At 47.9% G+C, this 288,358-nt stretch overlaps 3 protein-coding genes across 17 annotated transcripts; 1 reads left to right on the forward strand and 2 right to left on the reverse strand.

Moving 5' to 3' along the window:
- On the reverse strand, positions 63,086–184,309 carry RNF144A (ring finger protein 144A). Of its 15 annotated transcripts, XM_021087901.1 has the most exons (12): positions 183,065–183,279; positions 168,975–169,037; positions 156,895–157,077; positions 134,141–134,269; positions 133,642–133,713; positions 104,990–105,135; positions 92,549–92,653; positions 92,287–92,347; positions 86,856–87,063; positions 81,745–81,892; positions 75,525–75,614; positions 63,086–67,281 (listed from the first exon to the last, which is right to left on the reverse strand). In XM_021087901.1, the coding sequence occupies exons 6-12, from the start codon at positions 105,122–105,124 to the stop codon at positions 67,150–67,152; spliced, it is 879 nt and encodes a 292-aa protein (XP_020943560.1). In that variant the 5' UTR covers positions 105,125–105,135; positions 133,642–133,713; positions 134,141–134,269; positions 156,895–157,077; positions 168,975–169,037; positions 183,065–183,279; the 3' UTR covers positions 63,086–67,149. The 15 variants fall into 15 exon arrangements, 12 of the variants coding, with proteins under 12 accessions (XP_020943560.1, XP_020943561.1, XP_020943557.1 ...); XM_021087902.1 differs by lacking the exon at positions 133,642–133,713; XM_021087898.1 differs by lacking the exons at positions 133,642–133,713; positions 134,141–134,269 and having other exon boundaries at positions 183,065–183,277.
- RSAD2 (radical S-adenosyl methionine domain containing 2) lies at positions 197,029–213,985 on the reverse strand. The gene is given in 6 exon segments (NM_213817.1): positions 197,029–198,974; positions 201,037–201,069; positions 204,033–204,182; positions 207,659–207,888; positions 209,981–210,142; positions 213,622–213,985. Coding segments are annotated over 6 exon segments (1,089 nt in total). The 5' UTR covers positions 213,971–213,985; the 3' UTR covers positions 197,029–198,809.
- On the forward strand, positions 219,571–234,049 carry CMPK2 (cytidine/uridine monophosphate kinase 2). The gene is made up of 5 exons (XM_021087907.1): positions 219,571–220,511; positions 222,171–222,285; positions 223,539–223,740; positions 230,402–230,635; positions 232,386–234,049. The coding sequence occupies exons 1-5, from the start codon at positions 219,837–219,839 to the stop codon at positions 232,507–232,509; spliced, it is 1,350 nt and encodes a 449-aa protein (XP_020943566.1). The 5' UTR covers positions 219,571–219,836; the 3' UTR covers positions 232,510–234,049.

Here is a 288,358-nt window from a genome sequence, read left to right on the forward strand (position 1 = left end):
GCGGGGCGAGCCGGGGGCGGGGGGGCCCTCTGGGCACGGTTTGCAGTGGGGAAGCATTTCCATGTAAGCATAGCAGGTGGACTGCCCCAGGACAGCTCAGAACGATGGGGACCTAAATCTCTAATGTTCCAGCACTGTGTTATTATGTACATTTTCATTCTAAATATGCATCCCTAATTGCTTTCCTATAAATTATATTTATAATTTTGTAAATTTTTCTCCACAAAGATCACCCAAATTGTCTAAGCTTTAAGCCACATCACTGTGAACCCACCATTGCTGAGCCTATTGGGCTGCATGTTCCCCAAACCATAAGGTTGGCCAAGCTGCAGGAATACTCAAGGAATGCCATGATAATGTCAGATCATCCAGGATGGGAGGGACATTTTATTTCCTAAATTATTACAGTTTCTGATAACTTCTACAAGTTTAAACTTTAAAAAACCAAAACCTTGGGAGTTCCCACTGTGGCTCAGTGGTAATGATCCTATAACTAGTATCCATGAGGACACGGGTTTGATGCCTGGCCTCGCTCAGTGGGTTAAGAATCCCGTGTTGCCATGAGCTGTGGTATAGGTCACAGATCCTGTATTGCTGTGTCGGTGGTGTAGGCCAGCAGCTGCAGCCTGGGAACTTCCATATGGTTCAGGCGCAATCCTAAGAAAAGGAAAAAGAAAAAACTTAACTGTGGAACTAAAACTTCCTGATTTTATCTGACTATGAACCCCCAATTGTTCGTTTTTGATACATTACTTATCATTTCAGTTATGGACTTAGGTTCTGAGGAACACAATCTGGGAAATATTCCACCACTGTATCCTCTACAAACCTAGCGTATTGCTTTTTACACAGCAGGACTTAAAACACAGTTTGCATTAATGTGATCGTTGAGTCCTATAAAGAGGGAAAGAAACTAGACAGAAAACTTTGGGAAGATTGATAAATAAAAGTCACTCTCTTCCTAAGTTAACTGAATTGAACAAAAACATTCGGAAAGACAAGAGGGGTCAGCAGTGTCTTACCTGGCCCTGAATCCCCAGTCCTGGAAGGTAATTTCCACCTGAAGTGTATTGGGCCAGTCTTTTCAGACCCCCATCTGGCAGATAAATCACACAGAATTACTGTCGGCCTCAAGCCTCACCAGAGGTTTCTTGAAATGCCATCTGGGCTGATGTTAATTATCCAGCTGTATTTCTTAAATGTTTAATTAGCAACAGGTTCTTTTTGTGAGGACAGAATGCAACCCCTGGGCAACTTCACATGGCAGTGAACCTCACGTGCTCCTGGGAAGGCTTGGTTTCAAATACGTCCTCTCAGTAGCCGTCTCCACAGACACCCTTTGCTGGCATCAGGTGAGGACACAAACTGTTCTGATGCCTCCACGGTGAAAGTGAATATCCAAGGATCTAGAAAATCCTAATCTCTGTAAGATTTTGCAGGGAGGAACTGAAATCTCCAACTGTAATTGTTCGTCACACTATTTCTCCTTAAAGTTCTTGAGTTTTTTTACATGTTTTTGAAGGCTCATTATTATATGAATTAAATTTTACAATTGTTATGTCCTCTATTAATTTATTTCCTTACCATCCTGAAAAAATCTTTATTATTATTATTTTTTTTTGTCTTTTTGTCTTTTCTAGGGCCGCTCCTGCAGCATATGGAGGTTTCCAGGCTAGGGGTCTAATCAGAGCTGTTGCTGCCAGCCTATGCCAGAGCCACAGCAATGCAGGATCTGAGCCGCATCTGTGACCTATACCACAGCTCACGGCAAGGCCAGATCCTTAACCCACTGAGTGAGGCCAGGGATTGAACCTGCAACCTCATGGATTGTTTAACCGCTGAGCCACATCGGGAACTCTCTGAAAAATTCTTTATCTCTGGTGATGCCTTTATCCTTTACAATATCATATGATTTTTATACGGCCACTCCAGTTCTGTTTCATATTTCCAAACTTGTCATTTTAATAGATTAGTGTCTTTACATTTAAAGCACACTGAAGTACTCAAAGTACCATACACTCGAGTCTTGGTGTTTTAATCCAGGATGACAATCTCTGCCATGTAATTGGGTAGTTTAGACCATTTACAGTTAAAGAGATTTTTGCTGTCATTAGGTTCATCTGTCATTTTGCTGTTTGTTTTCCATGTATTTCATCAATTCTTCATTTGTCTTCTTCAGAGTACCTTTGAATTAGTTGAATTTGTTATGATTTCATCCAATCTCCTTTGTTGAATTATTAGCTATAACTTTTAACTTAGTTCTTTAGAAGTTGCTGTAGGGTATTTCATATACAGCTTTTACGTACTGTATATTTAATATACACATCTCACACATCAGAGTCCACCTCAGGTCCTTTAGACCTCCTCGCGTATAGCACACGAACCATGCAATAGTGAACTTCTGTTTATCTCTACCAACCTCTGTTGTTGTACATGCAATTCCCTTATTATAAATGCTATTATCCTTTACTGTTTTTGTTTAGACAGTCATATTTAAGTAGTACGAGTATTTTTACTCGTGTAAGCACTCCCTGTGCTCCTTATTCCTCTAAATAGGTCCATATTTCGTCCAATGTCATTTTCTTCCTGTATCAAGCAGGAAAGAATGTAGGTCTGCTGGGGAAGAATTCTGTCGTCTTTTGTGATTCTGAAGTCTCAGTTGTGAGTCAGTTTGGGTTTATTGATATATCTTCTCACTAAGAGTTGCATTTTTCTGCTCATGCGTGGTAATTTTTGCTTTGATACCAGACAATTCAATTGTGTCTTCAGTTGCTATATGTATTTAATTCCTACAGATATTCTGGAGGTTTGTTCTGGGATGCTGTGACATTACATAGTTTAATATTTTGATTTTAAGATTTGTTAGCATATCTCAAAGCAGTGTTTCATCCAGAACTCATCCTACCCCACTATGGAGTCATGACTGTTCTGAGTGCCTTGCCCAGCATCCCATGTTTCATTAGATTTTCTAGTCTGGAAGGTGGGAACAGCCCCTATTCCCAGTGCTGTGTTATGATGGGGTGCTGTTCTCTCCAGTTCCTGCAGGTCGTTCTTTCCTTAGCTACAGGTGATTATTTTTTCACCTGCATTGTGAGAATTCTGCTTAAAGTCAAAAGGGAACTCTGCTAGTTTCTGGAGTTTTCTATCTGTGTAGAACTTCCCCTTGTAGCACACTATCCTCCAAACTCGAGCCTTCCTGTTGTCTCTGAACTCTCATTTCCACCTTCTTACCTCTGAAGATTTCCCCTACTCTGCACTATGCACCTGGACCTGGAAGTTTATTCAAGGCATTAAGCTTTGGAAATCATGGGACTCACTTAACTGGTTTCCCATCTCTAGAGGGTCACTGCACTTCTTTTCTGGTATCTAGTGTCTTGAAAACTGTTATTTCACATATGTTTCCTGGTTTTATGGCTGTGTGTGAAGTGTCAGGATAAATCCAGTCTCTGCTACTCCACTTTAGCCAGATCTGGAAGTTTCTCATTTAGCAAAACTGTGATGAAGCCTTAGAAATAGTAGAAGTTTAATACAACATAGTATCTTACAACTATTATTATATATGACTTATACAATTATCTCAAACCCTTAACAGGCTGTACACCTATTCAGTTCACAACATATTTCTATGTATCCAGTGTCAGTTCACCCACAATCACAAGAGTTTCGAAGCCCAAATGAGTTAGAGTCAGGGAAAGAAGGCATTCTTTACCTCACATATTTTTATTCTTATCCTTGAACTTCCAGGATTCTAGAATGATGGATATTGAAAACATCCATCTGCCTTAAAGGAACTCCTGTACCCTTCTGTGGAGATGTTGTTTTGGTCATACCTCTTATTTTCTGATTTATTGTTATTTTCAGGATCATTGAGCGTGAGATACGAATATGTCAGGCTGCTAGTGCAGCTCTACTGAGTTTATCCCAGACCTGTTCACAATTATTCTTCAACAACGTACTGACTTATTTCCTCTGGAAGTTACCCTAACATCACCCCACATCCAGTTCACAGCTTCCAAAGGATAATGTTAGTTTCCCACGGTTGCCATAACAAGTTGCCACAAAGTAAGTGGCCTAAAACGAAAGAAATATATCCTTCCAGAGTTCTGGAAACCAGAGTGTAATAGAAAGCACACTTTATCAGGCCATAATCTCTCTGAAGTTTCTAGGGAAGAATGTTTCCTTGCTTCTGGGGGCTCCTGGGGGCTCCTGGCAGCATAACTCCTTCGTTTTTGCTCGTAAGAATTCCACATACTGAATGAAACCCATCTTCACGATTGACTTTTTCTTCCTAAAGCCAACTGACTGTAGATATTAACTACATCTACAACATATGTTCACAGCCTCACCTAGACTAGTATTTGATTAAATAACAGCCAAGTTGACAGTGGCAGATAAAACTAACCATCACTAAACCTCTTCACCAATCGTTTTCACCTTAATACGGTATTTGTGAAGTTCAAGGACCTAAAAAGTATTCTTAGGAGCCATCAAATTCTAAATTATTTTATTTTTGTTTATTTATTTGTGTCTTTCTAGGGCCGCACCCACAGCATATGGAAGTTCCCAGGCTAGGGGTTGAATCGGAACCACAGCCACCGACTTAACACCACAGCCACAGCAATGCCAGATCCCAGCCATGTCTGTGACCTACACCACAGCTCAGGGCAATGGTGGATCCTTAACCCACGGAGCAAGGCCAGGGATTGAGCCCGTGTCCTCACGTGGTACTAGTCAGGCTCATTACTGCTGAGCCATGGTGGGAACTCCCTAAATGGTTTTAAAATGTGCTGTTTTTCTTATAAAAATATTGTCTTTAGCTGATTTCACTAGTCACAAAGACAGAAGATGACAGTTACATTTTGTTGCATAACTGGATGTTGAGACACATTTTCAAAGATTAAGAACACCATCTCTTATTTGAACATAAACATTTATATTGAATTTATATATTTATATTGAACTCACATCTGTTTATAGTAAACTTACACCTATTTATATTGAGAGAGAGAGAAAGAGAAAAGAGATAAGTTGAAAGGATAGAGCAATGAACTGTACGTAATCTCCCTTCTAGTTACATTAAGGTTTTTGTGACTTTAGGTTCTAGTTTTCTTATTCATTATAGCTTGACTGGGGACATCGGCAGGGTTCTTAGGTGCTTTTTGATGATGTAGATTAAGCAATGACCCCTTCTGTGGAGATGCATATTCTAGTTTCCTCCAAGGCCACTCATTGGTTTGGGACCAAGGTCATATGTCTCTGGATTAAAAAAACAAAACAAACAAAATCACACTTTATGTAAACAGTCCCTCTGTCTCTTGTAGTACTAACATCTCATGAGGGCAAATGTAGGGTTCCTCCAGCCAACAACAGAACACATTTATTGAAGACATTCCAAGCACAAGATCTCAGGATCAAACACAGGGACCTGTTCACTAATGGAGAGATGTCATACAAAACCTGGAAGGTATGGTTGACGGAAAGCACTTTTCCTCTGCTACACTTCCCTCTCTGTATTTCGGGTTAGTGATTCCAAAACTTTGCAGCCAGCATCTTCTTGTTTATTGCCAGTGGTGCCCTTGGTGGGTCCCTGTGGAGGGACTGTGGGGAAATTAAATGTTTTCACGCTGGGTGCAATCCTTCAAAGAAAGTTCTTGCCTGAGACAAATTTTCTCCATAGGTTGTAGTTAGTAATTTGCTTCCTGTTAATAATTCCACACACATTGATCTCACAGCAGCTGGTGATTATTTGGCACAAAACCCTCTGGATTTATTTTAAATTTAGAAAAAATTTTGCTCCAATACCTGCTTCCTGCTTGTGCACTGCCTTGGGAGGCCAGAATATTCTGAAAAGCTTGATGAGAATGACCGGTGTTCTCAACAACAACAAAGGCTCAAACTTTTCATCCAGCTGCCCATAGGAACACGATTGTGTTTTTCATCCAGCTGAATTTCCGCAAGTATGAAGCTGTTTCTTGCTTCATCCCACTCGGGCATAAACTGCTAAAAGAAAGCATTTTCTTTCCATGACCAGCTTCTCTTTTTGCCCTTCACACCATCCACCCCTCTTCACTCCCTCCCCCTAAAAAAGAGGGTGGTTATGTGTCATTAGGTGCCTGGTATTTGTATTGGGAGCACTTTCAATGCTGGAATACACGCTCCGATTGGGCATCCTCCACAGCTGGGACAAAGCCAGGTATATACATAGGAGGTGCTCAAACATCACGCTGTTCTCCATGGCATACATATCATTACCTTTCACCAAATGTCAAAAGCAGATTAAGATTTCTCTGAGTATAATATGACTCTTATATAGACAGTTTTACTACCAATGCCCTCCGTTTTGTCACAAGTAATCACACCAGGATGCGTACAGGTGTCCTGGCTGGTTCTGCAGCCCTTAAGAACCTTCAGCAACTCTTCCCAATGACCTCTTCCAAATCAGGACCTCTGAGGTACCACATGCTCATCATTTCATTCCCTTGCTCTGAAGACATTAATGCTCTTGTCTTCAAGATCCACCTAAACTTTAGCAAGCACTACACACTTTCTGGTAGTAACCCCACTTTGAAACTTTATGCTCCAAATGCAACACGTTCATTTTCCTCTGTTTATCAATTGGTTTCTCACTTTTACAGCATTAATCAACTTCTTGTCCATGATTCCAGAGGTTCCTCGATTAGTACATTCTCTGTAAAGCCTTCCCGACCAAGGCAGCCAAAGCCAGCCTTCCATCGTCAAAAACTCCCACAGGTCCTTTGCATCCTTCATTTTGGTCAAAGGCACTATGTGTTAGAGGAAGGTGTCTAACGTGCAGTGCAAAGGCTAAAATTACACCCCTAGTTATGACCGCTGGCCATTAGTTCGGTTGCTTGTACTCCTCGGATGATCACTATTTTACCGTTTATATATCAGCTTTGTCACTTATGAAGTGAGGGCAATATTATCGCATCCACATGTCTTGTGAGAAGCAAAGAGGTAATCACTATGGCTTAAAAAGTACCATAAATGCTAGTTTTCCTTACTTGCCATACACTGCCCATTCGTGGACCTGTCAGCTTGTCAGCGAAGTTTCTTGAATACAGAAACAGTGTCTTCCAAAGCAGGGGTTCATAAAAAAATCCCTTGATTTGAGATAAATGAAAAAAAAAAAAACTGAAAGAACAACCTAGTATGTGAAGTCCTGGCTGCTGTGCCCGACGAGCAGCCCTCTCACACGCTGCAGGGAAGACCCTGTGCTGGGTTGATGCTCTCATGACCCACCTGAGACGTGTTTACCACCCTGGTCCTCACCATCACCGTCTTGTCCCAGCAGCCTGAACCCTTCTTCATCACATCCCGGTCGTCGCTGCAAATTTCAGATTGGTTATTTCTGTTTGACTTTGGATTCTGGTAGGACTCCAGTCCTACCTCAACCTAGAAGGAGAGGAAGGAAGCATACTGCCCTTGCTCCTCCTGGAGACTTCAAAGCCCACACCTTATCAAAGGAAGGAAATCAATCCTGAAGACACTGAGCTCAAACTTTTAAAGATTATGCTGCTGCACTCACGAAAAGCTTTTAGGACCACCCGTGGAAAATATAAACTTAGACTTTCCATGAGTGGGTGTGTATCATTTACGCGGTGGTAAATCTTTGGAAAATACAGTATCATACAGATAATGTAGACAGGACCTCAAAGTTCTGAACGCCATGAATAGAATGAAATGGAGAATAATGATGGTTTGAGCTCAGAATTCATATTCCTGAGCCGTGATTGCATGCTTCAGATTTCTATCATTTTTCCAGCTGATGATGATGATGTCAAAATTTCACGTAAGTAATTTTCACTACGTTAAGCACATTCAATGTGATCTTTACTAGAAAATGCAATGGATCATAGGGAATTGATAGAAGCAATTTCATTAAAGTAAGAGTTGAATGGATTAATTTACTAGTCCATCACACACTGGATTCTTGCTCTGTGAGACCCACTTGTGCCAGGTTGCAAAGTATAACTCTGAGGCTGGGCTAGAAAATAAATCTCTGAAATTATGAACACACACTGCATTATGTGCTGTGAAACCTTTGGGCACAGTGCACTGGATATCTAGGAATCTTTAAAAGAGTCCAGTGAAGTCACATGATCCATGAGCTTTATTCTGCATCTTCTCTGGCCAGAGACTAACAGCGGAGCTATATTATATCAAAAGTTAAGTCCCAAATATTTTCTTCTTAATTAATTCAAAGCATATCTCCTATAGATATACCCAGTTTAATGGAAACATGGAACTAGAAATACGACAGCAGTGAAACAGGAGACACACCCAACCCCATTCGTGATTCAAGTCCACTAGACAACGGTTTCCTAAGTAGTCCCATGAAAGAAGTAAATATTATACCTCCTTTGTGGTAGATACCCCTGAGGGGGAGCCTGATATGGTGATTATGCTGCGCTTGAATGTGGACAGGTCCTGTGACTCGCTCCTAACAGATAGAATACCGCAAAAGAAGTCACTCTACTGTTTAGATCCTCTTAAGTACCAAAGGTCAAGGGTAATCCTCCACGACTGTGTTACCTCGTATAAGATTATGACTGAGCAAACTAGAGAGAGATTTTCCCAACAGCTTTGAAGTAGCAAAGAACCACGCAGTGAATGCCCATGAAGACAGCAAATATCAGGGAATTGCAGTGGTCTGAGACCAAAGGGAAGCCAGAGAGAAGTTCAGGGCCTCCGTCACACAACCACCAGGAAATAAATTCCGCCAACCTGAATGGGCATGAAAAGGATTCCCCCTCAGTGTTCCTCCAGATCTGAACACTGCCCAGCTGACATTTCGGTCACAGCCTGTGAGCCCTGAGCAGAAGACTCACTGAGGCCATGTCTGAACTCTTGACCCACAGAACTGGAGGGAATATGTATGTTGGTAAAAACTTGTTATGGAGCAAGAGAAAACTCATACATCCTTGATTCTAAGATTCCATGTTAAAATCAATGTAGTAATCATCTTTATGGGAAACTGGGTTTATTGCATTGAAAGTATATTGAAAAAGAGGGATTTAACAACCAATAATAGCATATATTGATGTACCAGGCCCTTTGCTAATCACAGAGAATGGACTAATAAGAAAAATGCAAGCTTTCTGACTTCAACAAAATCATAATATAGATGAAAGAGACATTAACATTAAGACAAAACACACAAATTTCCACTGCCAGCCAACTACAGCCACTCTCTCCCACTGCGTACAGGTGAAGCTGGCGAGAATATAGGAAAAAAACTATTCGAGGCCTCTAAAATGTAAGTAATATCAGGTGGATTGAGAATTGACATAAAACTTGAAAAAAACTTACAGCCAGAGTGACTTTCATAGATTTTTCCCCCTCTTTTGTCTTCCCAAGGGTGAACCAAGTTGCAAAAGTTTGCAGCAGTCATGGACTGCAAAAACAATAAAGGGAAAAAGTCAATAAAATCAAAAGCTATTTTTTTGAAAAGTTCAATAAAATTGATAAAGCACTGCTCAAACTGTCCTTAAAAAAAAGAAGACACAGACTGTCTTATTCAAGAATCAAAGCAGGAATATGACTGGAGTCCCTAAAGACTTTAGAAGGATGATCGTGGAATTTGGTGAGCTCTTCTATGCCTTGCCGTTCAACAACATAGATGGAATGGAACTATTCCTTGATTGTCACACATTATCAAACCTCACTGAAGGAATGGGTAACACAGTTCTTCCTATTCTAAATAAATAAACCGAATCATAGTTAAAAACCTTCCAACAAAGAAAACTCCAGACCCAGATGGTTTCACTAGAAAGTTCTACCAAACACTGAGGCAAGAAATTTGGAAAACAGTTTGTCAGTTTCTTATAAAATTAAACATGCATTTACGCCTCCACCCACCAATCCCACTCAAAGGCATTTACCCAAAAGAAATGAAAATTCGAGTTCACACCAGAACCTGTATGCCAACGTTTATAAAAGCTCTATTGTAAATCACCACAAACATAAATAATCCAAGTGATCTTTAATGGTGAATGGATAAATAAAATACGGTACATCAATACTACTCAGCAATAAAAATGAACAAATCATTGACATAGGCTGTAACAAGCATAAATTTCAAATGCATTGTGTTAAGAGAGAGAAACAAGGCGCGAAATGCTATGTGTTATATCATTCCACTTATATGGCATCCCAGAAAATGCAAAACTACAGGGTTGGTGAACAGATCTGTGGTTTCCACGTTGAAGGGTGGGGTGGAAGGGGCAGCATGGGGTTATTCCCTTAGGGCAATGGAGAACATTTCTAATTTTGCTGCAGTGGCGGTTACATAGTTCTCTGCATCTGTCAAAATTCACAGCACTGTGCATCAAAACATAAATTTTGGGAGTTCCCTCATGGCTCAGCAGGTTAAGGATCAGGCATTGTCCCTGCTGTGGCTCTGGTTACAGCTGTGGCTTAGGTTTGATCTCTGGCCCAGGAACTTCTTTATTCCAGGGGTGTGGCCAAATAAAAAAGTGAAATTTATTGTATGTAAATTTACTAAATAAGAACAAAAATAATTAAACCATGACTAAAACAAATATATAACTACATTTGCTGTCAGCACTACAAAAGAGAATATATAATAAAAAATAAGCCTGATCAGAGAAGATAGATAAAGACTGTTGAACAGAAGTGAGGCTTGAAGGGAGAGTGGCATTTCACATGAGGACAGGGGAGGGATGGAGCCTGTTCCGGACACAGGAAGAACATTTTTGCAAAGGCCCAGTGGCCGGAAGAGAGCATGTTTGGGTAATTGAATCAACGTCACTGTGGCTAGAATGTGGAAAATGATAGTGACCTGGTGTGTCTTATAAACCACACTAAGAATTGGGTCCTTCTTTGAGTGCAAAGCCATTGAATAATTTTCAGCAGGCATAGGACAAATTTCCTCCCTCTCAGAATGGATTCAGGGAAGCAACTGTGATTAGGAGCCCACAGTGATGGTTGAGAGGAGATCTTTCCCACCTGTAATAAACAGAGCTGAAAAGACTTCTAGAATAATCCTATGACCAAGTGACCAAATTTTGTGTTGGGTTAAATATGGCACTTAAACAAACAGTCAAGTGGCAAATATTAGTCTAAATTCGGAGTCTTTTTACATTTTAGTCTCTAAAGACCACACACAGACTCTCTGTTGCATAGTCTTCTTGGTTTGTTTTGTCATGCTTCTCATTTTTTTTTCGGTCTTTTTAGGGCCACACCCACAGCATATGGAGGTTCCAAGTCTAGGGGTCCAATCAGAGCTGAAGCCACTGGCTACGCCACAGCCACAGCAACTTGGGATCTGAGCTGCATCTGCGACCTACACCGCAGCTCACAGCAATGATGTGAGCGTTGATCCTTAATGGATGCTGGTCCTCACTGATGCTGGTCAGGATCCTTAACCACCGATCCATGACAGGGGACTCCGCCTCTCCTGTTTTAATAGCTATTTTTAAAATATTCAGCTTGGGAGTTCCCACTGTGGTTCAGCACGTTGAGAACCCTACTAGTATACATGCCCAGTGGGTTAAGGACCTGGCATTGCCAAAAGCTGCAGCAATAGGTCACAGATGCAACTCAGATCTGGCATTGATGTGGCTGCGGTACAAACCAGCAGCTGCAGCTTCGATTTGACCCCTAGCCTGGGAATTTCCATATGCTGCAGGCGTGGCCCTAAAAAATTTAAAATAAAATAAAATAAAATGTTTGGCTCACCCTTACCTCATAAACCATAGGAAACAGGCCACAGCCTGGATTTGCTCATGACATAGGGGATTCTGGCTTTCATAAAAGAGTAGGTACCCATGCCTTTCTGTGCAGTAGCTGACGTGGTTTGAAGCAAACACATCACAGGACTGAATTTTAAAATGTAGAACTTGATGGAGTTCCCGTCGTGGCGCAGTGGTTAACGAATCCGACTAGAAACCATGAGGCTGCGGGTTCGGTCCCTGCCCTTGCTCAGTAGGTTAAGGGTCTGGCGTTGCCATGAGCTGTGGTGTAGGTTGCAGACGCAGCTCAGATCCCGCGTTGTTGTGGCTCTGGCGTAGGCCGGTGGCTACAGCTCGGATTCAACCCCTAGCCTGGGAACCTCCATATGCCGCGGGAGCGGCCCAAGAAATAGCAACAACAACAACAACAAAACAACAACAAAAAAGACAAAAGACAAAAAAAAAATAAAATAAAATAAAATGTAGAACTTGAGCCTTTGAAACCCCACATGGAGATTACAAGGTGTCCTTTGGATAGACAGAACTGCTGCTCAGAGGGGAAATCTGGGCATAATACACAATTTGACGTCATCTATGATGTATAATAAAGGCAGAGATGTGGATGAAAGAGCGGAGGAAAAGTTAGGCTGGGAAGAGGGGAGCGTTTGGGATTGAGCAAATGCCTAAGTCAGGGTCTCAATTAAAGCAAACAGAGTGATTGAAGGGGAATTAGATCAAGTTGTGTCCCAAAAGCCAAAATTGCATTTACACGCTAATATCTTCTTCAGAATTGCACTCAAAGGAGGGTTTAAGCCTCGCGAAAGTCCTTTCCCAAGTCTTCCAAAGCCACGTGGTCCTTGACTGTTTCATAGACTATTAAGATAATACAGAGCATTTTTGTTGACCTGCGGATAATAGCAACCCTTTAACCTCTAACATTCATAATATAATTTTGACTATTTAGGAGAACTGCAGGGTCTGGTTTGAGTTTATTTGTTTAAAATAATCATCTTATATTTCAAAGCCAAATAACTTCTCTTCAAATTCAGCTGGAAGAGTCTGAGGGTCAATACTTAACTGTCTGTGTGATATTCCCATAAAAGCATATCAGTATCTCTTAGCCACAAACTTTACGTATGTGTGGATACTATGCGTGTTATATCTATTGGTTGTGTGTTATATCTATCGTTTCCTACTGGATTGTCTGCCACTTCCATACAGTTTGTAATCCTAGAGTCTGTTATATGCAAATGGTCTTTTTCTTTTCAAAAGTGCATCATAATGTCATCTTTTAAACAACACTTTAGGAAACATGAAGGAATTCAAGTTTAAAATTCAACTATATGTAGTTACGACCAAAGCATTTAATTTTCAGGAGGTGACAACCTAACATTCAGACACTGTTTACACGTGGCTAAGTTTGCCTGCATAAAGCCAATTTCAAATACATGGCAATTTTTTAACATGCACGGAAGCTGACCACTTTGGTTTTTACATTAATGTGAGAAAGAACCCAATTTCAGAAACACTCGTGGAGTGTTCAGGTTGGAAAGACAGAACTTCGCTGTCAATGGTCGAATTTTACACAGCATGCTAGAGAGAAGCGAAACCCGAGCAGAGCACAGAGGGAGAGAAAAATAATGAAATTAACAGAGGAGGGCATAAGGTGCATAAAACAGAGTTAGGCGGTCTAAGTTATCTATAATAGGAATCCAAGAAGAGGAGAAAAAGAATAAAACAGAAAAAATACATTTGAAGAGATAATCACTTTCTTTCCAAATGTGATAAAAGAGATAAACTCACACATCCAATAAGTTAAGTCAGAAAAAAAAAAAATACGGTTAACAAAACTAAGCACATATCAAAGAGTTGAAAACCAAAGATAAAGAGAAATTCTTAAAAACAGCTAGACAAAAATGTTCTACTACATTCAAGGGAACAACAATAAAACTTTCAAGAGTGAACTTGGAAACTAAAAGACAATAGAATTACATCTTCAAAGGGAAGGAAAGAAAATAAAAAAACAAAGTTATTATCTTATAACCAACAAAAATAGGCCTCAAAAAATAGGCAAAACTGGAGTTCCCTGATGGCCTAGTGGTTACGGATCTAGCATGTCACTGTTGAGGATCTGGTTTGATCCCTGGAACAGGAACTTCCACATGCCACTGATACAGCAGAAAAAAAAAAAAGAAAAGAAAAGAAAAATGATGACCAGGAATAAAGTCATTTTTGGACAAACAGATACAGAACGTAATTGTGGTCGATAGGCTGATACTGCAAACATTATTAAACGGAATTCTTTCAGATGAAGGAAAATAATTGTAAAATGAAGCAGAACTATGGGAATACCAGTCACTGAAATGGAAACAAGAGGTTGTCACCACCTGTTCTTGTTTATATCTTTGCCTCATTCATTTTTATTCCTAAAAAAAAAATAGTCGTACACAATTTTGGACTTTAGATAAATAAAATCTATTCTTCAACAATTTTTTATTTAAAATTTGTTATTGTTATTTCCCAATACAATTTTTTTCTGCTGTATAGCATAGTGACCCCATTATACATACATGAACACATTCTTTTTTCTCCCATTATCATGCTCCGTCGTAAGTGATTAGACATAGTTCTCAGTGCTATACAGCAGGATCTCACTGCTAATCCATTCCAAAAGCAATAGTGTGCATCCATTAATCGCAAGCTCCCAATCCATCCACTCCCTCCCCCTCCCGCTAGGCAACCACAGGTCTATTCTCCAAGTCCATGATTTTAAAATTTTGATCCTAAGTTTGGTTATTTCTTTTAGTAGAGCTTAATTCATTTCCATCACTGCCTAATATTCAATTTTGTGAATATATCAAATTGCATTTAGCAGCTTTTTCTGTAGCATATTCAGGCCATTTTCATTGTTTTTCCGTGTTCTTACACATTTCACAAAGTGTATCAATTTCTTTTGCATGGCATACATCTAGGTGTACAATTGCCGGGCCAGAGGTTAGTTTCATCTTTGACTACACTAGATTATGTTCATTATTGCCCAAAATGGTTTCACCAATTTATACGATTAGTAGCAGCTCACAAGTAATTCCAGTTAATCCACATTTTTGTATGCACTGCATGTATTTCGATTTCAACTTTACTGTGTGGTATCCATTCATCATCCTCTATCATATGCTGTGTAATTTCACTGAACCTACTGCTCTGTCCAATCTCATTTACTCTCTCCAGATTTTAATCTTAATTGTCATAGTGTTTTCCTTGTTTAATTATTCTATTTAGTTTCCTAAAAAAACCTTATTTATTACTTCTCAGCCTCTTGATTTGGAAGATGTTCTCAAGCTTTCCTAGTGCCTGAATACATATAATGTAGAGAGAGGCCTCCCCAAAGATGGCCATGCCCTAGTCCCTGGAATTTGCAAGTATATCACTTTAAATTATGACTTTGCAGTTGTCATTGAAATTACAGGCTCTAAGGAGGGAGATTACCCTCAATATCCACGTAGGTCCAATCTAATCACGTGTGGCCTTAAAAGGAGAACTTTCTCCTATAAGAAGCAGAAGAAAAATGAGAAGTGTTCAGTAGACCTTTGCTCTGAGATGTAAGCATTCCCATAAATGTCCCAAAAGAGGCCTCTTGGAGTTATTGGTGGCCCCCAAATAATAGTGGGGAAGGAAATGGACTTTAACCTTAAAATCACAAAAACCCTACATTTCTACCAACAACCCTACTGAGCTTGGCATAGTTTCCCCCACAAGCCTTCTCATGAAAGCCTGGCCAGCAACACCCAAATGTTGATTCCTAAAACCACAAAAGAGAACTCAGCTGAGCCGAACCCCAGAGCAGGGTAATAAACTCCTGTTGTTTCAAGATGCAAAATTGTGGTAATTTTTATAGCAACAATAGAAAATATCATATCAAAACTTCACCACTTAATATGTGGTCCACAGACCCTGGAGTTTATTAGAAGGGCAAACTCTCGGGACCAACTCTCAGACTTACTGAGTTAGAATTTCATTTTAAGAAATCAAAATATCACTAGATGACTCATAGGTGTTCAGAAGCAATGTTATAAGACACCCAGGGTCTGATTATGCCCATATCCGACGTCTTTGATACGATTCTACTGTTTCTTCGTTCTGCTCGTGGGCCTTGATGCCTGGTGTTTTATGACATACTGTGTGTTCCCATGCATTGGAATTTTATCTGTGGGGTTTCATTCTGTGCATGTGTCTACAGATTTTAACTGCGTAGGTCTGGAGTGGGTCAGGATCTAAATTGCTAACCAGGTAAGTTCCTTCAGAAGAAAGCGTATTTGCTCTTATCTGGTGCCTGGGGACATCAACCTTGGCTCAACATTTTTCAACCTACACAAGGGGCTGAATTTGGTCTCTAAACTAGGTGAGCTTCAGCTTGTGGTTTTCATTCCCAGGGGAGACTTATTTTACCTTCAACCTGGAATAAAATGTAGTTGTCCATGTAGTGAATTGGGGAGGGTTATTCTAATTTATTGATAAGTTTAAAGTGAGGGTGCTGGAAGCCTCAGGTTAGGTGGGTGGGGCTTTGGCTTTGTGTGGCCTTGTACTCAGTGTGGCCTTCAATACTGAATTTCATAATTACACCATTAGCAAAACTCCTCGGGTGACACTGATTGCTCAGTTCTCTGAATATCATCTTTCCACTACATTTGGCCTCTGAAAAGTCCAGAAAGGATGTTTCAAGGGATTATTGATACGATTAAGAAGGTGATTCATATATTCTCAGAAAAAAAAAATCTCTAAAAATTGTGAAGTGATGGTACTTTAATTGTTTTCATCAATAAGGCCATTCAGGAAACATGGCTCATTGGGAACCGGAAACAAATCTCTCCAGCACCCAGGAAAGTCATTGTCACACACAAGGCAGGAAGGTGACCAAGCAGAAGGGAGGGGTCTTCCATCGTCTTTATCCCAGGGCCTCCAGTTAATGTGGCATTTTGTGTTTAATTATTGACCTTGTCAGATTTAAGTCTATGCCATGTTAAACAAATGGGAATAAAGCCATACCTGGCTTTTAGAGTTTTCAAGATGAAACGGTTGCTAATCCAAATGAGAGCTCCCAGGATGGGTACGAGGTCACATACTGAAGCACACCAGGATTGAAGACATGGGGCTTCAGTATTGAAGTTCTTGATGATTTCTTTTGAGATTTCCAAGTGGAGATGTCACCTAAGCTGTTGGTCTGGGCTCAGAGTAGAAATCTGGGATAGAAACATAAAGATGGAGTCACTTGAGGTGACACTAGAAGAAACAATATTTCACATTTTCAGTAGATAGGGCTGCTGCCTGGTTGTAGGGGAGAGCAAATGCTAGCTGAAATTCACAATGAAGACTTCTTGGAGGAGAATAACTGTAGGAGCCACTGGGTTTTATGAAAAATATTTGTGTATGAGGAAGAGTGATGTGTACTCAGTGCAAGCTTGTTCTAACAGGAGAATTCTCACAGCAGACCCACCTGAGAAAGGTGGGCAGGAGACAGAGGTGTTTGTTTTTACAAGGAGATAATGAAGTAAACAATCTCAGAATCATGTTATTTTCAAGTGGCATGATGTTGTGTGAGGTTATTTAATCTTCCTTTAAACAAACAAATAACCCAAAAGGAACAGAAGGTAAATACCATAAACATAAGCTGGAGAAACCTCCAGAAAGCTAATCTGTTACGCTGTAGCAATAGGTGTCAGCCTTGCCTTTGCCAGCTTCTCTGGCTACAGGTGCTGCCTTTCAGCACCTGCAGGATTCTGGCCTCCGAGGGGCAAAGCTAGAGGACCCGGCTCCCAGGAGTGAGGAAGCCTGCAGTGAGCAGAAGAGGGGTTTGCCCAGACCCGGCATCTAGTTGTGTGGAGGGTGCTCCCTGCCCTCTCCTGTCACCCCCCACACTTTCCATGTGGCTCCAATTATGCTGGAACTGTCTCTTCATTCCTATTGCTTTGCTGGTACTCCTGCCTTTCTCGCTCAGTCCTGAGCCCCCACCCAGCTCTTTCTAATTCCTAGACCCCAGACTCACATTTCCCTCTGCTTTAAATAGACAGAAGTTTGTGACTCCTTGGATGCAAATGTCACCTCCTGAATCCCACCTTTCAGAGTAGGTCATGCTGGATGCTGGCATTGGCATGGATCAAATAAAACTCTGTTCTTAGCATTGACCTTCTGTCTTCTTACACTGCAACAGTGTTACTTGGTTCTTAGGATCTGAAGTCAGCTCAGCAGCCTGGTCTGACCTGGTTCCAGCTTCTTTCCCTCATACCTAGACACCTGCCTGGCATGTCCGAGGAATGGGGAGGTTGCCAATGATGCTGGATGGATAGGTGTGAGCTATCAGGGAGCTCACCAGTGGACCAGTGGAGCATCAGGGAGTCAGGTCAGGGAGGACTTTTGGCTTTTGCTTAGGGGGCAATAGATACCATTGGGTTGTGATCAGGGAACTGAGATGATAGGATTTCCACATAAAGAGATTACCCTGGCTCCAAGGTCAAGAATAGGCAAGAGGAAGTTTGGACAAATTGGAGCGGTAGTAATAGACCATGGGAGAGATGATGGATCAGGGAGTGGAGATAGAATTGCTGAGAGGTTCAGACTCCATTTATTGTGAGGTTGTATCCAGGAGATTTCCCCACGTGAATTGAATTTCTGAGAGGTTCAGACTCTGCATTTATTGTGAGGTTGGATCCAGGAGAATGCCCCACGTGAACTGCGGGAGAAAGCGAGAAGTCCAAGGTGACTGACTTCCTGGCTCTTGAAGCAGGTGACTGGAGGACGGATTGACACTTCCCGGGTTGGGGAGGGAGTTCTGTGTGTAGAAGGGAGGAATGCGGAGTTTGCTTTGGGGTATGTTGAGTGGTGATCCAATTAAATATCCAGCAGGATTTATCCAATAGATAGTTAGTTGTGGAAGCTGGAGTTCAGGGGAGCGACTCACATACACCCTGGGGAGTTTAGGAACCATCTAAAATAAGGAGACTGGGAGTTCCCCGCTTGGCATAGTGGAAATAAATCCCACTAGGAACATGAGGTTGTGGGTTCAATCCCTGGCACGGCTCAGTGGGTTAAGGATCCAGCGTTGCCGTGAGCTGTGGTGTAGGTCGCAGATGTGGCTCGGATCTGGTGTTGCTGTGGCTGTGGTGTAGCCCGGCAACAAGAGCTCCAATTCAGCCCCTAGCCTGGCAACCTCCATGTGCCGATAGTGCGGCCCTAAAATGACAAAAGACAAAAAAGAGAAAAAAGAAAAAAAAAGGAAAGTGCAACAAAAAAGTATTGGATATAATTATATGTTTTATACCTTGGGGTTACAGATACAAGTTCATTGAGGGTATAAATACATTTTCAATTTCATTAGAACCAAGAGGTTGAGTGCTAAAAAGAAACTTTTTCATAAAAAAGAGCAATAGATCCCTATTGTCACAAGTTCAAGTTCATAAAGACATATTAAGTCATTCACATGCTTAAGTATTAATCTTTACGAGAAAAACTTCTTAATATTAATTATGACAAATAGTTTGAAATAATGTTAAGTAACATAAGCGTCTCAGTTGAAGAATTTTAATATTTGCTAAAAGGGGGGATGTAAGTTGTTTATAAATATATGTAGCAAAAGACTATCCTACTGGCAAGACTCTAAGCTGAGTTTTATTCTCCTATAGCATTTAGAATACGCTGTCCCTAATCATGAAAAGCGTTTTTACAGTAGCGGCTAAAGATAGTTGTTTCTTTGATTTTTGGTTTTTGTTTTCATTTTATGTGGCATATGGAAGTTCCCAGGCCAGGGGTCAAATTGGATTTGTAACTGTGGCCCATGCCACAGCAATGGCAACACTGGATCCTTAACCCACTGAGCCAGCCCAGGGATCAAACTCATATCCTCATAGAGGCAATTTTAGGCCTTTAACCCACTGAGCTACAATTTCTATTTCTTTGTTATTTCTTTATAGAACAAGTGATTTTCTGATGAGAACGCAGACTTGGGAAGATGCAGGATCCTAAGCTGTAGGATGGGGGAACAGGTTGGGGACCTCAAACAGGACTGTGGGTGAAGAAGTTCACCATAAGGCAATGCTTATTGCTCAGGGGTCCAAAGCACACTGCAGGGAGAATGGAGATGCAGCCCAGAGCACAGCATCCCGGATCCATCTGACCGTGCCAAATGGCATGGCATTACCGCCACGGCTCTGGCCTCCATCCTGCCTAAAATGTGGACTTTGTTTTTAGGAACTAGGGGCAGTGAAGGTGTGGGATCCTGGGCAGCCCTGCAGGGCTTTATGCAAGATTGCTAGGCACACACGGAGTGGCCAAGCCCCTGAAAAAATGTCAATCCATAAACGCTGCTGGAGGGGTGCACTTTTATGGTGCAACCTACCTGTACACCACGTGGGAAGGACTGCTGCACAAACCACTGGATTCTCAGTCAGTCATGGTTTCAAAAGTGAGGACCCTTCTGTCTTGAGCAGGTCCTTGGGGAAAACATTGGATACCACCAGTTCTCTCCAAATACATGTGCAGGGTGGAAAGGTTGGAACTGAACGCAGAATTGGGACCTGAGCTTTTATTCTCTTCCATGATATTTACTTAAATAATGTATATGTAATGGAGGAGTTCCCACTGCGGCTCAGAGGGTTACAAATCCAACTCGTACACATGAGGATGTGGGTCTGATCCTGGCCTCGCCCAGAGGGTTAAGGATCTGCCATTGCCCTGAGCTGCAGTGTAGGCCACAGACGTGGCTCAGATCCCGTGTGGCTGTGGCTGTGGCTGTGGCTGGCAGCTGTAGCTCCAATTCGACCCCTAGCCTGGGAACCTCCACATGGCACACCTGCGGCTCCAAAAAGCAATAAAGCAAAAGCAATAAAGCAACTATATATTTTTAATATATATAAGTATATTTTATATATTTATATATAAAAAATACTTATATATATTTATATAAATATACTTATATATATATTTATACATAATGGGAGTTCTCTTGTGGCACAGTGGGTTAAGGATCTGGCATTATCACTGCAGGGGTGTAGGTCGTTGCTATTTCATAGGTGCACTCCTTGGCCCAGGAACTTCCACATGTCACAGACGCAGCCAAAAGTAATAAAACTACTATGTTAAGAGGAGTTTCCTACTACAGTGTTTTAGGAGCCTGCTCCATTCAAGCTCAGAACATCTTTTGTCTCTGTTGACCCTGTCATAGGAATAACTGTTCCCATTGTACCCATTCAGCCCAAGGTCACATACTCAGTTTGAAACTAGAAATCAAACACAGGCTTATTTGAATTCAAAAACATTGGCTTTTTCGACACGCAGTCCCTACTTTGACCTTAGTGTAATCTGCGAAACTTCCCTGTATTCTTGTGGAAATACCAAATAATCTTGACATTTTCCCCAAGATAATGCAATATAATGGGTGGATTATGAAGGCAGATCCAGTTGCAAAATTTCTAGGTGGTTGAACTAAAATTCATATAGAAATGTAAACATCTTTAGCCAAGACTCTAGTCTCACATCTACAATGAGAAGATTGTGTTATTTAGATGAAAAAATTTTTGCCAAACTTAATTTGAAGTGGTAAATTTCCAGCTGTAGAAGACCCTGCCAATTACGTGGATATCAAAGCAGAGCTAACAAAGGTAGCACATTTTTACAAAACTGCATAAGCTTGATTTAATCAGTGAGAATCTCTTCTTCACACAGATTTTTGTCATCTCTGTCAGCTCCAGGGGCCCCTTAATGACAAATTAGCAAGGTGCTACTGTCTTGCAACTGGGAGAATTTTAGCACATTGGCATTCAGCATTATGACCTGCTGCTCGCTAGACTGATAATTAATATTTGCACTGGCTAAAAAATTAGCTTGGTTTTTTAGGTTAGTTTATATTTAAAAACAACCTTCATGTGAAACAGGTTTTTATATAACAACCAACTTTATTTTGACTTTGTTTTACTAATGATATGTAAAAGAACAACTTCCATTGATGAGATATGATTCTGCTGGCCAGGCAGACGTCTTGCATGGCTTAGAGGATCCCCACTGCACTTCAACTGGGCACGTTAACACTTCCCCCGGGGAGTTCCTGTTGTGGCTCAGCATGTTACAAAGCCAACTAGTGACTACTATCCATGAGGATGTGGGTTAGATCCCTGGCCTCGCTCAGTGGGTTAAGGATCCGGCATTGCCATGAGCTGTGGTGTGGGTCACAGACACCACTCAGATCTCGCGTTGCTATGGCTGTGGCGAAGGCCAGCAGCTGCAGCTCCCGTTCGACCCCTAGCCCTGGCAACTTCCATGTGCTTCAGGTGTGGCTGTAAAAAGCAGTAAACAAACAAACGAACAAGCATTACCCTCATTCTGTGGCTTAGGAAACTAAGCCTCAAAAGTTGAAATAATCTTCCCATGCATATGTATTTGATGAAAGCTGCCACAAGGATCAAATGCTCTTCTGTCAGAATTCAAAGATGCTCTAAACAGGAAGATAATCATCATCAAGCTAAAGAAGGGCCATTGGAAATACTATGTGGGCGTTCTCTTGTGGCTCAGCAGAAACGAATCTTACTAGCGACCATGAGGACACAGGTTGGATCCCTGGCCTCGCTCAGTGGGTCAAGGATCCAGCATTGCCATGAGCTGTGGTGTAGGTGGCAGACGCAGCTTGGATCTGGTGTTGCTGTGGCTGTGGTGTAGGCTGGCATTCAACCCCTAGCCTGGGAATCTCTATATGCTGTGAGTATGGCCCAGGAGAAGGAAGGAAGGAAGGAAAGAAAGAGGGAAAGAAAGACTGTGTAATAACCTGTATAGGAAAATAATATGAAAAGGAATGGATGTAAGTGTGTGTAGAGCTGACTTACGTTGCTGTACACCTGAAACTAAGATAACTTTGTATGTCCACTATAGGCCAGTAAAATTTTTAAAAAGAAAGGAAAAAAGAGGTGTAAACATCCATCAAAATTCCAAGTAAAGTCTTGCCTCGCCTGGAGTCCTGTGCTACCCTAGATCTTACTACAGAGCTTTCTGCTGCAGCAAAGGGGAAAACAGTTCTTGCAAACCAAATGGTTTGATTGGAAGTTACGTGAATACTCTCGAGCTCCCACAGCATGCCAATATGATCCCAAGTCTCTTTTGAAAGACAAAAGCAAGAAACGAGCCTTCATTTTGATTAGTTCACACTCAGGACTGAACCAGCTCTTAAATATTTTGAATCTCAATCCAAAACAATAGCAACTACCTCTTCACATGTTTCTTCATGGAGACAGGACAGTTTTCTAAGTAGCAAGAGGAGAGAGTTGAAGATACACAAACAGGTACCCTCTCTATCTTATCAACTACGTGTTGGTGGAAAGAGCTACAGAAGTAACGTCAGACTGGAGGGAAACGGGAACCAAGAGATGACTTGAGCTCCGTAAGTTTTCTCACAAGAACAACCATGTATTTTGTGCTTTGACTGTAGGTCGAACCTCAGAAATCTCCCCTGCGTTTCATTTCTGAGAAGACAGCAGCTGGCATTTCCAAATTGCAATGTGGAAAGAGGTGGGTGAAAGACTCCAGGGGCCCGAAACTGAAAAGCCTGAAGTTCGTAAGTCACTTCTATTTTGATTTTACTTTCAGTATACACATAGTCTGGCTTCATTTGGAAACATAGATAACAGAGAAGAAAAAAGAAGGGAAATTGTGAAATCTCAGAAATACAAGCGTGTTAATATCAATTTGCTTTGAGTTACGTTAACCCGATTGTTGGGAGGGGGGATATCGTTTTTCTCTCTCATAACAGTTCTGGAGCTTGTCTTTCTTGCTTCCTGTAGATTTATAATGTATACCTTTACATTACACGGTGCCTTCACACTCTATACACTCTCTGTAATGTATTACCAGGTTTTCATATTCATCTCATTATTGTGTTCATTATATATTCATTATAATGTCCACATAATGTCATTATGTCAATAGCTGTGCCATTCCATCAAATGAGTGTAATGATATTATTTGCTATACTGCCTTAAATTAAGACTATAGTTGATTATTTTTGTTGTTTTTATTTTTAAAAACACACTGATGAACATCTTTGCATATACATATTTTGGCACTTGACTAATAATTTCTTCATATAAATCCTTAGAAGCAGCTCAAAGCAATGAATGGTTTTTTCACATTTTTTAAAGTTTTTGATGCAGTCTGTGGAGAGGTTACACCAAATTATTTTGACACATTCTGTGTGTGAGCATGCCATACCCCCTCACCCTCTTCAACACTGTATATTTTTATTCTATTTTATCATTGTCAGTCTCAGCAGAACAAAGAATCAGGAGCTCACTTTTGTCTTAATTCAGCATACTCCTTTCAAACTAGATTCAACACATGTACAAAATTCAGCACATGACTTTAGGATGTTTGGACTTTATGCTAGACTTTTCTTATTAAATACTCTTCTATAAATGTATTCTTTTCAAGTTCTCCCCATTTTCTTTTTCTTTTTTTTTTTTTTTTTTTTTTTTCATTTTAGGGCCACATCTGTGGCATGTGGAAGTTCCCAAGCTAGGGGTTGAACTGTTGAACTGGAACTGCAGCTGCTGGCCTACGCCAAAGCCAGAGCAACATCATATTCTTAACCAACTGAGCAAGGCCAGGGATTGAACCTACATCCTCATGGATAGTAGTTGGGTTCATTTCTGCTGAGCCACATGGGAACTCCCTTCTTCCCGTTTTCTGAGTCCCAACACCTACTTCCAAAAGAAAACTGAAAAGTACATCTTGAGAACAAACCGAGTTTCCCAGCTTCCTCTCTGCTCAGAAGCAGAGAACAGCAGAGCCAGGGGAACAGACTGTGTCCCGAGCCCCCACTTCACACACTTCCTAGGAAAAGATGCCCAGGTCTCTTGGCTCCTAAGATTTTCCATTGTAAACAGGCATAGGCAATGCAGTGTCTGCAGCCAGCAGCTCCATGGTGGGCCTTTTGTTTGGAATAATGGCCTGTTTTTATTTTCTGTTAGTCATTATCCATTCAAAATGTGTGGATGACATTCTTATAAGATTCACTCGGAGTTCCAGTCTTGGCACAGTGGAAATGAATCCAACTAGGAACCACGAGATTGCAGGTTCGATCCCTGGCCTCGCTCAGTGGGTTAAGGATCCGACATTGCCATGAGCTGTGGTGTAGGTCGAAGATGCGGCTGTGGCTCTGGCGTAGGCTAGCAGCAACAGCTCTGATTAGACCCCTGGCCTGGGAACTTCCATATGCCGAAGGTGTGGCCCTAAAAAAAACAAAAACAAAAACAAAAACAAAAACAAAAACAAAAACAAAAAGGAAAGAAATCCATCAAATGAGATTAATACCTAAAAGGGAAGTTTTCAGCAGGACTGCAGGTCTGGGAGCAGAAGCAGGATGCAGAGGGTAAGTATGCTGGGTGGCTTCAAGCAGGTGTCTTCACCTCTCTGAGTCAGAGTTCCCCATAGACCAAATCAGAGCATAGTTGAAGAGTTTTCAGATTTACCCAGAAATCTGTTTAAGACTTTGTGCATAAAAGAAAATATCTGCAGGGAAGCCTAGTTTTAAAACTGGACATGGTAGTGTCCTCACTTTCCCCCAGAGCAGGCTTAAAAACACCCTCAGCAGCCCAAAGACCCCCATGCAGCAGTTTGCCAATCACAGGGCAAGCCTCTTTGACCCCCTGTCAAGCCCAGGGGAACCTGTGGTCCATGGGCAGCGGCTACATTCCTGCAAGAACTGCAAGCTGCTGCTACGGATCGCCTCACATGTTCTCACCTGTGGGGTGAGAATGGCCCAAGCTACAGAAAGGCTCCTGGTCACCATGAAGCAAAGGTGACAGCTCCTCTGATAAAGCTCCAATTTGTGCAAAAACAGAATAATTACTGCTTTTATCTAAAATGGAACATAATTTTCGCTTCCTTAGGTGCCTCTTTGCCCAACTCTAAAATGAAAGATCAGAGATGATTATAACACCTTGTCACCTTAGCACAATATTTTAAACACAGTCATTTCATTTGTTTGTTTGTTTGTTTTGGCTGCACCTGTGTCATGTGGAAGTTCCTGGGCCAAGGATGGAACCCGCACCACAGGATGGTTCCTGGGCCACGGCCGTGACAGTGCGGGATCCCTAACCACAGCACCATAATGTATCTCTCATTTCATCTGCATTGTTCATCTTTATGGTACCCTTCCTAGCTCCATTTTCTGAGTCAGATTCAGGGAGATATTGGAGGTTGGCCAGCAATACCTACAGAGGTGGTTCTAAGCCCACATCCCTGTGATTCCTGGACCAGTGCTTATTCCATCACTCCCCAGATGCCCCCCTTCCTCCACCACACATGGCAGCATCAAGCTCTGGAATTCCATGATTCTCCAAACAATTGTCCTCTCGCTCCTATGATGGAGAGTTGCAGCTTTACCCGGGGACATGAGACCCACATGGTGCTGATACCAATATGCACTGTGTCGCCACAGCTTCCCTTCCCAGGCTGGCATACATGAAATATTAGCATTCCTAATACACAGCAGCTGGGCCATAGTTCAGGCTGCATCTTCGGGAAGACTCTTCGAGGTGTGTCTGTCACGTCTTCCTAGGCTGTCTTGACCCCCCGCCCCGGCCTCCTCCAGACGTGGGGCTTCGTCGGTTGTGCTGGAATCTCTCAGGAACGTGCTTTCATTCCTCATCGCACCTGGCCTGGGTATTAGGGCAAAAGACACTGTGATTTTGTTTCCCATTCCCCATCTTTCTCTCCCGTTCATTTTAACTTCCCTGATGTCCCCCGATCGCTTAATACGTTTCCCTCACTACTGGCATCTGGGCTGAAGGCTGCAACATAAACACTGAAAGACCAAATCAAGATTAAAAAAAAAAAAAGAGCAAAATATTCCCGTTTCAGATGGAGGAGCAGATGGGGCTCTTGGCACTTCCGAGGATTTAAATTGACCCTCTGCTCCACAGACTGTCACTGCTGACAAGGATGCACGCAGAGACCTGCTTTCCCGTCGCACGTAGTCGCCTTTTCTATGGGCAGCGCGGACGAGGAGAAAGCACACGATATATTCTCACTTGCTTGGAACCTGAAAATTCAGCTGTGGGACTCAAGACAGCCCTGGGGGCAGACTTTGCTCTGCACCTTCCACGAGGTGACCTGGACCCATCCACCTCTGAGTCTTGGTTCTGCATTTGAAGATGGTACTAAAACCACCTGCCTGTCATTACTGCATGAAAGAAGGTGCCTGCAGGTGAAAGTGCCTGGCATAGGGCCTTGCGCATAATAGCTATTTGATACTTTGGGTTTCTTTTCCCCCATTTTTTTTTTTTTCATATATGGCCAGAGATGGGAATTTTTTGGAAGCTCTCTCTTCACAACTTTCTCTGTCCCGGCTGGTAAAGATAAGGACCAGGTGGGTAGCTCTGACCTTCCCTGGGTGACATTTATAAAATAAGCACGATCTATACATAGGACAAGTGCGATCGGCATTTGAGACAGGAGTTCCTTATTTTAAACAGGTTTTGAGCTTGCCTGCAAATCTCTAAAATATGGGAAACTTGGACAACCTTTAGTCACAAATCTTGAAGCTGTCCTCCTGTTCCGTTATCAAAATATGTTCTAAATCTCTAAGTCTATCCATTTTCAGCTATTCCAAGCACTGACTTCTTTCGATTGGTGTGAACTGTTCGTTTTAATAATAAAGAAAATCTGCTTCGAACAAATCAAAGCCTTTGTGCTTGTTACTAAGAAAAAAAAATAGCTCAAGCCTGGTGTAGCTAAATTAGTTAAAGGATTACTTGATGATAAAATACTATAAACTCAAAGAAAGAAAATCTCTTTGGAGATTTATAAATGAATATTTTAATTAGACTGTAGAGAAGAGAAAGGATACGAAGAGAAAAAGCAATGAGAATAAAAGAAGAAAGAGAAAAGTTTGGTGACTATGCCCTCCTTGCACTTTCTGGTGGACGTCTTATCTCCCTATTTCAAACCCTTCACAGGGGCTCCATTTCCTATAAAATGAATTCAGTCCCCAGGGTATAGCACACAGGGACTTTTCTGATTAGTTTGCCCTGATATTTTTCAACTCCATTTTTAGTAATTCCCTACCTGTCTCCTCACTGATGATCTAACTCATCAAACCCTTCTCACTTCCCAGATGATGCACAGCTGGTAACTGCACATTGCACGTGCTAGATGCCTGCTATTTATCCAAATAAAAATTTAAAAATCATTGTGTGGAGTTCCCTGGCGGCTAAGTGGGTTAAGTATCTGGCACTGTGACTGGATCTCCGCTGTGGCACAGGTTCCATTCCTGGCCCAGGAGTTTCTGTATGGCACAAACGTGGCCATAAATAAATAAGTATTATTGTTTTTAGGTCAATAGCTTATTAAGGGTAATGGAAAAATCCACTTACTTAATAGTCTCAAAAAGTTAAGTTCAATGAAACAAGAATAGACTTTTGTTAAATATGAACAGAGAACAGAGCTCTTAGAAATTAAAACTATAATCCATAAAGTTAAAAACACAATAAAAAGGTTGGAAGCTAAAGTTGGGAAAATCTCCCTGAAAAGGTAACAAAAATTATGGGAAGAAGGAAATATAAGAAGGTAAGAAATGAAAAGAATTTTTCTGAGAAATCAAGTAACAGGAGTTCCAAAAAAACACAAACAGCATAAATGGAAAGGAAGAATTATTAAAGACGTAATAAAAGAAAATGTCTCAGCACCAAAGGATTTCAGTTCCTGTTGACTGTGGTAGGCTGGATGTGAGCCCCTCAAACAATATCTATGTCCAAATACCTGGAACTCATGAGTATGTTTCATTTAGTTTTTTTTAATTTGGAATGTAAGTAAGTTAAGGGCCTTGAGTGGGGGAGATTATCCCGGATTATCCGCATGGGCCCCAAATGCAATCACATGGGCAGAAGGAGATTTGACCCACAGAAGAGAAGGCACTGTGACCACAGAGACAGAGACGGAAGGGATGCAGCCACGAGCAAGGACTTTGGCATCCCTAAGATGTGGGGAGGGAAGTATGGAGCCCTGCCAGCCGCTCAGCAAAATTGACTTCAGACCACAAGCCAGAACTTGAGAGAAGAATTTTCTTTTCTTAAGCCACTCAGTTAGTGCTAATTATTGCAGTCCTAAGAAAATAATAAAGTGACCTACTCAATAAAAGGAGAAAAAATTCTATTTTGTTTTTAAATAAAAAGATATATTTATATAAATATGTAGATATTTTATATATACATTCACAGATATAAATGTATATATAAATATCTCGCTATATATAGCTCATCAGCAAAAAGCACCATGGAAAAATTTCTGAACACCAAGTTTAAAGATAAGAAATTAAAAGCTTTATGAGTTCCCACTGTGGTGTAGTGGGTTAAGAATCTGACTGCAGTGGCTCAGGTTGCTGTAGAGTCATGGGTTTGATCCCTGGCCTAGCGCAGTGCGTTAAAGGATCCAGCATGCCAGAGCTGCAGTGTAGGTCACAGCTGCAGCTTGGTTCAATCCCTGCCCTGGGAACTTCCAAAAGCCACAGGTGTGGCCGTAAAATATATAATAAATAAATAAATAAACGAAGAAATGCTTTCAGAGAGGAGAAACAGATATCTTCAAAGCAACAGAACTCAGCTGAGGAATCATGACAATAATGACTACATCCCAGTGCAGAAGTATCTGCAGAATCTAACATTCTGAGATTAAAATAATTTCTGATCTAGAATTCTACATCCCCCCTAAACAAAATATAAGTCCCCAAATAACGGTATTTTGACCTGCAACAAGCCACTAGATGAGCCTCTTCTGCATATTTTCTTGGGAAGATATTGGAGGATGTGCTCAAACAAATGTAGATGGAAACTCCAAAAACAGCGGAAATCATGGCTTCAGAAGGAAGGTGAGCCAAACTTGGTGCAACAAAAGTGAGTTCCCAGGAAATTGGTGAGGGCAAGTTCCAAGATGACAGCTGGGCCACTGATTCAACACAGAAATGTTGGTGCCGGAGCAGGAGGACGGAAATTCTCACAAGGTTGTCTCAACAGCAAGGACACAGTGGAAGCCATATATTCCCTAGGCATCGGGTGATACTGAATGTGGGCTAAACCCCTCTTCAAAAAGAAGATACGTGCCTAGAAAAAAATATTTTCTCAAAGTGACGTGTGACCAACATAGATTATGACCCTTAAACCCATCTCCCACGACTAAAATCAATAGAGGATGTTGTCAACTTTAAAAATTGAGCAAACATGTATTATTTAGAAATCTGAAGTTTTAAACCAGAAGAAATAACTAGAAGAATGTGAAGTAGTTGACCCTGGGGCCCGGGACCCAGTTTCACCCTAGCTTTTATTTCTCTGATTTTTATAAATCAGGCACACTTTTTACTACGAATTTAACAAATAATCATAGGCTGTCTACAAATGGAGCCCTAATCCAGTTTTCTACATGACAGTAATTGTGATATATATGTATGTGTATATATATACATTTCAGTAATTCCTCCCCACACTATTAAAATGTAGTTTGCAAATGCCAGTTAAAGATAAAGAAACCAAAACTTAGAGAATTTAGGTCACCTATCCAAGGTGGTAGAATACAGCAGCCTATGAACCATGACCTTTCTAATATGATACATCATATGTTGTCAATGCAGGCCTCCTCAATTTGGACTCAGTGTAACAGGATGGGCTGTATTCTCCTGACTCCTATAAGCTCCTTCTCTCCCCATTAGCTCTCACCTTTCCTGCTTCACAGCCCTGGGATAAAGGCCATCTGCAAACACACACTTCATCAGGATGACCAGTGTTCTCAAGGATGCTTTGCAAGCAACAGACTCAGCTCCCACCTCCCACCTGTCCAGATAGGTCCTGGGCTGTCCAGGTCCTGGGATGCAATGGAAGCCAAAGGCAACCAGTTCTTAGCATGACCTTGAGTGAGGCTGATTCCTGTCTGGTTGTTTATTCGGGCAAAGAAGAAGCGTGCTGTTTCTCTGACCCACCGAGTATACAAGCAGGTATCCACGGTGTGTTGCATCCCATCCTCGTCCTTAAGACCCCCATGGGTAGAAACTAGACATCCATCGAGAACTAGTAAAAACACATCTTAGAAACCAGAATCGTGGTGTTCAGAGGAAGGAAAAATCACATTTGAAATTTTTCACAAATTTTATTGGAGTATAATTGATTTAAACACTGTTGTCTTAGTGTCAGGTGTACAAGAAAGTGAATCACCCATGCAGAGACATATATATCCCTCCTATTTCAGCTTCTTTCCCCAAGAAGATGTGGTCAATATATGCAATGGAATACTACTTGGCCATGAAAAGAATGAAAGAATGCCATTTGCAGCAACATGGATGGACCTAGAGCTTATCATACTGAGTGAAGTAAGTCAGAGAAAGACAAATGTCATATGAGATCACTAATATGTGGAATCTGATAAAAATTATATAAAAGAACTCATTCACTTTTGGTTGAAATGTCAGAAAAGGCTTGATGGTGATAGTAGCATCTACTCTGGGCTAGAGTGAATGGGCACTGTAATCCTGCCTGGCATTCCCACAGTGTGAAATGCTTCAGTCCTGTCCTGACACCTGTCCTCAAGGCTGGCCAGACAGCTTCCTCCTCTGAACCTACCGTGCCCTCTCCGGATACGTGTCCTAACACCCACTGCACTGCTGGGCGATGAGTCCCTAGGGCTTGGGATTGTCTTAACCAGAGATTAAAGTTTGCTTGGCATTTATTAGTTTCTGATAAAACTACCAGCCAAATGGAAGAGAAAATGCATGTGCATTCTGGCCCTTTAGCTCAACTCCAATCAGAAGCCCTGGCTGTTCAAACGAGAAACTGGGATCTTGGAGCCTGTTTTAACCAAATGCATTTCACCGTGTTTTAGGGGACCCTGCCACATGCTGGGCCTGGAAACCACAGCTGCGGTGAAGGGCCATGGTCCGTTTTCAGTCCCTTGAGTCACCAGGCTGGTCCAGGAGAACCCAGTTCCCAATAGCCGACAATTGCATTTCTGCTCTGTCATTTCAAAGAATGTCTTTGAAATTAAAATCCAATGTGAGTGGAAATGAAGGTGCTTTTGCTCTGAATTCAAGACCAATCATTTCCCCTAGCACTCCTAACTCCTTGGAGGCTGGAAACTTGAATACAAAACAACTTTGGTATGTTGTTGTGAGTTCAGTTACTCCTGAGTAAAAAGACAGATCTTTAAAAGTAAAAAACCCTGCTTTGGGGGCTGGTACCACAGGCTTAAGAATTGAAAGCAGAACAGAAGAGCTGAGGGGTGTGTGTGTGTGTGTTTGTGAGTGTGCATGTTTGCGAGTGTGTGTGTTTGTCTTTGGGAGCATTTTTCCTAATGTTGGGGAAAAGAAGGGTTTATTTTTCCACTGCCATTCACACCAGCTGCTATGAAGCAGAAGTAAAGGCCCCCTGGTGCAGCACTCTGGCCATAGATCACGGCGCCAGCCCCAGCTGCAGATGGACCCAGCAGCTGGCCGGAGAGGTGCTGAGCCCACCCCCTCCCCCACACAGGCTCTCCTGCCTCCCTCCCCAGATTTATGAAGCTGGAAGGCAGCCAGCCCAAAAAAGCTGAAGACAAATGTCCCACTTCTCTTTTTCTTTTTCTTTTCTTAAAGCCAAGGCACCTAGCACTGTTCCTTAACCACTAATCAGTGCATGTGTCTGTCACCTGGGGCCCAGAGGACAGTGTCCTGTACAGATGCTGGACATTAGCAGTGTCCAGTCTTCAGAGTTTCTCATCATCAGGGTCTAGGAAAGTTTTTGTTTACTGTGTACCCAAAATGATCTGGACTCATGATAGATTTCTACCCTGAATCACCAGGCGATATTTTAGATAAAAGGTGAAGGACTGCTAAATATTATGCTCAGATTGACATAGTCAAGAGATGCTTCTCCTTGGGGGCAGGAGGATGTTTTGGAAAGAAACCTCTAGAACTTTCTAAGAACTTGTGAGAAGTTCTATGTGTCTGAGAAGGTTGTGACAGACAAGACTTTTACTTGAGTCATTGTTATAAAATTGGTTTCCCTCATTTACACTGCCTTGGAGTCCCTGGATTACTAGTTACTCTCACTCACCAGATTATAACTTCTTTAAGTAGGGGTTGGCTGTATCATCCTCCATTCCAGCACTAAGTGAGCCCTCATCAAGGGTTACTGAATAAATGGTAACTGAATGGATATTTGAAATGGAACATTGTTGCGTGGTCTATAGCCCTCAAGTTCAATATTTTTTTAAAAAAATGTTGAAATCAAAGATTCAAAAATAACACTCTATAGCCAAACTAAGCTATTGAAAAATAAACTGCTGCCCTTGCCTATTTTAGATGGAGAAAGATTGATTTCTCTACTATGACACATCTACTGTTTTCTCTAAACCCTTGAAGCTCTGGTTCTCAGTAGTGGCTGCACCTTGATAATACTGCACCTGCATCCCAGCTCCAGAGATTCTTACTTTATGCTCTAAAGCTCCTCAGGTTCTAATGCGCAATCAATATTGAGTACCACTAGGAGAGGATTGCACAGTCCTTGTTTGAATACAACCAGATTTCCACCCATCTATTTCTGGACACACTAAGAAACTGAACTTGCTGCTTGTGGTAGGTACTGGGTAGAAAGAATTCAGTATGGGAGTCAGGCAGACATAAATTGAATTTGTGAATTTGATCAAAAATATGTTTTTATCTTGTCAAAAGGAGGGAGTTTACACTCCAGCCATCACTGTATTCCTTGGGAAACTCAACATATAGTATTCACTCATTAAATATTTATAGAATTTAAATAAAATGAGAGAATCATGATCTCTGAAATCTCTGCTCCAGACATCCTGTAAAATCTCTGATGTTAAATTCAACATGCAGAAGCCATAAGCAGCTGTGAGAGCATTACTAGGATGGCATTCCAGGCAACCCATAGCTCCATTAAAAAAAAAAAAAAACACACATTGTGAGGAAGATAAGGTACATATATACAATGGAATACTATTCAGCCATAAAAAAGAATGAACTAATGCCATTTGCAGTAACATGGATGAAGCCTGAGGTTATCATACTAAGGGAAGTAAGCCAGACAAAGACAAATATCATATGATATCAGTTATAAGTGGAATCTTTTTAAAAAGATACAAATAAATGTATTTACAAAACAGAAATAGACTCACAGACATAGAAAACAAACATGATTACCAAAGGGGAAGGGGGTGGGGGAGGGGTCAATCAGGAGTTTGGGATTTACAGATACACAGTGTAAATTATATATAAAACATTCAACAAGGAGATTTTGTATAGCACTGGGCACTAGACTCAATATTTTATAATAAACTATAAAGGGAAAGAATATGCAAAAGAAGTTCCCACTGTGGTGTGGTGGGTTAATGATCCGACCTGACTCTGTGGAGGCTCCAGTTCGATTCCCAGCCAAGCACAGTGGGCTAAGGATCCGGAATTGCCACTACTGTGACAAAGGTTACAGCTCCAGTTCAGATTCTATCCCTGGCCCCAAAACTTCCATATGCCGCAGGTGCAGCTGAAACAGAAGAAACTTCTAAAAAGAATTATATATATATATATATATATAATATACACATACATACGTATATATATGTAGGTGTGTATAATTAATCATTGCGCTGTCCACCTGAAATTAACACATTGTAAATGAACTATACTTCAACTAAAAAAAAAATCACATTGGGAATTCCCGTCGTGGCTCAGCGGAAACGAATCTGACTAGTATTCATGAAGACGCAGGTTCCATCCCCGGCCTTGCTCAGTGGGTTAACGATCCAGCGTTGCCGTGAGCTGTGGTGTAGGTTGCAGATGAGGCTCAGATCTGGTGTTGCTGGGGCTGTGGCGTAGGTCAGCGGCTACAGCTCTGATTTGACCCCTAGCCTGGGAACCTACATATGCCACAGGTGAAGTCCTAAAAAGATAAAAAAAAAAAAAGAAAGAAGAAACCCACACTGTACAGCCTGAGAGCTTGGTGGTGGTGGTTGCAGTTTAGCTATGGAGCTCCTCCCAGTGTTCGACTCCAGCGAGGTCAGGGTTTGCTGCTCTCGGAGAACCAGCTGTCCAAGTTCTCTGTTTTCTCAGGATCCGAGGGCAGGCGGGCGACTGGGTTGGTATAACGGGGATCAGGGACACAGCGCAGGAGCTGCAGACTGACTCCCACACGTACATGCTTTTATGTGTCCAAAAGGACGTCCCAGGAGTTCCCGTCGTGGCGCAGTGGTTAACGAATCCGACGAGGAACCATGAGGTTGCAGGTTCGACCCCTGGCCTCGCTCAGTGGGGTAAGGATCCGGCGTTGCCATGGGCTGTGGTGTAGGTCACAGACGTGGCTCGGATCCCGCGTTGCTGTGGCTCTGGTGTATGCCGGTGGCTACAGCTCCGATTCAACCCCTAGCCTGGGAACCTCCATATGCCACAGGTGCGGCCCTAGAAAAGGCAAAAAGACAAAAACAAAAAACAAAAAACGAAAAGGACATCCCATAAGGACATTCCACGAGGCTAGACCCAACCTTCAGCCAAGGCAAGGATACTAATGAGCTCGAGTCCACAGGGCTCGTGTTAAGATTGTGCAGTATTTTAATACAGTCCCGTGACAGGGGCTGCCTCAGTGCTTTGGGGCTTTTCTCGGGGACACCCCCGCTTCACACTCTGTGTACAGACTCAGTTGTTCTCCCATCAGCCCCAGACGCCAGCTTTAAGCACCAGGGGAGCACCTGTTTTTAATGGCAAGTGACTCTGTGATCATTAACCAATAGCTAATAAAGTGAAACCTTTAAATAGGCTGGAGAGAAACAGATGTTTCCAGGCCTCAGTGAAGGGAATTACACAGCCTCGGACCACAGAACCCAGTCCCACCTCTGTCACACGCATTGTCTAATGGCCCAGGGTCCTCACTGGGTGTTTGGATGAGCTTGTTTGGGAATGGCTCCTGGTTGGATAGGTCGTGTCAGATGCGTGTTCAGCTCAACGTCACACACTCACACATACACACCTGTTTTGTACATATGCATGCACACACACACAGGGCCCGGGCTGCCTGCAGGCAGCATGACCTTCAAAAGGGGACCTACCCAAGAGTTCCCATTGTGACTCAGCAGGTTACAAACTCGTTCGTATCCATGAGATGCGGGTTCCATCCTTAGCCTTGCTCAGTGGGTTAAGGATCCAGCATTGCCATGAGCTGTGGTGTAGGTGGCATTGCTGTGGCTGTGGCATCAAAAAAAAGGACCCCACCCATTGCTGACATCTGAAGCCTGGGTACACTTGGTGCACTCAGGCCAAGGTTACAGAGAAAGAGAAACCAGGTCTGCAGCCCCGGGTCCCCTCTCCTGAGCTGCAGAATCCTGGACAAATGATTGGTCTCCAGGCTCCAGGTCCTTATTTGTGAAATTCAATGACCAAATACTTCAATAATTCAAAAATCAACTTGTGGCTCACAGAGTTTTCATAAAATACTCTTTTTTAAAGTAGGCGACCCTTAAAAGTTTTCTTAAATGACCAAGGAGCTTGTAAGTCGAGATAAAGTCTCCCATTTGCAAATTGTCTCATTTCACAATGGAGCCCTCATGGGCCAGGATCTGGTTCCTTGATTGGTTTTGGGGGTGCTCCTGCCTGGGCCATGCCCCAGCTGGCCTGTTTTCCCATGTGCGGGGGGACAGCCCAGCTGCTCCCCAGATGCCCAAAAGGAAGGTACCTTCTCCAGCTAGTCTGGGCTCCTTCCCCTCTCTCCACTTCCCGTTTGGTAACCATAATTTTGTTTTATTTGTCTGTCTCTTTCTGTTCTATAAATTAGCTCATTTGTATCATTTTTTTAAAGATTCTACATATCAGTAATAGCAAATGGTATTTGTCTCTGTCTGATTTCACTTAGTATGAGAAATTCTAATTCCATCCATGTTGCTGCAAATGGCATTATTTTGTTCTTTTTTATGGCTGAGTAGTATTCCATCACACAAATGTACCACTTGTTCTTAATCCATTCATCTGTAGATGGGCATTTAGATTGTTTCCATGCCTTGGCTCTTGGGAAGAGTGCTTCCATGGTGATAGGGGTGCATGTATATTTTTGAATAGAATTTTGTCCAGATATATGCCCGGGAGTGGGATTGCTAGATCATATAGTAGTTCTATGTTTAGTTTCCTGGGGAACCTCCATACTGTCTTTAGGACATGTTTTAAATGCCTCTTTCCCTGGAAACAATAGGGTTTTCAGTGACCTCAAAACTCCCCACCCTAATGAAAACCACACCTGACTGGTTCTTTTAGAAAAGCCTCATCCCTGTGCATGGCCCTGCTCTCCTAGAAACCTCAGCAGAAGCCATCTCCTCGGCCTCCCTAATGAGGTGATAAATCCAGAGACCTAACCTGGATTATTGTATCTATGGGTACACATATTAAGCTTGGCTGGAATACAAGAAATTTGAGACGCAACATCTAAAGGGCAGAATGACAGTCACATTTGGCCTCAAAGTATCTTCTTTCTCTCCAGGAACAGCAGAGAATGGATTCAGCTCCAGAACTGACCCAGAACTTGACCTGGAAACTGAGGCACTGGGTCCTGTGCTCTTTATCCATACTAATTTCCTCCTCTCCTCTCCCTCCCCCTCCCCCTCCTGCTCCCTCACTCCCTCTCTCCCCCTCACACATGCGCACACACGTGCCCAAGCCTTTCTGGAACAAACAAAGAAAAATGCCAGCATTTCACAACCTCTGAGAGAGGCAACTCCTCAGGCCCCAGTGTATTTACGGAAGTTTCACAGACACTGTCTCACAGTGATGGTGAAGGGACTTGGGAAGTGGTGACATCTCATTTGTCAGGTGGAGAAATATGTGCTCCGAGAGTAAGTGAATTGCTCTGTATTTAGGGCAAAACTAGAATCTTGCCTTGACCTTTGGCTTCCTTTGATGCTAAAACTCTCCTAAATCATTGTAATTCACAAGGAGTGGTTGCAGTGCTTATATCAGTACAGTAATAACACCAGGAGAAGTAGTTGCCTTGGAAGATGTATTAACAGCAGCAGCAGAAAAAATGAAACTCTTGAAGTATGAGCAGTAACGGCAGCTGAGGTATTGACAATAATGACAGTACGAGGGCAATGGCAATTAAAACAGTTAAGAGTCATGGAGTTCCCGCTGTGGTGCCGTGGGTGAAGACCCTGACTGCAGCACCTCAGGTCACTGTGGAGGTATGGGTTCGATCCCCAGCCCAGCACACTGGGTTAAAGGATCCATCCTTGCCACAGCTATGGCTCAGATTCAATCCCAGGCCCAGGAACTTGCATGTGCTGCAGGTGTAGGCATGGAATTTTTTTAAATAAAAATAAAATAATAAAATAGTATGAGTCGCATCAATGGCAATATTTGTAACGGGAGTATTTACAGAAATGACTTTCAAAGTAGAGAGACCATTAGAAAACTGTGTTACCCATCACACCGTCGTTATTATAACCACCCATTATACTTTCTAACGGAGTGTAATTACAAGAATAATGGTAGGAACAATGAAAACCACAGTCTGTCGGCATCTCCGATGGGCCCGGTGCTCCGCAGGCATTATTCCTAAACTTTGTCACGATTCTACGGTGTGCTAATTATTATTCCACTTTCCAGACAAGGACAGCTCAGCTAAATAAAGTAACTCAACCAAAGCCAAACTCTTAATAGGTAATAGAGCCAGGATATGAATTCAAGCCAGAACGAACCTGAGGGTATGCTCCAACTACCTCGGAATCTGCATGTACAAAGCAAGAACTGAAGATGGGACAAAGACAAATAAAAACACACCAGTGCAGAATTTTAATTCACTTCTCTTGTGGACGTCTCTTGTGGTGCAGTGGATTAAGGATCTGGCGTTGTCACTGGAGCAGCTCAGGTCACTGCTGGGGGGTGGGTTTGATCCCGGGCCTGGAAACATCCACATGCTGCAGGCACAGCTAAAAATAATAATAATAATAATAATAATAATTCATTGTTCTCATGATGTAAAAGATAAAAGCAGACAAAATACACTCCAAAGAGGGTTAAAAATATTAATAAGGTGAAGATGGTCAATACATGTCTAAACATACACTATGGAAACAGAAGATATGCAAACATTTTCAAGTGTCCATATGAGACCTTAGCAATGATTCAGAAAAAAAGAACATAGACATGCATGTATGTATAAAGAATCAGCTAGCTGTACACCTGAAACTAACACAATATTGTGAATCAACTATACATCATTTTTTTAAAAAGCACCTTTTAGGAGGTCCCCGGAAAAACCTCATTAAATCCCAAAAGAGTAGAAATGCTACATATAATTTTAAAAAATTTAGAAATCAAAAAACAAAGTTAGGAAATAAAACCAATCACAAAAGCCTTTCCTGAGGAAATTTTAGAAACTTTAACTTCACCACGCTTTAGCCAAAGAGTAAATCCAAACCTCCAAACTGAAAGGGCAAAATATCTGGACATAAGGACCGGGAGAATGAAATGCCAGCATCACACTCAGATGGGATTTCTCTGCACTCATCATGCCTGTTAATAAACAAGCATAAACGGAAATGTGTTATATAATTATTTCATGCAAGAAATTAGAAAAGGTAAGAAAAATAAAATTAAGGAAAACAAAATAATCAATAAAAATAAAATCAGAAATAATTCACTTAAAAGCAGCAGAACCAATGAATAAATCCAAGAGTTGGTTTTTATTTTTTAATTGAATTTTATTTTATTTTTGAGAATTATGTTTTAGTTGGCCAACTTGCTGAGGACTTCAAACTGGGGAGGCAGCTTCTCAGATACCTGGGAGGAACAAATCTGAAGTTGGTTTTTAAACATTACAGAGTGATAATAAAAATAAAATGATGCACAATAAGAAGAAGAACTATAGGTATGGGGGGGAGTGGAAAAAAATACACATTTTCCTGAACTTTATGCAAATCAATGTAAAGACCTAAAAGAGAACATATGTTACCCAGCTGACCCCAATAGAAAAAAAACCAATCTAAATAGTCCAATTCGGAGTTCCCGTTGTGGCTCAGAGGTTAACAAATCTGACTAGTATCCGTGAGGATGCAGGTTCAATCTCTGGCCTTGCTCAGTGCGTCAAGGAACCGGCATTGCTGTGAGCTGTGGTGTGGGCCAGCAGCTGCAGCTCCATTTCAACCCCTAGCCTGGAAACTTCCATATGCTGCGGATTCAGCCCTAAAAAAGACAAAAAATAAAATAAAATAAAATATATAAATAAATAGTCCAATTAATACAGAACAAATACAGTCCTAGAGAATTATCTGCCTTCCTACAGAAGAGCACCAAGCCCAAACTTTGCAAATCATTTTGTAAGGCAGCAAACATAAAAACAAACCCAACCAAAGTGCAGAAGGAAAACTGTGGGACAGCTTCACTTAGAAATGACTGTATTAATTTTCTTCCTATATATTAGCAAACATGACCCAGAAGCCCATCCGAAGTCTAGAACCATGAACAGGCAGAGTTTATTCTAGAATGCCAGGATAGTTTATGTTGGGGGACTGCCGTGCAATTCTCCGTTTGAATGGACCTAAAGAGAACATGTATGTCATCTTCTTTGTAAGTTTGGAAAAGCAACTTGGTAAAATGGAAATTCTCTTCTTGATCTAAACCTCCTAATGAAATAGGATGGGGCAAGTGTGTGAAGTCTCCTCTCCTATAAACTTAAGATCTTTCTTAGACTGGTTGGAGGGTATCTTCTGGGGCAAAATCCCATCCGCTCAGCTGGGCAATCGATGCAGGTGTGGTGTGGTGCTCAGATGTGAAGTGTTTTTACACATTGGTAAACCTCACTGCAGCTCATAAATGCAAGAGTAGTGAAAGTTTCAAAATCAATGACACACAAAAAGAGTTATGAGGAGGAAGAAAGAAAAGGTAGATTTAGATAGTGAGAAAATTGGCAAAATTTTGCATGCAGATAGGATGAATCTATGAAAATTGGGAATGGCTTTTTTTTTTTTTCTTTTTATGGCCACACACTGTAGCATATGGAAGTTTCGAGGCTAGGGGTCAAATTGGAGTAGGATCTATGACCTATGCCACAGCCACAGCCACAGCCACAACAATGCAGGATCTGAGCCAAATCTACAACATACACTGCAGCTTGTGGCAGCACAGAATCCTTAACCCACTGAGGCCCGGGATCAAACTCACATTCTGACGGACATTGTGTTAGGTTCTTAACCCGCTGAGCCAAAATGGGAACTCTGGGAATGAGTCTTCAAGACAAAGAGTGGATGATGCATGTATTAAAGATGTCTGTTCATTAGATAACAATCAGAAAATGTTAATAGCATTGATGCTGTGTTATGTTCTAGCCTGTTGTGTTTCAGAAGAAAGAGTTTAAAAACCACAGATACTTTCACAGGCTCGATACTCTTTCAAATCAGTACAACACTGATGTATTAAGCAGGGAAAACACCCCCTCTTGTAGCTAGAAAGAAGTTGGTGGCCATCCTCAATGAAATTTCTGAGGTAAAGAAATCTTATTTTTTAGAGAAATAAAGCCAGGGAGCTTCATCAGTACAGTTCTTTTAAAAGCTTTAAAGTGAAATCTCATTCCCCTTTGGGAATTAAGAAACAACCTTAATCCCTTCCTGGTCATTTTTTTCAATAAATGCATGGTCTTCAACTTTGTGAAGTCCAGGGGGCTCCGTACAGGTGACTTGAGGGAGGAGAATAGGCTTAGCTTATTCCTAGGGCTTGGTCTCACCCTGCTTCCTGCCAGGTGCCTGGCATAGGACCAGGACATGAAGGCTCTCAATATGTTGAGGATTAAATGACCCACTCTTAAGCAGCTCTGTCTGCAAAGCTCTCTGTAGCTTTAGGAGTGTTCTCACACACCCCCACGACACCTGATCTTTGCAACAGCCTTATGGGGTGTCTTACGAAGGGGCAGTCTGGCTTCCAAGGGGAGAAATGATGGCCAAAAGCATGGAGTGAGGCCTCCAGACATGGGCACTGGTGTAGAAGCAGAGGCAGAAGCTGGGGTCTTCTGACTTTGTCCTTCTAAGGGTGCCCAGCCGACCATAAGCCAATACATTAGCATCCCAACCCAGAGGCCAGATGGAGCCACTCAGAGTGATTGAGAAAGATCTGGAATGTCTCTTCTCCCTGCACAAGAAATTGTTTTCACTTGTGATAAGCGTCGGCTTTGCAGCCCAAACATCTCATCCTTAAGACTGATAAGCAAATGTTTCTGACGCCGTAGTCTGAGTTGAATCTGGCAGTTGAATGAGAAATATTAGGTCGCTTGGTTAAAGTTTTCAGTAGATCTCCGTGTCATTCATGCATGGATTAGGGAACAGGCTGGATACCCCTGAGGCAGGAGATGGATGGGTCTCAGGCCGAGCAACTGGAATCTGTCCCTGTGGACAGGTAACTTCAAGATGACGTCAGGAGCAAGGAGGAGCTGCACCCCGCTTGGATAAAAAACCACCTATTTCTCCTGAGGTCCAGGGGGCCTCCTGAACTACACACACCCAGAAGGGTTCTCGGGGGTCAGAGCAGGGCGGGGGTGCCAGACCACAGCACATCCTGTCAACTTTCCAGGGACCCTTGCGCTGGAACCACATACCGGCTGAAAGATGTAGGTGCCCACGGGGGAGGTCCCCGCATCAGGCCAAGCGTGGGCTCAAGGCCAGACTAGCAAGACGACTGGCCAGAGGAAGCCGGGAAGGAGAACCCCCACACAAGTGATTCAAACCACCCCCAAAGCACGTGTTGCTCTCTTCCTCTCTTGTTCTGTCTCTGTCTCTCTCTGCAACGCCCCCCCCCGCCCCCCCCCCCGAACCGGAGCCTGCCTGTGTGTTTCCCCATTCCTATCGTCTCCCTCTTCTCTCTTGATAAACACTTCAGTGGCCTCACTGCTCTCAGTTTCTGCCCAATTCTTTCTCCAAAGGGACAAGCGCTGGGAACCTACATCAGGTGGTTAGGGTTCAGCATTCTCAGCCCACAGCCACCAGAGAACCTCAGACACAACAGGCATCACTGCACTTACTAAACCCGGCTACCTTCACATGAGTTTATTTCCGTGAATGGGGCCCCCGGTGGATTTGTGCTCCGGTCCGTGTTTTCTGATGGAGAGCAGATGTGGGACCTGCGGTTCGGGGGAGGACCAAAACATGCCCAAAGTCCCATGCCCACTACAGGGCAGAGAAGGTGGGGGGGCCATGCCTGCCTCAAAGTCCTCCAATGGATTAAAAGTGACAGAAAGCATCATGGGGGGGGCAGTAAAACCTGCTTTGTTTGTGTTTTATTCTCACTACCCTGGGGGGGGCACTATAGTTAAAACGTTCCCAAGTGACCCCCTGAGGTTGAGTGAGGTCCAGCGGTGTGCCTGGGGCAACTGGCAGAGCAGGGACCGGAGCCCCCCACGGAGGTGGGGTGTCTGGGGCAGTAAAGGAGCAGGACGCTGTGGGGCCTCCTCTTGGGCAGGCCCTGCCCCACGTCCTCGGCCTCAGCTCCTCTGGGAAGAAGTACCTAGTTAACAGTACCTGGTGTGCATTTCCTGAATTACTTTCCAAATGTGAACCACCCCCCCTTTCCCCCCCCACCCTGCCACCAAAGGGAAGAGGTTACCTTTTTGATGACCTTGCACACAGAGCCTAAGGCCTCCTGGAGCCTAAGGATTGAGGACCTTACCTAACGTTTCTTCATTTCAAAGCGGGAGGGGAACGTGTTCTGAAAGAAGCTGAAAGGAAGCTAAGTGGTGACAGGGTGAAAGGACAGGAGGCAGAGGCAAAATTCACCATTCACGGGGCAAACAAAAACGGCAAAATAAAAAAAAAATGTAACAAAAGACCTCAAACCAGACCCTGCAGGAACCTGGATAAATGAAGTGCTGCAGTGCCCCCTGCTGGCCGTCTCTTGGCACTGCATGCCGGTGGGCTGCTCAGAAATCCAGGGATATTGACGCAAACCCCATTTCTGGATATTGTTGAGTCCAAGCTCTCCCCCAGATTTTTCCCTTGCAAACGTCTTTCCGCCTCCTCTTCAGATTAACGTCGAGTTTCCCTCCCTGCCAGTCCAGACCCTGCACCGGATTATCCCAGGGAGTGTGCACACATTTCACTCACCGTAAGCATTTTTGTCACATTAATTGATGGCCCAGAAACGAGTCCATCAAGGAACAGAGGTTTCCACTGGTCATTCTCTCCCCCCCTTTTTCTCTCCTTATTCTCTGTCTCCTCTTTCTCTGCCATGTTTCTGGTAGGAGCCCCAACTCTTCTCCAGGCCTCTGGGATGGGGGTCAGCCAGGGCTGATCTTAGATTCTACTTCTTTCTTTTTTTTTTCTTTTTCAGTCACCCCAGTAACAGATGGAAGATCCCAGGCCAGGGATCAAATCTGAGCCAGAGCTGCACCCTATGCCACAGCTGCAGCAATGCCAGATCATTAACCTGCTGTGCCCCTGTGGAAACTCCATCAGCTTCTGCTTTAAATGAAAGAAAAATTTTTGGAAGAATGTAACAATGGCCCACAGAGAAGGCATACCCCCGAAAGCATTTCTAGCCACCTTGTTACACTTTGTAGCCAGAAGGGGCCTCGCTGTCCAATGGCCGGACAGCTCCCTGCAACTGGACAGCAACTGGACAGCACTGGGACCTGAGTCGTATTCCCTCCCAGGCCTGCCTTCCACTTTTCCTTGTTTGGTTCATCTCCTCCCCTCCCTGCAGACGCGTCCTCTCCCCACACCCACCCCCACCCCCGATCCTCAGGCAGGGACACCCCCAGTGTATCTGGCCACAGATAACGTGAGCATTAATATGACATCGTACTTCCTTGAGAAGGACTCCGAATGGTCCTCTAAGTGTTCCTGCCCATTGTCCACATTCTTTAGGTGGATGGGAGGCTGTGGAACATTCTTCAAGATGCTTGCCATGCTCTGCAGCCCTGAGCAGGCCCCCCCAGCGGCCCCTGGCCTTGAGTCGATGCTAGGACAGTCCCCCAAGCTGTGTCCTGAAAGGACGCCCGTGGTCAGTCCTGCCGGCCTCCTTCCACCTGCCGCTGTGCTCAGAGCCAGCGAGCCAGAGGACCAACAAGCAGAAAAGGATTCCCATCCCCAGTCCTCACAGCATTTGGAATCCAGTTCAGAATCACGGTCAGCACCACACACCTTCAGGCTCACCTGGGTCTACTCTCTCAGAACTCACAGATGTGGCTCAGATTCCATCCCTGGCCCAGGAACTTCCATATGCCATGGTGCAGCCGTTAAAAAAAAAAAAAAAAAAAAAAAGGAAAAGGAAAAGGAAAATCCCCATCCATGACTATTTCTAAATCTTTCAAAACTGTGGAGGAACAAAAATATTTGCTGCAATATTTATTCATACATTTGTTGCTTTCTTCAAAAGCATTGTCTTTGGAGTTCCTGCTGTGGCACAAGAGGATTGGTAGCATCTCGGAGCACCAGGTTCCGTTCCTGCCCGGCTCAGTGGGCTAAGGATCCAGCACTGCAGCCGCTGTGGTGTAGGTCGCAAGTGCCACTCGGACCAGATCTCTCACTCCCTGTGCTGCAAGTCAGCCATAAAAGAGAAAGAAAAAAAAAAAAAAAAGCTACTGTATCTTTGCCCAAGCTGACTTTTAAGTATAAGCAGAAAGTTTCCCTATTAGGAGAAAGATGTTGTCAGTGCTTTTAATTTTAGTCTTTCTAGTGGGTGTGTAATCATATTCCATGTGGGTTTGAGGTTTGATTTGCATTTTTATGGTGACTAATGATGCCGAATACCTTTCCATGTGTTCATTAGCTAATCAAGTATTTCCTCTGGTGACATGGCTATAGTAGCCTTGCGTCCACCTTTTAAATTGGGTTGGTTCCCTTTCATTATTTTTCTTTTTCATTACCAATTTGAAGGCCTTCTTTATGTATTTTGGATGCAAGGGCTTTGTCAGATACTATATTGTGAATATTTTCCCCTAATCTATGGTTTGCCTGTTCATTTTTCTTAACAGCATTCCCTCTCGAGCTTCGGTTGCAATAAAACCAATCTCTAAATCTTGCTCTCTTACAGTTAAAATGTTTGTGTCCTCTCAAAAAAAAAAAAAAATTTTTTTTTTTGCTTACCCCAAGGCCACAAAGATACGCTCCTCCGTTTTCTTTCAGTCTCTTTTCTGCTAAATCTATGCTCAACCTCGAGTCATTTTTATGCAGGTGGTGGGGTAGTTTCTGGGGCCTGACTCTTCCACGTGGAGTTGTTAGGAAAATGCACCACGGGATTGGAAACTCTTGTTGAAAGCCAGTGTGTCACATCGATGAGGCTCTGTTGGGGGTGGTAGGAGGGGTCTCTCTTCTGTTCCTTTGACCTCTTTTTCCAAGGACAAGAAACTTATTCTGTAAAAGGCTAGCAGGAGAACACTTCAGGTTGTGCAGGCAACGTGGTCTCTGTAGCAAAGACTCATTGTTCTCCTTGTGGTATGAAACACAGTGGTTTCCAGGGAAACTTCCAAAATTCACATTGTTTCTGCGTGTCGCAAAATATTCTTCTTCTTTTGATTTTGTCCAAGTTTTAAAAATCCTTCTTATGGCTATACAACAGCAGGCGGCCGGCTGTTTTTGGCTCACAGCTGTGGTCTGTCAACCCATTTTTGTCTATCCTTATCCCCAAACGGCAGTGTCTTGATTACTGTAGTTTTATCAGAAGTGGGGAAATCAGGATGTGAGTAGTGCAACTTTGTTCTTCTTTCTCAAGATTGTTTTGGCTATTCTAGGTTCTCTGCACCCCTGTTTAAATTTTAGAACCAACTTTCAATTTCTATATAAAACATCTGATGAGACCTCGAGAGCGATGTGGGGAGAGCTGACATCAGAACATGACTGAGTCCCCAATTCATGCCCATCGCATGTTTTCCATTTCATTCAGGTCCTTGTGGATTCCTCTCGCCAATGGGAAGCTTCTCTGCCTCCCTCTCGATTTTGCTCTGAACCTAAAATTACTCTAAAACCCTCTCTTCATAATAATAAAACAAAAAGACTGCAGTTCCAGAGGGATGCTTGGTTAGGGGTGGTCTTGATGGGGTTGAGAAAATGTTCTTGATAAAACTCCTCAATCCTCTTGCCTTACCCCACATTTGAACTGAATTGCACAAACACAGCTACCTGTGCTGCTCAGGCACTGTATAGACCAGGCCGTGTGCTCACTTTGCCTAGGTTTACCTGGATACCAGGTGAGTGCACTGGCTTCCACGGGCAGAAGTGCTTCCCTCTGCTGGTGGCAGCCTCGTTAGCGCTGCAGGTGGACAATGGTGTCTAAGCCCTGGGTGCTACTATCCTGGGCCCAGTGTTCCTATCAGTAGAATCATCTCAGCCTGTTATCCTCTGACTCGGTTCTTGGAGAACCAGAGCTAAGCCAGCCTGGCAGAGAAGCCAAGTCACAGGGAACAGAAGGAACTTGGCCTGGGCTCGTTCCCTAAAGCTTAGCGCAGGGGAAGAACCACAGGATCAGCATCACTGCTCTCCTGGAGCAAAGTTCCAGACAGAAAACAGAACAGGGCTCTGAAATTCTCAAGAGCAGATGAACAGGGGTCTGGGCACAGGAGCCAAAATGAAGAGAAGCTACGTGACACCCTGGGGCCCCCACAGAATCTAGGGAACATTAGGGGGTTCTGCTAGCACCCAGGAGGGTGAGGCCAGGAAGAAGGAGGCTACGGAGATGCACTGTGGCTATTCTCCATCCATCCACAGGCCCAGCCTAAGTCAGACTCACCACTGTTTCCAGGATCAGGCCCTGACGGTGATGAGTTTGGGGTCAGCCCCACTCAAGAGCAGCACCTTCCACAACGGTCCTTACGGCACCTCCCTCGGTTTCTCTTCTGTAAAAGCCAAACACCCAGAGTTAAAGAAAGGATCAGGTATTTTAAGGAGAAACTGCTCAGCACAACCAGACAAGGCCCCGCGGGCTCTCATTCCAGGGGCTCAGGACACGGGGCTGGGCCAGTGCTGCTGGTGTGCAGCTGAGAGCTTTCATTCGCTTGCCAGGATAGTCCTCGGAAAACAGGTTATATGGCACATGGCTCCACCTCCTGGCTGTTCCCGTGGGCCAAGGTGGAGTGTGGGGAAAGAAACTGGCTGTTGAGTGTGGCACAAATAAAGCGTTTAGTTTTATTGAGTTAGATTACAATAATTAGGGAGCTGTGTCTAGGATCAGGGCTATACCGAACGAACGAAGGATGATTCCACTGATCACGGCTTATGTGGCTCAACCTCAAATCTTTGTGGAGTCCTCAGAGGACCAGCGGGGCTCCACACAGTTTGGTGACACCCTCACCGCCTGGTTGAAGACTCCCACACCTTGGAGGCAGCTCTGGTTGAGTTCCAGCCAGGGGCAATGAAGTGATTGTTGCCAGAAAGCAAGTCACTCAAATTCTTTTGTTTCCTAGTGCATAGAAATGTTATCTTTACATGACACCGCAGTCTATTAAGTATGTGATAGCATGATGTCTAATCACAAACAATGTTCAGAGCTTAATTTAAAAGTACTTTACTGCGAAGTTCCTACTGTACAGCCCAGGGAACTATATCCAATCTCCTGGGATAGACCATGATGGAAGGAAATAGAAAAAAGGATGTGTATATCTGTATGACTGCGTCGCTTTGCTGTGCAGCAGAAATTGGCACGACATTGTAAATCAATTATATTTTAATTTTAAAAATACTTTACTGCTAAAAAAACATAACTGTCATCTGAGCCTTCGGAGTCATAATACTTTTGCTGGTGGAGGGTCCTCCTTCCACATCTGTGGCATCCAACAGATCGGGGTGCTTGTTGCTGAAGGTTGGGGTGGCTGTGGCAATTTTCTTCTTTTTTTTAATTTATTTTAGGGCCACAGCCACAGCATATGGAGGTTCCCAGGTTCCCAGAGCTGTAGTTGCCAACCTACACCACAGCCACAATACCACATCCAAGCCGTGTCTGTGACCTACACCACAGCTCACGGCAATGCCTGATCCTTAATCCACTGAGCGAGGCCAGGGATCGAACCTGCGTCCTCACGGATGCTAGTCAGATTTGTTTCTGCTGAGCCATGACGGGAACTCCTATTTTTTTTAAAAAAAATTTTTTTAATATTTTATTAAACTACAGTTGATTCACAATGTTGTGCCAATTTCTGCTGTACAGCAAAGTGACCCAGTCATACACATATATACATTCTTTTTCCCCTATTATCCTCTATCATGTTCTAGCACAAGTGACTGGATAGAGTTCCCTGTGCTGTACAGCAGGACTTCATTGCGTATCCATTCTAAATGGAATAGTTTGCATCCACCAGCCCCGAACTCCCCATTCGTCCCTCTCCCTCCCCCCTCCTCCTTGGTGACCACAAGTCTGTCCACTAGGCAACAATGGAGCTTGCCTTATTGATTGACTTTTCCTTTCATGAAAGATTTCTCTGTGCCATGTAATGCTGTGCGGTGCCATTTCACCTGCAGGAGAACTTCTTTCAAAAATGAAGTCAGTTTCCTCAAATGCTCTTGCCGCTTTATCAACTATGTTCGCTCAATTTTCTAAATTCTTTGTTGCCAATTCAGCGGTCTTCACAGCATCTTCACCGGGAGTAGCTTTCATCAACAACAACAACAAAAAAGCACTTTTTTTGCTCATCCGTAAGATGCAACTCCTTAGCTGCTCAAGTTTGATCATGAGATTGCAGCAATTTGCTCATATCTTCAGGCTCCACTTCTAATTCTAGTTCTCTTGCTGTTTCCACCACATCTGCCGTTACATCTGCCCCTGAAATCTTGAACCCCTCAAATTCATCCACAAGGGCTGGAATCAATTTCTTCTCAAACAGCTGTAAAGGTGGATGTTTTGGCCTCTTCCCATTCCTCGTGAATATCCCTAATAGCATATAGAATGGTGAGTCCTTTCCAGAAGGTTTTCAGTTGACTTTGCCAGATCCAGCAGAAAAATTTCTATCTGTGGCAGCTGTAGCCTTATGAAATGTATTTCTTAACAAGCCTTGAAAGTTGAAATGACTCCTTGATCCACGGGCTGCAGAATGGATGTTGTGTTAGCAGCCCTGGAAACAACAAAACACTTATGTCCATCGCATCAGAGCTTCTGGGTGACCAGGTGCAATGTTGATGAGCAGCAATATTTTAAAGGAATCTTCTTTCTGAGCAGTAGGTCATAACAGTGGGCTTAAAATATTCAGTAAATCATGTTGTAAACAGATGTGCTGTCACCCAGACTTTGTCGTCCCCTGCACAGCATACAGGCAGAGTAACTGACTATAATTCTTAGGGGCCCTAGGATTTTCAGATGGTAAATGACAGTGGCTTCAACTTCAAGCCACCAGTCGCAATTCCCCCTAACAAGAGAGCCAGCCAGTACCCTGAAGCTATGAAGCCAGGCAGTGACTTCTCCTCTCTCGTTATGGAATCAAAGTCCTAGGTAACAACTTCTTCCAGTACAGCAATGCCTCATTTTATCAAACTTCTCTTTATTGCACGTCACAGATACTGTGTTTTTTACAAACTGAAGGTTTGTGGCAACCCTACGCGGAACAAGTGCATTAGCACCCTTTTCCAACAGCATTTATTTGCTCGCTTCGTGTCTCTGTGACACACTTTGGCCAGTCTCTCAATAGTTCAAGCAAAAAATAATATTTACTAAAGGCTCAGGTGACGGTTAGAATTTTTTAGCAATAGGATATTTTTAATTAAGGTCTATACATTAGTGTTTAGACATGTTATTTACAGTATAGTGTAAACACAATTTTTATTGAAGTATAGTTGGTTGACAATATTATATTGATTTCAGGGACAGGAAGCTGGGACATAGACAAATAGAAACATACCACTGACAGAATTTTAATTCACATCTCTCATGATGTACAAGATAAATGTAGACAAAATCCATGCCAAACAGGTGTCTTAGATAAAGTAAGATGAAGCTAATCAATACATGTCTAAGCATATGCCTTGGGAACAGAAGATATGCATACATTTTCAAGGGTCAGTGTCCTTAAAAATGATTCTGAAAATAAAATAATATATATTTTTAATTTTTGCTTTTTTTTTTTTTTTTTAGGGCCGCACCTGCAGCATATTGAAGTTCTCAGACTAGGGGTTGAATCAGGGCTGCATCTGTGACCTATGCTGCAGTTTGCAGCAACCCTGGCTGCTTAACCCACTGAGTGAGGCCAGGGATCAAACTGTATCATCTTGGACACTGTGTTGGGTTCTTAACCCACTGAGCCACAACAGGAACGCCTGTATTTTTAACTTTTGGGGAAACTTATCTTTGTTTATCTGACTCTCCTGCTGAACTATGTGTGCTCAGCCGGTTTTAACGTGAGATAACCTTCCCATCATGGACACAATGCACCTCGCGGCCTTTCTCCGTCGAGACCGAAAACACGTTTCTCTCTTCTTTAATCGCGTTTCCCACATCATGACAAAGAACACGTCTGGGACGGATCAAACAGGCGTCTTCCCGCCATCCCCCGTACGATGGGATTTTACAACCACTCACATCAAGGGGCAGAATTATTCCCCGACTTCTTCACTCTGGAACATTCTTGAGGTTCGCTTTGGCAAAAAAACACAAAGGAAACAACAATACCAAAAAATGCAATAGAACTAAAGTGGAACAGTTTCCAGCCTAGGCCTCCAGGGAACCTGTCTGTTTCTATACATTGTTCAAGCCCTGCCCAGAGCAGCCCAAGGACCACGCTGGCCAAACCTGCCAGAAATGGGAAGCTTAGGAGTTCCTATTGTGGTTCAGTGGGTTAAGAACTCAACGAGTATCCCTGAGGATGGGGGTTCTATCCTTGGCCCCACTCAGTGGGTTAAGGATCCAGCATTGCTGCATGGGCCGGCAGCTGCAGCTCCAATTCGCCCCCTAGCCTGGGAACTTCCATATGCCGCAGGTGCAGCCCTAGAAAAAGAAAAAATAAATAAAAAGGAAAGAAATGAGACACCTCACAAACATGGCCAAGTCCGTTTCCTTGACCGGCAGAACCCCATACCCCACTGACCCGAGACAATGAGCTAATCCCAGGTGCTTGAGTTAGCTCTGTGGAAACAAGAAGAACCAGCCATGTGACCACTTGATGCAAAGGCACTGATAAATGCTCATTGTTTTAAACCACTGGATTTGGGAATGATTAGTTAATTATCCATAGCAACCTGATACACTCCCTCTTATCTTTCTTTATCTATTAAACAGAGTAAAGGGAGGGAATTGTCTATCCTATCATGTGTATTCGATAGGTAATGCCTATCATATAATAGGTATTTGATAGATATCCAAGACTATGTCAAACGCCCAGAGTCGGGGCTCTTCCCTATCAAGCTCTGAAATTCTAGAAAGAATTCTCATCCTTGTGTTGGGTAGTTGATGAAGAGCTATGAGGGCCTTATTAGAAGTAAGCCTGAGATATAATTCCAGGCCTTAGCATCTGCCCTAAATCATGAGCTCCAAAGAGTAGGAGTGCTAACCAACCAACGAAGGCCACGGCAGGAGACCTCTGCCTGGCATGTTCTTTAGCAGGATGCAAGGTAGTAGAATTCTGCCTCGGCGTGGAAATGTGCGCAGATCGATACAGGAAATAAGAGATTTGGGGGGAAAGCCTTGGCTGAGGTTGCTATCTGGCTCATCTGGGAAGAAGAAGCCATCATAAACCACATCACAGGGCTTGGCTCTCTTGTCTTCCCTCTGCATATGATTAATGATTCTTTAAATAATGAAAGTCTTCCAGGAACAATACAAGGCAGCTACTACGGAACATTCATAAATACTCAGCCGAAGCCTGGTGAGAAGGTTATATCCCCATCAGAACTCTGTGCTGACATTGGAGCCAGATCCGGACTCAGAGAGAGAGAACAGGCAAAATGATATTTACATAAGCGAGCTTGCTATGAGTTGTGCAATGCTGCCTTCTGCCTTTGTCTGGACGTTGGGAATTAATCTGGTCCTGAATCTCAGGTCAGAAATGCTAGCAGCCCTTTGCTTCTGTGACCAGCTCGCAGGAGCATCAGGGGTGAATGGAACAGGGCTACTCAGGCGATGAACTTTGTTGAGCCCAGGTCATCAAAACATGGTTTTATTTGTCTTTGGGATCTATAGTTTCCACCCTTTAAGAAATCTTTCGGTGACCATCTACCGGACACTAGGGGAGACGAACTGGAGATGTGGGCCCCAGGTTCTCTGAAGGAAACTGCATTCCACAAAGGAATACAGACACATGCATAGGTCCTTGCAACTCATATTAAGTGCCAACATGAGGGGTTTAGGAGCAAAAGGAGGCTGCAAACACTGGTCAGGGAGGTGGGGTGGGCTGGTAGCAGGATCAGCAGGAAAGGCTGCATATAACCTAAGACATCAGGAGCAGGCTCTCTTGGAGACTGGACGTTTTCCAGATGACAAGGGGGAACAGGCATTGCCAGGCATCTCTGGTGTGGTCTGAGAAACAGGGAAGGATGGTGAGGTTGCGGTTAGGGAGCATGAGCTGGAAAAAAATCAGAGCTAATCTGTAACCGTGTCTTTTTAGACTAGTTGTCTCTTTTATTTGTAAGTTTAGTATATTATATTAAAATACCAAATTTTAGGGGAAAAGGAACTGTATGGCTTATCACCAAACCTGGCACATAACAGCATTCAGACTGTGTTTATTGAATCGATGGATGGGTGGCGGAAAAAAAAGATGCCATCCACAGGTCATTTTACCTTTTATTTGTTTTATTTTTAAAGGTGCCGGAGATCCCGATGGGACTCAGCAGTCACGAACACGACTAGTATCCGTGAGGAAGTGGGTTCGATCTCTGGCCTCGCTCAGTGGGTCAGGGATCAGCAATTCCATGAGCTGTGGTGTGGGTCACAGGTGCGGCTCGGATCCTGCATTGCTGTGGCTGTGGTGTAGGCCAGCGGCTGCAGCTCCAATTTGACCCTTGGCCTGGGAACCTCCATATCCCTCCGGCGCGGCCCTAAAAAGACAAAAGAGATAGACAAATAAGTAAATAAATAAAGGCGCTGATGTTTCTTTATTCCCAGCCTTTCTGTCCTAATTACCACCCTCCCCTTCCCATGCTCTACTGGCCTGTCTCCATATTTTCCTCAGAAAATTCTTTGCAAATTTCATCGCCTCAGCCTTTGTCCTTTTGAATTGAGAGTCTCGTTTCCTTTTCATCCTTTTTTTTCCCCTGGGACTTACATGTTTATTGAATTTTGACTTTAGAGAGGCATGCAGTTGACTTACAATGGTGTGTCGGTTTCAGGTGTACAGCAAAGGGATCAGTTATACACAGACCTGTGTCCATCCTTTTTCAGCTTCTTCTCCTACACAGGTTATTGCAGACCACCGAGTGGAGTTCCCAGTGCTATACAGTGTCCTTGTTAATTATCTATTTTGCACATAGCAGTGTGTTTATGTTCACTCCAATCGCCTAACTTATCTTCCCCCGACCCCGACATTTCCCCTTTGGTAACCCTAAGTTTGTTTTTGAGGTCTGTGACAGGACTTTGGAGTCCCAGACAAACACAGGGGCCTTTCTTTCCATTTCGAGGTTGGTTTATTCTGGCTGAAGTCTTGGCATTGGAGTGTTTGCCTGGCTGAATCACTTGGGATTTGGGGAGAAAGAAAGAAACATCCAGCACCCCAGGTGACCACCTGTTTGGAGAACAGTGGAAGGTCTTACGGACCCTCTGACCCACGGGCAACATGGCTGAGCTTTCACGTTGAGCTCTTTCAGCTGCAGACCCCGCTCTAGGGAAGCAGAGTGTCGGCTTAATCCGACTGGGGTTCTTCTTGTTGGAAAAATTAGAAGCATATCTTAGACGCTCCAAAGTCTTGAGGAACGTGCTAAGAGCAGGAGCAAGAAAAAGAGAGAAATGTCAGAGGCGCGAGTGAGGGAGAAGAGGAAGCAAGTGACCTGCGATGCAGTCTAGGAAGCACCCGTTTAAGTCCGAAACTCTAAGAAGGTCTCGAAAGTTGCACATTTTCCTGTGCCAGCCGTTCCAAAGTCTAGGCACAGCATCTGCAAATGTTCAATAGATTCCACAGCAACATAATTTTATTTTTCTACTGCTAGCACCCCTTCTGCTGAGGAGCAGAAAGTTACGTTTTAAGCAAGTCGTGGCAAACAATCGGTTCAACGTTTGTTTTTGGTTTTTTGGTTTTTTGGCCCCCGCGGTCATGGGGTTTCTCCCGCATCCCTTCCTCTTCGGTCTGGCCTGAGTTCCGCGGCCACGAAGCATCTGTTCTCCGGTGTCAGCCTCTCTTCTCGTTAGAATGGACTGCGGTTCCTACTCCCACTCGTGGTCGCTGGCATTGATCGACACACCTGCCTCCATCTCGCCCCCGGGTTCTGTCTATTCTGGCTACTCTCCATCTTCACAAAAGTCTCTTCTGAAACTTAAACGCTGACACTTGGCTCTTGTTTCTTTGTTTTTGTTTTGATTTTTAGGGCCACACTTGCAGCATTTGGAAGTTCCCAGGCTAGGGGTTGAATTGGAGCTGCAGCTGCCAGCCTACACCACAGCTCACAGCAACACCAGATCCCTAACCCACTGAGTGAAGCCAGGGATCGAACCTGCATCCTCATGCATCCTAGTTGGTTTCATTACCACTGAACCCCAACAGGAATTCCTTGTTTCTCTCCGCACTTTTGGTGTAATAATTCCACTAGGAAAATTGTTACAGATGTTGCCCCTGCTCCCAGCTTCCTGCTTAGCAAGTGCTGGGCTGGTGGGTGGCTGGAAAAACGCTGAAAACTAGAACCTTCGGTTACTACCTCACCGTATCATCCTGGTACATCCCCCCAACACCACCAAGCACTTTCCTCCTCTCTGCTCCTCCCAACCCAATGGACAACTCTCACTTCAATCTCTTTAAATGCTCTTCTAGGAGTTCCCACTGTGGTGCAGTGGATTAAGAATCTGAGTGCAGTGGCTCAGGGCACTGTGGAGACGCAGATTCAATCCCTGGCCTGGTGCGGTGGGTTAAAGGATCTGGCCTGGCTGCAGCTGTGGTGTAGGTCGCAGCTGTGGCTCGGCTTGAGCCCTTGCCTGGGAACTTCCATATGCTGTGGGTGTGGCCATAAAAAAATGCACCTCTAGATCTACCCACCATTTAAAGGGAGCGTGGAACACAAGGAGGATGCTTACAGCATAGGGATGCAGGATGTGGAGCAATTTATAGAAAAAACAACTCCATTTCTTCAAAGAAATATGGCAAGGAAAACTTTGCGGTGAAAGAAAAGCTGTAGAGTCAAAGAGACACAGATATGCCCGCCCATCACGATGCTTGGACCTTTCTTCAATTCTGCTTAGAACCAACTAATATCGAATTTGTGCAATAACAGGAGAGAGTCCAAAACTCATTATAAAAATCGTGAGATCATCCACATGCTTTAAGCCATTACGTTCTTGCTAATGTGTTCCAGGGTCACGGAAAACTGCTAGAAGGTACTCACCAGTCCATCAGGATTCGTCCTAAAATCCAGATTCTAACTTGGTAGATCTAAGGTGGAGCCTGAGGGTTTGAATCTCTAACTAGCTCCCAGGCACGGTTACTGCTTCTGGTCTAAGACCACATTTTCAGTATAAAGGAGAGAGAGAGAGACGTTAATTGAGATTCCTCCCCACTCTAGGAATGTACCAGCTGGAGACGAAAACCACATGGGGAGCAAAGAAAAGAAGTTATCACTGTTCGCAAATATCTAAACCGACTTTCACGATTTCACTAAAAACTGAACACGTATGCTGAACGAGTTTACGTGCCTAAGGAAGTATTTAACAGAGATCATTTTCAAGTACCACTGAAGGCTCTGAAGGAGCCGTGCAAAGACTAAGGATGAAATGCATGTTGGCGATAGAAGAAGCTATAACCAACTGCTGGCTCTGAGTATCACATGGGCGATGGGGTGTGCGCGTCCCAGTGCAAGAGGCACCGGTTTCACACACAAGCTGAGCATTTGGGGGAACAGGAGGTTCTTGGGTAAATGAGGGCCCTTCCACCTCTCAGCAGAAGCCTGAACATGCTCTCAGCACGGGGACCACAAACCGATGCACGTCTTCTTCTGAAGCTCTGGACCAGAGAGACAAGTGCACAGGCGCTGGGCAGCGTTGGTGTGGCTGCTACCCACGAGGTGGCTTACGATACTTCTCTGAGCCATAATGCGCTTCTCTCAAAATAGTACCTACTGTACCTACCACTGTACCTACTCGGTGAGAGGCGTTAGAGAAATACGACAATTCCATGGAGTAATCCATCTTTGGAATCCAAAGGCTCCCTGATCAAATCCTGACTCCATGGAATAAACACTCTGACTCTGGGCAAGTGAGTTTACGTTTCCTGATTACAAAAGGGGTGCGGGAGTTCCCGTTGTGGCTCCTCAGAAAGGAATCTGACTAGCAACCCGGAGGACACAGGTTCAATCCCTGGCCTCGCTCAGTAGGTTAAGGATGCAGCGTTGCTGTGCCTGTGGTGTAGGCCAGCAGCTACAGCTCCAATTTGACCCCCAGCCTGGGAACTTCCATATGCCTTGGGTGCTGCCCTAAAAAGACAAAAAAAAAAAAAAAAAAAAAAAAAAAAAGCGAGGAGGTACAAAATAATACAGACTTCTACAATTTTGTAGGGATTAAAAAATGTGCAGGGTCATGGATTTTCATAGTCCACCCCAGGCAGTAAGCTCCTTTGTTGAGTGAAGCCTCATGAAAGGAAAAGAAAAAAAAAACAAAAACTGGTCATCACTCTGACCACTTCCTCTGATTTCCTTTATCAAGGTCATCACTGATTTCTTTTTCCAGTTTTAGTTTCAAGAGAAGGTGACTCTGGGAGTTCTCTCCTGTGCAGCAGGTTGAATATCTGGCATTGTCACTGCAGGGGCTCAAGTCGCTGCTCTGACACTGGCCTGGAACTCCCATCTGCTCCTGGCGTGGCCAAAAATAAGATAAGGTGACTCTGAAATAGCGTGAGTTTTGCGGGTAAACACAGACTGTCCTTCCTCCAGGCTTTTGCTGCTGAGGCAAGTGGGGTATTTTGGCAGCATTTGTGTGGTATTTAATTGTGTTTCCTAACACTCGGGATTCTCACGATTCCCCTGGAGGGCTCTGGAGACATCCGGGGGCTGAAAGCAGAGAATGGGAGCAGCCAGAGAGGGCTTTCCTCCCTTGGTCACCTTGCACCCTGGGGACAAAGTGCCACAACACATCCCAGGAAGACAGAGTCCCCGAGCCCAGGTCACTGCAGCACGTCCAGCAAACTCAGACCTGAGACTCGCTGATGACAGAGCCAGCTCTGCAATGTCACGTTTGCAGAACTTAAACGTCTTTTTACTGAGGTTCTATCCTTTCTGCTTCCACCCACCGCCTGGTACAGTCACCTCCAGGCTCCGCCCCTTCCACTCCAACCCCTGATGGCAGCTACCTTTCTTGTGTCACCACCTGCCTTCCTCCCGGCGCCCCCCGCCCCAGGCTGGCCAGGCTTAGGTCCTCTTCTCCCTCCGCCTGCTGCTCGCCCCGCTCACCGCCTGCCCGCCACCCTCCCCACGCTGACAGGTCTTCCTCTGTGGCTCCGCCCACACAAGACACCGGGGTGTGAGGGCGCCCCCTCCCAGCTGGGCTCCCAGCACCCTAGCTGTCTCTGTGCACCCCCAGAATCCCATCTCCTCCAGGAATTTGCTCTGACTTCCCTTCCTCCACCCTTCTGTCTGGCTCACTGACACGCTGTGGCCATGGGTGGTCCCCGGGTCCCTGCTACAGGGAACATGAGCTGATGTGTGTGCCTCCCTGGGTGAGGCGGGGAGAGAACCTCGGCAGGTCAGCACAGGTGGGCGGGGAGAGGTGGTACAGGCAACTGCCAGGAACGTGGATTTAATCACACAGGTAGTGGAGGGTCCGCCGTAGTCTTGAGCAGAAGCCTCGCGGGATGGAAAAGATAACGTGGTGGGGGGCGGGGAGAGGAGGAGGGAGCAGAAGAGAAGGGAGGAGGCCCCGGAGATCACAGGGGCCGAGGCCGATGAGGGGAAGGGCTGGCTGGCTGGTGAAACCACCTCCAGGACAAAGGGTCCTAAGAGAAACGTCCAGCTTCCAAGCGGCGACATGTCCCTGTGGATGGTGCCTCCCTGGACGGGGGCCCTGGGCTTTCCCCGTGACCGTCTCCATCTCCACTCCCCCGGCACGTCCAGGACCCCTCACACGGGCCCTGCTCTCCCCCAGCCCCATGTCAGCCTGGCCCACCCCACGGCTGCATTTCCACAGGTGTGTTTGCTGCAGGCCTGTTTGCCCGCCTTTGGCAAAGCAGAGGTTGGCTTTGCCCATCTCCATTGTCAGCGTTCAAATCGGTGTTTGGGGTAACTCCCCCGTTTAGAATCCTCTGCAGGTGTCATTAACATGCCGATGGCTCCTTTGTCATTAATCTAAACATCACATTATTATCTAACATTCATGCTGCACCGACAACCAGCTAGGGGGTGGGGACCCCAGAGCTTCCACTCTAACTGTGCCCCTGTCCCCTCGTCCCCGAAAACCTCCCTGTAGCTGCGTGTGGTTCACAGGGGCCTCCACCTCAGGGTCCAGGGTGCCTGGCGGACCCAGCAAACGGAACCTCTAGAGGGACACGATGTAAACTACCCCGCCATGCCTCATCTATGACCCGCGTCATCGATTAGAGTTTATACCCTGCCAGCAGCTCCCGCCAAGAATGCACACGCACCTCGACTTCAGCCACGTGAATGGCGTATTTGCTCAGACAATAGCCAAGACCATGATCCGCCACTGTTGGTCTGAAAATGCCACACGGACCTCCACACCCGTTTCTCGCCTCTCCGCGCCCCCCTCCCGCCTGAGAGCCAGCCCCTCGCCCCACAGCCCACCTGAAGCACCAGTCATCCTCCAGCACCCGGCCCGGAGGGCTGGCTCAGCGTGTGAAGCCAACCCGGATCCTGCTGCCCCCCTGCGTCCACTCATTCCTTCCTCCTCGGCCACCCCGGCCAGCCCCCCGTGTCCTCTCATAAGGACTGTGCTTTGCTCAGACCTGAAGCCCGGATCCTGGAGCACAGGGGCTAAGGAGGCTCCCGCTCTCCTCGACTTCTGCCCCCACATGTTCCTGCAGACCCCGCATCCAGGGAGGAATCCATGGCCCCGAGTCAGGTCAGCTGCCCCTCAGGCCTCACCTGCGCACCCACCTGTCCCAGGTAAAGTGAATCTTCGGTCAGGCTGAGTGGCTTTACCAACAGTCTCTTCTGTGGTCTTCCGTTCTCCTCTGGCCCGTCCTGTTCTTCCATCTCAGATGGAGGGGGACATCCATTTCCGTGGAGACCCCCTCCCCTGGAGCACATTGCTGCCGTGGAAGCGGTTGGGGAAATTCCTCATGGTTGGCATCCCCTAGTTCCCAACAAGGTGGCCTATTCCTGCCGCTCGGAAACCCCTTCTGAAGAGACGCTGCTCTGACCTCACTTGTCCTCGCCCGGGAGGTGGCTTGTGTGGGTCTTGCTTGAGTCCCGAGGTTCTCCTACAGGCTGTGGGGTTGGCTCCACAAGCCAGTTACCATTTTGGGCAAGACTCTTCCCAGCCCCGAGCCTCCGTCTCTCCATCTATGCTGTGAAGCACTTGGCCAACACTTGTATTTTCCTTCCCAGGAACCAGTTTCATCTGACAGAACGTCGGTCTGGGAAGGACCGTCTTGGTCCCACGACGGCACCACTGCTGGCTCAGACCCCCCCAGAGGTCACTGTGTGATGGTTTTGGGGGTGGCCGTGAAGTGGGTTTTGTCTACAGTATCTGAAAACATCCGAAATGCCTCAGAGGAATCACTGCCCCCAAGAGCCGCACCCAGACCTGGGGCCTCTGGCCTCCAGGACTGAGGGGGGAGAAAGTTCTGTTATTTAAGCCCCAAGTTTGTGGGGCTTTGTGATGGGAGCCCCAGGAAACCAATGCACTCCCTACAGCTTCAGAATGAAAGTCGAGGGGTTCCCACTGTGGCTCAGCTGGTGAAGAACCTGACATAGTGTCCATGAGGATGCAGGTTCGATCCCTGGCCTCACTCAGGAGGTTAAGGATCTGGCATTGCCAGGAGCTATGGTGTAGGTCGCAGATGCGGCTCGGACCTGGCGTTGCTGTGGCTGTGGTGTAGGCCGGCAGCTGCAGCTCCGATTCAGCCCCTAGCCTGGGAACTTCCATATGCCGTCGGTGCGGCCGGAAAAAGATAAATAAGTAAATAAATAAATAGTAATAATCCATTAAAACAAAAGAATGAAAGCAGAGTCCCAGAGCTTTGCTCCCTGAGGCTGGACCCTGGAGTGCCGTCCAGCCCATGGGCCCGTCAGAGCCCTGGCACTTGCTGGACTGGGCGGGTTCCTTGGACACGCCGGTCCTCGTTTTTCCTGGGTCTGTAAGACCCAGTCCACACACCTCATCCTCCAGACAGACAGCCTCCTCTGACCGCTGTCCCGGCCGAAGTGCCATGGGGCACCCACCAGGGCCCTGTCACATCTTATCCTGCTCTCTGATTGACAGGTCTGCCTCCCTCCAGACCAGGAGCCCTAGGGACCAAGGGTCCTGTGCCTTCACTCTAGCCTGATTTGCGCCTCGTGATTGAAAATGAACCCGTAAGACAAGTAACTAACTGCCTCTCCCTAGGCTTTCGTCTCATGTTAGTGAGTGAGGGGTGTGCGTTCTTCCATAAAGTTCACATGAAGCAAGTGAAAATTAAGGTGAAACACTCAGAGTTACCACTTTCTCCTCTTAAACACACACTACCTCTGTTTTGTCTGGTTTGGTTTTTTTCTGTAGTGAATGGATGGTCACGAATTTTTAGCGACGCCCCATGAACTTTTGTGCTTTCGAGAGTAGTTGTCTCCGAGGATGGGGCACCGCCCCAGGCAGAGCTGCCTTCCAAGCCCGCGTTCCTGCTCGGCACCGCCACACGGAGCCAGGGAAGCTGGAAGGGGGTCCACTTGCCCATCGCCCCGAGGACTCTGGCTCCGGAGAGCTGAGCACACTCCCAAGAGAGAAAACCTGAGCATACAGGGCTGGGCCTGGAGGGCAGCGGGCTAAGCAAGTGAGTCAGAAGCTAAGTGAGAGAGTCGGGCAATGAAACACAAAGACCTTGTCATTTCACCCCATGTGGAACCTACAAAACAAAACAAAGGAGCAAAAAAAAAAAAAAAAAAAAAAAAAACAGAAACAGACTCACGGTTACAGAGAACACACTGGTGGTTGGCAGAGGGAGGGGCTGGGGGGCGGACAAACTATCGAGAGGCACAAACTTCCAGCTGTGAGGTGTGTAAACTCCGGGCTGTAGTGTAACACGGGGATCCAGCCAGAAAGGCTGTCACAACTCTGGATGGTGACCAATGGCAGCTGGTCTTCATGTGGCAATCTTATCATAACGGATAAAATTTTTGCTTTTTGTCGTTTTAGGGCTGCACCTGTGGCATATGGAGGTTCCCAGGCTAGGGGGTCTAAGTGGAGCTACAGCTACTGGCCTCCACCACAGCTCACAGCAATGCTGGATCCTTAACCCACTGAGCGAGGCCAGCGACTGAACCCGTGTCCTTGTGGATACTAGTCGGATTCATTATCGCTGAGCCACTTGTGGAACTCCCATATAAAAATATTGAAGGGAGTTCCCGTTGTGGCACAGTGCTTAACGAATCTGACTAGGAACCATGAGGTTGACGGTTCAATCCCTGGCCTTGCTCAGTGGGTTAAGGATCCGGCATTGCCGTGAGTTGTGGTGTAGGTCGCAGATGCGGCTTGGATTCCCGTGTTGCTGTGGTTGTGGTGTAGGAGGGCGGCTGCAGCTCTGTTTCCACCCCTAGCCTGGGAACCTCCATATGCCGAGGGAGCAGCCCGAGAAATGGCAAAAAGACAAAATAAATAAATAAAAATAAATAAAATAAAAATATTGAATCGCTGCACTGTACCCCCCAGAAAACATCATAGCATATGTCAGTTATAACTTACTTTCTTAAAAAAGCGCTGTCTTCAGAGACAGACTCAAGGACCGGCAGTGAGGAGGGAGTGGCATGGGTGGAGAGTTTGGGGTTGGTAGGTGAAAACCACTCCATTTGGAATGGATAACCAGTGAGGTCCTGCAGCACAGCACAGGGAAGTAGATCCAGTCTCTTAGGATAGACCACGATGGAAGACGGCATGAGAAACAGAGTGTGTGTGTATATGTGACTGGGTCACTCTGCTTACAGCAGAGATTAACACAACACTGTACCTCAATGACACTCTAAGAAAAATAAAATTTTTTTAAAAAGCAGTGTTTTCCCAGTGTAGGTATAAGGCACCCGCCCCCCACCCACCCACAAACCTCACAATGTTTTCTGTCTTCAAGCCAGCAGTCCACTAAGAGTGCACAAAAAGAGGGAGCCAGACAGGGTTTACAAAAGTAACCTGTATTCCAGCCAAAATATCTTTAAAAAGAAATCCCTTCTAAAGGGGGGACAAATTACATAAGACACAATACACTTAAAATATGTATTGAAATTACAAATCAGACTTGCCCATATGATACCAAAGTACAAAACACCACATTAAAAGGCATTCAAACAGCTCTTTTATACATCACAGCGTTAGTGGCACAAAATGTACTGACATTTCAGAAACACACACCAAACCTGGTTTTGATTTTTTTGTTGTTGTTTACCACTGCTTGTCACATACAGAATGTATACATCTGCATGACTCATTCATGCATATTTTTACACAAGATTAAAATACACCCATGGCAAAATGAGCACGGAATGAAGGGAAGGTGGGGTACCTACCCCCTACCTGAAGGCTGCTGGCATATCTTGGAAGACAGGATTATGCAAACCGAGGGAGAGGAGCCCACGGGCTGTGTGCACCCAAACAGGACACACCAGCCCTTCTGCTTCAATGCAGCCCCTTCTTTCCAGCTGGGATTTTTGACAATACCAGTCATATCTCTTCATTTTGTGTATTCTTCATAAGGGCTTCTTGGGTTAATGATAAGGAATAAACAAGCTTTGGTATTTTTTTTTTTAAAGAGACCTTCAGGAAGCTTTATACATGCAAATGTTTTCCCTTGATGATTTCACTGTGATTGATAGATATAGATGTATATACAGGGATAGTTACTTATTAATAAACGAGAATCAGAGAAATATACAAAAAGCCCACCCTGGTTCCTTCCAATCCTCTAATCTTTTTTTTTTTTTTTTTTTTAAGACAACCGAGGGAAAATGCCCTCTCGTAATTTGCGAAGTAACTTTTAACTTTTGTAACACGGGGGGTGAGAAAGATGAAATCCTCTCGGAGGAATTTCTGCATATCCAGTAACCCCCTCCCCGGGGGGCCCTGTGCTCTAATCAGGAATTGGCCCTGTCCGGAGTTTATGGAATAATATGCTGTAAGGAGGACGTATTTCCCTTTACAAAGATGCCAAAAGAGGCAGATGTCCGGTCCTCTGTCTGCAGCTACCCCAGGGGATGGAGGAAGCACTGACTGGGGCAGGAGTTCAATGCCAATCAAAGCTTCTGCTTCTGCTCAGGCCCTCGGTCAGCCTCTGCCACGTGAGCATTGACAGGGACACTTCTGAAGGTGTTCGCCCCCGTGACGATGGCGAGCTGGGCTAGCCAGGCTCAGAGGCCAGGCGTGGCCAGTGGCCAGTTACCAAGGGGACTCAGACAACCGTGCCCTCTGCAGCCCCACACCGACAGCAGCAGAGGCAGCTACAGTCCGTCTCTGGGTCCTTCTTCCCCCCTCCCCAGGATCTAAAGGTCTCTGAATAAACAGATGTGCACTTCCAGAGGTCAGCATGAAAGCCATCTGTGAAAGTGTCATTTTCAATAATGATGCCCTGCACTGAACCGCAGGACTGAGGCTGCCCTCTAAGCATCAAATCCCCAGGTTTTCCTGGGAGTGAGAGTCAAGGTCAACATCCAAGATTCGGGCCATCTTCCCACGTCCCGGTACATGTGACATCAAGCCTGGTTCCTCCCGCATGCCTGTGAACCACAGGGTGGCCTTCCCCACTGAGAGAAATGATGGGGGGGGTGGGTGCGGGAGGGGTGCGGTGATGCAAGTTTATATGAGGATCTCTGTGCGATCCCACTGGTGCTTTTCCAGGGAATGGACAGTTCTGTTTTATGACTACATCAAACGGTGCCCCCGAGGCACACTCGGTGCAAATACTCGAGGCAAGCAGGCGCTGCTCTGGCCCTGGCCAGAAACGCAGTGGCTTCCACCTGGGCCAAACCACGTGCTATGGACGTGTCAGAGGAGAAGACAGAGGGATGTCTGGGGTTGGGATAAGCATGATTCCCTCCTGGATGCCTCCAGGATGGACAGACAGCCCGATCAGCTAGGAATGAAGGGACCTGAACCCTGACCCGGGGAGTGCAGCCTTCCTGAAGGCTCTGGTTCCCACCCCCAAGGAAAGGGCACTCCTGGGTGGACCTGTGCAAGGGGCAGCAGCAAGTCCAGGCAGGATGACCTGGCTGGCGAAAGCCTGCAGTGACCACTGGACATGGGCCACCAGCCTGCTGTGTTCCATGCAAATTTTAAAGGGCCCTGGAGAGCCCAGCAAACTCACACATCACAATGACGTCTCAAGCCTGGGTCATCAGCCTCAACTTCAGGCTCATGGCCTGGTCACCTTCTCCAGAAAAGCCACTCTACTGCCAGGTCCTGTGCCAACACCTAGTGCCAACACTACAAGAACCCAATGCCCAGGCTTCATAAAAAAGATGGCCCCCCATTCTTATTCAGTTACTGAGTTTTCACACTGCAATTAGAAGAAGGAGTTTTTGTGATGTAATTTTGATGCAGGCTGACTCCCTAAATGGCTTCAGGTTAAAAAACAAAACGCCAGAGGGGAAGAGGGAGGTGCTCCTTGTTCTCCTGACCTAGGAAATGCTAAGAAATAAAAACATTTCTCTACAGGAAGGTAAACCAGGATCCGAGACACAAAAGTAGACGCCAAGGATCCAGAACTCCGCCACGCCTACCCCTGTGCTCACAAGGAGCTAATCGCGGAGAGCCAAGTTAGGGTCTGTTTTCACTTTACTCCTGCCTGGAATGCTTCGTAAGTTTAAAGAGTTCCGCTATGATAAATCTACATCTGCCTCCCTACTGGGTTTAGAAAAGTCCCACGTTCGATGCAATCAGCTTGCTCTTTAAAAAGTCCTATCAAAGTCAACTTTCTCTAAAGATTACACCGTCCAACTGATGGGGTCCCGTGTGTCCTACGGATCTGGCGTCATGGTGACAGTCACACACAGCCTGTAAAAGGCCCAGTGGTTAAATCTCCCAAAGTTGCCAAGTCTCACGGAAGGTGTTTTCAGCTGGGAAGAGACAGTGAGCTACAGGACTTGGAACTGTGCGAGGCAGATGACTTTTCCAAAACAACTCGGTCATTACAAAAACTGTGAAAATCCAGAAGCTTCTCTCCCTGCCCCTGGGAGTTTTCCCAGCCCTGCCTGGAGGCCTGGCCTCTGGGCATCAATATCACTATTCACTAGAGGAGACCGAGCCTGGGGCCAAACCATTGTCATTTTCAGCAGAACTATTTCCAAGTCAAACATTTGGCTTCTGAAGACATCAAAAAGTATTTTCTGATTCTTGGGTGAGAAGAGAGGGGCCCTGTGAGCTGAATCACCAGAGAGAGAAAAACAAAAGGCAATTCTAAGAATGGAGGCGTTCCTTCAAATGCACACATATTCCCAAAGAAAGGCAAAGACAGAGGATCTGTGTTTATAACAATACACAGCGTACAGCGTATCCCAAAAGTCTCTAGGAGTTTCAGGAAAAAAACACCAAAGAGCACATAAGGCTTTCTAAATCTCCTGAAAAGTGGCCGAGCAGAAAGGTCATTTCACAAGAACGTCTTAAAATGCACATTTCAAGAAAGGCATAGGATGGTTTAGATGCACCTTATTGATTTTTCACTACTCATTTGGGAAAGGAAAAAAAAAAAAAAAAGGCCTTCTAAAAAGGATTTTACTAAATGCCATTAGTAAGAAAAAGAGTTGCCATAACCAGAGCGCGCTTCTCAAGTTAGAACCCTCGGATTCCGTCTCAAGTGAGATGCGGTCCTCAAGAGACCTCTTCTCTCAGCAACACGGAGATGGACAACCCGTGCAGAGAAGGTCTCTTAGGCAACACCAGCGTTCCCAGTCCACGGCCGCATGGAGAAAACCGCCCGGCGTGCTCCATTCAGCACCTCCCAGGTCAAGTCTGCAGAGACCGAGTCTGTGTCTGACCCACACCAGCCTTGCCTCCCCCATGCCTGGGCGACCGCACCCGGGGCCTCAGCAAACATCGGTCCCTGGAATCACGGCATCCGGCGTGACACTGTGAAGCTCAATGGCGCACATAAGGCAAGAAAGATGTTTAGTGAGAAGGGGACGGCGGGGTGGGGGTGGGGGAGCCACGCTTCCCGGAGGCAGGGGTCTCGCTCCAGCATCACGCCTTCCTCTAGGTGGGTAAGGGGTCATCATCACCTTTACTGCACTTGCACTTGCAGCAAAGTACAAACGGAGTGGCCAGGAGCAAGAAGGGCGACGCCACCAAGAGCAGGAGCCCAAAGCCAGCAAAAATGCCCACAACCTGCACAAAGGAAACAGAGGAGCAGAGGGTAAGGTGGCTGGTCTCTAGGTTCTGCAGCTAAGGTATAAACCACACAATCACCCATTCACCCAACCGTCCATCCACCTATCCATCTCATCCACTCACCCCATATTCATTTATATCCACCCATCCATCCATCCACCCATCTCTCATCCATTCACCTATATCCACCTATACCCACCATCTATCCATCCACGCACCCGTCTATCCACCCACCCACTCCTCTATCCATCCACCTGCCACCCACTCGCCTCTATCCACCTATGTCCGTCCATCCATCCATCTATCCATCCATCATCGATGCAACACCCGCCTACCTTTCCATCATCTATATCATCACTCCAGCCACTCATCCATCACCCGTCCACTCATCTATCAGTCAACCCATTCATCCACCCACTCATCATCTACCCATCATCTGGTCATTCATCATCCACCAATCCACCCCTGATCCATTATCCATTCATTATCCCCACCCCCATCCATCCACCTACCCATACGCCCTTCTCTCGACTTTCACTCCTCTTCCCGTTTTCCCCTTCCTTTCTTTTCCTTTCCCTTCTCCTCCCCTTCCACCTTCCAAATACCCCAAAACCCATCCAATCAAACATCCAACTAACCAACAAGCTTCCTCTGAGCCAAACACTGTCCTAGGTGCTGCAAACACAAAGGCACATAAGACCTTGGGCTTCAAGGACCACCTAGTCTGGTGGAAAGATACCACGATTACAACTAATAATCATACATTTTGCAAAAACTGCCTTCAGGTTCCATGGTGTAAAAGGAGCCCAGGAGCCAGGTATCTACATTAGCCAGGGGGCAGGGCGGTTTGCAATGGAAAATGCTGAGATGATAAGGACGAGGAGGTAGACGGTAAACAAGAAAGACTGGGATGAGGCATTCCAGCTGGAAGAAGAGAAAGGCACAGGCATGGCACACTGGGCAGTGACCAGACTGTGCTACTTCTGGAGTTTAAAACCCAACGGTTACTGTTATGCATTTTGGTTTTGTTTTGAAGATATGTTTACCCCTAGTATAAGTAAATGGTGAAACCCATAAGCCTTGGATGTAGACATGTTGTCATTCAAGTCAGGCAGCGAAGCTGGACCTAGAAGCAGGAGGATGCATTCTGACTGGTCCCTTCTTTCAGCAGCCATAGGACGGAATCAGAATCTGAAGGTGGAGTTCGTCTGCCACCTAGTGTTCAGAGTGATAAATACAGGAACCCCCTGGACTCATGGTTCTAATCCTGACCCAGCTGTGTTCCTCTCTGGGCCTCGGTTTTATCAATTATAAAATAAACACATGAAGCGAAAGGTTTCTAAGGGCTGTTATCAGCTCTGAAATATGCCACTATGGACAGCATCACAGTGGTGTGAATCAGAGCATACCCTTGCAGATTGTGCCTGAAAATCATCACACACACACACACACACACACACACAGGTTTTGTTTGTCAGTTAGATTGTGCTCATGCTAAGAGTCCATGTTTTCTGCTGGGCTGGTTAAGTCCATCCATCTGAACATAATGTCGATGTGGAATTTCGAGGCGTGAGTTCAGATCACGCTCTGTTGAGACCAGGCACACACAGAGTTCCCCACGTGGCTCAGCGGGTTAAGAACCTGAGCAGGATCCATTAGGACTCAGGTTCGATTCCTGGTCTTTCTCAGTGGGTTAAGGATCTAGTGTTGTTGTGAGCTGTGGCGGAGGTCGCAGACACAGCTTGGATCCTGCGTTCCTGTGGCTGTGGTGCAGGCTGGCAGCTATAGCTTTGATTCGATCCCTAGCCTAGGAACTTCCATATGCCACGGGTGCGGCCCTAAAAAGACCAAAAAAAAAAAGACACTGAGAAGACTCTGGAGAGTTGGTGGCCTCTCTGGGGAGGTGGCAGGTCCAGCAGGGCCTGGGCAGGTGGAGGTGTCAAATGATGAAATGAGTGGGGGGAGCCTTGGGGAAGTGGTCTCTGAAGGAGGAGAAGGACCTGGGTGGGGAAAGCAAGACACGTTACCCATGCGGTGCGCCTGGGAGGGGGACCAGGGTGAGGCAGGAGGTGGATGGGCTCTAGGACAGACATTTACAACCAGCAACCTGGAAAAAGGTAAATAACCGGAGTCTGCCTTCTGTGGACACTTTAAACACTTTACACAATGGTAATGGCGGGGCAGAGAGGGGCGAAGCCCTGCTCGGGCAAAAGATCAAGAGGTCGCATGCGTCCCGTCCTCAGGGTCAGGGAGACCCCAACTCCACTTGGGCAGAAAGACTCCTCAGGGTCAGAAAGGGAGGGGGCGCCAGGCCATAATAAGTCCTGGTAACCTTCCCATCATCTCTTGCTTTAGAATCCACCTTGGCCAAAAGCTGCATACATGTACCTGGGAGGCCCCTGGATTTGGTCAGGTGTGAGAGATATCAAGATAATTGGCCAAAGGATGGAGTTTTTGTGGTGGTGCAGCGGTAATGAACCCAACTAGTATCCGTGAGGACGCGGGCTTGATCCTTGGCCTCGCTCCGTGGGTTAAGGATCCGGCATTGCTGTGAGCTGAGGTGTAGGTCGCAGATGCGGTTCGGATCTGGCATTGCTGTGGCTGTGGTGTAGGCTGGCAGGTGCAGCTCACATTCAACCCCTAGGCTGGGAACCTCCATATGCTGCTAGTGTGGCCCCAAAAGCAGAAAAAAAAAAAAAAAAGAAAAAAGATAATTGGCCAAAGGAGAACAAAGACCTGGAAGAAGTGCATGATTCAAATCCCCCCTGGGCCCAACAGGGGGAGTCCGCCCTCCTCTCTGAGTGTGCTGTTTTGCTTCTAACCTGCCTCTCTGTGTGCTCTCTCACACGTTGTACTGTGTCTCTAGCAATACGCTTTAGAACTGTTTTTACGTCTCTGCCGCCTTGAAACATTCTTGCTTTCAAGAGGGGCAAGAATCAGAGCGCGACTCTGCTTTTAGCCTCTCACCCCTGCTGGCCTAGCATTTAGGGCTCCTGGTTTTCACCCAGGTTCAGTTCCTGGGCAAGGAATCAAGCCATCCGTCCCTGCGGTTCTCAGAGATCAGGGGAGCAGAGGGGGTGCTAGGGGACGTGGGGAACCCAGGAGGTGGCCCAGGTCTTTAAAAGCCAGAAACAAACTCACAGAGTTTTAAACCCCACCTTATGGTCACCACAGGGGAAACCACTGCAGCGGGGAGAAGAACTGAGAGGGTGAGAATAACACATGCACAGCACTGCATGGAACAGGCGATTAACGGGGCCTCCCCTACAGCCCAGGGAAATCTACTCAATAGGTTTTAACAACCTGTGTGGGAGAAAAGAATGGGTGTTCTTTCACGTAAGACTGATTGACTTTGCTGGACACCAGCAACCAAAACAACATTGTAAGTCAACTGAAACGCCAATAAAATGAAATTTAAAACCAGTTGTGTGTGTGTGTGTGTGTACTTGAGATACAGAATCTGGGGGTGAACTTCCCCAAATGAAGGAGACCTGGAGGAGGAGATTTTGAGGGAAAAATCTAGAATTCTGTTCACACCCATTCTAGCTGAAATGCTCATTCAACATCCCAGCGGAGGCGGCCAGCAGCCAGTTAAGTGTGAAGCTGGGAGTTCATGGGCCTCCGGGTGGAAGTCAGAGTGAGACATAAATGCCTCCTTCGTGCTGAGCCCCCTCGGCTGATCTCTGGAAGAGCACTGGGAAAGGCAGGCGAGCCCTTCACGGCAACTGTGTTTAAAGAGACTGTGCCAGAGAGGAGCAGCTGGACGGCTGGGCTGAGCCCCCAGGGCTCACGGGCGGGCGCCGAAGCACAGGCTGAAGGCCACTTTCCAGGCCCTGCAGCCCAGCCCTGCCGAACGCTGCTATTCCTCAAGCTCATCTGAAACCCACTGTTTTAGCGGGAGACCCGCTACACAAGATACAAAATAACATCCCTCGAGACAAAACAGAATCTCACAAAACCTTCACATGTTGAAGACACAGAGTTTATCCCTTCTCAGCATAATGATAGCTGTTAGAAAAGTTCCTTTGAAAGGATGTTAGGTACAGGGTATGTGGCAGATAGTATTTTTACGTCCACAACATTGAAAGCAGCCTACAATAACTCAGGGAAGCGCGATAAAATTCTCAACAAGGGGAGTTCTTGCTGTAGCGCCGCGGGTTAAGAATCCAGCGGCTCGGGTCACTCCGGAGGTTCGGGTTCAATCCCTGGCCTGGCACAGTGGGTTAAAGGATCTAGCGGTGCCACAGCTGCTGTGGGTTGCTGCTATGGCTCATGTTAATTCCTGCCCGGAGAACTTAAAAAAAATTCTCAAATGTCTGAAAAGCCCTTCACCTAACTTCTCATCTAAAGACGGGGGAAGCGAGGGGCAGGGATCTTGGGACATCGACTGGGACACAAGCCCTAAAAGCTGGGAGTCACAGGACACTGAGTTTAGGGATATTTCTTGAGTATTGTTGAGGTTTGAGTTGGGTAAGGCCCAGAGTGGCAGACAGAAGGTTTCCCCAGGAAAACTGCGAAGCCGACTCTATGCAGAAGGGCCAGGTGAGGTCACCACCTTTGCGAGAGGGCAGCGCACCCAGCCTGATCTTGGGACCTTGAACGGATCTGGCTGGAGGAGACTAGCTAGCACTTTTCAGGGAGACAGAGGAGAGGAGGGAGCCCAGGAGAATGGAGCGGCTCAAGCAGACACATGTGGGTGTGGCGAGCTCGGGCGTTTGTGCAGGCTGCAGGGTACCGTGTGCTTCTAACTGAGGGCCGCTGTCAAGTGGGAATAAAATACTGCCTGCCATAGCAGTAAGCAAAGGATGTCACAGTCATCGGAAATTGCAGCTACCCCAAGGGTGGGCCGGTGAGCCCCGAGGGGACTCGGGAAGGAAGCAAAGAACACCTGCTGTCCCACGGCCAGCAGAGGGCAGCCACTCCTGGGGGTGAGCCCTGGACACTCAGGGTGTGAAAGGAAGCACAGGACCCTGGCCCAGGGAGGTGAGGTGCATGTCTCAGGAATGATGCAGTCATTCCATACAGCACAGTGTGCAGAGCATGTAGGGAAAAGAATCTCAGGAAGAATGGATGTCTGCACGTGTACAATGGAATCCCTTTGTCGCCCAGCAGCGATTACAGCATTGGAAATCAACTATGGTGCAATAAAACCTTAAAAACTGACCAAAAACTGCATAAACACACAGTGAGACTCTGCTCTCAGGTCACAAGGCAGATGATAAACACGTCCTAAGCAAGAAGCCTATTGGAGAGGTCGGGGAAGGGAGAGAGCCAATCTGACAGAAAACCGGGAGATGCACCGGGAAATGAGGACTTTCTAAGCATCCGTGTTGACGCTTCACCTCTAAGAACAAATTACGAGAAAAGGAGGTAAGTTGCTTCTAGGAACAGGTGTCCCAGAGCTGGTGTTTCGGGGTGGCTCTAACTGTCAAAACCAAAGGCTTAAGACCAAAACGGTCTTTAATTGTTTGAAGACGAGGTTCTGCTCTGGCTGTGGCTCTGCCGCTGCACAGTGTCCCTCTCTAGGTCCAGGCCACCGGCCTTCAATTCCTGGCTTATGCATCACATACTTCGTGAGTTTCTGCGAATCCTTCCCTTTCTTTTTGATACTGTTCACTCATATTTTATTGTTTAGCCCCAATCCAACACTCACGTGTCCACCTGCACCTACAACCCTGCGTGTCTGTGGGGCTCCTCACGACCCCTCCCACCCTGTGCCATGGGCACCTCTGTGCACCTCCACCAGCACCGAGACGGGGCTGGATCAGGAGCACTCCCTGCATCCACGCTGCTCTAGGGCGTGGCTCAGAGCTGGTCCCTTGCAGGTGCCCACAGAGGATCTGGTGTTTCCAGACTCCTTCCTCAACAACGGCGATCCGGACCCCCGTCCAGGCCTCTGCATTTCTCAAGGGCCTGCTCCCTAAAGGTCTGTTACCAGGAACGGTTCCCACTGCCGCCTGGGATCTCCAGGAACACGTGACTCACTCCTCGTGAATAAACAGGCTCAGGGGCCAAGGTTGAACTGCCCAGCCTCCATTATCAGACACGGTGACAGGTTCCACCCAGCTCTCATGCCCTCCTGGGAAGCTCGCCATGGCTCCAGCCACCGGGGTGTCAGGAAGCTCAGGCCACGAAGAGAGATGTGTAAAGCAAACAGCAGATGGCTCCTTATTCAGAAATAGGCTTTCATAGGGAATCAGGTTAAAATGACATTACTAGAACGGGCCATCACCCATGGTGACTGGTGTCTTTTCAAAAGGGGAGTTTGGACACAGAGGAAAGTGAAGAGCTGGAGAGAGGCGTCTGTGAACAGAGGAGCAAGGGCCAAGGGGAAGCACAGGGAGAACCAGGTGGGCTCTTTCTACAAGTTTCCAGGGAGTGCAGCCCGCCTATCCCTCGACCTCAGACCTCTGGCTTCTGGAGCTGCTGGGGGTGTGTTGTGACACTGCGGAGGTGCTGGGTGAGCGCTGGTGTGGCCCAACTGGCCAGGAGGAAGACATGAGATGCAGCTCAAATCCACACTCCACTCCGAGGTCAGTCAACTGGCCCTCGGGCCACGTCTGGTCCAGAATCCATTTTGTCTCCTCTTCTTCTAACAGCTTTCTGACGCTGGAAGTCACAGACCTTCAACGCGCCCATGTGGAGAGCAGAGGGCGATGGTTTTTAGGGCAACTTTGACCACAGCCAAGGTCGCCACCTGAGTTTTTCCAGGACCAGTGCTCTCACCCCCGAGCTAAGGAGCCAACTACCTGAGTTTTTAAGAGCTTTCCTGGACGGCAGCCACGAGCCTTTGGGGCCACACTGTCTGCAGAGGCAGCCTCCCTACCAGGCGGAGATGACAGCTGCCACAGAGACCCTCGGGCCTGCGAGGCCAGCGCCTTCTACGACCGCGCCCTGCGGTCCACAGCGAGGAGCATCTGGGAAGCAGTTACGGGCCATCTCTTTCTATCCTTACAAGAAACTGCCTGAGACTCTGCTCCTGGATCTCCCAGGAGGGCAGACGGCCTGCCTCAGGGCAGTGGTGACAAGTGCCAAGAATGTGGTAATGGCCGGAGAGATCAGAGCTCTCCCTGTGCCGAGGAGCAGGCGCACCTGAGTGCACCCTGAGCATCACGCCTTGGCCTGCAAAGCCCGTGGGGTCACCTCTGATCCCCTCTGACCTCTTCTGTCTCTTCCTGCTCTGTCCCCAAGGGGCCTTCATGCCACCCAATGGCCCCTCTCCGTTCCCCCTGCCTGAGCTCTCCCTCCTCTGTCTGGACTGTCCCCCCTGCATGAACTGGACCCTTTGCCCCATCCCACCTACTCCCACGGCCAGCTCCCCATCACGCAGCGCTCAGCTGTCGCATCACCTCCAAAGGGCCTTCCTGGCCGTCTAAAAGACCCCCCCGTCACACCCCCCTGTAGCCAAATGCACATGATACACATGCTCTTGGTTTCTTATCTGTCCTGCGTGGAATGTGGATGTCATAAGAGATGGGGGCATCTATCTAATTTGTTGCAGTATTTCAGCTCCTGGAACAGTGCCAGGCACAGAGCAGGGAATAAAGATGTGTTAAAAGTATCCATACCCCCCGCTGCAGAGGCGTCACTGCCCGGGCCCTTCCCATTCTCTCCCTGTCATCCTCCTGTGACTAACTTCTCACCTGGGGCCTCTGAGGAGAGCTCTCCAGGAAAGGCTACCTGGGGGCTGACTAAACGCGGTGGGTCCTGAGCAGGTCAGGAGCAGGTGTAAGCGACAGAAAGTCTGAGGTGGAAGAATCTCCACGTACTAAATGTGGGCATAGTTACCCCAAGGTTGAGACAGACCTACCATAAGCATAATCTTAGGGTAGGAAAAAGTTGACAGGAGCTGCACTTACTAGCTCTGCTTTTTATTTTATTTATTTTTTATTTTTTTAGGGTGCACCTGCCGCATAGGGAAGATCCCAGGCTAGGGGTCGAACTGGAGCTGCAGCTGCCGGCCTCCACCACAGCCACAGCAACACGGGATCTGAGTGGCATCTGTAACCTACGCAGCAACGTCAGTTCCTTAATCCACTGAGCGAGGCCAGGGATTGAACCTGTATCCTCACGGACACTCTGCCGGGTCCTTTACTCACTGAGCCACAATAGGAACGCCCTCTGTTTTTCTATGCAACACATCTTTGACCAACTGACAAGTCTCCTGGAAACCACACACACACACATGCACACACACACTCTCTCCCTAAGATCAAAGCTCCAGGTGAGCCACCTCCTACCTGTGTCCGATGCCATATGACAGATGCCCTGGAGTGGCCCAGCTTGTTCCTGCAGGGCCCTTTGTCATAATGGATCAGGAGGAAGTCATCCTGGGAAGGAAGAGAAAGAACAGGGGTGTGAGAGAGTCCTCTCCTGTTAGTGACTGAGCCCTGACTGGTCCGAGTTTCTATTTTTATGCTCAAAATAGGGATGTGAGAGGGCGTGGATGAGAGCACAACAGCAGAGGAAACGCCTGCAGCCACGGGGGTGGGGCTGTGTCCCCAGGCCCTCCATCCTCCGTGGCCCAGCCCCAGGCCCTCCTTCCTCCGTGGCGCATCCCCAGGCCCTCCATCCTCCATGGGGCATCCTTCAGTCCCTCCATCCTCCATGGAGCATCCCAGGCCCTCCTTCCTCTGTGGAGTATCCCCAGGCCCTCCATCCTCCATGAAGTGTCCCAGACCAAGGGCTCACAGGCCACTAGAGGGAGCCCTGCTCCAACTTCAGTCTCAGCCTAGGCCTCACTCCCCTGGGCCCAGGGGCTGGCTGTCAAGTTTTCAGGAAGCAGGGAATCTCTGCTGACTCAGGGCTTCTGAACAAGTAGGTCATGGCTCTTGCTCCTCCTCAAGCTGCCCTTCCCAGGGCTACGCTTTTCCTCCCCAGTCTCTGCCTTCACATCTCACTGCCTCCCCGGCAGGATTATTCCAGAATTCGATGATCTTGATATCTGGTCCATCTACTCCGCTCCTGCCCTCTCCTTGACTGGAGAGAGCTCGCCTCAGCTCAGACCAAGGAAACGTTCTCGTTACTCAGGAGCTGGCTGTGACCCACCCCCATCTACAGTTCCTCCAACAGTCTAGATGCCCCAAGTAGCTCCCTTTGCCGCTGGGACGCATCCTGCCCCTCCCCCGCCGTTCCCGCCCCACCTCCATCCCCACCCACCTTCTGTGACAGTCCTCACCAGACCCTCAGGTGCTCGGAGCCGGGGCCCTGAACCGACGTGTAAGCACGTCCCCAGCAGCGCCTAGAACCACTGCTTCTTCATGACCGGGGGGAGCCACTCTCTCTCCGGTTGTCCGTAAAAAGAGCCAGCTGGGTCATGGAACCAAAGAGAAGCCCATGCTGCTTACTCATTTAACCGAGGGGTAGACAGAGCCTCTTTGGAGAAAAGAGTAAAGAAAGCACAGGGTCCCAGGTGTCTGAGAGGCAGGAAGTCCTTCCCCGAGAGCTGGCGGAGCTGGGCGGGTGCTGTCACCTGGCCCTTGACAGCAGCTCCGCTGGGTGGCTGCTGCCCGCCTTCTCCTCTCAGTGTGGGAGTGGCTGCCTCCAGTCCGAGAGTTTCGCAGGTCGGCCTCGTGGAGCCGTATCATGAAATCCTGGCTCCTCAGGGGTGGGGGGGTGAATGAGGATCGGCCACCTGCCTCTACGCGGATCGAATCCCGAGCCACTGCAGCTGCCGGCCTTCAACACCCCCTGAAAGGAGCTCCGGGTGGAGAGCAAGGCCCTCTGTGCTCTGGGGAAACTAGCAGAATAGGCCTTCAGATAGATAGATAGCTATTTTCGAGGGATTTTATGGGCCCAGTTCTAGCACCTCCTCGAACCTCGAAAAGCACTAACATCCTTCAGGGTGACGTCCGCTCCTTGTGAGCGGCAGTGACCTTCGTGAGGCCAGCAGCGACCTCCTGCACCGTGTGTGCTGGTGGCCTGACCTCCCCTCCACCCACATCGCATGCATCCTGCCCTCGCCCTGGCCTCTCTGCAGTGGGTTCCCAGCGTTCCTGAAATGCTGCCCTCCCAGGCTATAGTCCCCATTTTGCCCCAAATAAAACCGAACTCTCAGCGTTTAGGTCCTGCCGATTATTTAAGTTGACAGTAGCGAGAAGCCTCCGAGAGAGGAGGGAGAAGGGGGCCTCCCTGGCCCCAGCCCCTCTTCCGTGCAGGGAGGCACAGACGGAGATACACACGGAGCTCCGTCTTCACTGAAGCCTCTGTCCCCTAAGAACTTTCTCTTCCTTGAACACCTAATTCTATTTTCTTTATCCACACACCACGGAGATAATTTTCACTTTCAGTCTCATTTTCCCAGGCTCTGCCCCTCACAGAGTCTTTGCTCTATGGGCTCTTGAACAGTCTCTGGACTTGTCTTCTGAAGCACGAGCTGCATCGCCCAGTCAAAGAGTCTCGTGATCTGCTCCGGCCAAGCCGGACCAGGTCAGCTGCACCTTCGTCACCTGCACGGTTCATGGAAACATAGATCCTGGCTCAGGGTCCAGGGCTGGGCCCAGGCCACAGACACCCCACGTGGCCCTCATCAACCTGCTGTGGGACCAGTGCTTGGGGGGCAGGAGCCCCTCGGCTCCGCACAGAAACCCTGGTCCCAGCCCCCACCCCGGCCAGGCCCAGGCCACCCACTGCTCATGTCCTTCCCCCCGAACGTCCTGTTCTCTGAAAGCAGCCCGCCTCCGCCCCTCCCCTCTGCCTGGTCAGCTACCTCCATCAGCTGCACCCACACCCTGACCCCCTGCCACCCAGTGACCCAATCCTGAGAGGCTGCCAGGGTCTCCACGCTCACTGTCCTGCAGCACTGCTTACAAGGACATATGCTATTAGGGGCTTCTCGACCAGGAGGTCCCCAGCCCCTCAAGGTCACAGACTTGGCCGTCCTCATCCCAGCAGAATCAGCCTCCACATGGACTCGAGTTGCCAACAAGCTTCCTGAAGAAAATGAAAGCTTTCTCCTTGACTCCAGTGCTTGTACAATATAGAAATGATTTCACGGTGACTTTAAGTTCCTGGATGGAGCCCTTGGGTATAACCGCTTCAGACCTGCCGGGAACCCAGGTGCAGGCCTGACAGCATCCACTTCCCTTCCATTGTTCCCAGAAGCCACATCAGCTCCTGGGTGGAAGCAGAGACAATGGCAGCCGGGAGCGCAGGGGGCCAGAGGCTGGCAGAGGGCAGGTCCACCACAGAAGGCCTGGGACTTCCTGGACAACCCTGGCTGCCAGCCGCCTGGGCTAACCCAAGTTGGGGGAGGGTTAGAGTCTGGAAGATCAGAAAGGGGAGGCCGAGCCCGGTCCTCGCTCCTTCGGCGCTTCGGGGAGAGATGGTGAACCTTCCTGGACTTCTTAAAAACAGGTAACAGGAATTCCAACTCTCACAGAAAGAGCACATGCATTACATAACAGAGGTGTGCAGAGAAAATCAGAGGTGGAATCCGGGTACATATCATTACTTCCTAAATAGTAACTGTTTATGCCCCCCCCCCAAAAAGTAAATGAGTAGGTAGGTCCCTTTCAGCTGTAAGAGGTGAACATCAGGCCAGCAGGTGAAGAGGAAAAGCAGCACAGAGCCCTGGGTCTCGCCTGGCTTGGTGGCAGGGTGGTTGTGGGGGTGGGTAGGGGGGCAGTGAGGGGGGAGTTAGGACCAGGATGGAAGGAAGCATGTAGGTAGCTCCCAGAGACGCACGTGTGGGTGGGAAAATTCTCAAGAGCAGAGAAGAGGGACAAGCACAGCTCCCTCCCTCCGTCTCAGAAGCTCTGCTGCCTCCAGACCCGCATGCATGCACTGGTCTTAGACCAAGGCTACAAGTTCATGCACTTGTCTTAAATCAACTGCCCCGGGCCGACTCTGACCCTTCATGGTCTGCTTCTGCGGCCACAAGTCATTTTTCAGAAGCTCATCAGCTACAAAGAAAAACAGGACACTCTTGGCCACGAGGACACGGACTTTCAAGGAGGCAATGCCCTGTGGTGACCCTGTCCTGAGTCCAGGCAGAGCCAGGACACAACGGGGCCTCTTGCCAGCAGGAACCGTGCTTTGGAACTGAGAGAGACAGATGGACAGGGTGTCTCTGCAGAGACCAGAGCAGAAAGAAAACAGCTTAGGGCTCAAAAGGGACAGATCTTGGGGCTGGCGTCCCATCCTTGTAACTCAGGCAAGGTCACAGGGGAGACATTAGATAATATAAGAACTATATATATATATTTGCTTTTTTAGGGCTGTATCTGCGGCATATGGAGGTTCCCAGCCTAGGGGTCAAATCGCAGCTACAACTTTCGGGCTACACCACAGCCACAGCAACGCCAGATCCAAGCAGCATCTGCGACCTACACCACAGCTCATGACAGCACCAGATTCTTAACCCACTGAGCAAGGCCACAGATCAAACCCACATCCTCCTGGGTACTGGTGGGGTTTGTAACCTGATGAACCCAAATCAGAACTCCCAATATACCGTAATTTATGATGAGTTTTTGAAAAAAATACACTAAATGCAAAACTATGTATTTTGTGTGTATATATATGTGTGTGTGCGTGTAACAGAGACTGTATAGACCTCACATATATAATATATACATATATATTGTATATAACATATATTATACGTTCACATACACAAACACATTATATACACATGAAGACTTTGAAAGCCCTGAGGACTTTGGAAAGCTTCAGACATCATTCTAAGCCTCCCCTTCCCACGGTGTAAAGTCAAGGAATAAACTCATTTGGCTTCAAGCTAAATTAAATTAATCTTGTCAAACCGATTCATTAAACTTGCCTAGGAAATAAAAAAATCAAACCTCCAGGATAGAAAAATGAAAATAGTTTCTTAAGATTTTATCAGCTACGCAAACGTCTCCTGCAACTTGAGTCGTTCCAAGTTAATGAAGGGGCCACAGGCTTTTCAAAAGGAAAACTCCCAAAGAAGCAATCCATCTCCCCTTTTTATAGGTGGCCTTTGGCGACAGACCTGTTACCTTACTCAAGCTTCCATCTCAAACAGACACTTATTTTCTTCTCGACAATCTCTAGGCCTGTCCTTCCGGGGACAGGCAAACTTTCAGAGTTTCTCCATGTGGCACAGGGTTAGGAATCATTCTTCCTTCCACTGTGCAACCCGAGCTGACCTTCTCGGGCAGGACGTGCTGAGTTAAATGACCCCGTGACACCCCCTCTGCAGGGAGATGTGCCCAGAAACGGTGCCTGGGCTTCAGAGCCATGGTGACAGAGGGTGACGGGGTCCTCAGACAGGCGAGTCCTACTGAGGCAGACGTGGGCTTTTCTGACCCCCTTTATTCTAATTACATCTTGGTGGCTCAACACTGTTATGGCATAAGCTGGACACACACCCCTGCTGTCCAGGACAGACAGACGTACAGCCATCCCTTTTATGACATACGACTGGACTGGCTGTGACGGCCACTGATGACAGCGACGTTAATAGTTCCGCTCTTTGGCTGTAGTTTTAGAAACAGATGCACGAATGACCCTCTCAAACTAAAGGATAGTGTCATTGTTTTGGCAAGAGGCCCACTCCCTGACACGGGCGAGAAAGCGGAACAGAAAGCTGAAGAGAAGCACCATCTGTGTCAGGCCTGGGAGCTCCAGAAAAAGGCGGGCACTCAGAGAGGGGGCCGGCCCCTGGCAGGGGCTCCGCGTCTGCAGAGATCACGCAGGGCACGCAGAGAGAAGGCGCTGCAGGAGGCAGAAAGTTCCATTCTGAGGGCAGCAGAAGGTCCGTATGTCTATCCGCCCGCAGGTGACCTGAGTACGGCTGAGGTAACTGTCCCGCATGCATCATCCTTGCTATTCCAAGAGGGATCCCTGCTGTGGGTTCTCGGTATCCCCCTCATCCTAGGTTGAAGCCCTGACCCCCCTCCAATGTCAGGGTATTTGGAGGTGGGGCCTCCGGGAGGTGTTAGGTTCAGATGACGTCATGAGTCTCCGGCCCCCACAGTGGGGTTTGCGTACTGATAACAAGAGCCCAGGGCTTCCTGTCTCCAGGTGAAGGCCACAATGAGAAGGCAGCCATCTGGACACCAGGAAGCAGGTCTCACCAGAACCCGACCAAACAGAACACACCAGCATTGAATCCAGACACCCAGGCTCCAGAACTATGAGTTCAAGGTCTGTTTCACTCCTCGATCAGTGGCATTACTCCGTTACAGTAGCCTGAACTGAGACAGCCCCGCGACGAAACCTAAGATGCTGAGATCCCACCCACCCCTTTAAAGTCCAGGCTGAACCCAAGCCTGAACTGCCCCTTCACCCCCAGAACTCCTGCACAAAGTCCCATCTTCTGACTCCCCTGCATCCAGGGAGCTAACAGGTGAGCACAGGGAAAACGCCAGACCACATGACTTCTGCGGCCCGGGAGCATCTTCTCAGCCGATGGGCAGTGGCTGGTCCACGCCGCCCGCCCCAGCCTGAACTGGGCAGCCCCCGCCGCGTACTCACGTCCAGGGACTCGAGGCAGTACCAGCAGAAGGCGTGCTTGCAGTTCTTACACATCATCTGGGCACACCCTTCGTCCCGCTCGATGTAGACCTTGCACTTAGGGCAGCGTTTGATGGGCGCGTCGTCCTCCTCCAGCTTGAACGCAGAGCTGCAGGGAAGAAACAAATTCTATCAGGCTCTGCTCCACGGGCCCGGCGGGGGGCGCGGGGGAACCTGCCGATGCCAGCACCTGCTACGCTGGAAGCATTAGCTTAACTAGAGGCACTGCGGTCACCAATCATTAAACGAGGTAAGTTGAAACCAAAGAATCTCCAACTCTGGAAAATAATCATCAAAAAACTGAATCAGCCAGTCTGACTTAGGGGGAAAAAGAACAAGATCAGCACATAGAGACAAACAAGAGAAACTAGGGCAGAAGGCTGACAGCGAAAGTCTCTGAGTCACGGGATTCGGGCCAAACGCCAGGTCCTTATTCCTATAGTTGTGTGCTTTCCAAAGGGTTGATAATAAATTATGTGCTCTTTGCTATTATCAGAAAAAAAAAAAGGAATGTTAAACAAACACACACTGATGGAACTAGAGATTCTCACACTAAGTGAAAAGTAAATCAGAAAGAGAAAGACAGACACCGTATGATATCACTTATATGTGGAATCTAAAATACGGCACACGTGAACCTGTCTACAGAACAGAAACAGACTCAGACATGGAGAACAGACTTGTGGTTGCTATGGAGGGGAGGAGTGGGATGGGCTTGGAGTTTGGGGTTCATAGACGCAAACTGTTCCATTTAGAATGGATACCAATGAGGTCCTGCTATATGTATAGCGCAGGGAACCCGATCCAATCACCTGCTGGAGATATATGAGAGAGACATTATGTATAGACATATGACTGGGTCACTTTGCTGCACAGCAGAAATCAACAGAATAATGTGAATCAACTATAATTTAAAAATTAAATACACCCACGCACACACTAACGGCTTAGGAAGATCTACTTGGCTCCTCTGTACAGCGTCACTTTCCTGATTGGTCTGGGTGGCCCTGCAGTGGCGAGCATGGCAGGACTGAAGCCTGGGGTCAAGAGCTGGCTCTTCTGACACCATCTGGGTGGCAAGGTCTCTGAGCCCCAGTCCCCCGTCCGTGTGAGCCTGATGGTTCAGGTTATGCATGAGGAGCACAGGGCAATGCCCGGTGTGTGCGAAGTGCCCAACAAATGAAAGCAATGATTCTCCACTGCTCATCAAAGGATGACCTGCGGTCTTTTAGGTTTGACTCTAGAAAGATGTCCACCCCATGCTACTCATTTTATTTTTGTTTTTATTTATTTTTTTGGCTGTGCCTGTGATAGCTGCAAGTTCCCAGGCCAGGGATCGAACCTGCACTGTGGCAGCGGCAATGCCCGATCTTGAACCTGTTGAGCCACCAGGGAACTCCACGCATGCTATTAATCTTAAAAAGGAAGCTAAAAAATGAAGGGAATCCTCTGGAAGAAGCGGCCAAGGGCGGTCGTCCCTGGTGATGGGGCATGTTTGCTATATTGTGTGAACTCACTGCGTCTACTCAACATCACTGGGAGAAAAATGACCTTCCCTTGGGGCGAGGAGCTTTTTCAGAACCTAAGGCGTTCACATATACCCATTCACCGAAACTGAGCAAATGCTGGCATTTTGAGTGCATTCTGGCTCTTCCACAAGCATCACAGTGCACGTGAGGGTTAAATACAGCCTCACTTTGCACTAACCTGAGCTTCCACAGGATCATGCCCTTGGGATTTTCCCGTTTGCTCACCAGCACAAGGAGACCAGTTAAGAAGCACCGGAAGGAAGAAGCATGGCCTTGGAGTTAGCGGGTCTGGAGACAGGCACACAAGGCCTGGCAGTGCTACGTGTGTCTCATCAGTCTCTTTGCCCTCGGACATGAGGCAAACTGCATCCACATCAGAGGGGGTGATGGAGATGAAAAAAGCTTTCGTGTACTGAGCACACAGAAACCAGCACATCTCTAGCAATCACTCAATAAATGGTGGTTGTCAGTAATACCGTTACTGAAATGCAATAAAACGGTCTCCAGCTCAAATCTGTCTCTAATTTAACAGCAAACTGCAGACCAACCTGGCTGCCCAGAACGTGATCTACAAGGAACCTGGGTTGTCACAACATGTGCAAACGCTTCCAGAGACTGGAGGAGATGCCAGCTGCCCCCCTGGAATGAGCTTGATGTTTAGCAAGCGCCCAAAGTCACGAGGCATCCAGTGCCCAGATCAAGGTTGACTCTCAGGTTGGATAACATTTCAGTTTGAAAGCCAAATATGCCCTTAAAATAGTGCAACCGATTTTCTCACGTGGCTCATAAGATATACCCTTTTTTTCTTTTTAGAGCCACACCTGCAGCACTTGGAGGTTCCCAGGATAGGGATCAAATCTGAGCTGCAGCTGCCGGCCTACGCCACAGCCACAGATCCGAGACGAATCTGCAACCGACACCTCAGCTCATGGCAATGCTGGATCCTTAACCCACTCAGCAAGGCTAGGGATCGAACCCGCATCCTCATGGATGCTAGTCAGGTTCATAACCCACTGAGCCACAACAGGAACTCCACTCATAAGATAATTTTGAAGAAAAAGCCCTGATTGGAAGGAATATGCATGGAGTATGGGGAGTCCCTTTCAGGGTGCTTTCCGAGGAGAAATAGTTAAATTATGAATGTTCTAGGGCACTAAGGTGTGAAATTTACATGGTAGTGTCGCTGATGTTCAAACAGTTTCTGGAACCTGAATTACATTCCAAATGATTACTAGCAACAGCTCTAACTATGAACTCAAATTTGTGAAGGCAGGGAGGAGTCCGGACAGTTTCATCACACTCTACATGCGCTGATGTCTTTAAGGAAGAACATACAACATGAATGAAACTTGTCAGGTGGTGGGTGGGAATGGGGGATAAAGGGAGAGTTAATCAAAAGGGAAAAAATTACACTCAAAAATAACCAAGGGTGCGCTCCGTTATAAATGATACCTGATGGTCAGCCTAGGGACTAGGGAGACAAGGGGGAGTGGTGAGGACTGTGGCCAAGTAAAGATTCCAGAAACCCCTTGTAAAGAGGGGGCTGCTGCTCAGCTCAGCTGACTGTCTCCAAGTGGGAATGCCATTCTATGTGGCTGGATAAGCCAGAAATTCAGATTTTTATAAGAAATCTTTAGGTTTTCAATTTCTACAAAAAGAGATTTGTGAATTCTTATTTAAATTGCCCTTGTGTCCCTTTTTTTTTTTTTTTTTAGGTTGCACAGCCTCATTTTTTTCATTTTGTTGGTTCCTATTCTTTGTAAGGTGTGTCACGAGGGACTTACTACTCACATACAGCATGACATTGTGACGTGACTGTGGCCCTCGGGCAGTGACCTACATGAGACCAGCGCATGGGGGATGAAGAAACACAAAGAATCAGGCTCCCAACAGCCACCCCCTGCATCCTAGGAAGGTTTTATGATTTTAAGCGTCCCTCCTCCATCCCACAGGAGTGGGACACTGGCTCTTCCTGACTCCTCGGCTCCCTGCTTCCAGAACGGAAGCCCCCTCACTCACTAAATGGGGGGCTTCTCTTCTCTTAAACAGTCACCTGCTGGCTTCACAGGGGCACTTCCCCCCGGGGCACTTCCCCCGCCTGCCCTCTGTGTGCTTCTTTGCCAGCCTGGAAATCCAGCCCCTCACCCCCAACTGTAAGTGGATCCAGAGCCCAACTGTAAGTCAAGTCATCTTTCTAGCATTTGAGCACCTGCTGTATGCCAAGGCTGGGGTAACAACTAAGGCAGGAGCTCGGCCGGCTGGAGGATCCAGTCACACAAAGAGATGGACTAACACCCAGCAAGGCTGTGTTGTCACCAAGGCAAAAGCTCTCCTGCAGGACACAGAGGGTGGGCCCCCAACCCTGCCTTGGGAACCGGGACTCGACAAAGGAGGGGATGACAGCAATGTTGCCAAGGGTGACAAGGAGTTTCTGGGAAAACAGGGGGGCAGGGAAGGGTTGTTCCAGGCACAGGCACACAGGTGCAGACAGGAGGCCACAGGAATGTGACCCGGGGTCGCCCAGAGGGTCCCTGTGCAGGCCGAGCTGCAGGGAGGGGGTGGGGGCAGCAGAGCAAGACAGGCTGCAGCTGGTGACACCTGTGGCCGATGGCGGGAGTGACTCAGTCAGGAATGTGGCCTCATCTGGCGCTGGGCCCCTGCCTCTAACTAACTGAACCAGACACCACTGCAGATACTGTAGGACAAAAAGCTGAGTATTACCAATTTCTTACGGTTCAACCTACAAAATCTCAAGGTACACCCAAGGATGCTGAGGTGGCCTCCTGGGCATCCAGACAAGGGACCCGCCAGGGGACAGGACCAATGTGCTGATTTACATGTCCTTCCTGACTGGCCCCCCGTTTCCAGAAGTGGCCGCCTAGGCCTCAGGCCCCAGAGCTGGTTTCTGGTGATCCTTCTGGTATTTCTAACTGCCGCCCCTCCTCTGCTCCCTGTCCGGCACCCTGGTTTCTGGTCATCTTGGGGAAAATTTCATGGATCAGAGGGCTCACAGCCCTGCAGGGTAACTGATCACATGTCTCTCTTTCCGGACAGGCAGATTGAACTTTGTTAACTTACGCATCTTTATAGTTTCAGGGCCTCGCACAGTGCCTGGTACATAATCAGCTTTCCAATATCAATAATAAACAGGCGTTCCTGCTGTGGGAGAGTGGGTTTAAAATCTGACTGCAGTGGTTCAGGTCTCTGTGGAGGTGCAGGTTCTGTACCCTGCCCAGTTTAGTGGGTTAAAGGATCTGGGGTTGCCCCAGCTGAGGTTCAAGTCAAAGCTGCACCTCAGATTTGATCCCTGATCCGGGAATTTCTGTATACCATGGGTGTGGCAATGAAACAAATAAAATATAAAATAAAATAAAAAATAAAACAAAACCACCCAGCCCCAGGTCTGCATGAGACCCAAGAGAAAAGCATCATGGAAACTGGCCAGCACAGCCCGGGCCTCCCTGAGGCACCTTTGGGGAGGAGCCTGCTTCCACCTCCAGCCCTCGGGCCATGCCCACTTGGCCGCCTGTGTCCTGAGCGTACCTGGTCTCCCCAGGAAGGAAGGTGATGGGCATGGTCTCTGGGCAGCCTTGGCCAGGGTGCCAGCTGGCTTTGCAGGCCGAGCAGAATTCCGTGTCGCAGGCTTTGCACTGCACCAGCTGTGGCGTCTGTAGCCCCATCTCCTGGAGCTGGCACACAGCCTGGCAGGTGGACGCCGGGCACCAAGTCCGACAGGGGTCCAGGAGCACCTCTGGCACAGGGGGGAAAAAAAAATGGGTGCGTCAGTCCGCAGGACCAAGGATCTGGCAGAACTTTGGACGGAAGGTCACATCAGCGTGTGGAGAATGTCAAGGTCAGACATAACACGCCCTTCACCATCCAGGGCCTGTCTGGCTTTCTCCCCTCTCCAGCCACACCCTACCCCCACCCCACTCACACTGGGGGGCAGCAGATCCCCACCCCACCCCCGATCCTCAAGAACCCCTATATCCTGGAAGCCTCAAGGTCCAGGCCGTGCCTCTGGCGTCCCTGCCCGCCTGCCCAGGACACGGCTTCCACCAGCCAGGCTCCAGCCTCAGGCTCATAGCCTCACAGCCTGGCCCAGTGAGCAGCACAGTCGGCACCCCAAAATGCCCACTAAGGATGGAAAGAAAAGAGAGAAGGCAGGTGGCCGCCTCTTCCTCTCATCAAAGGCCTCATCCGCCTGTGACTGCCTCCCGCCAAGTTTAAGTCAAAGCACTGAGGTGAGACCTGCGCATTCACGCTCCAGCAGCAGCTCTTCCTCCAAAGTGGGCCCGCAGCACAAGAAGCCTGATTTAATGAAGTCGTCAGTCCGTTTACTTTGAGAAAGAGGAGGGCCTGACATTCCCATTCCTTCGTATCTGCATTCACTTCTCGCATCTCTTTAAATGATGGTCCCGAGCTGCCCTTCCTGGGAGCCTGGTTCCTCGTGCCCTGGACCCTTTGTCCAGTATGACTGGACCCTCAACTACAGGCAATGGACAGGAAGCCACGTGGATGCTGATGCAAGGCCCAAACTCCGGGGAGGCCAAAGGATCACAGGGTCCAAGTGAGCCCCTGAGGCCCGAACTGTTCAGCAGGGTTGCCCTTGAGAAGGAATCCACTGCCTTGTGCTGGGAACTGGGAGACGAGGAACGGCCCTGCAGGTGTCTCGGCCACGTGAGCAGCCATCACTGGAGTGGGAAGCTTTACCCACGTCAGAACTGCAAGCACTGGGACCTTCAACCGGCCAAGGCTGTCAGGGGCTGCGGACAGGCCACACCTGAGTTTGCCACGTTCCCCATCAAATGCAGAAGTCAGATTCTGCCCTCGATGAAGGAACTCATGTCAGGTGCAACCTGACTAAAAACTCCTCCTCCTCCAATCCCAGGGCTGACAGGGAGTGTCAGTCTTTGAGGGCCAGCGGTTTTCCATCCAGCGACTCAGCTCCACTGTGGCAGCGCAGAGGCAGCCATGCTGACTCGTGACGGAGTGTTCTAATAAAGCTTTATTCACAACGCCAGGATGGGGGCCGAGCTGATCTGGTCCACTGGCCATGGTTGGCTGATTCCTGACCTTTTTTTCTCTTTTTAAGGTGTATTAATCAACAGTATAAAGCTATCCAATGGGTGGGTCTGGCAGAAGTTTTAGAAGTCTTGATAATACAAAGGAACTCTGGCAATCAGGGAAATGTGACACTTTTTAATTGCTTTTCACTGTAATGATGTAAAGGCCTCCTGGTGCGCCTCATGGTGAGTGGAGGGGTAAAATTAGCTCTTGTCATGAGCTGAGCTGAGTGTTTGCTTTTCTAAGACTGTTTCTGGCTGTCAGATCCGAGGAGGTGGTTTTGTGGGAAAAGGCAGCTGTTGCCTCCTGGGCACACGTGTGGGGGCAGCTGCCTGTAGCTCCCTGGGCTGAGAAGCAGGAAAAGGCAAGGGAGGGAGGGGTGAGGGGGTGGCCCAGGGCAGGGGTGCTTCCAGGGGGCGGAAGAAGTATGCCCTGGGAGGAAACGGCAAAGGCCTCTGGCAGGGTTCCGCACCTTCTACCTGGTAGTGCTCCCCTTCCCCCATCTGAGTCACACTCCTGCCCCACCCCCATCCCCCCACCAGCTCTGGAATTTCTCTATCAGCTCTGCCTCCCACCTGTGCGGATGTGAGCAGGGCTCTGCCTCAACCACGTCTCAGGGCCCCGTTGTGCACGGCATCCGAGGACCGTGCTGCAGAGTGTGGGCGCTGGGCGTGCAAACATGGGCGGACAGGTGCAGCTACCTCCTCGGCTGGGTGTTTCACTGCCGACCTGACAAGGCGTGGAGTGATGGTCCACCAGAACACCGAAGGGACAGTGCTGTCCAACTGAGATCCTTCCAGTTCCTCCTGCTCTCCTTCTTCTGTGACCTCATCAGGGGACCAGCTTTCTACCTGCATCTCGGGGCAAGCGCCCAAGCGTCACCTCCCCACCACTCCTCTCAGAACAGGAACAAGAGCGTGTGTAGTGACTGAGCTGCCTTTTCATGAAAGGCCCAATTAAGTTCTGCAGCACACGGCAGTGGAGACCTAGTTAGGGTTTCCATGGTAATGACTTAAATTGTGTGACTTCTGTCCTTGAGGAGCTGTGACACAGCACCACCCATCTCCGTGGGAGAGTCCCTGTGGGAGAATCGGGGGGCAAACGGCCCGCCCCATCCATCTGCCAGCTCAGAACTCTTCCCTGGCTGCTGGCACGTGTGCCCCTCCTGTGAGCACAGCCCGGGCTCCTCCCTCGGGCGTCTAGTAACACCTGCATCATCATTCTCACTGCTGAACTCTGCCAGCTGGGGCACAAGACGGGACTCCAGCAATAAGAAAATCCACACAAGGCAACATCAGAGTTTTTGTTTCCAGGATGTAAAAATACATATGTATCTATGTCTATCTACCTACCTATTATTCTATCACACATATAGCTTACATGATGTATGAGATACATTATATCTTACCTGTTATGATACATAAATATTGTCCCTAATATTTATATAAGTGCATATTTGCATAGAATCTATTTTTAAACAAGGCAAGCAGTGTATTTTCTGGCACAGGAGAAGAAACTCATCTAACTCCCATTTCCCAGAGAGATATGCATAATAGATTAATGAAGCAGGTGCCCAGAAGCCCTACTTATCAAAAAGCCCAAGACTCTTTAAAAGGGTGCTTTTCTTGCTCAAACACGGTTGTCCTTTGAGAAGCACGCTGTGAAGGGCAGCAGGCCCAGAGACCCCTCTCCTTCTGGTCCAGCACTCACTGCCCTGGGTATGTAAATAAACACCTGCAGCGTGGCAAGGTCGGCATCCAAACAGAGCTCAAGTGTAGTGCGGTGAGGCATGCGAGCTGGGGTGATGGACCCTCCCTGGCAGCTGTCCCCTCCTGCCCGGGAGAGTCTTCCAGGTGGGGAGGAAGTGCTCAGAAAGGGCCCTGCAGCCTCCCTCCTGGCCTCCTGCCTCCCCAGGTCCCCAGTGGGAGGAGGGAGGACTTTAGATTAAAATCAAAGCTCTGTTTATAAGATGGGACATTCCGAGAGCAAATGGAGACAGTGTCTGCAACTTAAAGTAACCACAGGAATTTTTACGAACTACATGTTGTCAGAACATCATGGAAAATGTCACTTTTCTCCAGTCAGCATCCTCCCCAGTGAATTTCAAAGGAGAAGAGTAGGTTGAAACCTGCTTCACTGATCCTGCCCCAGAATTTGCCCAGTGACTGGCTATATAGCTGTATTTTGGCTCTAACATTTTAATTCATTCCTACAGGTTTTTGGTCCTATGGTCCTATAATGCCCATGTTCATTCTTTTTTTTTTTTTTTTTTTTCTGCTTTGATTGTAATGTTAGCAGAAGGCTTTCAAGTGATGGGTTTGAGAGAGATTATTTAACTTAAGTCAAGTTGGCTTCCTCATTATGCAAATGAAAAAACAATCTTCTTTGACTAAGCCAAAGTACTGAAAAAAATAACAAGAGTTAAAAGTATTAAGTAGGAACATTTACCCAGCTGCATTTTAAAATTCAATGTCATGGAAAGTTCATTTTCTGGTAACCCAAATTACTGTCAGGTTCTGTCAAGATTCTCTCCGGAAAATGTTTTCAGGAGAGGCTCAAAGTCTCAGAAATCCAAATTGATCAATTTTTTAGCTGCACATATTAACTTTTGTATCATAAGATATTATATTTAAACTACAAACTGCCCCAAACCAAATGACATATGGCATTTAAACCAATAAGTTCTTGAATTTAAGGCTGTCAAAAATTCTGTTTGATTTTTTTTTTTAAGTTGGCAACATATTGCTTTTTTTTTTTTTGAGAAGTGAACCTCAAGAGGAAATGCAGCTATCTTTAGCATGCCTTGAAAAAAAAAAAAAAAAAAAAGAGAGAGAGAGAGAGAGAAATTTCCACATTCAGCTCGAGGAGGAGCCTTTGTACACTTTTGTCCGGCCTATCCTGCATTCCAAAGCCGATGGTGTTTTCCTGTAAACACACATCCCAGGGCGGCACCTCTCGTGAATGCCCAGTCCAGAAAAGGAGCCAGCAGCAGCCCAGGAAGAGGAAAGACTGGATTTCAGGGATCACAAACCGAGCTAAAAGCTTTAGAATCTGGATGTGGCATCTTCACAGTAAAGTCTTACCTATAGGACTTCATCAACCCTTTCTGTCACTCTGCTGCTTTTCAGCTGAGTCCAAGGTCCAGAATACATGTGGGAACAAGGCCACCCAGAACCTACAGGCTCTAAAACACCACGCTGTGATCCTGGTGTGTGTCGGAGAGCAGAGAGAGACCCGTCCTGAAAGGCTCTCGTGTCTTAATGCTGGAGAGGCCCGGATCCAGTCAGGAGGGCTGCCCGGGCCACCGTGGGGAGCGGGGGGACCTTATCCACTCCCCACCCCACCACCCGCCAGAGACAGAAATCGGGGCACGTCAGCTGGCCCCTGCCGTGTCAGGCATGAGATGGACAAGCTTGCCAGGCAGCCGTGAGACCTGGCGAAACGAGATCTGGGCTGCACTAGGTGGACGGACGTGTGGTCAGGATGGTGACTGTCCCCGTTCCCCTCTGCCTGACCTCGGCACGTCCTTCCACGCCTTTGTAGCTTTTACATTCCACGAAGTTCAAAGAGGTAGTCCTCCAACCATAGGCCTTAACTGGCTGAAGGATGCATGCCCCATGAGGGTCTCATAAAGGCACCCCATAGTCCCAAATTCCCAGAAGCAAGTTGTGTTGCATGGATCCTCCCTGTGACCGATGAGACCTGCTGCCAACAGAGGCCATCTTCCAGCTGCAAACTCTGCAGAGACTTCAAATGACAGGGAAACTTCAGAAGTCTCATTTAGATGCATCTTTCCACCTCCTGCTGCAGGCAAAGGACGCACAGTCCTATCCACCAAAAGCAGTGCCCCACGTTCCCTGGATTCTGTCACAGAAGTCATGACCAGCTAAGACACTGGGACACCTACCTCGTTCAAACTGTAGCTTTTTGTATCTTTGCATAATTTCAGCTGCTACCATGCACTCAATCTACGGGGGAAAAAATAGAAAAAGGAGTGAAACAATCTGAGGGCTAGAATGCAATTCCAGGTCCACCCAGACAGAGCCCAGGACCCCCTGATGCAGAGAGGAGCCCAGGCTGGTGCCCAGCAGAGCCCAGTTCCCCAGATCCCGGGACCCCCCTGATGCCCAGGCTGGTGCCTGGCAGCGCCTAGTTCCCCAGCTACATGCCTCATTCTCCTGCAGGTGGCCCTGTCTGGGGCAGGCAGCGTCCGGGCAGCTAATGGCAGTTTCTAATCCTTCTTTGATCAAGAGCTCCACATACTGTTTCAGGCACTGAAAAACAGAAACAGAGACATCTTTTTAAACATCTTTTCTTCCTTAAGGCTGAAGGAGCAGTGATGCATTAAAAAAAAAAAAAAAAAGACAAAACAGGCCCACGGTTGCAGGACAGTTTTCTGTATTTTCGCCGTGTAGCCCATAGCAACCAGCAAATTAGAGGTTTTGTTCACTCCACAAATATTCGAGGGATACCTCTTCTGCCCCAGGACTAAGGATGCGGTTGAGTCCCTGAGCACCAACTTGGCAGATACCACGCCAGTGAGCCTATTGGGGGAGCAGAGGGGAGCTGGGAAGCCGTAGCCCTCAAATACACTTCGGATGTCGGAACACACTGTGTTCAGGCTTCTCTATTCCACTGTTTCACGTACTCCTTACATTTGTGCAGGAAAGGCACGACCATGGCGTCATTCATGTGTGAAATGCACGGATCGCCAGCTGACCCAGCCTGCAAGGGCAAAGCCTGGGTTCCAACCCAGCCTCACCTGACTCTAAGATGCATGCCACCCAAAACCCCTACAGCTGCCCGTCCTCCCCCCACGACCCTCCCTTGCTGGGCAATTACTTACTCCCCCCTGCCCGCATTTGGCAGTCTGGCTGAACATCTGAAGTAAGTGAGAAGAATCAGTGAAGGGCACAAAGCAGAGCCTACACCAAGATGGGGGCCTTTCAGAGTGCAGCTTCCTCTGGCTTTACTCTACCAGCCTTGGGAATCCAGGGTGCCCTGGCAATGCACTTTGCAAACAAGTGGAAGGGAAGCTAGGGCCTGCCCCAGGTAAGCTCACCGCCAAACAAGACCGAGACAACTCCGAGGCCCTACACCAGGACTCAAAAAAGAGCATGGAAACCGGACCTTTCAGTGAAGGAACTACAAAGTACAACATCTCACCGGCACCTGCAGCTCCACTTCCAATCACAGCCCAGCACAATACCGGAGCCCAGAATACCAACACCATATTACACTGGTATCATAACGCTGTGTGGTGCCAACAGCTCACCAAGCTGTTTCCTAAGCCTCTTCCTTCCCCAAAAATGTCTGATCCACTCCATGAAAAGAATGCATGGCTATCAGTAACAGATGGGCCTTACATGAGATCCAGCTGCAGTGCTACTTGTTCTATGCCTGGAACAGGTCTCTCTCTCTCTCTACCAGCCTCATATTCCCAATCTGCCATGAAGGTGGATGGACCCACCTCAGAGTGGGTAAGACTTTTACAGAAGAGAAACGTCTAGAAGACAACGCGGGAAAGAGGGTATATATACTAAGTATGTAAAGAACGAATGCTCTAAGTGGATAATTCTCACCATCCTAGCAAACGAGGATACTTCACTCACTAAAGACTCTAGATGGCAATTTCTTTAAAAAAATAGACACCAAGGCCATCCGAGGTCACCTCTCAAGAACACCAAACAGAATTCTAGGACTTCACGAGTCAATTGCAGCTCTGGTGCCCATGACGGAGGGCCTTGCGTGTCAGCCTGTATCCTTTTATCTGGCAAAGGCAGCGGGTGATGGCAGAGGCTGTGAATGTAGATTTCTTCAGAGACTTCTGTTTCACCAACACAATGATGAAGAGAACCAGAGAAGGGAGGGGCCCGGTCCTGGGGCTCCCTCAGAGGCCTCTATGGCAGGGGTTTCAGGGGCAAACTCATCAACACCATAAGGAGTCCCCAGAACAGGTGAGAAGCATGGTGGGGGCGGGGGGGGGGTCACTCCGAGCCTCCACAGGCCTGCACCCACTTGGGAGAAGCACCGTGGTTGAGTGGGTGCTGAACCCCTCCAACAGCATCTGCTTTGGGGTTGGGAGGTCACTGGAGATAGAACGCCCTGTTTGGACCTGGGTGCAACGTAAGGAGGAGAAACAACGCAGGCCCTGGGGCTAGACAGATGCCTGGACTCCTTGTCCTTCCAGGCAGATGCCGGGGACCTGCTGCGTGACGCATTTAGGCCACAGCTCCCTCGACCACAGAACAGAGATGCTCATCTTCCTGGGCTTTGGGGACAGTCGTGCAAAAAGTGCGTAAAGCATCTTGAACAATTCCCAACTCGCTGACCAGCTAAGAGCAAGCGACTGCTGTTCTCTGCTACTCTTGTGTATCCGTGTGATACGCGTCTCCCCATCACAGGTGTACCAAAACTCCAAACCTTCCCACCAAGATAATGGTTTCACTTTTCATGATTAAGTTTGTCGAAACTGAGTCTCTGGGGGACCCAGGAACGCTGTACATTGATTAAATGCTAAATACGCTCAATGGTACTGCGCTGCATTAGGAGAGAGGGTTTACAAAAGATGACAGTCAGCGTGAAGCACACACCCAGGGGGCAGCAACGCTCAAAACATCGCAGGGCAAGAGGGTGCACATGAACCGCAGGCTGTCTCGTCTGGCTGAGGGCTGCAGAGCGCGTGTCCTGGGCCAGGAGCAGGCCTGTGCACAGTCTGCAAAACCAGCATGTGGTGGGAGCATCTATTTGTTTTCTACCTAATGCGGGGTGAGGATCCAAGCGTCCCACACAGCATCCATCGCAAACAAGCCCCGTCTCCTTCCGGGTAGAAAGCGGCCCATGACTCACAATCTAATAGCAAAAAGATGTCTCAAAATGAGCACAGAAAAAAAAAAAATGCCAGAGAAACCTCAATAAAAATAAACATACAGCACAAAGACAGACACTGACGTACCTCCTCCTATCTCAATTACCCTGATCAAAAGTCTCAGGACTCTGCTGATCACGGATGTCAGCCAGCGAAACGAACCTCAGAGTCTGGAGAGGCATTTAATCACTCCCACTGCACAGAGGAGAGAACGAAGCTCAGGGAATTTATGAGCAGGCCTAGAGTCTGTAAGTGGAGGAGCTGAGGCTCAAACCCACACATGCCTGACTCCCAAGAGGTGGGGTTTTGGTCACTGCTGCTGCTTTTTAATTGCGGCATTCTTCCTCCCCAGTCCAGAACACTTTCCTAAGTCATGATTTATTCCTTATTTTTCTGTTACCTTGTGCATTTTCTCATTAGTACAAAGAATTGTATGCACTTCAAACCAACAAAGTCCGAGTCACCCCAGTGTCCTGAGTGTCCGTGATGCCAGGACCGCCCACGATGCCAAGACTCCCAAGGCCGCTGTGGGAAAAGATGCAGGTGCGGGTCCTCAGGATTCACTGGCTCCAGGCTCCGTGGGCTCCCGCCTGGGGAAGGGGGTCGGGATGGAGAGCTGGCTGGAGGGACAAGGGCTCCCAGGAGAGGAGCATCTGCTGCACCGAGGGCAGGAGGAGAAAGACCCCAGAACATTCCAGGACCTTCGTGTTCCGTTCTGTCATCCAACGCCTTGACGCTTGGGTCCAACAGTACTGAGGCAGCATTGCTGACCTTCGAAAGGACTTCCCCTGTGTGCAAAGTTTCCTGCCAAGGAGAAGGGGGCCACAGAGACACTTCCGCCGGAAATAAAACTGCAGCAAGTCTGAATTCCATCTCCTTTCCTGCCTGGAGGCCTGGTGCCTACTGCTGATGCTAACAGCTGGAGAAACGTCCAGAAACTGTGCTCAAAGGCCCCTGAGTAGCCTCTGCCGTACCTGCAGCCAGGTCCAAACAACTGTGCTGGGACCCCCGTGAGCAGCGTTCGAGTAGCAAGGGCCTGGGAGTCACTGGGCTCAAGTGCCAGCGAGTCCGCCAGACATATGTGTTGACCAAAGCCTAAGCTGCACGTCTCTGACCCCCATCCCGCCCCCCAGGCACAGGGGCTCAGGCGGAGGCAAGCCCGGGCACAGAAGAGGATGCTGGGCGTCTCAGGGACCACGGTGCCCCAGCTCGCTGCCTGCATGCTCACTGTGTGTTCTTCTTGGCAGGCCCACAGCCTCAACCACCCAGGCTCTGCCCACATCTCTCCTTCGATGGCAGGCTCTCTCAAAGCGAGAACTGTTCATTGATCTTTCCAGTCCCTGAAAGATCTGAGTGCTGGCAAATAGCTAGGGATGAAGAACGCCACACGGAGGACAGATGCCAACAGCCGGAGAGGGGAGGGCACAAGCACGAACAGGACACTGTGTGTCCGGGCAGAGAACCGGAGACCTGGATGGGGTGGGAGACACCACACCACACCACCCCACCCCAGATCACTGCCAAAGAACAACCTAACCCTAACCCACTGGGCTGTCCTTCGGGGGGAGGCAGGTCCCTCTGGCAGAGCTTGTCCTTGGGGAGGCTGGAGCAACCGCCTGATCGGCACGACACGGATGCTTCAAGCAGAGCCCTGGCCACGCTGCCATAGCAGAAACCTGAGCAGACCACCCAGCAAGCCCTGCAGTGTATGTTCTGGCAGCTTCTCCTCCAGGCTGCAGGAATGGGACTTTACCCAAAGCAGGGAGTCCGGCATATGAAGGTTGCTTTTGTAAAATGTTCAGAATTGGGAAAAAAAAAAAGAAGAAGAAAGAAAAATCCAGACTTTCCACAAAAAAAAAAAAAAAAAAAAAAAAAAAAAACCCTCTCATCGCCAGGTACTTTCTGTCTCCTGCCCTCTGCTCTTGCCAAACCACTGGCTCCATGGTCGCCTGGTCTCACCTCCCCGGAGCTCCCCGACCCTCTGCTCTGCTGAAGACCAGGTGTGGCCAGGAGCGAGGGGGCCCTTGGCCAGCCCTGCTCCCATTTACCTTGGCGCCCTGTCCCTGTGTGTCCTGGGGCCTTTTCTTTAAGGTTTCTAAGACTGGGAGCCAAGGATAATGACCTTCCTTGCAGGCAGTGACCTTGCTGGAGGATTACATTGGACCCACACAAAGCAATATTCAACGGCACCAGTTCCTTCTACTCCGATCCTATTACTCAGATCCATCAGCCTAATTCTGTCCACAGGGAAGTCCCACCACCAAAAAGCCTAACAGCCCCCAAGTCCAAGCTGAGGCGGCCACAGCCACGCCCTTTCCGTGGGCCCCCTGACCTGCAGCCTCACCCTGGAGAGAACCGGTGCACAGTGGACCCCACATGCAGACAGTGGCGGGGTGGCGGGGTCGGGGGTGTGCAGAGGCAACGCCCCTCATTTTCTCTGGAGCCCGCAAAGGACCCGGGGGCCTGTGGCCACAGCTGCGTGGGAAGATGCGGGCTGAGCGGGCTGGTGGGAAACCTTCTCCTTCAAGGGCATCAAGTCCAAAGCCTCAGTTGTGAGTCTGTCACTGGCTTGGGATTTTCGGGTCCCTTCAGCACCTGCTCTTCATGAGGGGGTGTGGGGAGGCCTGTGAGGGACCAAGGAGGGACCCTCCCTTCACCACAACCAACACAGGGAGACACACAAGCCAGCACGGATTCGGATGCTGCCTACTCAACACGGTCCACAGAGATGCAGTTATCCATCCCCGTGCTGGGCCCACTCAGGCAGAGAAAACACGCGGTGTGGACCTAACAACACACGGTGGGTCGAGAGACAGCGAGGGTGCTGGGTGGACTGCAGGAAGGACGTGGGGAGTGAGATGGGGAAGGGCCTGGGCCAAGCAGAGCCTGTGTATCATTTATGGAGGCCTCGGGTCCAGGTAGCGACTGGAGTGGATTCATATCATCCAGAGGCTGTTTTATAAGAAGCCGGTCTCTGCGTGTAAGGATGAACCTGACAGGGCAGGGAGATATATTAAACAGCCCAGGACAGCAATTCCCAGTCAGGGCACTGGGTCTGCCAGCTTGGGGCCGGGAGCTGGGCACAGCCTCGCCTGGTCTGCACCTACGCAGGATCTAACACAGTCACCCATCAAAACGTGGACATGCTCAGGAAAGTCCTGCAGGTGCAGTCACGCCGCTGCTAAAACTCAGGGGGGCTGCTCTTTGTTCTGGAATGAATCACCCTGTTCTAAGAACTGGGCTGCGGCCACTAGCCCTCACCTGCAGGTAGGATGAGTGTGTTTCCGCCTGAGGTTGTGGGGTGTGTGTTTGTGTGCGTGTGAATTTAAGAAAGCAAGTGCAAGGAGGGGGCGCACGCACAGGACGAGTGTGACCACGCGAGCTCGTGTGCAGCTGCTCAGAATTGTCACGCTGGAGGGCTATTTCCAAGAGACGGGTACTCTGTTTACACAGCCCAATTAAGCTAAGCTGTCCTGATTTTCCAAACAACCGAAGGTTAGTCCATCGAGTGGAGAAACCAAGAGTGGTGCTGGTTTATTTATCGTGAATAAGAAGGGGCTGGGGAGACTGAGAAGAACCCATTTGGGTGTCTGGCCAATAACAGCGCAGGACAGAGACAATCAGCTGGACTTGTGGCCTGACCGAGCTCCACGCTGACCGAGCGGGCCTGGTCTCGATGTTTCACGTGATGTTAGGCTTTCTTGGAACTGTCACTGGAAGGAAGGGACCTTGAATGAAGGAGCACTTTGAAATGCACTTCCCAGAATTCACTCTGACTCGGGTAAGCTGAGCCCATGGCAGGAAACAGAGTTAGTTTCCTGGACATCTCAGCATCCTAGGATTTCTCAGACACATCGCCTCAAAGTCGGAGAGGTGGAATCAGAGCACCCACTGCTGTGATAGTGGAAAGAAGAACAGTTAGTGTGACATCTCCCTGTGGCACATACACACAGCGGAATATTACTCAGCCGTAAAAAGGATGAAATAGTGTCATTTGCAGTAATGTGGATAGGCTTAGAGATGGTCATACCAAGTGATTAAGTCAGGCAGAGAAAGACAAACATCTTATGAGGTCACTTATATACAGAATCTATTAAAAACGATGCAAGAGCATTGCTTTATAAAACAGAAATAAACTCACAGCTTTCAAAATCAAACTGACAGTTACCAAAGGGCAATGTGGAGGGAAGGGGAATAAACTGGGGGGTGGGGTCGGCACATGCACACGACCACACAGAGGGGAGATGACCAACGGGGACCCGCGGCACAGCTCAGCAAGGTCTACTCAGGGTTCTGTAATAACCTATATGGGAAAAAGAACCGATATATGTATATACGTGTGTAACTAATTCACATTGCTGTACACTTGAAGCTAATACAACACTGTCAATCAACTATACCCTCAAATAATTTATTAAAAAAAAAAGAGGGGGACTTCCCATTGTGGCTCAGCGGAAACTAATCTGACGAGCATCCATGAGGACACAGGTTCGATCCCTGGCCTTGCTCAGCGGGTTAAGGACTCGGCATTGCTGTGAGCTGTGGTGCATGTCACAGACTCAGCTCGGATCTCACGTTTCTGTGGCTGTGGAATAGGCCGGCAGCTACAGCTCCAATTCGACCCCTAGCCTGGGAACCTCCAAAGGCCAAAAAAAGAGTGACACCTTCTTACTGCATTAAGCCATCTGGGTCTTAAGTACATACTGTTTAAGCAACAAACTATTTTTTTTGAGCCAAAGGTTAGGGGGCGACAAAACAGAAGCGCCTCCGTGGTCCGAGGCAGCCCCTGCAGTGGCGGGGATGGAGTGGTCGAGGCGACGGCTGAGGGGGACAAACCGGGCCGTAGTCTAAGCAGGGACGTGAGAGGGCTGGAGGCCGGAGCAGTGAGGATGGCTGCAGTGTAAAGCCTGCTCCGGGATGCGGGGTGTGCAGGGGTGGAGCTACGAGGCTGCATGAAGAGGCCCCCAGGGCGCGGCGGCGACCTCAGTCTCGAGGCCCCGTCAGGAGCACAGACCTCAGTCCTGGAAGGAAAAAGCTCTGCTCCTGCCAAGAAGATCCTCACCCCTTCAGCGCCTCCTGCTGTCTTGGCACCAGGTCTGCGCAGGTGGCCTGGCCTCCAGTTGGTCCTGGCAGGTCTAAGCCCAGGTCTGTCCCCCATCTCACCGGCTCTGGGCACAGGGTTTGTGAGGGTCTCACCACCAGCGAGGCCAGAGGGGTGTCTCCTGGGATCACCGATGTCTTCTTCTCCGCAAGTTACCCAAAGAGAGGCCCTTTCTACCCGCAGGCGGTGTGGGCTGAGGACATGGCGTCTGCAGCTCTCACCATGTGACTGTCACTGCGAGGGGCCTGGCACTTGACTTCCAGGCTCACGGACACCACCGGGAGGCCACCTGAAGCATCTTAAGGTCACACGAAGGCAGTGAAAGTAACAGTGCCAAGTGACAATCTGCGAGCTGAGGGGCTGAAGAGTCTTCACTCTCTTCTCTTGGATGAGGGACAGGGGACAGGAGGTTCCAGACTGGCCCAGGTCCCCCATCGTTAAGGGTGGGGTGGGGGGAGGTCAGAAGTGGGGAGTGGCAGCCCAGGGCCCTTCCTAGTGTCCAGACCACGGCCTTCAGTGCAGACAGGGCCCAGGGCAGAGAAGCTGGTCTCACTGGAGAATTCAGGCACCTTCAGAACCAAGGCTTTCTGCTCCTTGTGTGGCTCGCGCCTCACCAGGAGGTCTCTGACCCCAGGTTGCCCTTCCCTCCTCCCCTCACCATCCAAGCCTCGCTCCGCACCCATCTCTCTGGCCCCGTGACCTTCCAGTCCCTCCCACTACGTCACTGTGGGAACCCTGGCCCCATCAGGACACCCCTTCCTTTCTCCGCCCCTCCCTGATGGCTCCAGGCACCCCGCTTTCTGCAAATGACCCCCTGCAGCCTGCCAGGTGGAACTCATAGTTCCCTTCTTTATTACATACTATTTTTTTTGGCCATGCCCACAACATGCAGAAATTCCCTGGGACCAGGGAGCAAACCTGTGCCACAGCAGCGACCTAAACCACTGCAGTGACAACACCGGATGCTTAACCTGCAGCATTACAAGGAATCTCCACGTACTTCCTTTTGTATTGCAAACACAGCTCTCCCCACCCACGACAGTGACCCGGACCTCTCTCTCCCATGCACACACACAGGGTCAGGAGAGCAGAGACTAATCTTTCACCTTAGCTATGGCCCAGGGCGCCTGGCACAGGCAGGCGCTTGATGAGGGCTGGGAACGGCAGTGGTGAAACGTCCGCCCTGGGCCCCTTACAAAATGCAAAGCCGGGCCCATCTCCTCACCAGCTGAATTTCTCAGTGAGAAAACTTAACGAAGGTAAAGGCAGAAGTTCTGGGTCTTGAGATAAAGACACGTCCACCCTCTGATCTCTGGGGACCCTTTACCTTGAGGTGGGGACCCCACAGCACCTCACGTCTTTGAGCTTCAGGTCCCCTGCCCAACCTTTGCAGGAAGAAAATCCCCTCCAGTGTCAGGAGCTGTGCCCCCAACACTGTCTTGTTGGCAATAAGAGAACATAGACATGCAGGTGTTAGGAGATGCCGCAGGTACAGGGGAGACCGAAAATGGCCTTGACCGGTTTCATTTCAGCTGAAAACGTCTTCCACATCTTAGCTGCTGCTCCACAGGGACTCTCCCAGGCCACCAGACACACAGGTTGTGTCACAGATTGACAGAGCAGAAACGGGACTGGCTCTCCGTATAGGATCTCATCTTAGGGACACAGTTTGACCTCAGTGTCAACAACCCTTTCTCGCCTCCCAGGTCTTTTGCATCGAGACCGCTGGTTCTCCTTGAACATTTCACTTTTTTGCACACACGTGTTCAAGTTTGCATCTGTCCCTTTAGAGACGCATTTGCACATTCGGCCAGAACTTGACCCTTTGGGCTGCACAGTGGGGTCACCTCTCCACACCCTGAAACTCAGCATCACACCTAGAACCACAAACAGGCCTGTGGGGAGGTTCCTCCAGGAGGTGGGACCCTCAGTCTGCACAACGACCCCCGGCACAGGCTCTTCATGACCTCTGAACTCACCCGAAATCCACCAGGCACCCCACCAGGAAGGGAGGGCCCCTGGAACGTGTGTCCTGGTCATGCCAAATGAGCAACCGTAGGAAGACATATCTGGGGCTCAATAATTTGGGGAGCGACGAGTTAAATCAATGGTGGATTTCGTGGGGCCTTCCTCTTGCTCTAGGGCACCCAGGATGTCCCCGTGAGGGTACAGAGAGGGACATGGCATGCAGAATGCAGCAAGCCCCCTGAACCACGCAGACCGTGGGACTTCACCTTTTAGGACAAACGTTCCTCAGGACACATGCCAGGGGAAAGCTGCTGGAAGCTCTTTCTGATTCCTCCAAATGCAGAAGCAAGATGAAGAGGCGGTGGGCCACGTGGCAGCTCCTCACACTCAACCTCGCATCTGCAGCTCAGGGTCCAGTCCAAGTAGCTCCATGATGCAGGGGAGGCTGGTGCAGGTGGCCGCGGTCAGAAGCAAACAGCCTGCGTGCTTATCAGCGCAGTGAGGCCAGACCCCTAACGCCTCGCTCTCCCCTCGATCCCTTTCCTCCTTGAGGTCAATTTACCTCAAAACTAAAGCCTGGACCACTCTGGTCGTATTTATTTGAAGCGTGCCCCTCTCTGCCTTGCGCAATTCTCTCTCTCCATTCTTTGCTACCTTCCCAGGTCTGTCCCCAGGAAAACGACAGTGGCAATTCTGCTGGCTGTAAACCTGCCTGTCCCTTGCCCAGCCTGGGGGCAGGAGGTGCCCTGAGGCCTACCCAGAGGGGAAGGCAGGTGATGGAAGCCCTGGGGGCAGGGGCACCCCCTCACCCCCACTGTGTGTGCCGGCAGGTGCTTCCTGTGTTTCGTGCCGCCGGGAGCTGCAGACACAGTGTGCCTATCTCAATATCTTAATTTTTAATAAATGGTTGTAAAAAAAAAAAAAAATCACAACAGTCACATGTGCCTTGGTGCTCCTACTTCCTTGAAAAAACAATGCTATTTTCCCCTTTCGCAGTCGGCGACTTAAATTAAGTGTTTGATCTGAATTAGGTTTGTTTATTTATTTTTACTACTGCCCTCTAGAAATAGAAAACCCAAACACCAATGACAACAAATGAAAGCCTGGGTAAAACCACGCCAGGCTGAATGTAAGGACTCACGGGAAAGGAAACAAGCCGGGTCCCCTGAGGCTGTCCCCACGCTGGCACAAAGGGGACAGCGGGGCGTGAGCTCGCCCATGGGCACGTCACCAGAGGGACAGCATCTGATTGCAGGAGACGGTGGAAAACTTCCCTTCAGGCAAGAGGGAGGCGGTTTGCAAAAGGGAATTATTTAATCCATCCCAGCTCATCCGCTTCTGATTCTGTGTTCACTGGTTGAGGGTCTGTCTCTCCTCCCACCTGCCTGAGCCCCCCCGCCCCCCATCCTTCCCCAACACAGAAAATGCCCAAAGCAGCATCCTGTGCTCCAGGCCGAGGTGGCCTTCCCGGAGCTTTAAGGAGGCACACACTTTGGGTGCTGAGGCCCACTGAGGGTGACTCCTTGCTAATCAATCCTGCAGCCTCATTAATCACCCATCATGGGTCCTGCAGTGAACCCATGTTGGGGGGCAGAATTTTGCCCTCAGAAAGCCAGGGTCTAGCATAAAAGGAAGCCAGAGACACAGACTTGAATGGTGGCAAAGCTCCTGATCCGTAAACAGGTAGATAATGAGGCTCAGCCCCAAGGAGGCCAGGAGGCAAATGAAATAAGGCTGCAAAATTCAGGCAGAGGCAGGAAGAGGTCTCTGACAATCCAGAGGCGGCCGTCGGGACAGAGTCTAATCCAGACATCTGAGCAATACACAGACAGGCTGTCCCTATGGTCCATTTATAATGGCGACTACAAATTTTTTTTTTTTCTTTTTAGGGCCATGTCTGTGGCATATGATAGTTCCCAGGCTGGGGGCAAATCAGAGCTGCAGCTGCCAGCCTACACCACAGCTCACGGCAACAATGGATCCAATCCACATCCGTGACCTACACTGCAGCCTGCGGCAACACCAGATCCTTAACCCACTGAGCGAGGCCAGGGATCGAATCTGCAACCTTACGGACACTATGTCAGGTTCCTAACCCACCGTACCACAACGGGGACTCCTCATTTTTCTTTTCTGGTGCATAAAACATTGGGTCTGAACTAGGCCTGATGGGAACAGCAGGCCCTGTAAGCATTAAGCATAGAACACCAGCCTAGGGTGATGCTGGCTGCATCGTCAGGAAATTCAAGGTGATTCCAATATGTGCACCCTCCGGTTTAGCAGGAACGCAGCGACAGCTGACACAGAGCATTAATCGCTGCGCTGTGCATCTCATGGGGTGGGCCCGCCACAAATGCAGGCAGGTCACTGCTGCGCTAAATTTCAGGCGAGCTGCCGTGAAGCTTCTCTTTTCCAGAGAAGAGAGCACTGGCCACTATCAGGTTTCTAACCTGCCTGCCTGGCTCCTAAGATTCTGATTAACTGGTTACCTCTGCACCACGAGCCCCTGCAATGGAACCTGCGTGGGCAGCCTGCCGACCTGGAGAGAACTTCCTCCAGAGGCCTCGTAAAATCCTCAAAAGGGAGACCCCCCCCGCCGGAGCAAAGGGGAGGCCCACAGGCTGGCCGGTGCCCTGAAATTCATTGGAAAGCAGTGTGTTCCCCGAGACCAACCAGGGTACAGAAGATGCACTGGCACTGGGCGATGGTTGTCATCTGCTCCACCGGGTACTCGCCGAGGCACAGCTTGCAGGACACCAGCGGGTCGAGGGCCAGGTCCCACGTGGGCCGGCACCGCGCCGTGGTCATGGCAGAGCGGTCTGAAACGAGAAGCACAGGCGTCAGGCCCCCCGTGAACCTACCAGGACCCAGGTATGGACCACCCCTGGCTGAAACTGGGGCCCCGGGGCTGGCCAAGTGACGGCTGAGGGGCCCGGGGTCTTCCAGCCCTCATCTGCGTCCCCTGAGAAGTTTGGGCAGAGGCCCCGACCTGGGTCCGTGGGTGATCCCTGTCCTATACCGATGGACAGTGATCCCCCCATCCCTCTGAGGGGTGAGGAGGAAGACCCCGCCCACAAGCCAAGCACCCCCCTCAGGAGCGCAGGACCTCGGCCACCAGGCCAGAGGGAGGCGTCGGTGAAACCAGCCGTCCATCAGATCACACTGCTCCCGTTTCCACTGCAGGAACACCCCTGGAAACCAGCCAGTGAAGCTGCCCCGTGCCCTCATGTTGGACAGTCATACCTAGTTCACCGGGTATCGCTTAGCAAATATTTCATTAGGACAAACCACTGGGGGTGGGGAAGACGCGTGGGACTCAGAGGAAGGGACCGTAGGACAATCCTGAAAACACATAGGAGATCGGACCTGCGGACACTTGCCCACGGGTGACAGCAGGGAGATGGGTCAGCCGAGGAGACCCGGACCTAGAAGAGCTGAAGTGGGGCAGGCAGTTGCTGACTCAAAGCTGGACTCGGCTCCGAGAGAAAGGCCGGGAAAAGAGAGCTGGAGGCAGGGAGCGGACAGCAGCCTCCCCCAGGCCACTCAGTAACTGTGAGCGACTAGTGTGCAGTGGCCTTGCCATCGTGAGACAGGCTCTGGCTCACTCAGGTAGTCTGGGGATGGCTGGGGCCTCCCAGATGATTTAACAAGCAGGACGACTGAACTCGAGCCAAGGGGGCCTGAACACTTAGGTGATGGGGAAGGGGGGTCCCTCAGCCATCTCGGGCTGCACAGGGTACCAGAATCAAGACTTCTCAGCTCCCTGAGTTCATTTCATTTGGAACATGTGCCTGCACCTTGAAGTTAAGATTCCTGTTGTTATTTTAAATGTCCATAGTGTTTTCTGGAGGCTCATGGGCCAGGATTCTTTTCTTTATGTTTCTCTGTACCGTTTTCTTTTTTGTGTTTTAGTCCTTCATGATTTTTCTTTGTCTTTTTTTTTTTTTTTTCTTTTTTAGGGGGGTATGGTTGGTGTCTGCAGCATGAAGAAGTTCTGGGTGTCAGGAGTTGAACCTGCACCACAGCAGTGCAATGTTGGATCCTTAACCTGTTGAGCCACCAGGAAACTCCTGGTGAGCTAATGACTTCTTGTTTTTAAGTAATACCCCTCAAAGCTCACAGTACAGAGCGCTGACTGTGTTTTAATCACGAATGTTACCTATCCCTGACAGGATCACAAACCCTGACTGGAAGCACTGAGAAATCGCTTAAGACTAGAAATGTCCCCAAAGGTCAGAGGTTGCCTCACTGGCTTCTTGGTCCTGGAGAGCTGGGGACAGGTGGCAGGTGACACTGTCAGAAAGACCAGGGGTCCAGATTCTGCAGGACGCTGAGCAACAGATGACACACTATGTCATCAAGCAGACCCGGGTTCAAATTCCTGTTCTACCACCTGGTTATGTGTTTTTTGGAGAAATTACTCAACTATGAAGTATTAACTTTTTTTTATCTCTGTAAAACTTATGCCATCACCTCCCATGTACACTCATGAAGAGGGAGAAATAATATTTTAAAATTTGGGGGACATATTACTGGCTTGGTAAGTAGAGGTCATTAGGATATGTTGGGTTTGAGAGCCTGGACATTAATCCATACGGCCTGAAAAGAGGAGAAAACTGAACTGAAAGATAAGATGGACCTAGTCTTTCAGGAAGTTCACACTGATGGCTGCTGTCTGTGCAAGAAGCAAACACCACACCTGAGAGGATGCTTTAGCATCCGCTGTGCCGTGCGCTCCAAGGCTGGCTACATCCCAAAATGTGCGGCATAGCAGCAGAAAGCCTACCCCTTCCACATACGTCTTGAAGCCCACAGCCTGGCCTCCACCATGAGTCCTGGGCAGGTGACGCTGCCCATTACTCTTCTGCTGTCAATCACTTGCTGCCTCTCACCCTGAAGCCCGCCCTATCCTGGCCTGTTCCTTCGCAGAGAATTCTCCCTTCTGCCTTGTGCACTTGGCTCCTTTTCCTGTTTACAGTGTCACCAAAGGCATGACCCACAGCTCAGCCTGCAAGGCTTGACCTCTCACTTCCTTTCTTCCTCGACCATGACTGCCCTTGACCTCGAGGCAGCATGGCCTCCCACTGCCCTGGGCATAGGTCAGCCACGGCCCCCCATCTTCCAGCCCATGAGTTAACCTGGGAGCAGATCAGACACATGTCCTGGCATCTCATCAGTATTCTTATCCTGCAGGATAGCTCCTCTCTGAGGTGAGCCCTCCATCATGATTCAGTGGTACCCACGAGAGGACAGATTTTACGAAGCAAAAGATGTACATCCTCTGAGCCATCACGACCTTCCCTACACACAGGATGGGCTGAATATGATTTTGCAAAACACTGAACAGCTGCAGACTTGAAATAGGAATTTGCTAAGAGAATCACAATGCACAATAAGAGAGAGAGAAAAAAAGTCTTTGTTTTCCTAATGTGAATGTCAAGTCGCATGAAACAACAAACTATTTTAAGAACATCTGGTCAATTATAAGTATTATTCAATCTCGGAAACTCAAAATGTTTATAAGGCAAGTTAGTCATTAAGCACGACTGGGTTACACCGAGAGAGTGCCCGGCACGAGAGAAGGTGCGATGAGAGAGCGCTAGAAGGGAAGCGAGTCCACGGAGGGGAGATGGTGGGCATAGTCCTATAAAGGTGGCGGGGGGGCTCGGGGGCTGTGGGCTTCTGCAGGTCCCCATTCCCCCCTCTGCACCCCTTCAAAGCAGAGGAGGGGGAGGGAAATCAAACTGCCTCATGTGGCCCCTGCCCCTCTAAAGCCAGCTGAGGTTCTTCCCAGCCAAGCCTCCACCCCTCCCTCCCCCCACTCCAACCCCCCCAAAAAAAACTCTTCCATCCCAGCATCATCCCTGGAGCTCCATGACCTCTCCCCAGTTCTCTGAAACTCCACTCTCTCCCCTTTCTCGGAGTCTCTGCTGCCTGTGGCTCAATCCATGGCCCTCATCGTGTGTTCGCCCCAAAGAGCAGCATCAGCCTGGCCTGAGGTCTTGCTAGTGTGCAATCTCCTGGACTCCCCCAAACCCAGCTAAGGGTGAGGTCATCCCCCCCAAACCCAGCTAAGGGTGAGGCCATCCGCGTTTGCACAGCCTTCCAGGGGATTCCCACTGGTCTTGAAGGCTGAGGACCACCTGGCTACCTGATTCCAGGCGACGGTACCTCCCCCACCCCGGGCCCTCCTCCTCCTCTGAGGCCCAGCTCCCCTCTCAAAAACTGCACCGTTCAGTCTGGGACTGCCAGGCCCTGGGCTAGACTCTGCACGCCCACCTGCCTTTAGTCTTTGTCAGGACTCTCCCGGAGAGCCTGCTTTCCCACATCTGCTGTACATATTGGTTGTTTTCTGTCCTGCTGGACAGCACTGGCCACTATACACACATGTGCACACATGTGTAAGTGCCTCAGCCACCACGATAACCAATTTGATATGGTATTTCACGTCCCCGAGGCATGGGCACAGAACTGCCCTGCAACAGCCCCTTTGTGTTCTCCATTGGAACTGCATGAGAACAGAGCCAGACACGCTACCTCCAGGTCCACCTCGGAGCTCCCCGGGCCTGACCAGAGCGCCTCCATGTTGTTGGCGGAGGTGGAAAGCTGCAGCTTTGTCATCTGGAGCTGCCAGTCCAACAGGAGTATGGTGCTTGGGCAAAAAGTTGAGGGAGATGGGGGGTGACTCACCCAAGTGCCTGGGTCCACGATCCTTCGGGAAGGTGTCTGAATGTCACCTCCTCCAAAGGAGATGATATACATAATTCAATGGTTAAAAACGCTAATACTTCCAGCAACCACACTCTCAGGTATGTACCCAACTAAAGTGCAAACGCGTGTTCACAGGAACACCTGCAGTGGCTTTACTCCGAACTGCCAGGACACGGCAGCAGCCGAGAGGTCCCTCAGGAGGTGAGCAATAAATAACCGGGCATAAATCATCCAGACAATAGAATATTTTCTCGGGGTCAAGGGAAATGAGCTATCAGGCCATGAAGAGATAAGGAGGGACCTTCAGCACCAGTTCCTAAGTTAAAGAAGCCAAGCTGGAAGGGCTGCAGGCTGTGTGGCTGAAACTCCGACCTTCTGGAAGGGGTAGAATTACAGAGACAGGACAAAGGTCCCTGGCTGCCTGTCAGGGAGGACAGGATAAAGCGGGTGAGCACAGAGGATCGCTTAGGACAGTGAAACTAATCAGAAGGATGTTTCGACGGTGGATATGTGTCACCTTACACTTGCCAAAGCCCACGGAACATACGATGTCAAGAGTGAACCCCAGTATAACTGGTGTGGACTGAGGTGGGTCCCCTCCAAGTTCCTATGTTGGCGTCCTAGCCCCACATGGGACCACAGGTCCTTAGGAGGAGCTGAAGGGGACCTGAGGCCATGGGGTGGGGCTCTAGGCCAGCAGGGCTGTGGCCCTCTAAAAGAGGGCAGTCTCAGCATCTCCTCTCCTGGAGGCGAAGACTCAGGGAGAAGGCAGCCATCCGCAAGCCCAGAGGGAGCTCCTTCCAGACCCCGAGAAGAACCCAACCCCGCTGGCTTCCTAAGCCTGGACGTCCTAGAACTAGGAGAAAATACATTTCTGGGCTTTAAGCCACCCATTCCGTTATGGCCGCCTGGGCTCATACAGCAAACTAAGGACTCTGTAAGGATGTGTCAGTGTAAGTTCACCGACGTCACAGACGCCCCTCTGCTCGGGGGGACGGCGGGGGGCTGTGCCCGTGCGGGCGCCGGGGTTGTGCAGGAGCTCCGTGCTTTTCCCTTCATTTTGCTGTGAACCCGAGGCTTTTCTGCATGGTAAACCCCTAGAAGATCTACTGCTGTTTTCTAAATCTAAATCCAAAGTTGTTAACCTCAATCAAAATTTAAAACCAGATCTGTATATCTGAATCTAAAATGCCCTAAAATAAACATTTTATTCAAAAAAAAAAAAAAAAACCCACAAAATCTCTGCTGTTTTCATTTAAACGCAAATAAGCCTACTGAAATGCAGAGTCAACTGGGAAGAGTCATATTTTAAGCCCTGGTTTTCCCCAAACAGCGCTATGAACTGGGATACTAAAAATCAGAGGAATACAGGATTCAAAATACTTGGACAGGTTCTTGTGTTTATTTGTAGCCATCAAACCCTGCGTGACCTTCCTATGCTCATAAACATTCCAGGAAGGTGTACAGAACACTGGGCAAAACACAAACATTTAACACAAAACATTTTCTCAAGCACAACCACAGAATGTCAAGGTTAAAAAGGGGGGGGAAGGCTGCTTGTAGTCACTGCACTGTCTCAGGCTCCCCAGCAAGGAAGACAGACAAACTGACAATCAGCAAGGCCTCAAGGACCAGAGAGGGCCCGACCAGGACCAGGTCCCCACAGCTTCGCTGGAGACACAGCCACAGACCTGCCAGGTGCAGGGGAGGGCTTCCACTCTGCACGCTGTTGAGGAAACTCTGCAGGCACGCAGGTCCCTAACCAGAGACGGGGTGAGGAAACCTGCCTTCACTTAGCCTGGAGCCTCCGCCTCTCAAAGATTCAGGCCATTTTTTTTTAAATTTTATTTTCCTTTTTAGGGCCACAACCACGGTATATGGAAGTTCCCAGGCTAGGGGTCGAATCGGAGCCGCAGCTGCCAGCCTACACCACAGCCACAGCAATGGGGATCCAAGCCTCATCTGTGACCTTCATCACAGTTCAGGCAATGCCGGATCTTTAACCTACTGAGGGAGGCCAAGGATGGAACCTGCATCCTCATGGATACTAGTCAGGTTCCTTACCCGCTGAGCCACAACGGGAGCTCCTCTGACCATTTTCTAAGTGTAAAAATTCACCTCTGTTAACAGTGATCCAGAAGCCTCTTTGCACTAAAAGTGTAAGACGTCTAACGGCAGCCAGTCGTGCCCCGGGCAACAGATCCCATTCTGTCCGGCTTCCCTTCCCCAGTTCCCGAGGCCTCGTTCAGTGAGGAAGCCGCCGGAAAGGCTGCCCCACCACCCACATCCCGGCCAGGAGGAAGGCAAGCCAGCTTCCCCCGAGGATGTCGGTTATTTCACACCGTTATCCCTCAGTCACTTCTCCTATAAGCTGAGCTTGTTAGTTTTCCTTTCTAAAAGAAAGAAATGCTGGTAAATACTTGCATTCAAGCAGGGGTCTGGGTGAAGTGTGTTCCTTCAACACTGCTGGACCTGCCCCTGGGGCAGACCTTCCCCTTCAGGCCCCGGGGCATCTTTACGTGTTTATCTCAAGTTCGAATGCTCCACATTGTACCCCCTTCAGGATGCTGTCTGGAAGACAGAACAGAGCTGCCTCCCACTGCCACCGGGCGACAGGACTCCCCTTGGTTACAGACTCGTGTTTGATACATGAGTCCAATTCAAAACCTCGAAATGTACGATTCCATTAAGGTTCTGTTTATATTTTTGGAGTATTTGTACCACTTACAATTAATTAATAAAAGGCGGTTTAAAAAACCATCCACAGAAAAGGGAACCCTCCAATACTGTTGGTGGGAATGTCAATTGGTGCAACCACTATGGAAAACAGTGTGGAGGTACCTTAAAACATTAAATACAGAATTACCACATGATCCAGAAATCCCACTCCTGGACATAAATCTGGAGAAAACCATAACTGGAAAAGACTCACGCACTGCAATGCTCATTGCAGAACTATTTATAATAGCCAAGGTATGGAAACAACCTAAGAGCCTACTGACAGAGGAGTGGGTAAAGAAGATGTGGTATGTATACACAATGGAATACTACTCAGCCATAAACAAGAATGAAATAATACCATTTGCAGCAACATGGATGCAACTAGAGATTTTCATACTGAGTGAAATAAGTTCGAAAGAGAAAGGCAAATATTGCGTGGTATCACTTGTATGTGTAATCTAAAAGATACAAAAGAACTGGTTTATAAAACAGAAACAAGCTCACAGATTTTGGAGTTCCTGTCGTGGCTCAGTGGTTAACGAATCCAACTCGGAACCATGAGGTTGTGGGTTCGATTCCTGGCCTCGCTCAGTGGGTTAAGGATCCAGTGTTGCCATGAGCTGTGGTATAGGTCGAAGACGCAGCTCAGATCTGGCGTTGCTGTGGCTGTGGTGTAGGCCGGTGGCTACAGTTCCGATTAGACCCCTAGCCTGGGAACCTCCATATGCCGTGACTGCGACCCTAGAAAAGACAAAAAAAAAAAACAAAAAAAAACTCACAGACTTCAAAACCAATCTTACGGTCACCATAGGTGAAACCATTGAGGGGAGGGAGGAATTGTGAGGGTGGGAATAATATATACACATGACTGTGTAAAATAGATGATTAACAAGGACCTACTGTACAGGAAAATCGACTCGATAGTTTGTAATGACCTATATGGGAAAAAGGAAAGGATATGTGTCTGTATATGACTGATTCACTTTGCTGTACACCTGAAACTAACAAGACAGTGTAAGGCAACTACACTCCAATACATTTTTTAAAAAATCAAGTAATGTTCACACTAAAAAAAAAAAAATTTAATAAAAATAAAAAAGACCCATCCATGCATGGGAGCTGTACCTTCCCAAGGCACCTGCACAGGTGAGAGGAGGAGGAGCCCTTCCCTGGACGCAGCCCGGCTGAGACACAGCATCAGTCACTGGGCGCTAAAGCGCACGCGGGTGTTGAGCGGAATGCGGACTTGAAGCCGCCGTCCCCTTCCCCAGAGAAGGCCCACCCCCCCACACCCCCCGCCAAGCGCTCTGAGTCTGCACTTCTCTTGCCAGAACAAAGTCTGGGTTGGGCTGCTGGGAGGCCTTCCTGCAGTGGGCCCAGCTCCCCTGTGGCTGCCCGGGCTGGGACGCAAGGGGGAAGCCCACACAGACGCGACAGACACGACAGACATCCCGCAGCAAGTGGCCTTGGAGAGACTGCCAGCGCCAGCCAGGCCCTGAGAGCTTCCTCCCCCGGCCTGGGGCCTGGGCAGACCTGCTGACTCGCTCCCAGAAGCTGCCTCTCTGGCAGGAGGCCTGGCTGAGGAGACAACTGGCATTCGAGGCAGAGAGCTCACTCTCTCATTTCTAACCCAATCAATATGCCACAGGCGGGCCTCAAACGCCCAGTGGCTTCCTCATCGCAGTCTGCTTCCCGCAGCCGCCCCGCAAGCCTGCTCCCGACCTCTGTCCAGGAATGATGCGCAGAAAAAGACACAAGGGCACTATTATTCCTACCCCAAATGTCACACGCCGGCCACCAGCCAGCATCCCCTTAAAAATCAAACATAGGAGGTTCCTGGGGGCTTCATGGGGTAAGGATCCGGCACGGTCACTGCTGTGTCTCGGGTCACTGCCATGGCATGTGTTTGATCCCTGGCCCAGGGACTTTCGCATGCTATGGGTGCAGCCCCCCCCCCCGAAAAAAAATTAAGAAATAAGGAAATAAATAAATAATAAAAATCTGGGGTTTCCTGGTGGCTAAGCAGGTTAAGGATCCAGTGTTGTTACTGCTGGGGCGAGGGTTTGATTTCTAGCATGGGAACTTCTGCATGCAGTGGGTTTTGCCAAAAAATTAAAAAATAAAAAAAAAATAGAAATCAAGCATAAAATCCCTAAAGGCGGACGGGACTGTCATCAGAGGGCTGGTCCTTTTAAAGAGGATTTCCTCCCTCCCAGCTGTGTAGGGATTTGCTAAGACTTCACACAGCTCCCACCCGGCACCACGGCCTTGTGCCCAGTCATGAACTACCCTCAGGGTACTAGCGCCAGACTTTGCCAGGGACAACGTAAATCATTATCTTCCCCCTTTTTCCCTTTTTATTTTATTTTATGTTATTTTATTTTTTAGATAAGGGCACAGAGAAATGAGCAAGAGGATACATGGACATGCCTAGTAGAGGGTGAACAGCACTGGGCCGCCCCTGCCTGCTCTCACGGACCGTAAGCACACTCTGCAGACAGAGGGCCAACCAGGAGGTGTTAGGGTCGCATGTGTCCCTCCAGCCCCTATAAGTCAGTCCTGGGGGAGGGCACGGTGGTCTGGGATGCGCTCTGACCAGCTCAGATGGGAGAGGCACCGAGCAGAGGCCTTGTCGCTAAGCCAGTGGGCCTGGGATACTCCTGCGCGTGGAGCTGGCCAGACCCTTGGGTTAACAGAACAGGGCATACGGGAGTAGGGAGCCTGCAGTGAGATGGACGCAGGCCTCCGTGAAGATTCCAGAAGCCGGGGTTCTCAAGTCAGCCCACCGCACACTGACCACGCCACCCTCATGACCTGCTGCCCTGGACCTTCCTGGACAGTGGCTGCATCTGAGCTCAGGGGCCATGACCTGGGCCCCAGGGCTCCTCAGGGCCTTCCCCTCCCGCCCGCCTGGGAAGGCGTCGCCCAGCCCTTAGGAGAGGCCGAGCTCCTGCTGGCGCAGCAAAGGGAGGCCTCGGGGAGGTGGGGGTACATCAGAGAGAGGCAGAGGACAAGGTACACTCTGCAGGGACCAAGCCCTCTGCCACAGGCCCACCTCCGAGCCCAGCTGCGCCTGCGGCCCCCAGCCCCAAGCGTCCAGGCATCTAAGCCTTCATCGCCCTCCCTTCCTGGGAACTCGCCGCAGATCCACCTCGAGCCCCTCCCATCCCTGCTGCCGGTCACACCCTAATCCTTCCACACTCACAGCCCAGCCGGCCTTCCGTTTCCGTCAGGGTCTAAACACTGTGCTGGACACGCGACAGGAGCCAGAGGGCCACCCACACGGCCCATTGAGCGACAGCCCAAACCTTTCCTTGGGGCAAAGCACCTGCTGATGAGGTTCCCCGGGAGGCAGAAGGGGTCAGACAAACAGTATAAAATGACAGGGAGTCAACTGGAGTCACCCTGTTCTCCGCAGTTCGACTTGATGTACTTCAGCCAGAAAATCAAGGACAATGTCCAGCTTCCAAAGAGGTAGATGTCTCACTGCACCACCCACAGTCCAAGGGCGAAACGTCCTTTCTCAGGTTTTGGGGGGGTTTGTTTTTGTTTTGTTTTGTTTTGTTTTCAGGGCCACACCTGCGGCATCTGGAAGTTCCCAGGCTGGGGCCGACTTGGAGCTGCAGCTGCCCAGCAACGCCACAGCCACAGTGACGTGGGATCTGAGCCACACTTGCGACCTACACCACAGCTCACGGCAATGCCGGATCCTTAACTGAGCGAGGCCCGGGATGGAACTCAGGTCCTCAGAGAGACAGTGTCGGGTTCTTAACCCACGAGCCACAACACAAACTCCCTCTCAGGTTAATTAGCACTTCGTCTTTGCTTTCAAAGAATAGAAGAAAGGAGCAGAATCACTGAAGCCTGTGGAGGGAGACGATACACTCCAGGCAGGTGTTAAGAGCCGAGTTATGTTTCCAGGGCAGGAGACAGAGCATCTTCTAAAATCTCTAAAGACAAGCCCGCAGGAGGAGTTCCCAGTGTGGCACAGGGGAAACGAACCCGACTAGTATCCGTGTTGTGGGTTCGATCCCTGGCCTCACTCAGTGGGTTAAGGATCTGGTGTTGCCGTGAGCTGTGGTGTAGGTCGCAGATGCGGCTCGGATCCCGCATCACTGTGGCTGTGGTGTAGGCCAGAAGCTGTAGCTCTGACCTGACCCCTAGCCTGGGAACCTCCATGTGCCACAGGTGTAGCCCTAAAAAGATTAAAAAAAAAAAAAAACACTTTTAAATAAAATAAAAAAGACAACCATCAGATGACGTGTAGGACTCAGTGAGGGGTTGGAATAACGACAAGGCGCAAATGGCCCAGCCTCAGGCTCCAGTGGTGCCCTTGAAGGCCAGGACCAAGGCACCGGCCAGAGGTCGGGGGTCGTCCAGGGTCTGTGCGCCCAAGAAACGTAAACACATCCACTAATTTACTATGTGATTTTGTTGGGATGAACTGAAAGGTGTTACTGAATTCACACCAGGGACAACAGGAGACAGGCTGCCTTCAGTCATTAAATAAAGGGGTATCTTGCAGCGCTGGGCTCCTGGCACCGACCACTCTGGCCGCTGGGACATTAACCGGGCATAGACTCAATGGGAGCCCTGCCCTGGGGGCTAGGCGCCAGCAGGATGACAGGAAGTAAACAAATAAAACTCTTTATATATGTACATATGTATTATTACTATAGCTGATTTACCAGGTTCTGTCCATTTCTGCTGTACTGCAAAGTGACCCAGTTCTACGTATATATCTGCTCTTTTTCTCATATTTGATTTGCACGTTGCACCTCCACCTATCTGAATAAAAAGGTGATGAAAGTGGCATCACCAAGCATTTATTTTTTAAATAAAGGAACAAACAAATAGGTAAATGAGTAAAACAGGCAGCGCTGCCAGCCAGGAGTGCACACTCAGTGGGGAAGATAAGCAGGGGCGGAAGAGGTGCTGAAATTGTGTCGGGGTCCCTGGCAGAGCAGCGGGGTGAGGGCAGAGGCCAAGTGAGCGGGGGGAGGTGCCTGAATGGGTCCAGGTAAGAGACGGCATTTGTCTGGCGTGATGCCACCCTCTGGACATACTTTGAAAGAAAAGCCGCCAGGACGGCTGACAGCCTGGGTACCAGTGTGACAGACAGGGCAGTCCAGGCCAACTCTAAGGCTTCCCACCTCAGCAAGAGGAAGGTGGAAGGACAAGCTGCCCTTGCTCAATTCTGGGGACGGCGGGTTGGGGGGATGGTTTCTGCATCCTTTACCTCAGGCTGCAGGAATCTCCACGGGCCCCTCTGAGCCCAGCCCGCTGCCTTCCTGGGAAGCGGGTCTGGTGAGTCCATGTTATCAGCCGGCAAGGCAGGCGCTGGGCCAGGCAGACCTCCTTTACACTAAGAGCGGTCTGTGAACCAGGGCTGGGCCTTTTCTCTCTATAATCCTCAAGCTAAGAATGTCTTTTTGCATTTTTTTTCTCTTTTTTTAAGGCTGCACCTATGCCCGTGGAAGTTCCCAAGCTAGGGGTCAAATCAGGGCTGCAGTTGCAGGCTACACCACAGCCACAGCCAACGTGGAAACCTTAACCCACTGAGCGAGGCCAGGAGTCGAACCTGAATCGTCATAGAGACAATGCCAGGTCCTTTACCTGCTGAGCCATAAGAGGAACTCCTCTTACTGCATTTTTTTGGGGGTCTTTTTTTGCTCTTTCTGCATTTTTAAAGATAAGTCAAAGAAAAACACAGTCAAGCAATGAAATGTGGGTCAGCAAAGCCTGAAACGCTCACAATCTGACCCTACACAGAACAGTCTGCCAGCCCCTGATACACAGGTCACGTCCTCGACTGCCGGCGTGGAGCCAGCCTGGATTCCTGCACGAGGCTCAGTAACAGTCAGGAAATTCCTGCGAGAAGTCCTCCAGGAGAGCAGGTCTGAGGTCAGGACCAAGGCCAGGACCCAACAGCCACATCCTGGAAATGTCCCTTCAGAGGTGAACAACAGGAGCAGCCCCCGCCACGTCTCCTGAGATGCGAAGAAAGGGAGAGAAAGAACGAGAGGCCTGACCCTCTCTGTGCTCCACACGTGACATCGTCAAATGACAGCTCAGCTGCACCCGGGCCGGATGTGGGTTCCCCGTCCTTGGTGCTCTAGCTCATGGAGACCTCGGGCTCTTAAGGATTTGTTTTAGAAAGACCACAGCCGGCACCGGTCAGAAGGCCCAGCGCGTCACACTCTTAGTGTCCAGGAGACTTCTTGTGGGAAAACGCAAACCAGAGCCTTTAAATCCCCTTAGCATCCCAAGTAGCTCACACAGGGACCAGACGCAAAAAAAGGCAATGACCCTGTGGTCAGAGCCACACGCAGCGGCTTGTCTTTCAATCTGGAAGTGGTACCTCTGACACCTGCTGGCACAGACAAGGAGGAGACGGGGGGGGGGGGGGGGGCTCCCATTTGAAGAGCGGGAGTGGTTCTCGCTGCCTTGGACACCGTAGCACTTCCCGACAATACCTTTCCTCCGCTCCCTCTGAACTCTCTTTGCTTCCTGCGGGTATAACCAGAGTTCACCTTTTTCATTTTTTTTGAATGGCCACCTCAGTGGCATATGAAAGTTCCAAGTTCAGGGAATGAATCTGAGCCACAGCTGTGACCTACACCGCAGCCACAGCAGTGCCGGATCCCTTAGGTCTCTGCGAGGGGCTGGGAATTGAACCCTTACTTCCGCAACAACCAGAGCTATGGCAGTCAGATCCCTTTTTTTTTTTTCAACTGCTGCACCACATGGGAACTCCTCAAAGGTCTCTTTTGATCACCAATAAATTAAAACCTGCTGTGACCCAGCTGGGCAGAGTCCATATGACTCTGTTCCATGGGGTCGGCTGTCTTGTCCATGTGCTAATGGAGCGAGAACGCTTAAAGGATCCCCGTGTTTAGAAAACAAGAGCTCCTAAGGCGCCTAAAGAATCCCAAGTGACTTCTTTAGTAATGACGATTATGACAATAAGGTCACGAATCATAGTGTTTTCCGAAGCACCACGGCCGCTGTCTATCACATCTCCCGCTTTCCTTAGTCATCCCATCAGCTATGCGAAAGCTGCACCGCAGTATGCCTGGTCCCCTGCCCCTCATTGTCTGCGTACCCTTCTTCATTTATCGTCTTCCTCCCCCTCAAGGATGCAAGTATCACGAGAACAGTCAGTATTACCGTCCAAGAATTTAAAAAACCTACTCAGAAAAATATGTGTATTTTGCTCTTTCCTTTACTACCCGGTTAACCAGGCAGAAAATAATTCCAGGCTCGGTGAGGCATTGCCTGTTTCACTGAGGTGAAGAGGATAAACCTATTTTCTGATCAGATGATGCTAAACAGCATCTCAGGATACCCTTTGCATCGTGCAGAGGATAATCAACACGGCAGAGACAGGAACTGAGCTGTTAGCTTCCTTTAACAGACAAAGAGCAGAGGCTGCGGGAGGGTAAAACGCTTGCCCAAAGTCCCCAGGTAACAAACAGCAAATCCAGGAGTCTCCCCCAGTCCCCTGACTTTCCAAGTCGTTTCTCTTCCGGCATCAAGATTCCTACCCACTCTCCTTGGACCACCGAGCGCGCCCACCACACCCACTGCTCAGACTACGATAGGGGTGGGGGGCTTCCCTGGAGCTGGGGGACGCCCCTTCGCACACAAGAACTCTGCTCACGGCCCCTCTACCCGTGTCCACTGCAGACAAAAGCACAGCTTCGAAGCTGGCTGTCCACCTTTAGATGACAGAAGAGGCCACCCTCTGAGAGAAAACACCACTGATGTTCTTGACCTAAGGATGCTGAAAGGTGCCGTGTTCTGCACCGAAAAGTATCTTTTTCATCACCGAGTGTCCTCCAGTTATCAAACAGGGCGTTTAGTCTAATGATGCTAATGAGACCACTTAGCTGGCTAAGAAGCCAAAATCAGCGCTCGGTTTCCTCGATGAGGAGATGAAATGCAATCTCGCAAAAAGCTCCTCTGTCTTCCCCGGGTCCAATGCCAGACCGTACTGTCTAATAATCAGAAAAAGAAAAATCCACCCTCCCCTCCTCGAGGAAGGCTGGGCTGTCAGTAGGTCCTTGGACCAGACTGAAGACCACAGGTCCTGGGGTGTGGCCAGGACGAGGCGGTCAGGAAGGCTCCGCACTGCAGCTCCGCCTCACCCAGGCCTGAGCCCCCATGTCCAGCCCCACCGCAGCCCTCGGCCTGCAGAACTCACATGCCAGGAGGGACTCAGAGCACACCAGGGCTGCCCCAAGCTCTTCTCTGACCCTGGCTGAGGAGGCTGCTGGATGGAGAGGGGCCCAAGTCACAGCAGAGAGCTGGGGTCACGGCAATGCCAGGAACCTCTTCCTGTGCCCCCTTGTCCCAATGTCTCGCCTGTCCCCAGTTTCTGGCCCTTTAGCTGCACAACACTGGAGGCTCTATGGGATATAAACCCTGCAAAACTTACTCTAAATCCGTTCTGACCTGGCGGCGGTGACCCTCCCACTGGTACAGACACAGAGCTTTCTGTGAGAGAAGATCCGCAGAGAGAGGACAGCCTCAGGCGCACGGGGTCGGCACCTGCCTGCAGACCTAGCTCATCGTCTCCTGCACAGGCAGCGCTCTCCCAGGACCCCCCGGGGGGGAACTGGGTGGAATCCAATAACTGACGCAACCGCACCTGCAGGGAAACAGAGAGGCGAACTCCAAACGCTTTCCAAGAAAACACCCGCTTCCGAGCCGGGGAGCATTCCTGCTGGGAACACCCCTAATAACCCACGTCTCGAAAGCGTGTTTATTTGCAGCTCAGCCTTGAAACCCGGCTGTACCCCAGGGACCGCCCCACGGTGGCCCCGGGCGGGAGCTTTGCTGAGCACAGATGGGGAGCTGCGGCACAGGTCTGTTTCAGGGAAGGACCAAGTGGTGGCTGTGATAATGGGCCTGAGGGGACAAGGTTCCCTTAAGGATGGAAAAACTCCTTGGTCACATGAGAATCATCAGGATAGAATCACAGCGCCCAAAATAAAGAACCCCCCTGTCCAGCCCATGTTTTCCTCTTTCGCAGGTTACCCCAGGCCTCGGACACATCAAGGGCCACCTGCCCGCTGCCTGACATCCTAGAAGGAAGCAGGCTCAGGTGCTTCAGGGCCATGGAAGACCAGGGACACCCTCGCCCGCTAGCACCAGGCCTCCTCTCTGGGTCTGCTCACCCTGTGTCGAAAGGAGGAGGCTGGGGGGCTGGGGGGGCTGTTCCTCAGGGCTCTCCAGCCAACCCCAAGGCTCCAAGACACTATTTCATCAGATCTCTGCTGCTGGAAAACTTCTGACCCCCGCCCCCAGTCCCCCCAGTGGTGCGGCTTAAATGCAAACCCTCCACCCGCTCACCTGCACACACGCGTCCACCTTCCCGCCCCATCAGCGCTCATCACCATCCACGGCTTGACCGCCTTATCTTGTTTATTCTCGGTTGTTCTTTCCGGAACACACTTTCCACAAGGAAACTGCTTTTCATTGGCTTTGCTCACTCTTGGGTCCAAAGGCCCCAGCACGGAGCAGGTGCCCCATAAGAATGGGTCAGCACAATTGGTCTGATGCTTCAAGCTCACTCCTGGGGAAAAGCCAGGTGGCAGTGTGACAGCGAGCCCTGCTCCACTCGCCAGAAGCTTCCCTGGAACAGGGAGGACTGTGTCCAAGTCATGTCAACTACCTGCTCTAAGGTGCCGTCTGTACAAAGTAAACATTTACAGCTCGCACGTCCCAGTAACTACTCAATTAGCAAGTAGGGCCAACTTTTCTCTGCAGCAAAATGGCTCATTTTGGCCCAATTAATTTTATGTGAAAATGTCCAAAGGATCATGTTCAGCCATCTGTGCTTTGTGTAAATTCGTGGAGAAATACGCCGGCTTCCTCTGCCTGGGTACAGGATGCCAGCTATGGCTAGCTCTGTGACCTTGGCACATCTCCTAAGCTCTCTGTACCCTGACTCACTCATGTGGCAAAATGACAGGGCTGATGTTGCACCTATAAAATCGATCGCACTTGTTTTAAATCACAATCGCTGGGTTATCATCCTGGAGCCACTAATAAATAAACAGGGCTAATGGTAACAAACAATGATAGAACACTATTGAGAAGAGATAGGTAATATTGATCAAGGACCTTTAAAATGTTCAAATCCTTTGATCAAGCAACCTCATTTCTGGAAATTCATCCATAAGCATAAGAAAATCAAGGGCATGAAGGAGTTCCCACAGTGGCACAGTGGGTGAAGGATCCAGTGTTGCTGCAGCTGTGGCAGGTTGCAGCTGCGGCTTGGATTTGATCTCTGACCCATGTCATGGGCCACAGGTGAGGCCAAAAAAGAAAAGAAAAAAAAAATCAAGGGCATGAAAATGTTGGTTATAGCATTTCCCATAATGTTAAAAGTTTTCAATGCATAAATGTGATTTTTACCAAGAAATAGCAAACCACTAAAAGCAGGAGAATGGAAAAGTGGGAGCCACAGAACGACATTTTTCAGTCTTAACAGCTTTATGACATAATTTTGGTGGGGGGAAGGTGAGCACAAAAATTACCATGTTACCATACCAATTATATGGTATGGTATGTTATGGCAGGTAACATAGGAGACACTCTCACACAAGGAAACTCATTGTTTGATTAGAATGAGTAGATATTATTTTTTTTTCCTGCCATCTTCCTTTACATATAATTTCAAAAACTTCTGTAAAGCAAGGTAAGTCAAAATAAACAACAAAATGAAAAACAATTGCAAACCTTATCCCAAACAGCCAATCTCCTTAATACAGAGTTTCAGAAATTGAGACATAAAAGAGCAACAGTTAATAGCAAATGACCAAAGAACAAAAGGCAGTTAGTTCACAGGGAAAGAAAGACAGGTGTCCCCCAGGTGGGCACACTCTTAAGGAGAGAAGTGCAAATGCACTTCATAAGATGTGACTTCAACTCTCCAACCAGCAAACATTCCAACCTTTGGCAAACGGTCTATGCATGTGGCTACTCGTCAACCACTCCTCTCCTGCCTGACTGGCCGGAGCTCAAGATGTTATAACACATGAGAAGGGTTTTCATCAAACTCTACCAGCTCTTTACCCACATTTTGCCCATTGATCCAGAAATCCCACTTCTAATGTACGTGATAAGTGAAAGAAGTTTGTGATTGTGGTCTTGTTGGAAATATCGAAAGATTAAAAGCAATCCAAGAAGGGGACTGGTTAAATAAACTAAGGAAATCAAGTTTGAAATGGAATACTAGGCTACTGCAGGAAGAGGAGACACATTGCTTGTGTTAAGATGGTAAGATGTGCACAATGCAGTACATTAAAAAGGCAACTTACAGAACGTGTATATTACACCCTTAATGCAGCGTAAACTTTGTGGATATTCCTACTTATCTGTATTTGCAGGAAGAAACGTTGGGTGGTACAGTCATGGTGGAGAACAGGATGGAGGCGCCTTAAAAACCTAAACATAAGAGTTACCATATGACCCAGGGATCCCACTCCTGGGCAGATATCTAGAGAAAACTACAATCTGAAAAGATACCTGCACCCCAATGTTCACAGTAGCACTATTTGCAATTACCAAGACAGGGAAATAACTTAAATGCCTGCCACCAGATGAATGGATAAAGAAAATGTTGACACACACACACACACACACACACACACACATACACACAGGAATATTACTCAGCCAGAAAAAGAATGAAATAATGCCATTTGTAGCAATATAGATGGACCTAGAGATAATCACACTATGTGAAGGATGTCATAGAGAGATAAATACCATATGATATCACTTATATGTGAAATCTTTAAAAAATAATACAAGTGCACTTATTTATAAAAACAGAAAGCGACTCTCAGACATAGAAAATACAGCTAAGGTTACCAAAGGGGAAAGGAATGAGAGGCATAAATTAGGAGGTTGGGATTAATACGTACACACAACTACGTATAAAAAAGATGAACAACAAAGATTACTTATAACACAGGGAACGATACTCAGTATCTTGTAATCTACGAGGGAAAGGAGTTGCAAAAGGATAACATATTCACAACTGAATCACTTTGCTGTGCACCTGAATCAAACACAACACTGTAAATCAACAATCCTTCCATTTTCTTCGAAAAGAAAGAACGTAGAAATGCTGGATGAATACCGGAATCCTAATTCAGTTACCTAAGGGGGTGGGCTGGGCTAGAGGGTGGAAAGAATGGCCAGACACAGAGATAAACAGGACTTCTCAACTATTACCTTTAAATATGTGGACTGTGAACCATAGGGATATTCCTGATCAAAGATTACAGAGATTTTAATAAAATAAACTTACATATTATACCAATTTAGAATATACAGAGCATCTCTCGTCTGGTCTTAATTCGATCAAGGGTTAGTGCCTAAGCCTTCTGCACCTACTTGCCGACTTGAAGGTAGGAGGATGCATTTCAAAGCCATATAAGAAAAAGACTCCAAATGTGATTTTAACGGTATTTTCTTCTCTGAGCTTGCTCGGAGTTCCAAAAATGTCAGCCTATGTCTGGTCTCTTCCATGTCTCTTCCAAATTTAAAATCTGACATTTATTTTCTTGTCAGAAAGTTCACCATTCTCAGATCAGCTGCCTGTCAGAGCCAAGGTTTTAGACCAGGGCCTGTCAGCTCACAGAGTTAATGTGACTTTCATAGTGTCAGCCTTTGGGGGAAGAGTTTTATTTTCCCCCCAAGGGAAAAAAAAGCCACATCAATTCAAATAAAGATTCAGCAACAATAGCAACCAACTAACACGTATTGAGAACTTGCTAAATATGCAAACTCATGAGCCACTGGCCACACAACAGCTTCAAAAGGTAGAAAGCACTAGCCCGCCAGTGCAGGAGGGAGCTGGGGTACCAGGAGGCTAAGTGGTGGAGACGGGGTAGGTCTCTCCAAGGGCTCCATGCAGTCCTACTCTCTTAACCACAAGGCGGTACTGCCTTACCTTCTGAACGAAGTTATATGAAATGGAGCCCCAGTGGTCGTGAGGCAGTTGTAATCCCAGCAGCATGCAGGACCAGGCTTCAGCCACCCTTCCTGCTTCTCCAGAATCCTATGTGTTCAGATAGGACATGCCCGGTGCACAGGAGTAAGTGAGCTTCGCCATCTCAACGTACATGTGATGGACGAGATGGAGCTGGTACACGAGGAATCTACAGTCTACGATCAATACAAGAGCACTGACCATGGACTGGAAGGCGATGGAGTCCAGGATTCCTCCCCAGGCTTCGTCTCCAGACCCTTCCTTCTACCAGTGAAGAGCAAGCTATTGAAGCCCTATAAGGTGCAGATCAGAGGGCAGCAAATGCTACCCAGAAAGGGTCAGACAGTTCCTGTTTTAGGCCCTACGGGCCATGTGGTGTCTCCAGGGCAATGGGCAGACTCTGCAGTTGTAGCAGCGAAGCAGCGAGAAGCAATTCCTAACCCACAGGCGGGGCTGAGAGCCAGTGAAACCAGGGACGGCATCCTTACCCTGGGGAAGGTGCCTGAGCTAAAACCCTGCCGCCTTTCTGACCCACCCGCTGCTGTAAACGTGACTCAATATTGTAACAAAGGTTTATTTGTTTGGGGGATTTTTTCCCCCCAGTTCCACTCCGAACACCTGAGCCTGCAGGGGAGACATTTCACAATTTGATCCGTAGCCAACGACAGCCTGATGTAACTGTGCAACCAACCGTCCACCTGGCCACACACAGGGCGCAGACCCAGTCCCTATCCAGAAAGAACAGTCCATTCCGGCCACAGGCTCTAAGCGTATTTCTGGCAGAAGTCCTGGGGCTTTGTGCGCTCTGTCCTGAGGGCTCAAAGTGCCCTCCTCTTCTCCACCTGGTGAATCCACACGCCCTCACCTTCCAGCTCAATGGCACCTTGTGAGACCACCTCAGCGCGTGGCGGCATCAGGACCCTCTCCCCAGTGTCACAGGTCCCGCGTCTGAGGGACCTCAACCACTACCCAGACTCAGCTACATGGTCCCACCTCCACACCGGGTACGCAAAAGCCTCAGGACAAAGGGACACCACCTGGCCACGTGTTCCTGACTCTTCTTCAAATCTGCGCCCTTTTGAACCCGCTGTGCTGCAACGGGAACGCCCTGCTGTTACTGATTAGTCAACGCGTGCTGTTATGATGATTATTCTGTCCCCGTTGGGAGAGCACGTGCACCCCTCTAACGAGGGGGGCTGGGAGACACGGCCTCATCCACTCTCCCCGCCGCACCACCTGCTCCACCAGCCACAAGCATCTCCAAGAGTCCGACCCCAGCCTCGGCGGTCTGTACAGTGTCCCCACGGAGGGCTGGACACATCCCAGACACACAGCCCGCTGCCTTGCCAACCAAGGTCACAGCATCAGCAGCAGCCAACCTCTCATAAACTAGAGAGGCCAGGAAGTTCGGGGGGAGCAGGGGGTTAGAAAGGAGGATTGGCGGGGATCAGAGACCCCACTTTCGTTCCCACCCCAAGAAAGAGCAGTCAGACCACAGAAGAAACCACCGGGGGCTCCGTTCGCTCAGCCCCACCCACTCAAAATCCTTCTAAGCGGGAAAAGTCAGTAACAAACACATGAAGACTCGCAGCTTGAGAAGGTGGGGGCGGCACGAATGCCACAGTTCTATAACACCCCTTCCGGAGGCTGGGGGCAAGCTGTCTCCCGAAGCTGGACAAAGGGACGTGGCAGCATTTCAGACTGCCTCTCAATCGTGCCGCGGGGCCAATGGGCCTGCAGGCCGGCCCATCCCAAGCCCAGCTCAGGAGGGAGAGGAGGAAGAGGCGGGCCGGGGGAGGGAGACCACGTAAAATTAGCATCCTCTCAGCCATGTGCTGTTGCACCGATTTCCAGGGTGGTGGGTGGCTCCCATGGCCCCAGCCTGACTTCTGCTTACTTGCATAAGGCTGCAGGCCTGGGGGTGGAAGCCATGCCCCCCACCCAGGGGCTTGGGTGCAAAGAAATGAGGCTCCTTCTCCAGCACCCCCACCCACCCCCGCCAGGAGCCAGGCTGCACTCTCTGCATGCAAACCCGTAAGAAAACTGCATTAAGCTCAGGAGCCAACCAGGCATCTCAGAATATACGTTTTGTACTTTTTTAAACTACAGTAAGAAACTTTCAAGGCCGTGTTCAAAGGTAGAGCTGCAGTTAGGTCACTGGAGTTCAGTCCATACTGTAAAGAGACTAAAAGAGCAGGGGCAGCCTTGGGAACCACACGTCGATATGCGGCACCCTGAGACAAGGACTTCCAAGGCCACGGCGTGGAGTGGCAGGACCTAAGGCCACGGCACAGAGGGGCAGGACCTCGTCAGAGGACAGGACTCCCAGCTCCCAGGTCGGGGGAGCTGCAGGTCCACCAGAGTGAGGTCCGCAGGGCTGTCCGCGTCTAAAATAAGGTGTTCACACATCTGAAAGGGGTCGGGGCAGAAGGTCTGCAAGAGAAGGTCAAGAAGACTCTTAGCAACCTTGACACTGTGTCTGGTTCTTGGCTGGACCCTCTAAGAACTCTAGTTGTCTCTTAACCATCACATCCCAGGGGGAGCTCCCTATTTTTACATGGCGACCTCCGTTATCCTCCTGGCGTTTATGCTGCACAAGACTGGACTCACTTTGCACACGAGGTGGCAACAGTCCGACTCGCCCCCCGGTCACTGCACCACCCATCACGGGCTCAGAGCGCCGACACAACCAGGCCGCCTGGAGAAACCAGACAGCTGGAGGAATAGTCAGACTGGTTCCCGATGGTTCACAGACTCTGGGGAATCGGGGAGTTAGGAGAGCACTGCACAGCCCTCCCCAGAAGCCCCCACATACCTTCCAGGCTACAGTGAAGCTCCAACCAGCTGGAGATTCTGCACCCAGGCCAAGGGGGGAAGGATGGAGGGAACAGCGGCACCAGAATAAGGCCAAAGAGGTGCAGGTGGGTGTTCCTGTTTTCCTACATTTGCAGGATATTTCACAAAGCGTACGTCCCACTTTCAAAGGAGAAAAACAAGTCAGCAAAGGAAAAGAAAACGTTTAGGAAAGTAAGGTGCTTCTGAGCGTGATTCTAGTGCACGAAACACAGGCCCTCAAGGTCTCTGTCATGTTGCTGGTGTTGCTCAAAACAGGGGCAAAGTCTTGGGAGGAGGGCGGGGAGCCCTGGGCCCCCTGAGAAGTCACTACAGGGTGAGCAAACTCAGCCCCCGAGGTTGTGCAGGAAGAAGGCCCTTGTCACCTGCCCCTCCCCCACCACCCGGGCGCTGGGAGCACAGGCTGGAACCCGGTGGCCCTGGGTCACAGCCACCTGCAGCCCCTGCTCTCCGGGATCCCGGGCAAGGTAACCATCCTCCCCAGCGTCATCTGTAGAGTGAGGACAGTGAGACTGGCATGAGTTGGCCAAGCCTGCGTCACCAGGCACCGCAGCTTAAACCAAAGGTCATGGAGGGTCTCCCAGCTCTGGAGGCTGGAGGTCCAAGGTCGGCTTGTGGGCAGGGCTGGCTGCTTCTGCAGGCTCTCCCCGCGGCTTACTGACGGCCGTCGTCTCCCGTGTCTCTTCACATTGCAGTCCCTGTTCGGGTCTCTTTAGAGGATGCCGGGTTAGAACCCACCCTCGTGACCTCATTTCAACTTAACTCCATTTGTAAAGAACTCATCTCCAAACACGTGCAATCCTGAAATCCTGGCGGCTGAATCTCGGGGACACAGTTCAGCCCCCGGGAGTGCACGTGTCAGGGTTTGTGGAGAGAACTCAACATGTTAACAGATGCGACCCTGCGGAGGGGCCTGAACCCAGGCAGTGCCCTACGCGGAATGACTGTCACTGTCACTGTCACGCCCGGAGCTCTGTCCCTGACGACAGGCTGTCGCCAAGGCCATGTCCCAGCCCTGGACCAGAAGCGGGAGCGGAGGCCCGAGGCACATGTCCCCATCTGTCTGACAGGACGCGTCACGCTCTGCCAGCCTCACACTCTGCAGGGACCAGGGACAGGACAGCCTGAGGGGCAGAGCGCTGGGAACAGCAGGGCCGTCATCGCCCTTCCTGATGCTGGAGGAAACGATGTGTTGGGCTGTTGCCCACTGGTGCCCCCAAGTTCAAAGTGTGTCCTCCTTCCTAAAGAAGAGTCCATCCGTTTTTTTCTAGACCCTGTGACTAAACTGATTAGTAAAAAAAACCAAATGCATGACCTGGTGTAGGGCACAGGGAACTCTACCCAATATTCTGTGCCCATCGAGGTGGGAAAAGAATCTGAAAGAGAATGGATGTGAGCACGCGTGTGACGGAATCACGTCGTCGTCCCGCAGAAGCAATCTCAACCTTGTAAATCAACCACAATAAAACTTTCAACAAACAAAAATGTTAAAAAGAACTAATTAATGTATGAGCCAGTCTGGGTGCTATTTTGTATGGCTGGCGAAAATGACTGTTTTTTGTCGAGCGTCTTTGTTTCTCGTAACAAGAACAGGCTGACCCCGAGCACAGGAGACGTGTCTTCAAGGCCGGCAGCTCGGCTGGTACACGGGGCCCTCACCCTGCCGCTGCCGCAGGGCGCCCTTCAATTACTGGCCTGGCTTCTGCTCGCCCAGAATAAACCACTGGCTGGAGACGAGCAGCCTTTGGCCGAGTCGGGTCTGCCGGCCAGCGCTGAGCTGTGGCCGCCGTTCTGAGCTGGCTTCCTTCTGCGTCCGAAGTGTTTGTCGCCCTCCCCCTTTGACCAAAATAAAATAAAAATGTCCTTGGCCACATAGTTCGCCTCGTGTGTCATCCCAGAGGACATCAGCATTCTGCATTTTCGAATGAGATAAGGGAAGCCAGGGGGTTCTAGAAGGTCTCTGCCAGCCTCCGCGAGAGGGGCCGGAGAGCAGAAGGGCCTGGACAGAGGGCCACCCTGGGGTCGGCAGGGACAGGGGCCGCCGGGCTGGCTTGGAGTAGCCTGTCCTCAGAGAACAGCGGTCCTGATGCAGGAGGGGTAGCCGATTTAAAAGCGGCTCACAACAGATCCCACCGAATTAAGAATCCCTTCACGAACGAGCCACTTCTCGGATGCCACAGATGTCAGCGACTCAGTGCAAGCAGCGACCTGTTTCTGAAAAACAGCAGCGGTCCTCGAGATGCTCACAGGAGGCCCCTCAACGTGCAGATTCCAAACTCAGACAGGTCGGTGCGTTGAGTTTAAAAGCACATTCAGCTGATCCTCCCAGTGAGCTCCTGGGTTCTTCTTCACTCCACACACAGGAAGAGAGTCCCTGGAAGCACCTCAACCTGATCCTGCAACGCCCCCCGCCCCAAAGCAGAAGCGGTTTATCCAGGAAGTGACAAGACTTGGGTGGAGATGGGCCAGGTGAGGCAGGCGAGCTGGGGCCCATCGTGGAGCAGCTGCCACTGTGGTTAATGGGAGCTTGACCCCCCGGGGAAGGTGGGGAGCCGCTGTCACACCTGCTCACCCCTCATCCTGGAGGATGCGCTGGGACAGCTGTTTGCCCCTGTCACCCACCAGCCAGGGAGGCTCCAGGCCAGGAGGTGGGGGGAGGGGCTCACCTCCACACCTGCAGCCTCGGGGCAGGCCAGGCAGGGCGACACTGCAGGATGGGTGCAGGGTAAGGACCACAGGAGTCACGACAGACCTGGGGTCTCCATCATCCCCCACCATAGCTGTGAGTCCCGAGCTGTGTGCTTTGGGAAGACTCCCTGGGCCCGGTTTCACATGAGCTGTGTCTTTCTGCACATGAGGAATTACATGTTTCACATAACATTTTCAAAGCCTGATTTGGGGTCATTCGTCAGATAAACTAGCCTCCAATTGGAGGCAGAACAACCTCAGCGCACAGAGATGGGCTAGGATTTATTGTAATACGTGTATGAATTGCTGAGACCCTGCATTCAGGGGGTGACGATGGCAAATTGAAGGAGCAAGGGATGGAAGGTCAGAGTCAGGGAAGGAAGACACCACAGGGGCAAGGAGAGGCCAGTGGGGGAGACAGAAAGGAGTGAGAAGTGTCCCCTGGTGCCCCTCGCAGGTGCTGAAGAAACTGGAGACGCAGGAACAGAAGCCAAGACAGTGGGGCGGGTCTGGGGACAGGAGGCTGTGCAGGACAGAAGATGGGACATTCTGGAGACAGAGGGCTTCCAGCAGGACAAACATACCCTGGCTGTCACCCAGGTCTGGCGACGGGGACCCGGGACTCGCAGCCCAAGCGCCACCGGACACGCAGAAACCTGCCCAAGGTCCCCAACCACTAACTTCATCCCCTTGGTTATTATTCCACCAGACAAACGTGAGCTTCTTCAGACCACCCTTAAAATAGCCTCCCATCACTCAGCCTCTCAGACCAATATTGACTGTCCTTCCCAAATGCAAGGGGGAGGCTGTTATGGAAAAGGAACTTAGCTACTCTTAGCCTCTACCCTAAAATATCCTTTGTATAACGGACCATTTTGGCTATTTGGGCGTCTGGTGATTTCTCCACTGGCAATTTATCCTTCTCCCCAAACAAACCTCAAAGCACAGCCTCCCCGGGCTCAGGGAACGCCAAGGCAGGTTCTGTCTGCCTGCCATGGTGGTGGTTTGGATGCTGCACCTCAGCCAGGTGGCGAAGAAGACACCCAGGGTTGAAAGGATATCCCCAATTTAAAACTATTCCAGAACCTTCTGGCTAATTTGTCACCATCAGACTCACACCGTCCATTAAATCTCTTTTCTTACTACATACGAGTAAGTATGTACCATAAAAATGAGGCAAAATCAGTGGCAAAGAGATGAGCTTTCCTAAGCCTGAACAAAGTGGGTCTTTGGCTTTGGGGGAGTAGGGGTTCTTTTTTCTTCCCCTTTCTTCTTTCCTCCCACCTTCCCTCCCTTCTTTCCTTCCTTTCTCTCTTTCCTTTTTAAAACAAGACTAAACTTTCAACTCTCAAAACTAAAATGCAAATCCTGTGTACAAACTGGAAATGTGATAAATGAAAACCCCAATAAACATATACTGATAGTTAAAACAGAGACTTCCTTCTCAGTGTTAACAAAATTACTTGCAAAACAAGTGTTGTGCTTATTTCACTGTTTACCTGGGAAGAATAAGAAAAAGGCTGCATCACGAAGCCCTGATGGAATCCTACCATATGTTCCAGGAAGCGGTGCCACTGGCCCATCAACCCTGCACACCCTGAGAAGTCACCTGCACACGGACCCGCTACCTATGCACGCATCCTCCATCCTTGTCCAGGACTTTGGGAGGTTCTCCCTCTTTTATAAGACATGGGTCCCCCAAACTTTACAAAGGCCCCAAAGGTACAGACTTTCTTTTTTGCCTGCAACTGCACCATATGGAAGTTCCCAGGCCAGGGATAGAATCCGAGCCACAGCTGCAACCTACACCACAGCTGCAGAAACACCAGATCCTTAACTCAGGGCACCATAGAGGGAACTTCAGTACAAACTTTTCTATAACTGAGGGAAATTAGCCTCCCCAGGGAGAAGGGTCTGCTTCTGCCTGCCCACACACCCCAGGGCTCCCGTCAGTGGGGAGGGGGGAGAAGAAGGCCAGCTGGGAGCCGGAGAACTCAGCCTCCCCAACAGACTCAGAAAACCTGTCTCATGTGACCACTCAGACAACCCTCCTTCAACAGCCAAGGTCACGTCTTGCTTTTCCCCACCGGCCTGATCACCGCCCATTTGTCTGCAGAGCAGTTATGCTTCTGTAACATCCTCCCAACATCCCAGCCAGCTAAGGTGGAGTCATCACTTCCCACCTAAGTACTCATGTCCACAATGCAATTTCAAACAAGTGCCCTGCACAGCATGCACTCAGGGCTCCTTTCTATGCAGAAACCCCGCTCTTAAACCTAATCGCTTTGCTGTCTCCAACCATAAGCTCTGCTCCGAAGGAGAACTCAGCCCAGCATCAATGCCTCCCCTGCCCCAGCTTTTGCTGTTGTCATTGCTGTTGTTCCTACCAAACAATGCCCTCCCTGCAATGTTTCTGCTTTAAACTTACTCCTCTTTTCCAGGCCACTCTTCATTAGTCCTCCTACAGCTCTGCCTCCAGCTGGCAAGACGGACAGCCGATGAGCAAGGAAAATACAAGACAAAACCAACCAAGTCCCAGCACAGTCACCAGAGTGATCCTTCGGGGCAAACCATGTCACTGGGTACAGCCTGCGTGCCCAACGCCTTCCTCTAGGGGACAACACTTGGGACCAGGAACTGTAGTCAGTGCATCTCAGTGACCCCAGGGACAGGCATACGGAGAGTACATGTGCCAGAAACCTTGAGTTTTCCCCCAGGCGTGTCCTGAACCAGCGGGAAGACTTTTACCCATCAATGAGAGGGGAGGAAGGAAGGAAAGAAGGACCAGAGGGGGAGGAGAGGAAGGGAGGGAGGAGGAGGAGGAAAAGAAAGAAAAATGGAAAAAAGACAGGGAGGAAGGAAAGGAGGAAAGAGGAAAGGGAGCTGGTCAAACTGGTTTATCTGGTCCTCTTCCGTTATAATGTTCTTTCACCTGTCACTGTCTTTTCGGACATGGGGCTCAGGCAGAGGACAACCAAGCAGGCACTCCACGTTCACCTACACAGATTCATTTCGAGAAAGGAAGGAAGCAAGACAAAGGGTCGAACTCGGGAGCACGGGGAGCAGCAGCGGCGTGAGGAGAAGGTCAGAGCACGTGGAGGGCGCACGGCTCAGTCGACAGGAGCGGGTCAACACGGGAGACCTTTCTGACCAGGGTGTTGTGCATGTTAACTGTGGTGCCCCAACAAAAATGAGGGGAAATTCTTTTCTCTATAAAACGCATGGAAATATTTCAACCCCAAGAGCCCTTGTGTGGCCAGGAAGGGTGAAAGCAATTCTCGTGCAAAAGTCAGCCGCTTTAGGTATTTAAATCTGTATCATCAAGAACCCATGATCCTACCTTGATGCCCCCTCTCCTGACCCCAGCGCCTCTCGGGGGAAGGGACGTGTCCAAAAGAAGGTCCCCACAAACCTGGAACACAGAAAGCTGGATCGCACCGCCTTTCGCCCACTCCTCAGCCCCTGTGCCGAGGGTGGGTCCCTTCCTCACCCACCTTTCAAAATCACCATTACGGTCACCTGGTCTCTCTTCAATGACCGGCCCTAGACCAAGACCAACCAAAGACCCCAATGGTTCAGCACTGGCCTCATGATGGCACAGACCACAGACAAGGCAGAGGGCTGTCGGGTCATGAACAAAGACCCTGTGTGTGAGGGGGGCGAGCCGGGCTCTGGGCCGCAGGGCATCCAGCCTCAGCAGCGGCACAACACAGGTGAGCAAATAACTACACAAAACAGGGAGGAAAAGAAGTGATGTTTACTGGGCGTCCAGCAGGTGTTCGGCCCTTTACCCACTTCCATGGATCTGGCATGATCACGGTCCAGAGGATGTGTCTTACCTGACTTTACACACGAGGAAACTGGCAGCCAGGAAGTTACAGAGTCCTTGCAAACTCTTCCGCGTGTGTCCGAAACGATGGGGAGGTCTCCAGATGCCAACGAGCGAGCAGCGCCAACGCCCTACACGGCTGGGAGCGCAAAGAAAGCGTCTCCAGGTAAATTCATAGGTGATGCTTCGTGGAAGTAACGAGTAGGACGCTGTTGTGTGGGAGGAAAAGAGAGGCCAGGCAGAAGGACCCGGGGGGGATGGAAAGTCAGAAGCCAAGTGACGGGAGTGACAGGACGACCTTCCTGAGGCAACACGGCCCAAGCGCCCTCACGAGGATTCCCATTTCTTACTGCCCCGTGTCTCCTGAAATCAAGTCTTACCACTGTTCTTGATCAGGCATGTCTCCTCTCTCCAAGCACACAGAAATCTCGGTCAAGGCTGGATCTGTGCCAGCCATCTTTGGATCCCCCAAGCTCCACTCACAGAGCCTTGGGTGTAGCTGGCACTTAACACAAATCTTCAACCAATAGATACTCTTCCAGGACACAGAGTGTACTTTTATAGGAATTCCGCCTCAAAAACAAAATACCTCCATCCCCTAGCAAATAATTTGCTTTTTTCTCCTGGTCTGATCTGTGCTGCATATTATCACGTTAGCCTCCGAGTACAACGACAAAAAATAAAACATAATCTAAATACACATCAAATACCTATGAAGCAATCAACCTTTCTGTAATGCAATAAGAGGCAGTGAGGAGCCCATGGATTAACTTCACATCAGACCTACAAAAGAGAAAGGTATTTATGATTTCTTTTCCAATTGCAAACGTATGGCATGATGCTTTAAAAGAGAAAATAGGAGAAAAGGCATAAAGAAGGCAAATGATCAATCCACCAACTAAGACTGACATCAAGGGGGTCAGGTTTATTGCAAACATCTAAGCAGGTTGCTTTAAAACTTTCTCCAATCTCTTTCTCTTACACACACACACACACACACACACACACTGGCATTACACTGACTAATGACTTCACACAAGCCTTTCACTGCCAAGTTCAAGCTCAAAGGCAGACAGTACTTTCTTCTGTTCTTCCTTTCACGCTGAGGGAAGTAAACAAACCACTTGTGAATGTGAGCGCAGCAGAGCTCCTGATGCCCCGGCTGCAGCAGCTCGCCCGTCCAGGGCGGGGGAATAAGGACGCAGAGGGCCACACATGGGGGGCCCAAGGATCTGCACGGGCCGCCAGCACCTCTTCCTTTTATAGGTGAGGAAGCTGGGGGGCTGGGAGATGAAATCAAGGCCAGGCAGAGAGCAAGCTGATGGCTCCTCTGACTCCAGCATCCTCTCCCCCCCATCCCATTGCGTCTGAGTTACCACCTTTTCCTCTCCACGACCAAGAGCGGGTTAAATTACATGTTTTGTTTTCACTTCCATGTTTTGATCAACACTTCCCGGGATACGGGCCCAGCAGCGGATGCTCGCACTGACCCTAGGGGAGAGCAGCATGCAGAGACGCCAGTGGATGGCTCTAACAGAAGCAAAGGCTCCCTTCCTGGTGAGCCTTCCAAGCATCAGCGCCAACTCTTGCTAGGCCAAGTTTCAAAAAATAAGATCAGAGGCCAGCATTGATCTGGAAACCTCTGCGGGCTTGGCTCTGCACCACAGACTCCCTTCCCAAGGCACAAACGCCTCCATCAACCCTGTGCATCTCCCCTAGTCCATCCCAGGGGAGAAAGAGGAAAAAAATAAATATAACGAAAGGGTTTCAGTGAGCAAGAAACCAAAACAACGCACAGCCGACTTTTCCTCCTCCCTTGCTCCTGTGGAGTTTCCCAAGGGCCTCCAAAGTCATAAGACAGCTTCCCAAATATGAGCGATACGCTCCACATCGCTAAAGGGAAACTTCTCAGCATCACAGAGTGTGAGGGCTGGGAAGGTGGCGGGAAGCGAAGGGTTGGGGAGGATGTGGCTGGGAGGAAAGTCTGTGACCTCCGCGCTGGCAGGACGGGGAGCTCAAAGACCTATTTGGTGCCTCACAGGTGGTGGGGCACCCACAGGACTTGGGGCTCTGTGGGCTGATCCAGCCGCCGTTCTCCAGCCTGGAAGGGAGCCTGCAGATAGAGGCAGGGAAACAACCCTGCAGACGTGTGGCCCTCCCACGTTCCATTCCAGATTTCAATCCCGCCTCTTCCTTCCCACCTTTTCCTGCTCCTGGCAACCCCAGATTTGGCACTGGGTGAGCCGTGCGAAAATTTCAGGGTCCTAAGATCCAGAGGCTGGACCCAAAGGCTCCCCGATTCCAGCCCAGGACACTTGGGCTGCATGCGATGGCACACCTGGCCCAGAGCCATGGCCCAGCTGCAGCAGCACCCTCTCCACGGGTCAGGGGCCCTGACCTCCCACGGTGGGGGTGGGGCACCTCCATGGGAGCATCTCACTTTCGTGCCCCCAGGAGGAAGAGAGCGGTCGGGGAACGTGACTGAGCCCCACGGTGGCTCGAGCAGAATTCAGGGAGGCCAGCCACCAGCTAAAGTAAAGCACCCAGGTGCCCTCTGCTCTAGACCTTGATCTCAGCCCCACCCCCTCCACGGTCACTTTGCATCCTGGATACCCAATCCGGGTCATGACCCTGACCCCTCCCCGCTCCACTTCTCCCTGACGGGTTTTTTCTAGAAAACGTGCAGTTTCTAAGTAACGTTTTCATCCTTTCGGCCTTCTAACATTTGTCTTCCAAAAAGCAGAGGCTTAAGATGTATAAGCTGAGTTGAGCTGGCCTTGGGAGAATAGGCAGAGATGTATAAAACTGTAAAAAAATAAGACAGCGTGTCTGACCACTGAACAACTGGAGTGTGGCTACTGCGGAGCAGGAAGGTCTGGGAGTTCCCACTGTGGCTCAGTGGGTTAAGAACCTAACTGCAAGAGTTCCTCTTGTGGCTGAGTGGTAATGAACCCAACTAGTATCCATGAGGATGCATGTTCGATTCCTGGCCTCGCTCAGTGGGTTAAGGACCCAGCATTTCTTTGTGGTGTAGGTCACAGAGGCAGCTCAGATGTGGCATTGCTGTGACTATGGCACAGGCCAGCAGCTGTAGTGCCAAATCGACCCCTAGCCTGGGAACCTCCATAAGCCAGAGGTGTGGTCTTAAAAAGACCAAAAAAAGAATAGATAGATAGATAGATAGATAGATAGATAGATAGATAGATAGATAGGACTGGGTCACCATGCTGTACAGCAGAAATTGACACAACACTGTAAATCAACCATACTCTAATAAAAATAAAATAAAAATTCACAGAAAGTGAAGCCTCAGCTTCTTGATTGCCCGAGGCTGCCAGGCCCCAGATGAGGTCCATGAAGGTGGCATGGGGCTGGTGAATGTTCCCCACGAGGCCCGGAGTGTGGGCTGAGAGGGACACAGCGCCTGGGCCCTCCCTCCTCACCCGCCCGACAGGACAGCCAGCCTGTGTCCGGACGGCCCTCTGGCCCCGGGCCTCTGACCCCTGTCCTTGTCTGTCATCTGTGTGTCTGCACGGGCAGGCGGGCAGGCCCAGAGGCAGGAGGGACCCCGGGGCTGCAGAGAGACTAGGGTCGAAGAGAAGAGGAGTCTGTGTCCTCCACGCCAGCTCAGATCACATGTGCGATTTGACTTGGGGAAAAAAAGAAAATTCCACTGCCACAAGGAAAGCGGTTTGTACATGTGGCCTATATTCACTGCCAAGGCCCTGTGGGTCTGAGATCCTCTGACTTAACCCTGCAGCCGCGGACAGGCTCTGGGTCTGGTAACACCACCTACCCCCACGGACAAAACCAAGGACCCGCAGCCCACTCAATCCTCTAAATCCCGTAGCTTCAGGCACACGCATCAGGCCCACAGTCAGGGCACCTGTGCCAACATGCAGGCAACACCCCTCACCGTTTCTGGCCAGAGTCACAGGAACAACGGTCTGATGGGGAGGGGGCAGCCAGCCCAGGACGCTCTGGGAAATCAGCTCTGATCACATGGACCTTCCCAGAAAAGTGGACACTGGGGTTTTGGCCTGGCCCCAAAAAGCCACATGAAAGTCCCAGGAACTTGCCACGATGATTCAGGAGAGAGGCTGCCACGTCACCAGCTAATGTGCAAGCCCCATCCTGACTGTGTGATGCTCAAAGGGCCTGGACTCCCCCAGTACCTCCGACGCCCCCGCTTCCCTACCCGGCCACTCTCTCAAGGTCTGTGCTGAGGGCTCCACGAACGACTAAGGACCTTTCTTCTTAGCAGGCACTACCTGAAACAGGTCATTTTACTCCTAAACTGGGTGATGGAAGGAGAACAGGCTTGTCCTTTACTCGTCTGTCTGCCTCTGTGCTCCGTCTCTGCACAGCAGCTTGCGAGTTAACTGCGCTTGGTCCTTCATTCACTCCCTTTTACCTTCTGGACCTTTCCCAGTCTCTCCAGGAGCGGCAGTTCAGAGCAGAGGCCTGCAGAGGGCTTTCAGGGGCAGGGCCCAGGGGAGGAGCCCCGCACCCTAGGGACAAATGTGCCTGTGCCCCGCGGTAGCCCGCCGTGCCACCGGCTGCTGGGCGAGCATCTGTCAGCTTCCCCCCCATCCAGCACATCCGAGATTAGGTGGCCTCAGCCCAGGAGAAAAGCTGAGCACCCGTACTGAGCAGCTCAAAACAGACAAGTCGGGATAGGGTGCTGGGAGGGCAGAGGGTAGGAAGCCCCTTTGGTGCCCACAGGGCGACACAGTTCATATACGGCAAAGAATGGAGGAAGGGACATCGCTTTTGCTTAAATTGAAAGCATCTGTAGAATCAGCTCTCTGAGCAGCCCTCTAAGTGTTCTCTAGTGTCTCACAGGAGGCCCAGAACTGAAAAGGCTCCGAAAGTCTAAGTGTTCAGAGAAATCACAGCATTATTCAATCCCACGAACGCAGGTGAGAGCCAGCTCTGTGCAGGAGCATTCTGCAGAGCCCCCTGCGAGCACTCGGACCAACCCCAGGTACAGGGCGAGAGTGGCCACCCTCCTCGGCGCAGCCACCAGCTGTCTCTATAGGTCAGGTACCGAGCCCAGGACCAGTGCCAAGGTCCCCTCTGCTTCCTCCCCGATATCACATGCTTCCGAAGAGCCAGGCACACACACACACACACACACACACACACACACACACACACACACACACACACACACACACAGAGAGAGAGAGAAATCCCAAACAAGAATTTTTAAAAACACAGCTCATCCATTCCCTCACTCAATGCATGACCCTCTAGCCATGGTCAAGGCCAAGGAGCTGCACAGCTCTTCCCACCAGCTCTTCCACTGGCACCCGGGATAAATCCGCTTACAGGGAGGAGGGGGCGGGCTCCAAGAGAAGCAAGCACATCGGGCAGGGAAGGGGCTCCTCCACTGAGCTGGCTCTCAGGACCAGCCTGCTGCAGACACATGGCCAAGGGGAGGGAGTGACCGCCGGGACCTCACCCCTGGGGCTCAGGCTGGGTGTGTGGCAGGGTGTCAGAGCACAGGAGGCTCCATGGAGGCTGGGGGCTGCCTTGAAGTTCAGATGTACACTCTGAACTTGGCACTAGAGGATCTGGGAGCCACTGGTGGAGTCTGAACAGACGGGAGGTTTGTCGCTTTAGAACTATTACTCCACAGCTAAAGGGCAGAGACACCAGTGGCAACCTGGCTGCAGATAAGCAACAATTTGGCAGTGGTATCCCCGTTTTCCGTACTGTGCATATGTATTGAGAGACTATGGGGTATGAGGTTCCACATTCTGTGTATCCAGTGAGAGACTGTCGGATGTGACGGGGTGGACGCTGAACCTGAGAACCTTCCAAGAGCCTTTCACTGAGGCTGCCCATGCCCCCGGGTGCTGGCAGATGAAAGCGGAGCATCTTCAAAGACACACCAGCAGCGAAATGGGAAGAATCCTTATCTCAGACCAGGAGGCCCAGACTCCAGACCCAAGGCAGATTAAATTCCCAAACTCTTGGATGATCCCGCAACCCTCCAGAAACCTCAGTACCCCACTTCTCCCCAGGTGGTCCTGGAGACACGGCATAAACGAAGGACAGGAGTGGGAGGGGCATCCCCGTGGGGAACATTAAGCAGGAGCTGCCGGCCCCTCTGCCCTCCGTGTCTCCGATGCGCTAGCTCTGCCGCTTCACAGCTATTCCAGGTACACACTCCACCGAGGACACCAAGGCAATTCAGGGAGGCGCTGTCATCCTCAGAGTTTACAGAGAAATCAATGATCACCACTTGTCCCAGAAAAACAGAAGCGAGGAAGGAATTTGCCAGCCCGCAGCCAAGACTCCTGGGTGTCGGACTCCGTCCTCTACGAATCAGAGCCCCATCGCATGTGTTCCGGGCTATTCTGGAACTGCCCGCAGCCTTAAAATGGTTCCGAGAGGCCACCTCGTTGTCAAAGGGCTCAGAGGGATCAGGGCCATAGGATATTTTTATCATCTTTCGGAGTCAAGAGCCATGCGGATTTTGCATTCACTCTGAATTTAACTAGTATTTAAGTGTGCTGATTATAGCTGCAAACACACTTCTTATTCCAGCGTGTGGTTGGAGAGGTGGCCAGGAAGAAGGCTTGGAAATTTACAGCACAGAAATAGCATGCGGTCTGTCCACTTGAAGGAACAGACCCCTCTGTGACCAGCGGTGGGAGGACCAGTGAAGGGCCCGAAGCAAACACAAGACAGAAGAAAACCAGCCTCTCTGTCACCATGTCCCTGTCACCAGTCCCCTTCTCCACCGTCTGGCAGACCCCTAAGGAAGCAGACTCAGGGCTGGGGCTTAAGAGGACACAGGTCATTGCCAAGTCCAGCTGGTGAACTGGGGTCACCCAAGCAAAATGTCTAGACGTTGGTCTGAATATGAAGACAATAATGAAAACCGAAACGCTTCCTAATCGGCTGTGCATGAAGGAGCAGCTCTGCCTGGCTGCGGAAATGCACAATTGGTGGCAGGAGGACCTGCAAGGGCTGCAAGGACCCCAATTCTGCTGCAGCCGCCCGCCAAGCCAGGGCCCCTTGAGGTGTCCAGTTTCTCCCCTGCTGAACCAGGGGTTAAACGGAAAGGCCCTCTGTGTGAGCCTGGCACGTCCCCACACTTCCCAGCACTCCCTGGGGGTTGAGGCGGGGGGGGGGGCTTAGCAGGTGTGGGCCACAGGTGCCCCAAGCTTGTTCCAATCTGCACCCCTTTGTTCGTCAGACATGAGGCTTCCAAAAGACTTCTTTGAAGACTGGATTACCACCCCCTGAGATATAATTGTGGAAACTCTGTGCTCCGTAAGCACCATGATTCCTTCAAGCAAAAGACCCCACAATCTGAAACTCAGACACACGGTGCCGCCTTGCAGGGCAGCGAGCAGAAGGAGGGTGATGAGCTTGCCCCCAAGGGGTCTGGCCGCGCGCTGCAAAAACCTGATACACACATTGGAGACCCTGGTGTGTCCCCAAACGTCAAGTCCCTGAGAAAAGCATGCCCCCCAAAGTGTGCTTTATGGAGAAATCCACTCTTGGGCCTCTTGTTTGTTTGCTTTTGTTTCCGTTTTGTTTTGTGTTGTGGAGAGAAGACGGTGTGAGTCTTTATGAATGCTGAAGCACTACAGAAAATAGGGATAAAATGAAATCACAGAATAAAAAACTCTGGAACACCACGCCCATAAGACCTGAGATTAATGCTGTGCCTCCCTTCTATACTTTGGTATAATGGGTGAAGGCGCCCCTCTATGTATAGGCAGGTTAAAGATGGACCACTCATCAGGTCCAAATGGACCAGCAAAGATTTCTTCACACAAACACATGCACAGAATCATGACAACCATCCCAGAAGAGAAGGGATTATCACCCCCTCTGAGGGTCTAAAACTGCAGTGAGCTTGGAAACCATCCACATCTTCAGAGGCAACAAAGACGTAATTACTTTAATACAAAAATGGGAGCCATCTACGCCTCTCAGTTAGATTCTATAACGGTCTCTCCAGAAAACAACTACAGCCCAGTTAAAAGAGTCAACCAAAACTAAATAAATAAGCATACCTGGCTTATATGTTTCCAAGTCACTTATAGTGTCCTAGGCTTTTGTGTGTTTTGAGAACTGAGGAATTAAAATATTTTAGACCTTATGTAAGATAACATTTTAACAGTATCCACTAAGAGAAGAGAAACTGAATAAATATATATACTCGTATATATATATATTTATACATATTTATATATGTGTGTGTGTGTGTATATATACACACATATACATCTAACTGCCCAACTGTAAAAGGAGAAAGTGGAATAAAAATACAGAGAGACAGGGAGCTCCTGCTGTGGCGCATGGGTTAAGAAACTGACTATAGTGGCTCAGGTTGCTACAGAGGCACAAGTTTAACCCCCAGCCAGAGAACTTCCACATGTCGCAGGCACGGCCATTAAAAAAAAAAAAAAAAAATAGAGAGAGACAAACATGAACTTAAAAAAAAAAAGGCAAGGAAGAAATTAGTACAAAAATAATTTAGGAGGAAAAGTCCAACTCTATAAATATTATAAAAAACAGAGAAAAATCAGTAGATGAAATAAATGATAAACTTGAATTTTAAAAATGGAAACACATAAAACCATAAGAAATGGGAAAGACTAGAAGTCAAAGATGGAGAAAGGCAAATGCAACTAGAAGAAAGCTATCAGACAAAAGAGGATTTGATGCAAAAACAAAACTGAAGTTTAAAAAAGGCAACTGTATAATAAGCAGCCTGATTCACTATGCAGCTATAATAACCGAGTTTGCATGTATCAAATAACTTTAAAACATACAAAGCAAAAATGATATAGTTTCTGAAAAAAAGAGAAAAACACCATCAGAGTAAGTCAATTCACCCTATGTTGTTTAATATAGTAAATACAGAAAATTTGGAAAAATGGAGAAAATATGAAAGGTACAAATAATCTAAATTTCATGGATATATGAATTCTCATTATCAACAAACTGAAAACCCACCATCTCTCAAAACTGCACAGAACATTTAAAAAAACTGACACATACACAGGGACACAGAGTGACTTGACAAACTTCTAATAACATATCATACGGACCATGTATTTTGACATCAGTGCAATTAAGACAGATACCAATAATGAAAAGAATTCCCACGCTTGAAAATTATAGAAGACTAATCAATAAACTCATGAGTTTAGAGGAAAATATAGAACTTTAAAAATATGTTGAACTAAACAATACTATGAATATCATTTAACGAAACCTCTGAGATGTCATTAAAGCAGTACTGAGAAACTCATAATCTTAAATGCTTATATTTAAAAGTAATTCTAAGAATTACTGAGCTGCTGCTAGGCTATGAAGTTAGAAAAGCAACTGCATAATAAACACAAAACAAGTAGAAGGAAAGACCTATTAACAGATTTAAAAATAAATAAATAAAACACAAAGTTAAAAAAGTAACAGAATCAAAAATATTTTTCTTTGAACATAATAACAAAACATATACTGTCTGGCAGGTTGGACAAGGAAGATAAAAGACATACGGCCCAAATAAATTATATTTGTCATTAAAAATAGATCACAGGGATTTAAAGCTAAATGAATTGTATGCTAATTTTAGTTTGAAAAATAGGGAACTATGAATACATTCCTAGAAACGTATAATTTAAGAAAACTGAAAGAAATTAACTTAAAAAAGAAATAGGAATTCAAATAATTCATAAGCCTTGAAAAAATTAGATAGACAAAAATCTTGCAACAAGGAAAGCACAAGGTCTTGTTTTTAGCTGAGTACTACTGAAATGTCAAGGGCAGATAAAGCAAATCATATGATAAATCTTCCAAGAAATTGGAGAAAAAAAAAGAAAAATGGGGGTAAAAAAAAAACCCTCTCTCTAAATCACACAAAAGCAGTTAAAGAAAGGAAAAATACAGGTCAAAATCACTCATGAGTAAAGAAACAAAAATTTAAAACAAAATAAAAGCAAATAGAATCCAGATGCACATCAGACGTGTATTTAGGGGGAAAAAAATAAAGTTAAACAAGCTAGATTTATCTTGGGCATAGAAGAGAGTTTACCACTGGGATAAGCCATACGGTACTATAACACTGTAAGAGGACAATGGTGGAAACCATTTGAACTTCCTCGGAGATGCAGGGCAACCTTGTTAAAACCCAATACACGCTTATGATTATAAACAGAACCCTGCAAAACAGAAACACGAGGGCACTTCTTTAACCTAACACAGGGCATTTGGGAAAAAAAAAATGATGGCAAACGTCACTCTTAATTAAATCAGGGTATTCCTTATAAAGACGAGGAAAAATTAAGGGCTACCTTCTATTGCTTTAGTTCATCATTGTACTGCAAGTTCTAATTCCAACAAGGAAAACAGGAAAACGAACGAGGTGAAAATTGCAAAGGAATCTGTATACAAAATCAGTAAGTAACAAGGACCTACTGCACAGCACAGGAAAATCTATTCAATACTCTGTGATGGTCTACATGGGAAAAGAATCTGAAAAAGAATGGATAAAGGTAGCGTGGACCTGGTTCCCTTTGCTGTACACCTAAAACTAACAACACTCTAAGCAACTACACTCCCCGTAAATTTGTTTAAAAAGGAAGTAGTATACTACCAATATCTTACAAGGTCGCCGTTACTATCACACGAAGAGATGCCTCAAGTAAAAGAACAATAAATGTTGGCAATTTAGAGTCTATTAAAAAAAGGAATAAACCATACTTTAATTACTCACAAATGACTTTTTACATAGAGAAGGATCCATAGACAAAATATTAGAAATACTAAAGGTTTAGTTAAATGGTGGGACGCAAGGTCAATGTATAAATGTCAGTTACACTTTCATCCTACAGCAAAGATGCCATCTTCAAGGGCATTCCAAAACAAAGATGGAAAGGCATAAACATGCTACATGTACCTATGGTCATGAAGAAAATGAGTAACATCCAGCTACAGAAGGGAATAAAAAACATTTGTGAAGACACATATACGGACCATGATACAATGTTCATGGATAGGAGAACTCAATATCAACAAAAGTCACGTCTTTCTAAATTGATCTACAGATTAAATACAATCCGAGCAACCCTCCATAGGTTTTGTTATTGTTTTTATTGTTTACCATTACTGTTTCATAAACTAACTCTAAAATTTCTATAAGAGGGAAAAATTCCAAGTACAGACAAACATCTTCCAATAAGAGAGAAAGGGGGAAGGGATCAAACAGTACGAATTCATAGAGAGCTACAGTAATTAAGAGCAGGCTGCACTGATACAGAGGTGGGCAAACTAACTGATACACAAATATAGAAGATACAGAAACACACCCACTCACCAAGGAAAACTCGAAACATTACAGAGTGTGTATTTCACATCAATGGGGAAAAAAAAAAGATTACTCAATAAATGGAACTAGAGGAATTCTTACTCCTTATGGACAAAAATATTGGATTCCTCTATCACAAACAGAAATTAATTCCAAACAGTTTTGAAACTGATAAAAGAAAATAAGAGGTAAACGTATAGCCTGGGATACAGAGGATTACCCTAAATGGAAAACTCTAACCATGCATGGACAAAGTTGATACATTAAATAGATTAAAATAAAAAACTTCTATCCCTCAAAAGGCACCTTGTGAAAATACATGGCACAAATTGGAAGGTAATAACTTTTTTTTTTGGCCATGCTTGTGGTGTGTGGACGTTTCCCCCTGGCCAGGGATCAAACCTGTGCCACAGCAGCCACCCGAACTGCTGAGCTGCCACAGGGACAATACCAGATACTTAACCCGCTGAGCTACAAGGGAACTCCTGGAAGGTAATATTTTTAACACAGGACACCAACAATATAAGCCTTCAGAACATATAAAGAATGCTTTCAAATCAATGAAAAAAAAAAAATACAACCTACTGGTAAACTAGACCAAGGAGAGGAAGAGTTCTTTTACAAAAGATGAAACAGATGGTGATTCAATATGTGAAAAGAAGCTCAAATTATTGGAACATTCAATTCACTTTACTAGCAATTTGTCAAAAGTTAAGCAGTCCAATAACATCCAGTGTTGGGATAAGACAACGTGAATCTTAAGGGAAACTTCACTGCCGATGACAATGTGCTTTAGTACAATCACTACAGAAATGGCCAGGACACCCTCTAGAAAAGCTGGTCCCGAATAAGCCTTTCTTCAGACCCAAACACTAGAGAATACACCCAAGGAGAAAAAAAAAAAAGGCATATGTGTAGCAGAGCTACGTGCAAGAATATAAACAGCGAATATTTTGTAACAGTAAAAGATGGAAAATAACTCAAACACCCACTGACAGGAGGAAGCATGAATGTTAACCTTATCAGATATTATATAAGTGAGAGGAATAAATATAACACAGGACAAGCTGGTTACATCTTAGAAACAAAACACTGAGTGAACGAGTGTACTCACAGCAGGGCAAGATTTTTAACGAGGAATATTACACATACCTTAGGGATACAGACTACCAAAAATATCAAGAGAAGATTAAACGGTGGTGCAGAGCAAGGGCAGTCGGATAAAGGAAAACGCCCACATCAGTGTCACAGTTTAATGATGTTTTTGTTTAAGAGACAGGTTCATAGATATTCATTAAATATACTTCATAACGCACGAGGATCAAGAGCTGTATGTATCAGGATCCCACCTAATACATTTCTTTCAAAGCTCTGCTTCTAATGGCATTGTCTCATCTGGTTCAGATGTAAAATGGGTATCTTTTCATGAGTACTAAATTTTCTAGATCAGTAAACGTAAAAAAAAGTTAAAAATTATTAGCGGTGTTCTCTGGGGAAGACAAAGAGATGAAGCATTTAAATGTGTACTTAATCACCTTTCTGCAGTTCTATTAAAATAAGTTTACTACCTGCATATACTTAATGTAAACATGAAGTAAGCAGCTTCATAGGTAAACTTAAGGATCTCAAATTCAGAGGTTAAGAGCAACAGCAGCTCCTCGGTGGATTCAGAATGCCCACTGTTGATTCATCATCAGTGAATTCAAAGGGAACAGGAACGTCTGGGCTGAGGCGGCCGCCAGACTTCTGAGTGGATGCCTTTGACGATGCTGAAGCCGTCCCCGCGCCTCCATCGCCCTGGCCAGAGAGGCAGCTTTGGGCTCCAGAAGTCCAGATTCAACTCCAATGCCAGCATTTAAGTCTATGGGTTTCATGTTTCCTTTAATAAAGAGGACATCGCTTGTGTTCAGTAAAAGAATAAGGACCGTCCTCAGACCATATACATACGATGTCTTCTCTGTCCCAGTGGAAGTTTTCTGATTCCCTCTAAAAAGGGGCGGGGGAGGGGGGAGGACCATGAAATGCTTTCCCCTGGGTAGTCCTTTCTTCGAAGATTACGAAATACGAATTTTCGTCCCAGCTTGGAACAATTTAGACAGACAACATCCTGTTTCTGGTTAACCCTCGTGTTCAGTCCACTTACGCAGAGTGGAGAAATCGCAGTCTGCTCTTCATCCTGAGGTCTCAAAACCCAGCACTGCATTGGATTTTCTTTCTAGGAGAGGTGTTGGTGGTAAGATTATACTCTCTGGGGTTCACCTCAGCGTCCCCCACAATGCTGGACTTGGACTGGGCAGCGTGGACCCAGCATGAAAGTGCCTGGCGGTCATCTTGCAGGCCCACACTCCTGCACACTTCTAGAGATGGCACCTCCGGGCACACTGGCCTCTGCTCTCCCCGCACCAGCCCCACCCACTAATGGACTTCACACGGCTCTTTCTAAGCCCTGCTCATTCATTCTATTTCTTTTCTTAATTTTTGTTATAGTTGATGTACAATGTTCTGTCAATTTCTGCTGTACAGCAAAGTGACCCAGTTGTATATACATATATATATACACAGATATGTATGTATACACACATATATACACACATGTATATATACATATATATATACACACATATATATATGTATACATACACATATATATTCATTCTTTTTCTCACAGTATGCTCCATGGCCAGTGTGCCTAGGGGCAGGCTAGGTGTCTTTAGAAGCTCATAAAGCACAGGCCAATCCCCCTTTATTAAAGGGACTCCTCTGAAACGCCAACATCCAGGGACGGCCCCATCCCACTGCCACTGACTCCCTGCTCGCAGGGATCCTGGAAGTCCTGCAATCCTAATTCACTCCCATCCTCAGCCAACATGTTTCCCAGATGTCCTAATCCTCCCGACTTTCCTGGTGCTGAATCCATCAAAGCTTCTTGATCAGGCAGAAAGGTCAAGAGATATCTGGAAGCTGGCTGCCCTTGGTGTGTTGTGCTCCAGCAATGACCAGCTGCAGCAGCATGAACAAGTCATTCTCAGTCTGTTTTCTCCACTGGATGTTGGGAAGAAATCTACAGTCACAGGAACGCTGTGTGAGCTACTAAAATAACAGGGTACTTGGAGGTTCTTGTGCAAACTCCAAAGCGATATACTGACCATAGCTGTGAGCAGCCATCATCAGCTACCTCATCTCCCCCTAGACATGTGGGCGGTAGCTTCGGGAGCCGGAAAGTAAATCACACCCCTCTCACGCTGTCGCTTCCCTCTCCGTGCTGTGAAGGAAGACATCCCTCAGCCAGATCCTCCAAATCCCACGGCCCTCCCTAGTAATCAGAATAGCCCTCCTCAGAGAAAAAAATGGGCCTGACCATGGGGGCGCCTGGCCCTCCTCCAGCTGTCAGCAACATGCTTCCTGTCACCTTGTTTGCATCTTCTGTGGTTCCCAGGTTCAGCCATGTGCACACAGCACCCTCCCAGACCCTCCCTTCAGGTCCCAGAGGAGACTGCAGGTGGGGACTTCATTTGCATTTTGTTCCTAACCAGCAACTAAGAGCTGAAGGTTGTTGACACATCATGAGCATCATCCCCAGCCTTCAGGTGCATGGATGCTCACAAAGGACTTCTGGGTAGGTGGGGCCACGTTGCTGTCAATCCCATTTTTCAGTGAAGAAATTCAGACTCTGCAGTATCGGTGACTTTTCCAAGCTTCCCTGGGCAGGACATGACAAAGGTGGACCTAACCCATCTTCTGACACCCGTGTCTACCTCTTCTATGACACCACCGAGTCTTGAATTTGCTCTATACAGCCCGAAGCAGAGACCTTCCGGTTTGGAATTTTTTTTATTTTTGGTTGGGCTATAGCCAAATATAACTTTTAAAAAGCACACAGGCCTTTAGCACCTTTTTCAGCTGCCAATAAAAATTGTATAAGAATTTTAAATAGTTGCAGAAGATGTAACTTCCAGCATATTGCAAATCTTGCTTTTTAAAATAAAGTAACAGTTGAAAAAAAAATGTAATTTCCAGTATATCATTTTTTAACTATCATGAAAAGCTGAAGCAATCTTGAGAAAGAACAAAGCTGAATACTTTCTGATTTCAAACTATATGATGATGCTGCAGTCATCAAAACAGTGTGGTATTGGCATAAAACAGACACACAGCTCAATGGAACATAATACAAATCCTATAAATAAGCCCACAGGTATATGGTCAATCAATTTTCAACAAAGGCACCAAGAGTACACAGTGAGGAAAGGACAGCGGTGTTGGGAAACCGGGATAGCCTGCGAAAGAATAAAACTGGACCCCATCTTAAACCACACATAAATACTCAAATTAGATTCCAGACTTGAACATACCACCTGAAATCGTAAGACTCCTAGAAGGAAACCTAGGCAGTAAGCTCCTGGATGCTGGCCTTGACAATGATTTTTTTTTTTTTTTGACACCAAAAGCAAAGGCAGCAAACGCAAAGTAAACATGAAACTAAAGAGCTGCGGCACAGCAGAAGACATCATCAACAAAATGAAAAGGCAATTTGCAGAATGGGAAAAAAAATATCTATAAATCCTACATCTGATAAGGGGTGACTATCCAAAATATAGAAAGAACGCATACACTCCACAGCAAAAGTAAAAATGATCCAATTCAAAAAAAGGCAAAAGGACTTAGACATTTTTCCAAAGAAGACACACAAATGGCCAACAGGTACGTGAAGAGGTGCCCAACATTCTACTCAACAGGGAAACAAATCCAAACCACAGTGTCACCTCTCATCTGTTAGGATGTCTATTGCCCAAAGACAAGGACTAGCAAAAGCTGGCAAGAGAAGGGAAGAAAAGTGGAGAAGAGGGAACCCTTGGGCACAGATGACGGAATGAAAACCGGCACAGCCACTACGGAAAACAGTATGGAGACGCCTCAAAATATTAGGACTAGACCTACCCTGCAGTTCAGCCATCCTGCTTCTGGAGACAGAATCATGGCAGCAAAGAGGGAGCTACACTGTGTTCACTGCGGCTCTAGTCACAGTTGCCAAGGGGTGGAAAAACCTGAGCGTCTGTGGACAGACGGATGGATAAAGTGCATATTCTTCAGCCTTAGAAAAAAGAGGGATTATTATTGAGCCTTAAAACAAAAAGAGGGAGTCCTGTCCTCCCCAACCACATGGAGGAGCCTGGAGGGATCATGCAGGTGGAATAAGCCGGACAGAGAAAAAAGACCACATGGTATAATTTACTGTGGAATCTAAAAAAAAGACGTACAACTTGTAGAAACAGAGAAAAAAATGGTGACTCCCAGAGGCAGGGGGGTGGGGGGACCAGGGAGTGGCTTGGTGAGAGGATGTAAACTTTCAGTGACAAGATGAATGAGGTCTGAGGACCTCAAGCACAGCAGGGCGGCTGTCACGGACAACACCGCACAAATTTGCTAAGAAAATGCAACTTATGTGTTCTCACCCCAAAAAAAAGGTAAATACGTAAGGTAACGGACATAATAATTAATTGGATTGCAGAAATCCTTTCCCAATGCACATATATATCAAATCATTACTGTCTATTTTAAATATAATTTTATTTAATCATTAGATACCAATAAAGCTGAAAGATAAGGGATTAACAGAAGTAGCTAGTAATTCTCAAAGTAAAAAAAAAAATTCTGTTTAGATTTTTTTCTCCTGAAGCCTGTGTATCCACGGATAAATATCACGTATGGTTAGAATAAGACCCAGTTTAAGATCAGTTTTGTTCTGACTTTTCTTTTTTAAAGAGGTAGTGACTTGCCTCCTTGGTCACACAAGTCCACTGTTGAGAAGAGATGCTGTTTCAGACAAATGGAACTCAGTTCTTGGCAGGTCTTCGCATCCGTACCAAAAGTGACGTGGTCATAAAATAAAAACTAGTGTCGATGATCAGCCATCAACTTTAATCAGCGGGTCTTCCAAGGAAAGAACACCTCTGGGCACCGCCTGATCTGAAGCAGGGAAGTCACCAGGACACGGGTCACTCAAGCCCCACGTCCCAAGAATCACGTCAAAGGGCTGGACTGACTGGAGCTTGCTTAGCTGTGCACCTTGTTCAAACCGATGTGCTCAGAAAGCATCTGAAAATACATGGAGTCATTTCCATGCACCTTTCCATAGAGGATGCCTTCATGTGAGAATTTATTATAACCATGTCTCAATTATGTATGCCCATAATTTTTGCATGTTTAGATCCTTCCGATAATTTAAGAGACAAGACAGTTTGCAGTGTCAAACCTATGAGCCAATCAGAATTCCTTTTTATTAGAAAAGGTTTTAGTTTCCTTTTATATTCAAGTAAAGATGTTGGTAGATAGAGATACTTTTTAAAACATTGATAAATAAATTATGCAATACAGTCATAAAATCAGTAATGAAATAAGTAAAGTCAGGATTAAAATGAAACTGAGCTAATTCAACTACGTGATCCAATTTATAATAAACGATACAACCAGATACCAACGGCTTTCTCCCTGATATTAATCAAGCAAAGTTAAATGTAACTAAAGTAATAAGTACAACAGAAGGCACGATATTTCTTTGGTAAATGCGTTTGCATGTGTTCACGAGGTGCTGTTGTTAGGCCTTGGAGAATAATCCCAAAAAGTACTGCATTGTTTAAATCGGGGGCGGGGGGAATCCCATTAATTTTTGTTCAGCCACATGATCAAACTTTCCCTTTGGAGGGTGTTTCCTACCTTCAGTCTTGTCTTTGCATTCGAAGCACAACAGTGCCCAATGCATCTGTCCTAATCCCTGTTTCAAAAAATCCTGTCACTACTCTTCACAAACCGTAACGGTTCCCCACCCGCCACAGGACAGTGGAACCCAATCTGAGTGGCCCCGGACGCGGCCCCACGTCTGTCCCTTTCCCTCCTCCACTCCATCACGTCCCAGCTGGGAGGACATCTGGTCCTCAGGGCCTGTTTCTCACAGTCTCAGCTCTGCTCTGTCCTGGGCTCGAGTTTGGGGAACTGGAATTCCATATATTCTGCTCGTTGACATTAGAGTCCAAGGAAAACAGAGAGCAGAGTCGCACCCTGTGAGCAGAATCACACCCCGAGTCTCCCCTTCCATCCTTCCCAAGCACATGACCTTGCACCCAACAGGTGCTCGTTAGGTGTCTGCCGCTTGGCCCGCCCAGAGAAACCCACTGTCCAGTTTCTCTGCGACCAGCGGTCCCCACCTCCACTGCTGGAGTCTGAGAAGTAGAAACACCAAGAACACTTACGGAGACTCACCCAGGAAGCACTGACTGGACAGCATCGCCCAGAAGACAGCACATATAGCTCCGAAAACAAACAACAACAACCCGACGACAGCAACAACAACAACAAAAACCCACAAAGAAACTACAACTGAGATGAGCGTGGAAAAGGTGGTGGTTGTGATTTGTGTTCATAAGACCTTGGACCAGAGCATCTCCGAACAGCATCCTTAAGCGTTTCTGTTTCTAAAAATACTGCTCGGGACACCAGCTCAGCCGTTCTGAGACCATGAGATCTCAAGCAGGGTATTGATATTTTCGATTCTAGTTAGAGTTTTAGATGACCTTTGCCTTAAAGCTTCACTAGCCAAGAGCAGGGCTGAGTGCAGCCTCGCCGGCTGCAGCTCTCCGAAGGCCGCCCAGTCCCAGTCCTGAACCAAAGCCAAGGCCCAGTTAAAGTTTCTTCACAGCAGACTTCTTTTCTCACCCATGACATTCTTCACTTGGGGAAAGAAAGAAAGAAAGAAACTTATCTTTCAGATTTAGCTGCCTCTATCACACAAGTGTGAACCGGGGGTGGTTTATGTTCTACGAAGGCTGTTTCTCTTTATAAATCCTAAACATTTAAAAATATCTTTGCCTGTGCTGGAATGTCAATTTCTGGTATTTTGGCTGCTTCAACATGAATCGTTTGTGATTATGAAGCTGTTTCAGTTCTCGGAATTTGCTGGAGACAGATTCCCAAACAGAACGTCCTCGGAGGTGGGTGTGGGCAGATTCGGGAAAGAATGCACAGCTCCGCTTGGCCTTGCAGTGCATTTTTTCCAGGGTGCTTTCGTGTTTTCCTCATACCTGGGGAAACTCTATATATCTCTGGACCACCCGTATTCTGCAAAGAAAGATGCAAAAACCCTAAACATTAAATTGAGGCAAAACACCCACTCATGCAGACAGGCGCAGGCACGCTCACGTGCACACACACACACACACACGCACGCATGCGTGCACCCACACAAATACACAGACACACTTGGTGTCCAAGGCCTGTGAAGAAGAGGAGCAGCAGCTTCAATGTCAACTGTCACAGGTCCTCTTTCCTCACGGCATCGATGAGCCAGCTGCAGACCTCCCTCTGTCTCAGCAAAGACATGTCAGTAATAAATTAGCAACACACTCCTGGAATGACAGGAAGGTATTTTGGTAGTACTGGGATAGGGTACGGATTCAATAAGAGTTCTTAAGGAGGCCCTTTTAAAGTGCAGGCAGTGGGCTGAGAATCTGACTGCAGTGGCTCGGTGGCGGGGAAGGCTGGGGTTCAATCCCAGGCCTGGCACAGTGGGTAAGGATCTGGTGTTGCTGCACCTGCAGCATAGGTTGCAACTGCGGCTTGGATTCCGCCCCTGGCCTGGGACTTTCCATATGCTGCAGGTGCAGCCCTAAAAAAATTTTTTTTTAAATAAGAAATAAAGAGCAGGCAGTGAAAAGGCAAGGCAGGCAGGGTGATGCGGACCTGAGCCTTGGAGAAAGAAGGCTGGGATTCAGGTTCCCAAAAAAGCCCCATATCCCCAGGTCCAGGCCTCTGTCTCCCCCACCCCTTCCTCCAGCATCCCCAGCCAAGACAGCACTGGCCCTTCTCCTGCACCTCCAGCTCCATTCCATCCATCCATCGCCCAGCCCAACTGCCTCCCCAGTGGACATCCTCTGTCCTCAGGTCACCGCGTTAATTTCCACATAATCGAGGTCACCTCTCTCCCGAAGATGCTGTCACTTGGGCCGCCCTCTGCTTTCGCCCCTCTCCATTCAGCCAAAGGATAATTCAGTTCTTGAGCTGTTGTGTGTGTGCCTTCAACTCCCCAGCTGAGCTGTCTAGAAAAGCACAATCACCCTGATGGGGTCTTTCAGTCTGTGGCCATGAGCTGTGGGTGGGCTCTTACTACCATCACTCTGCACCTCCCGCTCTCTAGAGGACTCCTCACTCCCCACTTTGTCTCTCCAAAGTCACAAGCCCTCTTCCACCATGGCACCCTCCACTGGTGGCTTTGCTTCCTACTTCACAACGAAAATAGAAGCAATCAGAAGAAAGGGACTTTTGCTGGAGGCCACCTGGGCATCCACGTCTCTGTCATTTATTTTTGGTCCCCACCAGGAACCATCGGTGCTGCTTTGGAAACAAACAACTCCACTTGCACCCAAATGCATGTTCTTGCCTGCTCCAGAAATGGCCCAGTAGCCTCCCGTCCTACATGATCAATTTTTTATGCTCCACTGAATCATTCCCATCAGGATATAAACATAATGCCGATGCTTTCCACTAAAAATTACTTCTCTTGGCCTGACCTATCCCACCAGATACCACCCCACAGCCTGCTCCCTTTGCAGCAAAGCTTCTTAGAACGCTCATCAGCCATCTCTCCGATTCCTCCCTCCAAGCCCACTCCACCTGGGCCAGAATCACACACTATTTTGCTGTTTTACCAAAGCCACCCATGACCAGCAGGGCACTGATCCAAGAGTCACGTCTCGGTCCCCACCTCCCCTGGCCCATCCACACACTGGATCATCTGTCCCGCCTTTGGAAATGATCCCTGAGACACCTCGCTCTTGACACCCCCGCCCCCCCCCCAGTGGCTTCCCTTGGTCTCCTTCACTGGCTCTCTTGCTCCCCAAAAACCCAGAATACCCCAGGACCTGATCCTGAAAACTCTTCTCTCACTAGATCTCACCTGAGTTCATTCCTTTAAACACCAACCGCAAGCCAAAGACTTCAGCTCTATCTCCAGCTCAGATCATGGTCTTCCACTATCAGATCAGGACACGCCACCAAATAGCATCTCTGTTTGGGTGTCTTATTGTCTCAAATTCAACCTGTTCAAAGCTGAACTTCCAACTTCCTTCTGCACCAAAGCCTCTCCCCCTGCAGACTCCCCAGCTCAGCTGGTGACAACTCCCCCTAGTCAGGCACGCTAAAATCTTTGCCATCATGACGGACTTTCCCTTCTTCTCAAGCCCCACGTCCATTCCACCGGCACATCTCAAGGGCTCTGTCTCCAAGACATGTCAGAATGTGAGCACGCTTCCCCATCTCCAGAGCCACCCGTGGAGCAGACTACCGTTACGCCTTGTCTGAATTCCTGCAGTGGGTTTCTCCAGCGACCTCTGATGGTCTGCTGGTCCACCGCCGTCCCTGCCCTGCGTTCTATCAACACTGACGCCAGCATGCGCATCACAAATGGATCCTGTCCCTCATCTGCTTAAAACCCTGCACGGATTTCCCACCACCACACCCAGCAGTCCCCCCAGTAGCCCACAAGGCTAAACATGGTCAGGTTTCCGTGACCTCCTGACTCCACCCCTGCCCCCGCCCCCAGACTCACAGCTCTCCGCTGGCCCCCCTCAGCCACCCTGCCTCGCCGTGTTCCTCCAATGCGTGGGGTGCACAGATTGGGTGCTGGGCTTTCACACTCACTTTTTCCTCCAATTGCAACTCTCTTCTCCCAGACGCTTAACGACTAGTTCCCACAGGTCCTGAAACCCACGTTCGAACGTCAGTTTTTTAATGAGACCTCCCGGAACCCTCCGTTTAAGACTCCATCCCTCTAGACTGGGTTGTTTTTTGTTGTCTCCACAACACTCATGCCTGGAAATGAAACGTCCCTCACTTCTCCACACTGTGGAGGGGGGGCCCTGTGTCTCAGGGCCCGTCCCCACCCCCCTCCTCCACACACACACCCCCTCTAACCCAGAATCTCCCTGGCGGCAGAAGTTGGTGTCGGCAGCATTCGCCGTGTTCGGAGTTAGAAGAGCACCTGACACAATGCAGATGCTCGATCCACACATTCTGGATGAATTAAAGAGACACTGAGACCCTGGGGACAACATATGAATCTTCTAAACCTCTTTCTTGGTTGACAGAACGAGACTCAGGATATTAACTTGTTGTTATGTGCAACAAATGAGGACCCCTGTGGAAATCTTTGTAAGATATTAATTACTACAATTGCTTAACATGACACGTTGAGGCTCATCCTTAAAATTCATTCAGGAGACACGAACTAGGCATCTGCATACATGGTGGGGTTCAAGAGGTACAGAAAAACCCACCCAGGTGGGCTGGGGGTCTTTCCCAACAAAGGCCTGGGAGTCCACCAAGAAGACAAAGATGGAGGTTTTCAAGCTTTCATTTTCCAGATTCAAAGTTACCTCTGAGAAGTCCTGACAGGGGGAGAGGTCCGGTCTTCTGGCCAAATCCAGACGTCCTGATGTGCTCAGCTGGCTCTCCCCCTCATGGTAGGCTGCCCACCTGGAGAAGTGGGAGAAGGTCTCAGGCTCTGGGTCCCTGCAGATCTCCGGGAGGGGAGTGTGTCGGACTCAGCAGGTGAATACCTGGGAAACAGGAGACGAGCACAGGAGCTTAGCGAGCAGGCTCAGGGGAAGGGGGTAAAGATCACCGTGCTGAGAACCACCCCAGCATCAGCCTTTCAAAGGCCCCGCCCAAGAGGGAAAGCGATGGAGATAATTACTAGACATCTTCTCAGACCAACACCTGGAGCGTAGCCAGTACTCCAGCAGTTCGCGGGAGAAGGAGCTGAGGTTTATGGTATAAGCAATCAAATTCCACCAAGAAGTCCACAGACAAATCCACCCACACAGACAGGTCTCAGATAACACAGCGCCCTGGGTCTCCCCTTCCACCCCTCCTTTTCCAACCAGGGTCATTCAGATCTGTCCCAGTGGAACTCCTGCAGGAAGAGGTTCAGGGCCACAGGAAAACTTAAACATGCGGCAAGATTATGCTCACAGTAATCCCCAGGGCAACCCCTAATAAAATAACTGAAAAATGTACAATAAAATGAACAACGACAGCACGAAAATGGATATTAGAAACGACCCCAAAAGAAGGCCAAGTGGAGAAATAAACACGAGAGAGGTAATAAGGCCCATGTGAAAAAACAGCAGAATGGGGGACATAAACTTTACCTTATCAGTCGTTACACTGACTGGTCTAAATATTCCAGTCAAAAGGCAGAAGTTAGCACAATGGAAAAAATATACATGCTCTTAGAAGGGACCCATTTCAAAAGAGCATCGAAAAGAATAAAACACTTGTGGATAAATTTAACAAGATACACAAGACTCATACATTGAAAACTACCAAAACATCATTATGAGAAATTAAAAACTAAATAACTAAAAGAATCTACGCTCACAGACTGGAAAACAGTATGGTTGAGGCAGTTACACTCCCTAAATTGATCTTCAGATTCAATGCAATCACTATTAAAATCTCAGCTTTCTTTTTTGCAGAAATGGACAAGCTGATCACAAAATTCATACAGAAATCTAAGACACCTCATATAGCCAAGAGAACCTCGAAAAAGAAAAACAAAGTTGGAGAATTCATGCTTCCTGATTGAAAAAACAAACAAAAAAAACCACTATCATCATCAAGATAGTCTGATAACTGGCATAAGGACAGGCATACAGAGCAATGGTTGACAACTGACAGTCCATAAACCATTAACCATTAACCATTTATGGTTAATGGTGTTCTCCCCCAAGAGCACCATGACAATCCAAAGGGTAAATGACAGCCTTTTCAGCAAGGGGTACTGACATTCAAAAACTGAATCTCTACACAAACCTCACACCTTTTACAAACATTAACTCAAAATGGATTACAGACTTCATTGTAAGAGTGAAAATTATAAAACACTTAGAAGAAAACACAACAGTAAATACTTGTGACCTCCTTTTATTAATTTATTTTATTTTTTTGTTTTCAGGGCTGCACCTGTTGCATATGGAGGTTCCCACGCTAGGGGTCTATTCAGAGCTGTAGCCGCTGGCCTACACCACAGCTCACAGCAAATCCCACTGAGCGACGCCAGGGATCAAACCCACAACCTCATGGTTCTTAGTCGTATTCGTTAACCACTGAGCCACGATGGGAACTTCAATACTTGTGACTCCAGATTATGTATTAGTTTCTTAGCTATAACAGCAAAAGCACAAACAACAAAAGAGAGAATAGGTAAATTGGGATTCCATCAAAAATTTAAAAAGTTGTGTTATGGAACCCCATCAAGGAGGTAAAATCAACCCACAGAAGGGGAGAAATATATACAAATCATATACCTGATAAGGACTGTTTATCCAGATTATATAAAGAACATATTCAAATGGCATTGTTTTTTTATGGCTGAGTAGTATTCTGCTGTGTATATATATGTACCACGCCTTCTTAATCCACTCATGTGTCGATGGACATTTAGGTTGTTTCGTAGTCTTGGCTATTATGAATTAGTGCTGCAGTGAACAAAGGGGTTCATGGATGGAACTAGGATTCTCATACTAAGTGAACTAAGTCAGAAAGAGAAGGACAAATATCATATGCTATCAGTTATAGCTGGACTCTAATACATGGCACAGGTGAACCTGTCTACAGAAAAGAAACAAACTCATGGACTTGGAGAACAGACTTGTGGTTGCCAAGCGGGAGGGGGAGGGAGTGGGATGGACTGGGAGTTTGGGATAAGTAGATGCAAACTACTGCATTTGGAGTGGATAGGCAATGAGATCCTGCTGTATAGCACAGGGAACGATACCTGATCACTTGTGAAGGAACATGATGGAGGATAGTGTGAGAAAAAGAATGTGAGTGACAGTGTGTATATATATGTATATATAACTGGGTCACTTGGCTATACAGCAAAAATTGACAGATGATTGTAAATCAACTATAATAAAAAATAATAAAAAAATTTTAAAAGGAACATATTCAAATCAACAATAAAAAGTAAAACAACCCAAATAAAAAAAGGAGAGAAGATTTGAGTAGATACCCCTTAAGAAAAAATATGCAGATGTCCAATAAGCAAATTAAGTAATGTTCAATACGATTATTCATCTAGGAAAACGCACATCAAAACCATAATGAGGGAGTTCCCTTTGTGGCTCAGTGGTTTACGAATCTGACTAGGAACCGTGAGGTTGTGGGTTTGATCCCTGGCCTTGCTCAGTGGGTTAAGGATCCAGCGTTGCCATGAGCTGTGGTGTAGGTTGCAGACGCGGCTCGAATCTGGCGTGGCTGTGGCTGTGGTGTAGGCCCGTGGCTTCAGCTCTGATTAGACTCCTAGCCTGGGAACCTCTATATGCCGAGGGAGTGGCCCTAGAAAAGACAAAAAAAAAAAAAAAACAACAAACCATAATGAGATATACCACATCACACACACTCGGATGACTAGAATCAAAGACAGATGACAACAAGTGCCCGTGTGGATGTGGAGAATCTGAGCCCTTACACACTGCAGCTCAGAGATAAAGTGGTGCAGATGTTTTGGGAAATAGTCTGGTAGCCCCTTAAATTGCTGAACATGGAGTCACCCAGCAGGTCCAAACCTGGGTGTGCACTCAAGAGGATGGAAAACAAAGGGCCACACAAAAACGGGGACATGACTGTTCACCGCAGCATCACTCAAAACAGCCAAGAGGTGGAAACAACCCCAGTGTCCATCAGCTGGTGAATGTGAAAATCAGATGTGGCATGCCCACACAGCAGATGTGAAATGCTGCAGGAAGGATGAGCTAGGGATACCTCATGCTTGAAAAACAAGTCAGACCCCAAAATGCCATCTCCTACAACAAAACGTATACATGGCATATCCAGCACAGGCATATCCAGAGAGACAGAAAGTAGATTTATGGTTTCCAGGGGTTTGGGGCAGGGAGTATAAGGAGCAATGGCTTCTGGATCTGGGCTTTGGGAGGGAACTGAAAACTTTCTGCAGTTATACGGCAGTGATGCCCGTACAACTCTGTGTATATCCTGAAAACCCCTGGATTGGACACTTCAAAATAGTGAATTTCACACTCAGTGAATTATACCTCCATGAAACTATTATTTATACATATACATTTAAAGGAAATTTAAAGGCATAAGGCCTCCAGAATTTCCTAAGTGCTCTCTTGTCTCCAGTACAGCATCTGCTCATCAGAAATGCAACGCCAGCATCTGAACTTGGCTTATTTTTAGGCGTCTCTGGTCAGGAAGCAAAGAACAAAACCAATTCTGTCTTTCTAGTCACTTCAAAGCGGGGCATCCGAGAGCAGCAGATGTTCCCATCTGAGTAGACGTGAGATTCATCCCAATGGAAAAACCCACATGTGTCCTCGGGAGCCCGCCCTTTCCCAGCGTGCTGTTTCTAAAATGACAAGCTTTGCCCACCTGCGGCCTGAGCAGGTGAGGTCTCCTGCAATGCTCATGACCTCAAGTCTATAGCCTCCCACGGGGACGCTAAGAGCTGTGAATCACCCCACCCATGGCCTGGACCTCACACAGAGCAACCCCTCTGCCTGCGGAAAGCTCCTCCTCGGACCCCAAGCAACAAGGGGCCAACTCCAGAAAACCTGATCCTGTGTTTTGCACATCTTTCCTCCGCCTCTTAATAAACCTGAACCCTCTGAACAAAGGATAACCCAATACAGTCTCTTTTACTATGTTTCCACCATTGGGATGGATTTAGCTGCATTGTAAAAAGGCTTAGGAAGCGAAGCTGCAGACAGACCTCTCAGCCCAGAGGCTGTGCAGTGAGCCTGCGTTTTCAGGCTGCTGGCAGGTTGTAAAGCACCACTCCAGGGGCTTCCTTGCCTTGGCATAGACAGACGAGGAACCACAAGCAGGCGTGAGTTGAAGCATTAAAGCACTGGCGCGTTGGCCACAGTCATCCACAGGTTTATCGGAAGTGGTGGCCACCTCCAGCCACGGCTCAGGGCTCTGGGTACCCAGAGTTGCCCTTCCCAGCTCTCTGCTTACAAGACTGCACAGACTGGGAGCAGTCAGTCCTAATCCTAGTTCCCCACAAGCGCTACTATTTTTAGTGCATGATGCTGCAGAGAACCAGCAATGTACTTACTGGGTTTTAGCAGCAACACCTATAGTCAACATTCATCCATTATTAACCTTGTGTTGCACCCCTAGCATCTGTGAGATGCCGGGTAGGGATGATGCAAAAAGGGCTTTGACATGATCCTGCTCTCACGGAAATCTGATTTGGAATCGTTATGCCCACACATTACTCTCCGAGTAATTCAACCTAAAAAAACACTATTGTTTGTCACGGAAAGCAAGTAGGAGGCACCACAGTCTAGAACCAGGCTTCCTGTCTCCTAGGCCTGTGTTCCTCTGGAATTTCGATTTCATCCCCACATAATTCAATCAACTCACTTCTTTACAGGATCGAGGATGCTACACCAAATATCGGACAAAGGTCTCAACTATCAGGAATACTCTGAGACAGCCAACCTGGTGCAAAAATACACATTAAAGAAATTATCTTACTTGTTTCTTTCCCCAATTATATGTACATCAACATAAAATGGGACTTGTTGGAGAGTTATATATTAAGATTATTCCTTGTTAAATTAATTCACCAAAAAAAGAACAACTAGAATCACTAAAATAACACAGCTATTAGAAAAAAAACGAGGTTGGGGATAACCACACCAAACATTTAGAACTTTGTAATACATATACACACACCCACACACATACTATATACACACACAAACCAACATATATACTTTCAGGACTGCTGGACCTTACTGAGGAAGCTTTGGTCAAAACCAGGACAGCAGGGGGCCATGCTGAGCACTCCCGTGGCTCCACACGGCAGCTCCTCATGAGGACATAAGGGTGGCAATGAACACTGAAAAAGAAATAGGACTGATGTCCCCATGGGGATGAGGTATTTCTCAAGACCAGGAACAAAAGCATCAGTTGCAACGAGAGAGGAGAGTGACCAGGGTGGGTGATGGATGTCTGATGTCAGCAAAATCTGGTATCATTCTGGGAATGGGCAGATGACAGATGCTTGATAAGCGCATGCTCTGCCAGAGTGGGAACTCGGAAGTGACTTAAATGTCCACAAGAGGCGTGGGTGGAAATACATAAGATGCTGTCCTCCATACACATAAAGAAGGAGCTGGACTTGCAGGCATCAGTATGGGTATGAAGAGATGTCTAAGACATAACAGCAAATACAAAGACAGAATACAAGACAGTGTATGGATCAAGCCCATTCAAGTACATAAATTTAAATTATACCCTCACATGCACAAAATTTTTCTAGAAGAATGTAGAGAAAAACTGTTAATAATCACTTTATACTAAAGGGGATCTGACTTCTTTTGATTCGTAGTTGAGTGTTGTCTTTTCATTTCTGCATTTATAAGGTTTTAGAACCAAAGATTTTTGATATACTGTATTTCCATGAGATGTTACACATTGAGAGAAAGTCATTCTTTTTCTTTGGCCTCACAAAGGATCTCATATGAAACTCGGAATTAAAACCCCACAAAGGGCCCCAGTGCTTTGCATTCCAGGCTCCCTGAAGTGAACCCTTAGAGCGGGAGCGGCCCTGCCATGGGCACAGGGATTCGTTGGTGGACATCCTCCCCTTTCCTTTCCCCTCTCTCCACAATGAATGGATACTGAGACCCCACTAGTTATTGGCACAGACTCCAGCCCTCAGAGAGCAATCCTCCCAGTTACCTACAATTCCACGCACACAAGCTCACCAAAGAGGTCCAAAGGCAAGCCCTCTACCTCTTCCTCCGTCATTCGATTTCCAGATGAAGAATTGTCTTCTGGCTGCTGCTGCCTTGCAAGTTCCTAATTCACAAATCCGTGAGGCTCTATGCAGTTCAGCTTCTGCAGCCACAGTGAGCAGAGGTCTGCATATGTGCGATTTGTTTGACTCAGATGTGAATAGGGTCTTGTCTGGCGTCTATAAAGCAAGCTCTGTCTACAGACATTGTATACTAATAGTCTCGCACACTGGGAGAGAGAAGGCCCCAGTCATCCCCTTAGAGTCACCCTGCAGTTACTGCTTTCACATTTGTCTTCTCTGAGGGAAAACAAAACACATCCTTCAGCCATGGAGATATCTGTGGAATTATAGCTATGGAACAGATTCATTGGGCTCATTAACTATCAATTAATTAAATGAGTTTTCTTTTAAATTCTCTCATTGTGATAAAAGGCATTTGGCTAATACCATCATCCTTCCTGATTATAAGAAATGACTCATAAAAATGAAGCTAATTCTTAGGCTTAAACCTGCTCACAAAGAGTTGATTGATTTATCCAACAGGATGCTGAATTAGGCACTAATGAAACAACATGTTACAGTAGAGGCATCAACACAGGAAAAACCAGTTTATTGAGAATGGTGAGCTAAAGCACACACCAACTTTAAAGAACTTAGGAATTCCTTTGACTGTGCAGCTTTGAAAAGGAGTAAGGTAGATTTTTATGTGCTGACAAAGGAAAATCTCCACATTTAGCAGAAAAAAAAAAGCAATATGTAGCATTTTCCATTTAAAAAGGGGGACTGGTGTGGAAGTGTATGTAAGAAACTGACAGCAGATGCCTCTGGTTCAGGAGACTAAAGGTCTGGGGCAGAAAGAGGAATTGCTTTATACCGCAAACGTTTTTGCACTGTCGGATTTCTGAATTTTTAATGTCCTCTATATATAATTTTTATTGAGGTGAAATTCACATAAAATTAACCATTTTGAAGTTATCAATTCGGTGTATTTAGTGCATCCACAATGCTGTGCAAGCAGGAGCTCAACTAAGTTCCAAGACATTCCCGTCACTCCAAAATACAACCCCTACCCGTGAAGCAGCTAATCTCCACTCCCACTTAACCCAGTTCCTGGCAACCAGAAATCGGCTCTCTGTCTCTATGGTTTTACCTATTCTGGGTATTTCATATAAATGGAATAATACAACATGTGACCTTTTGTGTCTGGGTCCTTTTGTACTTTATTTTTAAGAACTAAAATTTAAACAAAATATTTTCCGGAAAAATTCCATTGAAGCCGATCGTTACATTTTTCAAAAACGTTTCAATGCTTACTATATGTAAAGCTCTTATATCACGTCTCAGAAATGACAGAAAGATGAAATTTTTCATTTTAGCCAAGAAAAGATCATCCAGCTAATCATGTCCTGTTTCACGGGGCAAAACGTTATCAGGCTCCCGAAGAAAAGTTCCACCACCACCTGCTCTACACAGAATCTACTGCAAAGTATCGGACTAATTTAGAAGAAAGAGGCTAGATTCACCCACAGGTTGGAAAGTCAAGGCCCAGACCCACAAAACTATGCAAAAAACAGTTCGAAACACGCTTGTCTCCACGGGTGTCCTCTTCACCCCACGCTGACACCTTCGTGGGGTTTGTAACTGAAATGAGAGTGAGACAGAGGAGCACACCTGGGCGTAAAAGCCGTGAGGGTGGAGACCTGAGGTTTCAGCTCTGACACACAGTCACCCCCATCCTCACAGGAAAGAGCTGGATAAACCAACAACCAGCAGCTTTTTGGATGCAGCAGAAAACTGAGGGTGAGGAGTTTCCATTGTGACTCAGCAGAAACAAACCCAACTGTTAGTATCCATGAGGATGCAGGTTTGAACCCTGGCCTCACTCAGTGGGTTGAGGATCTGGCATTGCCACATCGCCGTGAGCTGCGGTATGGGTTGCAGATGTGGCTCAGATCTGGCGTTGCTGTGGCTGTGGTGTAAGCTGGCAGCTACAGCTCCGATTTGACCCCTAGCCTCGGAACCTCCATATGCCACAGGTGCAGCCAAAAAATACAAAAACCCCTAAAACTCTTTTACCTTAGTTCCAACTAACAAGTACATCATGTTCAGCTATCAGCCACAAAAAACCCACAAAGCACACCCAAGGCAAGAGACACTGAAAAGGGCAGAGAGCATCAAGCCCTGACTAAGACACGACACAGATACTGGAATTACCACACAGGGGATTAAAACAGGTATGGTGAATACATTAAGGGTTATTTGGGGCAATGCAGACAATATACAAGAGCCAATAGATTATGTCGACTGAAAAAAAATGCACTACCTAAAAGTTGAAAATTACGTTTTATTTGGTGGATTTTCTGAAGACTTTGGCCCAGAAGACAGCTTCTCAGATAGCACTGAGGGACTGCGCCAAAGAGCTAAAGGAGGAGCCAGGATACACAGGGGTTTTGCAACAAAAACCAGGTATTCTTGGAGTTTCTGCTGTGGCACAGTGGGTTAATGATCTGACTTGTCTCTGTGGAAGTGCTGGTTTGGTCCCCAGCCCAGCACAGTGGGTTAAAGATTCAGCATTGCTGCACCTGTGGCATAGGTCACAGCTCCAGCTCGAACTGGATCCCTGGCCGGGGAATTTCCCTATGCCATGAGGGCAACCAAAAAAGAAAAAAAGACGTGGTCTAAACATTACAAGACTACTCTTAACAAAAACAAGACATCTCAGGTTAATAAATGTATTCCTTTTCTAGGTATGGGAAAATGTAGAGTCTGGGCTCATTGAAATCTTTCGTTTGATATGCGCCTTAACTATCTAGGGCCCTGCGCCCTGCTTTTCTCCAAAGCTTTTGTCCAAAGTGAATGCCCTCAGGGTGCACAGTTGGGGGATGGCTGCATCGGCTGAAAGCTTGATGTCTACAACATCCTTTGTTTACTGATTTGGCCGGCTGCATTCATCCACGGTTATCTAAGCAAAAAGATGGAATTTTTGAAAAGAATCAAAGGAAATGCTAGAAAACAAAAGCATCGTAAAGAAGGAAGAATGCCTGAATCAGGCTCACTCACAGAGCAAGCACAGCCAAGAGGAAAGTCAGCGAGCTTGAAGACAGCTAATAGAAAGTTCCTAAATTAAAAGGTGGAAAAAAATTCAAATTAAAAAGAACCAAAATGAACAGAACATCCAAGCAGGGTAGGATAATTGCAAAATGTATGGCATATGCATAATTAGAATAACAGAAGGAGAAAAAAAGAGAAAACCAGGAGGAAAATATTTGCAGCAAGAATGGCCGAGAATTATCCAAAAGCAATTACAGACACCAAACCACAGATTCAGGAAGCTCAGAGAATATCAAGCAGGATAAATACCAAAATATGTACGCCTAGGCATATCATATTAAATTGCCAAAATCAAAGACCAAATAGTTATCTTGATGGAAATCAGAAAGGAAGGAAAAAAAACACTGTACCTTCAGAGGAGCAGAAATAAGAAGCCAGATGTGACTTCTCTTCAGAAACCATACAAGCAAGAAGAAAACAGAGTGAAATATTTAAAGTGTTGAAGGAAAGACACTGCCAGACTAAAAGTCTATTTCCAGGAGAACTATCCTTCAATAGTGAAGGAAAAATACTTTCTCAGACAAGCAAAAATGGAGGGAATCAATCGTGACGGGTCCTCCATCACGGAAAATGCAAAGGGCTTGACGGAGAAAGAAAGTGATAAGCCTGAATCACAGACCAACACATACCCAGGAGAGAAGTTAGAGAAGGAATAAATAAAGGTAAAATACAATGTGTCATTTTTATCTTTCTTTTTTTTTTTTTTTTTTTGTCTTTTTGTTGTTGTTGTTATTGTTGTTGCTATTTCTTGGGCCGCTCCCGCGGCATATGGAGGTTCCCAGGCTAGGGGTCCAATCGGAGCTGTAGCCACCGGCCGACGCCAGAGCCACAGCAACGCGGGATCCGAGCCGCGTCTGCAACCTACACCACAGCTCACGGCAACGCCGGATCGTTAACCCACTGAGCAAGGGCAGGGACCGAACCCGCAACCTCATGGTTCCTAATCGGATTCGTTAACCACTGAGCCACGACGGGAACTCCTCATTTTTATCTTTCTTACCTGATCTAAAAGAAAACTATTTAAAGCAAGAACAATAACAATGCAAAGAATATGGATAAGAGAAAAAAAACTGACCCTAAAGTCAAAAGGGTAGGGAGAGAAGAACTGGGCATACTTTGCCATAAGACATGTTTACCACATAGCAAGCGATATACAGTGTTATCTGAAAGTGGACTTAGTTTAGTAAACAAATATATATATGCTAATATGTTGCAAACTCTAGGGCAACCGTTGAAAGACATTAACAAGCATAACTGATATGCTAATAGAGGAGATAAAACAGAATTACATCAAATGTTCGAAGCCAGAAAACTCAAAAAAAGAAAAAACAGATTTCACAATTAGAAAACAATTTCAAATATGGCAGATATTAATCCAACTCCATCGACCATCACTTTAAATCTGAATGGTCTAACTGCACCTGTTAAAAACCAGAGCGGCTAAAAAAAATCTAGGTTCAATTACACGTTGTCTTAAGAAATTATATAATGCCTAAATAAAAACACCCAGGTTAAAAATAAAGGAAGAGAAAGAAATAACACTCTAGTGCTAAAAAAAAAAAGAAAGAAAGAAAAGAAAAGAAAAAAAGAAAAAAAAACTGGACTAACTATGCTAATTTCAAACATACCAAACTTCAGACCAGAGGAAATCATTTAGAAATAAAGATGGACCCTCCTTAATGACCAAGGAGTCAATTCTCCAAGAAGACATAAAAATACTAAATGCATATGCACCTAACACGATGTTAACACACAGAAGCAAAACCTGACAGACCCCCAAGGAGAAATAGACAAACCCACTATTATAGTTAGAAGTTTCCCCGCTCCTTTCAGTAATGGACAAATTTGGCAAGAAGAAATGCAGTAAGTATACAGCTGAACTGAACAGCACTAAACAATCAACTTGATTTATCTGACACACTGAATATTCCACCCAACAACAGAAGAATACACATTCCTCCAGTTCATATGGAACACTGTAGGCCAGAAGACGCACTTTACCAAATTAAGAAAAACAACCGAAATCATACTACGTATGCTCTCACATCACAGTGGGATTAAACTGGGAGTCAATAACAGAAAGACAGCTGGAAAATCCCCAACTATCTGGAGACTAAACAGCACACTTCTAAATAACACATGGGCCAAGGAAGAAGTCTCAAGAGGAACCAAAAATATTTTGAACTGAATGAAAATAAAAATATAGCTCATCAAGATAAGCAGAAGTAGAAAATACAGTGCTTACGGGGAAATTTATAGCATTAAATGCATATATTCCAGGAGCAGAAAGATGTAAACTCAATGATCCAAGCTACCTCTTTTGAAAACTAGAGTAAGGAGGGCAACTCAGGCCTAAAACAAACAGAAGAGAAGCGATCGTAAAGACGGGAGCAAAAGTCAATGAAATCATAAAAAGAAAAACAACAGAGAAAACAAAAGCAAAAGCTGATTCTTTTAAAGATCAATCAAGTCGACCAACATCTAGTTAGGCTAAAACATTGACGGTTAAGATGAAACACAAGCGGTGTGAGCCTTCAGTAAGAAATGGCACGTAGGACTAACCTCAGTGCATTGTCATCTATCTCCTGTAGCCACCAGCAATGCAGTGGTTTGGGGGCATTGTCCCTGGGAATGTAAAGCAAAACAACAATCAAAAGAGAAAACATCTTTCAAGGAAGCAAGACGGCATGATTTCACGTAGGCTGTTCTAAACAGAGGCAGGGGAAAAGCTAGAGAACACAACAGCCTTGATGGGGGTAACACCTTCCACTTCTGTGGACCAGGAGGGCAGTACTTTATCCAGCCAGGTCATGCTTTTGGGATGGAAGTTGAGTGTGGTGGGTCCTATTTGTCCAAGTTCCCAGGGTCTTCACTGCTTCCTAACAGCTCACGCCTGGCTGCCTCCTTCCCTGCAAAATTCTGAAAAAGTGTCTGCCTTTAAGTGTTTCTCTTCACATTTTTCTCGCTGGCCATTTACGTAACCCTCAGAGGAGTCCAGGAGAATGAAGTCGCCTTAGTACGATTCTCTTTTCTTAAGTGAGTAAAACAGGACTGTTTACAAGAGGTTAAGGGCCTTGGCAGACGTTTCAAATGGGATGTGAAGTCCGGACGAGGATTCTAAGCTCCTGTCCCTGCGGTCCTGCTCTGTCTGGCCCAGGTAGTAACCACACCCACAGGGCCTGGACGTCACAGGGCCAGTGTCCCAGTTCCGACCTTACCTGTCATGACTGGGATTCAGGGGCCTGAGAAAAGCAAGCCAGAAAGAGTCCCCCAACACCTCCCCCTTTAAGAAAATGTCAGTGTTTGCATTGCTTCGTTTTGTTTAACAAGAGGGGTGCCTCCTCATTTATTCTCACTTCTCTTCAAATCTCTGCAGCAAAATGTCCACGTGAGAGACAGGATTATTTGCTAAAATATAGACGTGTTGCGTAGGAAATAATAAAATGTGTTGGGGGCGGGCAGGATTTACCACTCAGCACATTATTTTTAAACCGAAATAATTTATTTCACTATAACATTAAATAGGACCACAACTCTGAAAATAGACAGATGGCCAACAAACATATGAAAAAATGCTCAACATCGCTGATCATAAGAGAAATCCAAATCAAAACTACCATGAGATACCACCTCACACCAGTCAGAATGGCCATCATTAATAAATCCACAAATAACAAGTGCTGGAGGGGCTGTGGAGAAAAGGGAACCCTCCTGCACTGCTGGTGGGAATGTAAACTGGTACAGCCACTATGGAGAACAGTTTGGAGATACCTTAGAAATCTATACATAGAACTTCCATATGACCCTGCAATCCCACTCTTGGGCATCTATCCGGACAAAGCTCTACTTAAAAGAGACACGTGCACCCGCATGTTCATTGCAGCACTATTCACAATAGCCAGGACATGGAAACAACCCAAATGTCCATCGACAGATGATTGGATTCGGAAGATGTGGTGTATATACACAATGGAATACTACTCAGCCATAAAAAAGAATGACATAATGCCATTTGCAGCAACATGGATGGAACTAGAGAATCTCATACTGAGTGAAATGAGCCAGAAAGACAAAGACAAATACCATATGATATCACTTATAACTGGAATCTAATATCCAGCACAAATGCACATCTCCTCAGAAAAGAAAATCATGGACTTGGAGAAAAGACTTGTGGCTGCCTGATGGGAGGGGGAGGGAGTGGGAGGGATCGGGAGCTTGGGCTTATCAGACACAACTTAGAATAGATTTACAAGGAGATCCTGCTGAATAGCATTGAGAACTATGTCTAGATACTCATGTTGCAACAGAACAAAGGGTGGGGGAAAAACTGTAATTGCAATGTATACATTTAAGGATAACCTGACCCCCTTGCTGTACAGTGGGAAAATTAAAAAAAATATTTAAAAAAAAAAAAAGAAAAGAAACTGAAACTAGAAAAAAAGATAATCACTGCGAGTTAGAATTCCTTTCCTCGGCGTATTTTCCCTGTTTGTACACAAAGCACACATACAATTCAATCTCCCAGTTGTTTTTACTTAATGACAAATTATAAACAATTTCCCAGGCCCACCATCGCCAAAAATCTTATCAAATTAGAGCTGGATATTTAGTCAACTGTCTCTAGATGTTTTCCATTTGGGGCTAGTCTTTAAAACAAAACAAACAAAGAGCCTTTGGCCTCAAGTGCTTCTGTTTCTCCACACTGACTACCATTTCCTTGAGAAAAATTCCCCAAAGCGCATTGTCTGGAATCATTATGCAGTTGCAGTGAATAAAAATCACGCATTTTTCCTTAAGCCATCCCTTCCCCCTTAGGCCTGGAAATTCATTCCTCCTGCTGAGGCAACATGATTTATATTTAAATGCTTCCTGCTTTGCAGCAGGGCCCACTTCATCATTTAGCAAACATTCCTTGTAGCTAAGGTATCCTAGAATTTTCTTTTGTTAATTAAAAAAAAAAAAAAAATTTAAACCCAGGAATTCTTTATCTTACCAGCCCAGGTATTTACTATCACAAAGGGTAGTTATACTGCAACTAGACCGACTTCTAGATAAGCAATGGGGTGCAGATAAAGGACCTGGGGTCCATAGAAGGAAAGACAGACAGACATATTTAAACTTCAGTCATACAAACATTTGCAGCTTCCGGATGATTATTTTCCTCTAGCAGCTCAGCTAAGGGTTTTCGTCTTGAGGGGCCAGTTTATGAATGTCAGGGGTTTTAAAAACTACCATACGGTAGAATTTCAGAAAAAAAAAAAAAAAAGAGAAAACTTAAACTTTCAGGCAGGATCTTAATGTTCTTTCTTCTTCCTTTCTTTCTGGTCAGGAAGGGGTCATATGTAGAAGTTCCCAGGCCAGGGATCAGACCAGCACCGCAGCAGCAAGAGCAGTGACTACACTGGATCTTTAAACGGCTGTGCCCCAGGAGCACTCCTGTTTATTTATTTTTAATGTACTGCGTCGAGTTAAAAGTTTAGCACGATGAAGGTAAGTGTGCCAGGCCCTGTGCTGGGAATTCAAAAACAAGTGACAGACAGGAGTGGCCTGCCATTCACCTGAGCAGGTGGGACCCACAAAAGTGGGAGAGGCGGAAAGAGGTGGAAAGAATGCAAAGGCATGGAGGGAAGCCCTTAGCTCAAAGATGTTTTAATCACGCCAAGCACTCAAAAGCACCCTCATTTCAGGTGAGTTTCTATAGAACGACACCTCAGCTTTCAGTTGACTCTATGACAGTTACATTTTGTTGACATAACATAGGTGTCACCATCAATTCAGATTTTTCCCTTTTTTTTTTTTTTAATACTTTGGAGCCAACACTTGTTTCCAGGATTTTAAAATCTTCAGTTTTGCCCAGCTCACAGGCTGTAGGCATCTTGCCTCCTGAGTCCTGGAGTAAAAGGACGGTGACTCAACCTGGTGTCATCCACAAATGCCAGGGTGGTTCAGGGACACCGTGAAGGGGTCAGGCAGAGCTCCCAGCAAACAGCAGAAGCAGGAGCGGCAGGGTGAGCCGGGAGGACCACAGGAAGGTGGAGATGAGCCTGGGATGCAGGGAAAAGCAGGGGGTGAGTGGCCCGGGGTACCCCGGGATGCCCTGGCACCTAGGGGTGTGGCCAGTGACCACAGAAAAAGCAGTCGGCCAGGAATGCCGGCCAGAGAACAGAATAGGCCAGCGAAAGGAACACATCTCGAAGATGCAGAAGGAAAACATGGGCAGCTCTGAAAGCGAGGATGCAAACAAGGCAGGCGGGGGATGCCAGGAATGAGGGCAGCAACAGTGAGGAGGCCAGCTAGAGAAGGCCCCCTGTGGGGGGGGGGCAGGGGAGGAGGGGCTGACAGGCTGGAGGCAGCACCCTCCAGCTTTCCTGGTCAAGGTCAGGCCCGCAGCAGGCGGCAGGATTCACCAAGAGGGGTCACGTGTGGGAGAGGATTCTCCCAGCCCAATCCCCACCAGGCATCTAGTGGTGGAAGATTTGCAGGTGCACTTGACCTGATCCCTGACAGTGGGCAGCAGGCAGGGAGAAGCCGGCGTGCAAGGGCAAACGGGGTGTTTGCTGTGAGAGACAGGAGGGAAAATGAGGAGGGCCTGCAGCAATTAGCCTGACACAAGGGGGAAAGCCAAGGCAGGCGCCAACGATCACAGAGTTTTATAAAGAAAAATGTTAAGTGCCTCCAAGCCAAGCCCCTCACCTTATATATTAAACATGAAAGTCCAGGGACCTTGACATCTGAATTGACACTGAATGGAGTTAGTGCAAAGGTCAACTCTAAATAACACAGGCTGTGGAGCAGAGGATGGGCCCCTGCACAGAATCTCAAGCATCTGGTACTGAATCCCAGAGAGACCCGCCCAGTGACAATAAACCAGGCACACGTCAGGCCGGATACACTCCTGGCAGGCCCACCAGCACTGGCTGTGCCCAGACCCAGGGCAGCCACGTCCTAGGAGGGGGCGGGGCCGGTCACAACTGGTAGGCTGGTGTCAACTGAGAAAGTCCCTTTGGATCAACAGTCGGAGAAAAGGTAAGGAGAACTGCATCTGTAGTTCTCAATGGCCTGGGACCCACACAGAAAAGAAAAGGGAGAAAAAAAAAAAAAAAAGGAAAAATAAGCAAAGGAAATTCACATCAGTAATACAGTTACCTCAATATCCAGTCAAATCAAAATCGTGTCCATGCATCATCAAGGTCAACTGCATTAATGAGACGGTCTGCATTCTGTTTTTCACACTAGATCTTAGAAACCAGATGCTTTCTACACTCAAGGCACAGCTCGGGCAGGACTGGCCAGGGTTCAAGGGCTCAACAGCCCCAGGGGGCCAGTGGCTACTGCTGGGCAGCCCAGCCCCTTGCCCCCCGCCCCTCTGCCTGCCTGTGGTTCTCTCCTGCTGCACCTGGAAGAGGTCCTGCCCTCCCCGGAGAGGCCCTATCCCCCAGGTCCCAGGCCCCAGCCCAGGGCCTCTCCACGGCAGAGCTGGTCCTCCGGGAGAAAGGCTGGGCCCGCGGCACGTGGCCGGGGACCGGCAGAAAACAAGGTCACTATCAAGGAAGCGTGGCTTCAGGCCAAAGGAAAAGAACCCCAGGGGCGATTAAAGTATTAACAGATAAGACCTGTTCCCCGGCCTCTCCGCTGCCAGAAGGGCACATGCATTTAAGGACAAACCGAAAACATCTCCTTCGGAGGCTTCGTCACATCTGTACATGATGCAGCCCGGTACCTGGCCTAGGGAGGGGCCTCAATAAATACTTATGAGCATAGTGAAAAAGCATGCGCCTTAAATTGGAGCTATTTCACAAATGGGAGAAATAGAGAGAAAGCGATGTTGCTGGATGGGAACTCCTATGTCTCCCAACTGGTTATCTTTACTAGGATGAAACGTAGAATTTATAAAATTGCAAACAGTTAAGAGGTAAACTCTCCTAACGATTGCTAAACACTGTACCCCATCTTGTTCCAGAAAAGCCCCACCAGCCCCCTCCCCGCCCTCTCTCCGTGGCTTCACCCTCCCTGCTTCTCCTCAGTCTGCCTTGGAACCCCCAGTGAATGGATGAAATGAATACAAAGAAGGAACGAATGTGATCGTTTCTGCACCGGACTCTTTTCAAAAGGAAAAGATGCCTATTAAGTTCAACACATATTCACTGAGTACCTACTATGTGCCAGGCATCACGCCAGGTGCCCGCAGGATACAGAAAAGAACAAGACAGGACCGGAACTTCCTGGCCCTTGCTGCACCCCAAACCACGAACAGCCACGGGCAATGAAGCAGGGTTTGCGTGACACCAGCGAGACACCAAGAACACTTATGCCGCATACACTTTGGCCTGGCTCTCATCCCGTATGGATGTTTGCTTCTCAAAGAAGAGCAGGTAAGAAGCAAAAACAACGTACTAAAGTGCAGCCTGGGAGTTCCCCCTGTGGCTCAGTGGGTTAAGAGACCCACAGAGTCTCCATGAGGATGCAGGTTTGATCCCCGGCTTTGCTCAGTGGGTTAAGGATCTGGCATTGCTGTGAGCTTCAGTTTAGGCTGAAAACACGGCTCAGGTCAGGTGTTGCCATGGCTGTGGCGTCGACCTCAGCTGCAGCTCAGGCCTCAGCTGCAGCTCCAATTTGACCCCTAACCCGGGAACTTCTATATGCAGCAGCTGCTGCTGTAAAAAGGAGAAAACCAAATAAATAAAGTGGTCTGGCCACGCAGCCCACCGGGAGTGTGTTCCCTGCTCTGTCCTGTCTGGTCTGCTCAAGGACATGCCCCCTGCTCCCGAGGCCTCTCATCTTCTCAGCTTTTCTTACCCCCAGGAGTCGCCACCCAGCCCAACGCAGTGGGATGGGAACAGAGGCCACCATGATGCTCCTGGGAAAGGTGGTTCTTCCCTGATAATAAAAGATGGATGGACACCAACCACCCCACCTCTCCTGCTACCTAAACGCGGATGTGAGTGCAGCCTGGAGCCAGCTGGCCCCCGGGGCCCAGGGCAGGACGGTGCAGCTACAAGGAGACCCTGGTTCTCAGACCCGCTGTCCCCCCAGGCCTTGTCACCGAGGACACCGGAAGCATTCTGTTGCTGACCGAACATGCAGTAACATACAAGCATGTGCAAACACAGATGACATGGTACTGGTAGATGGGCTGTGGGCTGAACTGTGTCCCCAAAAGATATGCGGAATCCCTAAGCCCCAGCATCTGGGTACGTGACCTCATCAGGGTCCCTGAGGATGATGAGGGCTTACCCCAAGGTGACCGATGACAAGCCATTCTGCCCATCTTAGGGCAACAAATATTCCTTCAACCTGATGTCTTGTAAACAACGAACATCTACGGCTCACAATTCCTAAGGCTGACCATCTGCGATCAAAGTGCTGAGAGATGCAGTGTCTGGTGAGGGCCTGCTTCTGGCTCACAGTCCCGTCACTGTGTCCTCGCGTGGAGAGGGGGCCAGAGAGCTCTCCGGGGTCTACACTGTAAGGGCACTAATCTTGCTCACGAGGGCCCCACCCTCACCCCTCATCTAATCCTCTGACCTCCCAAAGTCCCCATTCCTAGCAATGTCACATTGGGGGTTAGGTTTCAACACAAAAATTTGGGGGACACACACCCAGGGGCTCTAGCATTGCCCCTCTTCCCAAGGACAAGAGGGAAGTTAGGAAGGTATCAGTGAGCAAGACTTGGGGGGAGTAGGGAGAATAAATATTGAAACAGGCAATGTCTTGGGGTTCCTGCAGCTGATGGAATTAAGACACCGTTTTCTTTTCTCTCCTCCATCTGGCCCACCCTCCAATCTGCCTCCCACAATGTCTCAGTTCTCAGGGCCCCTGGCTATCTTAGCTCCGTCAAGACATGAAAAAGAAGCCACTGATCCCTGCAAAGAGAGCCAGCTCTGTGTCCTCCACACCAGGACAGGGACCGCGTCCCCACTGCCAAGACATCAGGAAGACATAAACAGTTTTTGCCAACAAATTCGGATCCCGAGGCACCCACTCTGAAGGTCTCGGGGGAGTTCTTTTCACTCCATTATCTTAGGACTGTTATGCCCAGCACATGTGTGGCAACCGGGCTGTCAGTTAATTTATGGGACTGTTTGTTTCTTTCCGTTCTCAGAGGTATCACAAACAGCCGGCCCCCCAGGGTTTCTGCAAAAGCCATCACACTTCCCAAAGCAACGCTGTGCTTGGAACACACAGCCTACAGGATGCTTTTGCAAGCAAGCTGGCACCATGGACCAAGAAACAGATTCCTCAGAGACAGAACCTGCTCACCACTGTGGAGTATGGGCCCTCTAACGGCTCGGTTCTTCGGTTCTTTCACGGGAATCAACAGGACCCACTCAACCCTTTCCAGGAACCCCGACCACCTCTCTACCCAGAGCACCTCTGCCTCTCATCAGCAAGAGCCAAACTCCCGAGGCTGATGGAGCCTTACCGCCAGCCCCGCTCCCCAGCATCCTCAGGAACACATCCTGCTGGGCCCCAACCTTTGCCCCCTTCCATGCTGCCCAGAGCACCCCTCCTCCACCCGGCCTGTCTTCAAGGTCCCCCCACCACCACTCCAGTTTCCACCTGTCACTTCCCCACTGGAGTGTCTGTAACACACTCCCAGATGGGCACATTCTGGCCCTGGGGCATCCCTGTCTTCTTGTCCTGCCTCCCTCCTAGGCCCTGAGCATCGCTGGCCTGTCCTCCCCTGCATCCCGGAGTTCAGGCCATCTGGCCTCCTCCAGCCAGCCCACACAAGGCTCGTTGCCTGACCCCGGATCTGGATCATCTGCTGTCCACATGGCCAGGGGCCCAGGACTGTCCAGCCGGGAGCCCCACATCCCAGGCCTCCCGGGCCACAGGCAGGGTCCTTCCCTGCAACACAAGGCAACGCTCCCAACCACTCTGTCTACTCACAGCCCTGCGTGTCCTGCCCCGTGGCTCCACCCAAGAAGAGAGGTGTCTCTGGACAGGCTCAGAGCTTTCTGCGCAGCAGAATGTGAACCCAAATCTTCTTCTTGGGAACCTGCCCCACGTCCCCTCTTGGGCCAGGTTTCTCTACCTCGGATTCAATCACTGAGCAAAAATGCACTTAGAGAAAGCCTGATAGGCCCTGAGGGAGTGCAGAAATGAATTTGCTCCCACCCTTGTGAAGCTTAGAATTTCGTGAAGACAATGATATAATTACATAAAAATTAGATTGGAGAGGTCGAAGTGCAATTACAGGTTCTGAAAAAAAGAGTTGCTGGGGAAGCAGCTGGTAGAGAGAAGAGTCCCCAGCACAAGGGGGAAAGAGGAAGCTTGGGCCTGGAGGGGGCAGAGGCCAGGCTTTAGCCCCAGGCTTTAGACCTCGTCTGTGAGACACCAGTGCTGGAGGGCTCGGCCTCCACGGTCCCCACGCTGACGATTCCAACTTTAGGAATCTGGCGCATGGACGTGGTGGGAGAACATTCCAGGGCCCAAGTGTGGAGGCTGCGGAGAGACCAACCTGGAAAGTTTAGCTGGAACTAAGCGGGGAAGAATCCAGAAAGACCTCTCCAGGGGCACACGTAACAACTTAAAAAGCACCATGTCTCGGCAGGGAAGTGACCAGAGGTCAGCAGTCTGCCTGGGGAGGGGACCATGGACACTAACAAAAATCGTCCCAGGAGAGTTAAACGCAGTCTGCAGAAGTCTGGCCTCAGAACAACTGCTGCAAGCCTGTTTCACCTCGAGGTGGAAGAGGCCCCTAACACAGGGGTCTGTGCACGTCCCGCTCACAGGCGGGGGAGAAGGCACCTCTCTGCTCAGCAGGTGCCTCTCCTGCAGGGGGCATGGGAAGGGGGAGGGGTGGCAGGGGGCGGCCTGCGGTGCTGTTGTGCAAAGTGGGAGAGCCTGCAGACAAGCCAGCGCAGAGGGCGAGTGGGGAGGACACACACATGGTACCACTGGCCAGGGACCACGTCCCAGGCGCAGAGACAGACCACCGAGGATGCCTCCCTGGCTGCCTGAGTGGCTGAGGGCCAGTGGCAATCCAGGAGGTCTTCTATTCTCCTTTGATGTGGCCCCCACAGCACCCCCTCCCGCCAGATCACCTTAAAACACTGCCACCCCAACATCAAACACAACCCCGTTTCAAAGGACTGCTTGAAAACTGGCTGCCTTTGGAAGCCACAAGCTGTCCCAGGAAACCCACGTTGCAGGAGGCGTCCCCGGGACAGACAGGAGCCCCGTTTATCCATTAGCCCGAGAGACAAGACTCCATACCCAGGTCTGGGTTTGCAGTCCTCCTCCGCCCATCAGCTCTATCTGGGGTCTTGCCTGCAGGGCGGGGCTGGCAGGAGCAAGGGACCCCCAAGCCTCACTGGCATCCTTCGCTGGGGTCTGGGGGTTCAGCTTGGAGCTTTCCCACTGCAGACCTGGCTGCGACTGCCTGGGGAGTCACGGCAGCCCTGCTGAGGTGACCTGCAGACAGAGGCCGGCCGTCTGGCTTATAAAAGCCCCGGCTGTGCTGGGTTTCCTCTCTTCTCCCCTGAACCCCGACTCTTCTACCAAGCAAACCAGGGGTGGGGAGCGAAGAGGAGGGAAGACTTCCAGGACAGAGCCCATAACCAAAGAATGGGAGTCCCCCGAACTGGCGGGACCTTCCAGAAGATTCCAGAAATGAAAGCAACTGCGTTACACCTGGGAGTCTTGGTGTGAATAGCACAGAGGGGAGAGTCGGGCTGCCATCCAGCAGGACGGGGCAGAGCAAGGCTGGCTCAGCCCCACTGTGCCAGCCCTAAGTTCCCTGCCCAGCCCCGGCAGCTTCTTTCTGTTTCTGGGCCCAGAATGTGACCCTGACCTTCTCATGTGCTCGGCTCTCTGGGATTTGTCCTTCAAGTCCCCACCCGGCATCACCGGCTCTGGCAGCAGACTCCTCGCCCAGCCCAATGCACGCCGAGCCCAGTGCTAGAACAATCTGCGACTAGCTGCCTTCCCCCAACTGGACCGTAATGTCCTCAAGGTCACAGAATAATAGATCCTTTTCCATGGGACTCTGAGTTCCACGCTGGCTTCAGCAGGGACCACATATGACCTTGGGTGCTGCACCTGCTCCTTGCCCCGCCCCTCCTCTGTAGTCTGGGGACAGCAGCGATGCCTGTCCTATGGGCTGAGGGAGAACTGAGGCCACTCCTTCAGCACATGGCAATGGGAAAAGCTACTGGGTTTTTGGTTTTTGGTTTTTGTACTTTTTAGGGCGGCTCCCACAGCATATGGAAGTTCCTGGGCTAGGAGTCAAAGCAGAGCTGTAGCTGAGGCCTACACCACAGCCACAGCAACGCAGGATCCGAGCCTCATCTTTGACCTACACCATAGCTCACGGCAATATCACATCCTCAATCAACTGAGCGGGGCCAGCGAGCAAACCTGCCTTCTCCTGGATGCTAGTCAGGTTCCTTTCCACTGAGCCACAGTGGAAACTCCCAGGGGAAAAGTTACTGTTGATGGAAACGCCTCCTGTTTCCTGACCCTCCAAAGTCAACCTCCTAAGTCAAACTACATGTTGGCTGACATGCTTCTTCGTGCCATCCAGGAACTGCTGCTTCTCTATAACACTGCATCCAGCTTGTCAATGTGCTCCTTAGAGAAAGCCCTGCTCTCTGCAAATATAGGCCATTCGGGAAACACAATCCAATTCAGGCTTCAGATTCCAGCAAAGAAGGACAATACAAACGCTCGTCACCAGGGAGCCACCCTCTGCAAAAAGCCCCATCTCTCACATAGCATCTTTGAGAAAAAGCCATTGTTCTGAAAGTGAAAATAGAGGTGGTCTGGTTTCCTTGCAAAAATTCTTAAAAATGGCTGCTTTGCTGAGTAGCCCTGAAACACTGTTTCTCCCGGAAAAGAGCAGCACATTCTTATTTTGAAATCTTGGAAACCGTGCAGACCAACCCGTTAGTTTCATAGTTGAAGGAACTGGGGCCACACAGGGAGGTCAAGACATGTGTCCAAGGTCACAGAGCCAGATGGAAAAGCTGTACAAGCTCTGTCCTTCAGCCCAAATCCCAGCAGGTACGTGGACAGTTGCTTCCATTTAATTTCTTCATCTACTTAAGCAGAGGTACTCATGTGTGTCAGGAATGCAGAAACAAGGGAGAGAGGAGGGTGGTGGGTTCCAGAAATGATGGCCTCAGATGACTCTTCTCATCTTAAAGGGAAGAACCTTCCGCTTGGTTCTTGGATATCCAAGGTAGGAAAGTGGCCAAGTGAACACAGACAGGGCCCCCCTTGGCTTGAAGCATCCCACTCTCTGCCAGCCTCCTGGCTGCTTTTGACCTTCCACACCCCAGGAACTCAGGGAGGGAAGCCTTGCCCTGGAGAGTCTAAGACCTCGGAGGCAAGTGGCTCCAGACCCCCAGACCCAAGGGCAGCTGACCCGTCTCCATCTCCCCTAGTTCAAGGGTGGTGCAAAAGAAAGAAGAGCAGACCCCTGGGAGAGCTGATGCCAGGCCTGGGCCAGCCACGACCCCTGTGTGGCTGGGGTCCCTGGCCTCTCCCTGCCAAGCCCACAATATCCTCAGCCACAATGGGCAGGCGCGGCTGGGGATCCATGATGACCAGCTAGCTCTGGGGCACACAGGCTACGGGGACAGGCTTCCCCCATCTCGACACCAGAAAGACTCTCAAGAGGGAGGAGAAAGTGGAACAAAAGGCGGTGGTAGGGCCAAATTATGAACCACAGTGGAAAAACAGGCGACGTGGCTCCCAGCGTCTGGCCCTGCCCGCCGTCTGGCTGAGCCGCACGTTCCCCCACTGAGCGCCAGCGGCTCCAGCTAAAGTGTGTGAGGGCCCTTCCAGTTCCCAAACCACATCAACCCACAGGACAAGCAGCACGCTCAGGTGACAATCTGGATGCAGGGACCACACAGGAGTGAACCCGGGGAACTGGAACACGTTTACGGAATGTAGGGCTTTGAAAGTGCCCTTGCAGTTTTCATACCCCCATCTTCAGGGCCCACGGGCACTACACCGTTCCTCTGCCCGCTGCTCCCCCCACCTGAGTTCACCCTTCATCAGCTCCCCTTCCAAGGGTACTGACATTTCAATCAGAGCAGCTTTCAACAGGATTCCAACTGTAATTGTGCTGGATCTGGAAACTACCCCCTCCCCCCATTAAAATGAGGTCATTTCCATCCAGGTTTCTCAGTAGGTTCTCAATCCCTGCCTGACCTTTGATAAAGCGCGGAGGTGGGAGCCCGTGCTGGGACGAAAGGCCGCACACTCCACATGCCTTCTTCACTCTAAAGCAGTGCTCCGCTCACTCTCCTCCAAAACCATCCGTGACTCTAAGAGCAACAGGATCGAGTTTAAAGCGGGCCCGGAATGCCCAATTTCACGATTTACCCTCATCTGACTACTCTGGGCATAGTTCCTTTGCACTCTCTAAAAAAATAAGAAAAGCAAAAATTGAAAAGGCCCTAGAAAACCTCAAAAGACCAGGTCATCCTCGGTACCAGGAGAGGGATTCCAATCCCAGGGGCACTGGAGCTGCAAGTGCGGGAAAGTTCGGGGCACACCCCTGAAGTTCCATCCCCTCCTTCTGCTGGGCAGTTCCCTCTGCCCAGATTCCTTCTACCACCTGCAACCCGCCCCACCTTCAAGCATGGCTCTGTCACCCTCCTGAGCAGCAGCCCAGACCCTCCTCTCCGGGCCTCGCCCTCCTGGGAAGTCGCCCAAGCTCCGCAGGGTCTGCACCACCTCATTTTCCATCTTACACTTTTCAACACAGCTTGTCTGCCGGCTGCCCCTGGCCGGTGCACTGGAATGTGTCCTTATTAGATCCCCAGGCCCCCCTCCTAGGAAAGCGCTTCCTTCCCACAACAATTGAGAGCAAGACCAAGTGGGGTCTGTTCCTGGCTCAGAGACCAGAGCTCCCTCCCCAAGGGTCAGCAGGATTCCCTGGGCCGCCTTCCCCACCTTAGGCCTGGCACAAGGCAACTGTGGGATATTTTTCTAGTGGGTTTATTATTCTTCTTCTTCACTGGGAAGAGGGCAGAGAGAGAACTTTTGTCGTGACCAATCACCCTAAGACCTGCCTATGGAGACCATCAGGGTACAGAAAGTAACCCCTTTCTCCCCATGCCTGACCCTACGGCTCCCGGCTCGCACGAGTTCCCAGGGCTGGGTGCCCGGGATGGTGCAGGGGAGTCGGGGCATCACTGCCTGCTGGTGGGGTGCTTAGACCAACAAGGAAGTTTCTGCGCACCCCTTGGGAGAGGACGGTTTGGGAAGCAGGGAGGCGGGCCACTGAGGTCACTGGGCATCTGGACATGCACCGCCGAGCTCACAGGGCACCCGCCCACTCCACCAGGCTGACCTTTGGCCGCCTCCCCGCTCCCCAGCAGGTCGCCCTCGCCAGACCTCCTGGAACTGGGCATGAGTCCTGCAGCCCCCAACCCAGAGCCGTCCCCGCCCGCCACCTCTTCCCCCTGACGGGCCGGGGCGCGGGCACATGCCGATGCAGAGCCAACGTGTCCTCGGCCCTGGGGCCACCGAGGGGCAAGGCCAGGGTGGCGCCCCTGGCACGGACCCGCCATCGCCCCCGCCCGATCCCCGCGCCCGAAGCCGGCTCGGCACCGCCACCTCCACCGGGCCCCTCGGCCGCGCCCAGCTCCCGCGAGACGGACACAAAGGGGACGCGCGACACCCACCTGGTCCCGCGCGGCTGGGGCCCCGGGGCCGCCGCTCCTGCTCGGCCGCGGGCGGGGCTCCGAGCTCCGCGCCGAGGTCCGCGGTCGGGTGCCTGGGTCCGCGCTGCAAGTGGGCCGCCCGCGCCGCCCTGCCCGGAGCCGCCCTTTATTCCCGCCCGCCCTCCAGCCGGGGCGCACCGCCCGCGGGGGGAGAGTGGGCGGCGGCGCGAGCGGCACAAAGACGCGGGGCGCAGAGGCTCGGCCCGAGCGCCCCCGCCCGGCGCGCAGCGCCCCCTGCCGCCAGCCCGCCCGCCCGCCGCGCCCCGCCCTCGGCCGCGCAGGCCCGGGGACTCCCGCTCGCCCACCGAGGACCACGGGGCCCACGCCGCCCAGGGGATCACGAGGCGCCTCGTCCGGCGGCGGCCAGAAGACCGTCCCTGAGGCGGATGCTCCGGGGCCTCAAGATGAGCCAGCTCGGAGAGTAGTGGGTGAGCCCCAAACACGCTTGGCCGGCGGTAGAAACCCTCTCCGGCTGCGCAGGAGGCCAGGGCTCCAGTCCTGCCACCGACCAGATCGGGCCCCCTAGAACCTCGGCCTGATGCCCTGGCATGTGAGGACCTCGCGATGAAGGCTGAGGGCCTTGCTGTGCCAGCGTCACATGTCTTTCTGCCCCACTCCCTCATCGCTTTGAAGGATGGAGGAGAGGGGGCAACTTGGCAGTCCCTCCGTTCTGTGGATTCCAGAGTTCCTGGCACAGCAATTTCTTTCCTATTCTTAGGGTTCCCAGCTTGTTAGAGTCCAAGATCTTTGAAGGTAGAATTTTCCTGTAAGATTTATCTTTGCCACTCCCTCTGGTAGAAGTTACCCAAGCGCTAAATCATGTGTCTCAGGCATGCAGAGTTGAACAGAAATAACCGGTGTGTATGAAGAATGCTTTCTTCAAAGGAGACGCTCTTTTCTGCAGAAGTGAGGGGAAACCCACATCACAGGTCCCTTCCTCGGCGCCCTCCCTCCACAGCCTCGCCTCTGAATTCTGATGCATCACCTACCAGCCGCGTGACCTTAAGTTACTTAACTTTGTTGTGCTTCCATTTTCTTATCTGAAAAATGCAGATCTTGGCAGGGATTCAGTAAGGCAGATATGCATAAAGAAGTATCGACGTAACTGGAAAATGTTCAGGATTCACTCCATCACCCTTAGCTGTTCCCTGTCTCATTTTCCCCCAATTAAACAAGATTCCTAACTGTCTTGACATTCTGCATAATTTGTCTTCCTCTACTGCATATACATCTTTAAAAAAAAAAAATCACAAATCCATCTCCTCTACATTGAGCAGTTATTCTGGTAAATATTTCCCTCCCCCAAATATGAATGAGCATTTCTGATGCCTCTGTCAAATTCTTTGTGCAAATGTCATCATTCAAGCAAAAGGCACAATGGAAAGAATCTTACCAGCACTTGAAAATGACAATAGTTCTGCAGAAAGGCCTAAGCTTCACAGAAAATATAAGCCCCACCCCCGCCCCATCCTCTGCTTGTGGTACCTGGGAGGTAGGGGTGTGATACTCCTTGTGAATGAGTGATTCTATGAATGAATGAGAGGATGGCAGCAGACACACAGGGAAGGTGATAAATGGGTCCGTGCTGAGATGCAGATGTTTCTGTGGTAAGCAGGGACATTGGGAGTCAAGTGGGGAGGAAACAGCTGAGGCTGCCCCGGGAGTGATGAGGTGCACACACCAGCCTCTTACCCACCTGTGCCATTGAGACTTGTACGTGCTTCCCCGGGGATGCGTGTGTCTGTGTGTGTGCATGTGTGTGTACCTGTGACTTCCTTCCCACGTGTGTTTGCGGCCATTAACACGACTGTTGTGGGGGACATGGGGAAAGAGGATGCCACCCCGATGATGCCATTTGCATCAGGCCATCCAGGGCATCTCAGATGCACTTATTCTTCCTGGAGTCTTCCTAATCCACCAGTGCCTCCCCCATCCCCAGATTCCTGGTGACATTGTATAATAGTGTGTCTCCATGCTGATCATGGCATCTGTTACACTTCTCTCTGATTATCAGGTCATAAGATTCTGCAGAACAGCCATGAAGTAATTGTTGTGTGGGGTTTCACATGGGGCCTGTGCAGCCTAACTGCCAGAGTCATCTGCTCTGAGCTGTGCTGCTGAACAACCTTCCTGGTCTCTCAGATAAGCAGCCTGTGTTTCTCAAGGTCACGCCCACCCATCACTGGATGGTTTTCAATCCAGTCCTCTGCACGGGTCGGGGCTCTCAGCCATCTTACCCAGATGTTTTCAGGGGTTTTTTTTTGGTTGTTTTTTTGGCTTTTTGGTTTTGTATTATGGTCGCACCTGTGGCATATAGAAGTTCCCAGGCCAGAGATAAAATCTGAGACGAAGCTGTGACCTACACCACAGCTGCAGCAATGCCAGATCCTTAACCCACCGTACCACATCAGGAGCTCCTCACTGAGAGCTTTGTCATATCAAGCTCATTTGAAAAGATACCCATGGTGTTTGTGACTGCGGGCAGTGGGACTCATCACCCACTTCTGAATATGCCCCTCCTCTTTGAAGACCTACTAAAGGCAAGGTTCTGTGCTGGATGGTTCTGTTACAGCCAGGGGCGCCCCTTCCAGGGCCCGAGCGTGGCCTCCTGTCTGACACTGGGAAATGCATGGTCTGAGGAGACACAGGGGCTGACAAAGCGAAAGCCTGTGGGGAAGGGGCGCCCAGGCAGAGAGCAGCAAGGGGGAGGAAACCCCGGAGAATTGCTCGCCAGTCTCTGGTTTTATGGGAATGGGGTTAGTTTCCAGGTCTTTCTGGCCAATCGTCTTGCTCAGCCCATACTTGGTGTGACTCAGGGAACCAACCAAGAAGTTGGTTCTGGCACCAAGGATCCTGGGAAGTTAGTCGTCTCCTCCCTCCTACGGGCCCCTGCCAACTCCTCCCGGTTGGCCCTCAGGGCAGCACCTTCCCCATCAGGGCCTCTTGTTGTGACACAACTCCTGCAAGTGGCGGGGATCTGCCTGACCCAGGCGGGCGGTTTCAGTCAATGGTTTCCTAATAGTTACGGCCAGGGAGTCAGGGCCGCAGTCAATGGGCCGGAGGCGGGCCATATGGAAATCCATTCCCAGGTTTCTCCTCGAGGTACCAACTCGGAAGAAGCTCAAGATTCACCCTCTTGGCTTAAAATAAAACCTTTTTTAGACAATGGAGGATGCATACACTCACAATCACATTCTGAAGGCACAGAAATGTCACCTTTCTTCCGTTTGTAAAATTAGCTTCAATTCAGTTCCTTATTTCTAAAGCATTACTGGCAATCAAATGTCAGTTGTGGTTCTGATTCGCTCTCCTTAGAGGCACGCAGGAGTCCGGCGGGGTTTTATGTCCTGGGATATGGGATGTCAGCTATCATCCTCAGCCCATCACCCGGTCCACCGGGGCCGCAGGCAGCCTCCTCCTCCAAGCCCTGCGTCCCTTTCAAGCAGGCTGCGCTCAGCTTCTCTTCCAGGTGCAGCGCTCCCCCCAGGCGATGCCAAGAGCCTGCCACTCTCAGGGCTTCTTGGGAAAAAGTCTCCTGTCCAGCTCCTGCCTTCCTTCCCATCAAGGCCTCCTCTCCTCCGCTCCCAGCCTGAGTGTCCCCAGTAAACTTTTCTAGAGCAGAGTATCCACAGAGGACATGCTGAGACCCTGTCTTCAGACGGCTCGGGCTTTGGCTCTGAAAACATCCCCGTGGAGCTAGAAAACAGTGCAAGACTGGAGGTGTTTTCCCAGAACACCTGGAGAGAAAAATGCAAAGAAGTAAAATCTACCTTATTATCACTGTAACATATGTAGTCAAAAAAACAAACAAACAAAAAAAAATCCCCCCAAAAACAAAGAATAGGCAGTTCCCATTATGGCTCAGCAGGTTAAGAACCTGACACAGTCCCTGTGGGGATGCAGGTTCTCTCCCTGGCCTTGCCCAGTGGGTTAAGGATCGGCTCCGTGGGTGCATGTCGCAGATGTGGCTCAGATCCGGTGCTGCCCTGGCTGTGGCCTAGGCCTCAGCTGCAGCTCTGATGGGACCCCTGGCCTGGGAACCTCCATATGCTGCAAGTGAGACCTGTAAAAAGAAAAAGTAAATAAAGACATTTTCAAAATTAAGAAAAAGAAACAAAGAATTACATCTTAAGGGAGAAAAACAAAACTTCCAGAAAGCAAGTGCGAGTGAAGGGAGACTTGGTCCTTCTGATCACCTAGCATCAGCACTGCTAGGGTTGAGTTGAGACCCCCAAACTCTACGATGAATTTCTAAGCCCTACCACCTCGTGATATGACCTGATATGGAAATAAGGTTGGTGCAGATGTAACCAGTTGGAACGGAGTAAGATTGAAGCAGAGTGGGCCCCTAAGCCAGTGTGACTGGTGTTCTCCTACAAAGAGACAAATTTTATTTTATTTCATTCTTTTCTCTTTTTTAATTTATTTGCTTTTTAGGACCCAGGCTAGGGGTCAAATCGGAGCTGCAGCTGCCGGCTTTCCCCACAGCCAGGGCAACTCGGGATCCAAGCAGCTCTGCGACCTGCACCACAGCTCACGGCAACACCAGTTAACCCCTTGAGTGAGTCCAGGGATATGACCTGCATCCTCATAGAAAGTAGTTGGATTTGTTTCCACTGTGCCACAACAGGAACTCCTACGTGTTTTTTAATTTTTATTTTTTAGGGCCATTCCTGCGGCATATGGAAGTTCCCAGGCTAGGGGTTGAATTGGAGCTGCAGCTGCTGGCCTACACTCCAGCCACAGCAAGGCCAGATCTGAGCCGCATCTTTGACCTACACCACAGCTTGTGGCAGCACCAGATCCTTAACCCACTGAGCGAGGCCAGGGATGGATCCTGGGTCCTCATGGATGTTAGTTGGGTTCTTAATCCACTGAGCCACAACAGGAACTCCTTTATTTAATTAATTATTATTATTATTATTATTATTATTTAGAAAGGGCAAATTTGAAGACAGACACACACACCGGCAGGATGCCATATGACGTGAAGGCAGAGATGGGCCGATGCCTCCACAAGCTAAGAGTCACCAAGGTTCCAGCTGACCACAGAAGCTGGGAGAAGGCCCGGAGCAGATCCTCCCTCGGGGGCCTCAGGAGGAACCAGCCTGGCCAGTCCCTTAGTCTCAGACCTCTGGCTTCCAGAACTGCGAAACCACAAATTTACGTCCTTGAAGCCCCTCGGCCCAGAGTACTTTGTTTGAGGAGGCTTAGCTCACAGGCCACTAGAAGGTGCCCTTGAGTGATGACAAGGTAGAGAAGAAGCGTCACAGCCAAAGTAAAAATGCCATGCCAGGAGGGCAAGTAAACGGAGTTTACTAGGTTCCTGGACACGTGGAAGGCTTTTCCTGGCCTCCTCACAGAAGGGAGGAGCGCCTGATATCCTGGTCCCCACTATCCCCGGAACAGTGGGAACAGGTTCTGGGCAATTAATAAATCCCCGCCATCCCCGGAACAGTGGGAACAAGTTCTGGGCACTTAATAAATCCTCGTGGAATGAAATATGGGAGTGATGTCTTCCACGACTCTCTGCTGACTCGGTCTTCTCTACGGCTCAGGGGCACATGCCAGAGACTTCACGTAGACAGCCACTTAAAAAATATGCACAGCCAAAAAGTGGAGACTTAAGTTTTATTTGGGGCAAAATGAGGACTTAAGCCTGGGAAGGAGCATCTTAAGTAACCCTGAGAAAACTGCTCTGAAGAGACGAGGGGGGCGTGGGGCTAGAATACACAGGAGTTTTGCAACAAAGGGCAGGTAGTGGAAACAAAAGATGACTGTTAATAAAAAAGATAAAATTAAGGAATCTATTGCTTTTCTATGTAGGCGAAGCTGCAAAGGTCCGGGCTCACTAAAAGTATTCATTTGTGGGATTTTTTTAAATTTTTGACTTTTTTATTTTGTAGATTTTTAATGTTTCTATTATGGTTGATTTATAATGTTTTGTCAATTTCTGCTGTAGAGCAAAGTGACCCAGTCTCACACACACACACACACACACACACACACACACACACACACATTTTTTTCTCCCATTATCCTCCATCATGTTCCATCACAAATGACTAGATATCATTCGCTGTGCTTTACAGCAGGACCTCATTGCTTCTCCACCCCAAACACAATAGTTGGCATCTACTAACCCCAAGCTCCCAGTCCCTCCCACGCCCTCCGCCAAGTTTTATTGAACTACAGTAATTTACATTGTTGGGCTCATCGCTGCTGTGCGACAAAGGGATTCCATTGTACACGTGCAGACATCCATTCTTCCTGAGATTCTTTTCCCTACATGCTATGCACACTGTGCTCTATGGAATGACTGCATCATTCCTGAGACGTGCACCTCAGCTCCCTGGGCCAGGGTGCTGTGCTTCCTTTCACACCCTGAGTGTCCAGGGCTCACCCCCGGGAGTGGCTGCCCTCTGCTGGCCGTGGGACAGCAGGTGTTCTTTGCTTCCTTCCCGAGTCCCCTCGGGGCTCACCGGCCCACCCTTGGGGTGGCTGCAATTTCCGATGACTGTGACATCCTTTGCTTACTGCTATGGCACGTGATATTTATTTCTCATCGACATTTAGACCAGAGAGACAGTGTAGCCTCATCTTTTCATTTCACACATAGACACACTGGGGTTTAGAGTGGCCCTTGACGGTCCTGAGATCAGTGCCAGCTGGGGACACTTGCAGTGCTATTACTCAAGATCCTGGCTGATTCAGTTATTTCCACATTTTATTATATTGCTTTTCTATAATAATCAAAAGGATGTGACCCTTGTGGCTTGACAGGATCTTAAAAGGCTTTTTCAGTTCTGAAGGAATGATTAAATTTCTCTCGACATTAGATGGATGTGATTGTGGGCAGACCTTGATGCTCACTGAGTACACACGTGTTTCTCCACGTTTCCCAGCCTCCTGCAGTTCGGAGGGGGCAGGTGACTCATTTTGTCCCCTAGACTGTGGGAAGGACTTCTGGGCTGAGGCAGAGGGAAGGATGACAAGACTTCTAATGGGCACGTCCCCACCACAGTGATCACACAGCCACTTGGCGACGCGACTGGGCCCCACAGTGAAATCACAGGTCCCTGGGTGGCTTCCTGTTAGGACAATTACTGGGAGAATCTACACTTGCATATGCTAAGCTATGACTATCTAGTCTATGCTCACTAGTGCATTCACTCTACACTGTGTGTTATTTATTTTTTTTTTTTAGGGCCGCACCCACAGCTTATGGAAGTTCCCAGGCTAGGGGTCAAATCAGATCTGTAGCTGCCGGCCTACACCAGAGCCACAGCAACACGGGATCTGAGCTGCCTCTTCGACCTATGACACAGCTTTTGGCAACAACAGATCCTTATCCCACCGAGTGAGGCCAGGGATTGAACCCACATCTTTATGGTTACTAGTTGGGTTCTTAACCCACTGAACTGCAAGAGGAATTCCCTCTTTCCTGTGTCTTAATGAGAGTCCAAGTTTAGTATCAAGTAAGCAGAGTAAATTATCAAGTCTTAGACATGGGAGCGTGTTTGAGGCGGTAGTCAGGAGCCAGGAAGGAATTGGGGTATCTGAGAGGCAGAAAAGCAACATGGCGAGGAAACCAGGAGGGATTCAGAACAAGCAGCATGGCACAGGGAGCTCATCCCTCAGGGGTGGTCGCAGAGGTTTAAGATAAAGGCTGGGAGGGAACAGGACCTGATGCTCCATCCACTGAACAGGGCTTGGGTGGGATTTGGCAGGTGTAGCCGTGGAGGCTCTATGCGCTGGGCAGACTCATGTACAGGGCCAAGGCTCTCCCTTCCCAGTTGCCTCAGCTGCTGGGAGTGGGGTGGGGGGGTTGACAGCGCACCCCCAGGGAATTACCCTGTGCCAAAAGAAGCCGCCTGCCCAAGTACACCCCTTTCTGCAGGCAGTGCTTCCAAGTACTGGTCCACTCGAATTTAAAGGCCTCCCCGGTTGCCTTGGCTTGGGAGATTCCTGAAGGATCACAGCCCAGAGCTCCAGCAGCTGAACTCTGTGGCAACCTCCTCCCAGGGCCCCTGCTCCCCCAGGTGCCATTCCTGGGTCCTGCCAGCCAACACCTCCCATCCCAGAGCTGCTTACCAGGGAGCTGACCCCGGACAGGGTGAGCGAGCAGCGGGAAGTCCCAGCACAGCCACAGAGGGTAGGACCCCCAAATCTCAGGAGAGTCATCTGGTAAGGCAATGCGTCTGTCTGCTGGACGTGAGAGTGGCCCGTGGGCTTGGGCCAGGATCTGCAGGGGTTTGGGGGCCACCTGTGCATGGACAGCTCTAGGCGACCATAAGGAGCAAGAACAGGACTGAGGGCTACCAGAGTTCCCGCTCTGGTGCAGAGGGTTAAGAATCCGACTGCAGAAGCTCTGGTCCCTGCGGAGGCTCAGGTTCAATCCCAGGGCCCCAGGAACTTCCATATGCCTCAGGGGGTGGCCATAAAAACAATAGTGATGAACGGGGAGAGGGGAGGGAGTGGGAGGGACTGGGAATTTGGGATTAGTAGATGCGAACCCTTACATTTAGAATGGAAAAGCAGTGAGGTCCTACCGCACCGCACAGGGGACCAGATCCAATCTCTTGGATAGAATGTGGTGGGGGAAAACATGAGAAAAATAATTTATATGTGTGTGTGACTGAGTCTCTTTGCTGTACCGCAGAAATGGACACAACGTTGTAAATCAACTACACTTTAACAGCAACAACAAAAATAAATTAGATGGTAAAAAAACAACAACAACCGGGGGCGGCAAAGACCCTTTTTGAACCTAAACGGACTGAGAGTGCCCTTTAGAGACTTTCGTTTCTGTTTGTGTCTAAGAATCCTTTGATTTCTTTGTATTGAAATTTTCTTCTGCTGTGATTTTAGATACTTTAAGTAGATTATTCCATCTCCTTAAAGACAGCCCATTAACCTCCCCCCAACACACACATCCCTGCAACACACACACACCTGCACACACTCACTCACACACCTGCAAGCATGCACACACACCTGTGCACACACACGCACACACACACCCCTGCACACACTCACACTACTGCACACACACACACCCCGCTGCACACACACCCTACCCTCTGGACAGCCTGAGAGACCCCTCCAAGTTTCAGCCCTCAGTTCACGCTGATGCCTCGGTGCCCCTCTGTGACTCCTTGAGGCCACCAGTCTTTGTGCCTGTCCTGAGCCCTGGCACTTTCCTTACTCTCTTCGAGGGCAGCTCTGGCACCATGCCGGCCTGAACGCCAGGCTAGAAGGAAAGGACGCAGCTTCCTCTCTCCCCCCGCATCTGCGCCTCGGGTGCGTGAAGGTCTCATCAACGCTCGTCTCCCCATTCCTTCCGCTCCGCCTTCACTGAATCTGTGTTCCTGTTGCACGTAGGGCTGCATCTCTGAGAACTTATTCTTAGAAAGTACAGGGTCACAGGTGAGGCCACACCCCATTTCCCCGAAAGAAGACACACATTCACACCATCTAATCATCAAGGGAAGGCTCCGCAGACTGAAACAAACAACAGCAGACAAAGCCTGGAGACACGGAGTCTTGGTCCTGCGGGAGGCTGGGAGGCGGACACCCCACTCTCAGAGCCTGGACCCCGGGCCAGGCCTCCTCGGTGTTACTGATCAGTGGTCTCTGCCACATGAGGCCAGCGGAAATCGCTCGCCTGGGACCCAGTCAGCCAGCACCTCGAGCTCGGGCTTCCAGCCTCCAGCACCTAAGAAATAAATGTTGTCGAGAGCCCCGGTCTGTAGCATCTTATTGAGGCCGAGCTGATACAGGTCAGTTTAAGGCAAACAGAGCTTGAATAAAGTGAGTTGTTATAGAAGGAGCGAGGAAGTGATGTACCTCATGAGAGTACACTGTTCCAATGTCTCATACACACACACACACACACACACACACACACACACACGGGTCTTAGGACTCCTCAGGAACCGCCTGGGAAGAAACCCGAAACCCAAGAGAGAACTGACGAAGTCAGTCTGTCCAGGAGTTCTGTCACGGCTCAGTGGAAGCAAACCCGACTAGTATCCATGAGGACGCAGGTTCGATTCCAGACCTTGCTCAGTGGGTTAAGGATCCGGCATTGCCGCGAGCTGTGGCATAGGTCACAGATGCGGCTCGGATCTGGTGTTGTGGTGTAGGCCAGCAGCTGCAGCTCTATTCGAACCCTAGCCTGAGAACTTTTGCAGGTGCCTCCCTCCCTAAAAAGCCCTCCAAAAAGAAATCAGTCTGTCCAGACATGGAGTTTAGGGGGGCGTGAGGTGAGCCATTTCGATTTATAATAACAAGTCTATGCTTGGTCTTTCTCCCCACTCCAGGCACACAGCTCCCCTAAAACCCTTGGAGTTTCCTAAGTGATGACATCGATAAAGACGCGTTTTGTTTGTCATTGTGGGGGCTTTGGGATAACCTCCAGGGCACCTGGTGGGGGCTGATGGCCAGGGTGGCCAACCCTGTGATGAGAGGGTCAGAACTTTGCGTCCCACCCCCCAGATCTCCAGGGGGAGGCTGGAGATTGAGTGCAGTCGCCAGCGGCCAATGATTTAACCAGTCTTGCCTCTGTAACGAAGCCTCCATGGGCGCCCAAGAGGAGCTTCCTGATTGGAAAACATGAGAGTTGGAGGGACCCACGCAACTAGAGAGGGCGTGGCAGTTCTGTGCCCTCTCCCCAAATGTCGCTGGGTGCTTTTCGACCATCTGTTGTTCCTAAGCCATGTCGTATCATAATAAACTGATACTTTGGTGAGTTGAGTGTTTCTCTAAGTTCTATGAGCTGGTCCAGAAAATTAATCCAATCCAAGGAGGGGGGTCCTTGGAATCCTCCATGTAGCTGGTGGGTCAGAAGCGGAGGTAAATTGTCTGGACGGCTTCCTCAGTTGTCTGTGTCCTGCAGCCCTGAAAGGAGGCTGGCAGGGCCCTGGGTGGGGGGAACTCTGTTATTTCATTATTCTGGGTCCAGGGGAATGGGGGAAGCTGACTTTTAGGGGTGACTATGGAAGCTCCTTCGAGGGAGGCACAGAGGTCATCCTTGTGTGGTTGGTGAAAACATTGCCAATGGCAGTTGAGATGTTTGACAACTTAGCTGGCCACTTGTGAAATTTGTCTCTGGTGCATCTACCTCCTGAAATGCACCATCAGGTAGGTCTCGCTTATTCATCCATCCATGCACTGTCCATCCATCCACTACCCATCATCCATGCATCCATATATCCATCTGTCCATCCACCCTACACTTCTGCATCCATGCACTTGTCATTGGCATTTGCTCTGGGGGTGGTGAGGGGCAGTCCTGTGGGATGGATCCCTTAACTTGTAGAATCTGATGTGATCTCCAGGTAAAGAGTGTCAGAATTGAGCTGACTTGTAGGACATCCAGCTGGTGTTGGAGCATTGCTTGGTGGTGTGAAAAAAACTCACATATGGGAACTGGAAGCAGAATCAGACAAGGACAAGTCAACAGGGCCTGGAATGAAAAATCAGTAACTTTAGGGCAGTTCCCCAGATTCTCCAGGAATGAGCTTGCCCAGAGAAGCTTTGTTTTTACTGTTATATATATTCTAGATAGGATAAATTCCCAGAACATGGGTTGCACTCTCATTCATAAGAAAATATGTAAACAAACAAGAAAAGAAAATATGTAAACAACTCAACCACAAAATTCAGGGATTTGTTTTTTTCAAATTAACTGCAGTCTTTGGAATACCATTGTATCTCTTCTCATCTTTGAGTGTGAATTTTTTTTTTTTTTCCCACAGTGTGCATGGCATGTGGAAGTTCCAGGTCCAAGGATCAAACCGGTGCCACAGCAGCAACCAGAGCCACGACAGTGATGATGCTGGATCCTTAACCCACTTGGCCACCAGGGACTTCCTAGAGTGAATTGTTAAGAACTAGCTGCTCCCAATAAAGTATAAGAACACTAATTGGCTTTAGAACCCTCCAGAAGATATGAGTGGGAAATAAAATTGAGTATGAACTGAATTCTACTGAAAGTACGCATGCCTGGAAAGATATGAAGTGAATCAGCAGTTAGCCCTGGGGGATACAGCTGTGGGTAATTTTCATCTTCTTCATTTTGCTGTACTCTGTTTTTAAAATATCCCCCAAATGTGCATTCCTTTTAGAATCATGGAGGGGAGGGGGTGTCTTTCTGATCTTTCAAACACTTCTCAGTGGCATCTGAGTTGGACTTGCTATGTGGGTTTCTGTGTAATTCCTTATCGTTTCTCCCGGACTGGTAGGGCAATGCCAGCAGAGGCTTGACACTGGATGTGCCCTCAGATGTGGCTGTCGGTGTCCAGGCTCGACGGCGGAGGACCTGTGCTGCCCCTGGAGTCTCCTTCACTGTCTTCCAGTCCCTGGATCGACCCCTGTCCTGCGTTGGCATATATTTGGGATGGGCAGAGGTAGAGAGCCATGCCCTTCCTGAGAAGGGAGTTCTTTAACCAGAGGTGAAGTGCAAGGACATGTCTGAGAAAATACTCTACATCCAAGGAGGACCAGTCCGAGTCTGAGTCTGGAGAGTGTGAGGTGGGCACTGGAGCCAGGCAGGAGAGCCGGGAAAGGGGTGGGAGGGAGAAGAGAAGGCTGATGGGGAAGCCGAGGCAGGGCCAGCCTGATGCATCTCAAGGGTCAGGGACTGAGCAGACACCTGGAAAGCAGGTGCTTTGGGTGAGCTCTCCACCCCCTTGGGCTCTGGGTGTCAGACACCTAACCTCTGGACTGCTGATCAGGTCACACTCAGAACAGTGGCTCTACATCCACTCATAATTTGGGCAGGTGTTATTTCTGCTGCAGGAATTCATTCCTTCTGAAGAGACCAGGTTTTGGAGACTCCATCCCCAAGATGCTGGCTTTCATTTTTTGAGTGCAAGGAGTATTTTCTCCGGGGCTTATCTCTGCTCCATCTTGTTGCCAAGTGGGTTGTCTGAAACATGCTTATTAACTATTGATAACCTTGTGGATTTTTGTGTACTTGCCGTCAGCAGTGGTGGTTTGTAAAAGCATGTGGTCACTTTAACTACACACCAAGCAGAGACACTTCATTGCATGGACCCACTGAGGGTGAAGGCAGTGTACAAAAATACTTTAATATACAACAATATCTCACAATACAACAGACCAGTAGTCAAGAGCATCACATGTGGAGAAAATATATATATATATATATATATATATATATATATATACATTTCCCTAAAACTATGATTTCTTATACACACTCAGGACAAAGCCTTAAAAGCTTATAGCATGCTTAGTCTTCATCTAACCACAGTGAATTAAACATTCCTTTCCACAAGAGAGCAGCCTAGGTGATGAATTATTGTCTGATGGAGCCTCACTGAGAATTTGTCTGCTTGTTTTAGCATCATGAGTCTTCCGACCTGGCAACTACAATCCAAACTCCAGATGGTCACAGAACAGAAGCCAACATTTCAGATGATTTAGTCAAGTGATCTTACCTATCCTCAGACCTGAAACAGGCAACTCTCGTACATCTATCGCTAAGTAAGAGAGATGCTTCATACTTAGTATGCTGCTATTAATGTCTGATTTTTCTAGGTTTCTTCAGACAAAATTCCAACTATATTATTACAACATCAACTAAGCAATAATTGAAAGCACCACCAAATGCTTGTCTATAACACTTAAGTTGAGATGCCTCAGTTAAATTACCGTTTTCCTAATAAAAAGGAATATGTCTCACAAAACTGACACTCATATTTAAAAACTGGAAAAAAAGCAAAATGTTATGTAACCCAAACTTGAATTTTACTCTGCTGCTAAATGTTCCTATTTTGCCTGTTAAGAAAAATGAGCGTTTGAATATTTTTAACATTAAGGTTTTGAAAACACTGACCAACCCCCCGCCCCATGTAAAAACAGCTGGAAAATGTATTTAAAATAGCTTCTTTTTCTTTTTTAAAATATTGTCTCCTTTTTTCATGTTTTAAATTTTATTTTCCTTTTTGTGTTTTTTCCTCTTTTTCACTTAAAAAATTTTTTTTCTCGAATGCAGTGTTTTGTTTTATCCTCCCTTTGAGGAAAGAAAATACGGTTTCCCTCAGCTCTAGAGAAGTTAATTCACTTTGACTCAGGATTTGGGCTTCAGACTCATCAGATTTTGTTTCAATCGTAACAACTGGTGTCTACTATACAGCAGACAAGGTCTTCTGGCTTTCACATGTGAACATCAGCAAAATACACCCATGTTAAGAAAAAAAATATTTTATGTTTATATGGATTATATTTAGGCCATCATGACTTTATCATACATCCAGACCCATGGGGAAAATACCTTCTTAACTCACTTTTTTCCTTAAAAACATAAAATAAAAATGGAAAATGCCTGACAATGATTCTGTTGTGGATGGGGCACAAACATATTTCAGCTGAATTACAGTCAATTAAATTTGAAGTAGGAATATCCTTTCTGGGAGAAAAAAAAAAAATCACACAAACCAAACTTTTGAAATCACCAAGTCTTGAAAAAAGATTCTGAAGTAGAATTCCCGCATGGTGGCTTAACAGAATCTTGCAACATTTAAATGCCACCTAGTGTCCAACATTGGAATGGCAGTGGAATTAAAAGCAAAAAAATTGTCCATGCTTTTGCTTTTTTAAAAACAACGACAGGAAGTGATTATTTTCCAGGCAATGGGGTACTGTCCAGGTTCCGTAAATACACCACATGTGGCATTTCCACTAGGCGAGGAATTTGTTCCTTGACCCAGTTCAAATGACATTTTTCCTCAAGCTCTTTTTTAGTGCCAGCAAAGGAATGCACTGGATCTTCTTATATTGACCTATATTTTCTTGACATCACTTATTTCAAGTGATTCAGAGTTAAGTGAGAAATGGAAATACTATGTTGTGCCACAGTGTCACTTACAGAGAATTCAGGTACATCCTGCTCTTCATCATACCCTTTCCTCATGTTTGCTTGGGCAAAACAGCTCATGCCAGTCCAGTAAGCTGTCACTTTTCAGGGACATGGGCACAACCATCTATGCAAATAAACTCATACGTTGTCACCTGACAGACTCAGGAGATTCACACAGCACCCCCCATCTCAACTTCATCGTGAATTGTAAAGTGTGTCTTGGTTTTGCTAAGAATCGTGGAAAAGACAGGGCAGGAACAGAGGTGGTTCACATTCCTGAAATAGTCCCCATGGGCCAGGGCTGTAAGAAGCCCCCACACGTGGGTTTCTTCTCCCAGGTACTCACTCAACCTGATATTAGCATCTCATTCTTTGAAACATCTGTGGACTATTTCTAAACTTCCCGGTGAAAAGCCCAAGATCGCAGATATCTGAGGGCAGACAAGGAAAGGCCCCCCCCCCCCAAACGGATATAAACAGGGAGGAGATCATTTGTAAGTTTTCCAGAAGTGAAACTATCAAATAAAAAGACAGGAAAACAACTTCAAAATGGAAATACAGGGGTTACAGTAAACACTACTCAGAAATCAAATCCAAAATAAAATAATTAACGAAAGTTAATGGTCTTGCATGGTGTAAGAAGTTCGATTATCTGAGTTATGTGCTCAGTGACCACAAGCAATCAGAGTCCAGGTGCAACTGAAAATCGGATTTGGGCCCCTGAGAAGTGCCAACCTGAAGCGGGGCTGATGGGGCCGCTGCATCCAGTCCCGGTCTGGTCCCACCAGGTGGCAGAAGGTCGCTCAGCTCTCAGCTTCACCAGTCCAGCTTCAGGTCCGCCTTGCTCCATACATATTTTCCTCCTCGCTTTAGAAACATCTTTTCATCAAAGCCACTGAATTTTATGGCTTTTTCTACCCCGACATCCAGGATGGACTTGGATGGATCCTTCCGCCCGTTTCTACAGTTCAGGAAGCGCATCTAGGAAATTCAGGATAGAAGGTGAGATATTTCCTTATAATTTTTCTTCTTTTCTTTTTTGCTTTTTAGGGCCACACCCGTGGCGTATGGAAGTCTCCAGGCTAAGGGCGGAATGGGAACTATAGTTGCCAGTCTACACCACAGCCACAGCAACGTGGGATCCTTAACCCACCGAGCAAGGCCAGGGACGGAACCCTCTTGGACACTAGTCTGGCTCCTTACACTGAGCCACAAGGGGAACTTCCTATTTCCTTACAACTTTCCTGTAAAACTCAATTTGGGGGACTCATCCCAGATCATCTTTGACATTCCAATCATCTCAAGAAAAGTTCATGGTGCCCGGTGCACCCTCTGTGGTGAGGATGCTTCAACAGCATCTCTGTGCTCAACCAGCTCCCATCACCCACATGAACACATCGGATCAGGTAAGTGGTAAACGCAATCATATATACACCGCAGGATGACGTGCCCTCCACTGGGGGGTGGGGTAATCAGGAAGGTCTTCTGGAAAATGTTGACCTCTGAGTTACATTTTGAAATTGGAAGCTGGAGGGAAGAGTATTGCAAAAGCCCAGAAGCATGAAAGAGTTGGCATGTTTGGGAAACTGCAGGTGGATGATATTGCTGGAGTGACGACTGTGTGTGCATAGATATGTAAGAGTAAATATTAATAAAAGCTTCTTTTAAGAAAGGGAGACAGAGGGAGAGAGAGCCATAAGAAAGGTGCTACAGAGGCAGGAGTCTGCCCTGCCCTGCTAAGGGTCTTGGTGTTTTAATCCTAAATTAAGTATCTTACCGGCAGGAACCAGATCCTCAAGTTTTGTTTTGTTTTGTTTTACCCTTTGGCTGCATCCGAGGCACATGGAAGTTCCCCAGGTCAAGGATGGAACACCAGCTGCAGCTGCGACCTACACCGCAGCTGTGGGAACACTGGATCCTTAACCCACTGTGCCACAGTGGGGATTCCTGATCCTCACACTTTTATGACCATGGCATAGAGCATTTTGTCGAATACTTGGTGACACAAAATGTTCTTAAGTTGCCTGAAGGAAATTTTGTTCCCACTGTATTTATTCCAAAGAGTACAGAGACCAGAAAGTTTGTACAGGAACTTTGGTCAGAATCCCCACCCAGCCTTAATACTCCCCAAATAAATCTATTTGCCTTTCCCTTTCTACCTAGAACCCATAACCTGAACATCTCGTTATCATCTTTTTCCCTGAGCTTCACAGAGAAAGCTCATATTGACAAAAATGAATGGCAGTGAAGCCTCATATTGAACAAAAAAATGAACGACGGTTTCAAATGAACTTGAAAATAAAATATCAAAAGTCACAATAAGCATTTCTTGAGGCTTGAAACACCAACTCCAATGAAATACGGAAAAGCCATTGTTATTGTTGGAGTTCATTTCTTAAAAACAGGTCTTTGAATGGAATCATTTGTCCTGTGCTATAAATATTTGCAAATGATTTTGAATTCCCCCCCCCAAAAAAAAGAGAGAAAAGAAAAAAAGAGAAAGGGAGAAGGGATTCATTTTTCAGTTTCAAGAAGAGTGGATTATGGTTTCCTTTGGAAGACAGCGGGGCACGAATGGTCTCAGTGCTTTTGGAGAGAACTGTAATCTTTTCTCCCCCAAAACCAAGAGTTATCTGTCAGAGGGCAAGCTGGCAGCATCTTAGATACCTACAGCAATCATGTGAGGTGACAGGGCCCCCCTGCCAAGGACCCATGACCAGAGAACCCTGCCAAAGACGTAACAGAGGAGTCTGTTTTGTGTTTCGTCAGCTCCACGTGATGTTCATGGACCCATAGCCACAGCGGAGACCCCTGTGCAAACATGGGGGGCAGATTCAAGCCAATGCCTGCCCCACCACTTCACTCAGAGCTGGACACAGGGAAGCAAGGGCAATGTTAACGCTAATCAGTGCCAATAAAAATATGCAGAGCTGACTGAGAAGAAGATGTGTGGACCACATGGTTACATTCACTGTCGGTCGACTCTGCCCTTCCTGCTTAATGCATTTTTAAGGAGTCATCTCATAAATCACTAGATACTCACATATTCATCCAGAATAAGGTAGGAATCTCTCATCTGCAAAGGAAAATTACATGCAAAATTAGTTTCAAGTGTATTTTTCAGTATGTGTGCTCAACTTACAACGTTTGCGTGTTTGTGCTTCATGAATCCTGGCTTCAACACGTCTTAAATCTTTTGAGTGCCTTCGGCTATGTCCCTTACAAGCTGAGTCATCTGCCAGGGTCCCATCCTCACCTAACACACATCTCCAGGTGATCCCATGGTGTCCATTCAGAGGATGCTGCTTCATGCCGGAAGGGCCACTCTGAAAGCTTATCTGACAATTCAATCCACTCTGAAAGCTGCTTCATGCCACTCTGAAAGCTTATCTGACAATTCAATCCACTCTGAAAGCTGCTTCATGCCGGAAGGGTCACTCTGAAAGCTTATCTGACAATTCAATCCCCAAGCTACTTTCCCCATTTCCTCCAGCTGTGGGGAGCCATGTCTGTCAGTGTTCAATATTTGTCTCTACCAATGGCTTTAACATCTTTTTTTTTTCAATATATAAAGGAGAATCTCTTTAATGCTATAATCCAAGAGTTTACCTGAGGATGGCAGTATTTACTTCCATAACTTGTAACTCGTTATGCCTTCTACAGGTACATAGAGGGTGCACCTGCACACCTATAGGAAGGGAGACCCTCTATAGATACCTCATATAAGTGGGGATCTGCAAATAGTTTTCTGTAAATGGCCAGATAGTAAATAGTTTCAACCTTGTGGGCCATTTGGTCTCTGGCTTAACCTGTAAGCCCCTGTGGACCTAAAGAACAGGTGAGGTTGTTCCATTGAAACTTTCTCTAAGAACCTTGAAATTCCAATCACATAAATTTTCATTAATCACAAATGTCATTCTTGTTTTGGTTTTTTTTCCCCAACCATTCTTGGCTTGCATTCCTGGTCTGTCCCACTGGCTGTGGTTTGCCGGCTCCTGTGCACAGCCAGGTCAGGACCTAGTAGTTGAACGTCTGGAGGCCAGCCAGCAGCATCAGCATCATCTGGGAGCTTGTTAAAATGACGCATCATGGGTCCACCTCCAACCAGCTATCGGTTTGCAAACTCAGGAGTTCCCGGGGTGACATGGGAACCCACCTCCCATACACAGAGGGCAAGCAGAGGTGGAGAAAGAGGTAATCACTCCAGATGGGCAGGTGGCAGGTACAACAAACCAGGGAACTTGCATACAAAGCTTGTCTGGGGCATCCTGCACAACAAGGTGATCCGAGAGCCCACTGCTTATAACACAGGGAAATCTGCTCAGTATTGTGTAATGACCTATATGGGAGAGGACTCTGAACAGGAACAGATACGTGTATGTGTGTAAGTGATTAACTCTGCTAAATACCTGACTTTAAAAAACAACTTTGTAAGTCCACTATACTCCAGTTTTTTTTTTTTTTAAGTTTATAGAGAAGCCTTAACTGGGTTCAGTGACATGTGCTGTCCAGATGGCTTCAATCACACCTGCTCTCAAGGCTGCATCCTTGGAACAGCTCCTTCTGGGGGAACAGGGTGGAATATACGCTCCAGGAATGGGGAGGAGTGAGGGGCCTCTAATTGCTTGGGTCAAACAGAGGTCAAATCCACTCAGTCACCTCCTTCAATCCCCCTGAGTCAGAATCTACATTTTAACAGGAGTCCTGGGGGGGTGCTGTCTTCATTTCAGTGATGTTTGAAATGAACTGACTAGTAGGTTTCTCAGGCTTTGGGGTTATTCTAGCCCTAGTTTGCCTGTTGCTGGGCTCTAGGTGAGGTCAGCTAGCTCTACTTCTGACACAGGTAAGGTCAGCTGACATTTCCTTGACATAGGTGAGGTCAGCCGACCCTGTGACTCTGCCTCAGTGTTTCTAAAGTGGGCGTAATGATTTTCAGCTCATGGAGCATCTGTGAAGTGCTCGGCAAATAGCAATGCTCATTGTGACATACTTTCCTTGATTTCTCATCAAACATGTAATTAAGACAAACTTTTAAGAGTCAAATAAAATAGAGCGTGGATGTGAATATTCTCCTCTACTCTCTGGCCTCTTTGTGCAAGCTGCCCTGTTTCCCATTCAAGGGTGTTCTCATCCGTGCTCTGGCCCACACTACTTGGAAGCGTAAAGTATAAGGAACAAATCCTTGTTCTGGAATTCCTTTTGACACAAGCATACAAGGGAAGCTTTTGCTGCATGTGTATTCTTTGGTGGAAGATGGGGAGTGCTGTTGATTTTTAAATACTTTAAAAGTCCTCTAACTACCTCTTTTAGCAAAAATCCAGTTTTCAAGGTAAGCCAAAACCCTGATAACCCCATTATCCCCAGAGGACCATGGGATGTGTCTGTGCACATTAGGATTAAAGGGCAAGTGAACTGGGGGCGACGGTTTCTCATTCGCACCGAATATCCTATCATGAGAACTCACCCTTGTCCTCACTGTTCTTTGCAGCATGCTGTTAAGTCAGTGTAGAGTTTACCTGTTCTCTGTCGGCTGAATATTGGCTACTTGGAGTTTTCACCGCCGTCCTTACCACGGCAGTAACCCAGCTGTAGCAGGGTGTTCCTTTTCTCCTTAGCATCCTAGGACACACTATTTACTCTGCTGCCACTCACACCTGGAAGCTCCGAAGTGTCGACATGTTTTGGCTAACATCTTTAAAAATGTTTCATTAAAATATATGTTTTTGGCTGTCCCCATGGCAAACCGAAGTCCCCTGGGCCAAGGATCGAACCCATGCCACAGCGGTGACAGTGCTGGATCCTTAACCCCTAGGCATTAGGGAAGTCCTGGCTAATGTTAATCGACATAATATACACCTTGGTGCTAACAGGACGAATCCACTTGTTCATAGGGGAAGCCTAAAGGATTCGTGAAAGGTGCCTTCCACCTCAGCCCTGGGACGGTTCCCTAAGTCACGGCATGTGGAACCCCTGGTGCAGAGATTTCCTCTTTGAGACAAATGTGTGATGGGCAACAAAACAGCTTTTGCTTTATACAACCTGCCGGTTAGACTCGGGCACCAAGCAGGACACGTCTTTGTGGCGGTCTAAGAATTCCTCAAACTCTTCGTCGCTGATAACAAACTGCTCTGCTTCTCTCAGAGCATCTTCTCCAACATTCTCACCCTCAATTAAGAGGCATTGGAAGACCTGAAAAACAAGAGTTAGTGTAATGTTGGTTCTGTAGACAGCTTTCATTGTGGTTTTTTTTGCTTTTTTGGCCACGCCTGCAGCATGTTCTTGGGCCAGTGATCAAACTAGGGCTACGGTAATGACTTGAGCTGCTGCAGTGACCAAGTTAGATCTTTAACCTGCTGCACCACAGGAGAACTCCCATCCATTATTTGCTTTTTACCCCAAATCTCATTTCCCTCTGAACTAAGCTTCATCTCTCCTAAGCAAAGAAGACTCTTCAACAAGGAACATGCCAGAAAGACACCGCTCTGGGGAAAGGAGAAATGCGCCCTGAAATTTAGGGATATGGTACTGGAAACCCAAATGTCCCCAAAGCATAAAATTTTAAAAAGTGGTCTAGTTATGTTTGATCTAGTTGTATAATCTAATTTTTTCAGACTATAAAATAATGGGCATTCATTGAAGGAAATATGAACTACATAAAAGCATTGAGAAAATAAACAAATTGTTTTTTAATCCCAAACCAAGAAGCAAGTATTTTCAAGGTGTGGTTGCTACTGATGTTTAACAGGTCCTTCCTTACTAAGCCCTGCAGAATGTTTTCAGTTCACATGTAGGAAGAGTTTTCTAAAACCGCTCATCGTCTTTTTCAACATTCTTGTAAGTAGATCCGTTAACGTGTGTGTGAGATGTATTATTCCATCAGGAGGACTACCATCATCAGAAAAGGAAACACAACTCCAGGGACTTGTTCAAGGTGAAAACAGGTAACAGCTGATCAAGGGCAGAGCAGCGCAGAGCCCAGCTCTCTGGGGTTTTCAGGAAAGGGAACATTCTATGTGGCATTTAATCAGCATTTTAAACTACTGAGAAGTAGTTTTATTTATTTGTTTTTGGTTTTTTCAAATTATAGCTGATTTACAAGGTTCTGTCAAGTTCTGCTGCACAGCAAAGGGACCCAATCATACATATATATACATTCTTTTTCTCCCATTATCCTCCCTCATCATAAGTGACTAGATACAGTTCCTTGTGCTACACCGCAAGAATGAGTAATTTTAAAGGCCATAAATATCACCTTCTTTGCTCACTTTATGTCCCCTCCCCTCCCCGGTCCTTTCTTCTGCGCCCCCAGTTCTTTGACATTGCCCCCCCCCCAGGCCCTGGCCCCGTGGTGGTTTCTGTGTTTGCTTTCCTGAGCTGTGGTCCTCAGCAGGCTGCGGATATCGTGGGAGGGGACCCTACTCACCTTGTCCCCACCGCACCTGTCCCCAGGTCCCCAGTCCAGGCAGAAAGGGAGGAGAGAGGCCTGGCAGGGGTGGGCCTTCCACGTAGGTGAGAATCCCAAGCTGCCTGGAGTATCAGATGGTAAAGACACACGAGGGTGTCTTTCCTGGTGATGGTCCCAGGATCCACTGGCTAAAACACAGGGGCCTCTTGGGAGAGAAGCCACATCCTGGGAGCATGAAGGGGAGTGCGGGAGGGCTGGGGGGTGGTTGGGTGCCGCAAATTACAGGTGATGGCCACTCCCTGCAGACAAATGCCAGGAGGTCCTTTCACTCCTGGAAGCTCTGGGTACTGTTGTACCCTTGGCTGTGGGCAGAGCCTGCAACCCGGAGTGGGGAGGCGGCTCTCAGATGAGGAGGCCACCTCGGGAGCCAGGCTCTAAACCACGTAGGGACGGCCTAACCACAGGCACCTGACCCAGGTTTATATCCACCTGCAGCCTGAAGACCTCAGCAATCTGGTGAGAAATCGTTCTCTAAGTGGGCAGCAGCTAATCCTCTCTGTCCAAAAGAAGTCAGGGTTTTGAAAAGGCAATACTGGAGTGAATCAGGGAAGCAAAAGCCAGAGTAGGAGTCAAAAGATTGGAGAAAAAGAGCCACAAGATAGAAAGGTGACAAGGAGCCATGAGCAAACCAAAGCCATGAGAAAAAAAATATATATAATATCTATAGATTTATAGATCTCTAGATAGATATAGAGATCTCTAGATCTGTAGATATGCTCTATCTATCTATCTATCTATCTATCTATCTATCTATCTATCTACATATCACAGAATTGGAGCAGAGATGAGAAAGCAGGAAAGGAGAGTTGTGGCTGGCAGGTGGTTCTAGAAGGAAAGTCTGAGAGGGTGATGCTTAGCCCTCTGGCTCTCCCCCAGCCCTCCCTGGTGGTTCACAGCCTGGGGTCCTTTTTCTGCAGCTGTTATCAGCCCCTCCCCATCTGGAAGGGTGGCTAGTATTCCAGATTATTTACCTATGTCACCAAACTTCAAGTCCAATATACTAATTTTAATATTTTTTAAGAAACATGTCTATCTTCTCTGAACCCACTTCTACATGTTACAGGATAACCTCAGGTAAATAATACCTCATCCCCTTCCCCTTCTCTACAACCCCACTCTGAATGCTGACGTGGGATTTACAGCACATCCCAGGCAACTGGGCAGGAAAGGTTTTCTTTGTGTCTGGATGGGAGCTCCTTCCCCAGGCTTTTCCCACCGATGGAAATTCTGTCCATCTGTCAGAGCTCAGCCAGACACTGCCTCCTATGTGAAGTCTTCCTGGCCCTTTGGCAGAATTAAACTCTGCCTGTTTCACCTTCCCACATTATCCCAGCACACACAGCTTTTTATTACAAGAATTCTCCTCATCTCTTTTCTTTGCTAGAATTCTACGTCTTTATCCTCAGTTGCATCTACTCTGAGGTCCACGCACAGACTCTGCCTAACAATCGCTGGGCAGTTTGTAAGGATGTATAGTCACCCAAGCCCTCCTTAGCTATCTGTTTCAGGATAACAGGCATGGGATGAGGCCCGAGCAGCTGGTTTTTAACCAGTTCCCTGAGTTGGCTCTGAAGACCAGCCAGGGGTAGAATGCTCTAGTTTGTAATTATTTGCAGTCGCCTGCACATTGTGGCTGTTGTAAAAACACCTTGGCTTGGCTTACGTGTATTTGAATCTTAGACTCTGCAGTAGCTGTTGGTGGAGCCAGTCCTGAAGCACACATCCACGTGGGTGAATCTTGGTGAATTAATTTTGCTACAACGTGGGGATGGCCTTGCTCCCAATATCTTCTGATAGTTTAGTGAAAAATGAACTAACAGTATTTATGAAGAATATATATCCATGTATAAATAAACCAAGGGTTTTTAAGGTAACATCCATCTTACTATTTTAAGAAACACATGGAGTTAGGCTTTCTCTGAACATGTTCTTGAGACTACCTCCAAGGATCTCTCATGCTCTTTTATATCTGCTTTTACAACATTCCAGAAGGGAATATGTTCTCCTGCTCCCAAGGGGAACTGAGGCAAAGAGAAGGTAGGTAAGAAGGGTTATCAGAGCTGAAGGGCCAAGGACCCCTTTCCTGACTGCCTCACTGTGTCCAGAAGTCTCCGTATCCTTTCCATGGTTGGTTTCACCGAAGCAAGTCTTTCCTGAAAGTTCTCTTAGTTACAGTCAGCAAAAGCCACATGGTACGTACCTTCCAGCGGACAGGGTTCAGAGCTTTGATGTGTTCTGTCATATCTTCTTCCACATTGAAGCGATTGATGACTGAATTTATCTTGAAGGCCACTTTATAATCCCTGCACCACGTCCTCAGTTTTTGGAGATTTTCCACATGGTTCTTCTTTCCCTGACCACGGCCAATAAGGACATTGACCTGCTCATCAAAGCTGTCACAGGAGATGGCAAGAATGTCCAGATATTCACCTGGTGGAAAATGATCACCATGAGGCTCTCCCATCCGGGGATCAAGATGTTAGATCCCTTTAAGCCAGAGGTGGACAATTGGAGGCTAATGATCACATAGGGACACATAAGCATTTTGTTTGCTCTTTATGCCGTCTAAAAACATTTCGGACTACTTGAAAACATCTTGATGTGGGAGATTTAACATAGAATATCTACTTATGATCTACAGATGGATGGATTGAGAAGATGTGGTACACATATACAACGGAATACTATGCAGCCACAGAAAGACAACACAGATGCAACTAGGGATTCTCCTACTAAGTCAAGTAAGTCACAAAGAGAAAGACAAATACCATATGATATCACTTCTATGTGGAATCTAAATTATGACACAAATAATCCTGTCTATAAAACAGAGACAGATCAGGGCCATGGAGAGCAGACCTGTGTTTGCCACTGGTGAGGGGGGAGAGAATGGGACGGACAAGGAGTTTGAGGTTTGTAGATGCAAACTACCACATTTAGAACAAATAAGTAATGGGGTCCTAACTGTACAGCACAGGGAACTGTGTGTAATCTCTTGGGTTAGAACACAATGGAAGATAGTATGAAAAAAAATGCATGCATATGTACAGGCTAGGTCTCTGTGCTGTACAGCAGAAATTGAAGATACACTGCCAATCAACTAAACTTTCACTAAATTTTTTTTAAAATAATTTGAGCATATGGTAACACTAACCTTGAGTTCCCATGTAGTATAAAAATCAGTGGAAGCTCATAATTGGTTTCCACGTGTCCACTGCGAATAGTCCTCACCCTCTCCTAGGGTGTCCCCACCACTAATGCTTGTTTTTCTGATGCACCTCCAACTTTGCTCCTGTGCACCACCTATCCCATACAAGCATGTGAGCTTTGGACTGTCGGGGGCAGCCATCCTCCCGGTCCTTCGTCTTCACACCACACAGATGAGCAGGGGGAGCCCATCTCAGAAGGAAAGCATGCCCAGGTCCACAGCCAGGAAGCCAACCAACTGCTCTCTGCTCACCTTGCTCCCCAACCCCATCTTATCTCTCTGAATCTGGTTCCCCAAACTTACTTTTGAACTTCCGAACCTCTCATTCACCGAGTGACTCCCTTCACAGATATTTGACATTGACCCTTTGCCCTGTGGTTTTCCTGTGAACTTTCCTCAGATTGGATGTACCACTTGCATCCAGGGCCATCCTCCCCACTGCTCACATCTGTTCCTTCACCATCTCGGGAGATTTCCTGTGACCATTCTCAACAAACGATAAATGCACCTGCCCTTTGAATGAGTTCAAGGTGCAAACAACCCTCACAAAGCAAAGACAGCACATTTGACTCCCAGAGTTAAGTTATAACTGTTTCCTAAAATGATAGGAGTCATAACAGCTAACATTTTTCAAGGGCTTCCTAAATCCCTGGTACTGCTCTAAGCATGTTGACGCCTCTGTCACCCTGAGCTGTAAGGGATCCCCACAATCTTAAGATCAGTGGTTCCCAACCCTGGCGGCCGGGTGGGATCCTTTGCAGCACCCCAAATTGGCCTGCACGCACCACAAGGTTCTGATATAATTAGTCTGGGGTCCAGTCCCAACACTGACAATTCATTTAAAGTTCCTCCAAAGCCAAACACTGGTCAAAGTTGAGAACGAGTTTAGTCCAATCACATAATTTATACAGGAAACTTAGGAAATACAGTTCTTGTTGAAAAAATAGTAAAAAAAAATGAAACAGGAATGGCAAACAAACGAACATGAATTTGCAAATCAGATTTTGCAGAACCGCACATACACTGTGTCAATTTTCCTCACTCGTGTTTCGGTTAAGAGCTCGCTTTACTGATGGGGTACAGAGAGTTCTGGTGGTAACAGGTTCAGCGGTCTGCCTCTCCACACCGTCTACTTAGTGCCCTGCAAGACTAGAACCACCAGAACTCGATGGCTTGAAAAGAGATTAGACTAAGCACACTGGGTTTTTCCTCCCTTCTGATCCCCAGCAGGCCTGGCCAAAGACCCAGGATGGAAGGAAATACAGCCACGGACCACGAGAGCGGCAATAGAGCCAGGCCTGGCCAGGTGCTCACCATAGCTCTTGAACCACCTCTCCCGGATCAGGCTCCCGTTGCTCACGATGCTGACACTGGGCAGCTGTAGCTCCTCCTTGCAGAACCTGACCAGCTTGCCCAGGTACTCGCCCCGGTCGTGGATAAACGGCTCTCCGCCTGAAAAGTTGATCTTCTCCATACCTGGGACAGACAATGCATGGGTTTTCCTTCTATTTTTTTTCCACTTTAACCAACATCCAATACGATGTTCAAGGCAAATGTAATATTTTCTCAGTGTAATGGGATGAGATGAGAGGAAAATGCAGCTCAGATGTGTTCCCAAGCCCCAGAGCCTCTGACCTTCCTTCCTTCCTTCTTTCTTTCTTTCTGTCTGTCTTTCTTTCTGCCTTTCTTTTTTTCTTTTTAGGGCCACACCTGTGGCACATGGAAGTTCCTGGGCTAGGGGCTGAATCAGAGCCACAGCCGAGGCCTACGCCACAGCCATGACAAGACCAGATCTGAGCTGCATCTGTGAACTACACTGCAGCTTGTGGCAAAGCCGGATCCTTGACCCACTGAACAAGGCCAGGGATAGAACCTGCATCCTCACAGAGACAATATTGGGTCCTTAACCCACTGAACCACAGTGGGAACTCCGCCTTTGACCTTTCCGCGTAGGGTCCTAGGTTTCCCCCGGATTGGCCTGGTTTACAGTGGCCCAGATCTCGTTGCTTAGTGTTTCCAGCACCCTCTTTTACTCTCAGATGCTTCTGTAATGGGACAGTGATAAATGATATCACCCCATGATTCATAAGCTATCATGCTAGGAGGAGGCTTGTGTCATGATCATTATTGTCCAGTAGAAACATTATTGCCTAAACGTGTGGTTAAATAGGGGCAGGTGACCAGAGGCAGTGAACAGTGTATTGGTTGGTGGTGTATCGCCTGATGAGTTTGAGGAGCAGGTTTAGAGGGATGAAAGAATGAGAAAACTGAAGGAAAGGATGGAGAGACGTAGAAAAGAGCTTGGACGAGGACCAAGGACGCCACAGTGGTGCCAACACACAGGCTGTCATATCACAGCCGAGGTCAATAGCTGATGCTCATAAAGATTGACTTCTATTCGGCCTTCTCGGTTTAAAAGCCGAAGGAACAAATTACATGTTTTAGAAGCATCTTCAGCCAGAGTAGCCATTTTAATTTTTTTTTTATTTTTTTTTCCGTTTTTATTTTTGGGGCCACACCCTAAGTTTCCTGGCTAGGGGTTGAATCATAGCTGCGGCTGTCAGCCTACGCCACAGCCAGAGCAGTGCATGGTCCAAGCTGCATCCGCTACCTACACTACAGCTCACAGCAACACCAGATCCTTAACCCACCGAGCAAAGCCAGGATTGAACCTGCATCCTCCCAGATACTATATTGGGTCCTTAACCTGCTGAGACACAATGGGAACTCCAAAATTTTAATTTTAAATGTAATGTAACGTACACTTACATTTATTTTTTAAATTTAAATTTAAAGACATATTTACATTTTTAATAGACTTCAAAATAAATTTACCTTTATTAGCCAGAAATCTTACTTAAAGGATATATTACATTATACCTTAACCATTTTAATAGCTTTGGTTTTATTTACCTAAAACTGAGAGGTCATGATATAAAAGTATGAATTATAAACCTGATAGTTTTTACTGTATTAAAAACATGAGCATTCACTTATCAGTGCCCCGTAACAAATTTTTAAGGTGGATATATGAGTTCTCACTATGTCTATATTTTAAAGAATATTACTCTGATATTTAGAAAAATTAAATGTCTTGACACATCTTAAAAGTACTGGAGTAGGAACTCAAACCCTGGCCTTGAGAATCAAAAGTCTAAGTTCTTTGCACAACCAGACTTCTCTCACAGGTTCATTCACACATTAATTCATCTATTCAAACCTTACTTTTCTATTACATTCTAGATATTTTCCTAGACAGAAAGATAAAGAGATTGCCACCTTTCAACCTTGGAACGCAGACTCTTTGGGCACCCAGATATTGAAAACAAAACAACATAACAAAACACAAGAGCACAGTTAGAAACCTGAGGGAGAAAGTTCCCTTGTGGTCCAGTGGGTTGAGGAGCTGGCATTGCTGCAGCTGAGGGGCAGGCTGCAATTGCAGTATGGGTTCAATCTCTGGCCAGGAAACTTCCACATGCTTTGGGTGCCACCAAAAGAAAAGTTAAAAAAAAAAAAAAACCTGCTATAGTACGCATTGGTAACAAGTACCACAGAATTGTGAACAAAGGGGAGAGGGCATTCATTCTGCCCAGGAAAAATTCTATGGAGTTTGAAATTTCACCAGCAGAGATTGGGGCAACCAGCCTTCCAGAAAGAGGGAACAGTATGCAGTCACAGGGTTGGTGATGCAGGAGTTGGGGCAGAATAGGGATCACGTGATGCACCCAGAGCCTAGGGCCCTTGAAGCATTGAGGGGAAGGATGATAGCACAGAGCTATCCTGTGATGAAAAGTTGGGCTTGGAAGGCATCTAGGAGTTAAGTGGGGAAGTTAGGCATCAGACTTACAGTTTAGTGAGATAACATGCTCTCAGTAGGGACACAGAGACAGTGAGATGAACGGCAACGGTGAGAAATAAAGATACCGGGGCTAGAGCCCACCCAGAAGAGCGAGGTAGGTCAGACATAGGATGAGCTGTGGATGGCAGGGCAGATGTAACAGGGAGTGGAATCAGCCAGATCCAATGATGTAGGATTTCACCATATAAAGTATGAAATCAGGCAAAACTAGCATGACTGTTAGAAGCCGAGGGAGTGGTTATATCCTGGGTGGGAGGGGCAGGGGCTGAGGGGAGCACGCCCTCGAGTGCCCTGATGTATTCTTGCTAGATCTGTGTGCTGTTTACCTGGATATGATCGCTTTGTGAAATTTAAGATGCGTGCATGTCTGTAGGTGCATGTGCTACACCTCTGTAACAAAGTTAAGCAAACCGAAAAATCTGGTGTTGTTGCTGAAGAGCACCTGTTCGCTCAGGAGATGCTCTGGGGAAGATGGGAAGACAGACAAGGAGAGGAGGAGGGACAGATGTGGTGCCAACTTAGAACTGGATTTGCTGAGCACTCTCTGAGATGCCTGCACGTAACCTGATGCAGTGACCTTCAGGGAGGAGGTCTCCAGAGCGAAGCCACTGCCTTATTTGAGTTACAAATAGTTTAAGTGCAGCAGAAATCAGCATGGCCTTGTAAACCAACTATACTTAAAAAAAAAAAGTTTCACAGGAAGAACATGTAAATAATCCAAAATAAAAGACTCAGGGGTTGCATTTGTCAAGTCAAAGCTTCTGCATGTGTTGTGACTTTCCTCGTTAACTTTTTCTGGGAAACCCCGATCCCTGGATGCTGTGGACAGACCTCCCTACCTGCCTTGTCCCATACGATGGTACACAGGAACCTGGGGGGGGGGGGGGCAGTGCAGACCCTTCTCACTTAGTCGGGGCTGGACCACTTACCCCCCCCAACACCTGTCCCCAAATTCACCTTCATGTCCTCTAGCAGGATGGCAACCTTACTGTGCCCTGGGGAACAACCACCGTGTCATGGAGAACAGTCCCTGCCTCTTACCCCGCCACGCAGTAGCCAGGCACAGGATGTCTTTCTGGGCCTGGGGACTCACCCGCTTCCTTCAGCAGCCACAAGCCTCTCTTGGCTTCCTCCAGGGGCAGCACGAAGGATGTCTTGGCCGTGTGGAAGCAGAAGCCACACTTGTAGTTGCACTGGCGGGTGAAGTGGTAATTGACGCTAGTGGGGGTGGTGGGCAGATGGCTGTCCTCCTGTGCCCTCGGGGGTTCCCCAGCTTCTGTTTTACCCTGCAGCTGCTGCCGGCTCCTATCACCCCCTGCCCGCCAGAAAGCTGCCCAGAGCCAGAGGAACAGGGGCCCCAGGCTGCTGCCCAGCGAGCCCAGGGGCTGCACGAAGGTGCTCAGCAGCCTGAGGGCAAAGGTGACAGGTACCAGTGTCCACATGGCAGCAGGTGCTCTGAGGCTGGCTGCAGCTCCAGGCTCAGTTTATATGTTCCCAGGAACCTGTCACATGAGGAGGCTGGACACACCTTCTTTGACTCACTCTCAATTGAGTTCAAGTTTCGATTTTGCTCTCGTGAAAATGAAAATTGGAACAGGGCCAAGACAGAAGGCTCAGGATTAGAGTTGGGCGTCTGCTTTTCTCTACCCCTCCACTCGCCTCTCTCTCCTGCTGTAAGTAATAGCCGTCTAACTGGATACTCATGAAGATATTGACATCGAATCTCTCTCTCCATAGGACTAGATGGAGACAGAGCCACTTGTGCAGCTGTTGCGGGACTCATGCAAGACATGACATGCAGAAGCTCTTATCTGCACCTTCACATGGGGGTACTCAGCGAGGGTTTGCTAGGAAAGCCAAACAGGGAAAAGAATGACTGAGCCTTGGAGGGTGAGCAGAGACTCCACCAGCCTCAGGACCCCTTTCAGATCACATCTAAACCCATAGGCACACGATGACATCCATGCCTGAACACTGCATTCATCTTAATTGATGCATTTGCACAGCGTTAACATTTAAAGTTCTCATTGTGGCTCCCTGGTAACAAGCCCAGCTAGTATCCATGAAGATTCAGGTTCGATCCTGGCCTTGCTCAGTGGGTTAAGGATCCAGTGTTGCTATGAGCTGTGGTGTAGGTCACAGACAGGGCTCGGATCCTTTGTTACTGTGGCTGTAGCTTGGAAACTTCCATGTGCCATAGGTGTGGCCCTAAAAAGCAAAAAAAAAAAAGAGAAAGTTTATATCCCCTGTGTGTCTATAAATTGAAGTATGGTTGACTTACCATGGTGTGTTAGTTTCAGGTGTACAGCAGAGTGATTCAGTTGTATGTACATATGTTCTTTCTCAGATTTAGTTACATATATATTCTTTTCCAGATTTTTTTCCAGTATAGGTTATTACAAGTTATTGAATTCATTCCCTGTGCTACACAGTTGGTCCTTGATTTTTGTTTATTTTACATATAGTCGTGTGTATATGTTAACTGCAAACTCCTAATTTATCTCTCCCCACCCCATTCCCCTTTGGTAGCCGTAAGTTTGTTTTTTATGTTTATGAGACTATTTCTGCTTGTTTTTTTTTTTTTTTTGATGGCCACACCCATGGCATATGGAAGTTCCCTAGCTACCGGTCGAATCAGAGCTGTAACTGCCAGCCTACACCACAGCCACAGCAACACCAGATCCAAGCCACATCTGCCACCTATGTCACAGCTTGTGGCAATACCAGATCCTTAGCCCACTGAGCAAGGACTGGGATATAAACTGCATCCTCAGGGACACTATGTCAGGTTCTTAATCCACCGAGCCACAACTGGAACTCCTATTTCTATTTTGTAAATAAGTTCATTTATACCATTTTAAAATTATATGCCACATATGAAGTTAGTCTTTGCCTGACCTACCTCACTTAGTATGATAATCTCTAGGTCCATCCCTGTTGCTGCAAATGACATTATTTCATTCTGTGTATGGCGAGGTAATATTCTATTACACACACTCACACACACACACACACACACACTCACACACACACTCACACCACATCTTTATCCATTTCTCTGTTGATGGACATTTAGTTTGCTTCCATGTTTTGGCTATTGTAAACAGTACAGCCGTAAACATTGGGGTGCATGTGTCTTTTCAAATTAGAGCTTTCTCCAGATGGATGCCCAGGAGTGGGATTACTGGATCATATGGTAATACTATTTTTCATTTTTTAAGGAACCTCCACACTGTTCTGCATTGTGGCCGTACCAATTTACCTTTTCACCACCAGTGCAGGAGGGCTCCCTTTTCTCTCCATCATCTTCGGCATTTATTATTTGTAAAAACTTTTTGATGATGGCCATTCTGACTGGTGTGAGGTGATACCTCATTGTAATTTTGATTTGCTGTAATTTTGATTTGCATTCTCGAGTAACTATGATGCTCCTTAATTGGCAAGAATTACTGTGAGTTTTATTTATTTCTTCTCATGGTGTTCCTAGAAAGTATTATTGAACTTTGTATTGAGATGTGCTTTCCTTTAGTGCTCTTTAATCAGAACTGGGTATGGTCTTGAGTGTGTGGTCTTCCACTTTCATGAAATGCATAGGAAGTTGGGGTTAGGGAACTGCAAGCCTAGCTCATCCCTGACTAACTGGGCGATTGGGTCAGTTACCTCATTTCTCTGGATCTTGAGTTCCTCTTAGTAAGACCAGATATTTCAAGGGACCTTTGTGAAGACTGAAAGTTCTAATTTATGTGAATCTCTTGAAACAGGGTCTGGAAAAGCACTCAGTTAAAGCTAGATTTTGTTAGTCTGCTAGTGCTCTATTTTGAACGGAAACTAAGATGACTTTCATTTCCCTGAGAAGGAAACCGAAAGCAAACTCAGCAAGGCAGCCTGTGCGTGCTTAATGGTTACCAGGCCTGCAATCATAACACTTGGGTCCGTGAAATCAGCCAAAAGTATGGTAAAACCTTAAGATCCCATGTGTATGAAGAAACAAACCCAAATCTGTTTCCATTTCAAGTCAAATATCAAATATAGCGCAGAGGATGACCCTCGTTCAGCCAACAGAGTTCAATTCAGGGTAAATTTCTTTACCTGTACGATTATGTTAACATAGCTGGGATTCCATGGTTTAAACATACCACGATCATTTAATCATTCTATGACGATGAAAGTTTGGAATATTTTGCTTTTATTCTCTGAATTTTCTTGTACACGTCTTTTGGTTGATATAAGTATGCAGCAGTGTTGGTTGTAGACCCAAGATTGGATCGCCGGTCCATGTGATGGGCCCATGCTCCCCTTCAGCGCAGGGCTCCAAAGAGGTTCCCAGAAGGCTGCACCCACTTTACACTCTGACCAGAATAATGCAAGGGTTCCAGCTGCTCCACATCTTCCATATCACGTGATGTTGTCACTGCTTTACGTCGTGACTTCAGCATCACGTTTATATGGTTATTAGCTCTTTGGATATTCCCTTGTGTGACGTGCCTGTTCAAATCTCTTGCTTTTATTTATTTATTTTTTTGCATTGGATTTTCTGCGTCTTTATTATCAACCTGTAGGACTTCCTTGTACATCATGGACTTTCTTGGTTATATGTATGGCAACTACCTTCTTTAACTCTGTCTTTCCTGTTCTTTCATTTACTGGTTGCAATTTAACTCCTCTAAAATGAGGAGTTCCTGTTGTGGCTCAGAGGGTTAAGAAGCTGACTTAGTGTCCATGAGGATGCGGGTCCAATCCCTGACCTCATTCTGGGAGTTAAGGATCCTGCTTGCCATGAGCTGTGGTCTAGGTCACAGGCTCTGCTTGGCTTTGGTGTTGCCCTGGCTGTGGTGTAAGAGGGCAGCTACAGGTCTGACTCTGCCCCTAGCCTGGGAACTTCCATGTGCTGCATGTGAGGCCATAAAAAAAAAAAAATAAAATAAATGTAATTTCAGTGATTTACAGAGCTGTAATGGTTTGTGTGTGCATTTAAATACATGAAATGGAATATCAAAATCCTTCAAAATAAGAGTTCCTTGAACTTTTAATTTAACTTCTGTGTGTGTGTGTGCTGGGTTGTGCTTCAGGACTCTCAAGACCACCCACATGCTTGCTGATTGGCTGCAAGCACTTGTAGGACTAGGAGCAGGTCTTACCACAGGTGTGGTTTACTCCAAGCCAAGGATGCAGGGCAAGAACAACAAAGCAACAAAGAAACGAGGAACATCAGGAGTCTGGAGAGGTGGGCACAGCTTCTAGATCCTTCACCATGTGGGTTGCAGAACTAGATGTGCTTTCTCTCTGGCATCAGGCCCCCCAGACAGGTCTGCCTTATGTGCTGGGCTCCACCTGTAGGCACATCCTCTGTGCCATCTTTGGTCACCTAATCGCAGGACCCCCATCTGTGAATGAGGCACCTGTCCCCATTTAGAGTTATTGGTGTAAAATTCTATGTAATAGTCTCTCTTTTTGTGTCCTTTGTAATCTGTGGTTCTTCCCTCTCTTGACTATAATAGTAACACAATGCTGATGCATAATTTCATTTTCTTTTTATCCACCTAAATGATCGACCTACAAGCATATCTGTTAAACAGATTTTCAAAAACAAGCTCCTTTTCAAAATCTCATTTTTAATTTTCCTATTAACTACGCATTTGTATTAGTTAATTCTCCTTTTCCTTTTTCCTAGAATGACTAGACTATTTCACATTTCCCTGATGGATGCTCTAAGTGTTGAAAATGCTGCTTTTTAAATGAATGCATCCCTGAAATTCATTCATTCAAGCACCTCTTTGAAGTTTCTTTCCACCTCCCCAGCTTCTCGCCTCCACACCCACTGGGTGGGTTAATACAAACAAGTTAATTCAACCTCAATACTCACCTAAGGGGAGTCCATCAGATTCTCTGTCCTAGGCATTTGAAATTGAAGCTCAAAAATATGACAGAGAATTTCTCCTTTATGAATGAAGATAGTGTATCTTCCATATTCAATATGTAGTTAACATTGACTGAGCCCAGATCCTGCTGCATCATTAATTTCACAGCATCCTGGTAGGCAGGAGGGGGGTGAAAATGAGGAGGAAAACTTTAAGAGTGGGTATGAAGCGGGGCAGTGGGGGGGGGGTCCTGGAAAAAAGCTCAAGAAAGGCTCCTGGGAGGATGCCGTCCTCTACTAGAGAACAAAAAGCAGTTTGCCCTTTTTCTCTTTTCCTGTGGGTCACACTTGCTCCCTAAATGTCCCAAAGTCCAATTGTCCATAGAGAATAAAAATGATGCTGTTCTCAAAGAGTGAAAACATCTTAACCTCAGAATTATCCCTTGACTATAAGCTGATACTTCAACCACACCACGTTTATCAAAAAGGGTTGGTCTTTCAGGGTTAAACTGGATCCCATGCTAAAGGCACATTGATCAAATCTAATCCTTTGTTTTCAGTTTCAGTTTCCCTAATGTTTTCCGTCTTTGTCTCAAGTCCATTTTTTTTTTTTGTTTTTTGGTCTGCTTGACAATTACTTTCAAAGATATGTTAGGTATAAAAACAAAATAAAATATCCGAATAATCTTGCAAATGTGGCTTTACTATACAAAGCCAGCAATACCTCTGCTGCTGGCTGCCAAAGGCTCTGTCAGGCCAGCATGCTCAAGTCTCCTTGGACCTGTGCGCCCGACCTCAATGTGGCATTTGAAGGTAATTTAGAGGTGCCAATCTGGTGACACTTCTCAGGTTGAGAGTCAGCAGAAGGAGGTGGGTAACGCCCAAAGAGGGACGAGAATGTGCAAAGCAAAATGAATGAAAGCGCTTCCTGTTTAGGCAACAGAGCTGTTCCCAGGACTGGAGTCAGGGCCTAGGCTGGGAGAGGCGGTCGAGCTTAGGGCTGAGGTCGGGGAGCGGCTGTGGGGTCAGCGGGCCCGCTAGGCGAGCCCAGGTGAGGCGTCATCGGTGCCAGAGGGCAATGAGGAGCTGGTGAGGGTGGTGGGGAAGGGGAGAGACCTCGATCTAAAAAGCACACACACATGCCCCGTGCACTGGGCATAAGCAACACAGGAGGAATTATTTAAATCCCAGCCTGGGACCACCTGCCCATTCCCCACTGCAGCGAGGGCGCGGGTCCGCATCAATGCCCACCCGGCGGCCTGGCCCCTGCGGACTTCCCCTTCCGGCGGCCGACCTGGCGGCGAACAGGAGGCGGGGGCCGAAGCCGGAGAGGGCGCCCATCCAGGGCCCCGCCCGCCGCCTTCTCTGGCTTCAATTTCGTTTCCCCGGGCGCCGCCCGCCTAGTCCCCGGTTTCATTTCCCAGCGCGCGGGGCGGGACCTGGAGGAGCCGATGGCCTTCGGCCGCCGCCCGCGCGCCCCGCTGCTGCTCGCGCGCCTCTCGGGGCTGCGGCGTGGGGCCTGCGCTCCCGCCATGGAGCTGCCGCGCTGCTTCGCGCTGGAGCTGCCCGGCTGCACCCTGGCTCACTTCGCTGTCGATGACGAGGCCCCGGGCGCGCACCCCGACCCCCACGCGGCCGCGCTCCTGGGACCTCCGGGCCGCAGCTACTCGCTGAGCGTGCCGGTGGCCGAGGGCGCCGGCTGCGCGGCCAGGGTTCGCGCAGCCCGGTTGCACCAGCGCCTGCTGCACCAGCTGCGCGGCAGCCCCTTCCAGCTGTGCCAGCTGCACCGGCTGCTGTGCTACCATCCGGGCGGCGGGGCGGGCGGTCTGCAGCACGGCTTCCTGCTCCACGACCCCCGCGACAGCCCTGACACCCGGAGCGCGCTGCTGGCGCTGCTGGACGCCTACCGGGATGCCCCGCGCCCGCTCCTGGCCGAGTTCGCGGGCGACGCGGGCCGCCAGCTGTGGCGGCGCCCGTGGGAGCTGCAGGACGAACACGGGTGGCGGCAGGTCGGCAGCGAGCTTGTCGTGCCCGCGCCGGACCCCGCGCTGCACCCGGTGGTGCCCGACCTGCCCAGCTGCGGGGTCTTCCCCCACCGGGAGGCTGCCCGCGCCGTTTTGGAGGCGGTAAGAGTGGGGCCCCTTCCCAGCGCTCAGGAGGTACCCCCACCCGCCCCCAGCCAGAAAAGGGGAAACAGTGCGCTTGCTTTCCCCTTGGGCGGGGGTTGGCCTGCCCACACCTGTCTTGTCTGGTAGTGGTTTTACTCTCCGTAGCGAGTCAGGTAGTGAAGGTGGCCAGTGTGCCAGCCTCTGTTTAGACACCAGGGCTCTTTCCAGATTCCTGCCTGCCAGGAACCCCCAGCCAGATGTGGAAACTGCCATCCCAGCAGGCCGGTGCGGTGCCTGCTCTGGAGGTACTACAGGAGGCAGAGAGGCCACCGGCTATGGGGAAAGCAGAGGCTTCTAGGAAGTTGAGCACAGAAAAGGGCATGAGTTTGGAGGCTTAAGAAACTTAGACTTACTTTAGTGCCAGCCAGCTTACTGGCTGAGATCCAGTCCCTCTGCTACTCCACCTTTGTCTTGTTCCTTTTCATCTGTAAAATATCTGCATTGAAATGTTGGGACAAGGAAAAGTGAAGGGCCAGTGAAGGGCCCCTGAGAGCCTGACCATTCTAGGCAGGTCCTGAGGTTGGGCTATGGATCTTGGACAAATTGGCTGAGTTTTGGGACAGTAGTACTGAGTGGTTAATTTGCAAGCACTGGGTTTAAATGCAAACTCTGTCATTTATTACGTGTGTCAATTTCAGTAGATTTCTTAAACATCCTTTGCCTCAGTTTCCTTAATCTCTAGATAAGGATTATAACAGCACCACTCTCACAGAGTTATTATGAAGAGTGGCCTCGTTGATACGCCGAAAGCATTTAGAATATTTCCTTGCTCAGAGGAGCCCATAAGAAAATAAATGTCGGGGAGTTCCCATCATGGCTCAGTGGTTAATGAATCCTACTAGGAACCAGGAGGTTGCAGGTTTGATCCCTGGCCTTGCTCAGTGGGTTAAGGATCCGGCGTTGCCGTGAGCTGTGGTGTAGGTCGCAGACGTGGCTCGGATCCCGCGTTGCTGTGGCTCTGGCATAGGACAGTGGCTGCAGCTCCGATTCGACCCCTAGCCTGGGAACTTCCACATGCTGCTGGAGCGGACCCAGAAATGGCAAAAAGACAAAAAAAAAAAAAAAAAAAAAAAGACAAGAAAATAAATGTCTGGGCCTCTGTAGAGATGCCTGAGTACACAGTGAGCTCACGTGTAGTTAAGAACTTTGAATGCCCTGGAGACCCTGCCCTGCCTGCTTGGTGATTGCAGTGCTTGGTGATTGCAGTACTTGGCACTCTTTTGAACCCTGATCACTTAGGAAAGGACAGGATGCCGATTGCTCTCTTTGGAGCCTACAGTGTGGCTAATTTCCCACATTTGCGGCATACAGGGCCCGTGGTTCCCCTATGGCTGCGTGACACTGCTCTGCAATTATGAATCTTTCCTGTCCTTCCTCCTCAGGGGGAAGCTGGCAGGCTGAGTGATCCCGACAATTACTGGCTTTTTGAGCCTCAGCTCTGCAGTATAAAATAAAGCAATCCAGCCCTTCTCAGGTTCAAAATACTATGCATTTTATCCTAGTGCCAAACACAACTTCTGCCTTGATGGTGTTGTGCGGTGTTGCTCTCCATGATTAGATATGGCTTTCGCCAAAGCCCTGTTGCGTCCCTGCTGATGCTTGGGTGTGGTTTTCCAGTGTACATCCTTCATTCCCGAAGCCCAAGCCGTGCTTGACCTGGTTGACCGGTGCCCGGAGCAGGTCCAGAAGGGGAAGTTCCCAGTTATCGCCATTGAAGGATTGGATGCCACAGGTAAGAGAGTATCACCTTCTAGTCACAGGCAGGGAGCTTAATCAATCACTTGCAGGGGTAGACAGGTCTCGACAAACAAAACTTTATTCAAGGGTCAATCCATAAACCTCCTGGGAGCCTCTAGCGCGTGCCAGGCACAGAGGGAGGCTGGTCTGGGACATAAACATGGAAAGCTTCCAGAGTTCCCATTGTGGTTCAGCAGCTTGGGAACCCGACATAGCATCCATGAGCAGGCGGGTTCCACCCCTGGCCTTACTCAGTGGGTTAAGGATCTGGTTTTGCTGTGAGCTGCAGTGCAGGTGGCAGATGCGGCTCAGATCTGGTATTGCTGCGGCTGTTGCACAGGCTAGCAGCTGCAGCTCCGATTCAACCTCTAGCCCAGGAACTTCCATATGCCTTAGATGTGGCTGTAAAAAGAAAACAACAAATAAGCAAACAAACCACAGACACACACACACACACACACACACAACCCCCAAAGGTGGATATTTTCCCTGTAAGGCCACTGGAGGGTGATGGGGAGGGGACAGAGCAGAGCTTCTTGGGCCCTGAACCTGATGAACAGGGCAGGCACTGGATGCAGCCTGGATGTGGGATGAGGGGGTAGGGTCGTGGTCAAGGGAGAGTCCGGGTGGGCTCAGTAGGAAGGAGCTGGTCAGGCGAGGAAGGTGGAAGAGATCCTCAGACAGAAGAAAGGGCAGGGCGAAGTTGAACCAGCCTGGTGTGTCCAGGAGCTGCAGGCTGTTCAGAAGCGCCCGTGGAAGCCAAGCATGGGAGAACTAGGGAGTGGAGGACAGAAGCCCTTGAAGCTGGCAAATGGACATTGAAATACAATGCATGTGCTCACATTTAGCCCAAAACATGAAAGCAGGAGAAGCGTGGCTCCGAGGGTGTCAGGGAATTCCTAAGGACAGGGCGGATCTGGGAGGCCCCAGGGTCATGTGCTTCCCTGAGAGACTGTCTCCTTCCTGTGATGCCAGGAATGGGGAACTGGAGGCAGGTCAGAGTTTACCATTAATCTGTAAACCAAATGACCATCTTGTTTTGCCTTCCAAAGCCTTCCATCACCAGAGGTTCCTATTGTTTGGAACCTGGTCCGCCCGCAACTTTTTATAAAGAATCATATTGTTTAGTCTGTTCCTTCCATTTGCAGGTGGAAAGAAGGTCTTTGGTCTTTCCAAGTTCATTTGAACTTCGGGGAATAATAAGGTGGCCGTGGTTAAGGTGGGCTATGTTTTGTATATGACCTGCAGGTAAAACCACCGTGACCCAGTCAGTTTCAGATTCACTCAAGGCTGTTCTCCTAAAGTCGCCACCTGCTTGCATCAGCCAGTGGAGGAAGATCTTTGATGATGAACCAACAATCATTAGAAGAGCTTTTTACTCTTTGGGCAATTATATTGTGGCTTCTGAAATAGCTAAAGAATCTACCAAATCGCCTGTGATTATAGACAGGTGGGTGTAAAGTTGTCTTGAATTTGGTATTTCCTTCCTGATACAGGAGTGTGTGTGTGTGTGTGTGTGTGTGTACATATATATGCAAGGTCACAGCTGTGTTTAAGTCACACTGTATTATGGTAATAATAGGAATAAGGCCTATGATGTATTAATTGCCAACACCATTGGCTGGCATTTTGCTACAAGCATTACACATACTATATGAATATCTGGAACAATTACTGCTACATGGATGCCAAATTGACTGATGAGAAACACCGGTCTTTGAAAAGTTAAGTAACTTGCCAAAGTGACTGAGCTAGAAATAGCATATTGTGATTTTTTTTTTTTTTTTTAAGGTGCACTTGCAGCAGGCAGGGTAGAATCAGAGCTGGAAATTCCCGGGCTAGGGGTAGAATTAGAGCTGCAGCTGCTGGCCTACACCATAGCCACAGCAACAGCAGATCCTAGCCATATCTGCAACCTATGCCACAGCTCACGGCAACATCAGACCCTTAACTCACTGAGGGAGGCCAGGGATCACACCTGCGTCCTCATGGACACTATGTTGGGTTCTTAATGAGCTGAGCCACAAGAGAACTCCAGGAATGTTAACAAAAGTCTCTGGTTGAAAAATTGAGCTTTCAGGGTTTTGTTTATTGTCTGACTCAACAGACATTTAGTGGGCAGCTACCATTTGCCAGAGACTGTTCTCAGTGTAGGAGATTCAAAGTAAGTGAGGTGCATCATGGAGCAAACATTGCATTGAAGGAGACGATGATGATGGCGTGTAGAGAGGCGGAGTATCCGAGAACGATGGCTGCTGCAAAGGAGAGACGAAGGTCACGCAGTGGTGTGGTTTAGGAAGTTCCTGCCTGAGGAGGTGCCGTTGCTCTGAGCTCTGAGCCACCAAAGAGGAGCAAACATGACACTCCAGAGTGACAGTGTCATGAGCGCGGGATTGCAAGAGCAAAGACGGGAAGGTGGGGACGGATTCTGGGGCTAGAATCAGGCCAGTGTGAGGAGACCGGAGTGGCCCAGGGGCTGCTTTCTGGGTAGATGGAGAGAAAGCAGGTCAGCAGGGCCTGCGTCTATGATAAAGAGCATGGATTTCACTCTGAGGGCAGCGGGGAGCCTTTGGAAAGTATCGGATAATGGGGTGCCATAAGCCAGGGTATGCTTTAAAATTCTGTGCATGAGAAATAAAAGGCTACACAAATGGACAGAGGGCACGGCAATCAAGTCATATCACACTAGGCTTTAAATCACCAGGATTCGGTGATGTGGACATTAAAATCCCAGCTTGCTCTCATTAGATTGGTGAGCACTACTTGAAAAGGTCTGAAGGCCCAGAGCTGGAGCATTGGGCATTTCTGTTGATAGGGATCCATAGACACTCACATGGTGCTGGTGGGAGCAGGTACCTGCAGGGCCCCTCGGGGAGCAATTTGAGAAGACATAGCAAACTGGAAGAGGGGTTCCACCTCTTGGAGAACCCCTCGTGGAATTTGCTTCAGCCTTTGTTCATAACATTAAAAAACTTGAAAAACCCAAGGCATCAGCCGCAGAAAGGGCACATTTATGGAAGGGAGCACTGCGCAGCCAGCCATCCACACAGGTACAGCGCGTCGGTGCGCTGCCGGCGTTGCAAAACCGTCGTTTCAAATGAAAGAAATGAACTTTCAGAAAGATGTCCCGTGGAATACATGCAAAATAATACCCCCCAAAGGGTTGGAAAGATGTCGAACACCAAATTTAGGACAGCGCCATCCCCTGGGGAGGAAAGAGAAATGCATTTGATGGCGAGGACTATAGGGCTTCAATTGCAGCTGGTTGGATTGATTCTTAGTTTTACTCCAATGTACGCCTTATTGTTCCTGCTGCGATTTTACTTATTTTTGGAAAGATGTGCAGGTGCCCTGATGTCTGAGAAGCATTCAGGGTCAAGAACACTCATTATAAATGGAAATCTCAAGGGGTCGCAAAAAAGGGAACCTCTTCAAGGACAGCCTGCACACCAGCAGGACTTAGAACCTTCCTCCACTCTGTAAACCCGCCTTCCTCCCTCCCAGTCACAGCCCATCCTTCCCCTAAGTGGACACCACTGCCCTGGCTCCATCAACATGGATGAGGATGAGTTCTTGTTCTTTTTTTTTTTTTTTTTTGGCCCCACTGGTGGCATATGAAAGATCTCTGGCCAGGTATCAAATCTAAGCTGTAGCTGTGACCTACTCCAGAGCTGCAGGAGCGCTGGATCCTTAACCCACTGTGCTGCAGCAGAAACTCCCAGTTCTGGCTTGGTCTTGAACCATCTATACAGGTGGGTAGACGTTACGTGCTGTTTGCATCTGACCTCCCTCACACGACGACGTCTCTGCCGCCATGACCATTTTCTTTTACACACCTTTGGTGCCCATTTTCCTGACACTCCCTAAGCTAAATACTGAGATGCTGAGGTTGGCAGCAGAGACAGGGTTTATCTACATGGCTGCCAAGCGAGCCAATGGGAGAACAAATCTCAAACCCACCTTCCCCAAGGCGAAGGGTGTGGATCTTCCTGGGATAAAGAAGCAGGGTGATCCAAGATGTGGGAAGCCTGGGAAGAAGTGATGGGAAGTAAGAAAAAGTATGTGGTGGTGAGTGGGAGGGAAGGTGAGAAACAGGGAAAATTAGCGAGCGGGTCTGTGCTGTCATCTAAGCTAACAGACCAGTGGTAGTTTAACTATGGAGATGGTGGGGTGAGTATTTCAAAGTTGAGAAGCTACAAGGAATCCTAGTTAGACTCCGATTTCCTGTGTGGGACTTCTTTACCCTTGAGATGTTTTCGCCCTATTGTTAAAGTGCCTGGATTTACCGTATTGATAGGTTTTTTTGGCTATAGCCCCCTTTATTTGTTTAAAAATTTATTGGAGTTGATTTACAATGTTCTGTCAGTTTCTGCTGTACAGCAAAGTGACCCAGTTATACATTTATATACATTCTCCCCCCCCCCGCATTATCCTCAATCATGTTCCATCACAAGTGATTAGATATTTTATTTCAAGGAAAGAGACTAGGCTTTTTCTAGTAAAGTGTGGCTTCATGGGGTACGCTATCTCCTAAGATGTCCAAATGTCCTGCAGCAACACTGGCTTCTGCATGAAGGTGGACTCTTAATCTCCCCACCCCCAGTTCCTAATCTGTTAGATGGGGGTATCCCTTCTCCCTTGCCTGCTGATCATCAGGACTTGTGATGAATATCCAGTGAGTTGATGCAGGCGAAAGTGCTTGGAAAGTAGCCCATTTTTATTAAAATATCAAGTGCAATTATATGAACGATGTATAATGTGTCAGCAGATTGCATTTGATTTGAACTAATATGGTTTCCCTGATGGCAAGGATGGAGAATACGCAGTAAAGAGTCTGAGACTGTTGGCCAGAGGGTATGATTATTTAAAATGAGCCCCAGTGTTGCCACCACTGAGAGAACACTCTGGCTTTTGCAAAGCAGAGCCCCCCCCCCCTTCTTCCCGGATTTCTGTGAATTGTCTGCAATTTTGTTCTTTAAAGAGATAATACTGGATCCCCTTGTCAGATGAGAAGAAAAGAGCAGTTCTTTGTTGTCTGGGTGGGTTTTGTTCGTGTTTAAAGATTTTAAGGAAATCCATTGCAGGCAATGCCACCGTCTAGCTGAAAAGATAAGGGAGACTGAGTAATTTTTGATGGTGACTGTGGTTAGGGTTGGCAGCTTAATCACCCTCATTACCTAGAAAAATCGATTCTTGCTGATGGTTTTTCTATAGTAAAGATGGCTTTTTACATTTAGATGAAACCAGCCTCTGGGTTCATAGCTGAGGATTTGATTCAGTGAACATGGAGCGTGTGCAAAATGCAGTGTATATTGTCATTTTGTTGCTAAGAAGATGAAAACCTGGGCTCTCTGCCTGGATTTATTCAGCTTAGGAGACAAGGAGCCTCTGATAGAGAAGGTGAAAGTGTGAGTTTGTAGGTGTTTAAGAGTCAGGTAAGTGGTGCACAGGAATGGGTCCAGGCAGAATTCCAGGAGCAAGCAGCTACAGCGGCCACACTTTTGGAGGTGGAAACGGGCTTTGCCAGATGAATGATGGTAGAATTGATCAACCTCCCACGTTGATTTTTTTTACATTTGTCCTTTTTTTCTTTTCTTTTTTTTCTTTTTTTTTTTCTGCTGCACCTGTGGCATTTGGAAATTCCTTGGCCAAGGATGAAATCTGAGCAACAGCTATGACCTACGCCACAGCTGTGGCAATGCTGGATCTGTAACCCACTGTGCTGGGCTGGGGACTGAACTCATGCCTCCACAGCAAGTCTTCGGTCAGGTTCCTAGTGCAGCTGGGCTGGGTTCGATCCCCAGCCCAGTTGCACTATAGAGGGAACTCCTACATTCGTTCTTTTCAATACTGTCTGTATCATGTGATCATAATTTGTAATGATGCAATATTAATTACGACAAGTGTCCAATAAGAATTAAATTATGTCGTGTAAAGACAGTATGATTTTTTTTTTTAAAAAAAGCACCTGGCTGATTATTTTTACAACAAAGATGGAAGGAAAAAAACTTTCATGATTTTCCTTTTGCTGATGAGAAATTTGAGACTTAACCAGTCCACAAAGTAGGTTAATACAGAGAGCAAAACAAGGCACAGCTTGGCTACCCTGTGGTTTATTTTGTAGATAAAAGAGGAGTATGTCCATTTCATTGTGAAACATACCTCAAATCTAAAATTACTAAAAATCTAGGATTTTGGAGTTCCTGTTGTAGCTCAGCGGGTGAAGAACCCGACACAGTGTCCATGAGGATTTGACTCCTGGCCTCCCTTAGTGAGTTAAGGATCCATCATTGCCTCAGGCTACAGTGTAGATCAAAGATGTGACTTGGATCCACTGTTGCTGTGACTGTGGGGAGAGCCAGCAGCTGCAGCTCGGATTGCACCTATATGCCACAGGTGTGCCCATAAAAAGAAGAAAAAAAAAAAGAATCTAGGATTTTAAAACATCACAAGCAATAAAATGAAAATACAGACAAGGATGGGGCCATGGGTACCTTCCTAAGTTGGGATGTTTATAATTGTTTCATAAATATTTGGTGTAGGTGATAGTCCTTTGATACTGGATTTGGAGGTTTGCATTTTGTAACTTAAAATTGGGATATGCTTGGAGCAGGACAAGAGTAAAATAAACTATGACAAATTAAAAAAAATCTAATTCATTTATTCACACACCCGAAGAACATGAGTTAGTGCTTAACTATTTTGTGTCAGGTACTGGTTTTGGGTTCTGGGATGCAGAGATGTCTAAAAATGAATCATGGGGAGTTCCTGCTGTGGCACAGCAGGTCTGGAGTTGCCCCAACTGTGGCACAGGTTGCAGCTGCAGCTCGGATTTGGTCCCTGGCCTGGGAACTTCTCTATGGCCATTAAAAAAAAAAAAAAAAAAAAAAGAGTTATCTAATGGAGGAGACAAGAGAGATAAAGTTGTAAACAACTAGCTCTAATTTCCAGTAAACCCTTCAGCAGAGTCGAGTATGAAAGGTATTAAGAGCCCGGAGGAGGAAACCGAACTGTGCTTGGGGACTTTCTCTGGGTGGGGTCTGCGGGAGGGGCAGGCATTTCGCCGTCAGAAACCCTCCCTCCATCTGTTAGAGCAGAGTAAAGACAGTTCCAGCACAGGGCCGGGCCTGGGTCCCCCCCTGTGAAGATAAGACGCCCTGCGTCTTAGCCTCAGGCTGAGCGTTTCCGGCAGGTGGTAGAAAGCCATGGGGGCTTTTTGAAAGAGAGGGCTGACTTGATTTTCTTTGATGGCGGTGACTTTCTTTTCCTCTCCCGTGAACCATTTTAAGAACAGCCTGTCAAGAGGGGCTCAGGGAGGGTATTCACAGAGTTTCATAGATTTTTAGTGGATTTATTTCTTTTCCTGATCAATACAGAGGCAGTTAGATGAATGGAGGGCTGGAAAGGACAAAGCCTGCTAGCCAAGGTTCCCAGAACGTGGATTTCATCTACAAGGTCGAGTTTTAAACATTGTAGGGGAGTTCCCATTGTGACTCAGTGGGTTAAGAACCCTGCAGTGTCTGTGAGGCTGTGGGTTCGATCCCTGGCCTCGCTCAGTGGGTTAAGGATTCGGTGTTGCCATTAGCTGCAGTGTAGGTCACATTCATGGCTTAGATCTGGTGTTGCTGTGGCTGTGGTGTAGACCGGCAGCTGCAGCTCGGATTTGACCCCTAGCCTGGGAACTTCCATATGCCACAGGTGCAGCCATAAAAAGAAAACAAAAACAAAACAAACAAACAAAAATCATAGGAACTGAGTGGGCCTGGAGACTTTTATTTGGCCATTAAATACCAATGGATCACTGAAGAAATCTACTGTCACCTGCCATTCTGCAAGGTCAAGGCAATAGAGTAGCCTTACAATTCGTGCAGTTTCAACCAAATAAATGGGAAGCACTCACTGAATTCTTATTGTGGTTGTTGATTTTAACTAATTTTTACTTTTGATAAATACTCTTAACAGTAGGATTTGATTATATCCCTTTCATGTGTACCACACCAGGACAAGTTCAGCGGAAGCAGCCTGGGTATCAGTATCCTCAGCATCTGATTTTCAGCTGCTCCCTTGACTTCCTCTGCAGATGGGGAACTCACTACACCTTTCCTTCTCAGGTACTGGCACAGCACGGCCACCTACACCATAGCCTCTGAGGTGAGTGGGGGTCTCCAGCACCTGCCCCCCACCCACCACCCTATATACCAGTGGCCCAGGGACCTGCTCAAACCCGACCTGGTCCTGCTGCTCACCGTGAGTCCAGAGGAGAGGATGAAGAGGATCGAGGGCCGGGGCCTGGAGAGGACCAGAGAGGAGGTTGAGCTGGAGACGGACAGCATATATCGTCAGAAGTAGGTGTCCCGAGGCGCTGTGAGGGGCAGGGTGGGGGTCTCAGGCTGGGGTGACAAACCAGAAGCAGCGCTGACTCTAGGACAGTGGACGAAATGACATGGTACCCATTTTCCCAACCCGAGTGGCAGTCTCCAGGGAGACTCGCTCCTTCCAAGGGGGCTGGTCCTTGGGGCTGCGAGGTGGGTTTCAGAGCCATGGGGTATCTCCCTGGGACCCGAACCTTCTTTTCACCTGGCAGTGCCAGCAACAGCGTGAACCTGGGAGAGACAATACCCCTTTCCGGGCCATCGTTATGGATGGGGCCGAGGACACTCTGGTGAAACCCCAGTGCCTTTTGCCCGTCTGGGGCTTGCTGGGTGTCAGGCCCTTTACTCCCGATGCTCTGTCATTCGTTGAAGGACAGTGTTAGCCGTATGTTACACTTTACCAAACTGAGGCTCAAAGGAGTCAGTGATGTGTCTGCGTTTGCCCGGCTACCCAGTCGTAAAGCTGAGACGGACACCAAGATCTTGCTGGTTTTAAGGCCATTCTTCTCTTTTCATTCAAAGGCTGGGACCACAAAAGCAGGAGTGTCTGCTGGACTGTCTTCTTGCTTCACGGCTGAATATCAATCAGTTCTGTAGGACTGGTTGGAAAAGCCAAAACAAAATAGTTTATATAAGTACATACTAATAGTACAGTTACCGTAAGATGATCCTGTTATAACATAAATAATTAACAACTCAGCTGTGGGCAGAGAAACCACATCGAGGAGTTGACTTGTATTGATTCAGTTAAACCTGGTGATGACGTTCTTTCCGTCCTCAATTCACAGAGGAGGAGACTGAGGCACAGATGGGATGGGAAGGACATGGGGCGGGTTCTTGCTGCTGAGTGAAGAGGCAGGGCTTTGGACCCAGATTACCTCTGCCGGGGGCTTGTTTTAACCACAGGGTGCTTTGGCCCTGCCCTCAGCCCCAGCCATCCATACACACCTGGGCTGGCTGACACTGGAAGGAGAGGTCGAATGCCAGTGAGATTTTAGAAAACTCCTAAGTGAACACAATGTATATGCCGAGGCCCCCTGGCTTGTCAGAAATCTGGCTTGTGTGAAATCCTGCAGGGCATAGACTCTTCAGATATGTGCCGTTGGGGGACTTAGTCTCTTTGAGTCTCTGTTCCTTCCTCTGCAAGATGAGAATAATGACCTTGGTTTTGCTCCCAAAGTTCCTGGGAGTATGAAATGAGAAGAAGGAGGTTTCCCAGTGGCTCCGCAGGTTCAGGACCCAAAGTTGATGTTGTCTCCGTGAGAATGTAGGTTTGATCCCTGGCCTCACGTCAGTGGGTTAAGATCTGACGTTGATGCAAGCTGTGGCACAGGTCACAGACGCGGCTCAGATCTGCCACTGCTACGGCTGTGGTGCAGGTTGGCCCTTGCAGCTCTGATTTGACGCCCTAGCCTGGGAACTTCCGTATGCCACATGTGTGGCCTTACAAAGAAAGGGAAAAAAAAAATGAGAATATGCAGAATGCCAAAACTTGGCAGATCCTAGGTATTCAATAAGTGCTAGCTATTAAACATTATTATGGATTTCTCATTTCTTGAACTAAATGTATGTCTCCTGTGGGCCACGCGAGTCCCCGAGGGGAGTGGAGCCATGAAGCAGGTGGGGAGCTGCCTGGGGCTGTTTCTGTCATGGTAGGAAAAGACCATGTGTATGAAGAGCCTGTTAACACGCGGCCGTCTCTTTTCATGCCGCCTGTCTGCAGGGTAGAAGTGTCCTACCAGCGGATGGAGGACCCTGGATGCCACGTGGTGGATGCCAGCCCTTCCAGAGAAAAGGTCCTCCAGACCGTTTTAAGCATAATCCAAAATAACTGTAATGTGTTGTGATTCCTCTGGGCCAGACGGACATTGTGCTGGATTTGCTGTTGTTGGACACATCTGAGCCCACGGCCAGTTTTGCAGTTTCCCCAGCTTTCAGTTGCATAAGCACGTTGTGTGGCACAAGACTGGACGTGACAGTTTTACCTAAACCGTTGTTCTCGCTGCTGACCGACGAACCAATCAGGGCTGAGACTGGGCGCGTTCCTGTGAGAGATGGTGATTGCTTCCGCCAAGTGTAACAAACGTTTTCTGGAACTTCTTTTACCTCCGTCTCTACCAAATGCCTCCACGGTTGGTTTCCTCCGACAGCAGCGGGAGGCGGACCGAAGGAACCACGAAGCTCCTCCCGCCTCGTCTGTGCCCACACCGGCCACTGGTGAGACCTTGATGTGCCCGGGGCTGGCTTCTTCCCACTTCCTCCCATCCTGCCGATTCCATCAGCCCCCGAATCCTAGAGCCAAGCGATCCGGAAGAACGCATCCTGTGTCGGGCTGTCAGAAGACCTTCCCACGTGGCCCATCTTGTCCCTGACCCGCAAGGCGTCTGCCCTGTGTCTGAGGCTTCTAGCCCGGGAGAGGGTTCTCTTGGTTAGCACCTCAACGTCAGTCACAGAAGAGACCAACCCAGGATGCCCTGAATACACACATGCCCCGACAGCCCTCGAGTTCTGTTCTGACGATGTGTAGGCCGCTCCTTTCCTCTGACGACCTGGCTTTGGATAGAACGTGTGTTTTGCACTAAAGTAGATTCTTAAACGGAGCCAGCACAGCAATATACTTATATTGATGTTTACATCTTGTTTGTCCTGGAGTAGGGACTGGGCCTTCCATCAGAACTGAAGCCAAGAAGCCAAATGCAAAGCTGCTGGTGTGTTTTCCTCAGACAGATTTAATTGATCTTACTACGTCAGCACAGTGGGTCCTGGAATGGGATTTCTTGGTGAATTATCTTGCACTTGAATATCTAAGGATTACATGTGAAGTCAGCATGTAATGGGGATCTTTTTGGCTAGAAAGAAAAATAGCTGAGAAAAGAGGAAACTTCATCAGTATGTGGCCTTGGTGAGACTTGTAACATCCCTGTAACTTGATCTAAAAACTGATAGTATTTCTTTATTTCTCTTAAGGAGTTGGCTGAACCAGGCAATTATTTAGAACTGCTTCCACTTCTAAGATAGGTTGAATCCGTCAGTTATTTTAAGGGATTCTCTCAAGAAGACATCCCCCCCGATGTGTCTGTCGGGTTTATCACATGGACTCTTAAACTATAATAAAGTGTATATTAACTGTATTATTTTTCAAAAGCACTATCGGTATTTTACACATAATATATATATGTATATAAAGATGTAATTTCATTTGAAAATGTTTTTTAAAGCTGCTAAGTCACACTGGATTCTGTAAGATACAATGTCTAAGTATGCCACTGAGATCATTCACTTCGAATATTTTGAAAAGCTTGTCCTGGCAGCCTAGCACTGCAAACATTTCATGCTTTCTTTGTGGCCCTTGCAAATGAATAAACGTGCTGTGATTTTCTCACCCTTGCTGTTGTCACAGAGGTCCTTGGTTTTTCTGAAGGGGCTTCCCCACTGCAGCTCTCAGGTGGGAAGGGATTTGAGGTTAAGGAAGTGAAACGGGGTGCATTTGTGGTCAGCGTGCTTTCAGAGGAAGAGGAAAACATCTTGATTTTGTTTTCAGCGTTTCAAGAACGTGCCGTCTTCCTCAGTGCAGATATTAAAGGACTTTTTTCCCTAATCTTATAAGAAATAATTCTTCCTACACTTGGGCTTCTTGTACACTGATTGGGCTTCTTGTACAGGGCCTCCTACCTGGAAAAGGATGACCAGGAATGACTTGCTTGGCTTTGTTTCATATCAGGTGAGTTTCCTTTCTGTTCCTGTGGCAGACTTTTAGTGTCCCCAATATTTACTCTGCGTCTCTTCCACGGTACTAGAATTTCGAGCTCAGCTTGTGGCTGCTGAGAGTTCTGAGGACATTTCCAAGTTCCCTTCTAACTGGCGAGGTCAACTGACCCCACACAGGTTCTTCCTGCAAAGACAGAAGGGACTCCAGGAATGGCAGGGGGTGGGCATGCCTCTCCCCCTTAACCTTTCACACTGCATGGCATTCAGTGCCGGTGGCCGCACTCCCTGAGACCAAGCGAGGAGGGTGATGACGGAGAAGCGGCAGGATGACCGGGGACAGCCCTCCCTGGTGAAATGTACATAAGGACTGGGTGTGGCGGTGTCTGTTGCTCCACCCTAGAGGGTGCCCAGCTGGGCAAGCAGCTTAGGTGCCAGCCTCAAAGCCCACCTGCTCCATTTGTTCCCCTTCTCCTTGCAAGTGTCTGGGGGGTTCGTTGGCCCTAACGGATCTGGGCAAAGGAAATGGAAAACCTTCTGGAAAAGAGTCACCATTCTAGATGCCATTAGAAACATTCACGAGTCATGGGGAGAGGTCAGAAGATTTAACTTCAGGAGTTCCCATTGTGGCACAGAGGAAACCAATCATTCACCCATGAGGGTGAATGTTCGATCCCTGGCCATGCTCGGTAGGTTAAGGATCTGATGTTGACATGAGCTATGGTGTAGGTCACAGACGTGGCTCAGATCCCACGTTACTGTGGCTGTGGTGTAGGCCAGCAGCTGCAGCTCTGAACTTCCATATGCCGTGGGTATGGCCCTAAAAAGCAGAAACAAAACAAAACAAAACCTTCTTCCAAACTGAACTCTCAGTATCTCTGAAGTGTCCCTGTACACAGAACGAGTGCTTAGGTTTAATAGGTATTGATTAAATACACAGGGGTAAATCCTTTTTATGAAATGCTAAACGCACCTAAGAAAATGTAAATTATCAAAAATACTTTTCTCCCAGTGAAAGCCAGTCACTTAAATTTCAGCAAAACAAATGAAGATGCAGCTGGAACCCTCTTAACCACATGCAAGGCTGGCAGGTTCGGAATGGACCTTCTGTGCAGAGCAGCAGTAGGGCTTCTGGTGGGCTGGGGGCAAGCGTCTTTCACACCTTTGGTTTTCTTCATATCCAAGGTGTTGTTTTTCTTTGAACTGTGTTAGCTGATGACTTTCGTATTGTTTTATTAAAGCAGAGTTGATGTGCCATGTTGAGCCAGTGCATTTGGAACCCAGGAGTCGGATACTAAGCTATGCCTCGCATAGGTAAGCGTACCCACTAGCAAATTCACTTCATCTTCAGGCTTCTGCCAATGCAGCTTTGTTCTTGTAATTATTTTCTTCGTGCGAACGGGGAGACGAGAACTGAATGCTGGCCTTTGCCCCCATCACCACTCTCGCCCCAGGAAGGTTTGTTTTGTTTCATTTTCTTCTCCTGTTAGAAGGGTAGTGATTTCATGACATTCATTCAGCACACAGCTGCCATCCACAACTAGTGGGCACTGTTGTGCTTTTATGTTGCCTGTAAATAGTCTGGTCTTTCTCATGAGCAGCAGAACCGGTTAGCAACATAAAAATACTCAGTCCTATCCGGTTTAAACCTTACTATAATTTGGTCTTTCAACAGGCCCTTTAGCTGATGTGGGCTGTTTCTTAGAAAGAAGCTGTGTCTCAGATTTCTGTCTTCAGAGGCCCTCGCTGGCCTCTCCCAAGGAGGGCATCTGGATGCCTGGGGCCACAAGTGTCATTTAGGCAACTCTGAGGATGCGGGGAGGTTGGCTCTATGGTACATTATCCTCTCTCTAACCCAGCATGGATCTTCCTGCCTGGGTAGGCAATTAAAATTTGTTTCTCGGGGCTGTTTCTGACGGACTTGGCCTCAGCGTGGGTCTCGGGGCTACTGAGGTCTTTTGAGTGTTTCTGTCCCTCCCGTAGTCGTCTCCACTGCCAGCTTCAGGTCCCCGGGCAGCTTCAGGCTCACGGCCATCGGAGCCCCTCCCTGGGGTCCACACTCCCGGGACCTATTCATATGTCAGGGAACCGAGAACGGTCAAAAAGTAGGTAAGACCACGATTGCTCGCTCATTCTGCCCAGTTTGGTTTACTCCGACCTGACTTTGTTCCAGGTTGGTTCAGAGGCACCCCAAACAGGGGTGGCTGCTGGGCATGACGCTCACCAGCTGCCACTCTGGGCTAAAGCCTGGAGACAGGAAGCCGGGGGCACGGCACACACCCCACCATCTCACACTTCGTTTTTTCCCTTAGGAAGCAAATGGAATAACCCTTCTGCCCACTGAGTTATGAACGTTGCAGCAATGAGCGCTGGTGGGGTCTGTTTTCATGCAGCGTCGCTGGGCCCTTGGTGGCTCCGTTTCCTTTGGAAACTCAAGTGTTTGAATCCTTGGAAATTTTCTCAGATTGTTTCCTTGATGAATTCTGCTCCTTCCTTTTTTCCTTTCCCTCTCTCTTTTTCTACTGTCTTTCATTCAAATGATGGACATATTGGACTGGTTTTCTAATTTCTTATATTTTATCCTACTTAATACCTTTTTATTTATGAATTTTTTTTTTTTCGATGGTGCCTGCTGCACATAGAAGTTCTGAGCCAGGGATGGAACCTGCACCACAGGGCTTCTGATCTCATTGAGGGAAGCCCTCATCTTCTGAGTTATTGCTGTAGACATCAACCGATTTCTCAGTGAGCTCTCCTTTACCTTGCTCACGCTTTAAAGTGCAGATCTCGGAGTTCCCGTCGTGGCGCAGTGATTAATGAATCCGACTAGGAACCATGAGGTTGCGGGTTCGGTCCCTGCCCTTGCTCAGTGGGTTAACGATCCGGCGTTGCCGTGAGCTGTGGTGTAGGTTGCAGACGCGGCTCGGATCCAGCGTTGCTGTGGCTTTGGTGTAGGCTGGTGGCTGCAGCTCCGATTGGACCCCTAGCCTGGGAACCTCCATATGCCGCGGGAGCGGCCCAAGAAATAGCAAAAAGACAAAAAAAAAAATAAAAATAAAAAATAAAAATAAAGTACAGATCTCATTACAACTCTACCTTAGGGAAAAGTCTCTCAACTCTTCCATGACCAAACAAGGCTGTGGTTGGATTGGCTAGCAGGCTGAATTCAGCTAGCACAGGGATCTCTGGTTTTACCTTGAAGAAGGAATAATTTTTCAGCACAGTGATTTTCAGACAACTGGATGTGGGTGCCTTTGAGGTCAGACTCTCCAGCTGTGATGCTCAATTCTTCCCCAGCGGTAAGAAGGGGAAACATAAGAAGATTATGAAGCTCTTTATAAGGGGCTCCCTGTCCAGACAGAGAGGTTCACACACACACACACACACACACACACACACACACACACACACACACACGTCATCATGCTCCTGCTTTCTGAGGCTGCAGGAGGTGTTTTCAAGTCAGACTACAGTTTACCCGGTCTGCAGAGTTGAGGAAGGTTTCAGAGAGATGGAATCAGAAGATACTCACATAAAATAAGCATCTACATGTACTGCCGTGTAAGTACCATGTGCTAACCGATTGCACCACTGGTAGCACAGGGAATGATGTCTGGTCACTTATGATGGAGCATGACAATGGGAGAAAAAAGAATGTATACATGTCTGTGTAACTGGGTCACCTTGATGTACAGTAGAAAAAAAATTGTATTGGGGAAATAACAATTGATTACAATTGAGACTGAAAAAAATTTAAAAATAAAACTACAAAAAAAGGGCATCTACACATTAAACTGGATTGACACGGATGTCAGTGGCCCGAACACCCTGTCTTGTGTGACTTGTCCGGTTCAGTGACTGTTTTGATTCAGTAATTCTCATAAGTGAATTGATTTTAGCACTCTCCTGGGCATAAATGAAATATAAAACATCTAATTTGAACCTGTGTGTTTCATTTGCAGGTCGTGGTCTAAATCTACTTTGTGAACTTTCACTGTCAATCTATTTTTTTTTTTTTCTTTTTACAGCCATACCTTGGACATATGGATATTCCCAGACTTGGGGTTAAATCAGAGCTGCAGCTGCAGCTGAATTCCTATGCCACAGCCACAGTGACAGTAATGCCGGCCTGAGCCCCATCTTCAATCTACACTGCAGCTTGCAGTAAGGCCAGATTCTTTTTTTTTTTTTCCTGTCTTTTTGTCTTTTTAGGGCCACACCCACGGCATATGGAGGTTCCCAGGCTAGGGGTCCAATCAGAGCTATAGCTGCTGGCCTAGGCCAGAGCCGTAGCAATTCGGGATCCAAGCAACATCTGTGACCTACACCACAGTTCATGGCAACGCCGGATCCTTGACCCACTGAGCGAGGCCAAGGATCGAACCAGCACCCTCATGGTTCCTAGTTGGATTTGTTTCTGCTGCACCACAATGGGAACTCCAGCAAGGCCAGATCCTTAACCCACTGGGTGAGGCCAGGTATCAAACCCACATCCTCATGGACACTGTCAGGTTCTTAACCCACTGAGCTACCATGGGAACCCCTTCATTGCTAATATTGAATTTTTTTTTGTCTTTTTGTCTTTTTTTTTTTTTAGGGCCACACCTGCAGCATATGGAGGTTCCGAGGCCAGGGGTCCAATCGGAGCTATAGCCGCCAGCCTACATCAGAGCCACAGCAACGTGGGATCTGAACCGCATCTGCGACCTACAGCACAGCTTATGACAACGCCAGATCCCCAACCCATTGAGCAGGGCCAGGGATCGAACCCGCAACCTCACTGGTCCCAGTCGGATTCATTTCCACTGCGCCACAATGGGAACTCCTTGAATTTTTTAATAGTGAGACGTGCAAGACATTTGTGTGGAAAATCTGTAACAAATAGCGTTTGGTTCGATGTCAGGTTCAAACATGACTCAGTCCTGCTAGCTCTCTTTCTCTGTTTTGTTGGATGGAGACGTAAATCCCTTCCATCCAGAGCAAAAACACCACATTTCCACCAGAGGGAGGAGAAGTAATCGTTTTAAACGCTGAGGGGGGAGCTGTTCTTCTTGCCAAGATCATCACTCCCCTCATTACACACAAATTGTGCTTGAAAAAACAACGGTGGGCCCTTTCCGTTTTATTTCAGTGTCTGCTCCAATAGGAGAACAAGGGACAAAACAGGGACCACTTCTAGGTCAAGGAGCAAGTCTTTCAAAGTGGCTAATTTCTTGCTTCGAGAATTCTAAATACAGCCCTGGGGTCGGAAACATTTTCAAAGAACGACCTTGGTGATGAGAGGACGCCGTCTCTTGCTTTAATAGTTGTGGAAAATGAGGCCCAGAGAGAGCCCTGCCTTGCCCAGGGTGGGAGAATTTGCTAGCAGCCGACGTAAAAATAGAAATGTTTTCCACTTCAGCCCACTTTCTAGGGCTCTTTATAATGCAGTAGGCTGGGTTAGCATATCCGAGGCCATCAAAATTATAGATACACCCCTCCACTACGTACGTTTATGTGCATGTGTATGTGTGTACGTGTTTTCCTCCCTCTGATGTTTATGACTGGAGAGCTGGCATCAAGAAGCATCCTGGGGCTTTTATGTGTCCTTGTTTATTTGCTCTTAAAACCTCCCCATCCCCACTTCCCTCATTATGTTACTCTCGATGCAAAAGACAGGCTTGTGTAGAGCATGGCTAATGGAATCTGCAAGCTCCAAGGTCTTGTCATTTCTGACTAGTCACCAAAATACCATGGTTTAAAAAACACACCGTAAACGCCATCATTTTTATTAACATGCACGACATTAAGAGCTGTGCTTATTTTTGCCATCATTGAGGGCATGTCCTGTTTCTCTAGAATAATAAGGCATTTGAGAGAGTGCTCAAATTTCACTTCCGGCTTAACCTGGTCTGTAAGCCCTTATAAATGTAACGTATTTTGTGCTCATCTTCAAGGTAGGAAAGCCAGTTTTCTGAGTTTTACATGAAAAAAAAAAAAGCCAAAAAACGAAAAACAAATCTCTTCTGCAGTTAAAAAAAAGCACAAATCCATTAACCCATGTGTGCTTTTTGAGGCCATAAAAGATTTCTTTCAACCTTTTCTGGAGTCAAAACTTTCATTAAGGAGCTTTTCTGCTGCCTCTGAGTAGTCTGACTAGCAGTTCTGGTCTATTCCTACTCTGAGAGCTTCACCAAAAGTGAGTGTTAAGAAGTTTCCACTGTGACCCAGCGGTAACTAATCCAACTAGTATCCATGAGGACATGGGTTTGATTCCTGGCCTTGCTCAGTGGGTCAAGGATCTGGTATTGCCATGAGCTATGGTGTAGGTCGCAAATGCGGCTTGAATCCCGTGTGGCTGTGGCTGTGGCTGTGGTGTAGGCGGGCAGCTGCAGCTCTGATTCAGCCTCTAGCCTGGGAACATCCGTATGCTATGTGTGTGGCCCTAAAAAGACAAAAAAAAAAAAAGTGTTAGGCTTAGTGTTAGGGGATGTGGAACTATATTTATAAGAACTCTGGTTCTTCTTTTCTTTCCCTTCCAGTTTTATGGAGGTATAATTGACACACAAGTGCACGGCATAGTGATCTGACTTACATGCATCATGAAACGATTATCCCAAGAAGTTTAGAGATCATGCATCATCTCATATAGACATAAAATTCAAGAAATAGAAAAAGATTTTTTTCCTTGTGTTAAGAACTCCTAGGATACACTCCCATAGGACTTTTCATCTATAACCTACAACAGTGTTAGTTATATTTCTCATGTGGTACATTACACACCTGGTCATTTTTTGTCTTCTTTACAGCTGAGGGTTTGTAACTTTTTACCAACATGATCCAACTCCCTCCGCCCCACCCCCTGCCTCTGGTAACCACAAATCTGACTGCGGTCATGCTTTTAATGAAAAAAAAAAAAAATCATCTTTCTCTTTTTTTAACTTTTAGTTTTTTTTTTTTGTTTTTTTGTTTTTTAATTTTTATGGCCGCACCTGCAACATATGGAAGTTCCCTGGCCAAAGGTTTAATTAGAGCCCCAGCTGCAACAATGCCAGATCTTAACTCGCAGAGCTGGGTGGGGATTGAACCCATGCCTCTGCAGAGACCCAAGCCGCTGCAGTGGGATTCTTAACTCAATGCGCCACACGGAGGACTCCTCCTCATCTTCCTCTTCATGTGCATTGCTACAAAGTAATGAATGAGAGTGCTCAGTCCTGGCTGTAGGCAGGTGTGGGTATCATTCCCAACTGAGTGGACTGTGACCAGGGGTAAGTTACTCTGTTTGCACAACCAGCGGATGAGGCTGGAAGAGCCCCTCCACTGCCAGTGGCTGTGCTTTCATAATCACAAGTGGAATTCACTTATAGCTATGAAACCCTTATAATTTTTAACAGGCTCATAACACAGGGCGTGTTGTTTTCATACCATTTTGTTACTGTTTCCATAACTTGGAAAGCCTGGTGTAGGTATAAGACATTACATTATGTGTTGGTTGCCACAAACCCTTTAGGTAGATCAGGCTTTTGTAAAAAACAAAACGAAACAAAACAAAATCTTTCAATTCCTTAGGGGAACCTAGTGTGACTTGTGGCTAACGAGGGAGCACTCCCCCGGGCTGCTGTCACCCCCACACAGCAGAACCCCTGTTTTTCCCCTAAGAACTGCAGCGATAACCTCGTCACTGGTATTTCTGCTGACGCTCTACCGCCCCCTACAGTCTGCTCTTTGACCTGCACCCAGTGTGTCAGCCCCAGCTCATCACACTCAGGGCTCTTCCTTCAAGTCTGTCTTTGGCATTTCTCCTAAGAGAGGCCTTCCCCATTATTCAATCTAAAATACCTCTCATGTCTCTTCCCCTTAGTGCTATCTCATGACTACCTGTCTCTCCACATCTGCGTCCAGGCGTGTCTTCATGCACACCTGTCATATTAATATCCACATCCTTAGCTATGTATCTGTACACCTACCCACAGCTCTACTTACTTCCATGTCCCCACCTGCAGCTCTCGCTGTCTGCAGTTTGCGCGCGTTTGTGTATCTGTACGTCTGTACCAGAATACACACTCTAGGAAGGCAGGGGCTATGTTTTTCTCTTTCTTTTTCTTTTTAAAATTCTAAGTTAGGTGGGTTTTTTTTTGTTTTGTTTTGTTTTGTGTGTTTTTTTTTTTTTTTTTTTTTTTGTCTTTTTGCCATTTCTAGGGCCGCTTCTGGCGGCATATGGAGGTTCCCAGGCTAGGGGTCGAATCGGAGCCATAGCCACTGGCCTATACCAGAGCCACAGCAACGTGGGATCCAAGCAGCATCTGCAACCTACACCACAGCTCAGGGCAACGCCGGATCCTTAACCCACTGAGCAAGGCCAGGGATCGAACCTGCAACCTCATGGTTCCTAGTCGGATTCGTTAACCACTGCACCATGACAGGAACTCCTAAGTTAGGTTTATTTAAAGAGGAGGAAATGCAGTAGAATCATAGTTCTATTTTCTCACTAGTTCACAGTCCTCGTGATTCAATAGAATAGAGGCTAACACTAATAACATTCTCCAATTAATGGTGATCTCTCTCTTTTTTTTTTTTTTTTTTTTTTTTTTTTGGTCCTTTTGCCTTTTCTAGGGCTGCTCCCGTGGCATATGGAGATTCCCAGGCTAGGGGTCTAATTGGAGCCACAGCAATGCGGGATCCGAGCTGCATCTGCAACCTACACCATAGCTCACGGCAATGCCGGATCCTCAACCCACCTGAGCAAGGCCAGGGATCAAACCCGCAACCTCATGGTTCCCAGTTAGATCTGTTACCCACTGTGCCACGATGGGAACTCCAATAATGATCTCTTAAAAGTCATTTTAATCTTCTTAAAATCAGACCATAGAGCTGTGAACAGTATTACGTGTTTGCACCCAATAATATACAAATAAGTAGCCAGAGTAACGTTTACTATAATACTATGTATGATGCTTTCACTTGGGCCAAAGAATTATTCTGAATGTGGGTCCTTCACTGAATGCTGCGAGTTGTGTGGCCAAGTGACCAACTCGCTGCTCACTCATTTCCAGAGCAGGCAAACTGAGGCCTCCCAGCTCTGGGAGATTATAAACATACCTGCTATTTTCTAGAGTTCCCGTCGTGGTGCAGCGGAAACAAATCCGACTAGGAACCATGAGGTTTCGGGTTCGATCCCTGGCCACACTCAGTGGGTTAAGGATCCGGTGTTGCCATGAGCTGTGGTGTAGGTCACAGACAGGGCTCGGATCTGGCCTTGCTGTGGCTGTGGCAGAGGCAGGCAGCTGTAGCTCCGATTGGACCCCTAGCCTGGGAACCTCCATATGTCGTGGGTGTGGCCCTAAAAAGATAAAAGACGAAAATAAATAAATAAATACATAAATAAATGCTATTTTCCAAGGGAGAGATGGCCAGAAAGCAGAGCTGACTTTCCCAAGAGTTAAGTTAAAGTCCAGAACAAAGGTAGTTGGTTATTTACTTTTACTGACAGACAAAACTTAAGCGTTGAGAGCTGTGCTTTCAGGTAACATGAGCTTAAGCATTTAGCCCGCCACTCAATACAAGAGACCATATTTCATGAATGAGCCATTGGCAAGAAAGCCTTTCCCTGTGTATTTAAAAACCAAGTACATTTCCAACAGAGAATCACCTCCCTTAGAAACAGAAACCATCGGCTATGAGTTTCACGTGCATTAGTGCACCTATTGTTCTCATTAAGCCTAGGGATCAACCGCTTTTATATCTTCTGTCTATTTTGCAGTGATGTAACCCAGCCATGGTCACACGGCTAGTTAACCGTGGAGGCTTGAATCATCCTGTTTGTCTGACCCTGGAGCCAGTGAGGGCCCCTAACCACTATTCTTGCCTCAAGTGACAGCAAAGCCAGGTCCAGTGACAGCTGAATCTAAATATGTAAATGAATCCATACATTTAGAATGGAAACAACCAGTTCTTACCAGTCAGCACAGGGAGCTATATCCAGTCTCCTGGGAGAGACCATGGTGGGAAATAACATCAAAACGTTTGAAAAATTACATTTCCCTCTAGTAGTTAAGGATTCAGTGTTGCCGCTGCTGTGGCTCAGGTTCAATCCCTGGCCCAGGGGGGACTTCTACATGCCATGGGAAAAAATAAAACTAACTAGGGGTTCCCGTTGTGGCACAGCAGAAATGAATCCGACTAGGAACCATGAGGTTGCAGGTTCGATCCCTGGCCTCCATCAGTGGGTTAAGGATCCAGCGTTACGGTGAGCTGTGATGTAGGTCACAAGACGCAGCTTGGATCTGGTGTTGCTGTGGCTGTGGTGTAGACTGGCAGCTACAGCTCCAATTAGACCCCTAGCCTGGGAACCTCCATATGCTGTGGGTGTGGGCCTAAAAAGACAAAACAAACAAACAAAAAAACTAACTAACATGGTCCCTGTAAAGAAAAGTAAAACTAAAAATAAATAAATAAGTCAACCCCCCACAATTAAAACTAAAGAGCAACTATACCCAGATTTGTACAACTTCAACTTCAGATGTGGATAGCTCCCGTTACCCACCAAGTTTCCTTGGTAAGTCATCTCACTCCACCCTAAGTAAGAGTTTTCTCTCTTTATAGGTGAAGAACACGCCTGACTCCCTGCCTGCCCCTGTTAACAAGGAATGGAGACCGGAATCTCATCTTCTGGGAGTGGTCTCCGTTCTTCCCACCGTTCCCCTTGACCAGGAGAGAATGTTCCCCTCCATAGTTAGAGACTGATTTGTGCATTGACAGAGGATCTTCTACGGGCCACCGACTCCAGGAGCTGTTGAGAGCGCAGGTCTTAGAGAGACGCTGGCACTCTCCCTCTCCCCTGGAGAGAGATGGCTAATGAATAAAAAATGCATACGATGGTGGCACCACAGAGGTGCTTGTGCCACAGACACAGTTAAGTATGTGAAGGGGATAAGGAGAACCAGGTTTGGGGGAAGGATTGATACTCTAAATGGGGTGGTTAGGGAAAGCTGTCCTCTAAAGAGGTCTGCGAGTACCTGAAGGAAGTGAGAAGCTGGCATGGGGTTGTCAGGAGAGACGGGGTCCAGGCGGATAGAAAGGCACGTGCAAAGGCCCTGAGGCGACGGGAGGATTCTTCTCTCTCTCTCTCTCTCTTTTTTTTTACAGTTTATTTACAATTTTCTGTCAGTTTCTGCTACACAGCGAAGTGACCCAGTCGTGTGTGTGTGTGTGTGTGTGTGTGTGTGTGTGTGTGTGTATGTGTATTCTCTTTCTCACATTATCCTCCATCATGTCAACTCTAAATCCAGCAAATCCCAGGCTCTGGTGCTGACCAACAGGCCGAGGGGAGGAACCACCCACAACAGGCGAGGACGAGCCCTGAAGGAAAGTGACTCGGGCATAAATTACTTACAGCCTCAAAAGAGTCTCCTTGAAGGAGCCAGTTCTGTCTTGGAAACGTGAAGAATGTTCACTGAGGAAGGTGAAGCCCCATTGGGTAAACATCAGCTCCGAGCACTGAGGAAAGGCCCCGTCAGGCAACGGCCTGCCCTCCAGCCACACTCAGACCTTCCTGGCAGAAACCACCCATTTTATCACATTTCCCAGAAGATCGCAGGTTCCCTGGGTCCGTATGTATGAATTATCTAGAGTGCCTTCAAATATCACAGAGTCACATAAGCCTTCTTAATCAATAGGTTTCGTAAGTGCTCACTAGAAGATAGAGCTATGGATCCTATTTTTTTCCCACTTGACATGGGTCGCCCTCTTTACGAAATATTCTGAAATATGGTATCTCATTTTATTGTCTTGGCAAGACTGTGAAAGAGTTGAGTCCAAGAGATGTCTTGTATTCCTTCCTTCCTTCCTTCCTTCTTCCCTAGAGAAAATGGAAAATTAAGTGGTATTTGATATCATGGAAAGTGCTGCAACTCCAGAGACCTGGGCAGCTTCCTCTGTGTGGTCTGGTCAGAGCCCTCCAGAGCTTTGGGTCCAGGTCACCCTGTGATGGCTGTGGCTGGGATGGCTGGGGGCCCTTCCTGAACCTGCAGATCCACTGCAGGCTCCTGTTGGCTCCCAAAGACCCATGGGTGGTGGGCGAAGAATCTGGAGCCCAGAATCCAGGATGGGGACAGGCAGTGACCAGCCGGATAAACTTGGGGAAATCATTGTACATCTCCAGACTGTCCTCTCATCTGCAGGGTGGGAGTTAACATTTCATTAATTTTTTTTTTTTTGTCTTTTGTCTTTTTTGTTGTTGTTGTTATTATTGTTGCTATTTCTTGGGCCGCTCCCGCGGCATATGGAGGTTCCCAGGCTAGGGGTCGAATCGGAGCTGTAGCCACCGGCCTACGCCAGAGCCACAGCAACGCGGGATCCGAGCCGCGTCTGCAACCTACACCACAGCTCACGGCAACGCCGGATCGTTAACCCACTGAGCAAGGGCAGGGACCGAACCCGCAACCTCATGGTTCCTAGTCGGATTCGTTAACCACTGCGCCACAACGGGAACTCCACGTTTCATTAATTTAAGTAATTTTGTTGCAGCTCTTATTTCCTGCTAGTCGTGGCTCTGAGCACTTTGCAAACTGTGAACTCATGTAGCTCCGTGGACGGCACTCCGAGGCAGGCCATGCAATTAGCCCCATTTTACGCGTGAGGAAACGAAGACACAGGAAATTGTGGGCAGCAAGCTTGTGTCTGTTGGAGCCAGAATTCGAGCCCAAGCCTGCTGGCTCCATCGTCTGGCTGCAAGCTCTGCCCTCTGCTGCGTGCAGTGCACGGTTGGCACGTTCCCTCCCAGCTCTCACATCAGAAGGTATAACTTTAGGACGTGAGATTTCAGCCCGTATGGGAGACTCTTGTTTCGTCCGTCGAATCAAACTGCAGGCACAGATCTCTCAAGCCGCCTTGGCTGGAGGCACTTTTCTCCTCAGAAGCCACTGTTGGGTGAGTTGGCCTGAATGCTGCTTTACGAAGAGGTGAGAACTGTCCGTCTACACTGACACCACCAGCATATGTGGAGGCACGTGGAACTTCCCAGGCCAGGGATTGAACCCAAGGAGCCACAGCAGTGATGATGCTGGATCCTTAACCTACTGAGCCACCAGGGAACTCTACCAATGTTCTTTTTTTTTTTTTTTTTTTCTTTTTGAGATTTCTCGAAACCACTTTATCAAGGTATGATTGACATGTAGAGCTGTACACAATGATGTTTATTTTTATGCTGGAAACTGCAGGTGCTCATGTAGGCAGGTGGCTGGCCCTGCCCCCGCCCCCCGCCCCCCTTCTCCTGAGTTTACCTGCTCCCCTGATTCCAGTCACCTCTGCGTGGGCCACCCCAGGCTGTGTCCTTAGCCCCCACTGCCCTCAAGGTGAAGTCAGGTTAAGAACGAGCCACGAGCACAGCTCCTCCCTGGAAGCTTGAAGCGTCCCACAGCACCCCACAAAGAAGCAGGGCCCCTGCACGTGAGCCTAGAGCCCAGGCCAAGGCCAGACCCAGCTCCTATCCAGCCTCGGCTTCCATTCACCTCTCCAGGGGCCCCCGAGGAGCTCCAACCTGCCTCCAAAGGACATCTAGAGGCCGTTCTTGGGGATCTGAGGTTCTTGGTTTCTTTTTCCAGACGACAATGCATTTATTCCTTGACCCATTGCTGTGCTGGTGGCCTCTATCCCCCCAGCTCCGACAAGCTGGACCACAACGTCACCCCCTCTCTCACTCCCCGTCTCTGGTCACTCAGGCCCCTGTGGTCCACAGCACCCCTGCCTCCCACCCCCAGAGTCTAGGTGGCTTTGTGCAGTCCTGGATCTCTGTCATCACTGTCCCTGATGTTCCTTCTCTGAAGTGACCCCGCTTTTTTTCTGCACCCCCACCACCCAGGTATGTGGAATTTCCCGGGCCAGGGATCCAATCCAAGCTGTAGCTGCGGTCATGCTGGCTCCTTAACTCATTGCGCCAGTGGGAAGGCCCGTGACCTGGTGTTTGACTGTCACTCTCTGTCCCCTTTGTCCTCTCCCCAGTGCTTTCCCGCAGGGGACCCTCGTATAGGAAGTCACTGCAGCCGCTCCTCAGTTACTGGAGTAATCTCTCTGAAAACAGCCTTGTTCGGGAAGCATTCTCATCCAGCCCCTGTTCTTTGTGCATGAAATGGCTGTACATGGATATGTGCTCTGTTTTCTGTTCATTTGTTTTTGCCCAAACACAGCAGCTTGAAATGCATTTTTTAACACTTGTTTTTCCCTTAAAATTCTATCTTGTAACTTTTCACATGGGAACCCAGGTATCTACTTCCCTCTTTTCCCATCTGTAGAGTGTTTTATTATGTATATGAATCATAATTTATTTCATATGCTGTTGATTGAGGCACAGTTGTTTCCAGTTGTTAGCCATAATCATTGATACTGCAAATGAACACGTGTGTGTGTATGTGTGTGTGTTGCATACGTGCACGTGTGTGTACACATATGCCTCCATATACGCATGCATCTCTGTAAGTATATCTGTAGAATAATTGCACAACAAAGTAACCACTGACTCAAAGAATACATGCATTTTATTCATTTGTGATTTGCTCAAAATTGGTTAATTTGACATCCAAAAAAGTTGTATTAATTTAGTCATACCGAACTGTTTAATATTCTCCCATTTTAATTTTTGCATGCTATGTAGGTAAGCAATCCTATTGCATTGTTTTAATTTTTGTTTTCTTTTCAGGGCTGCACCCAAGGCATATGGAGGTTGCCAGGCTGGGGGTCAAATAGGAGCTGTAGCTGCAGGCCTACACCACAGTCACAGTAACACGAGATCTGAGCCACATCTGTGACCTACACCTCACCTCACAGCAATGCTGGATCCTTAACCCGCTGATCAAGGCCAGGGATCGAACCTGTGTCCTCATGGATACTAGTTGTCTTTGTTACCACTGAGCCACAATGGGAACTCCTTAATTTGTATTTTTTGAATATAAATGAGTCTGAGGACCAATTTATATTTCTAAGTTTTTTTTTGTATTTCTTTTTATAGACCTACAATATTCACATACATTGTTGAGTATCATATTGGGTCTTGATCTTCTTGATTTGTAAGATTTATTTATATATTTAGGCATTAGTCTTATGTCATAGGTATTTTAAATATTTTCCTAGTTTCATTTTATGCTATTTTTTTTCTGAAAATGTGTTAATTTTTTGATTTATTGACATTTGTTCCTTACTGGTATCTTTCTTTTTTCTCAAGGCATTATATTATTAAAGAACTTTCTGGTTCACAGCAAAATTAAGAGGAAGGTACAGAAATTTCTCATATAATCCTCCTTCCTCTAAATATGCACAGCCTCCAGCATTATCAACCCCCGTCACCAGGGTAGTCCATTTGTTACAACCAATGAAACTGTATCAACACTTCATAGTCAAGTTCTTGCTGTATAGCACAGGGAACTATATCTAATCACTTGTGATGGAACATGATGGAGGATAATATGAGAAAAAGTTATATATAACTGGGCCACTTTACCGCATAGCAGAAATTGACAGACCATTGTAAATCAACTATAATAAAAAATTTTATAATCACATCATAACCACCCAGAGCCCATAGTTTACATGAGGCTCCATTCTTGGTGTTACACAATCTGTGAGTTTGGACAAATATATAAGAACACACGTACACCATTCTAGCTTCATACAGAATATTTTCACCACCATCAAAGTCCTCTGTACCATGCCTCTTCATCCCCAAAGCTTTCTCCCCAACCCCTGGCAACTGCTCATCTTTTTACTGTCTCCACAGTTTTGCCTTTTCCAGAATGTCATATAGTTGCAATCATACAGAATGTAGAAGTTCCATATTGGCTTCTTTCACTTGGTTATATGCATTTAAGTTTCCTTCATGCATTTTCATGGCTTGACAGCTCATTCATTTTTCATGCTGAGTAATATTTCATTATTTGGCTGTGCCCCAGTTTATTTATCCATTGTCTGGATAACGCCCCAGTTTATTTATCCATTGTCTGGATGTGCCCCAGTTTATTTATCCATTGTCTGGATAACGCCCCAGTTTACTTATCCATTGTCTGGATGTGCCCCAGTTCATTTATCCATTGTCTGGATAACGCCCCAGTTTACTTATCCATTGTCTGGATGTGCCCTAGTTTACTTATCCATTGTCTGGATAACACCCCAGTTTATTTACCCATTGTCTGGATGTGCCCCAGTTTATTTATCCTGCTGAAGGACATCTTGGTTCCTTCCAAGTTTTTGCAGTTATAAATAACACTGCTATAAACACCTGTGAACTTCTGCCTTTCTTGTTTTGCTTTGAATGTTTTTCTCAATCCCAAGAAAATTTCTTTTTGAAAATTTAATATCCTAATTTTCTTCCTGTTTGTGATTTTACTTTTTGCTTCTATTTTATAATCCATTTGAAATTATTTTAGTGTTAGAATATATATTAATATTTCTCTTCACTTGTCTTTTGAGTTATTTTGATGGTGAGCATTACATTTTGCCCTTCTTTGAAACCTACCTCTGATGCAGCAAAATGTTTGGTAAATCATGGAAACTAAATGCTTATTAGCTGCAATGATACATATTTGCATAAGTAAATATTAAGCAATACCACTAACTTGTAAGAACTGCTAACCTAGTCATAATGGCTATCATTTATTGAGATGTTATTATGTGCTCAGTAGACCCTGCAAACTTTACCCATGGTATATATTACTACTTCATAATAAGAGAATGGAGGAGTTTGAGATCACACATCTTAAAAGTGGCAAAACTGGGGCTTGAGCACAAGTTGGAATATCTTCAGGACACCAAGGTTTTCCAATATTCATTGTTGTGGGTAACAGCAGAGAGAGGAGGTGAATGATGTATGTATTGAAACATGGAGTAACCTCTTTCTGGTCCACTAACTGGAATTTATAGGGTTTTTTTTTTTTTTTCTTTTTACAGCTGCACCTGCAGCATATGGATGTTTCAGGGCTAGGGTTTGAATCACGCTGCAGCTGCCAGCTTATGCTACAGCCATGGCAACAATGGATCCAAGATGCATCTACAAACTACCCCAGAGTTTGCAGCAACACGGGATCCTTAACACACTAAGTGAGGCCAGGGATCCTCAGGGACTCAATGCAGAGTTCATAACCCACTGAGCCATAATTGGAACTCTGGAATTAATAGTCTAAAGGTTCGGTTTTACCATCAAGTATTTTATTGAATTGGATCTAGACCTCTTCACTGTCTACTGAGCCCAATTAGGTAAAACCCAATGAGGTAAATGCTACGTGTTGGCTTCTGGCCCAGCGAAGGGGATATGAACACTGTACAGTGATAATCTCCTCTAATTGGCTGTAACTGATGCACTGCCGTTCCAGAGTTTGCGACTGACCGAAATGGGCCTTAGCCAGTGGACCATGGACTCCACCTCAGTACACATTTACACGTACTGGAAACAGCTTGATGAAAGCAAGTAGGATGAAGGATGCTCAGGAGTGGATAGTCGGTGACCTAGTGGACCACCACTTCTTATGAAGTCCCTTTTGGATGAGGAAATACGCTGAGACGGACAGGAACCGGCAACGCGGAGTTCAATGGAGAGGGGAGGCTGGGCCAAAGTCAGTGTGTATGTCCTGGGCTTTTCTTCCTTCTTCAGAGGCTTAATTTCTCAGAAATAAAACGGAGAGGCTTAAAAAACAATCGCACAAGCAAGCAAGCAAACAAACAAACGAGAGGCTTATCTGTGGTTTCAAACTGTTCTGCATAGGTTACTTGGTGTCCCTGTAAGATATGAGAGCCAGAAAGGCTCTGATTCCTCTCCTCCCCTAACCCTAACCCTAACCCTAACCCTAACCCTAACCCTAACCCTAACCCTAACCCTAACCCTAACCCTCAGCTGCGCACGCCCTGCTTTGCCCATTTTGCATCGTAGGTTCCCATGGTGAACAATATGCACACCCCTGGAAGCGGGCTCCCCCAGGAGGGCTGCAGCCCTGACATTCTGAGATCTATCTCATTCTCTCTGTCTTCAACTGCCCCCAACTCAGGCGCTCTGATGAAGTGTAGCTTGACAAACATGCATACTCTGCATGTGAGGTTTCCCAGAAACTCCTACCAGCCAAGGCAAAATCCAGGGACAGGGAAAGTGGCCACAAAGAAAAACTGGAGGAAGTAGCCTGGGTCCGTCTCGCAGGGCAGGCAGCCCCGCCCCTGTAAAAAGAGCTAATGTGGCAGAGGGTGGCTCTGGCATCTGTGTCCCCATGAGGCCCTTCCAGGGCTGAGGACGTGTGGCCCACCCACCCCAGGGGACTGGCTTTGGGCAGGGCCACCTGCACCCAGGGCAGGTTTCCTGGGCCAGGGAGACATCTGATTCCTGGAGGAGTGGGCCTGGAGACTCAAGAGGTAGGCATCAGTGACATACCTGGGACGTGACATACCTGACAAACTTTCAGAGGGAGAGGCATCTTTAGCTTTCTTTTTGTTAAAATAACAAATAACTCATCTCTCTGTGTACCTTAGTCTCCTGCCTCTTCTCTCTGTGTCTCTATCTCTTGTCTCTATTCTCTTGAGCTGTGACTGTCAGAACTCCAGGGATCTTAAGGGTTGCATGCAACTGGAATAAAATGCGGAAGAAGTGTTGATGTTCGTGTGAATTCTCAGGGCTCTGGGGACCAGCTGAAATCCACAGGCTTGAAAGAGCTGGCAGGAGAAGCAAATTGGGAGAGAGAGAGGGAGGGGGAAAGGGACAGAGAACCAATGAATTAAAAAATATCCACAGGGGAGTTCCCACTGTGGCTCAGTGGGTTAAGAACCCACTTTGGTCTCCATGAGGATGCAGGTATGACCCCTGGCCTTGCTCATTGGATTAAGGATCTGGCACTGCCATGGCTGTGCTGCAGGTTTTCAGCTGCAGCTCCCATTCAACCCCTGCCCTGGGAATTTCCATATGCCACAGGTGCAGGTATAAAAAAAGAAAAAGAAAAAAGAAAAAAGAAAATATTCACAGGAATCTCATTTCTGTCTTTTACAAGTTGGTGGGAAGTTAGCAAATTATTAACCTGACTGAATGGCATTTTTCACATCTGTTCAAAGGAGATTTACATTAACTTGAGATGCCTAAACCTAAGAGTAATATCAACCTTCTGATTTTGTTTTGAGAAGGATTAGAAAAGCGCTAATCTAATATTTCCGGAATGAGCTGTCTTTGCCTGTGGTGGCTCCATGATCATAATTTTATTCTGTTCAAGCCCCTCTGGGCAGATGGGACCACTGAGCACATGTGGTGTTGCAGTGGCATATCATTTTCCAGGGCTTGTTGAAAAGGTCAAAGAATACAAATTTGGAGACAAAGTTAAAAGAGCTATTTAAGACTGAAAAGGTAATTGTCTACCTGCAAAAGTCTTCTCTTTTCTCACTGCCTTTTCCACCAACCTTCCAGCCTTTCAGGGAAATCTTTCCAAATCAAGCAGATGTCAGAAATGTGAGTTGGCGTGGCCCAGAAGGTAAACTCCAGCACTGTCACTCCTTTCTTGGCTGGTTGTGGGCGCGCCCCTTCGGGCCCAAACTCCCATCTCCCATTCTGGAAAGTCAGCCAATTGGACTTCATGGTTCTGAATTCCACTCAATCCCAGGTAAATTCTATGACTCTCTCTCACTCTATCACAAGACCATGGTGTCTACATGGTCTGCTAAGTCAAAGCTTATGACGGAGAAATGAAGAGAGATTCTGAAGTTGAAATGGTCTGTGTTTGGCCCCTTCTCTGAATCTTTCCGCTGATCCCAGACCTCACAGGCTGAGGAAATGTGGCAAGTCATTTGATTTTTCTGAGGCTCCATTTTCTCATCCATAAAATTGGTGTAATATTATCTGCATCATAAAGAGAACTTGATGAGATATGATAGATTAAATGCCCAGCGGTGGTATACATTTCCTCTCTGCTTGTAATTCTCAGAAGTGTTACCATGGGATGGTTGGTTATACATGAGAATCAGAGCTCAAGAAACAGACGATCTGTTTAATAAGTTTAAATATCTGCTCTGAGAATATTCAGAATTATATGTTTGAGATAAGTAAGTTCAAGAAAGTCCATGCTGTGTATTTGGATTTTTTTGCATTTTTCTGCACTCACCCACACAGAAATAAGGAATCAGGAGTTCTCGTTGTGCCTCCGCAGCTTAAAAACCCGACGTAGTATCTGGAAGGATGTGAGGTCGATTCCACCTTACTCAGTGGGCTAAAGATCCAGTGTTGCCATAAGCTGCAGTATAGGTCACAGATGCAGCTCAGATCTGGCATTGCTGTGGCTGTGGTTCAAGCCAGCAGCTGCAGCTCTGTTTCAAAACCCCTTTGCTGTACAGTGGGAAAATTAAAAAAAAAAAATTTGTGTGGACCTATTAAAAAACAAAACAAAACAAAAAAACCCCTAGCTTGGGAACTTCCATATGTTGCAGGTGCAGCTGCAAAAAGAAAAAAAAAAGTAAGGAGTTAAGCATGTATGATCGGCTTTTCCTAGAGCCCTCCAGCTCTTGCTGTGTCTGGGTCCTCAAAGTGGGCTGGAGACTGGCCCCTTGGTGGTAGGGGAGGGCCGTGACCTCGTCCAAGTGAAGGGGGGTCTCTGTGTGGGTCTTGGACATGGAATGTGGTGATCGCGGCTGAGCCTGGCCAGCCCAAGCCCCTGCGGGTCACTGCTCCTCACTCCTCTCCTAAGAGGCCATCATAGAATCTTGAGTGTTTTTCCAGAAACAGCAGCCAAGGATGAGGGCTGGAAATGGAGCGGCTTGTGACCTTTGGGAAATAACATTACACTCAGCATCTTCCAGCCCAGACTCGTGAACTTAGGGGAGATCCCCTTCCATTAATGGTAAAGGCAGCCACTAAAAGACACAGTGACAAAGTGACTCTCTGGGCCTGATGCATGAGGCCAAGTGAAAGGACACCTGCACTGGTTTTCCTAACGAGGGACTGACTGGGTCGAGAAGGGGAGGAGAGGTGACCTTCATTCATTCATCCATTCATTCACTCATTCATTTCCTTTGGCAGGTGTTTTCCAAGTACTGACTGTGATGGACCTAGAATGAAGTGAGCAAGAACAAAGAGAACACAGCCCTGACCCCAGCAACGTGCAAGGGACAGGGGACAGAAAGAGAAATACATACTTAGAAGTCGGTGTAACAGTGGTGTTGGTGCTACTTGGAGGATCAGACCATGGAGCCAGGACTGTCCAGGGAGGGACAGGAAGACGTCCCCAGAGGGGGCAGCTGGGTCTGGAGGGGCAGAGGCTTCAAGTGGAGCAGCCCCCACTTGGGCAAAGGATGCACCTTCTAAAGAGGACGAGAGCAGCTGAGAGCCGGATGCTGGAAGCCTTTGCCCACCATGTGCTCCTGGGGAAGGATGTCAGGGAGGGGCTTGGGCTGTTGGTTGAGTACTTTGCACCGCAAGTCCTGGTCACAGGGTAAGGTCACTGCATGGGCAGGTGGGGAGCCAGAAGGCCTGAGAGATGCCGTCACAGGGGATATGAGAGGCGAGGAGGGCTGGCCACTCCCGGGGTGCAGTGGGGACCATGGCTGGCTGATGAAAAACGTGTCAACGAAGACATCACACACACGCTGATGCCATTCTCTGTCCTTAGCTTTGAAATCTGGATGTGCAGATCCAACATTTTAGCAAAAATGAGACATACTTTCTATTTTTTTTTTTTTCAAGTTGGAAGTCCTTCGGCTCCAAGCATCAGAGGAAATGAAGAAAGGACGTGAAGCTGTTGCCTGGATAGACCGCATGAAAATCTCATTAACTGAGAACACGAGGGACCAGACCAAACAGATTTTGAATTAATTAGGGTGCAGTATGTGAGAGCGTTGCTGAGAAATATAGGACATCTTGTTGGCTGAGAAATCCCCATTCACTGTGCTACCCAACGCAATGCTTCAAGTCAAACGGTACGTGACGACGATGTTTCCTACATTTTTTGACAAATGATAGGAGGTGTGGGAAATACCTCATTTGATTCTTGGCCATTTGCATGGAAGGATCGGATTCTTGCTTCTTATTATGGTACGGAGCTGTGTCCTGATAGTTCTCAACTCTCTTCTTTAATAACTTCCTTCCTTTCCATGTGAAGCTGAGTGGTGGAAAGGTTAGCCCGACATCGCTTGTGTTATAAATTTATTGTTTCCTAAAGATCCATTTTTTTTTCACTTTAAGGTCTCTCTCTTTCCTCCCTCCCTCATTTCTTCTTCCTTTCTCCCTCCCTCCCTTCCTTCCTCTTTCTTCCTTTCTACAGATTTACTGTGGTTCCACTACTCACCTGTGGCCTCTGTTCATCACAGAGAAGAAGCTCGGCTTCTTCACCTTGTGTTCCGAGGACCTTCTGCTTCGCACCACGTCCAGCCTGGAGGTTCCCATGGCCCTGGACTGTCTCTGTCCCGTGCTGCATCCCAGCAGTGCTCCCCACCGTGATCTCTGGTTGCCGTCCCACAACTCACAGCCCACGTGTGGTGAGCAGTTTTCACATCTGTGCGCCTGTGCTTATCAACCTTTCCTTCTGTGTGAGTGGAGCTTGACCCAGGACTTTGAGAAGATTCGCCCTCAGCGTGAAGTACTCTGCATAACAGGGAAAAAAGTGGCACAGGGCTGGGCATGCAGCCATGGAGCTGAGAACAGGTAGAGTGTGACGGGGACGCCGGGTGAGTTGACTGGTGCCCCCACTGTTGTAATGTGTTCCTCTCCCTCTTGCCTTCATCTTCCTCTCCTACCCGTCGACCCCTTGTCCTCCTGGCTAAGCGTCTATGAAACCCACAGCTGAACTGAGGCTGGGCCAGGCCATTCCCCATGCTCCCCCCAGGATGGCACTTGGCTTGTTGGATGGACGTCTCTGTGTCTCCCCACGTGTACTGTGGCTCCTCCATGTCAGCCACGTGTCCGTAAGTCACGTGTCCATCTGTCAGTCAGTCACATGTTCCTCCATCAATCACATGTCCATCCATCAGTCACGTATCTATCTGCCTGTCATGTGTCCATCTGTTAGTCACAATCTCCAGCCTGGCCTGAAGAGGGCTCAGCAAACCACTCCACCTGCTGGAAGACCACGTCTTTCTCACCTGCTGGCCACACCCTGTATATACCTGTTCCATGGAGCTCTTTGAAGGAGCCTCATCTCTGCCTTGGTATCAAGTTCCCTTGGAATGAAGTCTAGCATTTGTGAAGATGGGCCAGTAGCCCCACAAGCCACCAGATGAAGGGTGCACCATGGAGATGCTGCAAACAGCCAAAGGCAAAAGAATGCCCACTGCCCAAACTAGGGCCAGTCCTGGTTAACTGGGACTCGAGTTGGTTTTGCTGGCGTCCAGGCTCACAAAGTTTCTAGCAAAGATCTTTGTCCCTGGCCCTACCCCTGACCACAAAGTTGAGCAGACATGTTGCCATATCGCTCAGCTTTGTCTGCTTTACTCCGAACCCTCCATTTGAGCAAGACTCCTCTCTCTCTTCCCTGTTCCTGCAGTCTCCCCTCTTGGTCGGCGCCAACTGTCCCCAGCAGTGTTGCATTGTCTACACTAGTAGCATCTGGGAGGCTCTGAAGATCACACAGTGCAAAATCCTCTGGTTTCCTTCAACAAGGTGTCTTCTGAATAAACCATCAGGAAACCTGGGCAGACCAGTTTACTGATGGAACAGTGGAGTAGGCAATTTGTAATTAAGAGTCTCCCGAGAAATCCTGAAATCTGGGTGAATGTAGCTGAAAATTCTGCCCTCAGGAGGAAGTGGCTTAAGGCACACTCAGAAAACAGGCTAAGCTTGGCTGAAGGAAGCTCTCAGATGAATGATGACAATGACACAGACGAGGTGCAAGCATCCCACTCTGTGCCAGATGCTGCCAGAGGGGCTTCTTATAGGGTTCTCGATCTTCATGAAACCACAGCAGAGACAGGATCAGCTTCACATGGAACTTATCACACTGCGTCTCCCCAAGGTGTTTCTGCATGCCCCCCCACCCCCACTCCCAACTATGGGGTGCTGACATAGTTCTAACCCAGTTGAGACAGGTTACAAAGCTGGCTCCTGTCACACTGCCAAGTGCTGTCCAAGGACCATGCAGCTTATTCCCAAGAAGAATCTGATTCCGACATCTCAGCCCTCTGCACAGCAAGCTTGCTGATTATTCCTTCCCTTTTAACTTGGGATCTCATCTGGCATTTCCTTTACAGATTTCCCTGACTTTGAGTTTGTGCTTGTTCCTTTCAACTCTCTTGCACCAGAGAACCCACTCACTTTCTTGGACCATTTGCTTTCTGACCCACTTCCATTAAGGACTGAGCTGCTCCTGAAGGCCCCGGCCTTCTGCTGACCCAGCTTGGTCCTGGGACCCAGCGTCTCACCAGACACCTTGACCTCCTGCCCTGCTTTGTTCTCCACCATAGAGCATCCTGTACTGTCAAGCGGCAGTTGGGTGTGAGGTGACATTCTTCCAAGAGGCTCCTGAAGAGGGAGAAAGTGGACAAAGAGCATCCAGAGCTGTGGTTGGGGGCCCTCAGGTGAGGAGCCCGGCCATGGGGGGAGAGGGGAGGGGATCTGTAGACAGAGCTTCCCTGGGCCGCCACCAAAGGGGAACCTACCCTCGCTGGGAAAGGACCTGACACACGGGGGCTGCAGAGTCTGCCTTTATGGGCTTCTTGGTCCACGGGTCCACGTGGCCACCACTGTCCTGGTCAGAGGCTGTCTGATACCTTGACCTGCCGTTTTGAGCCAACTGTCCCGCGTAGCCTGGGATGTTATGGATGGCTCACACTGAATCTGACCTCTTCAGTGCTGACTTGCAGCTTTTGTGATCTGCCTGGTGTAAGCGGAGAAGACCAGCTATTTTAGAATATGCCAATAAAATTGGTCACGGGTTAAAAGAACCACCGGCCCTTTTCATTTATACCCACACACAGTGCTGTTTGTCAATTGTGCTTGGAGGGTCTTCTCTTGAAATTTCAAGCTGTAAATTAGCCTGGGAAGCACCTGCCTCCATCCACCCATTCTGATAATTACTAGAGTAAAATCAATACGGTGGAAATGGATGGTCTGACGAGAATGAGGAATGGCTGGCCCTTTGAATTAACCTTGGCATATGCTGGATTAGGGGCTCTTAGCCGGTGAGGTAGAGGTATTTCAATAGCCATTTGTAAATAGTTGATAGGTTATCATTTTAGGAAAAATACAAGGAATACCTATGCTCTCTGTGGCTCCAAAGGGAAGAACTAAATCTTATTTTTGCACAGTGGAGGGTACATATTTCATCTCACTCTATGCTTCATTCAATGATGGAAAATTCTTTTTTTTCCTCCTTTTAGGGACGCACCTGAGGCATACGAAGATTCCCAGGCCAGGGGTTGAATCAGAGCTGCAGCTGCTGGCCTACACCACAGCCACAGCAACGCCAGATCTGAGGCTTGTCTGCGACCTACTCCACAGGTCATGGCAATGCCAGATCCTTAACCCACTGAGCGAGGTCAGGGGTCAAACCCACATTCTCATGGATGTTAGTCAGACTCCTTTCCACTGAGCCATGATGGGAACTCCAATGATGGATAATTCTACCTTGAAGTGTGTTACGTAAAACTGGACTATCACGTCTTAAGTATAGTGTGGCTTTCTGGGTTTGCATAAGATGGCCTCGAATGTCCCTTTGACCTCTGAGATCCTATGAGTTTTTCCTAGACACATTTAACAGAAGGGAAGGTGTGAAGAGATATATTTCATATTGTTTTCCCATAGTTTTTAGTCAAGGAAAGCAGAACCATTCTGAGTAAGGAGAAAACAAAGTTAAACACACGCACATATATTTTATACCATAAATAAAAATTTAAAATCTCTTATAATCTCAACATCCGCATGTAACAAAGGTCACTGCTTTATATTGACAGAAACATAATTTTCAGGGCCTGTGAGTTCTGTGCAGCTCTAATCATGGCACATAGAAGGCTGGGTAAAAATCAAGTTTTTGGAGCTTCCCTTCAGATGATGGACCAGAATCTTTCCTTCAGCTCATTTTATGTGGGCGCTAATAATATTAAATATCGTAATATTTGTTTATGTATGTCAGCAATGGAATTTTGAACACGAAATGATGAACAAGCCATATTCCTCGTTAGACACATCTGTTTCCTGCCAGCGAGGTTTCCTCGTCCACTGTTATCCCCTGAACATTTTTATAGATGAGGGTCCATGGCTGGGCCCCAGAGGAACTGCAAACCACTTGAAATTAGCTATAAAATTTGGCAAGAGTGTCTGTATGTATTTGTCCCTGGGGGAAAGCCCGCAGGGTTCTTCTCGGCCTCTCAAAGGCGTGTGTGACCTGTTAAGCACCACTGTACCCAGAATGAGGTCCGAGCTTCCTAGTGCCTTTTAGGAAGGAGCCTCTCCCCATCGCACACTGAGACCTTTGCTGTCACCTGCTGTGCTGTCCTCATCACACTCCCCTCATGGCACCTTGGTCTATAGCCTTGTCGAAATTCTCTATTCCCTCAAAAGGTTATAATTTTCATGGAAGGCATGTTTCCTGCCCCTTAGCAAGCTTGGGACAAAGCCTTCCTCTGCTGAGATGCCATCCTCAACTTCCTCAGGCAGAGGGCGGGTCCCCAGAAAGGACCTATTTGTGAGATTGCGTGGAGTCTGATCCCCAGGGGCCCCCACAGCTACCAGGTTCCCTGCATCATCACTATGGCGGAAGGGAGAGGACCCACCTGGGCAGTCAGTGCTCCCCGGTGCTCACACCACAATACGTCTCTCTTCACCTCACCTGTTACAATATGCATAAACCCGACCCAGTCTCTGAAGAGGGAGGGAGATGAGAGGAACGCCTTTCCCTTCTCGTGAGTCTGAACTCCATTCGCTCTCCCGAGCTCTGTTTTCTATTCTTAAGTTTCATGAAGATGCTTTGATGCATCATTTCATAAACTGATGTGCATTATTTTCCACAATTTTGCACACCCGCAATCTGCTTTCTATTTACCGTTGGTTCAGATAAATTCTATTGGTCAGTAGCATTCAAGCTCCACGTCGAGCCTTTTGAGGACGAGAGAGCACTTGACCATTGCCCTTTGGCACGGCTCCATCTTGACGGGGTCCATTTGTTTTGGGGACTGTGGTGTTTGGCTCTGGCATTCCGAGAACATTGCCATTTCTTTATCTGGCACAAACAGTTGCACGTACTCTTGATGCAGGCTTGACGAGCATTCTCTGGGAAATAGATTTTGGAAAAGAAAAAAAGTGTAACAGTGGGTAACTGGACCTGCAGATAGCTGGTGTACAAAGTATAGCCTTAGAGAAACACGAGGTCAAGGTTGCAAGATGAACCTACATGTAAACTAAAGGCACTGCGACAAATGAGAGTGTGAGTGTACATGTGTGTGCAAGTGTGTGCGTGCGCACGCACTGCTGGTGGAATTGTTTGGAAAGGAGTGGGAAATCAGAGCAAAGCTGGCTGGGAGGACTCAGCCACTGTGTTCCAACTCTGCATTCACCACGGCAGCATCACACGCTCGATGCACATTCCTGTGCTTGACGTTCGAGGAATGATCTCATGGGCACAAACAGAAGGCCTTGCGTGTAGGAGCAGAATTAAACTCTAAAAATCTCACTGCAGAATGAAGGGAGATGACAGGTCAAGCGTTCCGTGAGTGCTGACCTCAGGCCAGAGCGCAAGAGCATCGGCCCACGTGCCTGAGGCTCCCCCCCTTCTTATCAAAACGGCCACGTCCTAGGAAGGGTGTTAGTGGCTCTTTTTTCCTGGTACCTGGTGCTTTTGCAAGGGCATTTCCTATCTACAAAAGCCCATCCAAGGAGGACGTGGACCCCAGCGAGGAGCGTGGGCCTGGTCCTCATCCATGGACCACTGGATTCCGCGCCTCAGCCCCCAACGGATAACTCCTGTGGGACATCTCTTCAGCTCTGTCTTTGGCCCTCACTGCTGCACAGTCCCACACTCATCACCTCTCTTGAAAGGCTCTGAGAACTGCATCATCTCCCTGTGCATCCTCTGCTACGGTTTCTCTCTCATCTTTGGCATAGGCTCTGTAACCCTGTCAAAACCCTCTTCCAATCGAGTGCCTCTTCCAAGCCCATCTTCTACAGAAATTTAGGAACCAGCCCTTGAGAAATACACATCAGGTAAGTGTGTAGGGCACCCCACCTCCCGCCGCCCCCAGCCTATCCCCTCCCCCACAGCTCCGTGTGGAGGCAGCTGGGCACCTCCTGTTCTTTCCTCAACTGCTGCTCTCAATGCAGCCTGCTTTCATCTTTTGAAAAACTCTTTTCTTCTGCCTCTCACTTGGACATTTGATTACAGATGATGCTGTGGGCTATGAAAAAGCCTCACTCAATGGCATTCTTTTTCAATGCAGGCATTAGAGAAGGCCCTTGTATAAATTTAGAAAAGACAAAATCGTAACCATAATATATTTTAAATAGGGGAACACAGCCTTTGTTTCTGTGCTAATATGGACAAAGACTTAGAAGGGCCCTTATACCTGTGATTAACCTTCAGCTGGCTTTAAAGAAAGGTGTTTTTTTTTTTTTTTTTTCCCCCACTTAAGAGCAGGGTTGAAATTCTTGTTGTGGCTCAGTGGGTTAAGACCACAACTAGTATCCATGAGGATGTGGGTTCAATCCCTGGCCTTGCTCAGTGGGTTAAGGATCTGGCATTGCCGTGAGCTGTGGTGTAGGTCACAGATGTGGCTAGGATTCCAAGTTGCTGAGACTGTGGTATAGGCCGGCAGCTGCAGCTCTGTTTCAATCCCTAGCCTGGGAGCCTCCATATACCACAGGTGTGGCCCTAAAAAGAAAAAAGAAAAACAAAAAGAGCAGGATGGCTCTCTTGGAGGAGGAATGATGTAAAGAGAGATTTGAGGCTGGAAGGTGCCCCACATACAGGAAAAGTTGGGTGTGGGAGCCTGGGGAGGGGAAGGTGAGTTTGGTTAAGGTTTGTAAACCTGAGGTCTGCACCCTGGATGTTCCCAGATTTCTCAGTCTTCTGGGGCTTCCATTCTCTAAGATGCAAATACAAGATGCAGCCAGCCTGGATCCACATCCTGTGGGGATGCTCTTACCTCCTGGGCCCTGTCCGGTCACCCCCTGGACCCCATCCCTCATCTGAGTGGTCCCCTGCCCACAGCTGCTACTGCCTTTCACCCTGTCTCTGCTCAGTCCCCCGTTCCTCAAACACCACTAAGGCAGATTTGGTGGAGCAGAGGCTGCTGATGGTTTGGGAGTAATAGGTTCTCTTTCCCATCAAGATCAGAACAGAACCTCTAGACCATTAGAAACCCAGTCCCTCCTGCCCCCGCCATCTGCGCCCCCCTCCCCTGGCCTGCCTGACTCCATCATCGTCTTGACCAGCTCCCTCTTTCTCGACCCCCTCCTCCATCTCTCCCCCTTGTCAGTCCTCCCCACCCAGGGGAGGCCACCAATCCCTGTTATTTATTCTCAAGAGGTCACTTTTCTCTTTGTAAATGGTTCCTGTTTCCATCCCTGGACCTTGATTTTCATCCTCACAGGCCTTTCACGGTCTTTTTCTGAAACGAATCAGCACTTTTCTCTAAGAGGCACTTGTCTCTCTTCTTAGTCCCTGGTTCTCAAGCCTGGATGCTCATCAGCATCCCCCACTCCTGGACCACCCTCCCAAGAGAGTCTGATTTCAATGGTCTAGGGGGGACAGGCCCCAGACATGCTTTAAAAGTTCCATGCATAATTCTTTTCTGTCTTTTTTCTTTTCTGTTTTTTCCTTTTGCTTTTTAGGGCTGCACCTGCAGCATATGGAAGTTCCTGGGCCAAGGGTCAAATCAGATTTATAGCTACTGACCTACACCACAGCCACAGCAACACAGGAGCTGAACCACATCTGTGATCTACACCACAGCTCATGGAAACACTGGATCCTTAACCCACCGAGCGAGGCCACGGATCGAACATGCCTCCTCATGAATATGAGTTGGTTTTGTAACAAGCTGAGCTGCAAAGGCAGCTCCCTCCCTGCATAATTCTAATGTGTGTCCACAGTTGGAGACCAATGGCTTAGACCAAACGCTGGTCTACTTTTTCTGTTAAAGGTCAGAGAGTGACCATTTGAGACTTTGCAGGCCACACCAGACCTCTGTTGTGTATTCTTATTTTATTTATGACAACTCTTTACAAATGTAAAAACCATGCTTAGCTTAAACCTTGCAAAGAGAGCTTGTGTGCTTGGCTGGCACCGAGGCTAGGCTGGCTCCAACTTTGGCTTGCTTTCCATGGAGAACTAGCTTTCTCTGCCCTGCAGAATGTAGGCTTCAGGCACCAGGGCTTTTCAGTCATCTGTCTCCTTATCTTCTATGTAAAGGGATAGTTCACAATTGCTTACTTTCCCCCCAGCACTGAACTTGGATGATTCTGATTTGGGGGGGAAGGGGCATGGCAAGCTTCCCTGCATCCATGATGTATGTGTTTTCTAGGCCAGTACTTTAGGGGTTTTTGTTTTTGCTTTTGTTTTATCTTTTTGGGCTGCCTTGTGGCACATGGGGGGAGCCGGGGATCAGACCCAAGCCTCAGCTGCAACCTGTGCCACAGCTGCTGCAGCACATGCTCCTTAACCCACTGTGCCTGGCCCGGGATCGAGCATGTGTCCCAGGGCACCAGAGATGCCACCGATTCAGTTGCACCACCTTAGGAACGCTGAGTATTTTGTTGAAGTCCATCTATGTGGAAAGATTCTGGGCTTTGAAGTGAAAACACTTGGGTGTCAATTCCAGTTCCACTACTTTCAAGGGTTCCCTGACTGCCTGGCTCCCTCTGTGGCCAGGAATAACGGTCCCGCTTCCTGGGCTGTCCTGAGGATTCTATGAGATGCCGTCATCTGAGGAACAAAGTAGGAGCGAGGCAGTTTTCTTGTCCAAATGCCTCCGGAACTTGCTGACGGTGAGAGTTTGGGCAAACGCACCCTCCGAAGCCAGGGTTTGCTCCCCCATAAAATGGGGTTGATTTTTGGCTAAACGGATGGCTACTTGGAATGATTCAGGTAAATGGTACTAGGCAGAGAAGCACTTAGTAAGAAGGTGCCATTAGACTTGCTGAGAGACGGGGCCGGTTGGTCATGCGATGGTGTAGGATTGAGATCTTCGGATCAGGAAATCACCAAGAGATGGGAGCTGCCATCTCATCTCCGCTGCCTGCGTCTCTAGAGCCTTCCCGATGCACTTACTAAATCAACTAGAATACAGGCATAACCAAGGAGACAGAGGGAAAATGACAGACATACAGTCATCACCAGCCTCCCTGGGCGCAGAGATATGACCTGGACAGGGACAGTGATCGCCTTCAAGGACTCGAGCGCAGGTCACTGTTTATGCCCCAGAGAAATGGACCCAAAGCTGTGTGTGTCTAGGCAGAAAGGCCTTTCAGGTGACACATAACGCAGAGCTACCAAGTTCTGTGAACTTTGGTGAACGTGGCTGCAGAGAGCTGGCAACACCCACGAGGGGCCTGCGACCTGATAGTCTACAGCATCAGACAAACTCAGGAGCTCAACAAAAGGACAACGCAAATGCACTGGTGTGTTCCTCCTGGGTGACCATGGGCCAGCAGCATGGCGGGGCTCTGGGGGAAAGGAGGGTGGGTGTGGGGTTGGGGAACACACCCTTGGTGGTTGCTGTGTCTTCACTGGATGGTTGTTTTGTTTGTTTGTATTTATCTTTTCAGGGGCACACCCATGACATATGAAAGTTCCCAGGCTAAGGATCGAATCAGAGCTAAGCCACAGTCATGGCAACACCAAATCTGAGCTGTGTCTGTGACCTACACCACAGTCCATGGCAACACCGGATCCTTAACCCACGGAGTGAGGCCAGGGATGGAACCCACATCCTCACGGATACTAGTCTGGTTCGTTACCACTGAGCCATGACAGCAACCCCCTTCACTGGATGTTAAATGATGGCAAGGTGACAACCTCTGGTGCTCTGGTTTTCCTCTTCCACCAAGACCTGTAAGTCTGCTTCAGCTCTTCTCAGTTCATCGTGGATGGAGGAGAAAGGAGAGAGGCACAGATGCTGGGCACTCATGGAAACTCTGATCCCTCTGCTCAGCCGCTGTGGCTGGTCCTTGGAGGCTGGTGTTATTATTCTCAGCACCTTGCCTCGGAGGAAACTCAGGCTGGGAGACTTGGCTTTGCTCAGAGCCCCAGATCAGGAGGTGGGAGAGGCAACACCTAAATGCTGTGCTTTGTTCATCACAAAGCAAAGCCCTTTCACAATCACGAAATGCTTCTGCTGGTCTCCCAAGCAATTGAGTTTTAACAATAGGTAATATGTGCTGAGGCTTTACCATGTACACTCACGGTGTCTACTGCAGCCCCTCGGGACTCGTCCAAGGGAGGATTTATAAACCACTAATGCAACGCCTGGCTTACAGGTAATGGAATGGCGCTGCCATGCCAAGTTAGGTCACTTGCTGAAGGTGACAGCTCATCAGAAGTGAGGTGCGCCTTTGAACTCCAGGATGGGTCCATCTTTTTATCTGCAATGCTACATAATCCTTGTGTTTTTTTGATTTTTGTCTCAGATCTTCTTGGCCTGGTCACAAGTTGCATCGCTATTGAAAAAGTGAAGCAATTATCTAGAGTTTCTGACCTGTATGCTTAATAATTCATGCAAAACCTCAGCCTGTTACTGAAGGTGACACATTTGCCAAGCGGAAAATGAAGTAGGAGTCTGTCCTTTAAAAATATGGGCTTCTGAGAGTTCCCTGGTGTCCTCATGGTTGAGGATCTGGCATTGTCACTGCTGGGGTGCCAGTTTGATCCCTGGCCTGGGAACTTCCACATACCAAGGGTGTAGCCAAAAAAATAGGGGTCCAGAGAGCCCATCACGAGCCCTTTCTTGCAGCAGTCTCTTCAGGATTTGACACCAGATGGGACCCTATTATCAAGCGTGCTCACAGCTGCCGGCCGCCCACACCTGCTGGGTTCCCTGACAGAAGGAAATTCCCAGATAGACGTGACTTCTTCCTCTTTACCACACTTCTGGTCCAGCAGTGACAGCAGCAACTAGAGGGGTCCCCATCTCATGCAATTTAGAAACAGAGACAGCCTGAAAGGCACCGATTTAATTACAGGATGTAGAACTGGCGCTACTTGGCACTGGACGGATGGGTGGGCGCCTGGGCTGATACCTCGTGTTCCTCCCTGAATCATGTTGACAAACCTCTGGGTCAGTCGTAAACAGACACTTCCCTTGAACTGTCAGAGTAAATCACCAGGCGATTCTGGTGGGAACCTGGCCAGGACAACAGGCTCTCTCTCCTCCTATCTTTCCTTCTCCTTTTCTCCCTTCTATCCTTTCAAGGCTGTCTGTCTGCTAGCAGGATGCTGAGATGGATGGATGCTTTCTCTTTGATCTGGCATTTTCTGAGGACGAAGTTTCTCGTTTGCAGTTTGCCAAAGGGTGGTGATGTTGATACCACCCACACCTGTAGACCTGCCCTGTGCAGGGCGTGAGTGTCACACCAGAAGGAGAATGTGTCCCGGGCTTGCCGAGATACTACAGGTCGGGTTTTCAGTTGGGTGGCTGGACGTCTAGAAGATCTGGTTCACGATGGAAACTTACGGTGCCTGTCGGCCTTGTCATTTAGTTTGGCCTTTCAGGTCATTGAAAAACAAAAGCCCGAGACATCATTGTCCCCACCCCAACCCCAAGACCACAGCAAACCCTCCTCAGGCACAGGGGGTCCCCTGGGCTGCCTCTCATGGGCCAGTGGGTCAAGTCCTTTCTGATCCAGCATCTATTTGCTCCTGATAGGCTGCTCTGAGGACATGTACTTCTCACCCAGCTGGCAACCAGGGCCCTGCTCTCCCTTCTGCTCCAGGAGATGCTGACACAGTGGATGCATCCAGTGTCCTTCATGATGCTCTGCTCTCCTGTAGGATGAACCCTATTACCCTTCTCATTCTACAAGATGAAGCTAGAACCTTCCATCCCAGCTTCTCAACTCACCGTGGTAACAATGGCAACGGCCATGGTCACCATTTTCTGTCTCAGACCAAATGCTGTGACATAGGTGTTATTATTATTCCTACTTCATTGGTAAGAAAATTTGAGGCTCCAGATGGTTATGAGTTTCCCCCATTTACAACTCAGTAATGCTTTAAAAAATAGCAAACATTCATCAAGTGTCTACCATGCACCTTACACTGAACCAATGCTTATCATTTTATCTCATTTAATTCTTGAGAAAACTCATGCAGTAAGCACTGTGTTAGCTCCATTTTACAGATGAGAAGAGTGAAGCCAAGAGGGAAGGCCAGGTGAGGTGGTGGTAGAGTCAGGATTTGAACCTTTGGGATGATAGTCCAGCTGCTCCCCTAGCTCCAGAGTTCATTTCCTTAGACATCATGTTAAAATAGTTCAGTAGCTGACAGCTCTTGCTACTGTTTTAAAAAAGTGTTACAGGTATGGGGAAAAACTCCACCTTTCCCCCTAGTCTGGCCCCAAGGCTTGTACCTTTCTTGTAAGGGAATCTATGTGGATGTGCATTAGTGGAAGCAGAGTCAAATTTACAGTATTTCTCAGTGATGGGACCACTGTGATGCTTGCTTTGTACAGGTGAATTCAGATCCAAAGTTGATGAGACAATGGTTAAAATGGAAATAAATAAAACCATTTGTCTCATTTTATGCTTGTTTAATTGCCCCAGTCAATGTGAGAATGTGTCACTAAAAATATAGCTGCTCCTGCTTCCTGTTTTGCATCTTGCTTCCTTGGTTCAGTTTTTTTTTTCCTGCCCCTAAGTAACTCTTACATACTTCAGTGCTTTAGAAATAGCTTTATCCGAGCTAATGACATGAAAATAAGGAGTAATGTATACTCAATTGTACATAATAGAGTTGTAATTCCACAGAGGGATGCCTGAGTGCTTTGCTAATGTCATGAGAAATTCAACGCGGAATTCCAGGCTCCAGTTAACATGCAAGATGGTTTGATTAGCTGGTCTGCGAGGCGGTGTGAGCTGACTTTCCTGCAGGATGCTGCCCTCAGTGGGTCCCTCTAGAGACCTCGAGAGATCCCTCCCTCCCATCAAGCTAGTGGAGAAATGGGGGGGAAGGTGGGGTCTACCAGCCTCCCATGTCGCATTAGAAAGCTCTGCTCCCATCATCGCCCTGCCTACTCCTTACCCCCAGCCTTGCCTCTAGCGAATATCACTCCAGGGACCTTCCTGGTGTAAAGTGAGTTCTGTGGAGATTGACATTCCCCAACCATAATAACATGATGTTATTTTCAACATGGGTCCTTTGCCAAGATTTTTATTAGAGATAAGAAATCATGTCCCAGGCATTCCCCGGAACATCTTGCTCTAATTATTAAGAGCCCTCTCTTCTTCTACCACAATGGTATTCAACGAACCCTACACAATAGCTTCCTGCCAGATTCCACGCTCAGCTGCAGTGGACATCTGGGTGTCCCATAGATTACCTCAAAGGGAGCCCACTGTGCGTGTCCTGAGGGCAGGTTGATCTAGAAGGGCTCTCGGTCTAAAGAAGCAGGGCCAGTGTTGCTGGGTAATAGGATCAGCATCATTGTTATCAAGGACCAGGATACAAACCAGAAGCTTGTGTGAAGAGCCAGGGACAGAGCTGAAAGAGCAGAGAACAAGGGTGGGGGAGGAGAGGGTCAGAACCAGAATGGGTTGAGATGCCTTGACTGGCCAGGGAAAGTGGTTCAAGGCCAAGGGTGGGGGTTGTGAGTGAGCCATACAGATGCCCTAGGGAACACTTGGTACAAAGGGGCCATGTGAGTACCAGGAAGTAAAAAAAAGCAATGACAAAGGACAGTAATGATTGATATTTTATCGGTTGCCACAGATTTTCCAATGCATGATTTCATATATTTCTCAAAACGCAGTAAATTCCAGGAATAGCACCTTAGATCATATAGTATAGAGCAGCATTTTATGTATTATCTATCCACTTTATTTATTTATTTTTTAACTTCATTTTTAAATTATAGTTGATTTACAGTGTTGTGTCATTTCTGCTGTACAGCATAGTGACCCAGATATACATGTGTATATATGTGTGTGTGTATATGTATTTTTTTCTCATATTATCTTCCATCATGTTATATCCCAAGAGATTGGATATAGTTCCCTGTGCTGTACAGTACAAAGCATCATTTCTTAATACATGACCAAAAATTCCTTGAAATTCCAAGTGGCTTCAGGGCAGCATGACATGGGCTAGGAGCCTGGCCTGTGAGGCTGGTGCAGGTGAGCCCTTCCAGGCTCTGCCTCCTAATGGCCACTTGATTCTGGACAAGTCACTTAACCTCCCTGGTTCAGATTCTTCCTCTCCAAAATTAGAATCCAAATAATCCTTTTCCTCACGGTGCCATTGAGATGATTATAAATGAGTTAATAAGAGGGCACACTATAATTGCTATACAAGTTGGGTCCATTTTTCTAGAAACAGTCTGTTGCTCCCATCCTTGAAATAGCATAAATTCCCCCTCCCCCACAGAACCGCAAATGGCACTGGATATGAAGGAAGAGACTGAGGCACAGATGCTTAGCTAAGCTGGCCTCACTCTAGAAGAGGGCATGAGGTCCAGGGGTTCCAATAAGGGGGCAGAATGGGGAGGGAGCCTGCACTGGGACGCAGGGAAGATGGGGCAACTGGCCTTCTCACCAGGAAGAGTGGGGGTCACTCTGAAGGCTTGCCGCTGCGGGATGGGTCTCACTTACTCCTCAACACTGGGGTGGGGTGGGGGGTGCTTCCACCCCCTCATCGTCACGCTGTTGGTCAAGCTTTTTGCCCAGGTTGGGTCGCATTCATTCCTCAACACCAGGGTGTCGGGGGTGGGGTGTGTCCATGCACCCCCCAAGAGGAGAAGCAAACCTCAGTACACTCTGAGCACAGAACCAAAGTCCCAGACTGTGCTGGAACCAAAGCTCACATCCTTTGGTTCTTATGCGACAGGTTCAAACTTCCTGGTAGAGGTGATGTTTCCAAAGAGCCATGAAGTTTCCTTAGGATGTGGGAGCCTGGGGAGGGAGGTGGGGTGGGGAGGGGGGACAGATTGGCACAGTAGGGGCCCTGCTGGGTGTTCATGGTCAAGGCAAAGCCCCTGGGTGGGAGGGGGACCACAGGGACCAGGGGGTCATTTGGCGGGGTGGGGCACAGGGAGACGGCAGTGGGTAGGGTTGCACCTCCCTTTCCAGTCTTGTTTTCTGCTTGGCTTCCCACTCAGTATCTTCCTATTAGGTCTTCGGGCTGCTCGTGGTGAAGGAGGTGATGTGGGGGATGGGTACCAAGGGAGTGAGGAGACAGTCTGGCTTCAGGGCCCCTTATTGTCCAGCCCCTTGTGCTTGAGGGCTGGTCCTGCTGTGGAAGAAAGACCCTTCTGGGGTTGGACTGTCCAGGCATTGCCCTCTGCAGGGGACCCTGTGCTGAGCCGGAGGCAGAGCAGATACCCTGGCCCTGAACCCAGGCCTTGGACCCGCCCCCCGCTCAGCGTGTGCTGAGCTCCACCTGCCCCTACCCTGGCTAGACCAGGCCCCCTTTTCCTCCTCACTGTGCCTTCCTGATGTGCAAAGCTCAGCCACCCAGAACCCTCAGAACCACCAAGTCGGTCCCTGTCTTTGCATTTGCCAGCCAAGCTTGAGGTTCCAGCTGAGGTCTTAACTGCCTTCGTCATTTTTTTGCACAGGCTTTTCTACCAAAGGCAGTATCTTCAGAAGAAGCATCCTTAGCTTACAGGCTCACTTTTCTTTTCAAAAGGTATACTGTTCCTTCTGAGGTTTAGGGCACCATTTCCCTTTAGGGTCAACGTTTTAGGGTTCCTTCTTTACCCTTTGCAGAGGGGAGACTCTGCTCCCCTCCTCGGGTCACATGTACCATAGCCTGGATGGAGAGACTGTCCGGGTGTAGTTCTCCACGTTTTTCTTTTAAGTTTATTGAAACCCTGCGGTATTTTCCTATGTGTCAGAACACACCCTGGGCAGAAGGCAGGGGAGGTGGAGGAGGACCCAGACCTGGGGGGACTTTATGGAGGCTGGGAAGAGCTTTGCGGTGGGGGCTCTCTGCCTCTCTCTGTGTGTGCAGCTTTGATGCACCACCTGATTTCACCTTCCTTCTGTGAAAATTAAAATAAGACATTTCTACAGCCCAGGATGGGCTGAGGTGCTGTACAGAAAACACCAAGCACAGGCTCAGGCACCTTCAGGCATCGGCTAATCAGGGCGCCTTCCTGCCCTCCCATCTGAAAGAAGCAGTCCCTTCTCTTTCTCGCTCTCTTCTCTCTCCGAGGCTGGTCTTGGTTAGTTTCTGCACATCTGAGGAGTTGATAGTGCTGTCTACCACCCCATCCAGATGGAAAGACAGAAAATCAGTTCTTCCATAGGGTGCACGGGCTTCTTCTGCTTAAGTGTTGTACAATATGGAAATAACCTTCTTGTCGGTTATTATTCATTCAACTTCCATTCCACACACACTCCACGTCTGGCCTTCCCATTCTGCTTTTACTTGGTGACATCTTTTGAAGTGTCAGCCAGAGGGCTTTCTCTTCCCTGCTGAGACCCAGGGTGGCTTCTCAGGGCTGGTGTCTTGGGCTATCAGTCCAGGGCTCCTTGATGCCCAGCAGACTGAATGAAGCTAGTTAGCAACAGGGATGGCCTTGGTCAGAGATGAGGAGAAGCTAAGTGATCTCTGAAAAGCCTGGTGATTTACCATGTGATTTCATGGTAAAAAAACCTCAGCTCCCAAATGATGCTTGTAAAGTGCTCAACCCTTTGGGGATTCCATTGGTCATGCAGGAAAAGCACCATCAATCGTTTTGTCTTATTTTTGAAATGGAAAAGGGTGAATTATGCCTTCATGAGGTGTGCCAGATTAAGTGCACGGGGAGCTGTGCTTTTACTAAAGATGGTGATGAAAGACAGCTCCTCTCTGCCCACGGTCCCTGCAGAGAGCCTGGGAGGACCCGGCTGGGCCATTGGCTGAAAAGACTAATTTCAGGTGGTTTCCGAGGAGGGATCGTAGTGCCCATTGGCTGATGGGATGTGTGCCCGGTTGTGGGGAGGGCACATGCTCAGATGTGCGCCAGCCCATACTTGCCATCAGATCAGTGCATCCAGGCCTGCTATCCACCAAGCAAGAGGCAAAGAGAGGAAGGCCCTGGCAGGTGTCGGAACCATGTAGGAGGCAGAAGGGAGGAGGAGGCAGGAGCAGACAAGCCTCCGGCTCCTTTCCTGCCCTCAGTTTGTCCAGTGTCATGGTGACAACCTGACCTTTGGTGAGATGGGGCTCAGCCCGCTCCAGAATCTGTTCCCTGTCCCTGCTCCCATCCTGTGGGACATTGAGCTCAGGGCAGCCACTCACCCACGCACCTGACAGGTCAGTCCACTGCCAGGCAGCCTGGGCCCACTGGGCTGCCCATCAGGCTATCTAGCCAGTCCCTCCTTGGGGCTGAGAGGACACTGAGGCTTCCACATGCTCAGGCCTGAGGCCACCTGGCTGGGAGACGATGGAGGGAAGCTGATAAGGTTCCAGGTACTGCTTTTTTCATCACACCATGTTGCCAAACGTACAGTTGGTTTGGGCAAGGGATCTAACTTCACTGGGTCTCTGTTTTGTTTCTTCTAATGTCCCTTCTCGAACAACCTATGGTTCTCAGTTCTGAAGAGGGGGCTCTTGGTGCATGAGCTGCATCAAAGCAAAGTAATGCAGCTGGAACTTTCTTGTGAACTCTGCTGTAGAGGGTAGAAAGCACAGGCACACAGGTGTGCACACATACAGCAGACACAGCACATACACACACCACACACACCACCACATAAACAAACCACATGCCACACACACATCATGATATACCGTACATATCACACACACACACACACAATACACCATATGAACAAAATAACACACCACATCCACACACCACACACACACACAGCATACACACACAGCACATAATCACACACACCACACAAACATCACACACACACCCTAACACATCGCATACACACATCACACACATCACATGCACATACACTACACACCCACCACAAACACACACCACACACACCATACGTACCACACACACATCACACATACACTATGCACACACAGAAGTGAGAGAAGGAGGAGGCTGATATGGACTAAGTGACTTTCCTGGCCACTCTCTTTACATAACTTATCCCAGTTAATCCTTACAGCAATGTTGAGAGGCATTGCTTCTATTTTACGTAAGAAGAAACGGAAACTGAGAAAGTCAAAGTGACTTCCTCAAGTGCACACAGTGAGCACCTGCTACCACGTGGGAAGATGATGCTGATCTGGCTGGCATCCACCAACAGACATCTGCTTCAACCGAGGGAAGTGCCAACACTGTGGGAGTCCTCGTCAGGCCAGGACTTGGAAGCAGCTGTTTCCAGGTGTTGTTGCTGCCCTTGGAGCATCCTCTGGGAGCCACTTCTGATGGCAGCCATCCCGGATCCTGGTCACCAGGCAATCGCAGTGGGAAGAGCCGGTACCAGGAGTTGTCCGTGAAACAGTGATTCTACCAGGATCTTCCCATTTTATGAACTTTAGGGCAAACATGTTCCTTAAAGCCCTCTTGATCACAGCGGGGAGGAGAGCAGGGTGGGTAGACCAGACGGCTCAAATGTCTTTCTCTCGTTACCTCCTTCAACTTTGCTGGCGTGTCTCACTCTCTCTGGAGGAGATGACAGCTCAATGGCCCTTCAGGGTACTTTCCTCTGAGGAGCCAGGACACTAGATCCCTATTAGGACAGGTGGTGGATCAGAATCGGGACCAGGACACTGGGCAGGAAGCCGCACCAGCCAAGCACCATGGAAAGATCTAGGGCATTGGTGTCCCACAGCTGGAAAGGATACAGGACCTTCAGAAGTCTTTGATAACTCGGGGCTCCTCTCCCTGTGTCTGAAATGGGGATATGACATCCAGCTCCCCAGACTCACAACAGTGAGGACTCACTGAAATTGTGCACATAAAGTGCCTGAGAGAACATGGAAGGGGTTTCGTTTCCTTGGCCTGGAGCTGTCTTCCTACCCATTCTGCTTTTTGCTTGGATGCTCCTTTCTCTGATAAGCTATTCTAGCTCCTTATGTCCAGCTTAGGTGCCTGAATATGTTCAGGATGCTTTTGGCTGCAAGTTTGATGGAGAAAGAAGGAGGTTAAGTTATACAGTTCTGCTATAACAGGATGCAGATCTCCCCAAAGTCACCAAACTATGCAAAGTTGGGCCATTGACTAATCAGTTATGAGGAAAATAGACTGAGGGGCACAATGCCTGAGCAAAAATCTTTCTGAGTGACATAAAAAGGGATGAAAACCTCATAAAAATAGTCATTCCATTTTATACTTGTTAAATGAAGACAGGCATCAATACTGCAGTAAATACAGCACTAGACCTCAAGAAAGGCCAGAGGTTTTCTTGAGGGGGTGGCTGCGTAGGGGCCTGTTCATGAGCTATGGTGACACAGAGGAAGGAAGGGGATATGGTATGGGAGGGAAGTTCTAACACAGCCTGATGGGTGGGTCCCATGATCAAGGGCACCCCGGAGATGATAGAGGGTGTGTGTGTGGGGGGGTATACCTCTTCCTAGGCTCAAATCAACTAGGTGCAGTTTTATCACATTCACTTAGTGTTTCTTGCAAATGAATCACGCATCTGCACACACACCATCTGAGTCATGCTGCAACTGCCCCCTAATACATCAACCTCCTGGAAACAAATGTACGTGTCAAAGCAAGCCTTAGAGCAGAACTTACCCCTCCTGCACGCATGGCTGCACGGGAACCTTGGGGCTTTTGCTCTGTTGGGCATCAGAAGATATTCCAGAGGGAAGGCTGGGTCGGTTCCAGGAAAGAGGGACGATGGCAGTGTCACACACACTCCCACGCTAGTGTTTTCAGTGACCGCAGTTTACTTACCTCTAGTCAAGTGCACTCATTGTAGGTTATTTTGTCCAGTGTTAACTGGCCAGCCCTTCGAAGTGAATGAATACCTTGAAAAGATTCCTACAAAAACCACTGACTGGTTTAAGTAATTAACACTAATATTGCAAGTACAGGTGAACATGCCCCTTCATGGTTTAAGTTCTTCCTCCACTGTGATCAGATTAAAGGGGGCAATGATCCAGTGACGTAAGCTGGACAAAGACAAACATCATATGATATCACCTATGTATAGACAATAGCAAACACGAATTTCAACATTATAAAAATGACTTGAAATATGATTTAAATCTATTATCCTTAAACAGGAGCCTCAGTTTTTGTGGGCAGAGAATTGATACCTTGGTGTACTAACTAACAAAAATACAACTCCATTGCAATTAGAAAGACATTGAAAACTAGGAATCCAAGTATGGAGACAAGCATGTATAACTCTTTTGGCAAAGGTTACAAGTTTGGCTTTATTTAATCTTATACTTTGCAAAATTCCACTAAACTCAGTGATAATTCTATAGAAGTTTCTTTTGAGTTTTCTTTTTTTTCCCCTTAGTGGAAAAATATGAAAAGCTATATCAATTAAAAAGATACTGTTTCTTCCTTCTTTGGTGAAAATGGCTGGAACAGCAGAGAAAACAATGTGTCAGATACAAAATTGAACACTTTGTCTTCAAGGGCTTTTGGAAGATACATAGAAATATTATACAAGATTGGAAGAAACCAATTTGTAATTAAATTAGTCTAGGAGGTTTGCGCTACAATTGGGTAAAATACGGATATTTTTAATATATCCAAACTTCTGGTTCAATTTCACTAATGAAATACACAAAGAACAACTTCTTTGTGAGCTACTAAAGAACGTACTAGAAAAGTTCTATTCTGAACAGGATACAATTTTGTTCAAAAAACAATAGTTCATGGAAAAAAATGATGTAAGAATATCCAGGGATGCTTTGCTTAATTGTCAACCACAAAAGGATGTCAGCACATTCCACATACTCAAAACATTATTCTTAGAAAGGGATCTTTTGAAATACTGCAATGATCTCTAAAGATGTGGCAAAGAAATATAAAAATCTTTAGTACAAACATATTTACTGCTTATCACATTGCAAAGTCCTTGAGAATTGTCAAATGTGAAACGAAGCTATGAAAATAATTCTTTCAATTCAGGCAATACGTTGGGGGCATAGGTGATAAGAACAAGCTATCATCTGATGCTGCCAATCAGATTTTTTTTTTTTAAAGATATTGAAAGTAAATAACTAAATGGGTAATCTTAAGTGTATACTTCAACCCCTAGGTTATTTTTAAACAATGAATGAGAGAGTAACTGCTTTTTAAAAGAAACTGACACTGCAGAGAGAGAGAGAGAGAGAGAGAGAGAGAGAGAGAGAGAGAGAGAGCAACCTAGAGTAAGAAATCTGGAAATGATAACGTGATTGTTATTATTAAAATACGATGTGTCAACGACTACCAAAATCTGTACAGATAAGAACTTGACGAAAATATATTTAACATTTTTTTTTTCTAAAATGAAGTATGGTGCTTGAATAAAATTATAAAAATGATGGAGTGTAAGCTGGAAAAAACAATTAATTGACATTCAGGAAAAAGAAAATTTAGTACCTGCATTCCAGCAACCACCACTATGCATGTCTGTGTAACTGCTGGATGGGGTTGAAATGTGGTACCCAAATTTAGAAAGCACAGCTGATGATTCATTTCTATTTGGATTTATGCGCTTCTGTGAAAGATATTTTTCAACTATGACAATAATTTAATATAAAAAATAAACTGAACTTAGCGCTTTATTGCATCAAAACGTGTCAAGCAAGCCAATGTAAAAAATTAGAAATAATACTTCTTTCACTAAAATATGATTATTAATAAAATATTTCTTAGGATAGTTCAAAAGTTTTTTACTTTTAAATGATAATTTAAAATTAATCAAAAGCATTAATTATTTTCTCTTACCTCAACCTGTACTGTTCACGTCTTGAGAAGTTCATGAAGTTAATGAATGATACATAAATACACACAGATTTTTTTTTAGTTTCTCAGATTGTTTTGCCAAATAGATCTAGGATCAGAGAAAATAAAATTGGACAATGCTATTCTAGATAATACTCAGCTACAAGAAATAATGAAATAAGGCTATTTGCAGCAACATGGATGGACCTAGAAATTACCATATTAACGGACATGAGTTGGACAAGGACAAATATCATATGATGTCACTATGTATAGAATCTAAAAAAAGTGCTACAAATGAACTTATATACAGAACAGAAATAGTCTCACAGTCATAGAAGATACACTTATAGTTACTAAAGGGGGGAGGGAGGAGGGATAAATTAGGAGTTTGGGATTAACATATATATATTACTATACATAAAATTGACACGCAGCAACCTTCTGCAAAATGCGTGCTTGATTGTATGCTCATCTAGCTTTCACCAAACCACATACATACTGACACCCCCCCCCCCCCCCAGTTTCTCAGCGCTCTCTGAAATGCTGCCTCCTGGGCTACAGTCCTCATTTTGCCCCAAAGAAAACTTAACTCACACACAAAAAAATTGATAACCAACAAGGACCTATTGTATAGCGTAGGGAACTCTACTCAATATTTTGTGATAACCTATAAGGGAAAAAAATCTGAAAAAAAAGAATAGATATATATGTATGTATAACTGAGGCGCTTTGCTATACACCTGAAACTAACACTTTGTAAATGAACTGTATTTTATTTTATTTCATTTTTTTTGCTTTTTAGGGCCACACCCTCAGCATATGGAAGTTCTCAGGCCAGGACATTTGAGGAGACACAACTTCCAACAGAGGGTCTGAGTCTGGGACACTGCTGAGGCTGCTGGGGAGCGGCTGCTGGGGTGGAGGCCCAGATGCAGGTGAGAGCTCAGATCTGAGAAGAGGACGAAGACGAGGTCCCTGGAGAGGTAGAGCAGCAGGAAAGACATCGGGAAAGTGGATTCAAGGGGAAGCTTGATTCCCAAGGATAACTCCCATTGTACTGACTTCATTATTTAGAATCCTGTTCTCGAATAATTTTATTTCACAGGGGGTCCATTTTACAGACGAGAAAACCAAGGCACCAACAGTAAAGTGACTAATGCAAAGTCATCAACCTTGTACCGTCCACACTGGGACAAGTGATTTATCTACATCCGCCTGAGTCCCAATTCCCTGGTATTTCTCCCCCCCCCCCCCCCCCCGTCCCCCCGGGAAGTTTCAGTTGTTTAAATCTTTGAATTGGATGGTGGGTCTACATCCAAAAATTAATTAAGAAACTAGGTAAATGTAGTTAATTTTATCTTCTCATGGAATATATAATCGCGAGCATAGCTGTTGGGGAAGTAGAAAAATAAATAAATAAAAAGCAAATCAAAACAGCCAAAAAAACCATTCCTCAGTTCTATGCGCTGCCTTTTATGGGCATGCTCAGATTTTCCCATCAAGGTGGTTCTGAATCAGTCCCAGGCCTCTTTCATGTGGGTAACTATTTAAAGATGTGATGTTGGGGCAAGCAGTTCATACCAACTCATTTTCTTTCTGTCATCTCCGGGTGGGCGAGGACCCGCGAGGGAAGGGAGGGAGTGGCGAGGGGTGACCGCTGGGTGGCGCTGTTGCTCCATGGAGAGTCGCCCCCGACTCCCTGAGGATCCCGCCCAGCTCAGCACAAAAGGTGGCGTTTCTAAAGGTGTGCGCGGTGAGTGTCTTCATAAATTTCCCTCTTCCGTGGAATTCTCCGTTCCCGGCGCCCCTCCCCCCACCTCCTCGGAGGTCGATTTCTGACCACACGGGTCCGGTGTGGGTGGAACAAGCCTTCCCAGCTCCACAGCCCAGAAGAACCGACTTCATATGTCACCCGGGCGGCAGCCCTTACGACATCACTTAGAAGATTAAAAATAAATTGAAGCACATGCCACTTCAAAGGGAGCACAGAAAGGACATCGGCATGATTTGATGCATTAATGAGAAAGAGCTGCCGGCCCTTGATTTGAACTGTAGGGGCAGAGGGAGGATTGTAGCGTTTGTGAGCTGCTGGTCTTTCCAAAAGCAGAGTTCGATGTGTTTTATTATTTATATAAGGAAGCGTCTCCTTCCCCAGTCTCTGCGCTTTAATTCTTCCTGGCTTTGACGTGGACCCTATGGATCTGGCAGCACCTGGAACCTTCCACCGCACCCCACGCTGGAGGCCACCCCAAGAAATAACAGGAGGGTGGGGCCAGAGACCCCAATTCCCCAGGGATCTGTGGGGCCGCAGGCGCAGTGGCCCTCTCTGGTCCAGGCCGGCGTTATCGTACAGGACGGTCCGCGGCGGTGGCGAGGCCCAGCACCCATGGAGTGGCCTCCATCTGCAGGCTCACCTGAGTTAGCCGTTTCCTGCTGATCTTTTGTTTCCAAGACCCTGCTCCAGCAGCCCCTCTGGAGACTGAAATCCCAGGCTCCTAGCAGCCACTTCCTGGCTAATGGGGACCAAGCCCAATCATTCTCCTTTTTCAGGCCTTGTCAGGAGGCCTGCACGCAGAGGGGGCTGGGGGCGGGGAGCTCCGGAGGAGCGGAGCGTGGGCAGATGTCCTCATGAAAAATTTACAGGGAATAATCAGAGGCCCCTGCTCTTCCCCCTCCGGGCGAAGTCCCCCCTCGGCGTGTTGCCCAGGCCCCTGCAAGAATATTGGAAAATGCCCCCATCAGGCTGAAGCAAATCTGGCTCTGGGGGGCTCATGCAGGGCGTTTAATGCACTTGGCTGTCCTCGGAGACTGGGTTGCAAATGCAGTTCTGGCGAAATTGATGAAGTATCAGTTAATCTGAGGCTGACAGTCTGGAGAGGTCACAGCTGCGAGGGGCGGCCAGGGTCTCCCAGAGAGGGGACGGAGAAGAGTTAAAGGGACAGACAGAGCCCAGTGGGAAGGAAGCTCATCTTCGCCACGTGGGCACCCCCAAACCTTTGCCATCACCAGGTCTCTGACCCTCCCCCACAATAAGCAGTTCCAATCAGGACCACGACACAGCCCCTTCTTCCAAACCGCCTCTCGGATGTTCCCTCTGCTTGGGAGGGAGGGTGTTGAGCGCTGCTGTTCCCAATTGAAACAGGCAGTTAGCTCTCCTAATGCAAATTTCCTTTTTTAATTGGAGCTCTGAGTCATGTCTGCCGGGCCCTGCGTTTCCTGCTACAGGAAGGTTTGTCTAGGTAAATGGCAGAGCCACAGATGGTGGGCCAGGCACTGCTCAGAAGGAATTTTCTGGGAGTGCTCTCGACTCTGCGGAAGGAGATCAGAACAGATACAAACCCACGTTTATCCTGAGTTGTGGAAATCTAGGACTGCAGGAGCTGGTTATCCATCACTCAGAGATGTTGCAGTACAGCCTCCTCAAAGGCCTGGTACATTACCGAGTGGCTCTTAGATTCCATTCGCCATAATTGGGCTTTATGGGATATGAAGCAGCAAGGGTTTTGGAGCCGAACACCGTGGGTTGGATCCTGGCTCCCCTGTGCTTAGAGACAGATTTCGTCGTTATCACCATTTGCTTCTGGGGAAAAGAGGTGGCCATGGACTTTCTATGATTAAATGGTTGAGTAGATCTCAGAGCTGGGATCCTAACCTACTTTCTCACCCTTTTCCTTCTATCCTTTTCTTTAACAACAAGACTAAAAGTACCACTATTTTCAGTCAGTAAGAAAAAGGCTATTAGCAAGAATGCGAGTTCTCCAAAATCACATGGGGAACTTGTCCACAAAGAGAACAGCCTTTCTTGAGAGGCTTTGAGGTGCTGTAAGCAGATCTCAGATGAGTGTGGTCCACTTAGAGGCAAGGGGCCAGGGCTTGTGCTTCCTGTCCCCAGCATGGCATCTCACGTGCTCTGGGCTGTGCGGAAGGGGCAGTTTGGCATCCGTCACGATTACACAGGATGCCTTGTTCTGAGATGCTCATGTCCCACCTCCTAACTCTGGAAGGCACCTTCCTGGACATGCTAGGGGCAGCTCTGGAGGTGATGCCCTGACACACACACTGTCCCCTCCTCAGAGTCCTGCCGGCCCTGCCTGGGGGCCAGGGCCTGAAACTGCTGTCATGGAGATGTTGCCTGGCCTTAAGGTGATTTCAGGCAGAAAGGTAAATCCAGTCCCTCTGACTCCTTGGCCAGAAACAGAAGTCTCATGCATTTTGATTTAATCAAGGAAAACCTCCTGGAACTCCATTTCATCATTTACATATGGAACTAAACACACACACACACACACACACACACACACACACACACACACACACACCCTACAAACATGCCTCCCCCCTACAAACCCTTTTTTAAAAAGAGTTTATGTCAAACATTTGATACATATTAACAGCTTATTATTTGCCACAGGATAGCTTAAGTGGTTCTCCACCTGAGAAATTTTGCCTCTGGAAGAGACTTTGGAAAAGTTGGGAACATTTGCGGTTGTCACAAGTGTGGGGCTTGGTGCTCCCGGCATCTAGGCATCTAGCGGGCAGGCACCAAGACACTGCTGAACACCCTCCAGGCCATAACTCCCCTCCCCCCATGCCAAAGACATTATTGTCCCAAACGCCAACTCAGAAACCTTTATATGGGTTCACAGTAAAGAGAAAAAAGGAGCATAGTGCCTAATAACTTAGATGGAACAGGAGCAAGCACAAGATTTATGTGTCTTCCGTCCCAGAACATCAGCCTGAGGGTGGAAGATGGAATTCAGTCTGGTCCTCGAGCTGATTTTTCCTTCCCGACATTTTGGAAAAAACTTGTTTGGCCTCAGTTTCCTTGTCTGTAAAAGAAATAGTTGGACTCCGTAAATTATCAGTCAGAACTCAGAGGTGCTATGTGGCAGCTCACAAATAAAGGGAGGAAAAGGAGACAGAAATTAATATTCAGGCAGAGCTTCAGTGTCGGGGACCCTGTGGGGTTGGACTCTGGTGTTGAGGTGGCAACCCCTTTGCTAAGGAGACAGGCCAGCCAGTCCCCTTCTTTCTTAGTCCCTGAATCAGATCCCAGGGCCCAGAGCCCCCTTCTCACCGGTGAAGAACCTGGGAGGCAGAAGGTACAAATGATTAAAGAAGATGTTTCATGGGGATGCTGTTGTCGTCAGAGCCGAGACTTCTCTCCTGCACTGCCACTGCACCCCTGTCTCCTCTAGGCTTGAATGCTTAGCTGCAGGAAAGCAAGAAAGAACCTGAGAATGACATCTCCAAGCACATTTCTAAATGTTGAAGCCAGAATGTGTAGATGTTGGTATGTTAGGTACTTTTTTCTGATCCTGTAACAAAGGTATCAGTGCAGCTACTGGGAGCCATGTGCTGGTCTCCCTGGCAGGAGAACTGAACCTCACTCCAGTGTGAGAAGCAGCCTTCTCTGTCGGCTCTGTTGCTGTAAGCATCACATGAGACTCCAGCTAAAGTACAAAACTGGAGCTTCTGTTGTGGCTCAGCAGAAACAATATGACTAGTAACCATGAGGAGGTAGGTTCCATCCCTGGCCTTGGTCAGTGGGTTAAAGATCCAGCGGCAACGTGAGCTGTGGTGTAGGTCGCAGATGCAGACTGGATCCCAAGTTGCTATGGCTGTGGTGTAGGCCAGCAGCTACAGCTCCGATTCAACCCTTAGCCCGGGAACCTCCATATGCCCCGGGTGTGGCCCTAAAAAGACAAAAAAGAAAAAAAATAAAATAATAAAAGTACAAAACCAGCTGGGCTTTCCAAGGATAGTTTGTACTTCTCTTGGTGTTTTGAAGGATGGAGAGGGAGGCAACCCTGCACATTTCTGTCACATGGGAGGTAGCTTTTGGAAAGACTTGGGTCTCACAGTTGCTCTCAGGAGCTGCACTGGCAGGGAGGACCAAGCGACTATTCCCAGAGGTGCTGCCTGTCTGCCTGAGTGTGATTTGGGGATAGGGTGATGCTATCGTGATTGCATATGCTCCATGCTGCCTGCCTGCCACGGGATTCCTGGAAATAGTGTCTGTTTATGGTAGAAGATGCTTTTGATCAGTAAAAGTGAATTCTTAACTTCAGGAACCTTAATGTAGGTTTTAGTTTTAGAGAATGCTCTTCAAACACGGAGAACATTAGAAGATCCTTGGGGTGTCTCCCTACAGTTTTAAGTTCGTGTTAGAACTGGTTACACACAGAACACCAGAGATTCTCAAAGTGTGGTCCACCACCTGAGAACTTGCCAGAAGTGCAAACTCTTGCCCACATCCAGACCTACTTTTAAATATTATAATGTTCCCCAAAGTTTCAACATATAGCAACCTAGTTCTCTTGTTTGGTTTTGCTTTGCTCAGTGTTTACAAGAATACAGTCGTAAGGTCAAGGAGACACAGCTAGAGGAGAAAGGCAGGAACTCTAATTCTACTTCAGGGGAGTTAAGACCCTACAATTTTGCATCCATCACTGTCAGTACCTTCGTGCTATTCTGGTTTTCCCTAAATGAAAGCAGTAATCAGTATTATATAAGACATGAACATTCAAAAGTATTTAAAATCCCCCAACCTTGCATATTTGCACACTGAGGCCAGGTGAGGTCGTGGGGCTCTCCTGGGATCCCCAGGGAAGCCAATCAGATGAGAACCGAGGTGTGTTCTTTCCTCTCACAGAGCTGTTTTCCCATCAAAGGATGTTCCTCATCTTCCTGCTCCAATTTTTAAAATTATTGAAATAATGGGACTTAGATATGAAGAAGAGCATCACAAAAATTTCCAAAGAAATATTCATAGACATTGAAGATTTGTGTTTATTTCAGGTTAGAGAGACTTGTCCATTTTCTACAACTAATGCATTTGTATACTTTCCTCATTAGGTTGTATTGATCTTAAAAAGCTTTAAAAATGATTTCATAAGGCAGGGTTCTCTCTTAGCCTGCCCAATTTTAACAGAGGTTTGAAAATCGAGTCTGATGAAGATAGGCTTTGTGACTTTGCCACGGGAAGTCTGAGGCCACGTGGTTCTGCTGGATGCTGCCTTTAGATGAGGCGATGCTGACACAGGAAAGCAGGCACCCTCAATAGCAACCACTTTTTTTTTCTGAAGACATTTAAGAGGTCACTTAGGGGCTGAGCTCCCTGCCCCACAGCCTTTTGGGGGCAGACCTTTCTGAAGTGACAGGACTTGAGATGGGCACAGCCCTACTGCCTCCGTGGAGCCGAATGTGCCATCCTAACTGATCTAAGAGATGGAACCCAGAACACAGATCTTCAAGTGTCAGTCATCTGGGCGGAACAGGCATGGTGACATTTGGGTGTCTGGTAATGGAAAGGCTACAGGGGAACGTTGTGGCCAGGTGTGCACATTGGCTTGAAGGATTCTGCTTTCTGGTAGGAGGCTGGACCTTTTCATGCACAAATCAGAGGCTCCTGACTCCAAGACTCCAAGGATCTTTTAAGGCAGTGTTCTTTTTTTTTTTAATGAGGAAGATACATAGCTTCCAAATATACTTTGCATGTGAAAAAACTTGTAAAGTACATTAGCCCATATTTCCAAGTTGGGTTGGAGTACACCCATTTCAGGGAGTAAATTTTTAGCATATGTTCAGGGGTGATAAGAGTGGTGCCTCCTTGCAGATTTCCCCGTGTACATAAATTACAGAAGAGCCAGGTATTGACATGCAGATCATGGAGAGAGCAAACACAGTTCCAGCACCGAGTCATTTACATGTCAATGCCAGGCCAGGGCTCTTTGATTACTTTGCTCTTGTCTGCCTCCCAGAACAAATACAAACAAATAGACATATTTGTGGATCTGGAATTTCTTTGTTCGCTTGTGTGTGTGTGTGTGTGTGTGTGTGTGTGTGTGTGTGTGTGTATCTGTGAGTATATATGTCTATTTTAACATATGAATTATGAGAAGATGAGGTTCTGAAATTCTCTTCTCATGCTATAATGCCTTTTATATAGAAGTAACCATAGCAAGGATTTACCATTTGGATAGCAACATGAACTAATCAACCGAACTGTCCATGAAGCCTTTGGTAGAGTATTATAAATTTTATCCGTTGTTCAGGGAAATAGAAAAACTATTTCAGCAAGTCTTGATTCTTTTTCAGACAGACTTGTGTTCCTACTGCTTTCACCTGACATTAACTCAAGAACCACCTCTACTGGATGCTGACTTTGCATATGAATGGCCCAGAAGTGAATCCATTTTGTGGCCAGAATATGTCTAATCACTTCTGATGAATCTATACATGTATGTGCAACTGGGTCAACATGCTGTACAGTAGAAAATTGACAGAACACTGTAAACCAGCCATAACAAAAAAAACTTTTTTTTTTTTGCCTTTTTGTCTTTTGTTGTTGTTGTTGTTGTTGTTGCTATTTCTTGGGCCGCTCCCGCGGCATATGGAGGTTCCCAGGCTAGGGGTTGAATCGGAGCTGTAGCCACCGGCCTACGCCAGAGCCACAGCAACGCAGGATCCGAGCCGCGTCTGCAACCTACACCACAGCTCACGGCAACGCCGGATCGTTAACCCACTGAGCAAGGGCAGGGACCGAACCCGCAACCTCATGGTTTCTAGTCGGATTCGTTAACCACTGCGCCACGACGGGAACTCCAAAAAAAACTTTTAATTAAAAAATAAAATAAAATAAAATTTGCTTAGCAGCAAGTCAGAAAATGGGACTGTCCTTTAATTGGACATGAGGTTGTTGACAGAATAATGCACTTTCTGTCTCCTGTCGGCAGGGCACAGCCCGTGTTTTCCTCTACTTGCCATCCTTCCGGTCTTTTCCTGGAAAAGCACTTCTTTCCTTTGGAGAGTGTGCCTACTCTTCTCCCTGGGAGCCCTGGATGGGTCGCTCCTTGTTCTTGTTGTCTGCCCCTATCTGCCTGTGCAGAATTGAAATGCAGAGACGGGTTGGGGTAGAGGAGAAAAAGATAGCTTTATTGCTTTGCCAGGCAAAGGGGGATCACAGTAGGCTAATGCCTTAAAGACTGTGCCCCCTCCCCCCGCCCCGTCCCACCCAAAGGAATTTCGAGGAGTTTTATAGTAAAAAGGAGAAAAACAGATTTTCAGGTAGGAATTGGGATTTGGACAAACACGCATTCTTCTTTCTTTGAGGGAATCTCTCTTTGTCATCAAAGCTGGAGTCGGAAGATCTCTGACGGATCAGGATGATGTTTCCCGGGTTATTGCCTAGAATAACTGTACTTACGAAAAAAGCATATTGATCAGAGATTAGAACAAACCAGGAAAGTTCCTGAAAAACATCACGTGCTAATAATCTTTAATCCACAAGCAATTATGCTCAGGGTGCCTAATCTTTAGCTTATGGGTAATGGTGTTTAGGGTGTAATCAGCCAGGGAGAAGGACAAGGAAGGACTCTAAGCTGTTCAGTTTTAAAATATTCATTTCTAAAAGAAGCCTAAGGAATATAACTTTTCTCTTAGGTGTACAAGCTCCCTATATCATTATGTGTATCCCCTGAGAGGGAACAGGCCCCTGCCCCAAGGCTGAGAATTGACTATTCCTCGACTCTTCCTCCCTTGTCTTTGCATCCCCTTCCTTCCCTGATCAGCAACTGTTTGAACCTGCACTTTGGAACTCAGGGAAGGTCATGGAAGCTGAATGAGGCCCATTTCCTAAGAAAAGAAATGGGAGACACAGAAAGACTTTTGTGCCCAGGAGCCTCACAGAGCCCTGCTTGGTTACACTCTCTGTGGTAAACAAAGGAAGGACCAGGCTCCCGAGGCAATTCCGTGGGTTTCCTATGTGGATTCCAGGAGAAGAACTGTGTCCCTGCTCTGGAAGGCTGAGGCTGAGGTGACGGAAGCCTGAATCTTCTGGGATCATACAGCACTGTCCCCACTGCCACAGGGAGGGTGAAGGATGACCGTGTATGTTAGCAGGAGATCAGGTGGAATGATTGATGCTGGAAGGACTGATGCTGAGAGATGCAGGGAGAGAATTCTGATCATACTGGAACTTGAGTCCCTGGAGTTTGATTCCTGGTCTTTCTCAGTGGGTTAAGGATCCAGTGCGGCCCAAGCTGCTATATAGGTCACAGGTATGCTTGGATCCAGTGCTGC

The sequence above is a fragment of the Sus scrofa genome, chromosome 3 (assembly GCF_000003025.6).
Source record: "Sus scrofa isolate TJ Tabasco breed Duroc chromosome 3, Sscrofa11.1, whole genome shotgun sequence".
Lineage (NCBI taxonomy): Eukaryota > Metazoa > Chordata > Mammalia > Artiodactyla > Suidae > Sus > Sus scrofa.

Excerpts from the sequence above, each read along its gene's own strand:
- RNF144A (XM_021087896.1), bottom strand. The coding sequence starts at position 121,136 with ATGGGGCGGGAAGGTGGACGCGTGTGTGCAG. Across the intron at positions 81,893-86,855 it reads TTCCTTCCTGGGGAGACCAG|CTCTGCGTTCAAGCTGGAGG; the intron begins GTACGCTCAGGA and ends TCTTCCCTGCAG. Across the intron at positions 67,282-75,524 it reads TCATATGGCATCGGACACAG|GTTGTGGGCATTTTTGCTGG; the intron begins GTAGGAGGTGGC and ends TCCTTTGTGCAG.
- CMPK2 (XM_021087907.1), top strand. The coding sequence starts at position 219,837 with ATGGCCTTCGGCCGCCGCCCGCGCGCCCCGCTGCTGCTCGCGCGCCTC. Across the intron at positions 222,286-223,538 it reads TGAAGGATTGGATGCCACAG|GTAAAACCACCGTGACCCAG; the intron begins GTAAGAGAGTAT and ends TATGACCTGCAG. Across the intron at positions 230,636-232,385 it reads GACAGCATATATCGTCAGAA|GGTAGAAGTGTCCTACCAGC; the intron begins GTAGGTGTCCCG and ends GCCTGTCTGCAG.